General features: G+C 60.6%; 20 protein-coding genes across 44 annotated transcripts in view; 9 read left to right on the top strand and 11 right to left on the bottom strand.

Moving 5' to 3' along the window:
• CTSW (cathepsin W) overlaps positions 1–4780 on the bottom strand; it is a 7049-nt gene extending 2269 nt beyond the window's left edge. Inside the window, exons 1-5 of one of the 2 annotated variants that reach the window (XM_051967040.1) lie at positions 4637–4780; positions 4039–4132; positions 2667–2780; positions 752–900; positions 469–565 (exon numbers count right to left, since the gene is read on the bottom strand). In XM_051967040.1, coding sequence (XP_051823000.1) covers positions 469–565; positions 752–900; positions 2667–2780; positions 4039–4132; positions 4637–4720 — 538 coding nt within the window. In that variant the 5' untranslated portion in view covers positions 4721–4780. The remainder of the gene's footprint in view (positions 1–468; positions 566–751; positions 901–2666; positions 2781–4038; positions 4133–4636) is intronic. The other variant, XM_051967041.1, reaches the window with a different exon arrangement.
• Positions 4781–17944: 13164 nt separating this feature from the next.
• On the top strand, positions 17945–34423 carry EFEMP2 (EGF containing fibulin extracellular matrix protein 2). Of its 4 annotated transcripts, none has more exons than XM_051967053.1 (12): positions 26530–26779; positions 27100–27151; positions 27744–27843; positions 28188–28236; positions 29961–30191; positions 31302–31424; positions 31513–31629; positions 31721–31840; positions 32975–33094; positions 33176–33302; positions 33562–33757; positions 34177–34423. In XM_051967053.1, the coding sequence occupies exons 3-12, from the start codon at positions 27745–27747 to the stop codon at positions 34336–34338; spliced, it is 1344 nt and encodes a 447-aa protein (XP_051823013.1). In that variant the 5' UTR covers positions 26530–26779; positions 27100–27151; position 27744; the 3' UTR covers positions 34339–34423. The 4 variants fall into 4 exon arrangements, with proteins under 4 accessions (XP_051823014.1, XP_051823013.1, XP_051823012.1 ...); XM_051967051.1 differs by having other exon boundaries at positions 26669–26779; positions 27100–27171; XM_051967054.1 differs by lacking the exons at positions 26530–26779; positions 27100–27151 and adding an exon at positions 17945–17949.
• Positions 34424–34682: 259 nt separating this feature from the next.
• MUS81 (MUS81 structure-specific endonuclease subunit) lies at positions 34683–39776 on the bottom strand. The gene is made up of 16 exons (XM_051967050.1): positions 39527–39776; positions 39161–39302; positions 38795–38859; positions 38090–38188; positions 37905–37973; positions 37602–37690; positions 37354–37503; positions 37117–37200; positions 36768–36889; positions 36579–36676; positions 36261–36377; positions 36094–36189; positions 35890–36006; positions 35708–35811; positions 34930–35013; positions 34683–34835 (listed from the first exon to the last, which is right to left on the bottom strand). The coding sequence occupies exons 1-16, from the start codon at positions 39662–39664 to the stop codon at positions 34769–34771; spliced, it is 1641 nt and encodes a 546-aa protein (XP_051823010.1). The 5' UTR covers positions 39665–39776; the 3' UTR covers positions 34683–34768.
• Positions 39777–42046: 2270 nt separating this feature from the next.
• Positions 42047–44881, top strand: CFL1 (cofilin 1). Its single transcript, XM_051967055.1, has 4 exons — positions 42047–42155; positions 43562–43869; positions 43961–44037; positions 44253–44881. Exons 1-4 carry the CDS (start codon positions 42153–42155, stop codon positions 44363–44365), a joined length of 501 nt encoding a protein of 166 aa, XP_051823015.1. The 5' UTR covers positions 42047–42152; the 3' UTR covers positions 44366–44881.
• Positions 44882–45268: 387 nt separating this feature from the next.
• On the bottom strand, positions 45269–52830 carry SNX32 (sorting nexin 32). 4 transcript variants are annotated; one of them, XM_051964611.1, is made up of 14 exons: positions 52702–52830; positions 51982–52050; positions 49213–49290; positions 48887–48997; positions 48623–48744; positions 47336–47459; positions 47114–47218; positions 46849–46954; positions 46654–46729; positions 46455–46494; positions 46161–46247; positions 45907–46066; positions 45736–45821; positions 45269–45558 (listed from the first exon to the last, which is right to left on the bottom strand). In XM_051964611.1, the coding sequence occupies exons 2-14, from the start codon at positions 52015–52017 to the stop codon at positions 45505–45507; spliced, it is 1185 nt and encodes a 394-aa protein (XP_051820571.1). In that variant the 5' UTR covers positions 52018–52050; positions 52702–52830; the 3' UTR covers positions 45269–45504. The 4 variants fall into 4 exon arrangements, with proteins under 4 accessions (XP_051820571.1, XP_051820569.1, XP_051820572.1 ...); XM_051964609.1 differs by lacking the exon at positions 52702–52830 and adding an exon at positions 52586–52695; XM_051964612.1 differs by lacking the exon at positions 52702–52830 and adding an exon at positions 52582–52678.
• A 3097-nt stretch (positions 52831–55927) lies between these two features.
• On the top strand, positions 55928–69861 carry LOC127541706 (atrophin-1-like). The gene is made up of 3 exons (XM_051966924.1): positions 55928–56350; positions 57019–57204; positions 59334–69861. Exon 3 carries the CDS (start codon positions 68650–68652, stop codon positions 69859–69861), a length of 1212 nt encoding a protein of 403 aa, XP_051822884.1. The 5' UTR covers positions 55928–56350; positions 57019–57204; positions 59334–68649.
• Positions 69862–91769: 21908 nt separating this feature from the next.
• Positions 91770–99901, bottom strand: OVOL1 (ovo like transcriptional repressor 1). The gene is made up of 4 exons (XM_051963920.1): positions 99489–99901; positions 93817–94034; positions 92858–93047; positions 91770–92698 (listed from the first exon to the last, which is right to left on the bottom strand). Exons 1-4 carry the CDS (start codon positions 99586–99588, stop codon positions 92403–92405), a joined length of 804 nt encoding a protein of 267 aa, XP_051819880.1. The 5' UTR covers positions 99589–99901; the 3' UTR covers positions 91770–92402.
• A 12088-nt stretch (positions 99902–111989) lies between these two features.
• Positions 111990–115943, top strand: AP5B1 (adaptor related protein complex 5 subunit beta 1). Its single transcript, XM_051965581.1, has 2 exons — positions 111990–112723; positions 113294–115943. The coding sequence occupies exons 1-2, from the start codon at positions 112574–112576 to the stop codon at positions 115823–115825; spliced, it is 2682 nt and encodes an 893-aa protein (XP_051821541.1). The 5' UTR covers positions 111990–112573; the 3' UTR covers positions 115826–115943.
• Positions 115944–116760: 817 nt separating this feature from the next.
• Positions 116761–118666, top strand: RNASEH2C (ribonuclease H2 subunit C). Its single transcript, XM_051965588.1, has 4 exons — positions 116761–117016; positions 117945–118054; positions 118160–118279; positions 118568–118666. Exons 1-4 carry the CDS (start codon positions 116848–116850, stop codon positions 118598–118600), a joined length of 432 nt encoding a protein of 143 aa, XP_051821548.1. The 5' UTR covers positions 116761–116847; the 3' UTR covers positions 118601–118666.
• Positions 118667–118668: 2 nt separating this feature from the next.
• On the bottom strand, positions 118669–125352 carry KAT5 (lysine acetyltransferase 5). Of its 3 annotated transcripts, none has more exons than XM_051965583.1 (14): positions 125114–125352; positions 124942–125008; positions 124241–124309; positions 124011–124147; positions 123449–123631; positions 123258–123332; positions 123093–123167; positions 122759–123007; positions 122533–122622; positions 122167–122307; positions 121950–122043; positions 119601–119760; positions 119431–119512; positions 118669–119125 (listed from the first exon to the last, which is right to left on the bottom strand). In XM_051965583.1, the coding sequence occupies exons 1-14, from the start codon at positions 125123–125125 to the stop codon at positions 118991–118993; spliced, it is 1569 nt and encodes a 522-aa protein (XP_051821543.1). In that variant the 5' UTR covers positions 125126–125352; the 3' UTR covers positions 118669–118990. The 3 variants fall into 3 exon arrangements, with proteins under 3 accessions (XP_051821543.1, XP_051821544.1, XP_051821545.1); XM_051965584.1 differs by having other exon boundaries at positions 123449–123604; positions 125114–125350; XM_051965585.1 differs by lacking the exon at positions 123449–123631 and having other exon boundaries at positions 125114–125350.
• A 9153-nt stretch (positions 125353–134505) lies between these two features.
• On the top strand, positions 134506–144741 carry RELA (RELA proto-oncogene, NF-kB subunit). 2 transcript variants are annotated; one of them, XM_051965586.1, is made up of 11 exons: positions 134506–134642; positions 134809–134835; positions 134948–135099; positions 135424–135572; positions 135807–135898; positions 136798–136929; positions 140001–140105; positions 140317–140529; positions 143256–143336; positions 143414–143494; positions 143616–144741. In XM_051965586.1, the coding sequence occupies exons 1-11, from the start codon at positions 134636–134638 to the stop codon at positions 144197–144199; spliced, it is 1623 nt and encodes a 540-aa protein (XP_051821546.1). In that variant the 5' UTR covers positions 134506–134635; the 3' UTR covers positions 144200–144741. The 2 variants fall into 2 exon arrangements, with proteins under 2 accessions (XP_051821546.1, XP_051821547.1); XM_051965587.1 differs by lacking the exon at positions 134809–134835.
• Positions 144742–147505: 2764 nt separating this feature from the next.
• Positions 147506–156646, bottom strand: SIPA1 (signal-induced proliferation-associated 1). Of its 3 annotated transcripts, XM_051965582.1 has the most exons (16): positions 156486–156643; positions 153462–154368; positions 152858–152988; positions 152604–152780; positions 152244–152418; positions 150980–151083; positions 150603–150760; positions 149933–150515; positions 149571–149845; positions 149137–149325; positions 148961–149043; positions 148709–148843; positions 148521–148622; positions 148284–148338; positions 148055–148133; positions 147506–147882 (listed from the first exon to the last, which is right to left on the bottom strand). In XM_051965582.1, exons 2-16 carry the CDS (start codon positions 154126–154128, stop codon positions 147745–147747), a joined length of 3051 nt encoding a protein of 1016 aa, XP_051821542.1. In that variant the 5' UTR covers positions 154129–154368; positions 156486–156643; the 3' UTR covers positions 147506–147744. The 3 variants fall into 3 exon arrangements, 1 of the variants encoding a protein (XP_051821542.1); XR_007948271.1 differs by lacking the exons at positions 147506–147882; positions 148055–148133; positions 148284–148338 and having other exon boundaries at positions 148524–148622; positions 148709–148826; positions 148933–149043; positions 156486–156646; XR_007948272.1 differs by lacking the exons at positions 147506–147882; positions 148055–148133; positions 148284–148338 and having other exon boundaries at positions 148524–148622; positions 148709–148826; positions 148933–149043; positions 156594–156639.
• A 755-nt stretch (positions 156647–157401) lies between these two features.
• On the bottom strand, positions 157402–173076 carry PCNX3 (pecanex 3). The gene is given in 37 exon segments (XM_051967558.1): positions 157402–157942; positions 158136–158296; positions 158299–158487; positions 158658–158785; positions 158875–159149; positions 159724–159954; positions 160030–160177; positions 160304–160407; positions 160537–160767; positions 161278–161531; positions 162202–162417; positions 162510–162568; positions 162852–162981; positions 163179–163287; positions 163637–163814; positions 163932–164076; positions 164910–165060; positions 165357–165449; positions 165688–165793; positions 165891–166000; positions 166120–166211; positions 166300–166410; positions 166519–166690; positions 166904–166936; positions 167113–167266; positions 167717–167777; positions 167780–167876; positions 168186–168321; positions 168855–168951; positions 169418–169593; positions 169671–169797; positions 169921–171090; positions 171218–171313; positions 171416–171455; positions 171597–171696; positions 171774–171961; positions 172909–173076. Coding segments are annotated over 37 exon segments (6219 nt in total). The 5' UTR covers positions 173062–173076; the 3' UTR covers positions 157402–157744.
• Positions 173077–175112: 2036 nt separating this feature from the next.
• MAP3K11 (mitogen-activated protein kinase kinase kinase 11) lies at positions 175113–185992 on the top strand. The gene is made up of 10 exons (XM_051964347.1): positions 175113–175974; positions 180369–180549; positions 180629–180777; positions 180892–181067; positions 181709–181952; positions 182255–182368; positions 182716–182851; positions 182941–183032; positions 184197–184556; positions 184817–185992. Exons 1-10 carry the CDS (start codon positions 175257–175259, stop codon positions 185155–185157), a joined length of 2511 nt encoding a protein of 836 aa, XP_051820307.1. The 5' UTR covers positions 175113–175256; the 3' UTR covers positions 185158–185992.
• A 91-nt stretch (positions 185993–186083) lies between these two features.
• On the top strand, positions 186084–189594 carry KCNK7 (potassium two pore domain channel subfamily K member 7). The gene is made up of 3 exons (XM_051964348.1): positions 186084–187008; positions 188263–188655; positions 189204–189594. The coding sequence occupies exons 1-3, from the start codon at positions 186699–186701 to the stop codon at positions 189431–189433; spliced, it is 933 nt and encodes a 310-aa protein (XP_051820308.1). The 5' UTR covers positions 186084–186698; the 3' UTR covers positions 189434–189594.
• Positions 189595–190118: 524 nt separating this feature from the next.
• EHBP1L1 (EH domain binding protein 1 like 1) lies at positions 190119–217461 on the bottom strand. 10 transcript variants are annotated; one of them, XM_051964340.1, is made up of 20 exons: positions 217000–217444; positions 214525–214582; positions 214341–214436; positions 212158–212211; positions 211539–211717; positions 211241–211383; positions 211082–211117; positions 210912–210992; positions 210553–210817; positions 209067–209979; positions 207361–207503; positions 207223–207271; positions 206090–206863; positions 198680–198731; positions 198388–198461; positions 197661–197781; positions 195996–196095; positions 193298–193371; positions 191151–191265; positions 190119–190943 (listed from the first exon to the last, which is right to left on the bottom strand). In XM_051964340.1, exons 1-20 carry the CDS (start codon positions 217101–217103, stop codon positions 190283–190285), a joined length of 4092 nt encoding a protein of 1363 aa, XP_051820300.1. In that variant the 5' UTR covers positions 217104–217444; the 3' UTR covers positions 190119–190282. The 10 variants fall into 10 exon arrangements, 8 of the variants coding, with proteins under 8 accessions (XP_051820300.1, XP_051820298.1, XP_051820299.1 ...); XM_051964338.1 differs by having other exon boundaries at positions 197661–197784; positions 217000–217443; XM_051964339.1 differs by having other exon boundaries at positions 197661–197784; positions 210553–210814; positions 217000–217443.
• A 1886-nt stretch (positions 217462–219347) lies between these two features.
• Positions 219348–220833, bottom strand: FAM89B (family with sequence similarity 89 member B). The gene is made up of 2 exons (XM_051964351.1): positions 220464–220833; positions 219348–220243 (listed from the first exon to the last, which is right to left on the bottom strand). Exons 1-2 carry the CDS (start codon positions 220731–220733, stop codon positions 219968–219970), a joined length of 546 nt encoding a protein of 181 aa, XP_051820311.1. The 5' UTR covers positions 220734–220833; the 3' UTR covers positions 219348–219967.
• A 1025-nt stretch (positions 220834–221858) lies between these two features.
• ZNRD2 (zinc ribbon domain containing 2) lies at positions 221859–223734 on the bottom strand. The gene is made up of 4 exons (XM_051964349.1): positions 223624–223734; positions 223343–223494; positions 222579–222663; positions 221859–222315 (listed from the first exon to the last, which is right to left on the bottom strand). The coding sequence occupies exons 1-4, from the start codon at positions 223640–223642 to the stop codon at positions 221966–221968; spliced, it is 606 nt and encodes a 201-aa protein (XP_051820309.1). The 5' UTR covers positions 223643–223734; the 3' UTR covers positions 221859–221965.
• Positions 223735–229955: 6221 nt separating this feature from the next.
• LTBP3 (latent transforming growth factor beta binding protein 3) lies at positions 229956–244110 on the top strand. The gene is made up of 28 exons (XM_051964332.1): positions 229956–230417; positions 232118–232420; positions 233314–233516; positions 233810–233915; positions 234091–234183; positions 234366–234488; positions 234721–234879; positions 235070–235255; positions 235639–235655; positions 235810–235885; positions 236028–236126; positions 236438–236563; positions 236684–236815; positions 237284–237412; positions 237534–237656; positions 237895–238017; positions 238196–238318; positions 239079–239198; positions 239402–239530; positions 239718–239885; positions 240486–240569; positions 241047–241175; positions 241669–241806; positions 242196–242336; positions 242715–242876; positions 243119–243199; positions 243374–243505; positions 243594–244110. The coding sequence occupies exons 1-28, from the start codon at positions 230111–230113 to the stop codon at positions 243743–243745; spliced, it is 3864 nt and encodes a 1287-aa protein (XP_051820292.1). The 5' UTR covers positions 229956–230110; the 3' UTR covers positions 243746–244110.
• Positions 244111–244444: 334 nt separating this feature from the next.
• On the bottom strand, positions 244445–255348 carry SCYL1 (SCY1 like pseudokinase 1). 4 transcript variants are annotated; one of them, XM_051964333.1, is made up of 18 exons: positions 255140–255348; positions 254734–254874; positions 254175–254297; positions 253856–254082; positions 253526–253616; positions 253201–253356; positions 249651–249809; positions 249439–249546; positions 248688–248801; positions 247828–247983; positions 247550–247738; positions 246861–246936; positions 246574–246744; positions 246071–246246; positions 245482–245541; positions 245182–245394; positions 244896–244977; positions 244445–244756 (listed from the first exon to the last, which is right to left on the bottom strand). In XM_051964333.1, exons 1-18 carry the CDS (start codon positions 255257–255259, stop codon positions 244632–244634), a joined length of 2487 nt encoding a protein of 828 aa, XP_051820293.1. In that variant the 5' UTR covers positions 255260–255348; the 3' UTR covers positions 244445–244631. The 4 variants fall into 4 exon arrangements, with proteins under 4 accessions (XP_051820293.1, XP_051820294.1, XP_051820295.1 ...); XM_051964334.1 differs by having other exon boundaries at positions 246071–246240; XM_051964335.1 differs by having other exon boundaries at positions 246071–246234.
• Between the last annotated feature and the right edge of the window lie 7670 nt (positions 255349–263018).

Here is a 263018-nt window from a genome sequence, read left to right as displayed (position 1 = left end):
CTCCCCTCCCCACTCTGGGGGTGATGGGCAGGTGCTTATTAATGGGTCAATGAGAACACATCAAACTCAGCAAGCGTTTGGGGATGCTGGAGGAGGGAGAAGGAAGGCGAGGGCGCCTCTGAGGCTGCAGAGCTGGGCGAGCGGAGGGCTGGCCAGGGTGAAAGGGAAGGTGAGGAGGGAGAGGACTTTGGTTTGAGGGAGGACCATGGTAACGCAGAGCAGGGAGTGATGGCGGAGATCAGGAGAGAAGGGGCAGCAGAATGCAGAGACCGGGACCATCTGGACGGAATTGGGGATTGCATACGAGGAAGAGAAGGGGGCCCGGGGGAGCACAGACTCAGGAGAAAGCAAGGGTTGCTGGGAGTTAGGATGGATGAGTCTATACAGGCTCCCACAGGCCTACTCACGAAGGCCCAGGGAGGACTCCTCCCCCAGCAATGCTCCCCTACCCAAGCAGCGCCCCTATACCTTGCACAGAGAGCTCAAAGAGCTGCTGGTACTTGATGGCCCACAAGGCTTCAACGTTGCCCACGGCGGAAATGGCCCAACAGCTGTTGCAGTTTTTCTGTGGGAAGAGGTCATTTTCTGCCGTAGCTGCTTTCCCTGTTCCCTGCCTCCCTCTGTCCATCCAGGAGGGAAGGAGAGGAGAGTTCTTGATGAAGGAGCAGGTGAGTAAGGTGGTCTGGCTGGGACAGAGCCAGCTGGGATGGGAGGGTGAATGGAAGCTGGCAACGGGAGCGGGAGCTGGTACCTGATCTCTCACGGGAGTCAGGACTCTCGCCTTCCTCCAGTCACAGGAACGCGCCTTCGGCCTCTGCAGTCTTGGGTATCCTCCCGTCTTCACTCTGAGACCCGAGTAATCGGGCCGGGATGGTTGGTAAAGCCGGCGAAATTCCTCCTCTGTGCAGACAAATGGGGGCCTCGGTGGTCTTAGACCCAAAGCCCCTGACCGTGGACGCAGTTCTTTTCCATTTCTAGTCACTGCTGACGTTTGTGAGCTCAGTAGTTTTCTTAGTTTCTGTTAATCTCTCCTTTGAGTTTCAGAATGTCTAATTTTTATTTAATTGGGTGTGGGGGGGTTAATTTGTTCTTTTTCTAGCTTTTTTAGTTGCCTGTCCAATTCATTGATGAACTCTTTCTCAATTTTATTTTCGTATATAAAATATACAATATAAAATTCCCCCTAAGAATTGCTTTGGCTGCATCCCATACTTTTTCCCCTTTCTTTGCTGAGGCAGTTGGGGTGAGTGACTTGCCCAGGGTCACCTAGCCAGGAAGTGTTAAAAGTATCTGAGGCCATATCTGAACTCAGGTCCTCCCAACTTCAGGGTTGGTGCTCTAGCCACTGCGCCCCCTAGCTACCCCATGACCCACTCATTCTTTAGAATTAGATTATTTCATTTCCAATTGATTTTTAACCTAATCTTTGGCCCTTTCTTGCATTGTGGTCTGAAGAGAGAGGATTTACCATTTCTGCCTTTTTGCATTTGATCGTGAGGTTTTTATGCCCCAATACGTGGTCAGTCTTTGTGTAGGTGCCATGTACCGCTTAGAAAGCTATTCCTTTCTGTCCCTATTCAGTTTTCTCCAGGTCTATCACACCTAGATTTTCTAGGATCCCATCAACCTCCCTGGTCTCTTTGTTGTTTATTTTGTGGTTAGATTTGTCTGATTCCGAGCGGGGGAGGTTGGATGCCAACGTTTAGGGAGCAACTTTTCTCTATTTTACATTCGGAGAGGGAACGCTCACTTGGTGGTGAAGGCAGAGCCCGGCCCGGCAGGTACCGGTCAGGTCTGAGACCACAGAAACTCTCTCTTGGTCTCAAGCTATATCATGCTTCCTTTTGAGAAATAAACGCAAGGCTCCCAATTCGACACTTTAAATGTACAGGAAGCAGTGGCGGGCAGTGAAAGACGGGTGAGCTTGGAATCGGCACTTCCCCTCCATGGTTTCTCTTTAAAATGGAAGAATCGGGTGTGGTGGCTCCTAGATCTATGGGCATAGAAGTTCATTTTTTAGGATGAACCCTAAGGGCCCTTTCTAGGAGATCCTATTATTTGCCTCTGGAAGCAGGAGATTTGGTCATGAGGAGCATAAGGTCATGAGGATCTTTGAGTCCTACAACTCTGGGGTCCTTATCCGATCCTGCTGGGCTGGGCTCTGAATTCAGCTACTGAGGGAGCGGCTTCCTGGTTCATCCTTCTCATCTTAGATCTAGGAAGCTTGATTGTCATGGGGAGCACCTTGCTACCCCAACCTGACTCCTCTTGGGTAAGTTCTTTCCCGTCTCTGGGACTCGGTTTTCTCAGTTATGAGACACGGACAATAATCGTCATGTGCCTCCCAGGAGGGACCGGAGCAGACCCTAAGGGAGTGGGGGCTTTAATCTTGAAAGCCTTGATATGGGGGCAATAGGAAGTGGGTCTAGTAGACCAGAAGCTCCCTGAAGGCAAGACTTGGATTTGGAAGCAGGAAAACTTCAGTCCAAATTCCTGCCCTGACATTTATCAACTATGTGATGATGGGCAAGTTACTCAACCTCCTCAAGCCTCAGTTTCCTTATCTGGAAAATGGGGCAGAGAGGTGACCCAGATGCTCTCTAGGCAGCCTTGCAGCCTCTGGCCATCCCCAAGATAGCAGTCTGATTGACTGGAATCCCCTTTACCTGTGAGGTCACTGAACTGGGTCACTCCGAACTGGGCCAAACCCTGGTGCTCCTCCGTCAGCTGCTGGGCTTGAGCCAGGTTGTCAGCAAAGATCTTAAAGCGGCGTTCTCGTTCTAGAGAGGGATTTTGAGGGCCCTATGGGACAACTAGGTAGGAAGAAGCACCGGATCTTCCTCTGCCCCCAGTGAGAACGTCTGCATCCTTTCCCACCTTGAGGTGTCCCCTCCAGACCCACTGAACCACTGTCCCTACGGACCCATCTGCAGTGCCTTCTGCCCCTGCCCAAGTGAGAGGAGTTAGAGCCCTCAATAGCTCATCTCTCCCCTCGGCCCCCATTGTTGAACCCTCTCTGGTCTGTTCCTGTGGGTTTGGAGGAGCATCACTTCCCTGACCCTCCATTTGCTCATCTGTAAAATGGGGTTAATAATCAGGTAATACTCACGTGATAGCCATTTTCGTGAGGTTTGGTCAGATCTCTACATGGGAACCTCAGTCACTAAAGATCTTCCCTAATAGAGCTTTGGAAATTCCAGTGGTTCTATCTTATCTGTCTATCCATCTGTCCATCTATCTATTCATCCACGTATCTATCCATCTACCCATCCGTCTGTCTGTCTGTCTGTCCATCTGTCCTTCCATTCATCCATCCATCCAGCTTTCTGTTTGTCTATCTGTCCATCTGTCTATCTATCCATCCATCCATCTATCTATGTATCCATCTAATTATCTGTCCATCCTTCTGTCTGTCTATCCACCCATCCAGCTATCTAATGCATATCTACCCCAGCGGGAGAGGGCGTCCCTGCCGGGCCTGGGCGTCTCCCCCCTTAGGTAAGGGCCCCCGCTGATGAGAGGCAGGGGTCATACCCAGAAATCTCCCTGCTTGCCGTTGACACGGCCAGCCCCCTCCGACTCTCTGAGGGGATGCGGGTGTGCAGGGGAGGCTCCGGGGGCCAAGAGGGGGCCCTAGAGCAAGAGGTCCTGTGCGAGAGGGCATGTTGGGGGCCAGACAACCTCTGAACATGAATCTCAGGGTGTTAGAGCTGGGAGGGACCCTAGAACATGGAACCCAAAATGCCAGCTGGAGGGAGGAGGACTTAAAACCCAGACCACAAGTCGGAGCTGGGAGGCACCTTAGTCACCACCTAATCCAGCTTCCTTCTTACAGAGAACCAAAGCCAAAAGGATGTGGTTCTCCTGGCTTCCTGGCCAGTGTTAGCAAAGGGGACCAAAGGAAGTGATGGCTCTAGAGAAGCCCCCACATAACGAGTGGAGACAGGTGTGAGCGCGGTGCATGTGCCACCCGTGGGTGCGGGGGGTCTACACTGTGCCATCCATGTACACAGAAGTGGGGGGATGTCAGAGGCCCACCTGCTGCATCAGGGTAGCTCTTGTTGTACTGGATCTGAAAGGCCTTGAACTGCTCCCTGAGGTCCCGGGTGCCTGGCAGCGGGCTGTGGAAGCTCTGGGGGCAGAGTGGGTGAGGAGGGAGACCCCTGCCTGCCCCTGGAGAGGGGATGGGCTGAGGGGCTTGGGACGCCAATCGGGCCAAGCCTCCAAAAACCACAAAGGGCTTTGCCTCGTGGAGGCGCAGGCAGAGGAGGGGCTTTCCCAGCTGGTCGGCGGCAGGGCCCAGGCCCAGCACCCCCCCCCCCAGGGCTTTTAACCTTCCTCAGGATGTCCCCAGAATTTTCTCTATGTTGTTCCAGAACGTGGTGGAAGACCAAGGGAAAGAGTGGGAGCTGGGAAGTTAGGAGAGCTAGGGGCTCCAAATAGTAGGATTGGATCTGGACAGAGGACGAGGAGCTGGGAGGGATACCAGGACACTGAGGGGAGGGACCCCAGTGCCAGGGGAGAGGTTCGCAGTCTGGGATGGACAGGGGACAGAACTGAAATTGGGATACAATGGAAAGAGAAAAAGGGGTGCTGATCAAAGTGGACCCATGGACTGATGGGGGGGCAGGCTTACCTGTCCCGGTGTGGGGGAGGTGTTCCAGGCCAGGGCCCCCGTGGCCAGCAGCCCCAGGAGGCAGAAGAGCTGAGAGGAGAGCATCTCGAAGCCAGCGAGCCAAGTGAGGGGTGAGATGAGAGCAGTCAGAGATGACTGAGGCCAGGAAACCAGCCAATGACACCTGTGAGGGGGGCAGTCGGAGCCCCAACCTCAAAGGAAGCAGGGTGGGGGAGCGCGGGGCGGGAGTGAGAGCCCACACTCAGGAGCCACAGGGTCCAGGCTCCTTCCCCTGGCCCCCAGCTCCTGGAAGGTCGGGGGCGAGCAGCAGAGGCAGCCTGGCCACAGCCTTGGGGGGCTGAGCGGGCAGGGGCAGTAGGCCAGCTTTCACAGTGTGAGGAAAGTCCCACCGGGCCCTGGGCAAAGTCCTGACTGCTTAGGGCAGCTGGCAGTGGGCAACAAGGTCAGGGAGGGGTCCCGGTGTGTGACCACAGCTGAGAAATGGTAGGATCTCGGGCCGCCATCCCCCTGACCAGAGAGCAGACAGTCCCACAGTCTGGCCCATCTGGCCACTGCTCTCAGAGCAGAGCAAGGAGAAGGAGAAGGGCCAGGCTGGACTGAAGGGAATGGCGCTCTTCTCATCCCGAGGCATACGAGGCACTGGGGGAGCCCTTTGTTTGGGGGTGCTCAGAGCTGTTCTTTCTCTGGGAGCCTCATCAGCTCCCAAGGCTTCGGTCAGCATCTGTAGGCACAGGATCAGTGGATTCGGGCATCCGGCCCCGGCCTCTCCCAACTTCCAATCCCATCGCCCTGATCCGGATCTCGGATGTTCCAACAGGCATCACAAACCAACATGTGCAAATGGGACTCGTTCCCTTTCCAGCCATGGCTCCCTTCCGACTTTCCCTATTTCTGCCACTAAACTCCCAGTGGCTCCTGCTCACAACCACAGTGTTATTCTCGATCCCTCCTCCCTACCTTATTGAGAAATTACGAGAAACCCTGGTCCTCTGAGAGTCAGAGGTCAGGAGGGCTCTCTTGGGTCTGGTCTCGAGCTCCACAGGGCATCCCCTCATCCTCAGCTCCCACACCCTTCCCTGTGAGCCTCAGAATCAGAGGAGCAAACGTTTGTGCTGTCCCCTCCACCTCGGTCCCCACGGTCCCCTCTGCTCTCTGCTGGCCCTGGACTCTGCCCACTTGGTCACCAAATCCTGTCAATCCTCCCTTGCAAGTAGCTCTTCCTTCCAAACCTTTCTCTCCACTCAGGCGGCTGCCATCTTCATTCAGACCTTCCCTTCCTGGACAACTAGGAGAGTCACCTCCTCTCTCATTCCTCCTTATCTCTACTCCTTTCACCTCACAGCCCTCAAGTTATTTCCAAACCACATGTGGCTTATCAAATCATATTTATTCGTTACATGTTACATGAACCATTAAAAACAATCAGCACCAGTTCCAGTGCTCTTCTGCTGGAGAGAGCCATCTACACCCAGAGGACTGTGGGAACTGAGTGTGGCTCACAACCGAACATTCTCACTCTTTTTCTTGTTTGCTTGAATTTCATTTTCTTTCTCATTTTTTTTCCTTTTTGATCTGATTTTTCTTGTGCAGCAAGAGAATTGTAGAAATATGAATGTCTAGATTGGATTTACATATATTTTTACCATATTTGACATATATTGGATTTCTTCTATCTAGGAGAGGGGATGGGGAAAGGGGGGGGGATTGGAACTCAAGGTTTTACAAAGGTCAGTGGTGAAAAATTATTCTTGCTTGTTTTGAAAATAAAAAGCTTCAATAAAAATAAATAAAAAGATTAACCAAACAAAACAAAACATATGTGACCATGTCACCCCACTCTCAAAGACTTTCCTTAGATTTCCCCCCCCTGCCTCAAGGGCAGAATGAATGCTCCCCAGCTTCTCTCCAGCCCACCACAAGCGAGCTCCCTGGCCAACCCATTTTTGTTGAACAGAATCCAGGTATTATCAGGGGTCTTTGTGGGGAAAAGAAAAAAACTGTCGTGCTTGACCTAAGGCAGTACACAACACAATAGAGGGAAGTTACAAAGAGGTAAACTGAGGCATCAGAGCGGTCCCAAAGAGGAAGAGGCTGCCTCAAGAGGTCGGGAGCCCTCCAGTCCGGCTGTGGTCAAGCAGACCCCTGGGGCTTTCTCTTCAAGTCTGGGTTCAGTCCGACAGCCTCGGAGGCTGAGGTTCTGTACGGGCTTCTGGAGTGATGTGTAGCTTAAATACCCTTATCCCTGTCCTTCATTTCCTATAGAATTGCACTCATCTCCTCCTGAACTTTAACCCTTCCTTCTTGTGGTTTTTTTTTTTTTTTTCATTTAACATTTAGTAACTGCGTCCTGTATGTCACATACCAGGCAGACGCTAGAGACAAAAGGGCCGGGGAAAGTCCTCTTCAGGCACCCTACGTTCTCCTGTATCCAAGGCAAGCCTTTGCCCCTGACGGGATGATCAGACATGACAGCAAATGCAGCGCTCTGCAACCCCGGCCCCCCACCTCTCCACCAAAGGGAGGCAAGCTGGGGCCTTCCCACCAGAACTGATCCCTGCCCCAAGTTTGGCTGGCATTAGGCCCTGAGCCCATTTCACCCATGCGGTTCCCGTTCTCCGGCTTTGCCTTTTTCCTTTGCTTAATTCAAAAAAATCTTATTTCAGCAGCTGCATGGGAGGGTGGGAGTGGGGAGAAAGGGTGAATAGGGGAGCTCGGCCGGAGAGAAAAAGGTCAAGAAGGACCGAGATTGTGGAAGGGCCTGGGGGGGACAGAAAGAGGGAAGAGGAGAGCCCCCCCATCCTCCTTTTGGGACCCAAGAGCCCTCCCCATTTTGCTCTGCTGCTGGGTACCCTCCCAGTTACAACTGGACAGTGTTTCAGGTGCCACGGGTACATCTTCATGAGCACCCAGCGGGTCAAAACAAGAAGAGAAAATGCCTTTATTCCGATTGGTTGAATTTTAGGCCAAAACCGCGGTTTTTCCTGAATGGGAATAGCTGCTCTCAACCACTGTTGCTCAACATTGAACAGCTTCGAAGATTAGCTTTTGCTCCATCCTCGATGACCCTTCTGAATGCTTCCAAAATGGCAAGACAAAACCACATTTACCCAGAGAACTGAAAGGTCAGCAAAGTCACACTAGGCGAGTGCTTTATACGCTCGAGCTTATTTTATAGATCTCAGGGTCACACATGAGTGGCTGGATTCGCACCCAGGACTCTAGAAAGTGCAAAAGCAAAAGAAATGTCGGAATCCATCGAACTATTCGGTTGAGGAGTCTCGGTGGAAAGTGATCAATGACACGTTAAAAAGACAGAAATCAAGCAAAGAATTGAATAGAATTGTACACACACTTTCTCACTTAGAAATACACTTAAACCATATCATGTATTGACAGCAAAATTTGTGTGAGAAGACATTTTCAAAGATGAAATATGTAAAATCTCATTACAAGTCATTAACAAATGAATTTTTTTTCACCCTGAGGCAATTGGGGTTAAGTGACTTGCCCAGGGTCACACAGCCAGGAAGTGTTAAGTGTCTGAGATCAGATTTGAACTCAGGGCTGGCGCTCTCTCCACTGAACATTTTTAATCAATTTAAATGATAGGGAACAGAAATATTGAACCCCAATTAGATAAAATGTTATCTTCATCAAAAACTCCATTATCATTAGCAAATTGTTTTAAAAAGCAATCTTTATTATTGTTATTATGATATTTTGAATTGTATTTTTAAAATTTTTGTAGAAATGAGTTTTCTCCCTCGTTACATAATAGCTTAGACTTTGCCTCTTGGCAAAGATCTGGTCTTTAGAGAAAAAGTTTGCTGACTCCTTTTCTAATCTGTTGAAATTCTCTGATTTTTATTTTATTTTTTCCCCCTGAGGCAATTGGGGTAAAGTGACTTGCCCAGGATCACACAGCTACAAGTGTTAAGTGTCTGAGATCAGATTTGAATTCAGGTCCTCCTGACTTCAGGGCTGGTGCTCTATCCACTGCTCCACCCAGCTAATAAATTTGCTTTTTAAGGAAGCATAGATGACAATAGAAGATGAAATTTATAACTGTCCTTTTCTTTATTTGTCTTTCTTTCTCTGCTGGGCATTTTTGACTTTATTTTTCTTTTCCTCTTTCCTCTTCCCCATTTCCCTAAACAGGCTACAAGTAAAGCACGAATATGGATATTATGTGGGTATGTGGATATATTTATGTATATTACATATGTTTGTATACACACACATACACACACATACTTACCTACATATAGACATACATACACATACATCTAAAACAATATTATGAGGGTTGACATAGAAAGTTTGTCTTTGAATGAATAAATAAAGACATTTATGTGACGTCTCTTTTTATTATATTTTTATTTCCTTTGTTAAATATTTCCCAATGACTTTTCTTTTTTTTTCTTTTTTTTTTAATTTATAGCTTTTTATTTACAAGATATACACATGAGTAATTTTTCAGCATATCCAATGACTTTTCAACGTGGCTTGGACTGCGTTCAGTACTATAGGGCGCCAATAATATGTTACATTATATAGTACTATCTATATTGTAATAATGATACGATATGAAATAGACATAATATAATACAATATAATAATACATGTATATAGAGTTACATTACAATAATGGGACACTTTGGGAAAACTATGTGATGTCTCTTAACTGAATCTTTTGTTAAGTTTGATTTTATCTGAGACCAGCAGTTATAACTCTTTTTTTCTTTCTTTTTTAATGCACATTGCTTTATGAATCATGTTAAAAATGCTTTTGCTTTTGCACTTTCCAGAGAAAAGAGAGAAAAAATCAGAGCAAAAGGGGAAAATCTATGGGAGAGAAAAAAAACAACAGAAAAAGAAGTGACTCTAGCAGGGGCTGATTTACATGCAATCTCTATAGTTCTTTTCTCTGGATGCAGATGGCATTTTCTGCCCAAAGTCTCTTGGGATTGCTTCGGATCGCGGAGCCGCTGAGAAGAACCGAGCCTTTCTTAGCCGGTCATCGCCCATTCTTGTTCTCACTGTATACAGTGTCTTCCTGGTTCTGCTTGTTCTCTCAGTTCGTGTAAATCTTTTCGGGCCTTTTAATAATCAGCTCATTCGTCACTTTTTATAGAACAGTAATATTCCATCACCTCCATGAACCGTAGTTTGTTCAGCTGTTCCCCAACTGATGGCCAGACTTTTTTTTTTCCTAATAAACTCCACTCCTGATCACTGTTACTTCCTATCCTTGCTAATTCTTTTACTTCACTTCTACCTGTTGATTTTCCTCGCCATTACTTAACCTCCCTGCCAACGCCAACGCCCCATGGATCTCTCTCTTATTTTCTCCCCCCCTTCCCCTCCCTCTATATTCCACTACCATTGATCTACTCGCCATATCCCACTCCCCTTAACCTCTATCTCACTTTATCCTATTCCCTGTTCCCTTTATTTCTTTAGGGATTCTGGAGGGTTCTAGCCCCTTCATACTATGTATAAATATTGTTCCCTCATGGGAGCCGGATTGCAGAACTACCAGCCCTTCCCCCCATCTGATTCTTCTGCCTCGGTTCTCGCTCTCGCAGCTCACGTGCATCGCCTCGTTGCTATTTTTTCCTTTTTCCTGGAGAGTTTGGCTTTTTAGGGTCACCTCACGCTCAGCTCCTCCCCCATCTTTCTGTTGGATGAGACATTACCTTCTGTTGGATGAGACCGGCTGGCCTGTTCCAGTTGGGCAGCGCAGCTCCTTTCTTCCTCCCCTCTCTGCCTCCCTCCTCTTCCTCTGTCCACACAGGCAATCACACTCTCACATGCGCAGGAATATCAATTTTGATCACTGAAACCTGGCGAGATATCCTGGGGTTTACAGGGTGGATTTCTTCCTTAAACCCAACTCGCTCTGGCCCTTGTAGACAGGCCAACAATAGATCCCAAGCCCCACTGGGTCAGTGTTTGGGCCCTGATTATCTCGGGGTGAGGGTAAAGAGCAATTGTTTCTGTTATGACCAGAAACTCCAATCTTGCCGCCCCACCCAATGATTTTTTTTTTTTTGACTTGATGAAAGAACCCATTTTTCCCCTCGTTTCTTCCTAACCTTGGTTAGTGAATGGGTGTTGCCTTGATCAAATTGAGACCGAGGAAAGATCTAAAAAGCTTAAAGAGACAACTTGACAAGACTGGTGAGCCACATGCATATATTTAGACAACCCACACGTATGCATGTCTTACAAAAGGTTCAGTAATCGGGTGGGGAGGGAGAACATATTGGAAAGTAAAAGTGACCGAAAAACAAAACAAAAAAATTAAATTAAGAAGGCACTTTCCAAGTCTTCTGGACTTAAGAACTAACTGGATGAGATTCCTGGCTTCCTGATCAGCATGGGGGCCTTGAGCTCTAGAGGCTCCATGTCTTTCTCCACAGACCCAAGGTGCCGGGTCCTGGAAACCTTTTTCTCCGCTCTGAAAAATTCTATTAACTTGCCTCCCCTCCCTTTTTGGGAAAGCCTGGATTCTTGAGGCTGGGGGAGGGAGGGGACCTTTTCTTTTGCTTTTTTAATTCATTGTTTTTAGTTTATCGGGATTGTCTCGGACCAATGAATTCTGAGAAGAGCTAAGTCTACCCTAACTGATCATTGCACAACTTGTTGCTGTCTCCGTGTTTTCCTGGTTCTGTTCACTGTGTTCAGTGTCAGTTCATGGTTGTCTTTCCAGATTTTTCTGAAATCAGCCTGCTCGTCATTTTTTCTGGGTGGGCGATGGGGGAGGCTGAGGCAGTTGGAATTCAGTGACTTGCCCAGGGTCACACAGCTAGGAAGTGTTAAGTGTCTGAGATCAGATTTGAACTCAGGTCCTCCTGACTTCAGGGCTGGTGCTCTCTCCACTGCGCCACCTCGCTGTCCCCTCATCATTTCTTACAGAACAATAATAGGCCATTACTTTCACATACTATAACTTGTTCAGCCATTCTCTAGCTGATGAGCATCCATTCAGTTTCCAGTTTCTGGCCACTACAAAAAGAGGAGCTATAAACATTTTTGCACCTGTGGGTCCCTCTCCCTCCTTTATGATTTCCTGGGGATACAGACCCAGTAATGGCACCGCGGGGTCAGTGGGTATGCAAAGAGCCCTTTATTCCAGATCGCTCTTGGAATGGTTGGATCATTTGACAACTCCACCAACAATGCATCAGTGTCCCGGTTTTCCCACATCCCCTCCAACATTCTCTTTTCCTGTCATCCTAGCCAATCTGAGAGGTGTTGTTTTAATTTGCATTTCTCTAATCCATAATGATCTAGAGTATTTTTCCTATGATTATAGATGGCTTTAATCTCATCATCTGAAAAATGTCTTCATCTCCTTTGACCATTTATCAACTGGGGAAAGACTTGTATCCTTATAAATCTGACACAATTCTTTATATGTTTTAGAAATGAAAACTCAAAGACCCCAGTGCTGGGGATAAGAACGCATTATTTGACAAAAATTACTGGGAAAATTGAAAATTAGTATGGCAGAAACTAGGCATTGACCCACACTTAACACCGTACACCAAGATAAGATCAAAATGGGTTCATGACCTAGGCATAAAGAAAGAAATTATAAATAAATTAGAAGAACATTGGATAGTTTACCTCTCAGACCTGTGGAAGAGGAAGGAATTTATGACTAAAGAAGAACTAGAGATCATGACTGATCACAAAATAGAAAATTTTGATTATATCAAATTGAAAAGTTTTTGTACAAACAAAACAAATGCAAACAAGATTAGAAGGGAAACAATAAACTGGGAAAACATTTTTGCAGTCAAAGGTTCTGATAAAGGCCTCATTTCCAAACTATAGAGAGAATTGACTCTAATTTATAAGAAATCAAGCCATTCTCCAATGGATAAATGGTCAAAGGATATGAACAGATGATTCTCAGATGAAGAAATTAAAACTATTTATAGACATATGAAAAGATGCTCCAAATCATTATTAATCAGAGAAATGCAAATGGAGACAACTCTGAGATACCACTACACACCTGTCAGACTGGCTAGAGTGACAGGGAAAGATAATGGGGAATGTTGGAGGGGATGTGGGAAAACGGGGACACTGATACATTGTGGGTGGAATTGTGAACACATCCAGCCATTCTGGAGAGCGATTTGGAACTAGGCTCAAAGTTATCAAACTGTGTATCCCCTTTGATCCAGCAGTGTTTCTACTGGGCTTATACCCCAAAGAGATACTAAAGAAGGGAAAGGGACCTGTATGTGCCAAAATGTTTGTGGCAGCCCTGTTTGTAGTGGCTAGAAGCGGGAAAATGAATGGATGCCCATCAATGGGAGAATGGTTGAGTAAATTGTGGTATATGAATGTTATGGAATATTATTGCTCTGTAAGGAATGACCAGCAGGATGAATACAGAGAGGACTGGAGAGACTTACATGAACTGATGCTAAGTGAAATGAGCAGAACCAGGAGATCATTATACACTTCGACAACGATATTGTATGAGGATGGATTCTGATGGAAGGGGATTTCTTCGACAAAGAGAAGATCTAACTCAGTTTCAATGGATCAGTGATGGCCAGAAGCAGCTACACCCAAAGAAAGAACACTGGGAAATGAATGTAAACTGCTTGCATTTTTGTTTTTCTTCCCAGGTTATTTCTACCTTCTGAATCCAATTCTCCCTGTGCAACAAGAGAACTGTTCGGTTCTGCACACGTGTATTATATCTAGGATATACTGTGACATATTTAACATGTAAAGGACTGCTTGCCATCTGGGGGAGGGGGTGGAGGGAGGGAGGGGAAAAATCGGAACAGAGGTGAGTGAGTGCAAGGGATAATGCTGTAAAAAATTACCCTGGCCTGGGTTCTGTCAATAAAAAGTTATTTTTAAAAAAATGAGACCTGTATCAGAAGTGCTGCCTGTAAAGACTAGTCCCAGCTTTGTCCTTTCCTTTTAATCTTGTTTCTTTTGGTTTTGTTTGCAAAAATTTTTAATTTCCTGTAATCCAAGTCGGCCATTTTGCCTTTCTTAATGTCCTCTGGTTCTTCTTTGGCCGTAAGTTCCTCCCTTCTCCAGAGACCAGAGAGGTAAACTATCCCTTGCCTAACCTGCCACGACATTGACCCCTTCCACCCAAATCCCCCAGAGGGACCTTCTCTTAAGCCAAAGCCGGGCGGCCATTTCTCTGGGACGTTTCAGTGAAGTCTGAATTGGACTCGAGGGTCTCCCGGGTCCCTTCCCGCTTGGAGAGTCTGCTGCGGCTTTGGACCCGGGCCAGGCCAGTGAGTGGTACTGCTGGGAAGCAGCAGGGGAAGAAAGGGGGGCCCGCACAGAAGGGAGACTTCCTGTTTACTGCTCACACCTCCAGCTGCCTCATGGCGGTGACACACGTCTCTGGAGGCACCGATGAGTCAGTGGTGAGAAGCCGCAGAGTGTGCTGGGATGGGGGGAACAGGAAGGAGTAGCTCAGAGAACCAGAGCGTGTCGGGGCTGGAAAATGGGGATGGACAGACCCCCAGAACCCGGAACACGGATCGGAACAAGGACCCACAACGCCCCGCAGCCTTTCAAGTAGCACACAGTCCCCTGGAAGACGGGCCCTATTTATACACAGGAACGTAGAGGATGCAAGGGGGGTAAATGGAAATTTAGAAGGGAGGTCTGGTTTCCGTTAGCTACAGAGACTGGGGGAAATCCTCCAGCAGAGAATGGGATCCCAACTTTGAAAAGTGGAAAAACTCAGAGGGAGGGCATGCGTGGTACGGGAGCCACCTGGGCAAAAGTGTGGCGTCCAGAGACGGTGTTATGTTCAAGGGACAGTAAGTGGGTCAGCGTACCAGGACGTGGAACGTGTGGAAGGAAGTAAAGCACAAGAAGCCTGGAAAAGGAGGAGGGGATTAGTTTGGGAAAGCAAATACAAGATTTTATACTGAATCTCACAAGCAGCAGAGAACCGCTGGATTTAGAACCTGCCTCAAACTCTTAGCTCTGTGGCCCTAGGCAAGGCCCTTAACCCCTTTCAGCCTCAGTCTCCTCTTCTGTAAAGTGGGAATAATAACAGGGTTGTTGTGGGCCTAAAATGAGCTAAACATATACAAAGTTGGAAATGGCACTTACTATGTTCCAGGAGCAAAACTAAGCCCTTTCTCATGTTATCTCATTTCAGCCTCACAACAACTCTTTGTTGTTGTTGTTGAAGCAATCGGGGTTAAGTGACTTGCCCAAGGTCACACAGACAGGAAGTGTTAAGTGTCTGAGACCAGATTTGAACTCAGGTCCTCCTGACTTCTGGTGCTCTACCCACTGCGCCACCCAGCTGCCCCTCTCACAGCTCTGGCAGGGCCAGCAGCTAAGTGGCTTGCTTAGCGTCCCACACTATTCAGGTTTTTCTGACTGCACATGATCATTATTATTAGGCAGAAGAAAGCAGAAATGATGATGGAATAAACCGGATGCTGTTTGCTAGAAGGACATAAGAATAAGAAAAGTAAAATGCTTAGAGACGACGTAGCTCTTGAGATCTTATTCAGGGATAAATAATCGCCCCCCCCCCCCCCATGCAATCCTCCCCCTCCTCAAAGCGAGAAAAAGCTCTCGTAGCCAAAATGTGGCAAGCAAAATGAATGCCCCGTTCTCCTCGTCCCAAAGCGCCGGCTCCTCCTGCGTCTGGGTCTGCGCTCCTCTCTGGCAGGAGGCCGCCACTTCCCTGGAGTCAGCCTTCAGTGCTCGGATCAGAGTTCTTCAGCCATCTCCAACCCCCTCCAATTGACAAGCTCCTGCCTCCCCTTCTTCCCCCACTGTGGGCGAAGGAGAACGTGTGATTTTACACTCAGTTTTCAGGAACACCCAACCCCCCCGGACCCGGTTCTGGAGCAGTTGTTCCGGACAAGGCCGCAGGCTGCAGTGATGCTCCCGAGCCAGAGAGCGGGTTCCTGCCGGGCTGAGCGGTTTCTCACTCACTTTCTCAGAGAGCCAACAGTTGCCATTTCCTTCTCTAGATCGTCTGACAGGATGTACTTCTGAGTAAGGGGCGGCCGGGTTTTGTTCTCCAGTGTGCCAGCGGTAAGCTAGGGGTTATGGGGGCAGGACCACACCCGTGGCTACCCTGACGCCCTCTGGTCTCCTCAGTCACCTCCCTCTGGCTCTCCTCCGTCAGCCCTTGTGGATGCTACTCCCCGGGCCCACGACCACCGCCTCCTGCTGCCTCCTGCTCCTTCAGGAAACAATGGAGACTCTGCAGGGAGATCAGGAGGCCTTTGGGACCTGGGGAATGCAGGGAGCTCCGGGCCAGACTCACGACTTGGTGCCCCGGCTGGACTGGACGCAGCCACGTCGTCCGCCCACGGCTCAGGAACGGAGGGAAGGGGAGAAAAATCCGGCCCGTCCATGTGGCACTTTCTAAAAAACATGTGAAGAGCAGCTGGACGGTGCAGTGGAGAGAGCACCAACCCTGGAGTCAGGAGGACCTAAGTTCAAATCTGACCTCAGACACTTTTTTTTAATAGCTTTTTATTTACCAGTTCTATACATGGGTAATTTTTCAACATTGACAATTGCCAAACCTTTTGTTCCAATTTTTCCCCTCCTTCCCCCCACTCCCTCCCCCAGATGGCAGGTTAAACAATACATGTTAAATATGTTCAAGTATAAATTAAATACAATATATGTATACGTGTCCTAACAGTTATTTTGCTGCACAAAAAGAATCGGGCTTTGAAATAGAGAACAATTAGTCTGTGAGGGAAATCAAAAGTGCAGGTGGGCAAAAACAGAGGGATTGGGAATTCTATGTAATGGTTCTTAGTCCTCTCCCAGAGTTCTTTCCCCGGGTGTAGCTGGTCAAAGGGGATGTACAGTTTGATAGCTTTTTGAGCATCGTTCCAAATTGTTCTCCAGAATTGGCCTCAGACACTTAACATGTCCTGGCTGTGTGACTCTGGGCAAGTCACTTAACCCTAATTGTCTCGGCAAAAAAAATACAAAATACAAATAAGAAACATGAGAGAAAAACTAAAAGGTCAACTTGACGATTATTTACAGGTCACCAGGTCACAGGGTCGCCATCACGCAACAGCCCATGGCTGTTACCAGGTTGCTTAGATTCTGTTATCAGATTCTTCAGAAAACTCCTTAATTGGATCAGAGACGGCTTTGTTAATTTCCCCTATACAAAATCAATACGAGGTGAGTTCAGGGTCAGGGGCACACAGGCAGTTGAGGGCATCAGAAGAGGCTTCTGGTAGCAGGTCCTCTTGAGCTGAGCTGCAAAGGAAGCTGGGAATTCTACCAGAAGGAAAGGAGGCAGGAGAGCATTTCCAGGCGTGGCAGGCCCCCGAGGGAGAGGGGTGCTGGAGTGACATATGGATCCCTAGCTGAGCATCCTTCAGAGCCCTGCCAGACCGGGGGGCTCCCGAGGCGGGCCGCCAGACTCTGCTTCTCCTGAGCATCAGGAGGTCAAAGTCCTGCTTCCCCTGTTTCTCAGGCACCTCAGAAAGTGAGTGAGCTCATTGCTTTTGACAATAATTCTTGTTATTGGGTCTCCTCGTTGACTCTTTTTTTTTTTTTTTTTTTTTTTGCTGAGGCAATTGGGGTTAAGTGACTTGCCCAGGAATAAGTGTCTGAAGCCAGATTTGAACTTAGGTCCTCCTGACTTCAGGGCTGGTGCTCTAACCACTGCACCACCCAGCTGCCCTGTGGCTGGTGAATTCTTTAAGATACTCTTGTTTGTATTAAACATTTGTGGTGAAAAAAAAAAGAATAAATAAATATTTCTGGTGATGAATATTGCCTAGCATGGTATTTTACACCTAATATGAATGAAAAAACCTTGATTAAGAGCTCGCCATCTGCAAAGCACCGTCCTGGCGTTGCAATACAAATAGACGAGCAAGAAGATCCCTGCTCTCAAAGGGCTTGCTCCCTAAAACAGGAGAAAGCCGGAGAAGCAGCTTCAGCGCTGAGTCAGATGGACAGACTAGGTGGCCCCGAAGCAGAGAGCCCCGGATTCTCTTTGGCTTAATTTTCCTTCACTGACACTGAATCATGGGACAACGTCAAGGGTTTTGCACAGATCTGACCACATTCGCTCATTCTTTGATCTTCCATAGCTCCCCTCTACTTCCAATCATTTATAGTTTGCCCCTTTTTATGTTTCCCTGCCTTATTCTCTTCCTGTACTCTTCCATCCAATGAAAATGACCTCCATGAATACTCTTCAAATGCCATCCCATCTCCTCACTGTGAGACTTGTCCGTAGCCGTCCCTTGTCCCTGGAACTCTTTCCTCCCTGGCTCCTGGGCTTCCTTCGGGTACCGCCCTTCGGGCCGCAGGGCTTCCCCCTCCTGCCCTCGGAGCCCGTCTCCTTGACGCGTTTGGTTGTGCACTGTCTGCCTGTTGCCTTCTTCATTGGGTCCCTCTCGGAAAGCAAGGCCTGGGCGTGGGGAGTTTCGGGGGCAGAGGGGCTGCCTCTTCTTGTCACCCCAGCGTTTAAAATGAACATTTGTGGCCTAATGAAAATGTCAAGGGTTTTGGTGGTGAGAACTTTCTCTTCGGAGCCTTCAGTGGCTGTGGTTGCTGAGGGGAAGGGAAGCTGAGCTGCTCCGCTCAGGCTCCGTGAGGTTCACGAGGTGGTGGGAACGTGCAGTGCTTCTCGGCCTAGTCTCACCCATGAGTGGCGGTGGGTGGGCAGTGGGGGATGGGGATGGGGCGGAAGCGAAGTCTCCTTCCCCGACTCTGGAGACTGGGCCACGTGCAGGGAGGGGCGGCCCCCCTTTCTCGGGGAGTATTTGTTGAACTTGCTCTTCTGGTTGCAGAGTCCTGAGAGTATGGGACACGGACCATCAGAGGCGGAAAAGAGACTGGAGCCAAAATGGAAATGGTGGGCCCGGAGACGACCTTGGGGACAGTCTCGTCTAGTCGCTCATTTTGGGCCAGTTTTGAAGCCTGACCCGCTTAGTCACACAGCTCGGATGCTCAGCTGCCAGACCCCGTGTCCCTGTACCTCACCAGCATTGACTCCAAGAGCTGTAGACTTGTATTGGGATGGTCCAAGTAACCCCCCCATCCCCACCCCTTCCCACCACCCCACCCCCGCCAAGCTGCCCATTTCAGAAGGACACTGAGAGGCTGAAGTGATCAGAGGAGGCCTTCTCCCTCATGGGAGCATCGGCAGAAGGCACGAGGGACCTTTAGGCTCAGAAGAGAAACCTGGGAAGGTGCAATCGCTTTCTCCCACGTGGCACGTGATAGGACTGTAGATTTAGAGGTGCAAGAGCCCCCAAAGGACATAGAATCTCACCTGCTAATTTTTAAAAATTATTTTTATTAATTTTGTCATAGCTTTTTTTTTTTGATTGACAGAACCCATGCCTGAGTCATTTTTTCCATCATTATCCCTTGCACTCACTTCTGTTCTAACTTTTCCCTTCCCCCCCTTCCCTCGATGGCAGGCAGTCTTATATGTCTAACATGCTAATTTGACATATGAGGAAACCGAGATACAGAAGGATGAGTTTTGTGAGCAGAAGTTACAAAGTGACAGATTTTCATCTCCTGACTTCGTACCAATCAAAAATGAAGTAGGAGAACTGTCCTGGAAAATGATGGGTTCCCCTTAGTGATGGGCTGAATGTGTTTAACAACCGGCTTTCCAAGAAATGTAACTGTAACACACTCCCCGCCTCCCAAGCAATTGGGGTTAAGTGACTTGCCCAGGGTCACACAGCTAGGAAGTGTGAAGTGTCTGAGATCAATTTGATTGAATTGAGAATTCCTCCTGACTTCTGAGCTGGTGCTCTATCCACTGCACCACCTAGCTGCCCATGTGACATCCTTTTAAGTGTTATCTATACTATTAACATTTTTGGGTCATTTTCTTAAATCTAGATAATTACAAAATAATAAATCCGTCTCTAATTTATTACATGTGTCATTTCTAAGGTAAAAAAAAATGCCCAATCATTTTGAAAATTCCTTTCTAGCTGTCTCTACCACACCCTTGACCCTCCTTTGCCAAGGATTGATGACTGTTTGTCAAGAGATTATAGGGAATTACCTATCCAGGTAAGAGGGAAGATGCCTCTGAGGTCCCTTTCAGATCTGAGGTTCTGCGTTGCAGAGAGTGCTGGGTCTGGAGGGTTGCTTTTGAATCCTACCATAATCTACCCGTGTGACTTTGGAGAGTCCCTGCCTCTCGCTGAGCCTTAGTTTCCCCTTCTGTAAAATGAGAGTGTTGGGCGAAATAGCCTCTTCCCCGTGTGAATATTCAAATATCCTTGTTGAGTCTCCAGCCTCCTTTCCTGCAGTGCCAGCCTCGGACACCAGAGGGTGCAAAAGAGCCTCTTTCAGATCTTTTATGGCGAATGGAAGAACGAGCTATCTTGTAGAGAAAGGCAACCTTGACTGGTTGCCATGGAATCAGATGCTCTGAATTTAAATCTTTCCTCTTGGTTTTTTTTGTTGTTTTTTTTTTTAATCTGCATGAGTGTGAACAAGCCCTCCCCCTCTCTAGATCTCCATTTCCAGTAGCTACCAACTTCATGCGACCCCATTGACCTCCGCCCTTCTATCCTCCACTCTCTCCCCAAGTCTGTCCAAATTCATGTTCCTCATCTCCATGACACTAAATATCCATCTCATCCTCTGCCGTCCCTTTCTTTTTTTGCCTTCAATCTTGTCCAATCTTTGGTCTGTTCCAGTGAATCCCGTGTTCTCATCACATGGCCAAAGTATGCTTTGGCTTCAGTATTTGACTTTCCAGTGACTAAGCTGACTTAATGTCTTTATTCATTTCTTTATTTCTTCTTAATTCTTCTTCGCTTCTGTCTCCATATCTCAGATCGTTGATATTTCTCCCCCCAACCTGAATTCTAACCATTTGATTCTTCCGGCCTGGCAAGGAAATTAAAAAAGGTGACAGTCTACAGCCTTGTCCTGCTTCTTTTCCAATCCTAACCCCATCAGTTCCTTCATGGTCAGTTCTAATTATTGTTTCTTAGCCCTCATCCAGCTTCCTCAGGAGACAAGTAAGGTGAACTGGGCCTCCCATTTCTTTGAGGACTTGCGACATTTCGTTGTTATCCACACAGTCAAAAGCTTTAATGTAGTCAATGAAGCAGAAGGAGATGGTTTTTTGTTTGGTTGGTTGGTTGATTTTTGTGCCACTCCCTTGCTTTCTCCATAATCCTTCAAATGTTGGCAATTTGGTCTCTAGTTCCTCTACCTGACGAAAACTAGCCTGCTCTTCGGCTATGTCTTGGTTCGTGTACTGCTGAAGCTTAGCTTGCAGAATCTTAAGCTTAATTTTACTGGCATATAAAATGTCAAAATTGTTTGGGAATTGGACCATTCTCTGGCGTTGTCATTCTTTACAATTGAAATGTAAACTGATCTTTTCCCGATCCAATGGCCTATGCTGAGTTTTCCAAATGTGCTTGGAAATTGAGTACAGCACTTTTAGGACTTTAAACAGCTCACCTGAAATCCTGTCATCTTCACTAGCTTTGTTGTGAGCTTACCACTTCATTTTCCAAGATGTCTGGCTCTAGATCAGTAACTGCACCAAAACTAACAGTCATGATGAGCTCTTTCTTGTGTAGATCTTTTGTATGTTCTTGCTACCTCTTCTTGATTTGCCGTGATTGTTTTTAATCATGCCCATTTTTGAATCAGGATACCACCTTTGGAGTTTCAAAGGTGTGTTTACACTAGGTGCTGTTCTTGCAAAAATGCAAAATAACTCTTTCCTGCATTCAAAAAAAAATTGTGTCCATTTTTGCATGCCATTTCCTTGATATCTCTAATTTTCTTGAAGAGATCTCTTGTCTTCCCCATTCTATTCTTTTCTTCTATTTCTTTGCATTGCTTAATTAAGAAAATCTTCTGAAAATGCACGTTTAACATATATTGGATTACTTACTGTCTAGGAGAGGAGGTGAGGGAAAGGGGAGAAGAATAAATTTGAAACACAAGGTTTTGCAAGAGTGAATGTTGATGGAAAACGAATGGATGCCCATCAATTGGAGAATGGCTCGGTAAATTGTGGTATATGAATATTATGGAATATTATTGCTCTGTAAGGAATGACCAGCAGGATGAATACAGAGAGGCTTGGAGAGACCTACATGGACTGATGCTAAGTGAGATGAGCAGAACCAGGAGATCATTATACACTTCGACAACGATATTGTATGAGGACATATTTTGATGGAAGTGGATTTCTTTGACAAAGAGAACTAATTGAGTTTCATTGGATAAATGATGGACAGAAACAGCTACACCCAGAGAAGGAACACTGGGAAACGAATGTGAACTATTTGCATTTTTGATTTTCTTCCCGAGTTATTTTTACCTTCTGAATCCAATTCTCCCTGTGCAACAGGAGAACTGTTCGGTTCTGCAAATATGTATTGTATCTAGGATATACTGCAACATACTTAACATATATAGGACTGCTTGCCATCTTGGGGGGGAGGGGCAGGGGTGGAGGGAGGGAGGGGAAAAAAACAAAATATAAGCGAGTGCAAGGGATAATGTTGTAAAAAATTACCCTGGCATGGATTCTATCAATACAAAGTTATTATTAAATAAAATTAAATTTTAAAAAAAAGAGTGAATGTTGAAAACTATCTTTGCATATATTTTGAAAATAAAAAGCTATTATTTAAAAGAAAAAGGAAGGAAGGAAGGAAGGAAAAGAAAGAGAGAGAAGGAGGGAGGGGGGAGGGAGGAAAAAAGGAAGGAAGGAAGAAAGGAAGGAAGAGAGAGAGAGAGAGAAAAAAAGAAAGAAATGAGGTTCCCTAAATCTAAACCTCATTAGAAAGAAAGAAAATCTTTCTCTTTGCTAGATGGTATAGTGGGTGGAACATCAGCCCTGGAATCAGGAGGACCTGACTTCAAATTTTGAGATGTACTGGATGGCCCTGGGCAAATCAAACCCCAATTACTTCAAAAAAGTAAAAAGACCCAAGATCTCCCACTGCAGACATGACTAGATCCGGCCACTGGGCCCAGATGGATCCAAAGGAGAAAGGAAGGCTGTTGACTCTGCAACAGACTCCCTCAGATAAATCCAATTCACTTGCATGTCATGGCGTCACCATCTGGGACATCTTCCAGAATGAAGGACAAACAACAATGCCATCCCTCCTTGCTATTTTCTGCATTTGGCTGTCCTTCTTTCCCTGCTATTTGTAGCGCCTTGTCAGGCAGCCATTTTACTTTCTTGAATTTCTTTTTCTTTGAGATGGCTTTTGTTGCTGCCTTTTATACAACACTGCGAACCTCTCTCCCTAGTTCTACCGATCAGATCTGATCCCTTAAATCTATTCATCACCTTCACTTCAAATTCCTAAAGGATTCCTATATAGTCTGATGGTTTCCCTACTTTCTTCAATTTAAGTCTGAATTTTGCAATAAGAAATTCACAGTCAGATCCAGATCTCGTTTCCTTAAACTGACAATATAAGAGCTTCTCAAGCTTTAGCCGCCAAGCATATAATCAATCTGATTTCTATACTGACCATCTGGTGATATCCATGTGTAGTCACTATGGCCAGGGAGTTATCTCGACAAAAGTTTATTAGTCTCTGTCCTGCTTTATTTTGTGTGCCAAGGTTAAACTTGCCTGTTATTCTTTTTTTTTTTTTTTTTAGTTACCCTTAAAAAATTTTTTTTAGATTATACATGTACATTATTTTTTTTTTACATATTCTCACATGAGTCATGTTGAGAGAGAAAAATCAGAATAAAAGGGGAAAACCATGAATAAAAAAGAAAAAAAAAACAAGAAAAGAAGAGTAGAAATCGTGTGCTTTGGTCAGTCTCCACGGTTCCCTCTCTGGATGCAGATGGCATTTTCCATCCAAAGTTTATTGGAATTGCCTTGGATCACTGACTTGCTGAGAAGAGCTAAGTCCACCATAACGGATCATCCCACAATCTTCTTGTTGCCAATGGTTTTGCTCACTTCATTCAGCATCAGTTCATGTCTCTCTGGGCTCTTCCGAAATCAGTCTGCTCATCATTTCTTATAGAACAATCCTATCGTGTTACTTTCATATGCCACAATTTATTCGGCCACTCCCCAGTTGATGGGTATCCACTCATTTTCCAATTCTTTGCCCCCACAAAGAACTGCCACAAGTATTTTTGCACACGTGGGTCCTTGTCCCTCTTTCATGATCTCTTTTCGATACCATCCGGGTAGTCTTTCCTGTTATTCCAATTACCTTCCTGCTTTAGCACCTTTAGGATGAATGTGACATCTTTTCCACTGTTATTTCCAGCAGATGTTGTAGCTCTCCACGGAATCGATCCACTCTGGCCCGTTTGACTTGAGCAACCTGCCTTCCAGGTTCCCGGACTGAACTTGTCTTCAGCTTGGACCCAACCGCTTCCACCATGACCCTCGGTCTTAGGTAACCCTCATGGCCTAGCTTGTGGTTTCATTGAGCTACAAGTGCCTTCACCACAACCAAGAAATGATCCTGGAGGGGGAAATGGAGGAACAGTCTCCGAGATCGATTTCCTAAAATGTATTATCCCATGAGGTGACCCTCGAGTCCGGCCTTGCATGAGCTTTAGAATGGACATATTTTAAATTCTAAACATATTAACTATTGTCAGTAGTAAACGTTTGAGCACACGAACAATGAAAATCAACGCAGTCGTACCTGAAACCACTGGAGCCTCAGGATTTCATTTGGCAAAAGGCAGAAAAGGGGGTCTGGCTATGCTCAGGGAAGTGAAGGAGAGGTGCAAGTCCCTGGGAGGGTGAGAGACCCTCGAGGCATTTTCTTTTTTTTTTTCTTTTTAATTTTTATTTAATGATTACTTTATATTGACAACATTATCCCTTGCACTCGTTTCTTTTCCGATTTTTTTCCCCTCCCTCCCTCCACCCCCTCCCCTAGATGGCAAGCAGTCCTTTATATGTTGGATTTGTTGCAGTATATCCTAGATACAATATATGTTTGCAGAACCGAACAGTTCTCTTGTTGCACAGGGAGAATTGGATTCAGAAGGTAGAAATAACCCGGGAAGAAAAACAAAAATGCAGCTAGTTCACATTCGTTTCCCAGTGTTCTTTCTTTGGGTGTAGCTGCTTCTGTCCATCATTTATCCATTGAAACTCAGTTAGGTCTCTTTGTCAAAGAAATCCACTTCCATCAGAATACATCCTCATACAATACCGTTGTCGAAGTGTATAATGATCTCCTGGTTCTGCTCATCTCACTTAGCATCAGTTCATGTAAATCTCACCAGTTCGAGGCATTTTCTGGCGAGCGACTGACTCAGCAGCCTGGGGAAGGGGGACTCGTGTTTGTTGTTCAGTCCCGTCCAACTTTTGGGAGCCCACTTGAGGTTCCCTTGGCAGGGGTACAGAGTGGTTTGATTTTTTTTTTTCCTCCAGCTCATTTTAAGATAAGGAAACTGAGGCAAACAGGATCATCATCTAATGAGTGTCTGAGGCCAGATTTGAACTCAGGGAGATGAATTTTCCTGACTCTAGGCCCAGCGTTCTATCCCCTATGGCGCCCCCTAGCCACCCCATCCACCTACCCATCATCTGCTTATTTCCTATTCATTGGCCATGACCCTGCCTGAATGTCTGTCTGTCTGTCTGTCTGTCTGTCTGTCAGACCTCCTAGAATGAATTCCCGTTTGTAGAAGTAACGTTGGATCCTCTGGTGTCTTATCGGGGCCTTTTCAGAGCAGGCCCAGAGGTTGGGCTCAAGCCTTTAGCCCCAAGCTTGGGACGGGAGGAAGCCAGTCTAGGCTCTTAGTGGGGAAAAAGTGGGGGCAGGGCCAAGGCTGGGCAAAGGGGGCCACCCGGAGCTTCCAGGTGTGGAAAGAAGCTAGAGGACCGTGCTGTTCCTTGACTTCCGCTCTTGGGGAACTGTGGGGATCTCTCAGCTTGAGTCCGGAACACGGTGGGGCTCAAGGGCTTAGTTCCAGGTGCAGGGAGTGGAGGAAGATGGGACTTTGAGCACAAAGCCTGGAGCGGAGTGAGGGGGGCCCTTGTCCCTCTGCCCTTGGCCCCGGGGCGGGCTGCCCTGCCCAGGAAGGAGGCTCCTAAATGCTCATGGGACAGACGGGCGCAGACCCTTGGGCAGCAGCTGGGAGTGGGGGTGGGGCTGGTCTAGTCGCCGGAGGGCATTTGGATGGCAGAAGCCCGAGTCTCTGACCACCGGCCTCCGAGCTAGATCTGGGTGCTCAGCCCCTGGAGCGGAGGAACCGGCACTTGAGCAAGAACCTCAGAGGAAGGAGGTTCTCGGGGGTCTCCTCTGGGACTCAGGAACTTGGGGCGCCAAGAATTGGGATCTTCCAGTTCCTTCTCAGGGAGATTTTGGGGGGCGGAACAAGGTCTCTGGGGCCCAAACTGAAGGATGAGCATGGGGGGAGGGAGACCTGCGGGTGCAGACTTGGGGCGCACCTGAAATTCAGGGATCGGGAGGGGCCGTGGGGGACGCCCTGGGGGAGGGGGCAGCGGCTCGGGGGAAGGGGGGAGCCGGGGTCTCTCAGCTTCAGGTTGAGAAATGGGGGAGAGTCACCCAAGAGAGGGGGGAGCTCTGGCATCCCAGGTTCAAGGTGACGGCTTGGGGGCCCGGGGGTCGTACTCCAGCCTTCGAGACTGTGGGCTCAGGGATCCCGGCTCTAGCTGAATTCTGGGTGACCCGGCGGCGGCTCTGAGCACTGGGGGGCTCCAGGCTCTCTAGGGCTAAGTGAAGGGCTCGGGCTGGGGGGCGGGGCCGCGGACCGCGTTTAAGGCTCCTCCGAAGCTCAGAGAGCGGCGCCCGAAGGATCCCGGGAGGCAGGGCCCCCCCCCGCCCCCACCCCCCTCTCACCCCACCCCCGCCCCCTCCCCGGCCTTGGCCGCCGCTCCGCAGCCCGGGCGCCTGGGCAGGGCGGGGCGGGGGACGGACGGGGCGGCCGCCGGTGGGCTCGCTCGGGCTCGGGGCCCTCCCCCTGGCTCAGGCTCAGGAATCCGTGTCGTGTCCGGGGCGGGCTGGGGGGCGGGGGGCGGCCGCTTCCTGGGGCCGCTTGTCCAGGGAGCGGAGCCTCGCCAAGCCCACAGGCTCGGAGCAGCCCGGAGCCCCGGGGGCCGCGGGGGTGGGCTCGGGGTCGCCCCAGCCTCAAGTGAGTGTGGGGAGCGCGGGGGCCGGGGGCGGGGGGCCGGGATGCCGGGGCCCCCGCCGGGCGGAAACTGCCGACTCAGCGGAATGGCCGAGGGTGGGGGGAGGGGAGGGTTGGAAAGTTTGGGGAGGAGAAGATAAGCCCGAACTCCCCCGCCCCCGCCCTGGCGAGGAGCCCCCGGCCCTGGCGGACCCCAGGCTGCGGGAGGAGGGACGATGGTCCCTCGAGGCTGGGCTGGGGGCTGAGGGGCCGGGGGTGGGGGCCCCCTTTTCCCGGGGAGGGGAGAGCCAGCGGAGCTGACTGCAGGGGTCCTGTGCCTTCAGCTGCCAGGCCGAAGGCTGAGGTCCGAGGGCAGAGATGGCACTGGGGACCAAGGTCAGCCACGCTTCCTTCGGGTGAGCTGGGGGCAGCACAGCCTGGCCGGAGTCTGCTGGGGGAGGGGCACCAACAGCTGGATGGGGGAGAACAACCTGGACCCAGTGGGAACAGCTGGCGGGGGGAGGGGTGGGTGGGATGTAGCGTTCTCTGTCTCCTGGGGAGGGGTGGCAACAGCTGGCACTGGGGGGGGCCCGGACCCTACAGGAAGAGCTGCAGGGGGAAGCCTGCTCCGCAGGGAGAACTGGGGGGGGCTGGGAATCGGGACCTCCCCAGCGCCCAGGAAAGCCCCGGGGCAGGAGTGTCAGCGGTATGGGGGGCAGGGGGGCGGGACCCAGAAAGGGCCACACGGGATGGGGCTGGGGGCCAAGCAGCACCGGCCCCTCCTGAGGGAGACCAGCATCCGGGCCTGGGGGAGTGAGGGGTGATGGGCGGGGGCAGGACCCTCCCCTGGGAGGCCGAGTCCAGCTGAGCGGCCGAGGGGGAGATTTGGGCCCGGCGGGGGGGGGGTGCCTGGGACCCGAGGGAGACTTGGGGTTTCAGGGCAGGGCCACTGGGGGACTGAGGCCGGGCTCTCCTCCCTTGGCCCTAGGATGCTTCCTCTTGTCTCCTTCCTCCGGGGGCAGCTGCTGTTGCTGCTACTTCTGGGCACCGCGTCTCCCCAGGATCCCGAGGAGCCGGACAGCTACATGGTGGGACCCCGGGAAACTGCGAGCGGCCTGGGGGGTGGGGAGAAGCAGCAGGAAACTGGGGGGCTGGGGGAGAGAACCCCGGGGTGTCCTGAGGTGAGGCTGGGGCAAGGGCGGAGACAGGGCAGGTCAGAGAGGACCCCTCCCATCTCCCGGGGAAGCCCAGGGGGGTGGGGGAGTAGCTGAGGGGGTCCCGGGCTGGGGGCCCCGGCGCCTCTCGGCTGTCCCGGCCCTGCAGATGACCCCGCCTGAGCCGAGGGTTCCTGGAGGACCCATGAGCTTGTCTCGGTGAAGCTCGGGCCTCCCTGCCCGTGACCAGGCTTCTCGCTTCCCTTGTGCCGCTCTAGGAGTGTACGGACGGGTACGAGTGGGACGCAGAGAGTCAGCACTGTAAGGGTGAGTCCCAGGGCAGGGGGAGGGACAGGGAGGACAGCCTCTGGGGGGCTCCCCCGCCTTCCCCTCGCTGCCTTTCTCCCTTCCGTCTCCTATGGAGGAAGCCAATGGGAAGACACCTGACCGGGGTCGGGGGGTCACGGAGGGAGGGTCCTCCAGGCCCCGTCAGCCGCAGCGAGCCCCTGGCCTCCTCTGGGCCCATTTCTTAGTCTGTGGCAGGGGAACCCTAGCCCCACTGACCCCCTGAGGTTGTTGGTGAACCTCAAAGCACCAGAATTAACCGGGATCAGAAATCCCCCCAAACCCCAGTGGGGGTAAAAGCCTGACCCAAACCCAAACAGTTCTAGACAGTCGGATGGACAGATGGACGGACGGGCGGATAGACAGACAGACAGCCGACAGATAGACAGGCGGACAGATAGACGGGCGGACAGATAGACAGGCAAGCAGACAGATGGGCGGACAGATAGACGGACGGGCGGATAGACAGACAGACAGCCGACAGATAGACGGGCGGATAGACAGACAGCTGGATGGACGAGTGAATGGATGGTGGGTGGATAAACAAAGATGGATGGAGACAGAGATAATAATAATGGCGGCCTGTGGGGGATGAGCCCGAGAGGCGGGTGGGAGCCAGCGAGTATTTTTGAGCGAGGTGAGTAGCGGTCCCTTAGAAACCTGGCTTTGGGCATCCGTGTAGAGGCTGGGTCAGGAGGGGAAGCTGGGCCTGGAGTGGAGCAACGTCTGTGCCGAGGGAGGGAGATGTTGGGGGTGGGATTGGTCACGTTGGTTGATCGATGGAAAAGGACAAGTTTGTAAAAGACTGGAAGGAGGGGCTGAGTTCGAGAAGTTTGGAGGACTCAGTGGGACGTGGGGACCAGGTTAATGGGGGGATGGAGCTTGGAGATGCACTGAGATAGAACACTGACGACTACTGATTTTCCCTGGCCTCGAAGCTCACTGGCCCAGGGCCGGGTCAGGGCCCCTGGTCTGGGCTCCCAAAGCCAGCTGATTTCTCAGAGGTTTGCAGCAGCTTTTCTGGTCCTTTCTGCACCAGAGGGCTTCAGGTCCTGCAGGATGCCCCCCCCCCAGGCTCTGAAAGGTACTTCAGGTCCTGCAGGATGCCCCCCCCCCCCAGGCTCTGAAAGGTACTGGCCATTGCTGCCAGCTGGCTTCTCTGGCCCCCGCCAGCCCAGGCTGAGTCATGGCTGGGCACTGATAGCCCTCCCCTCGCTCCTGGGGTCACTGACCTCTCCCGGCATGAGGTCATTACTTGGGGTGGGGACGGTCAGTAGGGAATAGGTGGGGCTCTGCCTAGGATACAGGGCGCTTGTGAAGAGGCCTGGAGTTCAAGGCTTTGGGGGAGGGTCCTCCCCCGTAGGCAGGGTGAGGACTCAGGAAGCGGGCCTCCGGCCTGGGGGCGCCCTCCCATCTCTCCCCATGGGCTCCAAGAAGCTGGCTCTGACCTCTCCCCTGTCCCTGCTGCTGCTGAGATTAAGACAAGCCCAGTTTCCGCAGGGGCTGCTGGCTCGGGTCCCTGCGCTCACGCCCCTGCATGAGTTGTGACCACTCTGGGAGTCGTGGACCTAGGGGACCCCCGGGTTTCAAAGTGAGGGCCCATCACGGCCCCGCCCCCTCCGGGGGGCAGATGTCTCCCGGAGTGGTTCCCACAGGGGCTGCCCCGCTCTGGGCGCCTCTGCTTCTGAGCTGCCCCCTGCCCCCAGATGTGAATGAGTGCGAGACCATCCCCGACGCCTGCAAGGGGGAGATGAAGTGCATCAACCACTACGGGGGCTACCTGTGCCTGCCTCGCTCAGCTGCTGTCATCAACGACGTCCACTCGGAGGGCGGCCCCCCTCCCCGGCCCAGGCCCCCCAGGCCTCCGGCCCCCGGCCCGCCTCGCCCCAACCCCTGCCCACAGGGCTACGAGCCCGATGACCAGGACAACTGTGTGGGTGAGTGTGAGAGGGGCCCCCAGCTTCCTCCTAGGGGCCGGCGAGGGGCTTGGAAGGGGGCCTCGAAGGGAGCTGTCCGGGTTGGGCCGTGGCGGGTTCGAGATGCTCAAGGGCTAACTCAGAGACATGGCTCCCACTGCTCTTTGGTTGTTGGGTATTTTTATTTTTTTAAACCACTTTTTAAATTTTTTTCCTTCTAAAATCCCTCCTTCCTCTTGCTGCCCCCCCATGAGAAGACCAGAAACCCAGCTCACCCCATTGCCCTTTGCACAAGCCCTGTGCTTCCTGGCCCCCCCGCCATACAGAGGCGGCCCCCGGGGCCCCCTCACAAAGGGGCCCACAGAAAGCTGCTCCAAGCGTGAGGGGCTCAGTGCCTCTCGGACCCCTAACCCATCGGAGCACTTCGGGCGCCCACTGGGGAGGAGCACTTTGTTGAGCCGTTTCCCTTTCGCTCGGGGTCTGGCCTCCCATTAGGCTCCCCATGACTGGTCAGGGAGAGCACACGTGGAGGGCGGGCCCCAGGAGCCCCCGTGGCCGAGGCTGCCGAAGTCCCTTTTCTGGGCGGCGTCTGCCTTCCCATCCCCCTCTCTGCTCCCTTCACGGGGGCTCTGCTGGCCTTGGGGTTGCCAAGCTGTTCTCTGCTGGCGCTGCCATCTGACTCCGGATCCCCCCGGTACAAAGGCTGGCTCACGGGCCTCCGCTGCCCCGGAGAGGGCTCCTAGGCCCTAGAACGTGACGTAAGAAGCCAGTTCCCAGCTGGGATCGCTCCTTTTGGGGGCAGGGGCACAAACCCGCGGACTCAGAGCTGTGCACAGACCCGGCCCTTCAGCCTGTACCTGGCCCCAGGAGCTTCCTGCCCCTCCCACCGCCCGCCCCTGGCATGGAAACGGCCGCAAGGCCCTCCCCTGTCCCCTTTTCTGCCTCCGTCAGGCACATCTGCAAGCCACAAGGGCACAAGAGGGGCCTCAGAACCGCCCGGGGGTCGCCCTCGGGGCCCCGTGCGCCGGCTCCGCCCGGAGCCGTGTCTCAGGGCTCGGGAGGGCTCAGCCGGGGAGGGCGGCATCTCCCTGTGCGGACAGCCCGTCTCCGACCCACGTTTCTGGGTTCCAGACATCGACGAGTGCGATCTCGATCTCCACGACTGCCGTCCCAGCCAAGAGTGCCACAATCTCCCCGGCTCCTTCCACTGCTCCTGCCCCGACGGCTACAGAAAGATGGGCTCCGAGTGTGTGGGTAAGGGGGACGCCACTCCCTGCTCGGGCCCCTGCCCCCAAAGGCCGGCTCAGCCGCCCTCCGCAACGCCTGCCCTCTGACCCCCCAGACATCGACGAGTGTCGCTACCGCTACTGCCAGCACCGCTGCGTCAACGTTCCCGGCTCCTTCACCTGCCAGTGTGAGCCCGGCTTCCAGCTGGGGCCCAACAACCGCTCCTGCGTAGGTGAGACCCTCTGCGGGAGGGGCCGGGAGGTGGGGCGGGCGAGGGCTTCGTCCCCTCCCCCGCCCGGGGGCCTGACCTCTCCCGCCTCCAGATGTCAACGAGTGTGAGATGGGCGCCCCCTGCGAGCAGCGGTGCTTCAACTCCTACGGGACCTTCCTGTGCCGCTGCAACCAAGGCTACGAGCTGCATCGCGACGGCTTCTCCTGCAACGGTGACTGACCCCGTTGCCCCCGGGGAGGCGCTAGACAGGGCCCGGCCCGCCGAGATAGGGTCTGAGTAATGCTGGGCTCCAGACTCAGGGCCGCGGGAAGTCGGAGAACCAGAGCGCATCAGGGCCGGAGTGGAACCGAGAACACGGAGCGGCTGGGAGGGCCCTCAGAACTCTTAGAATAAAGGCGTCAGGGCCGGGAGGACCATAGAGCGTCAGGGCCGGGAGGACCATAGAGCGCCAGGGCCGGGAGGACCATAGAGAGCCAGGGCCGGGAGGACCAAAGAGCGTCAGGGCCGGGAGGACCATAGAGCATCAGGGCCGGGAGGACCATAGAACGCCAGGGCCGGGAGGACCATAGAGCGCCAGGGCCGGGAGGACCATAGAGCGTCAGGGCCGGGAGGACCATAGAGCGCCAGGGCCGGGAGGACCATAGAGCGCCAGGGCCGGGAGGACCATAGAGCGCCAGGGCCGGGAGGACTCTTGGAACACTGAGAGTGGACAGGAGGGCCTCTGGAAGATGCCAGGAACATGAGGTGGGGGAGAGACTATAGAGCATGGAACGGGAAAACCTGGAACAGGGAATGTCAGGAAAGGATCTCGGAGTCCAGTCTGGCGGCTAGCTCCCAGAAGGCCGCCCGGCCCGGTGCTGGGCAGAGGAGCCAGAGCTTCGTTCCTGCCCAGCTCCATTCAGTTGAAGGGGTGCTTCTGGTGGGCTTGCCTGGCTCCTCGGAGCCCCCTCATCCGGGCGGCCCTGCGGTCAGGCGGCCCTTGGACCTCCAGGCTCTTGGGAAGTCTTAGCAGTCCGCAACGACCAAGGCGACCTGCAATCCCAGGCTCCGCTCCCCGCCTCCTGGACTTAGCCAACTGAAAAGGAGGATGGAGAAAAGGAGGCTGGGGAGCTTGGGGCGGCCTTCAGGGGACAGGGAAATCTGGGAGACAGGCCTTTGCTCTGGGGCTGCTGTCTTTCCAGGGCTCCACCCGTCATGGCCCTGTCCCTCCCACCCCCGGCCCCCCAGCCCCAGACCTCTGACTCCTAGTCCAGCAGTCCCTCCCTGCACCCCCCAGTCCAGCAGCCCCTGCCTCCCCCAGACTCTCCCACCTTCCCATCCATCCCCCCGTGTCCATCCCCTGCAGACATCGACGAATGCAGACACTCCACTTACCTCTGCCAGTATCACTGCTCCAACGAGCCGGGCCGCTTCTCCTGCCACTGCCCCCAGGGATACCAGCTGCTGGGCACCCGCCTCTGCCAAGGTCTGCTGGGCTGGGATAGTGGGGCCTTTGGGGGGCACATGCCCGGCTCCCAGGCCGCCCCTGACCTTTCCCCCTCGGCAGATGTTGACGAGTGTGAGACGGGCGCCCACCAGTGCTCCGAAGGCCAGAGCTGCGTCAACTTCCACGGGGGCTATCGCTGCGTGGAGACCAACCGCTGCTCGGAGCCCTACGTCCAGGTGTCCGACAAGTGAGTCCGTGCCGGGCCCGGTGCCTTCCCTGCGGAGGCAGGGCCGCCATGTTGGGCACTGGAGGGGCAGGAGAGGCGGCCCACCCCCGTCCGAGGCGGGGGTGACCGGGGACGGTGCCAGCCGGGTGGCCAAGGGCCCCAGCTCCAGGCAGGCCGGTGGCAGAGTGGGGGGACCCAGCAGGTGGGCCTCCGGCCTCCTGGGCTTGGGGAGGGGAGGGCGGTGTGGCCTGACCTGACCCCCGGCTTCCCGGCCCTCCAGCCGGTGCCTCTGCCCAGCGTCCGACCCCCGGTGCCGGGAGCAGCCGTCGTCCATCGTCCACCGCTACATGAGCATCACCTCGGAGCGCAGCGTCCCTGCGGACGTGTTCCAGATCCAGGCCACCTCCGTTTACCCCGGGGCCTACAACGCCTTCCAGATCCGAGCCGGGAACCCCCAGGGAGACTTCTACATCAGGGTACGGCCGGGTGGGGGGCAGCAGCGCCCCGTTTCCAGGAGGGCCCCCTTGCGGTTCTCCCCTCAGAGACCTTGGTGAACGCTGGCTGTGGGGGGATGGGCATAGGCCCCCAGTCGGAGCCCGAGCACTTCAGGTCATCTTGTCCGCTGGGCCCAGAGATGAGCCTTGAAGGACGAGGGAACTCCAGGGGGATGAGGAGGAGGAAGGGCCAGGTTGCTCCTCGGGAGCCCAGAAGCCACAAACCCAGCCATCCCGTAAGGATGAGCAGACCCCCTTCCCCTCTTCCCCAGGCAGTGAGTGGGGGTGGCAGGTCGGAAAGGGAAGCCTGAGGCCGAGGTGCCGTAGGGGGCCCTGAGACGCGGGGGTGGGGGTCTGTGGGGAGGCAGGGTTCCCTAAGAGCTCTCTCCCCTCTCACACAGCAAATCAACAACATCAGCGCGATGCTGGTTCTGGCGCGGCCTGTGACGGGCCCTCGCGAGTACGTGCTGGACTTGGAGATGGTCACCATGAACTCCCTCATGAGCTACCGGGCCAGCTCCGTGCTGAGGCTCACGGTTTTTGTGGGGGCCTACGCCTTCTAGGGGCCTGGGGGGAGGGGGGCTGCCCCGTGAAACCATCCGAAGCCATTCAGGAAGAGAAAAAATCAATAAAAAGAGAAAAACACGAGCGGACGGAGGGCTGCGGGGCCCTTGGGGGGAGCGCGCAGACTGGAGAAGGAAGGGAGCACGGCGCCTGGCAGCTGACGGCCTCCTGGTCCCTGGGCCCCGGTCCTGGCCGAGCCCCCTCAGCTGCCCCCAAGCACTGGCCCCGTCCAAGGACGCCCCAACTGCTGGTGCCCTCGTGGGCCCGGAGAAGCGTCTGCATGGACAACACTGAGAGGGGCCTAGTGCCCCCCGGTGCCCGCCCCCCGCAGACTCCATACCCCAGCGGTCTGAGACGTTTATTAAATGCAAACGTTTGTGGTCCCGTCCCCACCCAGTCCCCCAGCCCCGCGCTGCGTCTCCTCCAGGCTCAGGGCAGTGGTCCAGGGGTACAATAAAGCTGGCACAGGGTCCGACTCAGGGCTGGGCCCAGGTTCCTGCAAGGCAAGAGGAGAGGGAGGTGACCGGGAGAGCCCCCAGGCCCCTGCCACCCACCCACCCCTCCCCCCCGCCCCGGCCTCCAGCCCTCACCTCTGCAGGCGCCCGCACTTGACAGAGCTCAGCAGCTTCTCCTGCTCCTGGGGGCTGGCGCAGGCGTCATAGGCGGCCAGGAGCCTGAGCGCGAGACGGGACAGTCAGTCTTTGGGAAGCGGCGTGGACGTGCCGCGGCCCCTCCCCCCCCAAGGGCCGCCATTTTCCCCTGCAAGGCTGGCGTGCTAAGGGGCGGGTGGAGAAGGGTCAGCCATCCCTGCGCCCAGGGCTCTCAGTCTGATGAGGGGAACTGAGGGAGAGCCCACCAGCAAACCAAGCTGCTGTTTCCCTGTGCCCGAGTCTCTCTGCCCTTTCCCGTCTACACTGACCGCTCCACGTCTGCTCTCGCCGCTTCCCCCATTCTCTCCAGTCTCGTAACGGCTCCCACAGTGACCCACTGGCTGCCAGACCCGGGGGTCGGCCCTCCTCCTGCCCGTCTGACCGCTCCTCCTCGGCTCCTCGCCCTCACCTGGCTGGGCTCCCCAGGACCCCATCCTGGGCCCTCTCCTATGTGCCCCCCCCCAGGGAGCAGACACCCCAACACTGCAGCTCAGCTCTCCCAAGTTCACGGACACTCAGAGCTGACCTCAGCCTCTTTCCCCCCAAACCTCCTCTCTGGATTTCCCAGGTGCCCCCGCTCAGCCCCTTGCCCCCAGATCTCGCCCCCACCCACAGCAGCTCCGGGAGCCGTGGCTCCACCCACCCCTTGGGACGCCCTGGACTTAGAGCCGAGGGCCCACAGCCCAGGATAAGCGGCGGGAGGGGGCAGCCAGCCTACCTGGCGGGGGTCTGGTACTTCTCCAGCAGGGCGGCGGCCTTCTCCCCGCTCACGCCCCGAACCTGCATCAGCTGCCGGGCAAACACCTCCCTCACCGACTGAGCCTGGCCGGGAAGAAAAGGGGTCAGGAGGAAGCCCCTGAGACGCGGGGGGCGGGCAGGGGGAGCGAGGAGGGCGCTCACCTTGTTCTTCATGGCTGCGTCGTTGAAGGAGCTGAAGGCGAAGAGGGAGCAGGGGGGCGTCTGGGCCCCAGGGTCTTCTCCCTCATCCCCCCAGGGCCGGCATCGCAGAGTCTGACCCTAGAAAAGACAAACCCGGGCGGGCGCTTGCAGACAGCCATCCATCAGCCCCACCCCCACCCTCCCTGCCCCACAGCGGCCCGTTACCTCGTAGAGCTTCTGCAGAGCCCGAGTGAGCAGGGCCAGGTAGGCGGCCGACTCCTTGAGGTCCGCAGTGCGCTTCACGAAGAAGCCGTCGATCACCTGAGGGGGGCAGGGGTTAGAGGGGGGAGGGGAGGGCCTGCCAGGGCTCCCGGGCCGCCCCCCCAGCTCACCTGTGTGTTGGTGACCGCCTGCAGCAGGGTGCTCTCCGGGAGGCTGAGGTTGTGGGCGGAGCCGTGGTCCTCCACCAGGTACACCCTGCGGCTGAGCCCACAGCGCTTCAGGCGGAACTAGGGAAGCGGGGGCAGCGTCAAGGCCGGGGCCCTGCCCCCCTGCTCCGGCCTCCAGAGCTTTCCCTGCCACCTCCCTCGGGCCGAGAGCCCGCGGCCGAGCCCCGACAAGAGCGGGATTCGAACCCAGCTGAAGGAGAACCGAGTCTAGATCCAGAGTCCAAGGGACCAAGGGACCGTTCGTGTCCGAGGGCCCCGTACCTTCTGCTCCCGGAAGCGTCCGTCGATGATGCTGCCACACAGGTCATCCAGACGCTTCCTCTCCACCACGTGGTCCAGGACCAGCTCAGCAGGCCGGGCTGGGGGCAGGAGCTGGGTTGGTTCTGCCCGCCCCCCTGCCGTACACCCCCCTGTGCAGCCCCCACCCCGTGCAGCCCTCCCCCGCCTTACTCAGCTCTCTTGGCCTGGTCTCCTGAGCCACCCAAACAAAGTCCCCAACGTGCAGCTTCCGAACATCATGGGGGACTCCCAGGCGCTGCAGCTCCCTCAGAATGTCTGGTCGACGGCTGCCCCTGTGGGCACAAAGAGAGCAGGGGCCTTAGAATCGGGGGGGGGGTCAGAGCTGGGGGGGTGTTTTAGAACAGTGGGGGTCAGAGCTGGGAGGGGCTTTTTTAAAGCCTGAGGAAAGCAACTGACACTTGGTAAACAGTGGAGTCTGTGCCCCCCCACGCAGCCCTTGGCACTCCCTGGCACAGCCTCCCTCCTGGTTCTGCCTCCTCCCCCTCCCCCTCCCCCTCACCCTGTGGTCTCGCTGACATCCACACACAAGAGGATCCTGTACTCCCCTGGCCGCAGCTCGAGGGGCAGCTCTGGAGCCCGGACTCTGTGGGAACAGAGGCGCCTGTGAGGGGGCGCCCAGACCACCACACCCTCCTCTGGGGCCTGAGGGGTCAGGGAGTTGTTCCGGGAAGAGGACGGCTGCTCGGCCCAGAGGAAGCCGGCCCAGAAGGCAAGGGGCCAAGGACCTGGCACTCACAGCCGAGCCACCGCTCCTTGGGGCCCGTCCTCTGCCTCCCTGCCAGGGGGCTGGGTGGATCTCGGCCGGAGGCTGGCAGGCGGCTCTTCCTGAGCTTCGGCTTCTGCCAGCTCCCGGGACAGCTCCAGGCCTGCGGGGGTCAGCGAGTACCTGCAGAAGGCAGAAGAGCCGAGGGAGGGGGTGGCCCCTGGTGCACCAGGCCCGAGCCCTCCGAGGGTCGCGGCGGCAAACGGAGCCCCGGGCCTTACCTGGCTGGCCACTGGGAGCTCTGGATGAGGTTTCTGTGAAGGAGAGAGCGCAGGGCCGGCCATGGCTCGCCGCGGCCACTCGGGACCCCCTGACCAGACACAGGGCAGGCATGAGAGGCAGAAGCAGCAAGGGCCTCAAACCAGAGTGGGGAGGGGGCCCAGAGTGATTCTCCTCTCTCAGGAGGCCCCCTCCCCGCCCCCAGATTGGCAGAGATGCCAGTCAGTGTGCCAGCTCCCGGGCCCAAAGGCCAAGGCGAGCCTCCCATCAGGCCTCTTGGGGAACCCGGCCACCCCTACTCTTACCCTGGGGGCTTCCTGCTCACACCTCTGCAGCAGCTCCTCCTTGCTCAGGGACCCTGGGCTTTCAGGATCCTGAAGAAAGGGGCAGAAGGAGGGTCAGGGCCCCCAGGGACAGCCTGGCCACCCGGGCGCTGCCGCCGACCCCTAGCAGCGGTTTCTCGTCCTCCCCACACCCACCCCGGGCTCACCAGCTGCTCCCTGTAGAGAATCAGCAGCACTGCCCGAGCGGCCGAGTGGCGGGGAGGCCTGTAGCTGCCGCGGCCACCAGCCTTGGGCCGGCCTGGTCCCTGCAACAGTCAAAAAGAGCGTCCTGGCCCCAAGCGCCCACCCCGCCTCGGTCCTGCCTTCCGCCAGAGGACCCTGACTCGCAGAGCTGCCCCCCTCCCGAGGGGGGGTCACCCCTGAGCCTCAGGAGCTTTGCTGGCCCCAGGGGGCCTTGTCGCAGGCCGCACGCTCTCCCTGTCTACACCCGTCTCGGTGCCCTCGTGGCCCCAACCTCTCACCTGAGCTCCCCCATGGCTGCCCCCTCCTGGTCATCCTGATCTCCTTCACTGCCCGCCAGAGCCACATCCCCCCATCGGCCCTCTCCCCAGACCCCCCCAAACCAGAGCTGCCTCTCCTGCTTTGTACCACCTTCCCCCTAGTGTCCTCGATAACCCAGGACAGGCCCCTCTCTGCGCCCCAGCATCCGTTCCTTCCTACCCCTTCTCAGGATCTGAGCTTCTTTCTAAACTCAGCTGGTGGGGACCCTGAAGAAGCAAAGGATCCCTGCCCCCCCCAGCTCCTCCAAGGAGGGGATTGTGTCCACCCCCCAAGTGCTGAAGAAATGCCAGCTGTAGGGGCGGCAGCCCAGAGCCCCACGTCCCCAGCGAGCCTTGGGGGGGCCTCCTCACCGACTCCTTGGGGGGTCTGCTCAACTCTCCTGGTGGGAGCCCCGGGTCCGGCGGCTGGCTGAGGCCTGGAGGAAGAACCCTGGCCTCAGGGGGGGTGCGGTGGGGGAGGGAGGCGCAGGGGTGGGGGTGGGGGGGTGGGGGGGTGTAACACCTTCGGAAACCAGCTAGGGCTGCCCCACTGTCTGGACTCTGAGGAGAGCTCCGGGCAGCACGGACCCCTGCAGACTTGGCCTGGGGGGGCCCGTCCCTCACCTCTCCCACCCAACACCGTTCCCCCAGCCCAAGGCTTCTGGGCCCACGAGGAGCCGGTTTGTGGAGCCGTGGGGGCCGTGCGGAGGGAGGTCCCCGCCGGAGCCCGCTGCTCACCCAGGTCCGCCGGGCCGGACGCCCGGTGCTGCTCCAGCCGCCGGTCCAGCATCCGGCACAGAGCATCCCCGAAGTGCTGCAGGATCTTGGCTTCCTTGCCGCTCCTCAGGGGCAGGGGGTACCGCAGCAGGGAGCGCAAGGCCTGCAGGGCCACGGGCTGGATCTGTGAGGGCCCCCTGAATCTGCCCCGGGGGGCTCCCCGAAACCCCGGGCACGCCCCCTCCACCACCCGGGTTGTGAGAGCCCCCCCTTTTCCCAGACCAAACACCCCGCCCCCTTCCTTGTCTCACCCCGCCCACCTTCGAAAAGCCTCCACTCGCCCCGCCCCGCTCTAGGCCCCGCCCATCACCCCTCCCCTCAGCCCACCTTCTGGTAGACGAAGCGCGTCCGCAGGCCCCGGTCCGCCGCCTCGTCCCGCCATTCGCGGAGCCACCGCACGAAAAGTGGGTTGGCACAGGCGGGCAGGGGCCGCTTCCGGCCCAAGCGGGGCGCGGTCGCAGCCATGAGCCAGCCCAGGCCCAGGCCGTCCGGAGCAGGCTGGGGGCGGCGCACGTGACCCCGAGGCCCCGCCCTGGCTCTCGGGCTTTGCCGGAGTTGAGGGTGTAACACTACTCCCCCCAGCCCAACTATTCCTGGGCTTCTGAACAAAGGCTCTCACGCCGCCCCCTGCCTCCGCCCTTCCCTCCCCCCCGCCCCCGGCAGTCAGTATTTGGGCTCTTCCTACTGGGGAACCCGAGTCAAGGCTCCACCTCTTCCGCATTCTGGCACTAGGAAAAAGGAAGGAGCGAGGAGTATTGTGTGGGGGGGTGGGGAAAACGGCAACAGCGTCTCCTGTGGTCGGAGGGCAGAAAAAGCCGCTCTGACCTGGGTTCCATTGGTTCTACACTGAGCGGGATCGGCCTGGGCATCTGCAGGAAGGATAGGAGCCTCTAGGGGGCGTGCAGAGAGAACTAGAGGCCCGAGCACTTGCAAGAAAGGGCATTATCCTCTAGGGGGCATGGAGAAGCGACTGAGCCTAGAAAAGCAGAGGGGACTGAAGCTTGGCGGATAAAACCTGGAGAATTCACAAAGGGGACGGAATCCCGGAAGACCCGCAGACGGGACTGGCTAAAGCCCGGGACATCTGCAAAAGGGACCGGATAGAAGTGGGGGATGTGCATTCTGGATAGAGCCTGGGAGATCTGCAAAGGGGACCGGATAGAGCCGGGAGCGGGGAGGGGGGGTGAATTCTGGATAGAGCCCGGGAGATCTGCAAAAAAGGACAGGATAGAGCTGGGTGCATTCTGAATCGAGCTTGGGAGATCTGCAAGAAAGGACAGGATAGAGCTGGGTGCATTCTGGATCGAGCTTGGGAGAGCTGCAAAGGGGACCAAATAGAACTGGGGGATGAGCATTCTGGATCGAGCTCGGGAGATCTGCAAAAATGCATTATGGATAGAGCTTGGGCAAAAAAGGACAGGATAGAGCCTGGGGGCTGTGCATTCTGGATAGAGCCCGAGAGTTCTGCAAACGACACCGGATGGAGCGGGGGAGGGGGTAATATTGGATAGAACCTTGGAAATGAGCAGAGGGGACTGGAAAATGTCCAGAGAGAAGGCCGGATAGTCCCCGGGAAATCCGCAGTGTTTTCCGGGAAATGTCTAGAGACCGATAGAACCTGGGAAACCCGCAGAGGAAACTCCCTGGATAGAGCCCTGGGTATATACAGAGAGAGGAGCCGGGCAGGAAAGGCTGGCATGCGACTGATCGATGAGTCCGGGGCAAGCAGAGCCGCGGCCAGGCCAGCTGGCCCCCTCCCCGCCCCCACCCTCAGCCGAGCCCCCCCCCCCCTCCCCCAAGCACACGCTAGGCTTCGCCCGACCTCCCGCAGTTTCCAAATAAGGCTCAGTTTCCATATAAGGCGAGGTGAACGAGCATTCTCCCTGGCTCCGCCCCCTCCCGGCTCTTGTCCTAATAAGGCGATCTGGGGCATCCCGAAGCTGCAGGCTAACGGGTGGGTGGGGGCCGGTCTCCATGGCGACCGCGAGTCTCGCGCCCCCTCCCCTCCCACGGGGAAGGCTCGGGGCCCGCCTCCCCAGCGACAGCGCAACTCTCCTTGGCCGCTTCGAGTCGCGGGCTCTGTCCTAGCTGGAAGTAGGCGGGGAGAGCTGCCGCGAGGGCGGGGGCGACCTTGCTTTGGCCTTGCCTTTGCTTTGAGGTTTCCGTCCGCCGATTACCCGAGACAAATCACTGCCTATGTTTTGGGCCTCAGTTTTGCCATCTGCAAAATGGGGGTCTGTTTTCTCCGTTAACAGTTCTGCAAACCTCAGCCATCCGCATATCCGAGGGAATGAGATGGGGACACAACCCCCTGCTCCTTCCCCCCATTCCCACACCACGGTAACCCGTCCAGCGTAGTGTGCCCCCCTAGGTCTCTGGCCGGCCCCTCGAAAAAAGGCTTCATGTGGAAGCCCAAGTTCTTGGGCTTGTGGTTTCTGAGGCAGAGAGCCTCAGTTTCTCCGTCTGCCGTATATGGAGGCCATTCTGGGCCTCCGCTTTCCTCTTTGTAAAATGGGACCTAGAGCTGTAACAAGGACCTGGACTCCAGTCTCTCGCCCCGGGAGCCCGAGCAGGCATCAGCAGGGCAGCAGAGGCCGAGACATAGACCAATGGAGGAGCGCTCCCGGCGCTTCTGGCCCCGCCCCTCTCCGCAGGGGCCGAACGCCCGAGCTAGACCCGCAGTGGAGGAGAAGGGGAGACTCCACTTCCCGGCGTGCCCCGGGGCGGCGCAGCGCGACGGAACTCCATTTCCCGTCGGCCCCGTCCCCGAAGCGCCGGAAGCTCGCCCCGCCTCTCATTGTGCGGCTCCTACTAAACGGAAGGGGCCGGGAGAGGCCGCGTTCAGTCGGCTCCAGGCAGCGGCGGCGAAGGAGCGATTCCCTCCTCTCCTGTGGCCCTCGTTTCCTCCCTCACCCTCCCTCCCTCGCTCGCTCGCTCGCTCCTTTCCGGAACCATGGTGAGCGCGGGCCAGAGAGCTCCGCGGGGGACCGGCGCCCGGGAGCGGGGGTGGTGTAGGCGGTGCAGCGGGCGGGGCGGTGTCCTCATCCTCCTTTCCATCCTCCTCTCCATCCTCTCCATCTCTTCCCCTCCCCCTCCTGGGACGCCGCGGGCGAGACCGGCAGCGATGGAGGGGCTCGTGCGCCAGGCGGATGGCCGGGCGGGCGGGCGCGCGCGCGCCGGCGGGCCCCCTCTCCCTGCGCGCGCTCGTCTGACGTTGACGGTTGTTGGGCGAAGTGGCCACGCGCGCGACCCTCCCCAACCGTTAAGTGGTGCTTGGAAAGGGGGGGTTAGTGGCGCGCGCGGCTCCTGTACCCGGGGGCGTCGCGCATGCGCGTTCCTTCCGAGAGCTGAAGCAAAGCGAAGGACAGTTGGGGAGGGGGAGGGAGAGAAAGGGAGGGGGCGCACTCACGCTGGGCCTTGAGCACGCGGCCCAGCAGCTGGAAGGAGGGCGGGGTGTTGGCATTTCAAGACCACCCCAGGCTGGGGGCGGGGGGGCAGGAGAACCTCTAAGGCCTGGGCCCAGTTTGGGGAAGTAGGTCCGGAAGGGGGTAGTCCCCGCCCGACGTGCCCTCCCCTTCCTGAATGGTTGCTGTGCTCGTCTTCCTCGGGTAGGCTCCTTCCCCTCGAACTCAGGAAGCAGCAGCCTAGCTGCTGAAAGCCTGCCCCCCAACCCCAAGGAGGGACGCTAGAGCAGGACCCCCGTGGAGCCCCACAGTCCACGTGGTCCTAGCCTGGAAAGGCCGTGATCTTGTCCCTTTAGTTCAAATCTTTTGGGGAGTAGGTGTCCTCAGTGATTCGGTGACCTCTAGGCCAGGCCTCCCATCAGCCCCCAATCTGCGGCCCCTTAAAGCAGTAGCTGTTCCCCCTGATTCTTGGTACCAAAGAAAGGTGGGCTTGCCCAACTGGGTTCTTGGGGTCCCGAATCCAAAGTGGATTTCCCAGCTGGCCAGGCCAGGGTTCTCAGGGTCAGGACCTCCTTGCCCAGGGTAGGAGCCAGGGAATCTCAATCAACAATGAAACCTTACTACTTGGTGATCTGCCCCATTCTATGTTTTTGAGGTACTAGGGTTAGGGAGAAAGCAGCAGCTAAGGCTTGGGAGTGAGGCAGACCTGAGTATAAATGCAATTTTTGAGACTGGTTAGTTTTTGCTTTGGGGCAAAAATCATTTGGCCTCTGTTTATGCTTTTGTAAAATGGGACCCAGCTATTTCCTCTGTTAAGAATATCAAATGAGAAAACACTGGAAGTATTCTTCTAACTACTCCCCTTTGTTACTAAGCCAATCACTTGTTCTTTGAGTCTGATGGGACGGGCCCCGGGAAGAGCGTCCCATCTCCCTCACTGAGCTCTCCGTGCCCACAGGCCTCTGGGGTCGCAGTCTCAGATGGAGTGATTAAGGTGTTCAACGACATGAAGGTTCGCAAGTCCTCCACACCCGAGGAGGTGAAGAAGCGCAAGAAGGCCGTGTTGTTCTGCCTGAGCGAGGACAAGAAGAACATTGTGCTGGAAGAGGGCAAGGAGATCCTGGTGGGTGACGTGGGGGAGACCGTGGATGACCCCTATACCACCTTTGTCAAGATGCTACCAGACAAGGACTGCCGCTACGCCCTCTATGATGCTACCTACGAGACCAAGGAGAGCAAGAAGGAGGACCTCGTGTTCATCTTCTGGTGAGTCTGGGGGGTGCCGATCCCCTGGAGAGGCTGGGCCCAGAGCCAAGGACGCACTCCCCAGCTTTCTAACTCTTGTCTCTCCTCCCAGGGCCCCCGAGTGTGCCCCCCTCAAGAGCAAAATGATCTATGCGAGCTCCAAGGACGCCATCAAGAAGAAACTGACAGGTGTGTGTATGCGCGTGCGTGTGTGAGATGGCATTTCCAATAGCGTAACCCTCTTTGGCGCGCAAGGCCGAATTTCGTTGGGTCTGAAGAACTGGGTGAGGAGCCTGATTGACTGTGGTGGGACCTTTGAAGCTTGGGGTTGGGTTTTATCTGTAAAGCGGGGGTGGGTCTAAGCCTTCCTTGGCTCTGACCCCCCTCCCAATTCCTTTTCACAGGGATCAAACACGAATTACAAGCCAACTGTTACGAGGAAGTGAAGGATCGCTGTACCCTGGCCGAGAAACTGGGGGGCAATGCCGTGATTTCCCTGGAGGGGAAGCCCTTGTGAGTCTCCCACCTCCGGCTCCCCTGCTGGGGCTGGCCAAGCCCAGCGGGAGAGCAGGCTGCCCCCTTCCTGCCAGACCCGAGGGGCTGGGGGGATCCCAGCAGGGGCAGGGCAATCCCTTCACCCATTTGCCAAACCGCCCCCCGACCCCTGACCTCCCCCACTTCACCCCAGTGGCTCTGGCCTTCCCAAACCGCCTTTGATCTTCTCATTCCTCTTGAGTTGTAGCAGACCAAGCCCCTCCCAGACGCCCAGATGGGGGGGAGGCCAGTATTTTTTTTAACTGATGCCCCCAGTTTTCCCCCTTCCCCGGTGCTGCCAACTTCTAACTGCAATAGTGGCTTTGTGCTTGTTGTTTAGTTTTGTGTATAAATGGAATGTTGTGGAGACCCCTTCCCCCCACACAGCCGGCTCCCCTCCCCCCAGTTACTCATGTGGCCAGTATAAAGGAAAGTTACAGCGCCAGTAAAAAGGAAAGTTCAATTAAAAAAAAGACAAATAAATAAAAAGGTGAGCTGCTTCGAAGGCTGGTTTTTTCTGGGATGGGTGGAAGGGGGGGGGGCTAAACACAGCAGGCTGCCTTCGCCCCTCTGGTCTGCACAGCCGTCACCTGGGGCATGTGGTAGCTGCAGAGGAGGCCGCCCGGCACAGCTTGGCTTGAGGCTCAGTCCCTCTGTTCTGGGTGTCCAGGGAGAGGGGGCAGTGATTGCAGCCCTGCCTGGAGGGAGAGAAGGACTCTTCTGAGCCTGCCCCGCCCCTCCCCAGCTGACTGGGGATCCCTGGAGAAGGACCAGAAGTAACTGCCAAGTGAGCCCCAGTTAATCTGGATGGGAAACCCTGGGATGGAGGCTAGCGCCTCCCCCCCCCCCCATGGCCAGCCTCAAAGAGAGCACAGGACACACTGGATTCAGAGCAAGAACTTTTATTTCCATTAGTGAAGGGAAGTTTACACGGGTGTGGATGGGGCTGACCTCTGGAGGGCCAGGGCAGTTACTGTCCAGAAGCCCCCGGGCTGTTCCTGCAGCCCTGGCTGAGGGCCACTCTAGGTTCAGGGGTGGTGGATGCCCGTCACCCCCAGCAGCCCCTCGTGGTCCACGTGTCCAGAGTAGGGAAGGCTGTGGATTGGCGGGTAGGGGAGGATGCTAGGGTTCCCCCTTGAGGGCAATGAGGGTGTTTCTTAGAAGAAGCGTACTGGCCTGGGGAAGAGAGAAGGGGGTGCTCTGGGTGGGGAGGCAGGGCCCAGGACGACTTGGGGTGGATGAGCCGTTGCCATCAGAGTGAGCTCTTCAGTTCCCCACCCTCAGCCAGGGGGCCGACCTTGCCCGCCATCTTGGGCGTGGTCCTCCGCCTCCCCCACCGGCAGGCAGCGTTACCTTGGCGTGTTTGAGTTCCAGTTCAGCCAACTCGATGAGGTTCTTTCGGAAAGCAGAGCCTCGGCGAGCCTTAAAGTCAGTGAGCTCTGAGCCAAAGAAAGGGACAGGAGACCGGGTTGCACTGGCCCGCTCCGGTGGGGTGGGGGGGGTCCGGCCCGGCCCTTCACTCACCCTGCTTGGCCGAGTCCGAGAGGCGCTCGAAGCGGCGGCAGCACAGCTGCTGGTGCGTCTCCGCCGACCGCACCTCGCGGTTCCTCATCCGGGCTTTGTCCAGGGCCTTGTTGGCATTCTCGTAGTCGGCCAGCGCCCGCAGCCGCCGATAGAGCAGGTCCTGAGGGGAGGGAGACCGGGAGCCAGGCGAGGCTAGGCCCCCCGAGGCTGGGGCCGAGCGCCGGGCCCGGGCAGCGCCCAGAAGGGCCTCTCACCTTGGCTGCTTGGGCATCCCTCATGTAGTAGTGGAGCATGTCGGAGAGCTTCAGGTCCTCGTCGGAGGCCACCCGGCCCTCCAGCTTCTGTGGGGCGGACGAGGGAGGGCCTGGCCCTGGGGGGAGGCTCCGCGCCCTGGGACACTGGGGCAGCGCGGGGCCCATCTCCCCTGCGGGTCCCCACCCCAGGGTCTCGGCAGCCACTTGGATCTCTGGGCCCTGTGCCTGCCCCCCACCTCCCCAAGGTGCCCTCCCACGGACGGGGCCAAGTCAAAAGCAGGAAGGACTTCTCACCCTCAGACGTTCAAAGAGTTCAGCCAGTTTTAGAAAGCTCCTGGGAAAGGAGAGGGGCAGGCCTTTGCCCGGGGGTGCCCTGGCATCCCTCTGGCAGAAGCGGCGTGGGCGAGGCTGTTGGACACCCCCCACCCCCGGTTACCTGGGGCCTAGTGGCCTGGGGGAGAGTGACAGGCAAAAGGGGCAAGGGGCAGCTCACGTCTTTAACTGGTTGACTTCCTGGGTGCCCAGGCTGCTCAGCGCCGCGGAGATGGGGATGTAGTCCTCGGCCAAGCCTGTTAGGGGCGTGTCCGCCATCAGAGCCTGGCGGGGGGCTGTGGGCAACGGGGAAAGACCACACCTTGGCTCGTCCCCGCTTGGGCCTTCAGGAGGGGCCCCGGGGGTCCCCACGTACACTTGTGGGAGCGCATGACGCGGTCGGCTCGCAGGCAGGCGTCCCGGATTCGAGCGTGGTACTCCAGCAAGAAGGTCCTCTCGTGCTCGAAGAACTCGTCCACCTCCTAGGAGGCAGGCAGAGGTGGAGGGGAGAGGCCTGCAGGGTGAGGCCCAAGGGCCTCCACTAGGGAAACCCGGCCCCCAGGGTCTCTGGGACCGACTAGGCCAGAGGAGGCCTGAGCTCCCACTGGACATTGGCCCACTCAGCCCCCCCAGGCCCTCACCTTCAGTCCTGACACTCCGGTAATGAGGGCTTCGTCTGCCGACTTCACAATGTTCCTGATGAACCCCCCGAACAGCTCCTTCTTATTCTTCCCACGAACACTCAGCTGGGATAGAGATGGGGGTAGGGTCAGCCTTGGCCAGGCCCCTCCCACAGGGATGGGGGCAGGGTCAGCCTTGGCCAGGCCCCTCCGGGCTGCTCGGAGGGTCTGGGGGCAACTCACATCTTGGCCGTACTCCAAGAAGACATAGAGGTTGTGGTCCCGGCGCAGCGTGGGATGGGCAGCCAGGCGCTGGAGGAACACCTCGTGCATGGCTACTGTCTTCTTAAAGATGGCCAGGTACTCCCTGAGGGAAGGAGAAGCATTTATATAGCACCTACTGTGTGCTGGGCACTAGGACCAGACAGACTCTTAGGGAAGGAGCATTTATACAGCACCTACTGCTTGCTGGGCACTATAGCCAAACGGTCCCATTTATACAGCACCTACTGTGTGCCAGACACTATAGTCAAAAAAGTCCCTGAGGGAAGCATTTATACAACACCTACTGCATGCCAAGAACTATGGCCAAATAGTCCCATTTATAAGGCACCTACTTACTGTGTGCCAGGCACTATGGCCAATTATTCCCATTTAGTGTGTATAAGCACTGAGTGCTTTTACAAATCCTGTTTGTCACCATTGAGGAAGGCAGAGGCTGAATTATCCCCCTTTTGTAGTAGAAGCAAAGGTTAGTGAGCTGTCCAAGGTCTCACTATCTGGCTAGATTGGAACTCGGGTCCAACACTGCCTACATCAGCTGCCCCACTTGGAGCCAGGGCGCCACTCCCTGCAGGCTGGGGTCAAGTGGGCCACCAGGGAGCCCTGAAGCCTGAGTGGTGCAGGCCCACCTGCCTTGCTCCCTGACCTGCTCCAGTCCCTTAATCTACTTGGGCCATAAAACGGAGGTTTTTGGTAGCTCGGGGCCCCATTTGGGGTTCTCAGCAGATTGGGGCGGTGGGCCATTGCCTTTCCCAGCTCATTTCACAGATGAGGAAAATGGGGCAGACCGAGGGAGGGGGGGGGGGGGGGGGACTTGCCCAGGGTGCTGCAGCTAATGAGTGTCTGAGGCCAAATCTGAACTCCCGGCCTGATGCTCTAACCACTGCTGCACCTGCTGCTCTATCCCCCGCTGCCCAAGGTCCTGAATCCTCTGTGAGGAGATGAGCTCTCCTGTCGTTCCTCCCATTGTTAACCCAAGGGGCTGATCAGCGTGCCCCAACTTCTCTCCAAAGGAGCGGAGTCTTCCCCGGGCCCCAGGGCCTCCCCGACTGCTTTGTGACAGAGGAGCCTTGGCTAGCCCCTCTGTGAGAAGGGTCAGAGGCCGGAAGGAGCGAGGATTGGTGACTGCTGCAGGCTAGAACTCGGGGCTTCCTGGTGCCAGACCGCCCCAGCCACTATGACACACCCCTGGATACGGGAGCCGAGGGGTGAGGGAGGGTAGACGCAGGAGGGGAGGGGGTGTCTCACCCCTCTAGTTCTTGCTTCATTTTGGCAAACTCTTCCCTGGTGACCGAGCTGTCCCCCTCCCCCAGCCTCTGCAGCTTTTCCCGCGAAGCCTCAAAGTCTGGTTTGGGGGGAGCCGGGGGGATCTGCTCAGAACAGAAAGGAGCTGAGACGGCTGCGGCGGGCTCCCGGGGCCCGGTCCGCCTCCCCCCTCCCCGGCTGCACTCGGCCTCCAGGGGTCCCTGCCAGCTCCCGGGGCAGCCCTGGGGTCCGAGTCCAGGGCCTCACAATGATGCCCGCGTAGTCCTCGTTGTCAGTGTAAGCGTCGTGGAGCCAGATGAACTCCTCGTGTTGCCTGACGACGGAGAACTCGGTCTGGCTGAAGTGGGGGAGGCAGCTCTGAAAGGAAGGGGCCCCACTGAGGCGCCCTGGCCACCTCGCCTCCCCCCTCGGGCACCCTCCCCCCCTCCCCCATGCTCTGCTCTGGGATGCTTCCCACAATCCCCATGGGGCTCGGGGAGCCAGAACCCGGGTCGGTTGGAGGAGGCCCAAGGCCCGGCCTAGAGGCCCCTGACCTCGGAACCAGTCTCTGTGGGGGGGAGTGACGACCTCACCTTGGTGTGAACTGTGAATTTCACCTTGTCCCTCTCACTCACAGCATCGGAGATCTCCACCTGCAAGGCGCCATCTCCCTGCAGACCCACGGAAACAGCGGGGCTGAGGAGGGGGCGCTGGGGCGGGGCCCCTGGCCGGCCCATCTGCCCTCCTTGCCCACCGCTCCCCCGCGGCCCGAGAATCCTCGCAGCAAAGCCCTTAGTAAGGCCCTCTCAGGTTTTACAGAGGGGCCCATGGCCACGGTCACCAAAGCGGTGGGGGCTGGGCGGGGACCTCGGATCCCGCCCCACTTTGGGGCTCTCGTGTCTCCTTAAGCTCACGCGTCCTCACTGCCCCTGCCCCAGTCCCTCATGTGGCCCCGAGTCTCCAGAACGATCCAAGAACATCCTTCAGAAGTGGACACGAAACTGGCCCGTGCTCCTAGGACTCCCCTTCCCTCACTCGGGAGGCTGGCTGTCCGCCCGGGCGCAAGCTGGCTTTCAGGCAGGGAACTGGTGAGACCTGGATCCTAGAGACTGGCCTGGGGAGCTGGGGTCTCTGCGTCGTTCACCTTACACCACTGGGGTGGGGCTCCCCAGAGATAGGAGGTCAAAGTGCAGAGCATATTGAAGGAGCTACATAAATAAAGGCTCACTGTCAGGAGCCAAGCCTTCCAGGGCAGTTCCCTTTCCACATCTGTCAGCCTTCTCTATCTGTGAAATGGGTATGATCAGCCTGAGACCCACCAGGAAGGTTTCCATAAGGATCTGTGTCTGTGAAGGTTACCAATCAAAAAGGGGGACACAGATGGTGGTATCCTTCCTTCTTCCTTCAAGTCCCCTCCATGACAGAGACCAAGACAGCGGGGGGGAGGGAGCACCCCTGGCCCAAGGGGAGGGGTGACAGGTGTCCTCTTGTGGTGGAACAACTGGCCTCTTCCTTTTCACCTGGAGGCCGTGGACGGCAGGCAGGGGTTTGAGGAACACTCCGACAGACTAAGGAATCCCACCAGCCAAGGCATTCATTAGGGATGGAAAAGAGCCGCCCACAGAAGGGGGGCTCGCCCCCCACTACTCTCAAGCAGGGGGCTGCACTGCAACTTAAGAGGGCCCAGACCTCTTCACACAGACAGAAACACACCAGGGGCAGGACCCCAAGACCCCCCACAACGGCACCCTACGTGGGCCTTCAATAACTTCTAGTTGGGCCAGACTGGTTTCAATTGCACTCCACGCCACGGGACCCGCCAGGGCCCTGCGCTCCTGTCTCCTCCGGGGAGGCTCAGGCCGCTCAACTTGTGCTCCTGCTCTGAGAACGTTTTTGACTTCTGCAGCCACCGGGAGACCGCCTCTCTCCTGCCCTCCCTGTCTCAGTGTCCCGAGTCCCTGGGTCTGTTCTCTCTGTGACGGTCAGTGCAAGGCAGGGTCCCTGGAGACTAGCTGGGCCTGCTGTCAGCCATTGCTCTCTGCCTGTCCACACGGACACACACACAGACACACACATGGATACTCACACACAGACACACATGGACACACATACACCACACATGGACACACATACACCACACATGGACACACATACACCACACATGGACACACATACACCACACACGGACACACAGACACTCACACATGGACATACACACGGACACACACACGGATACTCACACACGGACACACAGATACTCACACACGGACACATACAGAGACACACGGACACACATGGACACACATACACCACACACGGACACACACACTCACACACGGACACGCATGGACACACGGACACATACAGAGACACACATGGACACACACGGACACACACACTCTCACACAGACACACATGGACACACACGGACACACACGGACACACATACACCACACACGGACACACACACACTCTCACACGGACACACATGGACACACACACACTCTCACACAGACACACATACACCACACACGGACACACACAGAGACACACATACACCACACACGGACACACAGACACTCACACACGGACACACACAGACACTCACACAGATACACATGGACACACGGACACATACAGAGACACACATGGACACACACGGACACACATGGACACACATACACCACACGGACACACACAGACACTCACACAGATACACATGGACACACGGACACATACAGAGACACACATGGACACACACGGACACACATGGACACACATACACCACACACGGACACACACACACAGATACACATGGACACACACAGACACTCACATGGGATCAGCCTGAGAAGGCAGAAGAGGGGGGGAGGGGGGGATCCTGGGGTCCCGTAGGCCACTCAGTTCAGGGATTTCCCTCAGGATGTGACTGACTCAGGAGGAGGGAGGAGCAAAGGGCCTGGAGCCAGAGATGTGGAGGCCCAACCATGGCTCTGCTGATTTCGTCTTGCCTGGCTTTGAGCACACTGACTCTCATCTGTAAACTGAGCTTGGGCTAGTGATGGCCCCGGTCTTCTGTGACCTCCCCATCCCCGCCTTCCCTCGGAGAGCTGCCCTGGCCCTCACTCTACTGCCTGTTCAGGGGCCCCTTCCCCATTCTCTGAAAGCCCGAGGGACCCTTCCTGGAAGCCGGGCCCCAGCCAAGGCATCTGACAGCCATACCTGCAGCCACACAGCCTCCCTCCCTCCATCCCTCCCTCCTCCCTCCATTCATCCTTCTCTTCCTCCCTCCCTCCCTCTCTCCATTTTTCTCTCCGTCCGTCCCTCCCTCCCTCCCTCCTTCCGTCCCTCTCTCCCGTTACCTGGCGCTCCTCCCCGGGGTCGGGATTCTCCTCCATCACTGGTCCTCTGACACCTCCACTCTCCTGCTCCTACGAGAGGGAGGGCGAGGGCTAGCTTCTGGCCGCCTGGGCGCTTCGTCCGCCTCGACCCCTTCCCGGCCCTGGGAGACTCTCGCCACCCCTGCAGCCCTCCTACCCCGCCCCGCTCTGATGAAGAATGAATGGAGCCTGCAGGGACCGCGCCGGCCCAGTCTTCCACCCCTGCCCTCGAGAGAGTAATTTAGAGAGAGGCGTAGATCTCGAGGCTCCGCCCCCAATGCGCTCTGAATGGACCGAGGGCCCGGCCTCCGTGCTTCCATTGGCCTGTCTGGCCGTCTTTCCCGGCAGCGGGCGCTGCCTCTTAAGGGGGAATGCAGGTCGCAGTTAGCGGGCGGGGGAAACCGAAGAGAGAGGAGCTGGGGGCCGAGCGCTGCCCCCTCCGGACAGGCAGGGTTCCCACGCCTCGAGGCTCTTTTCCGCTAAGTCCCCATCCCCTTCTTTCCGTCCCTCCTCTCTCGCGCCCTACCCCCATTCCTCGCCAATCATTGCACAAGCATTAATGAACAGTGCTCAATAAAGCACCTACTAATGGTCGTGCACTCTACTAGGTGCTGGGGATGCTCAGATGGAATAACAAAACGGAAACAGTCCCGGGTCTCCCCAGCCTCCAGGGCCCATCTCTTGCCCCGCCCCTTCACTCGCCTTTCTCCCCGAGCCGTCCCAGAGCAGCTGGTGCGCAGGCGTAGACCCGCCCCTCGGCGCAGGGGCGGGGCGCGCAGCGGACCTCGAGCTGCTGCGCCTGCGCCGCCCCTCCGCCCTCCAGCCCCACGCCTTTGGGCTGGCGGAGGGCAGGGAGGCCAGGGGCGGGTCCGCGGGCGGATCAGGGGCGGGGCAAGGGCGGGACTGGGGGCGCGCTGGGGCTGGGGCGGGGGAGGGGGCGTCGCCGGGTCCGATGCCGGGGCGGGCGGGCGCAGGCGACGGGGTGGAGGATAAGGGTGTGCCTGGGCTGGAGGCCTGGCCGACTGGCCTGGGTGCGGGTGTGGCCATGGCCCTGGGGCGGGGAGGTGGGCACCTGGCGCTGGGATGCGGGCCCCAGCTGCCGGCACCAAGGCTACAGCCGCCGCGCTTCGGTCCGGCAGCGGGGGGTGGCCGTGTGGGGCCGCAGGCTGGCGGCGGAAGAGGAGGGCTTGACCCCTCAGAGCTGGTGGAGCATCGACCCGTGGTTGCAGTCCTCACCCTGGGCCCCGGGGGCCAAACGGCCGGGCCTGCGGCCCTCGACGCGCGCCCGTGGCTACCTCCGCCGCCGCGTCCCGATGCAGGTGAAGGGCCGCCGCTTGGCGAGCAGACAGCAGGGCCGGACGCGGCCAAAGGCGCCGCCGTGGGCCAGCGTCATCCCTGAGGTCGACAGCATCCGGGACACCCTGCAGGTCAAGAAGCTGTCCTCCCGCTCGCCGTCTCCGACCCCGACCCATTCCCGATCCCCAGGCAGGGGCACCAAGTCCCGGAAATGCGTGAAGATCCTGCACCAGAGGCTGTGGTTCAGCTGGGAGCCGCTGCAGGTGAGGGGCCACAGCTTGAAGCCTCAAATAAAAGTCTCGGCCCAGCCGGCAGCCCCGCCGCCCCCGCCGCCCTCACCCGCTTCCAAGGAGTCCACCGAAGGCCCCGCCGGACGGGAGCTCAGCGGAGAGGAGGGCGGCGGCCAGCCACAAGAAATCAAGACACCGGAGGCTGCCAGGGCCAAAGGGAAGCATCCCCCGATGGCTGGGGCTGCCCGGCCAGAAGAAAGGTATCATCCCCCTGAGGCTGGGGCTGCAGGGCCAATAGGGCATCCCCCCACGGTTGAAGCTGTCCAGGCAGAAGAGGGGCATCCAGGGAAGGTTTCAAAGTCAGAAAGCAAGAAGACCCCCGCCACTGAACCCAACAAGACCCCCGCCACTGAACCCAACAAGACCCCCGCCACTGAACCCGACAAGACCCCCGCCACTGAACCCGACAAGACCCCCGCCACTGAACCTGACAAGACCTCGAGCGTAGAAGGAGAGCAGACTCCAGCTACAGAAGGAAAACTGTCTCGTGAGGCAAGCCAGCCAACCTCAGGAGCAGAAGGTGCCCCTGAAAGTGAGGATATCTCCGGTGTAGAAAGCAAGCTGCCCTCGGTTGCGGAAAGCAGGAGGCCCACCGTTGCGGAAAGCAGGAGGCCCACCGTTGCGGAAAGCAGGAGGCCCACCGTTGCGGAAAGCAGGAGGCCCACCGTTGCGGAAAGCAGGAGGCCCACCGTTGCGGAAAGCAGGAGGCCCACCGTTGCGGAAAGCAGGAGGCCCACCGTTGCGGAAAACAGGCGGCCCTCACTAGGGGAAAGCAGGCGGCCCTCGGTTGCGGAAAGCAGGCGGCCCTCGGTTGCGGAAAGCAGGCGGTCCTCACTAGCGGAAAGCAGGCGGCCCTCACTAGCGGAAAGCAGGAGGTCCTCGCTTGCGGAGAGCAGGCGGCCCTCGCTTGCGGAAAGCAGGCGGCCCTCAGGAACAGAAAGCAGGCGGCCCTCAGGGGCAGAAAGCAAGCGGCCCTCAAGGTCAGAAAGCAGGCGGCCTTCCAGGGCAGGGCAGACCCCAGGGGTACAGGTTGAGACCTCGGAGTCAGAAAGCAAGCCCCCTTCAGGGGTAGAAGTGGAGACCTCAGAGACAGAAGGCAAGCAGATCTTAGAGGCCCAAGGTGAGGAGATTTTAGAGGCCCAAGGCAAGGAGATCTCAGGAGCAGAAGGGGAGGAGACCTCAGGGCCAGAAGGCCCACAAACCTCAGAAGAGCAGCCGACCTCAGAGGCAGAAGAGGATCTGACCTCAGAGCAAGAAGCCCAGCAGATCTCAGGGCCAGAAGGCCAGTTGACCTCAGAAGCAGAAGGCCAGCAGATCTCAGGGCCAGAAGGCCAGTTGACCTCAGAAGCAGAAGGCCAGCAGATCTCAGGGGCAGAAGGTGAGCTGACCTCAGAGGCAGAAGGCCAGCAGGCCTCAGCGGCAGAAGGTGAGCTGACCTCAGAGGCAGAAGGCCAGCAGGCCTCAGTGGCAGAAGACGAGCTGACCTCTGGGCTGGAAGGCCAGGTGACCCCAGGAGCAGAAGAGGAGCTGACCTCAGAGGCAGAAGGCCAGGTGACCCCAGGAGCAGAAGAGGAGCTGACCTCAGAGGCAGAAGGCCAGCAGGCCTCAGCGGCAGAAGGTGAGCTGACCTCAGAGGCAGAAGGCCAGCAGGCCTCAGTGGCAGAAGACGAGCTGACTTCTGGGCCAGAAGGCCAGGTGACTCCAGGGGCAGAAGAGGAGCTGACCTCCACGCTAGAAGGCCAGCTGACCTCAGGAACAGAAGGGGAGCTGACCTCAGGAGCAGAACTTGATCAGCTTCTGGCCACAGAAGATGAGCAGACTCTAGATGTGAAGACTCCTGAAGGTGATGAGCCCCTGGACCACGGCAAAGCCTTATGGCTGGTGATTGAAGGGGTCGCAAAGAGCAAAGACGAGGAAATGACTGAGACACTTCCAAAAGAAGAAGGGTCAGAAGGTTACGAAAAGAAAAAATCATTATCTGCTGAGGAAGGTAACCCTACCGAAAAGAGTAAGACACAATTCTCAGAAACCAACTTTGAGAACGCCATGGATAACACAGCCGACATAGCCAACGAAGGAGAAGAAGCCAACAGGAAGACGAGCCCTGTAAAAGCCCAAGAAATGATGGAAGGAGAGCAGCCTGGTCAAGGGGCTGAGGAAAAGAAGGAAGTCCTTCAAGGCGGGGAGAAAGAGGAAGAGGGGGAGAAGGAGCCTGAAGGGGGAGAGGGGGAGAAGGAGCCTGAAGGGGGAGAAGGGGAGAAGGAGCCTGAAGGGGGAGAGGGGGAGAAGGAACCTGAAGGGGGAGAAGGGGAGAAGGAACCTGAAGGGGGAGAGGGGGAGAAGGAGCCTGAAGGGGAATAGAGGGAGAGAGATTGTGGCTGAAGCAACCAATGGCATGAAGGAAGGCATCGAGCCATTAGGGGTGGGGGAACTTAGAAAGAATGGACTTGATGGGGCTTTGCAAGGGAAGAAGATGGAAGTGTGGGACTCTAGAAGGGACCCAGAAAAGTGGGTTTCAGTATTATTGACAGGTGCCCCCAAAGTGGGGCTACACAGAAGGAAGGAGATGCCATCTGCCAGGCCTTTCGAGGGGAAGAATGAGGGGCGGAGAGAGCAGGCCTGGAGAAGGCAGGTTCTGATGGAAATTCTAGAGAATCAAAGAATGGAGAATGAAGAAACCTTGTGGAGGATTGCAGACTGGGTGCCTGGTGTATGTCTCTAAGCATGCTTAAGGAGAAAGAATGAAGTGATAAAAGAACTGCAAGGTGAGGATTAGGAAGCCTCCCCCTAGCTAATGGTACCCTTTGGGACTCCTCCTCTCCCCCACATTGCCAGTGCACCTGCCTGCTTAGACAAATCCCTAGCCAGGCCCAAGAGCCATCAGGGGTCCCAACAGACCTTCCCCAGCCTTTGCTTTTCCACACCCCTCTTCTTTCGACAACAACTACAAAAAATGATAATGGTCCATTTTTCCATGACCTCATCTGACAAAAAGATGATTTCTCCCGGTACTTCCATGCCTTATCAAACCAAAGCTGGCCTGTGTCCCAAGCCACCCTTCCTCAGTTCTATCATTGTCCCCATCGCCCACCGTTACTTCAGCCAATTGATGTTCATTGGTCCCTTTTGCCTTTTTTTTTTAATAGCTTTTTATTTTTCCAAACATGCAAAGACGGTTTTCCACGTACACTTTTGCAAAACCTTTTGTTCCTTTTGCCTTTTTTCTCTTTCCCTTTTGATGGTATTTTTGTGCCTACTGTTCCCTATCCACATCTTTCTGGACACCCCAGTCCCCTAATGCCTCTCCAGTCCTGCGGTGCGAGGAGAAGGTGGACATAAACCACTTACCAGATAGACAAAAGCTCCCTGAACATTAATTAGCAAGAATTCAAAAACACAAATGCCAACGACACTATTTTCCTCCTTTCCACAGATCCCTGCCTTGCCGGGATGGCAGCCCCGGCATTCTGAGATTCCCTGGCCCCGGGGAGTATGGAGCTTTGCTTTTCTGATTTACCAACTGCCTAATCCAGCATCCTACAATTTGTCCAATGATCGGCAGAGTAACCCCAGCAAAGGAAGGCCACACAAGGGCAAAGGAGCTTCCGGTCAAAGCCTTGTAAGTGCAACCAGCGTTCCCTTAAGTAGCCACCTTGGTCTTTGGTGCTGCCCCCTGCTGGAACCATTATCCCAAGGTGGGAATGATGAGGATTCTTGTCCTTGATTCTGGTCCTTGGGATCGTCGGAATGGAAATTGCCTTTCCTCAGTTACCAGCACTTAATCTGCCCCTTCCAAAGCCCTCTCTAGATTCCAATACATTATTCATTTGCAGTGGAATCTGTTGGAGAGACAGTTGAGAATCTCTAGTCCAGAGTCCAGAGTTCAAATCTTGGTTTTGCTTTTGGGATGATGTGTGACCTTTCAGGCCCTGGGCCTCCGTTTCCTCCTCTCTGAAATGAGGGAATTGGACCCCGAGCTCTCATTGTCCTGCTCCAAGAGCACAGGACTTGTCAGACTCGTGCTGTCATGTATGTCCTGGTGACACCGAGTTAATCCGAGACTTCTTCACCTCAGCCACGTCCTGGCTCCTTGGGCAGCCCTTCAAGTGGACAGAGGGGCACTCGGGGATAAAGTGGAGAGAGCACTGGCCCTGGAGTAGGAAGACTGAGTTTAAACGTGACCCGTACAAATCACTTAACCCCACTGCTGTGTAAAAATAAAGAAGTAAAATACAAAAGGTTACAATTACAAGGTTACTTGGGAAAGCGAGCACAGTGAAAGACAGTGGGCCCAATAGAAAAGGAGCACAGGCATGGTGAAGGCCATTCTGTTTGGTGTCAGTGGCTTCCTGCCCTTTTGGGAGGGTCTTGGGCAGCCCCGGGTTGTTTGCAGATAGACTGGACAAGCATCATGGCATAGTGGGAAAACCCTGGCTTTGGATTCAGAAGATCTGAGTTCAAACCCTCCCTCTCTCACCTTGTATCTGTGTGAACTCAGGCAGAGCACATCCCAACTCTGGTCTCAGTTTCCTTCTCTGTTAAATGAGGGCTTTGGACTTCATGGCCCCTAAAAGTTCCTTCCAGTTCTAAGTCTATAATACTCAGAATGATATAAAATTATCTTCATTATTTCATCTATTGGCCTTTAAATTCTAGCTGATTTTGGTTAAACATTAAGATTTACCTCACATTCATCATCACATTAATTAAGCGAACTAAGCCTCGGGCTGGGTCTAGCCACTGGTACAAGACAATTTCCTAGAACTTAGAAGAAGGAAAAGCTAACCTGGAGTTGCCAGACTTGGATTCGGGGCCTTGCTTTGTTCCTCGTTAGCTGTTTGACTTTGGGGAAGTCACTTTTCTTCCTCTAAACTTCAGTTTCTTTCTCTGCTGAATGAGAAGCTCGGAGCACATGACCCCAAAGTAGGCTCCCTTCTCTGACATTCTGGAATTCTGGAGCTGAATACCTAGGCCCTCGTGTTCTTGATTAGTGTGACCAGTGATCCAAAAGCCCTGCCAAAAGGCACCGAACGAAAATGAAATGAGGCACAAAATAGCGCCTGATGCCTGATTTATTTCTAGAAGTCGTTGAGGCCTCTGTTGACTCTATGGGTTTGATGGGTTTCTAGCACTTTTGGAAGATTGTGGTAGTTTAGCTGGGTCAATAAAGCCAAGATGTGGCCTCCCCAGCCCTAGGAAAGGGCTCTCTTCTCTCCTAGCCCCGGGTCTGGCTCAACACCGTGTTTCCCTTATCCTGGAGTGGGCCACAACCACTCTGACTGGGAGCTCTGACCTGTAGTGGGGGGTGAGAACGCCCGTCCCAGGAGACCCCGTGGCCTCGGAGTCCCCAAATATGAAACGGGCCTTGCGGGAGGGCGGTGTGCGAGACTTCTTGGTGGCGGTTTAGGACGGGCGGTCTGCCTCTCTTGCACAGGCTCCTGAGTTGCAGCGAGGGTCCTGCTGCGCTAGATGGCTTTGGGAAGAAATTTTAGGAATATCCCCCGTATTCCTAGAGAGGTCTCGGGTCAGACACTTCACGGCTCCTTGTCTGTTTCTAATTTAGTTCTATTAGATTTCATTGCCTGACAAACACTTGAGCTTTGATTTGGGGGAAATTCGTTCACATCTGCAGTGATTTTGATTGAAAGAAAGGCAAGCGATATGTGGTTGAATTTTGATTGAGGTGAATTCTGTCAAGGCAAGCAATGCTTTTTGCTCCACCTCTTACCAGTCTTGGCTTTCTTTCAGGTGGGAGAGGCAAATGTTAATTGAGGCATGAAAGAGCCCGCCATGCTTTCTCCCCCCTCCCCCTCAGGGGGATGAGAATTCTGAAGTGGACAAGACCCTGCCAAGTTTGGGTCCCTGCTGGAAGAGGGGTGATGGCAGCTAGAGAACTCGACCATCACCGGACAGATGCAAAGCCTGAGCTGGAGACTGGCCTGAGGCCCCCCCCTCTTCCCCTTGGAGGACCTCAGGCTGGCCCCACACACCCTCAGCTGCAACGCTCCCGCTCCCCACTGGGGGCACTAGTAACAGGCTTGGCTTTCAGTCTGTGTTGCTGACCAGATTAAAAACAAGCCCCCGAACCCATCTATTTTTACCCACCCCAGTTTTCTCTGCTTAGCATCTCAGCAGAAAGTCATTTCCAGAACTGTGTGGGGAAGAATTTCAGAAATGGCAAAAGATCGACAAATGTCATTCCAGACAGTGAACCTTTGGGTCCAATAAAATCTATTGGAAATTTGTGCCTTTTCAACTTCAATCTGTAAAAGGCTCATGGTAAAGGGAAACTCAGAGATTTAAAACCAAAGTATTTCTCATAGCCATTCTCTTTCTTTTTAGATCCATTTATTTAATTAACTTAATTTCCTCCCACTCCCATTTAAAAAGAAACACCAAACCCTTATTGCTAATATCCATAATCCAGAAAACCATTCTCATGTTGTCTTCTGTCCAAAAATGTCTACCGCATTCATCTTGGACCCAACATCTCTCTGCAATTTGGTGCAGATAGATTGTATCCCTTCCCTGGGGGCCCGGTTATATATCCGGGCCAGGCAAGAGAACACCTGCTGCTGCTTCTACCCCGAGCCCTCTGTCTATACCAGTCAAAAACCTGGTGTGGTTCGGATGCCTGGAAAGAGGGAGCTGCTCGTGCAGAGCGAATGCCCACAAAGATTTCTGTTCAGCTTTCTCTGACTTGCTGCCCTTTTGCCTTTTCCCCCACTCAGGAAAGCCAGAAAGGGTCTTTGTTCATTTCCCCACTTTGGGTTATCAGGACAGACCTTCAGGATTCATTACTTCTCATGAACTTTCCATGTTCTGCCCCTTCTTTTTAATCTTCCCTTGTTGATTTCCTCCTAGAGTATGCTAAACTCTCCGCTATCCTCAAGTTCCCAGCTGTTGCTGTGAATGATTTGCTTGGCAGATAATCTAATCTACAGAAGAAGTCTAGATCATTAGAAGTGATTGTCACCATTCCCTCAAAAGCCATCTCGGAAAATTCAATGAACATGTGATCTCACTGATGTATGAAAGCTCTCTCGGGGCAAGGCTCACAGATCATCAAATAGGATAATTCTTGTTTGTCTTTAATGAATCTGCCGCCAAAAAGCCACCCAATGTAATGGAGACCTTCTTATAGAGTAGAGATCGGGGCACACTCAGTTTGTATCATTTAGCTTTCTTCCTCTCTGATCAGCCCATCACCTTTTCTGAGCACACGGTCCCCCTACATCTTTTAAAGTCCATTTTACTAAAGGACTAAGCAGACTTTTGCAGGTGATAGCCTTTAATAGACCATATCTTTATAGATACTGAATTGATTGAAAATCGTCCAGAATATAAGATCCCATTATGCTTTTATGTTGCTTTTAAAAAGGCATTTGAATTGGCAAAGCAAACAGCACCTTAGGGATTCTCATCCAGTACGTCTCTCATGTATCTGCCAAAATAATAAAAGATTTCTTAAAGAAATAATAGATAATTTGTTTAGATCAGGATAGTATTAGTATCAGATGAGCCGGGAAACAGGGAGATGTGTTTGTCATCATCATGGAGGGGGTTCAACCCAAGAGTCCCAATGAGAGGTGAGGGCCTTCAGTGTTTGTGGATGGTGGTGTGCCGATTGCATCGAGCTCCCAATCGTTTCAGAGTCTCCTGACAACTCAAGAAGAAACACTAAGTGGATGAGTGAATGGAAAACGCTGTTGTTCATGCTGTATTCCATAGGTGGATGGGCAACACACGGAGTTTCTACATAAGAACGTAGGTCGATAACAAATACTGCCAGTGGACAATGAGGTGGACCCAAGGTTAACCAGGGAAAGGAGGACTAGCTGGATTGCCTCAGGAACACTGCAGTACTTTTGATGATGAGCTTTTTCCTCAAAGAAAGGCCTGCAACTGAGGATGTCAGCAGTTGGAAGCAGTAAGGCTTCAGGTCAGAGAACAGGTCACCAGTTGAGGATGACTCAGAGGGCAAAGAAAAGATGCTATGAGAAGGGGTGAGAAGATCAGTCTGGCTGTCACAATTTAACAGAGGGCAGCTAAATGGCGCAATGGATAGAGCACCGGACCTGGAGTCAGGTGGACCCATGTTCAAATCGGACTTTAGATACTTAACACTTCCTCGATGTGTGCCCTGGCCAAGTCATTTAACCCCAATTGCCTTGCAAAAAACAAACAACCTTAATAAAGAAGCAAAAGAAAAGAAAGCAATGAGGAAAATGTCCTTGCAGGAAGGTGGACCATCCTCAGAATGAGAGGAAAGAGCAAGCTTAATGGAGAGCCCAGCCAATTTGGGGAGCCCCATGTGGAGAGCTCATGGGAGGCCTGGGATACCTGCATTGCCCAGGATGAGCATGTGTAGATGACTAATGATCTACCTGGCTGGTATGGATACGACTGATTGTGTATCCATCAAACGATGAGTTTTGTTTGACACAAACGGACGCTTCTCGGTAAACACTGAAACAACCGTCTCTATGAAGTACACTCCCTAATAAAATAGCTTATCAGTGTTCCCAGAAAGAAAGGATGTGTCCTTTAACCTGGTTAGTAGATGGTGATATATATTTGTGATTTTCCTGTTAGAATGTGAGCTCCCAGTGAGTAGGAATTATTTTCTTTTCTGTATCTTGCATGCAGCAGGTGCTTAATAAATGCTTTTGACTTGGTTGAATGACACTCAGGTATGGAGATAGGCTTTCACGAGAACACTGTGATCTTCACAGTCAAATCACTGCTAAAAGGGTGTTAAGACCACGAGGCCTTGGTGTGTTGATTGTTTGCCGACTATTTTTAAAAGCACCTGGCTGGCAGAATGCAGTCTGAGGAGTTTCCTCAGTGTGGGGGGTGGTAGCGGGCAATCTCCTTCACCTTGAAACTTTGACATTCTCCCGGTTCCTCCTAGCCAAGGTGAACCTCCCTTCTTATACCCTCAGTCCCATCCTCTCCAGGCTCCCTGGCCTCTGTTCTCTTTTAAGTCACTGGCACCTCCCCCCACAGCCTACAAAGGTGCCCGGAACTCTTCTGCTCAAGCTGCTGTCCTGTATTCTCTCCTCCAGTCAGCCTTGTTGCTAAACTTCCTCTCCCACTCCCTTCTCTCCCCTTCGCAATCTAGCTTCCTGTCCCTCCCGCTCTGCTGAGGCTCCCGAGGCCTCCAACAATGTGGCTCCCCGGCCTTCTCTCTCTCTCTGTACCGCTCCTAGGTCGCTGATGAATTGACCCGAGCTCCATTCAGAACATTTTGCTCCCCACAGTCATCCCTTTACCTCTCTCAGCACCCTCACCTCCTTTGAAACCCACTTGGTCAAAACTTTCTGCCCACTGTAAGTCGTGGCCATTCTCCTTCCTTTCTCCAGAAGTTCCTGCCACCATCTTTCTTCCCCAACTCTTGATGTAGATGCTCCATTCCAGCCCTTTATCTGGGTCATTCCCTAGAGCTCACTATTTGTCCATGTGTTCCATTTCCCTAATTAAGAACTCAGGCGTGCCCTGACTGGAGCATCCCATCACTCCAACCCTCCCTTTGCCTCATTCTCCCCAAACTATTGTTTGCCTTTAATGATCCCCCTTCGACCCTTCTCTCCCTCAGTACTTTCTTAGGTCATCACCCTATGCAGACTTGCCTCCCTCCCCCCCAACCCTGGCATGATAATTAGCCATTTCAATTCTAGACTGTTCTTTGCCTCCCTGCCTGGTCATTCTTCTCTAACCAAACCCCAGCCTTGTATTTCTCCCACTATCGGCCTCCTCTATTCCTATAAACACAGAAGAAATTCATGCACCCAGACGTCATCCTTTCCCCTACATTCCCTCCCACTGTGTCTCGGCCCCTGCTCTGCTCTCCCCTTAGTGCAGGCTCTCAGCTCCTACTCCTGAACCATGGTCCCGGCCTCCGCTGGGGTTTCCTCCTCCTGTTCTCCCTGATCAGTAGGGTCTGGTGGCTTCAGATCACCTCCAGGACCTTCCTGACTGGCTCCGACTTCTCCAGATATCTTACTCTTGCGACAACGTTAGTGGCCTCTTGCTGCTTTATCTCCCCATTTCCCTTGATTGGCCTCCATTCCTGCAGACTCCTCCTGCTCCCCCCCTCCTCCAGGCTCCCCTGTTTCCTTCTACTTTCTCTTCCAATCTCAGCTTCTGCAAGAATCCTTTCCAGTTCCTTGACTGGTGCCTTCTGTCCAAGGCTGATTCCCTCAAAGTCTTGGATCCGACCTAGTTGTTTGTATATGGTGTCCCCCTCTAGACTGAGAGCTTCCTGAGGGCAGGGACTCCTCCCTCTATTCCCAAATGTTTAATAAACATTCGACAGACTGAATGACCAGATGCCGGCAGTGACCCCGGCACCTTGGGTCCTGGCCAATCAGCAGCCAAAGCCTTCCCTGGGCTCCGCAATATGAGAGCAGGGACTGAAGGGCTTTTCTCCGTCTCCCCAGAGCTTAGCACACTGGGCTTTGTACCCAGTAAAGGCTTTCTCGTTCTCATTCATAAACGATTACCTGCACATGAGCATCTGACACCTTCCGCTCCACCTAGAGCAGCTGGGGCCAAGGCAGGGCTGGGATTTAGCTTCTCCCCTCCAGGCTCAGCCGCCCTCATGTTCATTTTCTCACGAGAGCTCAATGGCCATTCACCCAACAGGGGAGGCAGCTGGGGGCAGCAGCAGAGATGGCTGGATGGGAGTTGGGAAGGTTTCAGCCACGAGGAATTGAGAGTGCGACCATTTGCCGCGGGACGTTGGGGGACTCGCAAAGAAGATTCCTCCCAGTATTTCGAGGAGCAGGACTGAAGGAGCACAAGTAGTGCAGCGGCGAACAACAGCTGCAGCTTCTGCCTTAGAGATGCCACGCAGCCTCTGCAATGATGGCAGATAAATGAAAAGAGCATGTGCCCGTGGGCAGCGGAATCAGAGCAGAGGCCACACCAAGGGAAAAGGAGGGCATCGGCTACCCCACTGCCCCCAAACACGGGACCGGCGTCAGTGTGAGACCTGACATGCAGGATGAGCAGGGCTGCGGCTCTGCTGGTCAGTGCTGTTCAGTGCATCCTGAGGAGGAGCTCAGTGATGGTGGGGCGCCTGTCACCTAGGCACGCAGGTGGTAGCTGCTAGACATAAAGACTGCCCCCGATGATATGAATAGCCCATTGATACCGTTGCACAGCGTGCATGATGGCATACAACCCATTCTTCTGTGTGGAGCCATAGGGATGTCAAGAACATGTGTCTGGAGTGTCCTCCCCGTATGTTGTGGCCCTGTGACCTTTGGGAGCATCGGTGAAAACACCGGGGCCTTGCACTGGCTCTGAGGAAAGACCCAGCGGGGACCCTTACTCTTCCTCTTTTGTACAACTGCCCAAGTGGCTGAGAAGTCCGCAGAGGTCCTGGGGGGCAGAACTGTAGCAGGACAGCCCACATTACATTATCCTGGGCAATAGCAGGCACCTGCTGAGCCAATGGAGGGGGCGGCCCCGCAATAAGTACGGCCCGATGGCAACATTGCCCAAGAGGGAACCAAGCCCCTCGGTCTAATTGGTGAGGATGCGTGAAGGTCTGGCAGGGTGCAATGCTATGGGGGCTCACTGTGGTGCAGGGCGGGGAGAAAGGGCTTGTCAACAAATGCTGACGGCATCAGGGGCTGTGAGGGATCGATTCTGGAGGCAGGACAAGCGCCCAGCAGGGGAATGGATTGTACAGACCTCGGGCGAGGTGATGTCAGGGCAGATGCCGTAAAAGGGGCGGATAACAGAAGGGGGGATGGGGGGGTGGAGCACAGCCACTGTAAGGTCCCCACCAGCTGTTGGAAGTCACGAAGAATTTTATATTCATCCTCGTCCACCTGAGGGTGTGCCTCGGACACAGGGAGGCCTTGAAGAACGTGCCGGAGGCTGAGTCTGTATCTTATGTGGCGCCACCACAAGGTGATGTGTTGCACAACGTGCTGTAACCTCGCCTCTTCCTTAGTGGCCACCGGTATGGCCTCCCTGTAGTGGAGAATAGAAACATCTGGTGTAGACTTCTGACGGTGCAAGAACTCTACATACCACTGACAGAGGGTGGGACTGTTAGCCATCCCTTGTGGTAATTCCACTGCCACCTAGTGGCAGGAGCTTGTAAACTAGCAGCTGGGACAGAGAAGGCAAACTTCTCCCTGTCGGTAGGATGTAAAGGAACAGAACAGAAGCGACCCTTTAGGTCAATCACCACCATATGATATAGGACCATGTTAGGAGATGGGAGGCCTGGTTGTAGGGCACCATGGGCTGCGTGGCGGCGTTCCCAGCTCTCAAATTAACATGCGCCATGCTTTGTTCTTTTTCCTAATGACAAAAACAGACGAGTTATAAGCACTAAAGGAGGGCTCAGTATGATCCAGTTTTTTTTGTTCCATAATGAGGGATCTCAAGGCAGTGAGTTTTTCATCTGGGAGGGGCCACTGATCCACCCATACAGGAGGGTCATGTTTCCATCTTAAAGGTGGCACCTTCTCATTGGCCCCGTTAGTTTTCCTCAGTGTCTAGTGTTATCTGAAGGGTTTTCAGTGAGTTTCTTCCCCACAAGGAGGTTCTAAATCCAGCGATGACAAGAGGCCTAAAGAGCCTTCTGATCTTCAAATTTCCAATGACATTTCTTAATAGACTGGGAAGCGTGCTGCCTGCCGCCCACCCCATTAACTGTTACTCTTTGGGTTTGTAGCGGCCGTTCAGGAGGCCAATCAAGTTTTGTTATAATGGATATTATCAGCCCCTGTATCAATCATTCCTTGAAATGGCCTATTTTCTATATACATAGTACACATGGGCCTTTTGTCCAATCATCTTGTGAGGGACGTAGAAGACCCTTACCCAAAATGATTACTCAGAGATCACTCCGTAGAAGGCAGAAAAGTTGTTTATTGAAAACCTCCGGAGGATGAACCGTCCCATCGCGAGATAAGAAAGAGAAAGCTCGAAAGCTCGCAGGAGGAGGGCTAAAGAAGTAGGAAAGATACATAGCTTTTATACAAGAGATTACATCCCAAGTAAGGGAGCATTGAGAAGGGGAGGGGGAGGCAGCTAATTGGTTGTTGCTATTTGGGGACACTGGAATGGAAGGTTTCTGTTTCCCCGAAATCTCCTGATTTCTGGGAAACAAAGTCAGGCCTTCAGACTTAATCAAGCAGACAGTGGTCCAGCTAATAGAATAAATATCGATAAATGTCATCAGCTCAGGTTAAGTAAATATGTTTCTAGCCGGCCAAGGCTCAAGTAGATAGGAGCCTGCACATATTATACAGGTCAGAGGGGAAACACAGAAATAATGAAAATAAAAGACAGAAAAAGAATTCATACATTCTTGTAAGTTCTTCACTTTATCTCTCTATTCCCCATAATCTGAATAAAATTCCCCTCACCAAAGGGATATAATGGGAGTGCTTTGGCAATTGGATGATCTCCCTTTAAGTTCCCAGGATATGGGTGAGGATTGGTGACCAAGATAAATGGTTTCATATGTTTTAATATCATCGTATGTACAATTCCAGGGGCATAGTCTGAGAGTCCAATCACTAATCTATCTCCACCCTTGGGTTGTTATCTCAACATGTACAGTAGGCCATGGAGCAGTATCAAAACCCTCAACTGCATTCACCAAGTGCTGTCCATATTCCTCATCGGGGCTTGATAATTCTCTTTGAATCGTGTAGTTCCTCTCTGAGTAGGTCCCTGATCTACTGGTTATGCATTTGAGGTCCCTGCTCCCGTTTTCCTGGATTGCAAAATTATTTCTCATCTTGGCCTTGCAAAATTTAGCAATGTGCCCTATCTTGCCACAAACAGAGCAAACGGGCTTTCCGCCCCCTGGTGGCCGTGGACGGCATTGGGCTTGGACGTGTCCTTTCCTGCCACAACTGTAACACTTCTTTCCTTCATCCCTCCTGCTTATTCCCCGTGTTATTCCTTGAGTTATAGCTGAGGCCAGTGCCTCTGCATTAACAGCCTCATCATCTGCTTCATAGCATTTGTCTCTGATTTCGGAGATAGGAGCTTCTTTAGGAAGTCCACGCACTCTACGGCTGCACGCTTTATTCATTCCCTCTTTTAAGAGTTTCTCAAAAGAAGGTCAGAAGCGACACCTTCCTCTATAATTCTGTCAACCGCTGTTCTTAATCGGGACGCAATAGGTTCTCGGGGGTCCTGTTTTATTGAAGTAAGATATTGCTGTACCAACCCCTCTATATCTATTGTCTTCCGAGCCTGTGGAGCGCAGTGTGCAATCGGTGGAAATAAGTCACATCGTAGAACGGCTGAGTTGTGGAACAGCGGCCAGTGCCGGTCATTATAAGCACAGACTCTTCTGGCTCCTGAGGAACACTGGCCACAGCATATTTCCGAGCTGCTTTAGTAAATTCTGATAGCCGTGAAACTGATTGGCCAGGAGTAAAACAGGCAGATGCCACGGATTTCCAGTCACTCGGGGTGAGGGCATGCGTACTTGCTATCAGCTGGAACATCTGTATGGTCTAGGGAGCATTGGGGCCATAATTAACACAAGCTTCTTTCACTTCCTTCAACATTTGGAATGGGATTGGGCCATACATCTGGCCTCGGGGCCCCGTCATCCTCCCCTGGGTAGGCCTGGAGGCCCCAATCAGAATCCCATGGAATCACATCCTCCCCCTCCGAGGCTGCCTTTATCAAAGCTTCCTGCCAAGGCCCGCGGGGGAGGCTCTTTCTGAGCTCCATTGGGAAAGTAACAGGTCTTTGTAATCTTTAGTCTCTTCTCTGGCTCAGCCTGTAGGTGGAGCTCTCGCACTTCCTGTTTTGTGTTTCTCCCCTAGCTCAGCCTCCAGAGGAGGTTCTGGCCCCTTTGCTTCTAAAGGCCTAATCCCCTCATTCACCTCCGGATTTTTTCCGGGTTGAGGGGGATGTGGGAGTAAAGGCCTGGGAGCTTGGGAGCCAGCCCTGGGCCCCTCACCAGAGGTGTCCGCCAGAGAATCAGCCGTCGGCCTTTCTAACTTATTTGCCTGAGCTGCCTGCACAACGATACTCTAGGGCTCAGACACTTAGGCCCGGACCCATAATGCTTCTCTGCCTTCTCATCTCTCAGAGTCTGGGGAACCTTCCCCTCCTGCCCCCGACGTTGGCGCTGCTGCAGCCCCCCCCCCCCCCCCAGGTTACTGATTGCCAGCTTACCAACCCCTGGCCTTGGCCGTCCCGGGCCCTGCCACCTCTGCGCAGCGGTTCTTGTTCGGGGTGGGGGTGGGGGTGGGGGGGCCTGGACACAGCGGCTTGCAAGCACAAGTCTTTATTCCATGGGCTCACGCCCTGCACTCCCCCTGCCCTCCCTCCAGCCTCGACTGCTAACGACCTCCACCCACTTCCTGGTCCCCACTGCTACATAGGGTCTGTGAGGTCACAGGCGCAGCCAATAAGGGAATTCTCAATCCCACCAGAGCTCCCGCTCAAGAGGCGGTGCCTGCTGGCTGCAGAGATTACTTCCGGTTGCCTCGGGCTTCAAGGTCTCAGTACTTCCTCTTTTGCTCTGGGAGGCTCCTCCCCTGACCCTTACATTCCGCCTCCTTTCTTACCCAGCCACAATCACAGATTTAAGGCCTTATCCTATGCAGGCCCAGGCCTCCCACTGCGTCCGGATCTGTTTCTGGCCCCTGGACCCTCTGGCTCTGCAGGGGAAAGTGAGGCCGGTGACCCCAGCCCTACCCCCTTGGGTCTGCTCCACCTGCTGGTGGCGGCCTCAGCTCCCTCGAGTCCTGGTCATGGGAGGAAGGACCACCTGACCACGGCACCCCCCCTTCCCCCCACAGCTCTTCTGGGAAGCTTGGGCTTTCCACTCCCACAAGGCCACATCACCTCAGGCAAATCTTCCCGGGCTTCCCGGGCCCCCAAGGTCCCTCAGCCCCTCAGCAGGCTCCTGCAGGGCGGGCATCGGGGGCCGGCCGGCATCAGGGGCCAGCAGCCCGCTTCCAATTCTCTGCTGCCAGGAAAAGGCCTGTGGGCAGCCCTGGGTGGACCGAGGGCAGGCTGGCCACGGCAAGCACAGCTTTTCCGGGCTGTGTCCCAGGGCTTGGTGCCCCCTCGCAGGCGGGGCTGCTGTTTTAGGCCGGAAAATGCCACCGAAGCACATATGCGCACATACTCGCATTCCCCATCTCCCTGCCCAGTGCTGCCCTGTCTACGTCGGGCCCTCCCAGCAGGGGGCGCTGCTGCTCCTCCCCACAGCTGTGGGGGTGGGCGGCTCTCCCCTTCTCTCCAAGGGGCCAGGACTTATGGCTGAGCATTTGCTCCCATTCTCTCTTCCCCAAGTGCGATCTCTGCCCTGGAGAAGGTGCAGCTGGCCCCTGGCTCCTGCCCCTTCCTGCCTCTGCTCCCCTCCCATCCCTCCCCACCTCCTGCTCCCCTCCCCCCATTCATCCTTTGGCTCATTCACTCCCTCATCCGGGCATTAAGAACCTGGGGGGTGCTGGGGTTTGGGGGGCAGAGATGCACAAGAGCTGGGCTTCGAGTGTGCAATGGGGGGGTGCGTGCTGCCCCCCTCCCCGAGTCCTGTCACAGTTCGGGAGGACGAGGTCCGGGTCCACGAAGGACACGGCTTCAGAACTCAGGTCCGAGGCTTTAAGAGCCAGAGCTGGCCGCGTGGGGGAGGGGCATGGAGGCAAGGAGGGCACCGTGACCACCTTTTCAGGGCTGCCTTTGTTCTTCCCCACACCTGGGAGAAAGGGACCTTCGTGATCCCTGTTTTACAGATGAGGAAACTGAGGCCGAGAGGGGGTCAGCACGTGCCCAGAATCCCCTAGCTGGGTCAGATTTGAATCCCACTGTTCTTGGCCCCAGGACCTCTGCTCCTGCCCTGCCTACTTGAGTGGGGACAGGATTTTTATGCAGCAGATTGATCTGGGCCCGAGCCCACCCCTCTGGGGCAGGGACTTCACAGCCCCGGGCCCCCGGCCGGAGCCCCTTTATCTGCCCCACGCCCAATCTCGGTGGGCTGGGGCCACGCTGCTCCTTCCTGGGGCTCACCCCAAGGGGGCGCTAACAGCCGCTGGCGTTGTCCGTGTGTGATTTATGCAGATTGCTTCCTGATTGGGGAAGGGGGAGCGAGGGGGGGCTCAGAATCTGATCGAAATGCATGCTGGAAACCATCTCGTAGGTGAAAAAAATAAAGTCAAATGTGAGAAAAGGAAGGGAATAGGGAGAAATGGGAGAGGTCATCGGGAGTGGGGGACGAGGGTCTATCACCTGACCTCTGGGACCTGTCAGTGGCCGGCCCTTTGGTCTGGAAGGCGCCAAAACTCTGAGCTCAACTCCAAGGGGAGCTGCTCTTTGTAAGGCTGCAGGGCTGGGAGGCAGGGGGAGGGGAGGGGGGGGAATCTTTCCCAGGCCTGAGGCTGGGGGGTGCCATCTCACCCCAGCCCCACCCCCTCTGCCCCTCTGTCCCCATCTCTCCAAACAACCCAGATCTCCAATGCTCAAAGTCATCTCTCTGGGACCCGGAGCACAATTCAGCCCCTGGGCTGCTCTTCCCCGAAGGGCCCACACATGTTCAGGTGAATTCACCGCTGGAAGGTCTCTAGGAGACCCTTTGGAAAGGACGTTGGTCTAGACAAGGCAGCCAATGCCCATCGGGCACCAGATGACCTCGAAGATGTTGAAAGCTTTGCCCCTGCGGCCTATCAAGCTGGGCTGAGTGTTTGCCTTGGAGATAGTGGAGAGGAAGAGCTCCCTGGTCAGAGTGGCCTCCGGGGTTCTGGTCCAGTCGCCCAAGCATGGGTGCCAGGATCCTTGGGCTCCTTCACCTGGGGATTCCCCAGACCGTGAAACACTGTCCCTGAGCTCCGGGGGAATCTTGACACGTAGCCGGCTTGCTCATTCCCCCAGCCCCGCTTCTCCAGGTGGCAGCACAGCCTTGGGGTGGGACGGTCTTGTTCGGGCTGGTGCCTCTGGAGGCTTTGTGGCCAGAAGGCTTTAGCTGCATCTTAATGGACACGGGGGCCCTTGTTTAAACTTGAATGCTGAAGGAGGATTGCACAGAGGCGTGGAGAGACCTCCAGGAACTGATGCTGAGGGAAAGAAGCAGAACCCGGAGAGCGTTGTCCACGGCAACAGCAAGATTACACCTCGATCAATTCTGCCGGTAGTGGCTCTCCAACAATGAGCCGGTCTGGGCCGGTTCCGATGATCTCGGGATGGAGAGAGCCGTCTGTGCCTCCCGGGACTGAGTGCGGCTCACAGCCTGGCATTCTCACTCTCCTTGCATCCACTTTTCTTTCCTTTTTGATCTGATTTTTCTTGTGCAGCAAGATCGCTGTATAAATATATTTACACATATTGGATTTAACGTATATTTTAACACGTACAACATATATTGCATTGCTTACCGTCTAGGGGAGGGGGTGGGGAACGTTTGGAACACGAGGCTATGCAAGGGTCAATGTTGATAAATTATCCGGGTTTCTGTTTAAAAACAAAAGGCTTTAATAATTTAAAAGAAAGAAAAGAAAAGGAACTTGAGTGCTGAGAGATTGTCTCTGGGGAGAAGCGGCAGAAGCCCTCAGCACCAGGCCCTGGGATTGATTGGTTCGCCCCGACCCGTAATGTGGGTGGCCGGCTCTTCCTGGCTCTGCATCCTTCGCCCTGCACCGAGCATGTGCCGAGCACTGTTTGGGCATCAGCGGGGCCGGGGCCTGCCCTCATGCAGCTCACAGTCTCCTGCTGGCCGGGGGCACCCGCTAGCCATTGTCTGGGATATTCCGGGGGAATTCCCAAAACAAAGGGGAGCTGGTCCCACGCTCTCGGGGAGGGGCGGGGGCAGGGGCTCAGTCGGGGGCTCACAGGAGAAGCCTCCGTGGTCCCTGGCTGCAGCCCCAGAGTTCTGACCCCAAATCTACCTTCTCTTGTGTTTGCAGCTTCCGTGGGACTGGAAGGCGAAGGATCCCACCCTGGCTTTTCTTACATTTAAGAAAAGAAGAAGGAAGCAAGTGAGAGCACTTACCCAGAGGGGAAGGATGGGAAGAGGTCCAGGTAAGGGGAGATACCCGCACGGGGAGGTGCTTCTGTGGGAGGGTGGGCAAGGGCCCGAGAGCCCGGATGAGACACGGCCCCTGGCACGCTTTTCATGCCCCCCCGGCCCTCTGGGGGCACTCTGGTGCCCTGCCCCTCCACCCTCCCGGCAGCCTTTGAGATGGGCCCAGACAAGGGCCTGGCATGTGCCCTGGAGGGGTTTGGAGGAGGAGGCAAGGAGTGAAACTGGGATCGCCCCCACACTCGGCTCTAGTCAGGAGGGAGGCCCTTCTCTCTAGAGGGGCTGGGAATGCTTGGCAAACTTGAAAAAGCTCCCCAAGCCCATGGCGGCTGCCCGGGATCTGGGCTTCCCTGGGCTGCCCGCCCAAGCAGCCGCCCCTTGTGCCTGGGGGACCGTCCAGGACTCCATGATCCCCCCAGTCTACACACTAAGCTTTTTCCATTGCCCAGGGGGGCCCCCCGGGATCCCTGGAGAGACCTGAATTCAAATCCTGCTTCAGACACTGACTAGCCGAATGACCCCGGGCAGGTCACCAGCTCTGTTTCAGTTTCTTCAAAGGATGAGAGTCTGGCTTGAGCTGTGAGACGAGCATGGGACGATCCAGGAAGGGCCGTCCTCATCTGGGCCGACTCCTGGTCTTGGGCCATCAGGTGGGGGAGGAGGGGAGTCATTGCTGGGCCCAGAGGGAAGATGCCCTTGGATCAGTCACAGTCACTCGAGCGGCCTTACCGAGGGCAGCGCAATCCGGGCAGCTCCAGGGCCCGGCCACGAGGGCCGAGGCTTTCATGGGGGGGAGGGGGAGGGCAGGGTCTCGCTCGGAAGCCTCCGATCGGTTTCTGATATTAAGGACTAAGGCTCCGCAGAACGGGGTCGGGGGCAGCCCGGGGCCTTCCAGAGAAGGGGGCCAAGGAGAACATTGGGACAGAGGAGAAACGGCCTCCCCTCCACCCTCCAGGCCTTCGGGCCTTTCCACCACATTTTGGAGGAGAGGGGCCCCGAACTTCCCTGGGTAAGAACAAGCCTGTTCTAGGCACTGTGCTAAGGGCGAGGGAGACAAGGACACGGCCCCTGCCCTCAGGGAGCACCCGGTCTGACGGGAGAGACCACGCAGAAACAACCGTTAGCGGCAGCCAGGATCCACAGGGGGCTTGGGGACCGCCATCTCCCAGGGAAGGCCCGGAAAAGGCTGGTGGCCAGCGAAGCCGTCTACACAGGAGAGAAGCAGGAGGAGGAGGAGGAGGAGGAAGGAGAAGGAGGAGGAGGAGGGTCCCCGGCCGAGATCTGTTACCCGGCTGCCGAGAAGAGGAGGCAGCTGACCTTAGAGGAAACAGCCAGGAGTGAGTCAGGGGCAGCCGCTTTGATTTCCCGAGGAAGCCTCTGAACCCCAGACCTCACTGTCAGATGTGAGGAGTCCCTCGGGAGTTTATGGGCTCGTTAAAGCGGTTGATGGGTGTCCCGCCGAAGGACAGGAGCCACGCCTCCGGGCTCTCCCCACAGTGAAGCCCTTGGCTGCCGGGACTCCGGCCCCAGCGTCTCAGTTATTTACAGAGTTTGGGGAAGAACGCGGCCCGGATCCTGTTCGGGGGCGGGACCAGGCAGGTTGACTCCCTGGCCAGAGCCGGGCTTTGCCCCAGGGGCCGAGCTCCCAGACACCTGGCGTCAGGCGGAAGGACGGCGGCACCTCAGGCCCGGCACCGGCAGGTGGGGCCCCTGCTTTTTTTCACCCCGATTTAGCCGGGGGTGTGAGGTGATCGCTTCGCCTCTGTTGCCCTAAGTTTTTGGCAAACGGGGAAAGGGGGGCACGAGTGCCCGTGTGTGGCAGAGGGCAGCGTTCTGACCCGTTCTGGGCTCCGCGGCGGGCTCTGCGGCCCAGGACGAGGGGAACGATGGCGCAGGAGGGAGCCCGTGTCTTCATGGAAAGCCTCCGCCATCTTGGGACTCTGACGCATGGGTCCATGTCATCCCTTGTAACAGGAGCTAATCACAGGTTGGATGAGAAATGGGCTTCCTCTGGGCCCCTTTGATGGGAGCGTGTTCCAGGGAGGACAGGAGGGACTGACTCAGCCTGATGGGACGCAAGGTCAACCAGGTGTCAAAGTTCAGTGGGGACAGAGGGGCAGAAGGCGACCTCTGCCCAGGGACCGGGCAGCCTCCAGTGTGACTGTGGCCTCCCGGGAGAGCCTGGCCGGGGAGTCCGCTCCCCTCGGAGGCTCCACGCTCGGCGGGTCCCCCAGGAACTGATTGTCCCCCCGGGGGTCCTCGGAGCTCCTGAGGCAAGGGAGATCAGTGGGCAGGGAAAGGTAACGGGACCGGCCCCGGTCTGCCTGCTTTGGAAGGAGAATCAGTGACATTTGGAGGAGCCCGAGGAGCCGGAGGGGACATCTCATGGTGGTCTGCCCTTGGTTCTCAAAAGGGGCCGAGGGAGTCCCAGGGCAGGTCTTCCCTCCGGGTGGACGAGGTCTCTTCCGAGGCATGAAGTCCGGGGCGACTGCCCCGAGATGCAGCGGGCGACCCCAGGTCTGCAGCCGCCCGCCTGCCTCGCGGAGCCACTGTTCTCGACCCCCTCCCCCGGAAAGTCCCCACCCCCACCTCCCGCCCCCCGTTAGCCCGTGGGTGTGGCTGCAGCTCCGGGAGCCCCGGGGAGAGCCGGACAGCGGCCACCAAAGGTGGAGGAGCAGCCTCAGTCCCCGGGCCGGTTCTGCCTGAGCAGCCCGTAATTATCAAGCCCAAGGAAGGAGAAAGGGCTCCCGGGAGCAGTGGCTTTGGGAACCTCTATGTGGAGCAATAAGGAGGCCCCCTGGGGGACGTCCCCCGCTGACTGGGAGTGGGGGATTCCCAACAGACCTGGAGCCGCCCCCCCCCCCAGATCACTCAGTCCTTGCTCTGGGTGGGAGCACCCATTTGGGGATTAAAGGGGCAGAGCAGGCCCGGCGGGCCGCCCCCTTCCCCTGTGATCTCACCATCTTTAGGGCATCCAGGAGCATTCCCGGGCAACGAGTTGAGGAACATTCCCAGAAGACCCAAGTCCAACTCATCCCGTCGTGGGGGGTTCCCCACCCCCACCCAGGTGACTGGAGATGTTGCGTCACTCCCTTGCCCGCGTGGGTCTCGCCCCCAGCAGCACTGACTGTGTGCCAGGCGTCGGCGCTTAGTGTGTCTCTTGCGGCTGCTCTATGTTTGTCCGAGGCTGCGCCCCGGCCCAGTGAGGTTCGCGGCACCTCCGGAGCCTCCTGGTCCCCCAGGCGCCCGCCCCCGCAGCCCCAGCCCAGGACTTTCCGCTTCCCCAAGCACCGGGTGCCAGGAGCGGAGCCGGCGCCTTTCCCTGGGTGTGAGTGGGAGGAGCAGGCGGCCCTCCTTCCTCCCCGTCCCCTAGAAGGAGCCTCGGCTGGAGGGCGAAGGAGCTTGGGCCGAGCTCAGGGCTGTTCTCGGGTCCCAGCCGGGCCCTTCAGAAGGCGCCGTGGGACAGATGATAAAGCGGGACCCGCAGGCCAGGACGGGCACCTTTGCTTCCAGTGCTCTTTCCCCTGCACTTGGGAAACAGGTGTTTAACATCAGAGTTGGGCAAGTCCCTGGGCGAGGGCATCGCGACTGACCTAAAAACAATGTTCTCGGACTTTGTGGGGAGAAACCGCGGCCCAGGCGCCCCCCACTGCGGGCAGCCCTCCCCCCGGGGCAGGGGCACCACGAGCCGGGGGCACTGTCGGCTCCAAGGCAACGGCCCTCTCGGTTCACTCAGATAATGAGACACTGACCCAGTTCTCCGGGCCTTGGCTGCTCCGGGCAGGGAGAAGTGGGTCAGGGATCCTCGTGGGCCCGTCCCCATGGGGAAGGGGAGCCCCGTGTAGGGGTTGTGACCCCTGGGCCCGGCACCCCCCTCCCCCTCCAGGCTTCCTTCAAGTCCTCCCTACAGGAGGCCTTTGCGGTCCCGGCGTGCTGGGGCCTTCCTTTCCGCGGCGGAGGCCGGTCTGTCCCGTGGGCGCCACGTTTTCCAGCTCCCCAGTGCCGCCCACAGTAGGCGCTCAGTAAGGGTTTGCTGACTGACTGACTGACTGGCTCCTCTCAGACCCTTCCCCTTCTGGCCTGGCCTGTGTTCCCTGCAGGGGCGCCCCCGGGGTGCTGGGATCGGCCGCCCAGGACTCGGGCACTGGGGGAGGGGGGGCAGCTCTCTGGCCCAGTAAACAGCAGGTTGATTCCAAGCTGGGAGGTGTCGGAAAATCCCTCGGGCAGGAGATTTCGAAAGAGATTTGGGTTAGAAAAAAGCCCCAGTGGGAGGGGCCGCATGAAAGCCGTGGAAGCGCTCCAAGCCTGACGGGGCTGAGAAAGCCCGGGAGGGTGGGAGCCCCTGGAGGCTCCCGTGGCTCCCAGGGCGGGGGAGAGGCCAGTCCCTGGCCCCTTCCTGGCTGCCCGAGGCCGGACGCGGCCTCCTCCTGGGCCGGCCCGGCTCCCGCTGCTTCCCCTGGTGCAGGGGGCATTCAGGGGCCTCCGCTCCTCGGGGACCCTCCGTCCTGGGCGGGCGAAGACGAGGATGGGAACTGGGCTTTCCGGGGCATCTTCCGCCCGAGAGCCCTTGGAGAAGTGGAGAGGCTCCATGAGTCAGCCCGTGTTTGTCTCCCCGGCCGTCTGGGGGAGGGCGGGACCCACCGAACCTGAGTGACAGCTTGGCCTCCTGTGGCTCGGGAGGCAGATGACAGGCCCGGCATCCCCGCCCCGCCCCCCCCCCCCCCCAAGCCTCGGGCCAAGAAAGCAGTAAACAAGCGGCCCCGACTCTCCGGGAGGCCCAAGGAGGCAGTGGGAGAGCAGGCCCGGCTCCGAGGCGAGAGTCAAAGTGCCTCCAGGAGCGCTAGGATTTCCCGGAAAATCGCCTGATTTCTGAGTCCCGAACCCCGGCTCCAGAAGGGCCCCAGAGAGCCCGAGTCAGGGGCAAATGGTCGCGGCCCCTGAAGACCCCACTGAGGGGAAGCTCTCGGCCAATTGGAATGGTTAGGAAAGCCCTCCAGGGCCCGGAAACCCCCTTCCCCTCCCCCTTCCCCTCCCTATGACAGCAGGTGACTGTCAAGCATCTGAATCTGAATTTGAACTTGGGCCCTCCTGACCCAGCCTGGCCCCCTCTCCATCCCCAGCCACCGGCTTCCCTGGCGCCTTCTAGGCAGGAGCCCGAGTCTGCTCCCGGCTTCTCCAAAGGAGACTTGGTCTCCGGCCCCTCGGGCACAGCCCTTTGGGGGCCCGGGAGGAGGCAGCACAGGCGGCTCTCAGCAGGGGGAGGACGGGTTCAGGGACCCCCGGAGTCCCGCCCCCATGGCCTCTTCCACAGCTTCCCGGACGGCTCCGGCCTCTGGCCCACTGGCCAGTTCCCCTCTATGCGCCTCGGTTTCCTCAGCTGGCCACAGTGGGGCTTGCGCCGCCTCACGGGCCCCTGGCAAGGAAAGCATGTTGTTGACAGTCACAGGCTCTGGTGACTAAAGGCAGCCCAGTAATAACAGGGCGAGCAGGAGAGTCCGGGAGGCTGGCAGGAGGGCAACCGGACTGGGGGGCATTGGGCGGCTCTGGGAGAGGGGGAGGAGAGCCAGACACCCGCGTGTGCACACAGTGGGACCGCTCCCGCTCCTCCCACCAGGCCTCTGGGACCCTCGCTACCCAGACGGCCCCCGGCGAGGGCTCAGAGACGCTCGCCCAAGGGTTGGGGGCCACCCAGGCTTAGTGGGGGAGCTCCCTCGGGGAAGGGGCAGGAAATACCGGTCCGGCTTGGGGCGGAGGCGCTGAAGCAAGAGCGCGTTGGCGTCCAGCGCCAGGCCCGAGGAAGGGCCGCCGGCCGGCCACAGGCTTCCTCGTCGGCCCGCGCCGGCTCCTCCCTCTTGTTCCGAGTGCCAGGCGGGGCCCGCTCCTTTTGCCCTGTTATTACCGCTGGCACAGGGAGAAGCGGGCAGGTCTGTTTGTGCCTCGGGGAGGAGCCGCTCGAGTCCTTCCAGTTCTCCTGGTCCAGCTCATCCTCCGTGGGGGGGAGGAGCTGCTGGGGCCTGTTACCCGGAGTCCCCCCAGGGAGGAGCAGAGGGGGGTGGGGAGGAGGTCAGGGGAGGCGGGCTCACCCAAAAGCTCTTCCCCTGAGCTGGCAGCAGCCTCCTCCTGTCAGGTGGGCCTGAACCTCTCAGAACCTGCAGCCCGCCTGGGTGGGGAATGACCCCAGGGTGGGGGGAGGGAAGAGGGGTCCCTGGCCCAGAGTCCGCCCCCTCCTCCAAGAGTGCCCCGCTCCAGGCCAAGTCTGCCCCACTTCTCCTCAGCAGAAACTCTTGGAGAATATCAAGATCTTGCTTTCTCTCTCTCTCTCTCTCTCTCTTTCTCTCTGTGTCTCTATCTCCTTCTTTCTCTGTCTCTGTCTCTGTCTCTCCATCTCTGTCTCTTTCTCTCTCTGTCTCTCTATCTCTGTCTCTCTCCATCTCTCTGTTTTTCAACAGACTTCCCCGCGTGTTCAGAGAAGCTTTGCGACCCGGCTGCTCTGGGGGCGGCTGGAAGGCCTCTCATGGGGCGGCAGGTTTAGGTCACCGACTGCTCAGAAGTCTGTATATTGGGCTCAGGCTCCGTGGAATCTCAGCTTGGCGGCAGCTGGGAGCCGCAGGCCCCGGAACAGGCGGCCGGGGATGCTAACGGACGGTGCTGCCTGTGGTCTGAGCACTGGACTGAGCCTCCGGCCGCCGTTGTTTCTGGCCGGCCTGGCCTCTGTGAGCCCGGTCACTCTCTTCCCGGGCTCATCTCTTAGTTTCCTCTTCTGTAAAATGCGAGGGTTGGACTGGCTCATGGCCCCAGGTCCCTCAGCGTAAACCGAGGAGAACCGCGCAGCGCTGGGGATACCAAAATATCACGTCCGCCTGAAACGAGCTTCCCCCCTACTTTCTTCTCTTTCCGATGTAAGCTTAAAAAGAGAACCCCCCCCCCCAGCAGCCACGGCTTGGGCCTCCTTTCTCTGGCCCCTCTTGCCCCGGACCCCCAGGCCCTCCTCGGGCCTGCTCCGGCCTCTCGGAAGAACCGCTCTGGAACAGGAAGGAGGCTTGACTGGCCCCAGCTGACTCCTCAAAGTGGGGCTTGGGGAGGAGCGATCCAGTTAGAGGGAAGAGCATCCTCCGACGTGTGGAGCCCAAGGGTGTGGTGAGGGCTCCTGGAGAGGGGGACGGCGGCAGGGATGGCTGCCTCCTTACTGGAAGCCCAGCCCCTCCTGATTTAGCCCAAGTCCGTGAGCCTTCTTGGCTGCCCCTTCCCACTCCTGACTCGTCCTCGGCTTGCCATCCCCTGAGACCCCCAGATTTTTTTCCGCGCTACTCCAGGATGACCTGCCTCCCCATCCCCCCGATGGGGGGACGCTTGCGCATCCATCTATACCTTTTTAAGCAGTGGTTTCCTTCGGGCTCCTCTCCGGCAAGGGAGGGATTCATCTTCAGAGATCGGAAAAGGAGGCTTGGATGGAATGACTTGACAGTAAACAGACAAGCCGGGGTCCGGATCACTGACAGCAATATGCTGTTTCCCAAAATCACAGAACCTCCAGGACTTCAGTGGCCAAATAGATGAATAAAAACGGAACAGAGGATACCCATGGAGTGCCTTTCTTTGGAGCCCTCCTAGGATGGGGAGCTCACTACCATCCAGGGCAGCCCATTCTGCCTTGGGATGTTAAAAATATTAAGCTGAAATGTGTCCCTTCCACTTTGCCCTTTGTTCCCGTTGGACTCCACGTGCCCCCACATTCTACAGGGTGGCCAGGGCCTCAGGCTCCTCTGAGTGCAAATCCTGCCTAGTCGTGTGTCCCTGGACAAGTCCTTCCTCCCGACCGCCTCAGTTCCTCATCTGTAGAATCAGCTGGAGAAGGAAATGGCCGACCACTGCACTGAACAACAGGATCTCCACACTGTCCGCCCTGGGTTGCCTGAAAATCTGATGGGCACATCCAGGCCTCTGGCTCCAGTCATTAAGCAGCAGAAAAGCCCCGATCCCCCGTGGGGCTCCCTGAGTCCTTCCGGCTTCACCCTGAGTGATGTTGTCCAATGGAAATCTTTAGCTGGAAATCCAGGAAAACCACAGGACAACATTCATTGAAAAATAACCCCCTCAAAAACAAACAAACAAACAAGATAAAGAAGTTCTGTTCTCCAAGGAGTCGGCCGGAGACTTCCCCATGGCCGAGTGGAGTTAACATACAGAGATGTTGACGTGCTGGGGTCTTGGGAAACATTTTTATTTTTCACTTGACTACAAAATGAGAAAAGAAAAACTTTCTTTTCTTGCCCAGTTGACAGCGGACCAGAAGAGACGATTCGACTGAAAACAGTATGAAGAAATGGATATAAAAAATAGTCGACATTATTTTCAAAGCTGCCGGTTGTTCTTTGCTTCCCGAAGCGTTTGCTCTTCTTCTCGGCCGTGTCCGTTTTTGCCCCTTTCCTCTCCCCAGAGAAGGCTGCAATTAAGGGTGGATATTTATACATATAGAAAGATAAACACTCACATACGTGCATATACTGGACCCCAGGCTTCCTTCCATTTTTTCCAGGTAAAAAAACCCCTATGATCAATCGGATAAGGACGATGAGGTCCTTCTCCCCTTTTAATGCCTTCCTATGGGTCCCAAGCGTGGCCTCCAACTCTGACCAGCCTATCTGTACACACAAATGTACTCATAGATGCATTTAGATACCCACGATGCGGATGCCCCCATACATGAGTGCAGACATACGCGTACACACTAACGGCTATTACAGACCGTAAACATGTGTATAGTACATGCATTACTGATAGACTCCCCTGCACACCCATACACAAACAATAGACACACCCAGGCACATACATATTCCCAGACACTCTCACACATATTCCGCCCATCATTTCTCTCTTCTTTGGGAGGCCCGAGTCTTTTTTGTTGTTGTTGTTAACACCTGCTAAATTTATTTATACTTAAAAAAACTAGATAAAAATGTTTACAATTTCTTCTTTTTTATGTAGCTTTTTATTTACAGAACATACGCATGGGTAATTTTTCAGCATTGACGATGGCCAAGCCTTTTGTTCCAACTTTTCCCCTCCTTCTCCCTACCCCCTCCCCCAGATGGCAGGTTGACCAATACATGTTAAATATGTTAACGTATATGTTAAATACAATGTATGTATACACGTCCATACAGTTATTTTGCCGCACAAGAAAAATCAGACTTAGAAATAAGGTAAAAATAACCTGAGAAGGAAATCCAAAACGCAAGCGGACAAAAACCGGGAGTGGAAATGTTCTGTCGCGGTCCGCACTCATTTCCCAGAGTTCTTTCTCTGGGTGTAGCTGGTTCTCTTCATTGTTGAACAAATGGAACTGATTTGGATCCTCTCATTGGTGACGAGAGCCAGGTCCCTCAGAATTGATCCTCATGTCGTCTTGTTGCTGTGGATAATGACCTCCTGGTCCTGCTCACTTCCCTCAGCATCAGTTCCTGTCAGTCTCTCCAGGGGAGGCCCAAGTCTTTCTGCACTTTTTCAGACCAACATTTGCTGAGTCACAAGAAGATTCTTTTCCGGACTCCAAAAGCTTGAGATATAAAGGGGAAACCTTGGATGCAAAGTAGACATCCCCACCCAAGAGTCAGAAAAGCTCAATTGCATAAGAAGAGGCCGGCCTCCCTCCACATCCCCCCTGGCCTTTCCTTAATCCTCTCAGGCCCAGACCTCTGGCCTGCCCCGCCCATCACCTTCTTGTCCCCAATCTCTCCTCTCGGGGACCCCCTTTTCCTGGCTCTCCTCCCCCCGGCAGACGGCTCCCTCTGTTTCTTGGGCAGGATTGTCCCCCAGATCAGGTTCCGGCCCCATTCCGGCCCCTTTCCTTCCCTCTCAGTGACTTCTCTTGGTGATCCCATCAGCTCAATGCTAATGATTCTCAAATCTACTTATCCAGTCCTGACCTCTCCGTGACCTCCGGTCTCCTCTCCAAGGCCCCTTAGACACTTGAAGTGACTCTTCCTGGAAAGCTCAAACATCAAGGACAAAAGTGCATTATCTGTCCCCAAAACTCCCAGAGGCGCCCATCCCTGTGCAGGACTCCACCATCCTCTTGGCACCTTTGGTGCCCCATACCCAGTCTGCTGCCAAGGCCTCTGTGTTGGGTCATTTCTGTCAGGTCCGACTCTTGGTCCCCGTTTGGGGGTTTTCTTAGCAGATATTGGAAGAATTGCCCATTTTATAGAGGAGGAAACTGAGGCACACAGGGTTAAGTGACTCGCCCAGGGTCACCCAACTAGTCCGGGTCGGAGGCCGGATTTGGCTCAGGCCTCCCTGCTTGCCGGCCCCTGGCTCTTACTGGCTGTGCCTCTGAGCTGCCTGGAAAGCTTTGGAAGCTTTCCTGGACGCTCACCTGTCTCCTCTGACCTAGATCTGGCGCCTCAGGCTCTGGTGAATCTTCCTGCCAGTACCCAGACCCCTCCAGTCCACCCTCATGGTCAAGGTGCTCTGGCTAGGGGCCGGGTCTGACTGTGGCAGCCGGATGTCGGGATCAGGGGCAGTGAGTGCGACTATGGCTGATGGACCAGAGGTCCCGAGGCTGCTCTGAATGGATGCCTTCCACTCGGTTTGGTTCAGTTTGGGCCACTGATTTTGTTGACAGAGGCAGCCCCTTTGATGGGCTTCCAGAGCTCTTCCCAGAGACCCCGGGGAGCATCCTCCCTCTGTGAGCGCGGCCTTGTGTAGGTTCTTCCCAGGCAGGTGCATGGTGGGCCCGAGAGCACCACGACCAGCCCATTAGAGCCGCTCCCTGCACTTAATCGGGTGCTCGGGTGTTTGGCTCAAGAAGGGACCTCAGTGTCCGCTCCCTCCTCCTGCCGGGCTGTCAGCATCTTCCTAAGGCAACAAATGGAGGTGCTCCAGCAGATTTCCCGACATACAGCCCCAAGGTCAGCCCAAGGGCCCTGGAGGCCTTCCAGTGGGCTCTTCTTCCTCTCTCTGGCACTTCCCTTTGGATCCTCCCGAAGCCTGTATTAGCCTTGGCAACATGGGCATCAGTGCCAGGACCGTGTGTGCTCCCTGCAGAGTCTGCAGCCAGGGGACGGGCACCTCCCCATCTCCGATGTACCCGAGGCTTCCACTCATGGCTGCGGAGAGCCTGTGTCTTCTCGGTGCTCGGGCCCAGCTCCAGAGGCGGCACCGGGGGCACAGCCATCTGCCCGCAACAGCCCGGCTGTCCGTGTGGACGTGCCCCCAGCCGCCCCTCACCCATCACTTCTCCTTTTTTTACATCATTTCTTGTAGCACATATATGTGTGTGTGTGTGTACATATAAAATATAGTGATATTCTATCACATTCGTGTACCACAATTTGTTTAGCCATTTTCCAATTGATGGTTGTTTACTCTGTTTCCAATTCTTAGCTATCCCCAACAGTGCTGTTAGTATAACCGAGTCTATGGCGACTTTTTTCTCACCAGTGGCTTCCTTGAGGCGCCTTCTCAATGGGGTCTTTGTTGGCCCAGTAAAATGGTCTCTGGTTCAGACATTTTATTCATTCTCTTTGCATAATTCCAAATTGCTTTTCAAAATGGTTGGACGATGTCTCAGCTCCTCCAACAATGTATTAGCGTGCCTGCCTTCCCACCTGCTTACTTCTGCTAGATTTTTTTTTGTCATTTTGGGGAGTTTCTAGGATATGAGGTAAAAGCTGGGGTAGTTTTAGTAGTTTGTGTTTATTTCTCTTATCGTCTAGTGATTTTCTTTTATGTGGTTGGAAATACTTTACAATTCTATTTTCCAAAACTATTAGTTTATATCCTTTCTTTGATCTTTCATTTGTTGGGAAATGGCTATTATTCTTTTTTTTTTTTTTAAATAATTTTTTATTGATAGAACGCATGCCAGGGTAATTTTTTACAGCATTATCCCTTGCATTCATTTCTGTTCCGATTTTTCCCCTCCCTCCCTCCACCCCTTCCCCCAGATGGCAAGAGTCCTTTACATGTTGAATGGGTTGCAGTATATCCTAGATACAATATATGTGTGCAGAACCGAACAGTTCTCTTGTTGCACAGGGAGAATTGAATTCAGAAGGTATAAATAACCCGGGAGGAAAAACAAAAATGCAAGCAGTTTCTATTCATTTCCCAGTGTTCTTTCTCTGGGTGTAGCTGCTTCTGTCCATCTTTGATCAATTAAGGCTCTCTTTATCGAAGAGATCCACTTCCATCAGAATACAGCCTCAAACAGTATCGTTGTTGAGGTATATAATGATCTCCTGGTTCTGCTCATTTCACTCAGCATCAGTTCATCTAAGTCTCGCCAGTCCTCTCTGTATTCATCCTGCTGGTCGTTCCTTACAGAACAATAATATTCCATAACATTCATATACCACAATTTACTCAGCCATTCTCCAATGGATGGGCATCCTTTCATTTTCCAGCTTCTGGCCACTACAAACAGGGCTGCCACAAACATTTTGGCACATACAGGTCCCTTTCCTTTCTTTAGTATCTCTTAGGGGTATAAGAATGGCTATTATTCTTATAATTAATACTTACTGCTATATCTTCGATACCAAACCCACATATGAGAAATTTGTTACAAAGATATTTCTCCCATTTGTTTCCCTTTTTATCCTAGACGCCTTAATGTTGTCTGGGCAGAAGCCTTTCAGTTCCAAGTTGCCTCTTCTGCTATAGACCTAGTATTATGAACCTTGATAATTCATAATTTTAGGGGAACCTTGTTCCTCTTGGTTCTCTTCCCCTCACTCCTGATCCCCTTTTCTCATTTAATATTCCCTCTCTTTCTCCTCCCCTTCAACTAATCCTGTCCCTTAGTTTTGAAATTTCCTTTTTTCTTTCTCTTGCTTTTCTTTCTTTCTTCTTTCTTTCTTTCTTTTTCTTCCTTCCTACCTTTCTTTCTTTCTTTCTTCTTTCCTTCCTTTCTTCTTTCTTCTTCCTTCCTTCCTTCCTTCCTTCCTTTCTTTCTTTCTTCCTTCCTTCCTTCCTTTCTTTCTTTCTTCCTTCCTTCCTTCCTTCCTTCCTTCCTTCCTTTCTTCTTTCTTTCTTTCTTTCTTTCTTTCTTCTTTCTTTCTTCTTTCTTTCTTTCTTCTTTCCTTCCTTCCTTCCTTTCTTTTCCTTTCTTTCTTCCTTCCTTCCTTCCTTCCTTTCTTTCTTTCTTTCCTTCCTTCCTTCCTTCCTTCCTTCCTTCCTTTCTTTCTTCCTTCCTTCCTTCCTTCCTTTCTTTCTCCCTCTCCTTTCCCAAAATTCAGAATAAGTCAATGATTGCCCTATCCCTCCCATGCCTCTGATTATGCAGCCCACCGTTGATCTATACCCTTTCTTAATAACATTTTTTTTCCTTTTTGTTTTTCTATTTTTTCTTCAAATTTTTTAGTTACATTTTAAATTCCAAACTGTCTTCCCTTGCTCCTCCCCATCTGACACAGAGATAGTGCCTATCTATTTATCTATAAGATCATTGTATACTTCTACTTATCAGTTCGTTCTCTGGAGGTAGATAGCATCTTCCTTCGTAGGTCCTTTGTAGTTGATCCGAGTATAATACTCAGAATAGCCATTTACAGTCATCCTTTCGACAATATTGCTTTGTTGTACACAATGTTCTCTCGGTTCTGCTGATTTTCATTGTTTTATGCATGTCTTTCTGTGTTTTTCTACAACCACTGAGCTCACCATTTCTTACAGTGCAGTAATACTCTACCACAATCCGTATCATCACTATTCCTCAGTTGATGGGCCTTCCTGAATCTTTTTCTACATTTGCCTAGAAAGCTCCTCCAGAGGTTCCTGACCCTTTCTGGACAAGTGGATTTTTCAAGAACCAAATCAAGAACCAAAGCCCCCCCATCTCCCTTCATCTCTCTATTCATTCCTACAATCATCAGAAACTCCCTTCTACCTCCAAAATAAAGCCTCTTTCCTTCCCCCTTCCCTTTTTCAAATGTCCCCCCTTCTTCTCGTCCACTCTTTGGAGGCTCTTTCTGAGGTCTCAAAGGTTCCTTCTGGTGCATCATTCCTTCCTCTTTATCCTCCTGCTCCTCTCCCCCCTTTATGCACTCTGCCGTGTTGTAATGTAGTCCCAAAGCAGCAGCATCCTTCTACAGGCAGAGGGCCTGCAGGGTCTGTCCATAATGTTCCCTGCCCACCCTTTCATAATCTATCAGATCCACAGTTTCCCTGTGGACTCTTCCTGGTTTTCCCATGGTCACTGTTGTTGTTGGCCTTTCCCGCTGCATTTATTTACCTCTCCTTCATGTTTGTTGTTTGGGGTGTTTAAGATGCAAATCCTCTCTTCAATTCTGGCTTTCTTTCTATAGATAAGTTTCAAACTCTTCTTTATTATTGAACTTCCATCTTTGGTATTATATGGTTAAGTTTAGATTTGCAGGATAGGATACCCTGGGCTACTCTTCCTGAGCTCTGGCTCTTCAGAAAATGTTATTCCATTCTCTCCTCTTTTTCTAATGAGTATAGAATAGTCTTGCTTTATTCGCATGCTCTTTGTTTTTCAAAGTCCTTTTCCTGTTTCCTTTCAGAACTCTTTTTTTTTAATTAATTAAATCATTAAATATAATCACTGTAGTTTTGGGAATTGCAGCCTTGGATTTTTTTGAAGCTGAAATGTAAGGAAATATTCTTTTTTCCTCCCTCAATAGTATTCTATTTTTCCCAAATTCACATAAAGATAGTTTCTAACATTCATCTCTGTAAGATTTTGTGTTCCTTCCCTTCCCAAGACAGCAAGCAATCTGATATAGGTTAAACATATACAATCCTATTAAATATTTATTTCTTTTGGCAAGGTAATTGAGGTTAAGTGACTTGCCCAGGGTCACACAGCTAGTTAAGTGTTAAGTGTCTCCGATCACATTTGAACTCGGGTCCTCCTGACTTCAGGGCTGCTCCTCTATCTACTATACCATCTAGCACAGTGTCTTCCATCATATTTATATGCCTTCAGCCATTCCCCAACTGATGGGCATCCACTCAATTTCCAATTCTTTGCCACTACAAAAAGAGCTGCTACACACTTTTGCACCTGTGGGACATTTTTCTTCTTTTATGATCCCTTTGGGTGACAGACAGTAGGTAGTGATACCGCTGGATCAAAGCAGCTTTGGATTTTTTTTTTTTTTTTTGGAGGCAATCTGTGAATTCTTTGGGATTTTATTTTAGATATTCAGAAGTTCTGGACGGTTTTCTTCTATTACTTTCTTCATGAAGGTCTTAAGCGTTTTTGTCCTGTCATGTTCTTCTGGTAATCCCATGATCCTTAGGTTGTCTCTACACACAGAGTCTTTGAATTCAGTACGTTTGCTTGCACAGTGAGCAAGTTTTCTTTGAATGTTCTCATTTTGTGTTTCTCCTCTTCTAGATCATTTTTCAGTTCTTCATATTTTTATTTCCCATCTATTGTTCTTTCCTTCGTTTCTTTGGTGAGGCTGACGTTGGAGAGTCAAATTTTCTGTTCTATTATTTTTGCTGTGCAGACCACAAATACTGCTCTCATAATTCTCATTAAAAAAACAAAAAACATTCAGAAACAGTGTGTTCTCTAATTCCACAGGATCCTCTGTCTCATTAAATGTTGAATCATTTTCTTCCTTCCTCCTTACCTTGCTCTCCCCCAACCTCCCTCCTTTCCTTCCTTCTTCCCCTCCTTCCTTCCCCCTCTCCTCCTCCTTCCTTCCCCCTCTCCTTCCTTCCTTCCTTCCTTCCTTCCTTCCTTCTTTCCTTCCTTCTTCCTTCCTTTTTTTCCTTCCTTCTTTCCTTCCTTCCTTCCTTCCTTCCTTCCTTCTTTCCTTCCTTCCTTCCTTCCATCCCTCCTTTCCCCTCTTCTTGCTCCTTCCTTCCCTCCCTCCCTCTCTCCTTCCACCTTCCTTCCTTCCCTTCTTTCCTTCCTTCCTTCCTTCCTTTCCCTCCTTCCTTCCCCTCTTTCCTTCCTTCCTCCTTCCCCCTCTCCCCCCTCCTTCCTTCCCTCCCTCCCTCTCTCCCTCTCTTCCTTCCTTCCTTCCTTCCTTCCTTCCTTCCTTCCTTCCTTCCTCTTCTTTTTGGGTTGAATTTGTTTGCCTACCTGGAGGTCATTTCCTTCTGTAGTTTTTCCTGCTGATTTATCTGTTTATTTTCAAAGTCCTTGAGATTTCTCTTCCTGATATCTTTCCGTGTCCCCCCCACCCCACGGCCAGTTTTCCTTATCACTCACTTCCTGACTCCCTCCTCTCTGCTTGTGGTTTCCTTGGGGACTGGATCTCAAAGCGCCTCAGTCTTCTCCCACGCCGGGCAGTCACGTTCGCCAGCCTCGGTCTCGGACGCACTGATTTTGGGGGGTCAGAACCAGCCCCGGCCGGATGCTGCCCTCTTTCCCTGGGGCTGGGCAGAACGCGATGTATTAAATGCCCCCCTCCTTCCCCCCCGTGTCCTGTCGTGGTAACCTGCTCCACCTCAGATCGCGGCCCAGCGTCAGCACTCAGACCTCGGCAGCTTTGGGGCTTCTGGGCCGCGGCCCCTGGCAGGCTTTGGCTCCTGGTGGGCTGTGGACAAGCCGGAGGTCGGAGCTTAAGCAGAGCCTGGAGCTGGAGGGAGGGGGGCCAGGCTACGGAAGTGGGTTTGGGCATAAACCTGTTGTGTCCTTGGGTCTGCTCACCGCCTCTCTGACCATACCTGGGGGGGGGGGGGGGTCAGTGAGAAGAGCTGCTGGATTTGGGGATTTTTATTTAACCTTATTTTGGATTCTGAACATTCTAGACCGTGGAGACTGTTCTGGTGCTTTCTCTTTGGTGCCTCATTTTTGTTTAGCAGAAGTTTGAGAGCTCGTGGGAGCCGCCTTGTTGTTCCCATGACCTAGAGTGTTTATTGACCTGTGGCCCTCGGCTGCTTGTACCTGCTCCCCAAATTACCTTGTATTCTATATCTGTGTATCCATCTACCCACCCACCCATCCGTCCGTCCGTCCACCCACCCATCCGTTGGTCCATCTGTCCATCTGTCCATCCATCTATCTAGGGTCTCTTCCAACAGAATGTTAGAGCCAGCCGGGCGGCTTAGAGTCGGGAAGATCTGAATTTGAATGTGACCTCAGAACCAGCTGTGTGGCCCTGGCCAAGCCATTTAACCTGTTTGCCATCATTCCCTCCATCTGTAAAATGGGGATAATGATGGCCCCTCCCTCCCTCCCTCCCAGGACTGTTGTGACTGGCACACAGAGCCAGCGCGTAGTGACAAACACATGTAAACAACCAAGGCTCCTGCGCTTTATATAGTTCTTCGTTATTAAGTAACTACTCGCAGGCCACAACGAGCAGAAGCAGGATTTGCACCCAGGGCCCGATGGCAGGACCTCGTTTTTCGTCCTTTGCTTTGCTATGTCGTCCCAGGCCCCGTGCTCATCCCGCCGGAACCAGCGCTTCCCTCCTTGCGCCGGGACCTCCACTGCATCTCCCTTGTCCCCCTGTAGGATCTGGGTCTAGTCGGAAAATATGCACTCACAGCCTGCCTCACGCTGACCATGTGACCTCGGTCAAGTCACATCTTCTCAGTTTCCTAATCCTTAAAATGGGAGGATAATAAGCGTCTGCCTCAGAGGGTGTGGTCAGGGCTAGCTGGGAGGAGGAGGAGGAAGAGGAGGAGGAGGAGGAGGAGGGTGACCTCTGACTGGCCCAGGGAACCCTGCCAACCTGCAGGAGCCTCATCAGGGAGTCCGAATGCCCCTTGGTCACCCATCCTCCCCAACGGGGAGCTGGGACTGATCCTGGGACAACAGATTTGGGGGGCGGCCTTCCAGGGGAGGGACGGGGTGCCTCGGATCAGCTTCACCCTCCTAGCCCCCCAGCCCTTAGTCGTCACCATGACACGTCACTGCCCCCGGACCTGGTCATCCCGAACCCTGTCCCTCTGGTGCCGTGACCCCGTCGGCGTGGACGCTGCCCCCGCTTTTGTGGTTCCAACAGCAAACAGCTCGTTGTGTAAGAGGGGTCCTGGCGGGCGCTGGCTCTACTGGGGCACACCGGGCAGGGCGGCCCCAGCTCGGTCTCTGGCTCTGGGACGCTGGTCAAGGCCCTTCCTCTCTTGGAGCCGGAACTTTCCCAGCGACACAAGTCGGCGCTGGAGCTGGAGGAACTCTTGGGCCCCCCCTGGTTCTGGTTCTGGTTCTGGGATGCCAGTACGGCTTAGCAACGGTCTGGGGATCAGGCAGTGGGGGTGGGGAGGGGCGGCGGCAAGGCACACACGGCACCGAGAAGGTCTTAGATTTTAATAACGAACAGAAAAACAGTTACAAAATCAAACAGAAATACAGAACCTTGTGACTGGCACGCAGAGCCAGCGCGTAGTGACGAAAACATGTAAACAAACCGAGGCTGCTGCTGGGACCCCAGCCCCATTCCCAACAGGGGCATCCGAACAAGCTCCCGGGGAGGTAACCTGGACGCACAGGCAACCGCGAGGAAGATGGACAAAGGGCCTCGGGCGCCCGTCCCAGCTCGGGCTCTCGGGCCTTCGCCCACTGCCCAGTTACTGTCCAGGAGATGGAGGAAGCCTCTGTCCCTCGTGAACTCCCGGCTGACACGGACTGCAGACTGACGACGGGTGCCCGGGGACTGGCCGGGCGTCTGCTCAGCTTGAGCCTGGCCATTGAGCGGCCCTCACAGCAAGGTCCGAATTCTGGGGGATTAGTCTCGGCAACAGCTCCCCCCGGCCCCCGCCCCGGGCACAAAGGAAGAAAACCCTCAGAAAAATCCCCACTCTCAAGTACGATTCTGGCGATGGGGCACGCCAACTGGCAGCGCCCACCCCCCTTTATTGGTGGAGAAGGCAAATGAATATCCTTTCTAACTTAAACAGTAGAAACAGTTGAGAACTGAGCGAGCGCATCTCCATCTGTAAACTGAGACTTGGGGAGGGAGGAGCCCCGGCTTCAGCGAGGGGAGTGCTCCTTCTGGCCTGATGGGCCCTGGGCCTTCCTCTCTGTCCCGGAGGGAGTGGGGCCTTCCCAGAAACCAAGGGCCCTGCCCGCCCCGCGCCCCAGCCCCCAGAGCTTCAGCGTCCGGAGCAGATGAACCTTTCGCTCCGTTGAGCCCCATCTGCGCTCTCGCTTTCAGGTGGGTGACGAAGGCCCGAACATCGCAGCTCACCCACCCCCGGCCTGAGGCAGGAGAAGCTACGGAGTGGTGAGTGCCCGACTTGTTGCTTATTTATGGGGGGGTGAGGAGCTGTCGGGGGGCACAAGGGGGGGCGGCAGAGGCCACGAGGCTCCTGCCTTGTCCAGGCGATGCTGGGAAAGCGACGGGAGACGGTCCCCGGGAAGGGGTGGGGGCCGGACAGGGCGGCCGAACAGCGGCCCACAGTGATGAGCCACAGAGGAGGTAGGGATGGGCAAGAGCTAGCTCTTTCCATCTTTGAAAAAGATCTCCATTAGCACCAAAAATATATTACTATCTGTACATTTGTCGGCTTTGCAAACGAGCGCACGCCTTGGGAGGCCCGCGGGCGCGCGGCCGTCTCCGCACCCCTGTGGGACAAGCCCTGCGTCCTGTGGGAGCCGCCTCCCGCCGCCAACTTCCTGCATCGAGCGTCTTTTCTTCAAACGCCAAGTCTCTGGTAGCCGGCGGCCACTCGCCCGAGCCCCCGGCCCCGCGGCTCACCCACCGTCCTCGAGTCCCGCGTCGGGGGGCCAAAGGCGAAGGCGGGAGCCTCGTCGGGAGAAGGCGGGGACGGCCGGGGGCACAGGCGGGCTCTGCCTTCTGCCGGGCTCAGGGGCGCCGGGCCCGGGCCCCCCTCCAGCCGGGCGGAGGGCCGCCTACCTGGCTTTAGAGGTGGTGGTGGTTCTGCAGCAGGGCGGTGACCGGGCCCTGCAGGGTGCCCGCCACCTTCTTGGAGCTCTTGCGCAGCAGCGGGCTGTCCGGGTGGTGCTCCCTGAGGTGCAGCACGTGGCCCTCCTGGCTGTCGGAGGTGCAGCCGCACTCCTCGCACACGTAGAGCTTGGCGCGCCGCTCCTTGTAGGCGTACTTCTGCTGCACGCCGTGGATCTTCTTGAGGTGGGACTCGAGGGAGCAGCGCTGGGTGAAGGCCTTGTCGCACAGGCTGCACTTGTAGGGCCGCACGCCTGGGGGAGGGAGGAGCGGGTCAGGGGCCTCTCCCGGAGAGCACCCCCGGCCGTCGGGGCCCCCGCCTGCCCCCCGGTCCTTCCCAGAGCCAACCTCTGGATCGCAGGCCTGGGCCCCGGCCCCCCCGGCCCCTCCCCCCGGCCCCCCCGGCCACTGACCGGTGTGCGTGCGCACGTGTCTCTTGAGGTCGAAGGTGTCGTTGAAGCCCTTCCCGCAGTAGGTGCACAGGTGCCGCTTGACGTCGTTGTGGCACTTCATGTGCCGGTTCAGCATGCGCTGGTAGGTGAAGGCCTTGTGGCAGATGTGGCAGGTGAAGAGCTCGCCGCTGGGCCCGTCTCCCACGGTCACCTGCGCAGGGACGGGGGCATGAGCGGCTTCAGACGGGGCCCAGGCCCAGCGCCCGTCTCCCCGCCCCGGCGCGCTCCGGAGCTCGCTCCGCCGACCCCTCGGCCTCTGTGGCGGCTGGCACAGAGGCGGGGGCAGGAGCCAGAGCGAGCATGCAGCGGGTCTGGAGTGGGCAGGCGCCCCCCAGCCTGTCATCCCCTCCGCCGGGACCTCCTCTGGCTCCCCTGGAGGGACCTGCTCCCTGGTCAGCCATGGGAAGCCCCCAAAGAGCAGCCCTCCTTAAAAGGAGCCTCAGCTGCCCCCGGTCCCCTCCCCGCCCGCGACTCCTTCGGGCCTCAGCCCCCCCCCGTCAGGTGGGATTAGACACAAACATTCAATCCCATCATCCTTTGGAGATGTCACGCGACACTGTGGCGTGTTGGAGAGACTGGCAGGGTGGGAAGCCCCTCTTTTTGTGGGGGGGAGGGGGCCCAGGCTCTCCTCCTGGTCAGCTGCTGGACGGGCCAAAGCTTCGTGAGCCCAGGCACCCCGTCCCCCAGGGATGGACAGCTAGGGGACGCCAGCGCCCAAATCCAGCTGCTCCCGCCCGAGTCTCGTCGCCCTTCGGGCCTGCAGCCCCCCCTTTTGGATGGGAGGGTCTGATGAGACCCCATGACTGCCCCCATTACTGTTCATCTGCCCAAACTTTTCCTGGGCTCCCAAGTCCAAGGACAGCCCCTTGCTGGGCATCAGCCAGCCCCCGAGCTCCCCGATGCCGGGCCAGGCTCCTCACCTTCATCTTGGGCCGCAGAAAGCCATGGTCGTGGCTCGGAGGGTCAGGCAAGCGGCCCAGATCTTCTGCCGGCAGCTGGGCCACCACGCAGGGTCCGGGGGCCGCACCATAGCCGGGCTCCCGGAGGCTCATGTCCAGGGCCAGCGGACAGGAAGGAGGCTCGGCCACCGAAGCCTCCAGGTCGCGGTAGGGCTGCGGCGGGCAGAAGCCGAGGCTGACTGTGGACAAAAGAGCGAGCGGGTTAGGGCCGGGGTCACGGGGGCCGAGCCTGCCTTGAGTGGGGCAGCCCGGCTCGCCCCCTCCCACCTAGGCTGCCCCATTAGGATAATTGTAGGCGACGCCAGCCAAGCAAGCATCCCGGCTCCGAGACATGCCCGCTGAGTAATTTGTGTCTTAGCGGAACTAGGAGGTTCCGCCTCCTCTGCCAATTAGCCGCCGCGGCAGACTGCCCGTGTGCCCCACCTGGGCTGGTCCCTCTGGATTCCTGGTGTGTGCCCCACGCCCTGCCACGGAGAAGGCCCCGGAGAACTCGGGGCAGCCAGGAGCGGCGGAGCATCTCCCCGGTGGCCCGGGATGCCCGGCCGTCCCCTCCCGTCCTCCCCGCCCCGGGCGCCCGTCGGCCCCTCTCCTTGGCTTTGCCTCCTGCGAGGGGTCCCCCCTCCCTAAAGCCCCCCCATGTTCCAGCCAGGCTGGCCCACTGCCACCCACTCCCTGAATTCCCGGGAGGGGGCGGGTGGCTCCGGCCCAGGCAGGCTGGCAAACAGGCCACGGGGTGGAGCAGGGAGGAGGCCCCGGGCGGCAGCAGGTGGATTCTCTGTAACAGTCTCCTGGGCTGCCTGCCCGGTTCTTACACAACCCACCCCCGCGCCAGGGACCGCTTAGTGTGGCAGAGAGGGCCGGGCTCCCCTCGGGCGGTGGAGGTGGCGGCAGCACCGATACCTGGCAGCCCCGAGATGCCGCCACGCCCTCCCCTCCCTGTGGCGGGCAGGTGGGCAGGCCGGCCTCCCTCGGGCCCTTGAGTAGCGGGGGCCAAACAGTTCCCAACGACATTTCCAGGCCAAGGTTTTCACTCGGGGACAAGTACTGGGGTGTCAGTTCTGGTTTTACAAGCGAATGCTTGGCTCTGGACGCGGAGTCCTCCACCAGGAAGACTTCCAGGGCTCAAAGCCGAGACAGAGAGAAAGCAGGGGCAGCGGGTCAGGAAAGCGGGAGGGCAGAGCCCGGCGTGGCCCAGCCATCCCCAGCCGGGCTCTGGGACAGGCGGAAGAGCGAGGGTCCCCGGCCGGCCTCCCTCCCCTCCCCCGCACCGATGGCTCAGGTACAGGGTACACAGAAGCCATCGCCACCGTGTGCCCTCAGCCCCACTCGGCTGGAACGGGAGGACAGGCAGCCCTGGGCCCTGGCTCTCTGTCAGCGCCCGTCGCCACGGGAGCACGGCCTACCTGGGGGTTGCAAGCAGAGGGGTGGATGCCTGGCTCGGGGCAGAGGCGGCCCCCCCGGCTGGGAGGAGGACCCCCAGGGCTCGCACTGGAGCTTGGAAAAGGACTTTGTCCCCAGGAGGAAGCCCGGGTCCCCCGGCTCGGCCGGCGGGCATTTCATTTGCCCAGTGCTCGAGCGCGGGGCTCGGGGTGACCTTGCTCCGAGGGAAGATGGGGGAGCTTCTGACTCGGGTAGACGGGAGCGGGGCCGTGCCCACCTGCCGTTCCCGGCTTCCTCTCATACGAGCGAGGGGCTGGGTGAAACCAGCCTGGGTGGGACCCAGTTTGCCTCATCCCACCCCGCCTCCCCCCGGCCGGACCGGTCCCCCCTCCCTGCCCCCATTAGCATGGCAGGTGCGTGTCACGGGGTGGCCGGAGCCCGGGGCAGGAAACAGAACAGGTTGGTTCCCTGCCGGCCCCTAATTGAGTGTTTCCGGTGGGGCGGAGGCCGCTCATCACCTGCCCACAGCCCTGCAATGTTGCAAGCTCCTGGCTGCTCCCTCGGGCTCCTCCCCTCGGGGGCCCGGCCCGGCCCATCCAGCTCTGGTCCTTACCCAGAAGCATCCTCCCCGGGGCCTCAGTCTTGCCATCCGCAAAAGGAGCCCCCAGACCAGACCAGTACTTAATGTGGCCCAGCGGGGGGAGCCGTGATCTCGGGGGCCGAGGAGCCCTGGCACCTCCAGCCTGGCCTGGGGGTCACTGCGTCCTCCCAAGCCACAAACTGGCAGAGGGGGCAGTGAGCGCCCACGTTGGCAATCACTCGGTTCTGAGATCAGCCTTCCCTCTCTGGCAACAAGCCTCCCTTCCAACAAGTGGTGGGCAGCACCAGTGTGGGCAGCGTCCTGAGGGCCAGGAAGCCAGCCCTTCTGAACCCCTCGCGGCACCCAGCAGGGTCGGCCGTACATACAGCTGGTGCTCAATAAGTGCTTATGGAAAACTACATACCCAAGCCCAGACGCAGGTTTGGCCCGGGCCGGGGATGAGCGGAGCTCCCCTCCACAAGCTGGTCTGTCTTCTCCCCAGCCAAGAGCAGTCTCCCCCCCATCCCCCACCCCCGTTCCTCTATTTACCCTGGCAGCCACCAGAGAAACAAGCCCGGCTGGCGCTGGGATGATGCAGGCTTCTGCTGCACTCAGATCTTAGTCACCGAGATAAGCAGGCCGCCCTTCCTCCCCGCCTCCTCCAGGCTCCCCCATCGCCTGCCCTGTCCTGGTAACCCCGGGCCTCCGGTCCGACTCTCGGCTCGGGCTCCGCCGGCCTCCACTGGCCCTTCTGTAAAGTGGGCACGTGGGGGTGGGGGGAGGCCGAGGGGAGCGGCGGAAGGCCCTGGGAGGTCCTTCAGCCCCGGCCTAGCGGCCCCCTCCTCGCCCAGGCCTGTTTCCTCTGGGCCCTGGCAGGCTCAGACGGCCCTCGGGGGCCACTCGGACTCTGGGCCCCAGGAGGCCTCAGGCGCTCCTCGGCCCGGCTTGGATTCCATTCCCCAGAGGGGCCAGGGAGGGGATCGAGCCCCGACGAAGGGGCAGCCTTGGAGAAGCCCAACTTAGCGCACGCCCACTCCCGGCGTCACAGAGAAAGGCAAGCTGGGAAGCGCTGGGCAGGAGCACAGGGCCCGGGACCCCCTCGGGGAGGCTACCTCTTCTGGGCGCTCTCCTCTCTTCGCCTGCCCAGCCCGCTGCAGCTCGCATGCCTGGGTTCTGCCTTGGCCCGGGGAGGCCGGGAGGCCCAGGGGAAAGCCTTCAGGTGTGCCAGAAGTTCGGGGCAAGCCGCGGGGAGGGAGGGCTCGGGCGCTCGCAGGGCCGGGTCCCACAGGCTCCCCCACCCACACAATGGGTGGGATGCTCTGAGAGCCCCACAGGGACCAGGTTGAACAGTTGGAGCTGGAAGGTTCCCAACATTCCCTAGCTCCAGGGCCCCTCCCCCTCCCCCCAGCTCCCGCTGGGTCACTGCTCAGCAGGGTCCCAATGGGCTGTGAGCCGGCCCTGGGGGCTGGGAGAGACGTGCCCAGCCAGCTGCCGGGGTCACGGCTGGCTGTGCCTCGAGAGGCACCCGGGCATGGAGGCCGGGCTCCCGGAGACCCGCCAGGGGGGCTTCCTTCCCCCACCCACCTCCACTCCCAGCTAAAGGGGAAGGAGGGAGGGAGAGAGGGAAGAAGGAGGGAGGAAGGGAGGGGGAAGGAAAGAAGAAAGGAGGGACAGAGGGAGGGAGAGAGGGAAGAAGAAGGGAGGGAAGGAAGAAAGGAAAGAAAGGAGGGAGGGAGGAGGAGAGTAAGGAGGGGGAGAAGAAAGAAGGAAGGAAGGAAGGAGGGGGAAAGGGAGGGAGGAAAAGAAGGAAAGGGAGGAAGGAGGGAAGGAAGGAAGAAAAGGAAGGAAAAAAGGAAGGAGGGAAGGAGAGAGGAAAAAAGAAAAGAGGGAAGGAGGGAGGGAGGGAAGGAAGGAAGGAAGAAAGAAAAGAAGGGAAGCGAGAGGAGGGAGGAAGGAGGGAGGAAAAAAGGAGGGAGGAGGAAAAAGGGGGAGGGAGGGAGAGGAAGGAGGGGGAGAGGAAAAGAAGGAAGGAAGGAAGGAGGGGGAAAGGGAGGGAGGAAAAGAAGGAAGGAAGGAAGAAGGAAGGAAGGAAGAAAGGAAGGAGGGAAGGAGAGAGGAAAAAAGAAAAGAGGGAAGGAGGGAGGGAGGGAAGGAAGGAAGGAAGGAAGAAAAGAAGGGAAGGGAGGGAGGAAAAAAGAGGGAGGGAGGGAGAGGAAGGAGGGGGAGAGGAAAAGAAGGAAGGAAGGGAGGAGGGGGAAAGGGAGGGAGGGAGGAAAAAGGGAGGAAGGAGGAAGAGAAGGAAGGAAGGAGGGAGGCAGTTTGCTGAGCTAAGGGCCCCTTGTGTGCCCTTCGCAGTTATCCCATTGATCCCCATCATGGCTGTCGGGGTAACTGATGGTGGAGCCTCCAGGACCCACTGGGGTTTCTGAGCAGAGGGGGAGGGGGTGGCCATTTCTTATCCCGGCCCTTTACAAAGCAGGGAATGAGGCAAACGGTTGGGTGACTTGCCCAGGGTCCCACAGCTCCCGAGGGAGGCTCTGACCACCGTCTCTCCCTGACCAGATTGCCGCCCACGGAGAAGAGCCAGCCCCAGCTCCCCCCGGGAGGCCGCCCCGGGCCGCTCCTGCTCCAGAGGAATGTCTTCGCCCCTCGGCGGCGGCCACATGACCCGCGGGATTCTGGGCCCCAGAATCAAAGCAGAATAACAGTCCGGGGCACGCCGTGCTCACCTTTGGCACAGTCCAAGGCGCTTTATCAGATCCCCGGCGGCAGCTGAGCAGGAAGTCCAAGCCAGGAGCTTTCGAGCTGCCCTTCTGAGGCCGGGAAAACCAGTCACCTGGCAAGGGGCCGGCCCTCCCCGGGCCCCCGGCCCCCCCTCAGCCGCCAGAGGAAGATTCAGAGTAACCCGGATGCCCGCGGCCGCTGCCCAGCCACGCCAAGCCCCCTCCGGCCTCCCCTCCGGCCGTCCATCCGCAGCCCCCAACGCCCCGAGGGCACCGGGGCAGCCCGGGCCAAGCCTGCGGCGCCCCCGCCCCCTCGGGCTCCTCGCTCGGCCGGGCGCTCGCCATCCTGGGCACAGCCAGGGTCACAGGCAGCAGCCGCTCCACTCAAGCTCCCCCGCGCCAGAGGGGCCCTTCCGGCCTCCCCCACTCGCACTCGCACCCCACCCCCCACGCGGAGATGGCCCCAAGGAACAGGACTCGGTGGCCAGACAGGCAGCAGGACCGTGGGGATCCAACAGAGGCCGCGGCTTCCTCGGAAGGGATGCCACCGGGGCGCCTTCCCCAAATAAAGCAGCAGCCCTCCCCTCCCCCTCAGCCCTGCCGCGTCCAGGTCTCTTCACCCGCTCCGGGGCTCTGCCAATGGCTGGGGGGAGGGGGAGGGGAACGGAGGGGGGGGGCTTTCTGCCATCGGAGGGATGCGAAGGGAGGCCCGGTGCATCGCCAGACCCGGGCTCGAACCCAGAGTCCAACAGAGATCAGCCCGAATCCTTGCCCTCAAGCCATTTAGTGGGGAGGGGGAAGAGGGGCCTCGAGCCCGCTCCGACTTATCTCCGCGGGGGTCCCGTCCCGGCGGCGCGGTTCCCAGTGTCCCCGGCTCCCTCCCAGCCGGGTTGCGGGGGGGAGGGGTCGGCGGCGCCGAGGGTCCTCCGACGGGGCGGCCCGACACTCACCGGGCACGTAGATCTCGCCGCGCTCCTCGTCCGGGAGCTCGCTCCAGTTGCGCTTGCCGGTGGAGATGCACGGCTTCTTGACGAGGAAAGCCCGGGGCATGGTGGCTGCGGTCCGGGGCCCGCGCCGGGGCCGCGCAGAAGGGACTCGGGGGCGGGCGGGGGCGCCTCAGCTACGTGCGAGAAGCGGTGGCAGCAGCCCGACGCCGCGCCTGTGTCCCGGCCGTGCCGCGCGGTCCGCCGGGAGGTCAAGAGCAGAGGAGCGGTGGCGGCGGCTGAGCGGCTCCCTGGGCTCTGATGGGGCCGGCGCCGGCGCCCGGGGAGTCTTAGGGCGCGCTCTGGCTCGGCCGGCCCGACGGGTTCCCACTTTATGGGCTTGTGCAGCGTTCGGGGTGGGTGTGCGTGTGCGCTTGGGGTGGGAAGGGCAGGGGGAGGGCAGGGAGGGGCCGGGGCGCTCTCATCTAATTAGCCCGGCCGGGCGTGGGGCGAGGACGGCGCATGCGTGCAGAAATAACGGTGACAAGTCACCTAGTGGTGTTACCTGCGGAACCGGTTCTCCCGGCGCGACGGGGGGCGGGGCGGGTCACTGCGGGGCGGCCGGGGGTGGGAGGAGGGGGGGGACTGCCGCGCCGCCCAACGCGGCTTTCGGAAGGACCGAGCCCGGGGCGGCCGGGGAGCAGCGGTCTGGGATGGCACGTCGGGGCCAGGACCCGGGGAAGGGGCTGAGGCTGCACGCCCCGCCCCTCCCGGGCCCAGACGCCGGGGTGCAGCCCGCCCTCGTTAATGCGAGCCCCTCGCTGGCGCCTTCCCTCGGCGGGGCTCACAGCGCTCGGAGGCGGCGGAGACTCCCCGGGGGCCCCGTCGGGGACGGGATATGTCTGAGGGGCGCTCGGTTTGTGCACCCCGAGTTCTCGTTCATTTCCTTTGCGGCCTGCCTGCCCCCAAACTCAGACAAAGCCACGGACCCCGAGCCGGGGCTTTGGCCACTGTGGCCAGCTCTGACCCTTCGGGGTCCTTCCGTTAAGAGGGAGCCCCTGCTTTCCGGTGCCCATCTCCCCGCCCGGAAGGGAACCATCTTTGACCTTTGTCTTAAGACATTTGTGCGACTCGGGCCTCTCGTGAAAGGAGCAGAGCTGGGGGAAGGGGCTGGTCAGGCCCCGAGACGGCTCCGGGGCAGGGACTCCTAGACCCCGAGCCTGCGGGGACCCCCGAACCCCTAGGGACCCAGATGTAGGGATCCCAACCCAGAGACCCCGAGCCCGCAGGGATGGGATCCAGAGCCCCCAGGGACTCGGGTGCAAAGACCCCGAGCCCGCAGGGACCCGGCCTCCCCATCTTCCAGATGGGGAAACTGAGGCAGGAGAGGCCAGAGCGCAGCGGAGAAAGCGGCAGACTTGGCCCTCCCTCTGCGACTTAGTGCCGCCGGTGACCCCGGGAAGCCTCGGTTTGTCGGTCTGCACCACCCGCGCCGGGAAGCCGACAGCTATTTGTTTGGAAAGTGCTCGTTAGCATTTGCATATTGGGAGTAAGATGGCGCCTGCCCAGAAGGCCGGGGACTCGCTGTGGGATCTGGGGCACCTGCAGGGGGCATCTCTTTGGGGGCGGGGAGACGTCGGGGCTCTCGGCCGCCTCCTGCTCTCACCTCCCGCACGGGGGGCCGGCGCCCAGACACTCACACGGGCTGCCCCATCTGGGCTCCGGGCCTCTGGGCAAATTTCTGGTATATCGGGGTCAGGGGACCCCGGCCGAGGGATGATGGCCGTCCGCAGCGGCCCAGGGCCCGGGGTTTGCGAAATGCGGCGCCCCGGAGCCTCACTGCGCCCTTGGGGGGGGGTTATCCCCGTTCTGCGGATGAGGAAACGGAGCCGCCAAGCAGGATCCCAAGCCCGAGGCTCGGGCCCTCCCAGCAGAAGCAGCGAGGGCTGCTGGGCTGAGGGGAGTGGGGGCGGAGGGGCCCGACCGTTGGGGGGGGGGGGTCCCCGGTAAATGCCTTCCCGGTGGGCTCGGACTGAGTGAGCCTTCGGGGATTCCCCGGACTCCTGGGTCCCTGAGGTCTCTTCCATCCCCGGGGCACCTAGAGCGGGTGAGCTTTTCTTTTACAGACTGGGAGCCAGGTTTAGAAAGGTCAAAGCACCAGACCAGGATCACACACATCAGTGCGCTTCCCCTCCCACTTGTAACCCTAAATGCTGCTCACGGCCCCTTAAGAACGTGAACTTCCTCCGGCCCCGAGCGGGCTCCGCGACCCCCAGGCGCCGGCTTGGGTGGGAAGGGGCCGGTGGAGGGAGCGGGCCGGGGCCCCCCGGAGCCCAAATCCTCCAGCTGCCGCTTCGGGAGGGAAAGAGCGAATCCCCGCCTGAAAGGAGCGGAGACCCGCGGGCCCGGAGCCGGGGGAGGGGGAAAGGAGGGGGAGGGCGCGGGGAACGAGGGGACGGAGCGGGACCTGAAGCTTTGGGCTGAGAAAACCAGGAGCGGCGGCGGCGGCCCCGGGAGCCTCAAGTCTGAGCAGACAGCCGGAAATCGGGCCTCAGGCCCTGGATCTCCTCTCCTGGGCTCGCGGCCCCTCGCCCCCCCCCCCCCACTCCCACCCCCCTCACTGTGGCTGCGCTTCCCTCTTTGGTCCTTAGGGGAATGAGCAACAGGTTCTCTCCCTCCCCCCCCCCCCCTTCCTTTCTCTTTCCCTCCCTGTCTCTCTCTTCCTCTCTCCCCTCCCTGTCTCTCTCTGTCTCTATCTGTCTGTCTGTCTGTCTCTCTCTCCCCTCCCTCCTTCCCTCCCTCTTTCCCTCCCTCTCTCTCCTTCCTCTCTTTCCCTCCCTCCCTCCCTCCCTCCATCTTTGTCTCTTTCTCTTTCTACCTTTCTCTCCTCCTTCCTGTCTCTCCCTCCCATCCCACATCTCTCTCTGTCTGTCTCTCTGTCTCTGTCTCTCTCTCCTTCCTCTCTTTCTCTCCCTCTCTCCTGTTTCTCTCTCTCTTCCTCTCTCCCCTCCCTGTCTCTGTCTCTTTCTGTCTCTCTCTTTCCCTCCGTGTCTCTCTCTGTGTCTATCTCTGTATCTCTTTATTTCCTTCTTTCTCCCTTTCTCTGTCCCTCCTCCCTCCCTCCCTCCTTCCTTCCCTCTCCCTTTTCTTTCTTTCCTTTTTTAAAAACAATCCCCAAACATTTCTCTTCTTTGCCTCATACTTCCCTTCCCCGGCTGAAAAAACAAACTGCACAGTCTGCCCCCCCCCCAAGTCCAAGGCTGTAGCTCCTTCCTTCTGCCCCTCACTCCCCCTCCCCCCCCCAAGCTGTGGCTCCTTCCTTCTGCCCCTCACTCCCTCCTCTCCCTCACCGTCCTCTGCCATTTATGAGGAAGGGCTTTTGTAAAAAGAAAAGAAAATGGTCTGGGGGTTGGGGGTTGGGGGGCCGAGATAATAAATCCTTCTAAAAACAAATTTTAAAGAAATTAAAAAAGAAAACAGCCGGCTCTGTCATGTGATCTTTTATCAACTGTTGAATGTCTCTTCTCCTAAATCGGAATCAGTTCCTTACATTCAATCCCATCTTTATCCAAGAAAATGTTCTTGTCCGGTTCCCTTTTCCTTCTAATTTGAACTGTCCTGCTTTTATTTGGGCAAAACCTTTTGAATTGTTCGTGCTTTTTCTCCTTTTCCCCCTTGCCCTTCTTTTGCTGGGACCCATTCCCTTTTCTCTCTCTCTTCCTTTTTTTTTTTTTTTTTTTTTTTTTTTGCTGAGGCAACTGGGGCTAAGGGACTTGCCCAGGGTCACACAGTCAGGAAATGTTAAGTGTCTGAGATCACATTTGAACTCGGGTCCTCCTGACTCCAGGTCTGGTGCTCTATCCACTGCGCCCCCTAGCTGCCCCAGCTTGTTCATTTTTTACAGAATATTAACATTCCATTACTTTCATAGACCATACTTTATCCAGTCATTCCCCCATTGGATTTTTCCAATTCTTTGCTACCACAAAAAGAAATGCTACAAACATTTCGGTACCTGTGGGTCCTTTTCCCTCCTTTATGATTTCCTTGGGAGACAGACCCAGGAAGTAATGGCCCTGCTGGGTCAAAGGGTATGCACAGGTTTATGGCCCTTTGGGCATAGTTCCAAATTGCTCTCCAAAGTGATTGGATCATTCCACAACTCCACCAACAATGTATCAGTGTCCCAGTTTTCCCACATCCCCTCTAATGTTAATCATGATCTTTTCCTGTCATCTTAGGCAGTCTGGGAGATGTGAGGTGGTACCTCAGAATTATTATAATTTGCATATTTCTAATCAACAATGATTTAGAACACTTTTCCATATAACTATAGACTGAAAATTACCTGTTCATATCATTTGACCATTTATCAATTGGGAAATGACTTGTATTTTTTTTTTATTATTATATAGCTTTTTATTTACAGAACATATGCATGGGGAATTTTTCAGCATTGACCTTTGCAAAACCTTTTGTTCCAATTTTTCCCCTCCTTTTCCCCCCCTCCCCTCCCATGGCAGGTTAACCCATACATGTTAAATATATTAAAGTATAAGTTAAATACAATATATGTATACATATGACTTGTATTCTTATAGATTTCACAAGAGTTCTTTATATATTTTAGAAATGAGACCTTTATCAGAAAAACTGGCTGTAAAGATTTTTTTCCCTTTTAATCTTGTTTCTGTTGGCTTTATTTGTGGAAAAATTTTTTAAAATAATTATAACTTTTGATTGACAGAGCCCATGCTTGGGTAATTTTTTCCAGCATTATCCTTTGCATTCACTTCGGTTTCGATTTTTCCCCTCCCCTAGATGGCAAGTAGTCCTTTACATGTTGAATAGGTTACAGTATATCCTGGATACAATCTAAGTGTGCAGAACCCAACAGTTCTCTTGTTGCCCAGGGAGAATTGGATTCAGAAGGTAGAAATAACCCGGGAAGAAAAACCAAAATGCAAACAGTTTACACTCATTTCCCAGTGTTCTTTCTTTGGGTGTAGCTGCTTCTGTCCATCCTTGATCCATTGAAACTGAATTAGCTCTTTATCGAAGAGATCCACTTCCATCAGAATCCATCCTCATGCAGTGTCGTTGTTGAGGTACATAATGATCTCCTGGTTCTGCTCATTTCACTCAGCATCAGTTCCTGTCAGTCTCGCCAGTCCTCTCTGTATTCATCCTGCTGGTCATTTCTTACAGAACAATAATATTCCATAACATTCATATACCACAATTTACCCAGCCATTCTCCCATGGATGGGCATCCATTCATTTTCCAGCTTGTAGCCACTACAAACAGGGCTGCCACAAACATTGTGGCACATACAGGTCCCTTTCCTTTCTTTAGTATCTCTTTGGGATAGAAGCCCTGTAGTATGTGTAAATTTTTTAATGTAATCAAAGTTGTCATTTTGCCTTTCATAATGTTCTCTAGTTCTTCTTTGGTCAAATTCCTCCCTTCTCCAAAGATCTGACAGATAAATTATCCCTTGCTCTCTCCTAATTTGTTTGGATATCATTCTTTCTGCCCAAGTCATGTACCCATTTTGACCTTATTTTGGTATGGGGTATGAGATGTGGGTCTCCATTTCTTAGCCAGTACCACATGGTTTTGATGCCTGCTGCTTTATAATGTGGTTTTAGGTTTATACTGCTAAGCCACCATCTTTTGTCATTTTTTTTAATTAATTTCCTTGAGATTCTTGACCTTTTGTTCTTCCAGATGAATTTTGTTATTTTTTCTAGTTCTATAAAATAATGTTTTGGCAGTTTGATTGTATGGCACCCAACAAGACAGAATTGTCGTTTTTATTATATTGGCACGGCCCAGCCATGAACAATTGACAATTTTCCAGTTGTTTGGCTCTGACTTCATTTGCGTGAGAAGGGTTTTGTAATTGTGTTCATACAGTTCTTGGGTTTGTCTTGGCAGCTAGACCCCCAAGTATTTTATTTTGTCTACAGTCATTTTTTTTTTGTTTTCTTTTTATGTTGTAATTTCTTGCGTGTGTTTTTTATTATAGCTTTTTGTTGACAAAACATATGCCTGGGTAATTTTTCAGCACTGACCCTTGCAATCACTTCTGTTCCAACTTTTCCCCTCCTTCCCTCCACCCCCTCCCCTAGATGTCGGGTAGTCCCATACATATTAAATAAGTTAAAAGTATATGTTAAATCCAATATAGGTATACCTATTTATACAGTTATCTTGTTGCATAAGAAAAATCGGATTTAGAAATAGGGTAAAAATAACCTGAGAAGAAAAAACAAAAATGCAAACAGATATTAACAGAAAGAGTGGAAATGTTATGTTGTGCTCCACACTCATTTCCCAGTGTTCTTTCTCTGGGCTGTCTACAGTAATTTTAAGTGAAATTTCTCTATCTCTTGCTGATGGGCTTTGTCAGTAATCTATAGAAATGCCCATGATTTGTGTGGCTTTATTTTATATCCTGCAGTTGAATTGTTTCCAGTAAATTTTTGGATGATTTTCTAGGATTCCGTAAGTGTATCACGATGTCATCTGCAAAGAGGGATGGTTTTATTTCCTCGTTGCCTGTTCTAATTCCTTTAATTTCTCTTTCTTGTGTTATTTCTTGTTTCTTATGTTGAGTAATAGTGGTGATAATGGGCATCCTTGTGGATGTTAGATCAAATCTAATCATAAAATAAACAAGAAAGAAACCAGGGAGGTTAATTGGATCCTAGAAAAGCTAGATAGGCTAGACCTCTGGAGAAAATTGGTTTCCGCTTCATGTGGAGTAAGTCAGCAGAATCGAGGAGCTTTTACAAAGCAATTTTTTGAAAAGGTGACCAAAGTCCAAAAGCATCGTCTTGCCCGCCGTGTCATTCCCTGACCGCTGTGCTGCAGTCCCTGGGGAGAGGGGCGCTCATTTCCAAGGGCCAGTGGGGGCCACTTGGGGGACATGGTGTCAAGGCTGCCGGGTCAGTCTGCTGCTGGGCTGGGCCAAGGAGGTCCCGCCTCAGGGCTGGAGTCCTGCCTGGCATCCCGAGGCCTTTACTGACCTTTTGAGACCGGACCCAGACTCAGGCTGGCCCAGGAGGCTGGAACTGGCCACCCCCACCCAGCCTCGGGAGCCTGAAGGGTTGTCCTTCTCCCTGGTGGCTGGGAAGAAGGAAGAAGAGATTTGGCCTTTAGCGCCCTTTGTGTGGACGGTAGGAAAGGGCCACGAGAGCTGAGCATCCTCCTCGTCCTCCTCCGAGGGGAGGACCCTCCCAGCTCCACCTGGCATGAGAGCAGACATAAAAGACCACGTGCCCGAGGGGTCGGGGCCGGGGTAATAAAAAGCATAAGAGGTCGTAGTTATTCGAGGAAAGGCAATGGCTGGGGACGGGGCCAGGTGGAGGGTCAGGGAGTGAGCGGGCAGGAAGCAAAGGCGGGAACAGGTGAAGGCCCCAATGGCCAGTGACCTCCCCACCCTAAAGGATGATGGCTTCCAAGCTGCAAACGGCCTCTGAGAATTGGTCTGGTATTTTTGTAACAGATGGGTAAACTGAGGCCCAGAGAAAGGCCCAAATGAGTTGGAAAGTGCCTTGGAGAAGGGCAGGGCTCCTGACCCCTTTCCATTTGGACATAGCTCAGATCAGCAGGAAGTTTGAAGCAAAGGGGCCTCCCCAGAGCAGTAGCCCTGGAGGCAGAAAGCCCTGACTAGATCTCTCCACCTGCCTCAGTTTCCTCAACTGTAAGGTGGGGATAAATAATAGCACCTGAAATATTTCTCAAGCACTTGGAAAACCTTGAGAAGCACAATTGCTCTCTTATGAAATGTCTTTTTGCAGCTTCTACTCATTACTCCCGCTCTCAGGCGCTAAGCATTCATCCGCTGAACATTTGAAAAACACTTATTAAGTACCTACTGTGTACTTTCCATCCCAGATGCTAGACTAATATACTTCCGGCCCTCAAGGTGCTTCCATTACTGGTGGGGTGAGTCACCAGGAGAGGGGGAGCCAGAATCCTTAGTCCTGAAATCACCTGGAGTGTGTCCAGAGGCCGCAGGGGGGACCGGGAGGGCCAGCCTTGGTTCTGGGCTGTGTGAGGGACTGGGGAAGGAGCTAAAGAAAAGGCCAGAGAGGGGAGGGGGAAGGGAGCAGTGCCGGATGATTGACATCCCCGACGAAGACCCTGCCCAGAGCAGTTAGGTGACTTGCCCAGGGTGACCCAGCACAGCCCGTGTCTGGGGTAGCCCGCCCCGCTGCTGTGGACCCTGACTTATGAAGGTCTGTCAGGGCCGGGATTCGGGTCTCCCAAGCTCAGACCAGTACAGACACCAGCTGGACCGGCCCGGTCACCTCTGGGACCCGGGCAATGGCCTGAGCGATCCCTCTCTTGTGATCCCCCCTCCCTTTAGTTTTATGTGTTAATGTTACTTTTTCATTCATTGTTTACATCATTGAATTATATTTCCTTTCTCTATGGAGCAAATAAAATCCAGTGGCTTCCCATTACCTGGAGACAAATACAAGTCCTCTGGCCCTAAAAGCTCTCTCTAACTCCTCCCTCTGCCCTGGCCCCACACAGCTGTGCCAGCACTCCTGACACTCACATCTGCCCGCCACACCTTTGCGCCAGCCGGTCCTGATGCCTGAAATGCCCTCCCGTGCTCCTTTCTTCCTTCCTCGTTTTCTTGGCTTCCTTCTAGCGTCCCCTCCAAGTCTACCTTCCACAGAGGCCTTTTCTCCTGCGTCCAGAGCTTCCCCTTCCCACCATCTGGATCTCGTCCGGACCCGGGTACCCACGTGCTGGGTGCCCGGCAGAGTGAGGGCCTGGAGGGCAGGAGCTGTTTATCTCTCTGTAACGCGGGCACTCGGCCAGGGCCTGGCACATGGCAGAGGCTCAATAAATGCTTGTGGCCAGACGGGCACGCCAATGAGCTGTCAAGCCCGGTCACTCCTACTCCCACGGCCGGACCGGCCGCTTCTCCCCACTCGCGGTCCCGGCCTAGCGGCGGCTCCGTTGGCCATTTAGCCGGGGCTGTCTTCTAGAGGAGGAGGACTGGGGGGAGGCGAGCTGGACCGCAGTCCGGGACCTTCTCTTGGGAGCCTGGGGTGCTGCCTTCAGAAAGGGGCTTTGCAAGTAATTACGCACGTCCTCCGCGTGTGCAAAAGCACTTGTGGCAGCTAGAAACAGGAAACCGAGGCTGCCCAGCAGTCGGGGAATGACTGAGGAAGCTATGGTACACGAAGGTTATGGGATACTCTGGTTCTGTAATTAACGCCTGGCAGGAGGACATCCGAGGGGCCCGGGGAGACCGACGGGAACTGATGCTGAAGGAAATGAGCAGGACCAGGAGACCATGGGACACGTAACAAGACTGTGATGGTCAATGGTGAGGGACGTGGCCTTTCTCACAGTGGGACCATTCAAGGCAGATCCAGTGGGCGTCCGCAACCGGAGAGGCCTCTGGGACCGAATGGGCATCGAAGCAGAGCACTTGCTGCTTTATACATTTTTTTTTCTCTCTCCTGGTTTTTCCCTTTTTTGTCTAATTTTTTTTTTGTACGTGACAAATATGGAAATGTTTAAAAGGATTGTATATATTTAATTTATATCTAATTGTTTCCTCTTTGGGGGAGAAGGGAAGAAAAAAATTAAACCAAATCTTATAAAATTAACGTTGAAAAGTATCTTTACCTGTATTTGGAAAAACAAAATACTATTGAAAACTTTAAAAATTAAATATCTGAGAATAAAATAAAATCGTATGGAGGGGAAATTATACTAGCTAATGAACATGCTCGGTTTATCTTATAAACTAATTTTTTTAAAGCTTCCATTCTGAGTGGGCCGACAATATGCAATACATGGGTACAGAGAAGTGATAAACGATCTGAAGCGCATGGGGAGGGGAAGACTAGACCCTCCCCCACCCCCACACAGAAGGGCTGTGAGCTAAGCCTTGAAGAAAGTTCCAGAGATTGAAAGGCGGGCGGGGGGCCAGGGCCTCTCAGGCAAGGGGGACAGTCAGGGCAAAGGCCGGAGGTGGGAGATGGAGTATTAGGCCCACGTGGAAAGGGCTTTTCATGGCAAACAGTGTCTGGTCCCGGAGGTGCTAGGGACCCCCGAGAGCGGTGTGGGCGAGTCAGAGCGATGGTCTCATTTGGCGGGGGGTGCCCGATGGATCGGAGGGGGAGGGGTTGAGGCAGAGACACCCTCAGGGAGAGGGGTGCAGCTGGGTGGGAGAGCCGCTGAGGTCGAAAAGCCGGGGCCTGCCCAAACGCCGGATGTGAGGTGAGCCAGGGGTGGTTGGGAAGGGCTGCCTTCAAGAGCCAGGGCCTGCTCTCTGTGGGCTTTTCTTGGCAAAGACGAGACCCTTTCCTTCTGTGGCTACAGATGAGCAAACTGAGGCAGACAGGGTTGAGAGACTCGGGACTGAGGTCTCCCCGACTCCGGGCCGGGACAATCTATCCGCTGTGCCCTGTAGTCACCCTCAGTAATGTTAGGGAGGCTCAGGAGGAGGGAGGCTGGGTGGGGGCAGGAAAGCAGCTGGGTTTGGGCCACATTTGAATGGGCGGTCAGGGTTTGGGGCTCCAGATGCCCAGTGGATGTGAGGAGAGATCAGAAGCTAGGAAGGCGTTAGCTGGGCTAATTAAAATAATGAGTAGAGACACCAAGTGGAAAACGGCATCATGGGAGCCGATCAGAGCAGGGGGCCGAGTGCCAGAGCCACGGGGTCCTCCTTGTCAGTTGGGCTCCCTTGGAGGGGAGCCGCTCGGGGAGGCTGCTGAGCCCCCAAGTCCATGGGAAGGTCCCCAACGTTGGCTATCGTTAGTGGATTTCTGGGTGCCCCTCAGCCGCCTCTTATTTGAAACTGAACCGTGTTGGGGGCTCTTGGTTGCCCCCATTTTACAAAGGAAGCTAAGCAGAGTTTGCACAGCATTATGCAGACCCACGGGACTTCACACAGACCCCAGACCGTGGGACCCCCGGGTGCTGATGGGCGCTCACCACAGGGGTCACGCCCTCTGATCAGCAGAAGCCATGATGGGAGATAGGAGGAAGTGGGGGGAAGGGGGCTGTCCTGTGCCCCACACCTCTTCCCTTCTCTGAGAGCCCGACACCCCTGGATTATCCCTGCGGAGAGGGCTGTGCCTGGGCAAGGTGCCAGGTCCGGTTCCAAAGGCCATGTTGGGGCTGGAAGTTCCCGGGGCGTGCTGGGAAGGGGGAGTTTCTCCCGGCTCCAGCAGAGGGGAAACGGAGGAAAGCTGCCCCCAGAGGCAGGGCCGGGCAGCTCAGCGGGCCGGCGTCAGCGCCCAGACGCGATGGTCCAGATCTGACCTGCTGGTCACATAAAACTCGGTCAGGGGCGGCCCCTCCCGCTGCTTCCTCTCATCCCCACCTCCCTCTTTCATCTTAGGCGCTAATTAGCGGGAGGCCTCCCCGCCTCCAGCCTCCTGGGGGTCATTATCCCGTTTTATATCCAGGGAAACTGAGGCACCTAGAGGGGAAGTGGCTGGGGAGCCGTGGCTGAGTCAGGGGCTGACTCAAGTCCTGCCAGACCGGTACTTGGACTCTTTGCCCACCGCCCTGCCCGTATACACCCAAACACCAGGCGTCTCTGGGGCCTCTCCCCCACCCCCACGGGTCTTGCTGTCTGGGCCCCGGGGCCTGGGGGGCGGGGCGGGCCTGGGAACACTAGTCTGGCCCCTTTCGGTTCAAAGCCCCCGGCTCATTAAGCCCCAAGGCCCTTATGGAGTCTCGCTCCTCCTAGGGAGGTGGGCCACTGGGACCCTCAGTCTTCTTGGCCGGTCTTCCTTCGCCGACTTTGGGTCTGAGCAGAATCGAGCCCGGCCCTGACCCCTCCCCCGTCTCCTGGGAACCCCTGCGGCAGATCAGCCTGGGCCGGGCTCACGGGCCAGCCAGGGGTTACTGCCGGCGGTGGCCACTGCCCAAAGGGGAGCCCCCAGGGGCATCCGGACGAGGCCCCCGCGTGGTGGCGGTGGGGGGCGCTTTCTCTTCTCTGGCCAGCCCCCCGGAGCTCCCAGGAGCTTTGGAAGCCAACCCCGGGACTCTAGCTTCCACCGCAGCTCTGGGGGTCGGGTGCACTGAGTGTGGGGGTTGGGGCGGCACTGGGTCATCCGCGCAGGGAGCAGGGGCCCCGGCCCAGGGGTGGGGGCCACATTGGGAAGCCCAGCCCGCCCAGGGCTCGCAGCCCGACCGGTTCCGGGGACTCGCAGGTGGGGCTCCCAGAGAAGGCTCGGCCCCTCCCGGGCCCCGGGGGCCCGTTTCCTGGAGGGGGGGTCAGGCCCCCCCCTCAGCCCAGCCCGGGGAGGGGGGCTCGGGTGGGGGGCGGGGAGGCCGGAGGCGCCGGGAGGGGGGAGTGTCCCGGGAGCCGAGGCCGGGCTGGGGGCCAGCGGGCGCCGGCTCCGTCCGCGCCCACGCGCCCACGCCCGGCGGTTTCGGGGAGAGGCGGGGCCCCCGCGCGGCGGCGGCGGCGTGACAGTTACTCAGCCCCAGCGAAACCGACGAGCCGGCGCCTGCCCGCCCCCCGGGGCCGCCCCGTTACTGCTCCGCCCCCTCGGGCCGGCCCGTTAGGGGGCGGGGGCGGCGCCCGGGTTTCGGTGCCGAAGGGGGAGACGGGCAGGAGCCGCCTAATGAGCCGCGCGCACGCTCAGCCCGCCCGGGGCCAGGGAGGCGCAGGCGAGGCCGCTCCTTCCGTGAGGACCCGCCATCGCCCCCCTCCGCGTTCTTTTCCCGGCCGGGAGCCCGCGCGCTCACCGTCCTAGCCTCGACACCCCCGCCCGACCTAACGCGGGCACACGGACGGCAGAAAGCGCCCGGTCCAAGTGCAAGGTCACGGACCCCCTAGCGTGGGTCCTCGCAGTCCCAGGCTGCACGCGGGCGTCGCCGCCCCCTCGTCTCTAGCCCGTCACTGCCGGGCTTTAGCACGCGAGGATGGGAGGGGGGCGGGGCGGGGCAGGTGCCGCGGCCTGGGACCCCCCCTGGCGGATAGAGAGGGAAACAGGAAGGAGGGCGGCGCTTGTGGGGGAGGGCCGGAGTCGGGGAAGTGAGGTTGGGGCCGGAGCGCCGGCCCCCCCCCCCATCCCCACCCCCGCGTGACCTGCCGTGCGGGCCGGGGGCCATGGCACCGCGCAGCGGGGACGCCTGGGCCCGGGCACTGGCTGCGCTGCGGGCCAGTCCGGCCGCCTTCGTGGCCCGGGTCGGGGCCGAGGCCCTGGCGGCCGAGCTGCTGAGCGAGCTGCGCAGCGAGAGGCTGAGCGAGGCGGCCAAGGTGGGAGCCCGGCCGGGTCAGGCCCGATCTCAGCCCAGCCACCTGCCCCGCCCCCTCCCCCAGCCGAGTGTTTCCTCCTGCTTCTCCCCCCTCCCCCCCAGCTCGCTGGCCCTGGGTGTCCCCTTCAACCTAACCCCCCCCCCCTCGCCAACATAGGTCCTCCTTCCAGCCTAACCTCCCCTCCACGTCCAGCCAGCCCTGCAGCCCCTGGCTTTGCCCCTCAACTTAGTTCCCTTTGTACCCCCTCAGCTTGCACCTCCCCGCTTAGTTCCCTGGCTCCCCAGCCTAGCTTGCTAGCCCCTGGATTTACCCCTCAGCGTAGTCCCTCCGGTGTCCCCACTCAAACCTAAGCCCCCTGGCCTCCCTGCCCCTGTTCAACCTGGGCCCCCCTTCTCCAGCCTACCCCCATCTCCCTTTCAGCCTAGCCTCCTGACCCGAGTCCCCCCCCACATCCCCGTCCTCTGCCATGTTTCCTTGGCCCGGCAGCTCCACCCAGCCCTTGACCCCCAGATCCCAGTCTACGACCCCTGACTTCCCGGGGTCCCAGCCTGACTCTCTGCTCCCCCACAGGTCTCTCTGCTGGCTGCGATCTTGGAGTTCCCCACGCATCTGTGGCCTGACCCTGCGGGGGCCGAGGCCGCGGCCTCCACGCTCCTGGACATTCTGGCCCTCCTGCCCCCGAGGCCCGGGCCCCTCCGCCGGCCGCTGCTGCTGGCCGCCACTAGCGTCCTGGCGGCCTGCGGGGCCCTGGGTCCCAGCTCGGCCGCCTCGGCCCGCCTGCTGCCCCTGCTGTTGCTGGTGGCGGGGGGCCGGGCTGGGGGCCCTGAGCAGCGAGCCCTCCAGGCCACTGCCTGCGAGTGCCTGCGGGAGTTGGAGAGCTGCTGCCCGGGGCTGCTGGCCGGACAGCTGGGGCTGCTGCGGACACTGCAGGACGCCCCGGGCACCCAGGCCCACCGCCTGCTCTTTGTGCTGGCCCTGCGCAACGCCCTGGCGGCCATAGCCCGGGCGGGCCCCGGGGCTCAGGCCGGCCTGCAAGGACTGTTGGCTGCCAGGAGTGACTGGGGAGAAGGCCAGGCCTGGGACTGGGGCCTGGAGGCCCCCCTGGGCCAGCGGCCCGGCCCGTGGGACTGGAGCCTGGTGGGAGAGGATGTCTGGGACTGGGCGACACCCCCGAGCCAGGGAGCCGACTGGCCTCCCGCCCTGGATCTCGGCCCGCCCGAGGCCCGGGAGCTGCGGGCCGTCGTGTCCCAGCTGCTGGACGCCTCCTACCTGCTGACCCCGCCGGCCCAGGCCCGCACGCTGCAGCAGCTGAGCCAGGTGCTGAGGGCCGTCCGGGGCCAGCCCCCGGCCCTGCTGAAGCCGCAGCTGGTGCGGCTGCTGGGCACGGCGCGGGTGTCCCTGCTGCACGCGGTGCTGGCCTTGAAGGACGCCTTCGGGGAGGCCCTCTTCACGGCCCAGGACGAGGCTCTGCTGCTTCGCAGGCTGGTGGGGGCCGCCCAGCACCCGGCCCTGCCGCCCCCTGCCCGCCTTTTCTACCTGCACTGCCTCCTGCACTTCCCTGAGAACTGGCCCTTGGGGGCCGCCGGGGAGGAGGCCGCCCCGGTTCTGCTCACCCCCGGCCTGGCCGCGGGCCTTCTGCCCAGTCTGCTGCAGGAGCCCCCGGACCTCCTGGCGCGGCTGCATCTTCTGTGTCTCCTGTGCGGGGAGGAGCTCGGTGCCGACGGCCCCCGGGACTGCCCGGGCACCGGGGCCCAGGCCCTGGCTTACCTCCAGGAGCTGCTGGCCGGCCTGAGGCAGGGGGCGGCCCAGCCAGGCGCCCCCCGGACGGCAGCCACCCTCTGCTTCCGGGCTTGCTACCTGGCCGCTCGCTGCCTGGCCGGCCACCCGGGGGCCCTGGCTCGGCTCACGGAGGGCCTTGCCAAGCTCTACCTCGCCCGGCCCTGCCTGGCCCCCCATTTTGTTGACCTTCTGGAGCAGGCGGGAGCTGCGCTGGCGGAGCCGCTGGGGAAAGCCCTGCAGCAGGTGGCAGTGGCCGGGGCTGGGGGGACCCAAGCCCTCCGCTGGCACCTGCAGATCCTCACCAAGGTGGCGGGGGACCAGCCCATGGGCCCCACCTTGGACTTCCTGTGGGCAGCCCTCAGACAGCCTGGGGACTGGGCCTGGGAGCAGGCCCTTCTGGGGGCCTGCCGGGCCCTCCTCAGGGGAAGGGGACCGAGTGGGGCCGTCCCCGGGGACCTGGCCAACCTGCTGCAGGAGCTGGCCCGGGGCCTGCAGGACCCGGACAGCCGGGACCGGGCCCGCCTCTATTACAGCCTCTTTACCCACCTGTCGGGGCCCAAGCTGGGCTCGGCCCTGGGCCCGGCGCGCTCCACGCCCATGCTGTGCTCGTCCCTGGTGGAGGAGAACGAGGGCTTCGCCTCGGCTCTCACCGTCCAGGAGGCCCGGGCCCCCCTGCAGCTGAGGCGGGTGCCCCAGAGGGCCCAGCAGGCCCCCGTGCTCCTGGGCCTCACAGTGGAGGCCTCCGAGGTCCTCTACTCGTTGGAGCTGCGCTTCCGTGTCCTGGGCCCACACTACGGGCCTCTGGAGGCCGTGCGGGTCCCCTGCCTCCGCCCTGGAGCTCCCCCCAAGCTGCTGCTGCTGGCCCTGGAGCCCCGGCGCCCCTACCCGGCCCTCCTGGACATCAGTGTTCTCTACGCCACCCCCGGCGGCCTCACCTGCTACGCCCAGCTGCCCAGCCTGCCCGTGGCCTTCGCGGACCTCTTCCTGCCTTTGCTGCCGCCCTCCCCAGAGCGGAGCCTCCCCGGTGCCTTCCAGGAGCTCTGGGCTTCCTGCCTGCCCGAGGGGGTGGAGAGTTGCATGTGGGGCCCTTGGGGGGGGCGGGCACTGGAAGCTCTGGTGGCCAAGCACTGGGAGCCCTTCGTGGTGTCGGCCACGCCCCCCACCAGGTACCAGGTGGCCATCCGGCTGCCCCCCAGCTCTCAGCTGTTGCTGCAAGTGGAGGCCGCTGGGGAGGAGGGGGCCAGGGTGGCCCTGAGGACGGATGACTGGGCCATATTGCCTCTGGCTGGGGAATATCTCCGGGGCTTGGGGGCTGCCGCCTGAGCGGGGAGGGGGCCGGGATCCTGGTTTGGGGAGAGCGCGACAGATTCTCCGGACAAGGCAAGGGGACGAGGGCCTTGCCACTCATTCCCCTTCATAAAAGCTGGTTTCTTGGTGAAAAGTGCCTGGTTTCTTTTTCTTCTCTTGGGGGTTTGGGGGGAGGGTTGCCCCGGGGTTGAGGGGCCGATTGGCAAATTCACATCTGCTTGAGGGTTGAGACCGTGGTCCGCCCCGTGCCATGTGGGCCATGTCCTATGTAATCGGGGCTCCTTCCAGGGCGCTGGGCCGGCCCTCCCACATTACTGGAAACCCCCCAAGACGGGGCCCCACCTTGGACTTCCTGTGGGCAGCCTGGGGACTGGGGAGGAGCCCCCAGCTGGGCTCCATATTCACCCCCCCCCCCATGACCTCATGCTGTCTCCGTGAGAGCAGGGAATGGTGGAGCCTTGGGGCTTAAGGGCACACGCAGCCTCCCTGAGAGGACCGGCCCGACCTGGAAGCCCAGGTTTCCTGGAGGAAGCAGCTCTTTGCGCCCCCTCCCCCCAGCGCCCCCACAGAAATGGGACGCCATGGGTACCCCGGGCTGCCAGAGAAGACTGGGACGGATGCAGAGAAGTGAGCAGAACCAGGGGCCGGGCTCCGAGCCACGGACCGACTCTTTTGGGGCCTTCGGGAGAATAAACGTCCCGGATTTGGTTGTTTTCTCACGGGTGGGGGAGAACTCGCAACGGAAAGGGATTTAAGGGAAAAGTTCTCTGGGGCCTTGCAGCCCCGAGAGAGCGCCCAGACCAGGGGTCACGGGACAGCTCCGCAATCCAGAAATTACACGATTTTTACCCATAACACCCTAGGTGGTAGCTGTGTTCCTGGCGAATATCGTACGTGTTGTCGGTGACGTCAGCGCGCCTGGCCACTAGGAACTACGGCTTCCATAAGGTGGCGTGCAGAGCGCAAGCGCGTGGCGTTCGGCGCGAGTTCCAAGCGCGTCCCCCACACCAGCGCACGCGCACAGGCTCTTGGTAGAGATGCCAGACGGCGCAGCCCCCGCGCTCCCGGGCCTCATTCGGCTGCAGCCGAGCTCCGTGCGCGCCGCGACGCCAACTGCGCTGCACCTTCTCCCCTGCGAGATCCAGCACGACGGACCCGCCGCCGTCAGTCGCTTCTTCAGCCCGGCCATTCGGCCGGGGCCTTCAGGTGCCAGGAGCATGCGCGCCGGGGCCGGGTGGGAATGGACTACAATTCCCGTCAGGTCTCGGGGTAACGGGGGGGGGGTGTGAGGGGGAAAGGCTCTTTAAAAAGTCATTGTTCTCCGTGTGCGCACGCGCCGCGAGGCCCGCCCAGAAATGAAGTCAGACTTGGGGAGTGCAACTTGCGGTTTGCTGCTGAGAGGGGAGGGGAGGGGCAGAGGAGGAACTGAGCCCGCGCTCCTCCCGCCAAGGTGGTGGAAAGATGACTATTTGGTTGCCCATTTATTCAAACGTGCACTTAAGCACTTGCTGTGTGAGAGCCTTTAGGAGTCCCAGCGGACCTCAGGCCGCCAAGCCTCGCCCTCTCATCTTCCCCATGGAGAAAGTGCGTGTCTCCCCCCCCCCCCCAAGTGACTGCCCGGGGCCCCTGCCCTTAGGACAGCCGGGATTTGCATCGAGCCCTTTGGCTTTGAGCGTACTCTTCCCACAGCCTGCTGCTGCCTCCACTGAGCCTCGGGTCTGGGTCCCCCTGGTGGGGCAGCCCTTCAGGAGAGGGCGCCCGCAGGAGGGAGGGAGGGCTCCTGCAGGAGGGAGGGCGCCCGCAGGAGGGAGGGCACCCGCAGGAGGGAGGGAGGGCTCCTGCAGGAGGGAGGGCGCCCGCAGGAGGGAGGGAGGGCTCCTGCAGGAGGGAGGGAGGGCGCCCGCAGGAGGGAGGGAGGGCGCCCGCAGGAGGGAGGGAGGGCGCCCGCAGGAGGGAAGGAGGGCGCCCGCAGGAGGGAGGGAGGGCGCCCGCAGGAGGGAGGGAGGGCGCCCGCAGGAAGGAGGGCTCGGTGGCCCATTTCACAGAAAGTCCGAGTCACTGAGTAGGATTACTTCCCCTCAAGTCTGGGGCCGTTACAGGGGTGGCCCTGACCCGCTGTGTCCCCTTGTCCCAGGGCCCACAGTGTCCTTCAGGGGCCGCAGCCTGCAGGGAGAAGAGGTGACCCTGCCGGCTGGCCACGTGGGGCTGGTGCTTCGGGAGGAGGACAAGGCCGAGGGGTCCGAGGTGAGTGGGCATTTGGGAGGGGGCGCCCGGAATGGGCGCAGGGCATCTGGTGGGGGCTGGAAGGCAGGGTCTGGCCGCATGCCAGCATGACTGCTCATTCCTTAGGATCGGACCGTCCGGGCCATCGGCACCTTTGGCCACTTTACCCTTTGGGGCCTGGAGACCCCCCCGGGGCCAGATGCCCGGATGCACGGAGCCCTGAGCTGGCCCAGCCTGGCCGCTGCTGTGAGTGCCCTGCCTGGGGATCCCCATCTCGTTGCCCCTCCTACCTGGGGAGACTCTGTCTGTACTGGGGGGAGGGGGGGGGGTGTTGTGTGTAAATGTCTCAGTCCAGTTCCCACCCCTCTGCAGGAAAACCGGTGAAGGGGAAATGCAGGGGGAGAAGGGGGGGGGGGCAAGAAGTTTCAGGAAAGGCCTGGGGGTGGGCAGGACAGGGCAGGCCCGAGGGCAGTCCATGGGGGGGGGGGGGGTCACGGCACCAGGCCCGGGCCTGTAGCTATCTCTCCCCTCTAGATCCATGCGCCCGTGGCTGAGGATGACGACTGAGGCGGCAGCTCTGAACCACAAAGTGTTGCCCCCCATCCCCCCGACAATAAAAGAGTCTGGAAACTGTGTGGGAGTGAAGCCCCAGGTTCTGAGTCCTCCTTCCTGGTCCTAAGCAGGAAGGCCCGGGGTCCGTAGAAACACTTTATTGCCCATGAAGCAGGGCAGGGGTCCCCCCCAGCTCCCACCTTACAAAACCACTGTACACGCCCAGCCCGCCTCCCCCCGACACTATACACAGCTGCCCCACATTCTGTACACGGGCCCGCCTGAGGCAGCACAGGCGCAGCACAGGCGCAGCCCCGGCGCTCCGGCCCGGGCCCCCCAAGGCCCTTCCCGGCCCAGGAGGCACAAGAGGCCCGACGGGCAGGCCTGGCAAGGGCAAGGCCGAGGTCACCACTTTCCCCGTTTACTCCAGTCCTTGGGGGTGAAGTGTAGACACTTGGAGTCGATGCGCAGGAGCCGCTTCAGCATAGCCCGCTCGTGGCCGTCCACGATGTCCTCTGACAGCGTCAGGATGTACTGGCCCTTGGGGGGAAGGGCAAAGTTAGCCAAAAAAGAAGCCCCCGAGGTCGGGGCGGCTCTGGGAGAGCCCATGACGGGCCCCCAACAAGGTCCAGAAAGGCACTGAAAATGTGTCCTTTGACCCGGCTGGGTCCCCCCAGACCTACAGGGACAACTCCCAAGGAAACAGCCACAAAAACTGGGAAGCCCCTGTGGGGAAGCTCCTGCAGCCCCAAGTAGTGAAACCGCCCAATTCTGCAGTCGGGAGCCCAGAGGCCCGAGCAGCCGCCATCTTGGCCGTGGGCTCCGGGCCGCCGTCCCCTCCCTACCTTGTAGTAGTTGATGAGGTTCAGGTACTGCAGGGTCGAGATGACATCTTCCTTCTTGATGCTGGTGATCTCACTGATCTCACTGTGGGGCAGGGGCAGCGGCGTCACCAGCCGTCCTGGCTCCCCTGAGCCCGCCCCGCGCCCACCCCGGCCACTGGGCGACGGCTCACTTAATGGTGATCTGGGGCCGCTCCCCACTCTCCGACTTGAGTCCCATGAGGATCTCCAGGATGGTCTGTGACCAGTAGCTCCGGTAGGACAGGAGGCCAAGGTCCGAGAGCGGCTTCTCCGGCGTGCCCGTCTTCCCTTCCACCTTGGACAGCTCGTAGCCTGCCAGGAAGTCGAAGACGCGGAGGTCAGAGGACAAGAGCCCCTGACCCTGGCCCTGGCTGGGGGTGGGGTGGGGAGGGGGCGGCATCCAGCCAGGGTCTGTCGGGCCGAGGCCGCCGGGACGGACACCTGGCGCTCTGAAAGGCCTTAAGTGAACCCTCTCCTTTTGAAGAGGTCCCAGCTCCTTCAGGGCTGCACCTGGGGGGGCTGTGGGAATCCCCCCTTCACTCTGTCAGTGCCAGGTGCCGGCCCGCTTCCCAGGGCACCTCCTTAAAGGTATCTAGCCAAAACTGCTGCCCAAGGCCCAGTGCTGGCCCTTCCTGGCTTGGAGGACTAGGCCCTACTAAGGGAACCCATTTTCCATACTGGAACAGCTCTAAGTCAGCCTTTTCTCAAAGCCAATCTGTCTCCTGCCCCTTCCCTGCGCATCTATTGGCTCTGCTTTCTGGGGACCCCAACTCCCACCTAATCCCCCAACCCTGGGGGACGCCAGCTCTCTAGGAGTCCCTCAGCGGCCCTAGGGGCCAGAGGAACAGTAACTGGGAGCCCTCGGGTGTCCCCCGTTTCTCCCCCTCCTCTCTGACCCTCTCTTCTGCCTGCGTGACCTCCAGCTCCCTTGGACTGAGGGGCCATCTCAGTGCTGAGGAGCCTTTCTGGCCCTGGCAGCTCAGACCAGACGCGCTGCAGACCGCTGACCCCTAGCACTTGTCCCATGCGGGGCGGCTGCCCGGCTTCCTCCTCGAGGTCGCCATCTCTCCAACACGGCCCCTCTCTCCTCTGACAAAGCCCCTGCCCCCTCAGCCAGGGTGACAGCGGCAACTGCCGGGGCTCGGCCGGTCTCGGGGCTCAGCCGGTCTCTGGCCTCCAGCAGCCCAGGTCTGATCTCCTCGCCACCTATTCCACAAACCCTAGGGCCAACCTTCGGCCTCCAGGGCCTCCAAAGCCTTCCATAACCTGCTGCCCTCCCACCTCACTTCCTGACCAATGCACGCTGGCCTCCTGCGCCCCCCCCCCCCCAGCCCGCAGAGTCCCCCCACCCCCCGGCCCAGGAAGCCCTTCCTCTCTCCCATTTATCCTGCCTGGAGCTCCTTGCAGACGTGTGGGTACGGAGCTTTACACGCTGGGCCCGTTAGAAGGGTCGCTCCTGGGGGGCAGGGCCCGCCTTTACCTCTTGGTACCGCCAGCGCTTAGCACGGGGCCTGGCACACGGGAGGTGCTTAATAAATGCGGAGGCACCACTGAGTATCGAGTCCCACTTTCTCTGTACGAGCCATCCTCCCTCGATAGCTCCGGGGGCAGGCCCGCCTCCCTGCCCTGCCATCCTCCACGCCTCTGGTACCCAGCACACAGCAGGCATCCAGAAAACGTCTATGGAGGGAAGCAAGGCCTTCAGGAGGCCTCAAGGCCGGGCCTTTGCTTCCCGCCGCGTGGGGCGCTGAGCCCGGCAGGTGGGGCCCTCGGGGACCAACAGGGGCCTCTCCCCCACAGGCCGGCAGGGCACAACAGACTCACACACGTGGACACGCAAATGCGTGTAGCGTGCAACAGCATGCACAAGGCACATGCAGGGGGGCCCCGCCCCCCACCTCTGCTTTCCTGTCACGTGGTCCAAGCCCTGCCCTGGCCCTTCTGAGGCCTGAAGCCCTTGGTCCCTGCTGCCTCCCTTTCTGGACCCTGAGTGACCTCGGGCTCTCTGCAGGCCGTCCGCCTGCCCCGGCCAGCACTGAGCCACGTCCAGATCCCCGGGACCCCCTGCAGACCGAGGCCTCAGCCGTTCTGGGGACCGGCCCTTGGGCCGTCTACACCACATTCTGTCTATGGGAAGGGCAAGAGGGGGGCTCTGCTAAAATCTGCGTAAGTGCCCCCGACGGGGAAGCGCTGTTGTCAGACAAACCGGCAGCTCTGCCGCAACTGCCACGTCTCTGTCTACTGTTCGTGGACCATCTCCCCATTGATCATCGAGGGTCCGTCCCGGGAATCCAAGCGCACTAGCCGGGCACAGACCTCGCCCCTCCGGCCGCAGGAAGCCGGGACATCGGCACCTGCCCACGCCCATCCCCCTCGCCTCCGGACTCCTGGGAGGTCGATCCCAAAGATCCTCGCTCTTGGCCCCCCGGCGCTGCAGCTCGCGGCGTGGGCTCCGTGCTCCCCGGCCCGGCAGCCCCTCCCCCCGCCCCTGCTGCACTCACTGAACTCGATGAGCAGCTTGCCGTAGCCGCGGCGCTGGTACGGGGGCAGGGTCAGGATGCAGGCCACGTTGTAGTCCTCCGTGGATTCTTTCTCCTAAAGGACACAGAGCGAGCCTGTGAGTCTGAGGGGACGAGGATGGGGACGGGGGAGGGCAGCCAGAAGGGGGCAAGGGCAGGGCCACAGCGGAGGCCGGCCTAGGACGCCCCGGGGACTGACCTTGGAGAAGTAGCCGACGATGTGGAAGCCCTTGCAGTCGTACTCGGTCATGACGTAGAAGAGGAAGGGGTCGGTGTCATAGTACAGGGTCTTGTGGTCCAGGAAACACTTGGCCAGAAGGCAGAGGTTCTGGGAGTAACTCTGGAGGGAGGGAGGGGCGGCCTCAGTGCCAGGGCCCCATGCCGGGCCCACACCAGGCCGGAGGCTTTGGGCACACCCCCAGAGGGAGGGGGTCCACACCAACTCCGGACCTTCTTTTCCGAGTCCTGTCCCAGCTCTGGGCACCTGCTCCTGCAGCGTTCCCGTGCCAGCCTTGGGGGATGGGGCTGGCTCAGGGGAACCCCACCGCCCTCCATCCCCCCCCACCTTGTTCTTGCGCCCATCAATCTCGAAGAAGGAGATGGTGCCCTTTCGGTAAATCTCGTTGCCCGGGGGGTGTCTCAGGTCACATTTGGTCTGAGGAATGGAGGCCAGGAAAAAGCGCGTGAGGCCGGGGGGAGAGCGCCGAGAGCTCGTCTCCCCCTCCCAGGTGCACGGCCCCCTCCCTGCCCCTTTCTGTCCAGCGGGATTTCGGGGAGGCGCGGGGACCCACCAGGTGGCGCTGCAGACACTTGAGGCTCTTGCCGTACTTGAGGCAGAATTCACAGAGGTAGAGCACGGGCAGGGCGGTCAGCTCCTGGGGGTACGGGGAGAAGTACCAGGGCTTGAGGCGGTGGCGGCCCAGCTCGATGCACTCGATGTTCTTCATGCGGGTGACGATGTCGTCGTGGCTCCGGTCGGACACCAAGCTGCCGGTCATGCGGGGGGCCGATGGGATCCCGTCCGAGCTGTCCTGGGAGTCCTGGGAGCGGCCGTGGGGCGGGCAGGGAGGTGAGAGCCGGCCCCCCGGCCGCCGGCCGCCCCCTCTCCCGTGTCCCCAGACCCACCTCATCGGTGCCTAGGCAGTTGGACTTCCTCTTCCGTCCCGGCTGGGCGGCCAGGGCCCTCCGGGCCGAGCCATTCTGCGGAGACAGGGGGGCGAGGGTCGGGGTGAGCCGCGGGCTCCGGGGGGCGGGGGAGCCGGCGGTGGGGCGGGGGAGCCGGGCACCCACCTGAGGAAAGACGGAGGCCGGCGCGGTCTCGCTGGGCACGGGAGTCGCCGGAGAAACCACTTCCACTTTTCGTTTCTGCAGAGAGAGACCGAGAAAGGTGGGTCAAAGGGGCAGGGGACCTGGGTCCTGGAGGGAACGGTGGGGACGAGGGAGCTGGGCTCCGGAGCTCCAGGTGAAGAATCCGAGGGTACCGTGGAACGGTGGTTGGGCTGCAGGCAGGAGCTGGAGGAGAGGGGCTGGTCAGGCTCGCCGCCGGGGATGGCCTCTCGCTCCTTGGGTAGGTTGAAGCGGAGCGTGATCTGCACTGGGATCGGCAGTGTCTTCCCACTGGCCTGGGCCGAAGCCGGCTGTAGAGATAGGTCCAGGGTCTTCCTCTGGGGGAGGGGGAAGGGAGCGAGGGGGAGGGGAGGAGGGGGCCCCCATCAGCCAGGTGGGTTCCCCCCCCCACCCCTTCCCCCTGGGCTGGCTTCCCGCCCCAACTTGGTGGGGTTCGGTGACTGAATGCCGAAATCTAAGATTCAGTAGCACCACCTCCTCCCTGGACCCGACCTTGATCTCTACAAACCCTGTCCGAGCTGCGGCCTTTAGGGCAGGGCTGCCTCGGGCCCTTCTCATCCTCCTCATCCTCAGCCTGCGGCCCGGGAGCCCGGGGACCACGGTGGTGACGCGCGACAGGGACAAGCGAGGCGGGGGAGGGGCCTGACCATCCTGGCGGGAACTGTCTCCGGCTCGCGTGTGGCCGCTTCTACTCACCACCTCCCGCTCAGGGGAGCCCGGTCTGGACCCAGGGAGCCCATTTTTTGTGGGGGTCTTGGCCTCTTTCTTAGGAAACTGGATCTTCTTTAGGTCCAGCCTGTCATGGGTCACCCACTCATCCAGGCGCTTGTTGACTGCAGACAAGGGGAGAAGCAGAGATGCCAGGCTGCCCCCCCAGTCTCCTCCTCTCACCTCCCCGACCCCCAGGAACACCCCCTCCCACTCACAGTCGATGTAGTGAACATAGAAGAGCTTCCTGCCGCTGATGTCCTTCACACTCAGGATCTCCGCCAAAGCTGCAAGGGAGGAGGGGGCTGACCCTGGGACCCTGGGCAAGGGGGGGGGATCGGGCCTCCTCCAGCTGCAGTCCCTCCCCAGGAGGCTCAGACCACCCCCTTCTCTTCCCCAGGTGGGCCACGGCCTCTGCCCTTGGATTAACCTTGGACTGCCCTTGAGGGGGGTCCAAGGCCTCTGGCCCCGCCCCCTCCTTAGGCTCCACCCCTTGCATCCTAAGCGTTCTTAGCCCTACCCCCTCCCCTCCCAGACATCCATCCCTTGACTATCTCACCTCTTTCAAGGGGGTGGGGTGGGGGGAAGGGCGGGGTCCTCAGGCCTGTGGCCACTCCCCACCAAACCCCGCTCAGGAGTCCTTGGGATCCACCCTTGAATTTACCGCGCCCCTTTTCATTATCCGCCCCTCCCCCCCAGGTCCCAGGGCCTCCTGCCAAGCCCCCTCCCCAGCCACACAGACCACGTCCCCTCCCCCCAGACCCAGCCTGCTCTGGACCCCTTCCCTCTCAGGTAGGTTTAGGCCCCGCCCCTTAGAGGAACCACGCCTATTGGCTTTCCAAGCCCCACCCTCCTCGCGGGGCTCCATCGCCAGGCCCCGCCCCCGTGGTGCCCGTTGGCTCCGCCCCCCGTCACTCACGCCACTCATCCTCGTTGTCCTGATTGCGCCGCAGCACGGGCAGGCGGCAGCCCTCGATGACCTCGCCCTGGGGAAGATACCGCGGTCAATGGGGGAGGCCGGGGGAGTCGCCGCCGTCCTGCGGATGCCTCCGCCCCGCCTCGCCCCGCCCCGCGCCGGGCCCCGGACTCACCACCTCCGCCATCTTCCCTCCCTCCCTCAGGAGTCGCTTCCGGCCCCGTGGGGTGACGTCACGTCCGGCGTACCGGCACCTCCCCGATGCCAGCTCTAGGAGTGTAGGAGTAAAGAGGCTTCCGGGCGGAGAGAGCCGGGAGGGGGAAGGAGTCCCCGACCAAGTACACGGCACGGGCGGCGAGCCCGGCTCACTTTCAGGAGCACTCGGCCTCCAGGAGGGCAGGCAGCGTAGCAACAACCTCGGGGCCCCAGGCCGGATCCGGGGCGGGACGAGACCTTGAGCCTCGCCCTCTGGTTGGAAGAGAGCGGGGTCCTTCATGTGACGTAGTTGGAGCGCGTCGGGATCACGTGGCTGCACGCGACCACGTGATGCGGTTGTTGTTGTTCTGATGGGGCCCTGGAGTTTCCCTGCTGGGAACCCGGAGCCCCGCCTTGCAGAGCACCGCCCCTGACTGTCAATCGTGCCCTTGGTTCGAATCCTGTCTCCCTTGCGTGCAGGTTTTGTGACCCTGGACTAGACACTCGCCAGCCTGGGTTTCAGTTTCCCTCTCTGTAAAACGTGGGGGGATGGGTCGGGCCGGGCGCCGCGGTCTTTTCCCACTGCTTCCTCTGTACCTTGAGGAACTGGGAAGTGCCGAGTTCGAATGCTGCCTGTGTGGCTCTGGGCAATTCCCTCCATCCCTGACTGCCTCCGCGCCCTTTGTGTAGAATGGGGCTCAGAACAGCGCGCATGTTGTGAAGGACAAATAAAACGTTTTGTGCAGTGCTTGGCGAGCTTCAGGCGTGGCCGGGCCGCAGTCTACACCGGGCTGCCCGGAGCCCTCAGACACCGAACAACAATGGCGCCTCAGTCGGGGGGTTGGAATGCCCACCATCCCCTCCCCCCGGTTCTGCCATGGCCTCCGTGCGTGTGAGGAGTCCCCAGAGACAGGCAAACTGCTCTGGGGAAACGGACAGCGTCTCGGATTGATTGGTTTTTAGTTTACCCAAACTGGTGGGAGCAAAGACTGACGGGAGAGATCCGTGCAGGGGGCCCATTTCCATCACAGAATGAACTGTGTTCATCAGTCACGGGAGTTCCACCCTCGTCCTTCACAGTAAACACAAGCATTTCCCCCAAACAAATGTCCTTTTGATTTTTTAAGGCAACTGGTCATCACTTTGACATTTGAAACAAAACAAGGAAATGGATGGTGAGTTCCTTAGGAGCAGGAAGCGTCTCAGCAGATGCTTTTGCGAGGGGATGTGTGTAATGTTGGGGCTGGCTTTCTGTCAGTCAGACCCAGTCTCCTCCTCAGTGCAGGAGGCACGAGAGCCGCTACCAGGCTGGTCAAAGATAGAACGTCTCTCTTCCAGTCCTTCTTAGCCCTTATATACCTCACTTGTTACTATGATTAATTATGATAAGGTTTAGACTTAGGGAACCCAAATGAGATTAAGGTTCCTGGTGGCCAGGGAGTTAAATGATAAGGTCTAGTGGCAGGTTCGGGGTTCAGGGAACCAAATGGAGAGGTTTGACTCCCCTACACCCCCTTGGGATTCGGGGCAAGTTTGGGGGAACCCCCTTTGGTTCCATAGAAAGGAATTTACAGACCCGAAGACCTAGATTGATTTAAAAAAAAAAAAAAAGGTTTATTATGGGGATTTGAAGGAAGGTTAGAAATCCTGACAGAGACACAAAGTCTGGTTAGGGAAATAGGTGAGATAAAGCGAGGGTGGCCCTGGAAAAGGATATTATTCCAGCAGGCAGAGGTTTCCTTGGCATAGCGTGGCATGTTGGGAACCTCTGCAAAGAGAGGGTTTTAGTTTGGCTCTTTTATAAGGGAGCTTTAGCTGAAGGGAACTCGTGGGTGGAGTCCCAAGTTGGCTGCTGGGTTTCAGCTTGAGCTGGAATTTGAATTGAATTCAATGAGTTTCAGGACTGAGCGACCCCACCCAGATAACAAGCATGGGACTGTTTGTCCCTCTGCGGGTCCCTCACTGAGGCCGAGGCCGAGGAGATTTTCTCCTTTAAGGATTTTTAGAGTTTCGGGGACCCCTCTTCAATTCTATCATTACAGCAAACTGATTTTGTGTGAACTCAGAGAACCATTGCATTGCCATACTAAGTACTAAGTATGTATGAACTAGAGACCCATCATCTCATCGATTCCACTGGGTTAACCTTGTTTCAAATAGACTTCTCCAGAGTTCCCGCTCTCTACAGATGTGAGAAATCAATCCTGCAGAGACTCAGAGCTTCCATGTAACCGGAGCCAATTCCCATCACTTCCGGGGTCTCTGCTTTTGAGGGAATTCTCGGATCGTTCTGACCTCTCCCAATCTATAATCCAGGCCCTTCCTAGCTCTGATATTCTGTATTCTAAGCTAGCTCTCAGTTCTGACATCTCTTCCCCTTCCATACTGAAATTCTGGGTTCAATGCTCTTAGAACCGTTCTTACCGTTCTTACGTTCCCGACCAGGCCACAGTGGAGATGTCACCATACGCACCTGTGTGGGTCCTTCTGGTGAGGTCTAGATATGGAGTACTCAAATGAAATTAGGGTTTAATTCAGGTCTAGTGGCAGGTTCGGGGTACAGGGAGACAGAGCTCCCCTGCAGCCCCTTTGAATTTGGCGCAAGGATATGGAGTTAAATGAGGTCTAGGAACAGTGCGAGAGTCCTCTGTAAAGGAATTTACAGGCCCGAAAACCTAGATTGATAAGAGGTTTATTATGGGGTTTGGAAGTCAGGTTCAAGTCTAGTTAAGAAAATAGGTGAGGATAAAGAGATGAGGACACTGGAAACAGGATTCCAGTGGGCAGAATCCTTAGTGCCAGGCTTGGCTCCAGCTTGGCTCTTTTATAAGGAGAGATTTAGCTAAAGGGGCCTGAGGGTGGAGTCCCAAGTTGGCTCCTCCCCAGTGAGGGCTAGAGTTTTCTGGGTGGGGATTGGGAAACCTAAGCAGATCATTAGAATGGGGGCTGGGACAGCCCAAATCGGTTCATGTTGCAAATCCTTACAAAGTGTTAAGTTGTTAGTTGATAGAGACAATAATTCTCTAATTTAGCACGGTTCAGTAGGATTGATCTGATCTTACAAGGAGATGTTATGGGCCAGAAGAAACAAGGTACTAAGTGAAAGTGATAGAAACAATGTTTGTGTTCACACCTTTAGAGAGCTCATCTAAGAAAGAAGCTCTTAGGGCCAGAGAGCACTTTGGGACAGACACTGAGGCATTCTGGGACAGACACGGAGCACTCTGGGAGAAAAGGCCTCTCTCGGAGGCAAGAGAGATTCATTCCATCTTCCACCTTTATGCTGGTTGGATGCTGAAGAAAGCAGAGGCAAATGACAACTGCAAGAGCTCTCGGAAGCAAGCAGAAAGATAGGCCTCTAAGAAAAACTAACCTGGCTATTTTGGAGGCAGCAATAAAAGATCTGAACTTTTAACACCCGGCTGCATTTGAAGTAATTACTATTTTCAACTGAAACCAAGGCTGCCTTCAGAAAACCTCCCCAAGAAACCTGCTCCCAGAGAGAACTATTATATTTTAAAGAAGAGAACACCACAGGCTCAGATCCAGGTGGGGACTGGGAACAGGCCCAGATCTTCTATTGGAATTCAAAGAGGTTCTTTTGACCAGGATTTGTGAATCAAAAGTCCTGGCTTCCTGGATTGATATTATGGGATTGGGAATCAGAAAGGAATAAATCAATCTAGTTTCTTAAAGGGACCACAACCGGCATCACTTCCCTGATGGAATGGCAGATCCCTGAGGGCAAAGAATTTGGTTTTTGTCTTTCATCTCCAGTGCCCACAAGATGCCAGGCGCAGAGCAGACTGACTGACTCGGAGGTGCCCTCCATCTCTGTGTTCTGTGCCCAATCGTGTTTTATGTTTTCAGGCCTCTCCAAACTTTAACATTCTCTATTCTGTTTTCTACTGTCCAGCAACATTTGCCAAGACCAGAGGAAGAGAGCATGATCACTTCCCCTTCATCCCCATCTTTCTGCAAGAAGCGTTTCCTGGATCCTTTAAATCCAGTGGGACACCTTCCATTCATTTACAGTCGGCTATTTGTACAAAGCTGTTTATATTTTGTCTCTGCAATCAGCCCGGGGGTTCCTTGAGGTCAGGGACTTTCTTTGTACCCCCAGCACTTACCACAGTGTCTGGCAAACAGGTGCAGACTAATAAACGCTTGACAGACTCTCAGTAGTAAGAGTCTGTAGCCTGTCTTTGAAAGCTCCTGACTTGACATCTTTGTCCTCTGTGTTCTAAGTGCTTCCACTTCTGACAGTCTGCGTTCTCAGTTTTCTCCCAGGGCCGCTCTTCGATACCGTGCGACATAAACTCTCACAACTGATGTTCCAAGACTCATATGAGCTTTGACCTCTCCCAAGTCAGACATTCGGTATCCTCCTGGGATCATAGACCTGGAGCTAAATCGGGGCCTCAGAAATCAGGTGGCCTAACAATTAGGCTGCAATTAAGTGACCCTGGAGACCAGGGCACCCCCTCCGCCATTTTATTAAGGAGGAAATTGAAGTCTAGGGAAGTTAAGTCTCAGGTCTGAGGCAGAATTTGAATCCATGTCCTTGAAGTTCCCAACTTATGCTTCTTCCACTATAGCAAGCGGCCCCAAGGTCACCCTCAGCTAACAGCCTCACTGTTAGCTAGCTTCTCTGGTTTGTGATCCTTGGTAGCTTTGCCACTCTGTTGGATGCTCTAATGTTCCATCCGTCTTGGCAGTTCTGGGCTCTAAGGGCCAAGCCAGCCCTGACATGCTATGCTCTAGGGTCTCTCTAAGGTCATAATATTCTTTCTTCAAATGTCCTTTATTCAAAGGTACTTTCTGATACACATTGTTCTCACACACTAACAGTCTATGTCTATCCATGCTTGAGATAAGTTCCCTTCAGTTTCCAACATTCCATGTTCTCAGAACCATCTCACCTGATGAACAGATTCTGTGTTCTGTGTGTTAATGTCGAGAATTCAGAGCTTTGACAATTCAAGTCCTATCCTCTAAGGTCATTTCTAGCTCTGATAGTCTTTGTTCTAAGTTCCTTCTCAGTTCTCAGTCAATAAACATTTATTAAGCACCTACTGTGTGCCTGTTAAAGGGTTAAAAAGCCTCTGGGAGCAAGGAATGCAACTCAAGGCATGTGGGAGGACCTGAGGGACGGGAGGTTCTGAGGCGCAGGCGAGTCCTACGTGGAGGTGGGGCATAGTCCCAGGGGGTAGTGTCTGACCCCCAGGTACCATGTCTTCCTCCTTCTCTGGCCAATTCCATTATGACCTCCCCTTCCCCCGGATCCTCAAGGGGATATAAATATATGCTAACTAAGAATAAAGTTCTCTTTTGTTCACCCCCTACCTCCTGGTGGTCTGTCTCTGTGGGATCCGGGTTGGTGCCCGAAGACGGGTAAGTACGGCCTAGCCGTGCCGTCGATGGATGGGTATTAAGAGTAGCTCAAAGAGGACCAGGTTAGAGTGGTCCATAGGGGCGTAACAGCTGGCACTGTGATAAGTGCTGGGGATACAGAAGGCAAAAGGACCCTCAGGAAGCTCACAATCTAATGGGGTTTCCTCAACAGACAAACAGCTGTGTACAAACATGGTATGTAAGCAGGAAAAAGAGGAAGTAATTAAATAGAAGAAAAGCACTAGAAGTAAGAGAGAAAGAAAAAAGCTTCCTATGGAAAATAGGCCTTTAGTTGGGGACATACAGGAAGTTAAGGAAGCCAGTAGTCAGAGATGAGGAGGAACGATGTTCCAGGCATGGGAGGCGGCCTGAGGAAATGCCCACATCCCAGAGTTGAATGGGCTTGTTGAGAGCACCACAAAGGCCAGTGTCTCCAGATCAAAGAGTACAAGTGAGATAGTGAGGTATAAGAAGACTGGAAAGGCAGAAGGGGGCTTGGAATACCAAACGGTAATGTGCTTTTGATATTGGAGAACCACTGGAGTTCACCAAGTAGGGAAGGACATGGTAGGATCTGCTTTTTAGGAAAAGCTCCTTAGTCGCTGAATAGAAGAGAATGGACCGGAGTGGGGACAGACTTGAGGCAGGCAGACCTCCGGGATGCCTCTGATTGTCCAGAAGTTTTTCCCTAATAACCAGCCTAAATCTGCCTCTTTGAAACTGTTTCTTCTCACCTTACCTCCCTTCTAGTTTTAACTCTGAACATAGCAATCACATCCCCCAGACTTCTCTTCTGCAGTCTAAATGCCCCCAGTGCCTTCAACTGATTCCACGTAGCATCACTGCAGGCCTTTGACTGCCCTTCTCTGTGTGCTCTCCAGCTTATCAATGCCCGTCTGATAGCGTGACGCCGGAACTGAGGACACTCCTCCAGATGACCAGAGCAGAAAACAGAGATGGTCACCTCTGTAGTCCTGAGAGTTTGACCCCTCTTCATGCAGCCAAGGAAAGCTCTGGCTTTTGGGTTACCACATCACCCTGAGCTTCCAGAGTATTCCAACATGAGGAAAACCACACAAAACACATTCAAGTTACTCTTGAGGAAAAGCCCTGGGTGCTGAAGCTGAGCCTCCAAGAAAACCCAGGGTTTGACTATGGAGAAAACCCCCTTTGAAGGATTAAGGACACTGATCAACTCCAGGAACGTCACAAGTCCAGAGAGCCAATGAGAAAGTGGGCTGTCCATCGCCTGTCAGAAGTGATAACTTTCCCATGGTGCGGAGCAAGACGAGGCCTGGAAATAGGCCATGGTTAATCGGTCCAAAGATTGAGTTGTTTTTGTCTTGTTTTATTTGGGGCAGCTACTGCCCCCAAAAGAACAGAAAGTAAAGAAGGTCACTAAAGTAATGTGGAAAATGCACAGAAGGGAATAGAATGAAACATGGAGGAGCAGGACAGCTTGGAAAGTATTCTGGTAAAATTATGGATTTTTCTAATGGTAAGCTATCGTCATGAATCCATATACAACTTTTTTTCTATCCTACTCTGTATATGGAAGTTTTCTCTCACCATTTCTCTCTCACACACACTAAATTCAGAATTTTAAAAGCCAGAAATGAGGCAGAGGAGCATGGGGTTCAGCAATGACATGAGCATCCTCCGTGAGGGGGAGGAAGAAGACTCAGATGTTGACCTCTAGTGCCAGGAGAGAAGTCCTTCGCAGAGAGGCTAGAGAGGTTGGATGAGGTGAACTTGGGAAGTGCTTGAAATGCTACACAGGGGAACTGATACTTGACATCAGGGCAACAAGGAGCCACTGGGGCTTTCTGAGGAGTGAATCAAGCTTAGTGTCGCTAAGTCCCGGCCAATCCTGAGAAATCACTAAAACATCTCAGTGCCCAGATACGTCACTTGGGATTCTAAGTTGAAGTTTCTATTCCTCATGAACCCAGAATATTCTTGGCATCGAGCTAATCCAGTAGATGAAGTCCTCGGAGATATTTCTTCTTCCTTTCTATGAAAAATTCTGAGATCATAAACTTCTCAGGAACTTGACTGATGAGATTCTGAAGATAATCCCTGATCTGGTCAAGGCTTTTGTCCTGGTCCTCGAGTGACCTACGTACTGGCCAGAGTAGTCCATGATCCTATTCTGGGAGGGATGGCCACTGGGAGAACCAGAGAACCAAACTTTACACAGTGCCCTGCAAAGCCCCGAGCCTCAGGACCCCGTCCTGTTTTTCCTAATCTCTGCCCCTCCGGGGGCTGGCGTTACCTCGGCTGCTCTTTGGAACAAGCCTGATCCTCTAGATTCTGCTAAGGGCTACAAGGTCACTGCGGGGAACTTCATCATCATAGATGTTGTCTCCCAAACCTGCAATTATGTGACCCCGGAGACCTGTGGAAAGAAACCGTGTTCCTCTTATCAGGAATTCATCCTCCTTGTAAAGACACTGGAATGTTTGTCCAGGAAACCCCGGCAGCTGCTGTGGCTTATGTGGCCACCCCATAAACGGTTTCGTGTGAAGTCAGTCAGTCAGCAAATAAACACTTATCAAGTGCTCATTATGTGCCAGCCGGTGGCTAAGCAAAGAGCTGAAAGATGCTTCCTGACCTCAAGGAGCTCACAGTTTAATGGGGGGATAACAAGCAAACAAGCTATATAGAGAGAAAATATACACGGAAGAGGAAGGGATCAGAATTAAGGGGGGGACACCAGGTGTGAGGTGATGGGGTCTGCCCCAGGGGCGGGGCCCTCTTGGAGATGGGGGTGTATTGGAGAGACTGTGGCAAAAGTAAAATCACCTCATTGGATATCTATGGTGGGGGGGGGGGAGGGGATCCAGGATCCCTCTTGGATTTTAAGCCTGAGAGGCTGGGGGAAGGGAAGGTGGGATGGGGGGAGGAAAGATGGGCTCCCATTAATTTTAAGCCCAGTGGGAGCCTAAGGTTGGAAGATGTGATCCGGAAGAGGATCTAACCACAGACAGAACAAGGTACCAGGGAGGAGGAGGGAGGGGTGATCCTCCCAAACTATAGAGAATAGAGTTTCAAAGGGAGAGTGACCAACAGCGTCCAGGCTGCAGAGGTCAAGGAGAATGAGAGGGCAAAGGCCACAAGGGGTCATTAGTAACTAATGGAAGAGCAGTTTCCATTATAAGGGGAAAAGAAAGTGGAAGGAATCAGTGGAGTGCCCAGCGAAGCTGGTCTGTTCCAGGAGGGACAGTAGAGGCACCTAGTGTAGACGCCTTTTCCAGGAGGGAGGGTGGAGGAGCCAAGTGTAGACGGCTTTTTCCAGGACTATGGAACAAAGAATAAAGGGAACCTGGCTTTGCAAGGTAAAAGGAAAAAGGAGGCAGGGGCCAGGGCTACACCGGAGGGAGGTCCTTCCCGAACTCCCAGGACCCCTCAGCGGCGTCCAGCGGCTCAACATCCGAGACCGATACCGTTTGTGCCCCCTCGTGTCGAGCTCTGCTCTGCCGTGCCCCCTAAGCATCCCGGGGGCTCTTCCCTGGGCGTCTTCTCTCTCATTCCGGCGGGAGCAGTGCTTTGCGCGCAGGGGCAAAAGCTTTTATAAAGCCGGCCTTCTTTACCCACCAGCTCTGGACAGTCCTTTCGCTCCTCCCGGAGCGTCCTGGGGCCACGTGCTTCTCGCGGACGCATGACGTAAGCACGTTGCTGCGTCGCGCTCTCCGCCAATCAGGGTGGCGGCCTACCCTACCCGCCCCGCCCAACCCGCCTTGGGTGGGAACTGGGTCCGTGACGTCTTGCAGAAGCGATTTGAAGAGCTGAAGAAAAAGATTTAAACTAAAGCACTGTGAAGCCGGCCGGGATTCGAAGCCTCCTTGCCCCTCAAGGCCTTGCCCTGCTCGGCGGCGACTCCCACGCGCCTGCGCACTCAGTCCTCCCCGCCTCCGCAGGCGGGTGCGCGCAGCGCGCGCGCGGCCTGAGACGCTCTGGTGCGCAGGCGCGGGCCCGCATTCCGAGCAGTGACGCCGCGAGTGCGCGCGGCGCATTTCCGCCTCTGGCGAATGGCTCGGGCGTAGCGCGCGCGCCGCGCCGCAGGGGCTCCAGCTGCGACCCCGGCCCCGCCCCCAGGACCCTGGCCATGGAGGGTGAGCATGACCTCTGACTGCCTCTGGGGAGGAGGGCGGGAGGGGCCTGGGCGGGCCGGCCCAAAGGTCTGTCTGACCGTCCCCCCTCCCGGGGCGGGGCGAGGGGGATTGGCCAGGGGAGGGAGGCGCCTGACTCAGTTTTCCCTGTGCCCCCTCCTCATTTCAGACCTGTTACCCATGCTCTTCGCTTCGGGTAAGTGGGGGCGGCGCTGGGGGGGCTGGAGTGGGTCCGGAGGGGAGGACTGGGGGGGCCCGAGCCGGAGGTCCCGAGCTCGGCGTGTACGCGCGTCCCTCCGCCCCCCCAGATTCGCCCCCGGCCCGGGGCCCCTTCGTGGAGATCATCGAGCAGCCCAAGCAGCGGGGGATGCGCTTCCGCTACAAGTGCGAGGGCCGGTCTGCGGGCAGCATCCCCGGGGAGCGCAGCACGGACACCACCAAGACGCACCCCACCATCAAGGTGAGCCCCGAACACACCCCACCCCCGGCAGGGGGTCCCCAGCGGGGCGACTAGGTCAGGAAGCCCCACCAGCCTCCCCACAGGGTCCTCGCCTCCCACCAGAGGGGACCGGGTCAGGGAACTCCATCCAACATCCCTAGCAGAGGGGACCTGCCTTGGGGACCTCCACCGGGAGGGCGTCACCTCCCAAGAAAGGGGAGCAGCACACAGAGCCCCCCCTCCTACCTACCCGAAGGCAAGTTCCAAGGGTGACACTGGCCCCTTGAAGGAGCCGGACCCCGACCTTCCCTTCTCGAGGGGGTGACTCAGCTTCCCCCCTCCCAGATCAATGGCTACACAGGCCCGGGAACTGTCCGCATCTCCCTGGTGACCAAGGAGCCCCCTCACCGGCCTCACCCTCACGAGTTGGTGGGGAAGGACTGCAGGGATGGCTTCTATGAGGCTGACCTCTCCCCTGACCACTGCATCCACAGGTGAGCGGGGGTCTGGGCCACGCAGACCCTGGGGAGTCAGTCGGGGCCAGGCTGGCGTCCTGGGAAGTGCTTAGTTTATTTGGGGGAGGGGGAGCCAGGAGAAAGCAGTGTCAGTGGGGCCCCAAGCTGTGGCGGGAAGGACAAGTGGGCGTTTCTGGAGGAGGACCGGACCGGACGGGGCTGGGCAGGCCCTGGGCTGGGAGGCCAGGCAGGCTGACAGCTGTGAGGTGTTAGCTTCCAGAACCTGGGGATTCAGTGTGTGAAGAAGCGAGATCTGGAGCAGGCCATTGCCCACCGCATGCAGACCAACAACAACCCCTTCAATGGTGAGAGGCTCCTTGGCCAGCGTGGCCAGGGTCCCGGCAGCCCAGCCCTGCCCCCCATCCCCCTCCAGCTGCTCGTCAGTGGTTCAGGATCCTTTCTCGCCATCGCTGCCACTTCCTTCTAAGTGGCCCTTTCCTCCTGGCGGAGCAGTGTCTGTCCTGGGGTCCTCCCTCGCTCTGCAGGGGCAAGTTTGGAGGCCCCTCCCAGCCCCCCACCCGCCGCTCATTCGCTCTGGCCTTGGCTTGCTTCGGGGCCTCTCGGGCTCCTGGTTTCACTCTGCGTCCGCCCCCCGGATCTTCCCACCTTTCTCTGGATCTTCCTCGTGGCCGTTCCCCGTCGCCGAGTCAGCCCCCACTGACCTTTTCGGCTCTTCTCTGACTGAGGGCCCCTGCTTCCTTAAAGCAACGAGAGCTCTTAGAATTGTGTGATTTCTGTCGGCTCTCCTACTTCTCTTTGCCTTCTTTGGGAAATCTTCCCCATCAGCTCCCGGGCACAAAAGCCACGACCCATTAATCCCTTTTCTTGCTTCCTTGTGAATTAAAACCCGGCTGGGTCACTTCACAGCTCCACCAACAATGCACCAGTGTGCCCGTCTTCCCACGGCCTTTCCGTGACTGAGCCGTGGCGGGTAGCTCTTGCCTCTTCTTCCAGCCCCTCAAGTCTCTGTCCTGCCTCCCAGCAGCCCCCCTGAATTAGTTTACTCTCCTTCAGAGTCGCTTTCTGGACTTTATAACGTGCACGTTTTGAAAACGTCTTTTTGCCTTTCTCAGCTGCCTTGTCGGCCTAGCCTGGGATTCCCTGCTCTGTTGCCATGCCTCCTTGCCAGTGTCACCCAGCGACGCTATGTGGCCCCCGCTCTGTGGGGGCCTTGTCACCCCGTGACCCTCCCCTGTTCCCACAGTGCCCCTGGAAGAGCAGCGCGGAGACTATGACCTGAATGCTGTTCGGCTCTGCTTCCAAGTGACCATCCGGGACGCTGCGGGCAGGCCCCTCGTGCTGCCCCCGGTCCTCTCCCATCCCATCTATGACAACCGTGAGTGGGGGGCGGGGAGGGCCATGAGCGGAGGGAGGGATGGGCAGCAGACTCAAACCGTTAGTGGGCTTCTGTGGTTACTTCAGTCCACCCTACCACGGCAAGTTCCGCCTGGTACCTCGGGCTGGGTCTCCAAAGGGGCGTCCGCCTTCCCGAGAAGGTAACTGGAGTGCCCAGCAGGCTGGGCTGGGCGGAGCGCCGAGGACTGGCGACAAAGCGGGCAGTGCTTCTGGCTGGGGCTCTCAGCGAAGACTTTGCATTAGCCCCGAAGGGCATCAGAAGTGCCCTGAGCCAGGAGGGCCCCGTGCGGCCAGAAGGTAGATAATGGGGGAAGGTGTGAAAGGCCGGGCTGGAGCCAGACCGGGCAGAGTCAGGGAGGCTGGATTTTTTCTCCTTGGAAAAGCCTGGGAACACTTGTGCTTTCTGGGATGGAAGCTGTGATTGGAAAAGGAAGGGTTTGGAGGCTGGATGTTGGACTCCTGGAGGAGATGGAGTGGGCAGACCTCAGTGTGGATGGGGCCGGGGGCACCATGCAGACGAGGCTCTAGATTGGGCAAACAGGAAATCATGGGAGAAAGAGAGTTCGGGGGTGAGATCTGAACCCAGGTCCCGGGCCCCAAGAGCAGCTTTTACCATCTGCTGGGGGTAAGATTTCTCCTTAGATCTTCCAGAGGGTCCATTGGGCCTGATGCAGTGAACAAGTTCCTCATGGGAATTAGGGCCGTGCTGAAGGAGCCTACCCGGGGCTGGCTGACCAGGCTCTCTCCGGGCACTCTTGTCACGTAGGTCCGAGGGGCCCTCGAGCGACCTTCTGAGGAGGAGACTTGGGGCTACTGGCGGAGTGCAGAGAGAAGGGGACGCTTGGGGGACCCATCCCAGGGGCCAGGGAGAGGCAGGGAGAGGCAGGGAGGACGCTTGTGTCAGGAGGTCGGGGCCCAGGGGCTTGGTGGGGAAAACAAATATGTGTTAACGGGTGGAGCTGGAGGAAGGGGATTCGGAGACATCGTCTGGATTGGGGGCCATGAGTTAGTGGGAGCAGTGATGTCACCACAAGAGGCAGAGTAAAGATGGTCTAGGACACTCATGCTTAGAAGAGCACAGGCTGACAGGCCCCGAGGAAGAAGAGGCCGAGGGAGCACAGGCTGACAGGCCCCCGGGGAGGACGAGGCCGAGGGAGCACAGGCTGACAGGCCCCAAGGAGGAAGAGGCCGAGGGAGCACAGGCTGACAGGCCCAGGGAGGAAGAGGCCGAGGGAGCACAGGCTGACAGGTCCCCGTGGAGGATAAGGCTGAGGGAGCACAGGCTGACAGGTCCCCGTGGAGGATAAGGCTGAGGGAGCACAGGCTGACAGGTCCCCGTGGAGGATGAGGCCGAGGGAGGACGGTGTCCAGGAGCGGGTCTGCTCCCAGGGAGGTGTGGACCTGGATCCAGCCTTCGAGTCTCAGCAGCTGAGCGGCGCTGGGCAGACCTTAACCTTCCGCGCTCTCTCAGCAACATGAGATTGTCCTCGAGATTCTCCCCTGGTCCTTTCCGGCCCCAGATTTGGGATCTGCTTAACTATTTTGTGTCGGGTCTGGGGATGGAAAGACGAGGCCCGAGCCCTGGCGCCCTCAGAAAGCTTACACCTTGTGTGGGGACTAGGAGGCATCCCAGCTTCTATGTGAGACGCAAACGGGTAACTGTGAGGAGAGGGGACCGGGGTTTGGGGGCCAACAGAGGGATACCAACCGGGCCAAGAGGCAGAGGAAAAGAGCAGACAGAGCGCGTTGTTGGCGTCGGATGGGTGTGAGCCTTGGGAGCGGTGAGGAGGACCCCGAGAGATGACCAATGGGGAGGGGATGGTTACGGGCCAAAGGCTGGCTGGTTGTGGGGAGAAGGGAACAGACGGGAGAACCGTGGTGGGGTGAATCCCAACAGGACTTGGCAACCGTTTGACAGTAGGGGGAGGAGTGGGGAGACTGGCAGGCGGCTCCATTATTGAGAGCCTAAGGGAAGGCGAGAAACACTTCCCCGCCCCCGCCTCCCCCCCCAACCCCAGCAGTAGTCAGGTGAGGGAGGACAAGGCTAGGAATTGCACTTGGGACTTGTTTGCGGTTTCTGGGTTGGAAATGCCCAGGAGGCAGTTCGGGATCCAGGACTGAAACTCAGGGGAGAAGAGTGTAAACGAGGGCCGGACACACTGATTGAGGAGTAAGTGAGTGGAGATAGCGCGCGCCCCCCCCCCCCCCATCAGAGCTGCTGAGATCACCTGGGGAGGGGTCACAGCGGACACAGTCACAGATGGGAGGAGACTTGGGGGCCTCGGGAGGGCACAGGAGCCACCGCTCCATTCTCTGCCTGTCACCAGTGCTCAGATGGCGCTGCGGCCCGGGCAGCCCCGTAGGGTACAGGTACAGAGAATGAAGCCCCCTCTCTCACCACGAGCTCACAGTGGCAGGGGGAGCCCAGAAATCTGCCGCGGAGACAGGACCAGAAAGGCACCCGCAGAGCAGCTTGGTACGGGAGCTTGGAGAGCTGATGCTGCTGGGCTCTGCAGGGCACTCGGAGGTTTCCACAGAGCTTCCCAAGTAGTTGATTCCCACAAAGCCCTGGGAAGCAGCCCCTTCACTGAGTTACTGTCAACACACCGGGACAAATCAGAGCCAAAGGGAAAACCCACAGGAGGGAGGAAGAAAACCAAAAAGCAGCAAAGAGGCATGTGCTGATTGACATTCAGCCTCAGAGCTTTCTCTGGATGCAGAGGCGGGGTCTGTCCCGAGGCTCCTGGGATTGCCTCGGATCCCTGACCCTCCCAGAAGAACGGAGCCTTTCATAGTAGATCGGCTCAGGTTCTGCTGTCGCCCCGTCCAGCGTCTTCCTGGGCCTGCTCCTTTCCCGCAGTCCCCGTCAGTCTCTCCAGCCTTTCTGTAATCGGTCATTTTGTATAGAACAGTAATGTTCCGTCCCCTCGGACCACCGCTTGTCCGCCCAGTTCCCCGTTCTTTGTGGAGCGGGTCCTTTCTGAGGGTGACGTTGGGGGCTGGGGCTGCCGGCCTCGCAGGGAGCAGCTCTTACTCTCTCCGTACCATCAGGGGCCCCCAACACCGCGGAGCTGAAGATCTGCCGCGTGAACCGAAACTCGGGCAGCTGTCTGGGAGGGGACGAGATCTTCCTCCTCTGTGACAAGGTGCAGAAAGGTTCGTGTGGGCTGGGGGCGTGGCTGAGGGTGGGCTCGGGCTGGGGGTGTGGCCAGTGGTGGGCGCGGGGGCGTGGCTGAGGGTTCTGACGGGGGCGTGGTCGGGGGTGGGTGGGCCTGGGCGGGGATGGCGCGGCTGAGGGGGGGCCTTGGGGGCGTGGCCGGTGGTGGGCTCTGGCAGGGGCCGCCACACCTGGGCTTGTCCCCCGCAGAGGACATCGAGGTGTGCTTCACGGGGCAGGGCTGGGAGGCGCGAGGCTCCTTCTCGCAGGCCGACGTGCACAGGCAGGTGGCCATCGTGTTCCGCACCCCGCCGTACGCAGAGCCCGCCCTGGCGGCGCCCGTGCGGGTCCACATGCAGCTCCGGCGCCCGTCCGACCGGGAGCTCAGCGAGCCCATGGAGTTCCAGTATCTGCCGGACACAGGTACGGGGCGGGCCTCTCCTGCCAGTGGGGCTGAAGGAACGTTCTGCCAGCCCTTGGTCCCCTTCCTGGGGCATGGCCAGCCCTGGACGAGCTTCTCGGCCAACTGTGCAGGGGAGTTGGGCAGCTCCGGCCTCCTCTTCCTCTCTCCTCCTTCCTCACCCCTCCATCTCCAAACTTTGGGGAACCCCCTCCCCAGAGCCAGCTGCTTTCCTCCCTCCGTCAAACCCATCTCTCGCCTCCTCCGCCCGGAGGCCCTGCCGCCTCCTGGTGAAGCCCCGGCCCCTCTGGCATCGGGGGTTCTGAGTCAGTCTGCCCGTGTGCCCGGCAGAGACCCGGGGAAGCTGCCTCTGTGGCGTTTACTGTTTGGGGAGGAGGGAGGCGCAGCCCCGGGGCTGGGGGGCGAGCTGGGAGGTGGGAGGGGGCCCTCGCGGGGGCCGCGGCCTGCAGGGGACAAGAGCTTTCGGCACCGGAGTAAAACCCGTAGGATTAGGAAGGAAGCTCTGGCGAAATTAGAACTTTCCCCACCCAAGTCCTGGCTCCGGGGTAAGGAGCGCCGTCCCAGGCAGTGGGGAGTCACTGGAGTTGTTGAGCAGGGCAGGGAGCGGCTCAGACCTGCGGGCACTGGAGGAAGGCCGCGTTGGCGGCTGAGGGGGACGGGCTGGAGCAGGGACACCGAGAGCCGGCCCCGGGGAGGCTGGGATTGGAGAGAAGGGGACAATGGGAGAAACAGGCTTGGAGGCTGATTGTCTGACTGGGACTCCCCGGCCCCTGAGCTTGCAGCAGCTCCTCATTCGCACCCTCCTTCTGCCTCCCCAGCTCTCCCGCCTTTGTTCTGCCCTCCCTCCTGGGGAGGGCCCCCCAATCCTAGGGACTTGGTCTGCCCTCCCAGCTCACCTCGAGTCTGTCTGGGGAGGAGCCTTCATCTCGTTCAGCTCCTGCGGGAGGATCCCCCCGCTGGCTCTTGAGGCTCCTTTCTCAGCTCACTTGGTCCGGGAAGGTTTCCCTCGTCGCGGCGACATCCCCGGGTCCGTCCTTGTGCCGCGGCGAGGACGTCAGGACGGCTCCCCCTCCCCGCTTTCTGCCGCCAGGTCTCAGGTCACCCTTGGTCCTCTTGGTCACTGCCCAGCGACGTTCCACTAGTGCAGGTGGGGGAGGATGGAGGCCGGCCTCCCCCTTTGGGTGCGTGGGGTCCTGAGCCTCCGAGCCCGCTGCCAGGCTGCTGAAGCTGGGTGTGGACTTGTCGTTTCGGGGGCGGTCACGGCGGGGACGATGCCCTCGGGTGCTGGGTGGGTCCCAGGCAGACCCTCGGTTCTTCGGCTGTCCTCTCCGCTCACTTGTCACCTTCCCAGATCCTGCTCAGTCGCGGCGTCTCGGACTTCTCCCCGGTGTCCGGGCCGAGGGCCCTCCTGTCACACTGTCCCCGTGGGCAGGGACTTGGAGTCCCGCTCCCCAGGGAAGCCTCAGCTGCCCCCGAGCTTGGGGCCTCCGGCCTCCCCCCCACAGACCGGCCTGGGCTCATGCAGAGGAGGAAGTGCGCGCAGTCACGTGGCCGCTTTTGATCTGCTTGGTCCTTGTCTTCCATCTTCTCCCTCGCACTCGCTCCCCCGCAGCCTCGCCTATAAAACGCCCCCAGAGCAGCCGTGGTCCTCGGTCTCAGGGGAGAAAATTGTCCTTTGTTCTCAGGACCCCGAGTCCGGGAGGCGATGGCGGCACGTGCAGGGGCACAGGACTTAAGGGAGGCAGGGGAGAAGGGGGGGGGCCAGGCGGAGGCTGCAGCCCCAGGCCCACCCGCATCATGGGGGCCTTCCTTCCTCCCGCTGCTTGCCTTAGGGAGGCGTTATCTGTCTCCCAGGGCCTCAGGCCGGGTCTTGCACCAAGTAGATACTGAATCAGCGCTCAGAGGTTCACTAGAACCCGAGGCTGGGAACAGTGGGACCTGGGACTCCTTGGAGGCTGGTTAACAGACCGGGCAGGAGGGAGATTGGAAGGAGGAGGGAGGCTGGGGGTGGGGGGGCACAGCCAGGTGGTTCCTAGAGCAGCCTGCCTAGAAGTGGGGGAGCTCTCTCCTCCCCCCCCCCCCCCCCCCGCCACTGTCTCCTCAGGCTCTTGGCCAGGCCAGGGTCCGTGCCCCCTCCCCAGGGCTTCCTGCCCTCTCCTCCCGGGGCCACTCTCTTGGCTTCCTACTTGCCTCCACTCAATAGTTCAGGGGGGCCAGCACTCTGGCCCCATCTCCACCCGCTGCGGACGGCCTCTGGGCGCCCCGAGCTCTGTGTGGCCAAAGCGCCACAGTTGCCGGTGTGAGCCCAGGTCTGTTCTCGCTTCTCACGCCTCCCCCTACGAGTCCTGGCGCCCTCCACGACATCCTCCCATCTGGACTCTGTGGGCCCCCCCCACTCTGGGCGACCCCCGGTGGTCCGCCTCGAGCCGCCCTCTTCCCCGTGGGTTGGGTCCTGTCATCTTCTGGGTCTAGATTTGGGGGTGAGCGCCTCCACCCGGCATCTCGAGCCCCTGGGGATCTGGGCTGGCTGGGGGCGATGGGGGGCACAGGGAAAGGAGACAACTTCCAGAAGAGCCGCGACCATGGGCAGAGAGGAGCAGAATGAGGGCGCCCCCTTCCCTTCCGCTTTCCAGGCCTCTCGGGAAGGTGGGGTGCAGGCCACATGCTTGCATGGGGGGGGCTGCCGAAGCGGGACGCGGGATCCAGTGAGCCTTTCTCGTCCCCCCAGACGACCGCCACCGGATTGAGGAGAAGCGCAAGAGGACGCTGGGCACCTTTAAGAACATCATGAAGACGAGTCCTTTCACTGGTGAGCCCCACGGTGGGCTGGGGGCTGGGGGCGAGGCTGGGGGGCTCCGCGGGCTAACTCGGCCTCTCCCTCTGCAGGCAACTCGGATGCCTGGGCGCCTCCCAGGCGCATCGCGGTGCCCTCCCGCAGCAGCACGGCCTCTGCCGCCAAGCCCCCAGGTAAGGGTCCCTCGGACCATCCTGGCTTCTCAGGAAGTCGCCCCGGCGGGGTGGGAGGACGCCCCTAGGCCACGGTGTCTCGGCCTTTGTCACTCATCTCTGTCTCCGTCGCTCCCCGCAGGTGTCCTCCCCGGCCTGCCCGCCTCCGTCTCCCAGCCCTACTTCCCCCCGTCCCTCAGTACCATCAACTTGGAGGAGTTTTCTCCCATGGTCTTTGCCTCCGGCCAGGTTCCGGCCCCAGCCCTGGCCCCCGCCCCCACCACTGCCCCCTCCTTGGGCCCGGCCCCAGCCCCGCCAGCCCCCACCCCGGCCCTGCCCCAGCTCCCCCAGTCCGGGGAGGGAATGCTGTCCGATGCCATGCTGGGCCTGCAGTTTGATACCGATGGGGACCTGACCGAGCTCCTGGGGGACCCAGACAGCACCTACGCCAACCTCGCGGCCATCGATAACTCCGAGTTCCAGCAGTTGCTGAACCAGGGGATCACGGGCTCCCTTGAAGGCCCCGGGCCCTCAGGGGAGCCCATGCTGATGGAGTACCCCGAGTCCATCACCCGCCTGATGACGGGGCCTCAGCGTCCCCCTGAGCCCGGCCCGGCCCCTTCGGGGCCCTCGGGGCTGGCCAACGGTCTGCTGGGAGCGGATGAAGTCTTCCCCTCTGTGGGGGATATGGACCTACAGGCCTTCCTGAGTCAGATCAGCTCCTAAGAGGGGCCGGGGGCCCACGGGGGACACGCTCCACCCGAACACCCCGATGCTGCTCCCACCCCCTTGAGCTTCTCTGGGGGCGCCGTCTCGCTGGAGTGGGAGGCGTGAACCCTGTTTTAGTATTTTATCCGCCGTCTCTCTCTCTTTTGGAGGTGCTTAAGTAAAAGCATTAACTCCTGAGGAAGGGGGGCTGGGGGGCTGTCTCCCCCTTCTCCATCTCTACCTGCAGCTCCCCCCACTGATGGCTCCTTGGACCCTGGGGTAGAGGGCTGGCGGACGAGGGAGCCATGCTGGTCCTCTCCCCCCCCATGGGGGAGCAAGGTTCATCGGGATGCCCCACCCCGGGCCTTGGCTGTGGGCCAGGTTCTGCCCCCTTCCTTTCTCTCTGCACCTGACACCAGCATCCTTCACATGTAGAAGGCTCCGGGGGCAGCCTGGGCCGGGCCCCCCAATCAAGTGCCTTAAATGGGGTGGGCTGGGGGGGAGGGGGGCTGCTGACGCCATGTTCTTTTTACCCTTGACTAATAAACCCTGTCCAAGCCCTCGCGTGTGCTGGCTCCATGAAATCACAGGCCCTATGGCAGGGGCAGCCCTTGTGGGGGGGGAAGGGGGAGGGAGGAGACTGGGGGGGGGAAGAGAGGGGGGCGGGGAGGGAGAGCTCCAGGCGCCCCCAGCGGGGTAGCTTGCACAGGGATTTCCCAAGAGGCGATTTGTCCCGAGGCGCCCCCTTCCGGTACGCTTTGGGATCTTGGAGCCAGAGTGACAGCTCGGCGCACGCGCACTGGTGGGCTCACACAGGCCTGTCCACCCAAAGTTTGTTTAAAAAAGTCAGCCGCGCCCCGGGAGGCGCATGCGTACGAAAACTACTGGTTTCTGGGCTTGCGTGTGCGCGTCACAGGCGTAAGGTTTTGGTCTTTGGGGGAAGGAAAAGAAGTTGCCTTAAAGCTCCTCAGGGAAACGTGATGAATCCCCAGTGCAACTTCTTCGACCGACCCAGGGGCGGGAGAGGGAAGTGTCCGGGAGGAGATGGGGCGAGGCAGTGTTGGGACGCGACCCTAAAGCCTGCCCAGCAACCGAGCATGCGCACTGAGGGCGTGGGGGCAGCGGGCCTGGATCAATTTCCTCTCCCTTGCCTGCCAAGTTGGACATGCGCAGACCAAAGTCGAGGACGGTCAGTCTGCTCAGGCTCTCAGAGGTAGGCGGGTCTTCTGCCTTAAGGGCGTGTCCCAGCCGGCCCCGCCCCCGGGAGAGCTATCTCGCTGAGCTCACCCCCTTGTGCGTTCGGATGCTCAGTTTCCTCATTTCTGGATGACGTCCCCCACCCTGGACGTGAAGGGCTCCGAGCCCCGGCCTTGCTTAGGTTGAAAGGTTGCTCGAGGGGATGGAGGTTTCCTTGGACTCTGTGGACTGACCCTAGGAGAAGGGATTAGGCTCGTTCCCACTGACCCAGAGAGTGCCACGATGCGGGAAACTGAGGCTGGCAAAGAATGACTTCCTGGCCATTCAGCTCGCCCCATTACTGGGGGGAGGGGCGGGGCGGTCAGCACCACTGGTTGGGATCTCGTGGAGGGGAGTCTCTGTCAGGGACAAGTCCAGCTCGCAGGTTAAGACCTCTCAGTCAAGGGGAGAGGGGGAGGGGAGGGGGCCAACAGGGGTCAGCTTTGCTACCACCATTTCTTCGAGGTCAAGTTCTTCCCATGAATGAATGATGAGGGGATGCTCAGGTGTGGGAGGCGACGCTCAGGTGTGGGAGGGGACACTCAGGTGTGGGAGAAGAGGACCCTGAGGTGTGGGAGGGGACGCTCAGGTGTGGGAGGGGATGGTCAGGTGGGAGGGAACCCTCAGGTGTGAGAAAAGGGACCCTGAGGTGTGGGAGGGGATGCTCAGATGTGGGAGGGGACGCTCAGGTATGAGAGAAGGGGATGCTCAGGTGTAGAAGGGGACGCTCAGGTGTGGGAGAAGGGGACCCTGAGGTGTGGGAGGGGATGCTCAGATGTGGGAGGGAACCCTCAGGTATGAGAGAAGGGGATGCTCAGGTGTAGAAGGGGACGCTCAGGTGTGGGAGGGGATGCTCAGGTGGGAGGGGACGCTCAGGTGTGAGAAAAGGGACCCTGAAGTGTGGGAGGGGACGCTCAGGTATGAGAGAAGGGGACACTCAGGTGTGGGAGGGGAGTTCCCTAAGTGGGGAAAGGGGAGCCTCAGTATTCCCTGCTAGCTCAGTCAGGTCAAAGGCAGGCTCTGGAGTGCCCAGTCAGTGAGGGAGAAGCCCCAAGTGGCTAGAAAAGGGGGAGCTTGGGGTACCTTCCCAGTACACTAGAGTGCGGGCTGGCTCTGGAACCTCCAGTGAATAAGGGGGAGTCCCAGCCGCCCTCTCCCTCAGGGGGTTCTCCAGGCCCCAGCTACTTCCCCCTGTGCCTTGTGGGATGACAATCCAAGGGAGCCGATTCACCCTCCCCCCTTGGGAGACATTTCCTCTCCAACGTGACTGAACCCCAGTAAATGCAGCCGTTTGTTCCAGGCCGCCGGCCTGGGGTGGGGGGAGGGCCCTGACATGGGGTGGACAAGAAGAGCTTCATTTCCCTTGGGGGCCTCGCACTGAGGCCCAGGGTGCACTGACAAAAGGCCTCTCAGTCAAGGGGAGAGGGGGAGGGGAGGGGGCAGTCCCAGCAGCCCCCCCCTCCCCCGCCCCGGGAGCGGCTGCCCTGCTTTGGGGCTGATCCCCCGGGACGACCCAGCGTCCTGTCCTGCAGGCCCAGAGCATTGTGGGGGAGGAGGGGGGAGGCGCAGCAGAGCCGGACCACCCGACTGGAGGGAGACTAAGGCTGATGCCAGGCGGGAGCGGGAGGCGGCGGCAGGAGGGGAGCCCAGCCTGGAGCAGGGCAGCGAGGGGCAGCCCACGGATCTCTGGGACGAGGGCCTGGAGCCCCCTGGGAGCCAGGAGAGGAGCCAGTGGCGCAATCTCTCCCTCACAGGGCTGGGCAGGGCCCCCGCCAGCCCCGCCCGCTCTGCTCCCCACCCATGAGTCATCAGGGGACAAAGCCGAAATCCTGGCTCGGACCCTTCACAGAGACTGGACTGGCCTCTGCGGTCTCTGGGCCCGCGTCTCCCCCCACAGACGAGGGTCAGCCCCCGGGCCCGTTGACTCCAGACGGAGGCTCCCACCATCCCTCCCGGGCCCTGGCTTTCCCCTCCCCAGGGGCCTCTGTCCCATCCTGCCCGGGAGGACCCGGGGCCCCTGGGAAGGAGGAGGCTGGCCTGGGGCTCCAGGGCAGACCCTCCCCCTCGTCATTCATCCACTGCAGCTCGCACGGTGCCCGCTGGCTCTTTACTTTCCAAAACGAGGGCAGCTCTGCCCAGTGGTATTTACAGATGGGCTGGGAGAAGGCGGCCCAGGAGGCTCCTGGGAAAGGCCAGGAGGGGGCAGGGGGTCACTTTTACACAGTACACGGCCCCACTCCAGACCCCTGAGGCAGAGGAGGGGGGACGGGGCAGCGCCGGCCACATCTGCCCCAGCAGGAAGTCCTGGGCCCGGGTGCAGGCGGGCATCAGGGGCCCGGGCTCCCCAGCTGCTGGGAGGCTCTGAGCAGGCGGGCGGCGGCGCTCTGGGACTCTGCCTGAAGCCGGAGGTTGTTGTGTCTGAGGCTCCGAACCTCCTCCTGCAGGGCCGCCTTGTCCGCCTTCTCCTGGAGGGATGCGGGATGGAGAGGAGGCTTCAGATCTCGGAGACCCCCCCCAGGCTGCCTGCCTCCTCTCCTGGGAGCCACCTCCTCCCCCAGGGCCGCCTCCCCCTCCCTCCTCCCCCTCCCTCCTCCGCCAGGGCCGTCCCTCCGCCCCCACTTCCCCCTCCCTCCTCACCTTCTGCAGGTCATCCTGAAGCTTCTTCAGCATGCTCTCCAGGTGGGAGACCTTCTCCGACAGGCTCCCCGAGGCCGGGCTGGGGAAAGGAGGCTTCCTGAGGAGTCTGGCACCCGCGGGCACAGGCCCCTGCTGGGTGGCCCCGAACGTGGGAGGAGGGGCCAAACGGGAGAGGGCAGGGGCTCCTTCCCCCCCCCCCCCCCCGGGTCTCAGCCCCGCTGGCACTTACTCGGACTCGGCCTTGGAGGCTTCCCTGGGATCCCGGGCCTCCGGCAGCTGCTGGCCTGCAGCGACAACAGCCCTCGGTGCTCCCTCCTCCACGAGTCTTTCCCTTCCAACCCCCGACCCCCCAGGCAGCCCCCCCAGATAAGCAAGGACAGGGGGAGGGGCAGGGGGCCCCAAGGCCCGGGAGCCGCGCCCCCCCTGCCCCCCGGCCAGCTCTCCGCCCTCAGGGACCCAGGCTCACCCTCCCGGGAGAGCGCCTCCAGGATGCTGTTGCAGGTGGACGCGATCTCCGCGATGGATTTCCACTCCTCGTCCAGGGGCTCGCTGCCAGCCTCAGACAGGACTGGGGGGGAGACGGGGGGGGGGTGAGGGGAGAGAGAGAGAAGGGGGAGGGGAAGTCTGCCCCCCCCCCGCCCTGGGGAGACTTACTCTTGCTGATGGAATTCCTCAGGGAGAGGGTCCGAGGCAGGAAAGAATCGCTCAGCTCCCTGGGCAGCGGGGGCGGGGCTTCCAGAGCCTCTTGTCCAATGGAAGTGTCAGGGAGGGCCTGGGTCAGGGGGCACACTGAGGGCACGGGGCCCAGCTCCCCCGCCCCGGCCACCCCGGCATCCCCAGAAGCCCCGAGGTCCCCCTGGGCTGCCGCTGGTTCTTACCTGGTCCGGAGGCCCGGCCCCGCCTGACCAGGTTGCGGGGCCTTATGGGTGGTGACCAAGAGGAGGTCCGGGGTGGCGTCTGGCAGGACGGGGACCCCATCGGACAGGGAGCTGGGGGCAGCGAGGGAGAGGTGAGGGGAGGGCGAGGATGGGAGCAGACGGGAGGAGGCTGGGGGGGGGGGCTCGGGAAGGAGCAGGACCGACCTTTGGGGGGAGGGCTCGCTCTGACTGCGCAGGAACTCGGTCCTCTCCTCGGGGAGGCCTGGGGGGGGGCCGGGGGCCGGGGAGCCGTCCTGCAGGCTCAGCCCGTGCAGCGTCTGGAGGGTGGTCGGGCCCTGGAGCCCCCGCCGCCCCGGCTCCTGCAGCGACATCTCATAGAGCTCGGAAAAACTCCTGTGGGGAGAAAGGAGAATGGAGCTTCCCCGGAGGACGGGCCCGGAAGGGGAAACTGAGGCCAGGGGCGTTCCGGGGTGCCTTTTGTCCAGAGCCCACCCGGGTCGGTCCCTAACCCCCTCCCCCATCGCCCAGGCACGGGGGGCTCCTTTAGGGGCAGGGGGACCCCGCAGACTCCCAACGCCTCCCGTGGACAAAGAAGCGGCCGGTCCGGGGCAGGACCGCGGGCCGGGAAGCGCTCTGACCTTCGGGGCCGGCCGCTCTCGTCAGGCAGCAGGACGGTGACGCAGACCTTAGGGGCCGAGCGCAGGAGGGCGGCGGCGGCCCCGGGTCCCAGCCGGGGGAGGGGGCGGCCACAGACCCTCAGGAGCCGAGCCCCCGGCCTCAGCCCGGCGGTCTCGGCGAAGGTGAACCGCTCCACGTGGCTCACAAAGCCCCCCTCGTCCGCCTCAAAGCCCAGGCGGCCCTGGCCGTCCCGGGGCAGCGCCAGCTCGCGGGTCTCACAGCCTCGGCTCACCAGCTGCGGGGACACGGCTCTCAGGCCCCCTGCCCGGCCCCCAGGCCCCCCCCCCAAACACACCCCCCCCCCCCCCGGCCCCAGCCGCACCTGCAGCCTGGCCACGATCTCGCCCACGGCCTCGCCGGGGGCACCGCCCACCCGCAGGGTCAGCACCTCCCCCCGGCCGTGGTACAGGTCCAGCTGGTGCTCGGAGAAGGTCCAGGCCAGTATGTCCCGGCAGGCGCAGTTGAAGACGACTCGGCCGTCCCGGGGGGCCACCAGCACCAGGGTCTCGGCCGAGACGCCCAGCAGGCAGGGGACTTCGGCCGCCCCCTCCTCGCCCCCCGGGGCGGCCCGCACCCCCCACACCAGGGCTCCCTGCGCCTGCAGCTCCCCGCCCGGGCCCCGGGGCCGCTCGCGCCGGCGACCCCCCAGGGAGGGCAGCCCGAAGCGGGAGGCCGAGTCCAGAGAGGTCGTGGTCACCTCATTGGTGGCCAGCTCCAGCAGGTAGTCCCGCCGCGTGCGCGTGGCCATGGCGTGGAACTTGCGCGCGCGGCTGGCCGCCTGCTCGCCGTTGAGGGCTTTGGCCAGCAGCAGGGCCCGGAAGGCCGGGGAGGCCGGGAAAGGCCCCCCGCCGGGGGGCAGGGCGGGGCCGAAGGCCGGGGTGTCCTGGGTCCGACTCACAGCCACGCTGCGGGGGAGAGGAGGCGTCAGCGAGCTCGGGGGGGGCCCGGCTTCCCTGGGACTGGGCCCCCCGGAACCGCCCCCGGGCCCGGACCTGTAGGAGGTGTGGGGGGTGCAGGGGGCGTGGGCCCGGACCACCAGGAACACGTGCTGGAAGTGGGAGCGGATGGTGCTGGGGCAGAAGGGGTGCGCCCCCGGCTCCTGGAAGACGATGGTCACGATGTCGTTGCCGATGTGTCTCTTCCGCAGGAGCTGGGGAACGGGGCGGGGGCGGCTCAGGAGGCAGGGAAGCTCCAAGAGCCCCCAACCCCCCGAGCAGAGCAGCCTCCCGGTGGGAGCTGGGAGGGACCTTCGCGGCCAGGCAGCTGGGGAAACTGAGGCCGCGGCCACTCTCCCTACCCCCGGGCACCCCCCAGGCCCTCCGCCCGACTCCAAGCCCAGTCGCAGGATGGCCGGCCCGCGCCCTCCCACCTGCTGCTGGTTGTTGGGGGTGTAAGGCAACATGGTGGAGACGTGGAACATGATCTCGTGGTCTTGGTAGGTGGTGTAGACAGAGTGTGTCCCCGTGGAGTCCGCTGTGGCCGAGGGAAGGGGGGAAACCCGGGGTCTGAGACAGGAGCCCGACAGGAGGGCGCTCTCCAGCCCCGCCCCCTCAGAGGCCCCGTTCTCAGCCCTGTGGGCCTTGACCTGGGCCTGGGGCGGCCTTCAGACTGGCCCGACCTTTTCCCTGCCAAGAGCCCCCCCCCATCCCCGGAGAGGAGCCAAGGGGAAGGAGAGGAAGCAGCAGGGGGAGGGGGAGGGGGCCAAGGAAGGAGGAGCACTGACAAGTACCCCGGAGAAATGACTGAGAGGCAATGACCGCAAACCCCCCCCCCAGCTGGGAGGGGCCGGGGGGGGGGCTAATCTCATTTTACAAAGGGAGAAACTGAGGCCCGGAGAGGCCACGTTAAGCCTGGAAGCACCAGAGGGGGGCCCTGGCTCTAACCGGCAGGGAGCCTGTGAATGGGCCCCTGCCCCCCCAGCCAAGGCTCCAAGCGGGACTCGGGCAGCCAGAGGCCCCCCTCCTGCTCCCAGCACCGTCCCGGGGACCCTGCATCTGCCCTGGGCCCTCCTCCCCAGCTGGAAGATGCTCCCACGGCCCCTGACCCCTCGGCCGCTCCCGCCAACTCTCCCTGGGCACTGGCTCTCGGGCTCCCGGCCTTGCGTCCTCAGCCCCTGGCCTCCGGCCAGCTCCCAGTGACCTTCAGATGTGGCCCCAGAACCGGCCTCGAGAGCCGGCCAGGGCGCGGGGGAGGGGAAGGCAGGCCGCCTCCCTCCCTCTCTGTGTCTCTGTCTCTTCTCTGCCGCCCACAAGCCCCCCGGGGCTCTCCCTCCCTGCAGCCTCCCCTTCCCCATATCAGGCCCCCCTGCAGCGCGCTGCCAGCCCCCGGCCCCCCCTCCGCTCCCCCAGGCCCCGGGGTGGTCTGGCCCGTTCCCTAACCCGGGGCCTCCGCTCTCCTCCCTCTAAAGCCGGGACAATCTCTGCGCTTCCCGCTCCGGGATCTCGTGGGGATCGAGGGGCCTGGCACACAGTAGGTGCTCAGGTAGTGCCGTTCCCTTCCTCTCGATTACATACAATTGTCACTATTTGCCCCAGAGCCCAGAGAACTTCCAGGCCGGGGAGTCCCTGCACTTGGAGCCGGAGGGTCCCGGCGGGACGGGCTCTCGGGCCTGCAGCCCCCTCCCCCGCACTCACTCTTGATGTCCAGCTGGGCTCGGTAATGCTCGAAGCCTTTGAGCCTCACCACCTCCCCCAGGAGCTGCAGGAACTGGGTGAAGGCCGGCCCGGCCTCCTCGTTGTTGTACATTTCCTCCTCGGAGGCCTGGCCCGCCCGGCAGTAGAGGACGCCCACCTTGCGCTGGAGGCTTAGCTGGGGGAGGGGAGGGGAGGGTCACGGGAGCCCCCCCCTCCCCCCCCCGTCCAGAAGCGGCAAAGCCGGACGATGCCCAGGGCTCTGCCCACTGCCCCGGGGGCTCTGGCTGCCGTCTCGCCCCCGGGCACCGAGAGGTGGCGCAGGGGCCCAAGGGAAGCCCTGGGAGGGGAGCCCCTACTCACCTCCTGCTCGTCCAGGGTGAGGAGGGTGCGAGGCACCTTGGGGGAGGCCGAGCCCAGGCGCAGGCAGGCGGGGTTCAGCCGGGGGGCCACGTGCTCCAGGAGCTTTTTGGGGGACAGGCCTCGGGGAGGGCCGGGGGGCAGGACCTCTTCGGAGATGGAGCCTCGGAGGGTCCGCAGCTGAGGACGAGGGCAACCCCTTAGGGCCGGCACCCGCGGGGCCGGCGCCCCCCCGGCCTCCATCTCCCGGCCCCCACCTGAGTGGTCCTGATGATGAGGCGGTAGCTGTGCTGGGGGCTGGCCGAGCCGCCGCCCTCCTTCTCCTCCCGCCGGATGCTCACGGCCACCGGGCCCAGGTTCTCGTCGATCCCAAAGAAGTTCTGGTGCTCTGGAGGCCGGGGCGGGGGGCAGGGGGAGCGGGGGGGCCGGGGAGGGAGGCAGGGGGATTATTCCCACAGCCACAGGGCACAGGCTCACTCCGCAGGGCCCCTTCCCTCTTCCCCGATTCCGGGGCAGTAGAAAAGGAGCCCAGAGTCCTGAGTTCTAGTCTCTCAGCTCTGCTGTGAACTCACCGGGCCGGCCGCCTCCTTCTCTGGGAGCCTCCGTTTTCCCACTTGTCGGATTAGGAAGTGGGGTGCAGGTTCTAAGTTCTTCCTAGTCTGACATTCCCTGTTCTAAGGCCCCTCCCCCTGACGTTCCACGTTCTGTGTTCTAGAGTCTGTCCCAGCTCGGACATCCTACATTCTAATACTGGGTCCCGGCTCCGACGCCCCCCCCCAGCCTCCTCCTCCGCAGGGCCCCCCCACTCAGACATCAGACAATGTCCCCACGCCCTCCCCGCCTCCACCCCCGGCCCCTCACCTTTGCCATAGAAGTACTTGCGGTAGTAGCCGGCCCCCGCGTCGGTGTGCTCCAAGCTGTGCGGCTCAGAGCGAGTCTGGGGCTCCTCCAGGATGGAGATGGCCGCGTTGGGCAGCGTGGGGGGCAGCGCCGGGGGCAACAAGCCGCCCAGGCCCAGCTCGCCCTCCCCCCCCACCTCGCTCAGGAAGCCCGGAGCCCCCAGGAGCAGGTCCGAGCCCGAGGCCTGAGCGGGGCTGGGAGTGGGAGGGGTGTCGGGGGGCTCCCTGGCCCCGGCTCCCCAGTCAAAGAGGAGGCTCTGGACATCATAGTGCGCGAACCAGCGGGGCTCCGGGGCCGCCGGGAACTCGGGGGGCGGCTCTCCCTCGGGCGGCAGGCCCAGCAAGGCCAGAGGGTCGGCGAAGAGCCGGGCGGGGGTGGCCCCGCGGCCCCCCTCCTCGTTGCTGTGGGCTCGGGCGCGGGGGCTCGCCGTGGGGGGGGGCCGCGCCTCCCCCGCATCGCTGCCACTCCGCAGCAGGGGAGCCCCGGGCCCAGGGGACACCCTGGGCTCAAAGGTGTGAGGGGTCAGGGCCGGCCTGGCGGGCTGGCGAAGCCTGCGGACAAAGAGGTCGTCGGACTGCATGGCGGGGGGCCCGCCCCTCCAGGGGCTCTCGGGTCTGCCTGGCCACATGTGCCGGCCTCATTGGCCTGGGGCAGGGCTCCGGCCCGGCGACCCGCCTGCCCCTTCTACCGGCCACCGCTCGCAGGTCCTGGGCGGCTCCCACGGAGGGGCCTCGGGACTCCTCGCATGGGGGCCCAGACTTGCTGCTTTTCCTTGGGGACCCCGCGGACGAGGGCAGGGCGCAGCGGCGGGACGCGGGTCCTTCCGTCCTCCAGGGTCCGGGCCCCTCAGAGGGGGAGGCTCATGTGTCTGAGGAGGGGGACAGCCGGGGCAGCGCCGTGAGAAAACAGGAACCCATCCCTCACTTCCCCCAAATCGAGTCTGCGGCCTTGCTCCCCTCCCCCATGACAGGGTCTGCTTCCGGTCCCCCTCCCCCAGGGCCCCAGGCTCATCAAAGCCACTTCCTCTTTCCCTGCATTTCCTCCCTGGGGGAAGGGGGGGGTCCTGGTCTGTCTGGGGGCCCCTGCTGAACCTCGTGGGGGGTGGGGTCGGGGGTCTGCAGGGACCCCAGTCCTGTCGGGGCTCCGGCCCGCCCACCACCTGCGCCGTTTCGGGCAGTTGGCTTAGCCTCCCGGGACCTCAGTTTCTCCCCTGCAGCCAAGGGGGTCAGACCCCTCTAGCCCTAAGCCTAGGATGCTGCAAGCCAGCGACCACGAGGCCGACCCCCCCCCAGGAGCCGCCCAAGCTCAGCATCTGGGACCCCCGGCGCGAGGCCCCTCTGAGGAGGGGGTGCTGCCGGCGGGCGATGGCGGGGTGCAGGGAGAGCCAGCCTGGAGGCCTGGCTCCCACCCCGGGCCCTGACAAAAGGAGGACGTCCTGTCCCCCGGGGCCTTTCCTCTGGGCCCCTCCCTTTTCCTCTCCGGCCTCAAGCAGGCCTGGAGTCGGGGCAGGAGCGGACCCCCTAAAGGCTGGGGACGGGCCCGAGGGCAAACAAGGGCCTCCTAGGCCTCCTGGGATGTGGGGGCCGGGCCCTGGCGGCCTTCTTCCCCAACCCCAGCCCCGGGCGGGCCCTGCTACCTGGGCCAGGAGGGGCCGGGGTCCCCAGCACGGCGCGGCCGGTCCGCGAGCACTGCCTTCCTGTGAGACAGGAAGTGGCCCCGGCTCCGGGTCCCCGACTGCTCCTCCTGCCCCCCACCACATCCTCAGGAAGGTGCTGGGGTCACCGAACCACAGGCGCAGGGCACAGACCGTTGTGTCCCCCTCCTCCCTCCTCGCTGTCACCGCCTGGGAACCGGGGCGAGAGGCCCCAGATGTGAGGCTGGGGGGGGGGCCTCTCCCCAGTCACAGGATGAGCTTGCTGGGGACTCGTGGGCCCATGGGCCGGGACAGCGGGGAGCCCCCAGATCTGCCTGTGCGCAGGGCCCTGACTGCCCCCCCCACCGCGGCCCACGTGCTGCCGCCCCCCCTACGGCCACCGCGGCCCGAGCCTTCCCAGGGCTCAATGGGCCCGTCTGTCCCAGCCCCCCGCCCCACACAGGGGCCATTGAGGCCAGGGGACATTCCATGCGGCCTGTGTCACCGAGGGGGGGCCGACGGAGGCCGGGGCCCGGGGCTCCAACCGCCGGCCCCCACCCTGGCCAAGCCAAGGAGCACATCCCCCAAACGCCCCCCGGGGCCGGAAGTCCCTCCAGCCTCGGCCCCTGGAGAAGGAGCTGGACCCTTCTCAGCTCCACAGCTGGAGGTCATGACCCTGGTTCCAGCTGCCAGCGGGTTGGACAGATGTTTCCTCCCCAAGCTGGGCTAGGCGGGTCCTGTGGGGGCTGGGCTGGAGAGCACAGAGGGGATGGAGGAAACGGGGAGAGCAAAGGGCCCGGACAGGCCCTGGACCAGCCCCAGCTGCTGCCACCCCCACCCCGGGCGCGGGGACCCCAGCTTGGGAGACCTTGTGGGCCCTGCAGACACTGGTGAAGGGGCAGCGGGGGAGCAGCGAGGGGGGAGGGGCAGCGAGGGCAGGGGGTAACAAGGTGACAGCAGGAGCAGGGGGCGGACGCTGAGGGGCAGCAGGAGCACATCAGCGGCACCAGGGAGCAGCAGGGGGCAGTAGGGAGCAGCAGAGGCAGCAAGGGCAGCGGAGCCGGCAGACAGGCGGGAGCAGCAGCCGGGCAGCAGAGGGGCCGGGAGAAGCGGCGGGGGAGCATGGGGGGGGTCAGGGGGGGCAGCAGACACGGGGGGCGGGGGGCCGCAGAGGGGCAGCACGCGCGGGGGCGGGGACGGCAAAGTAGCAGGGGGGAGGGGGCAACAGAAGTGAAAAGTGGCGCCCGGGGGGCGTCAGGAAGGGCACGTGCAGGGGGGCGGTAAGGAAACTCTCCCCCTCCCCCGCTACACATCTCCCGGTCCGCGCCTACCGTGTCCTCGGGGCTACTCACCCCCGTGTGCCCCGGGACAGGCTGTCCGCGCTCAGGGCCGGGGTCCCCCTCACGGCCTCGGCCCTTCCCCCGCCCTCACGGTCCGCTCCCGGGGCGCCCCAGCTGTACCTCCTCGGGGTCCCCCTTGCGCCCCGCCACTGAGTGCCGGCCGAGCTGCCCGCGCGCCGCTCCCAGCCCGGCGCCTTTGGCTCCGCCCCGGGGCGGAGCCCGGACGCCTCCTCCCCCATCTCCCGCCCTGGGAAGGAGGGAGGAGCCGAGCGGCCGGAGGGGGCGGCGCCGGCCCGATTCCTGCTCAAGGCCAAGGCCAGAGCCTGGGGGCAGCTCCTAATGGGGGGGGGGGGCTCCAAGGGGGTCCCCGGGCCAGACTCTGGGCAGTGCGGCCTACTGGGAAGGGCTCTGCCCTGAGCACCCTGCGGCCCGTTGCCCTCGGGGTGTGGGCATTCCTTCCTGGGGGGTCCCCAGTGCCCCCCCTCAGCCTCAGTGGTTCAGTCTATTGACACCTGAGGCGCCGCACCTCCTGCCCCGGACCCCTCCCTACTTCACTGCGTCCCTGCTGGGGCTGGCCCTCCGGACCCTGCCCTTCCCTTCCTTGAACTTGGCTGCTCCCAGGTTGTTTGGGGCATCACACAGGGGACTGGCACACAACAGGTGCTGAATGAATGCTGACATGAAGCACAGATTTCTACAAGAGCCTTCTGCATCCATGAGAAGGGGGAGGGGCACACCCTGGCACCTTCGAAATGATCCCAAGGAACAGGGGGGCAAAGTTCTACAGACAGGCCGCAACCTACATCAGTGGTGGGACGGCCCATGTCGGGGAGAGCCCAGCTCCCGCTGCCCGCTGCCCAGCAGCCCGGCGGCCACCCGCTGCCGTCCCTCTGCCTCACCCCACAAAATGACCAAAGAAAACTCCAACCAAAATCAAAAATAGTGTTATTAATTCTGGTGTCTCAGAAGCAGAAAAAAAAAAGGAAAAAAAAGATTCCCCCCCCCCATTCTTTGCGAGCTTCGGCCCAAGCTCCAGGGCCCTGGGAGGCCACGGTGGAGGGCTAGCATCTCTCCCTCCCTGGCCCGGCCCGGCTCCAGCCCCCGGTGCCAGGCCCCTGAGTCCCGAGTCCCGGCCCCCAGCAGAGAGGGCCCCGCCCCCTGGCTCCAGAGCGCTCTGAACGGGACCAGCCCATCGGTTTGGCGAGGTCGAGGTGGAGGCCGGCCTCTGGGCCCCCTGAGCACTCGGTCAGTCCCATCAGGGTCAGGCCTGGTCAGTACTGGTGTTCCAGCAAGGGCTGGGCAGCTGGACTCTCCTGCTCCTCTGAGGGGGCCAGCCAGTTGCTCCCACCCCCAGGGGTCCCGGTGTCTGGTCTGGCCGAGAGAGAAGGATCCTGGGCAGGGCCAGGCGGACAAGCATCAGTGCTGACTTCCAGGGGGAGGCCGAGGTCCAAGGGGGACGCAGTGGGCGCCTGGGAGGAGAGTGAGGTTTCCGCAGATTCCCAGGCAGCTACCCCTCCCCAGACCCCCGTGGCCCCCGAGCAGCCGCCCCCTTCCCAGACCCCCGTGGCCCCCGAGCAGCCGCCCCCTTCCCAGACCCCCGTGGCCCCCAAGCAGCCGCCCCCTTCCCCGACCCCCGTGGCCCCTGAGCAACCGCAACCTTACCTGAGAGCGCAGGGGTGGTCCTCCTTTGGGGCTTCCGGAGGTCGCTTCCCCGTCGGACCCTCCCAGACCTTTCTTGCCTCCCAAGCTCCACTTGCCACTGAGCCCCTCGTAGCTGAAGGGGGCAGGTATGCTGGCCTGGGGTGGCTGGGGGCCTTCGGGGGGGCCGGTGAGGCAGGCACGGGGGAAGGGGCTGGTCCTGGGAGCCGGGGAGCTCCCATGGGTGGGGGCCACTGGAGGGAGGGGGGCCCACCCTCTCTCCGCCGTCGAGAGGAGAAGCCGTCGCCGGCTCCGCTCAGGGAGGGTCGCAGCGTCCAGCCCAGACCCAAGCCCAGGGGGAAGGGCTGCTCTCGGGCTGGGGGAAGGACGGATTAAAGAGCATCACAGGTGAGCCCACGGCCCCCAAAGCCCACCCCTCTTTGTGAAGTGGGTGGGAGTCTGAGGGGCCCGAGCCAAGGCCCTTCTACAAATTCACCCCAGGGCCCGGCACCCAGTGCCAACGGGCAGCCGCAGCCCCCTCCTTACCGGCGGTGGTCTCGGGGGTGGGGTGGGGGGCCGGAGGGTTATTGCTGATGGAGGAGGAGCCGCCCCCACAGTCCGAGTCATCCACGTTCCCTCCGCTGTTGCAGCCGGCCCCGCAGCCCTTCTGAAGTCTAGGGCAGAGGACGAGAGCCTTAGGGAGGCCGGCCCGGGCGGGGCCTGGGCTGGGCCCGGGCTGGCCCCCTCACAGGCCCTGCCTCACCTCTCCCAGCTGCGCAGGAGCCAGTTGGCGATGGCCTGGAGGCTGACCGGGCCCCCCCAGAGGGCCTGGAGCTGGGGGTGGCTGCCGGCGAAGGAGGTGGTGAGAGGAGACACGTAGATGGGGTAGCCCAGCGGCTGGTCGCAGGACGAGTTGATCATGTTGCGCAGGGCCTGCTTGGCGTTCTGGATGCTGCCGCGCTCTGGGTTGCGGTTCCGGAGAAAAACCAGCTCCTGCTGCTGGCCGGCCCACAGGCCCCGCACGCACTCGCGGTTCACCTACGGGACAGGACCAGAGTCAGAGGGCGGGAGGTCAGAGGGGACTGGGCTGGGCTCCGGGAGCAGGAAGGATGCTAGGAAGATGGGGGGGTGGGGCAGAGGGGTTCCATAGGGTTCATCCGGGCCAGCCCGCCAAGATGACACTGGGGTCTCACAGAGGGCCCTGCTGAAAAGCTCCTGAGAGGAGACCCTCGCCCAAGTGAGTGCCAAGGGGCGCTGGGGGCAGGTATGAGGGGAAGTGCAGCAAAGCCGGGCACGAGAGAGAAAGAGAGAGAGAGAGAGAGAGAGAGAGAGAGAGAGAGAGAGAGTGTGCGCGCATGTGCGTGTCACAGGGACAGGGTCTCCAGGTCCTTCCTCCGGCCCCTTCCCACACCCACGGCTGAGGTGACCATGGTTCCGGCCCAGGAGGGGAATGCTGCGACAAGACCTTCTCGGGCCTCAGTCTGCTCATCTGTAACATGGCGGGGCTGGGCCCTTTGGCCAGGTGGCCCTTCCTTTGCCCCTAGCTCCGGGCAGGTGGCGGGGGTCCCGGGGAGCCGCGAATGACCTGGCACAGGCCCGTCTAGGCAGAGACCTTGATGACGCGGAAGCTGAGGTGCCTGCGGTTGAGCATGATGATCTTGTACTCGTCCGAGGCGTCGTCCATGACGTGCCGCAGCGCCAGCAGGGCCGGCGTGTTGCTGAGGATGGCGCTGCGCCAGGCCGGGTCGCCCTCGTGCGAGATCACCAGGCGCTCCTCGTTGGCCGCGATGGCGTCGTAGAGCACAGCGGGTTCCTCGTACTCGTCGGGGGACGTGAAGTGGTCCTAGGGGCGAGCGGGAGGTGTCACACCCGTCCCCGACCCCACCCCCAGCCCCTGCCCCGGGACCGGCCCACCAACCTGATGGAGCTTGAGGGCCATGCGGACCCCAGGGGCCACCACGCGGTGCAGGAGATCCATGTCGGCAAAGACCCACTCGTCCCGAGGGGAGGTGATGCGGAAGTCTCCCTTGAACAGGGCGTGCAGGCCGTAGAGGAAGGGCTCCAGGCTGCGGGAGGGAGGCCAGGGATGGGGTCCGAGGGGGGCTCTGGGGCCTGAGGAAGGGGGGCTCTGGGATCTGAGGAAGGAGGGCTCTAGCAGAGGGGGGTGGGGGGGCAGTAGGGGCCACACTCACCTGGCTGCCATGCTGTGGGAGGCGGTCCCCAGAGCCCGGCGGCCCAGCACGCACAGCCCAAAGCACAGGGTGACGAGAGGAGAGTTCCAATCGTGCTCCATGGGCTGAGACACAAGCCCCCCCAAAGGACTTGCTCAGCCTTGGGCCTCGGGGCCTCAAGCCGGGCCTAAAGGTGCTGAAGCCGCCCCCAGCCGCCTGAGACCCCCGCCCCGGAGCCACTGGCCCGGGCTCACCTGGCCCCGCCTGGCGGCACAGTACTGGATCCAATCCAGGTGGACGGCGCAGAAGGCCGGCAGCGAGAGGCCGGCCAGCCGGAGGTCGTAGTCCTCGTCCACGCTCAGGGAGAAGGTGGGGTCCGAGTCGGCGTAGCCGGGGGTGCGCACAGGCCGCAGGGCCGCCCCGATGCCCTCGTGGCTCAGCCAGGCCTCCAGCTTGGGAGAGCGGCTCACGTAGTAGATGATGCTCTTGGGAAAGAAAGAGGGCCTGGGTGAGGGACTCCCTGGCCAGCAAGCCCTGGGGGTGCCAGGGTTACAGACGCCATGCAGATCGAGCGGCCCTCCTCCCAAGGGAACCGAGGTGGTCCTTCAATGGCATCTGAGGGGCGGCTGCCAGTGCCCGAGCTGGTTGAGCGCCTGTGGCCCAGAGTCTGAAGCTGCCAGGGTGCCGGGTCAGGCCGCGAACCTGGCGCCCTTGACACCTGCTGCCCCAGGCGGCCCAGGACAAGAGTCCCTCGTGGGGCGGACCTCCCCCCAGCACCCCTCCTCCCCCGACTGCCAAAGGCACAGGAGGCCCCAAATGTGCCACCTGCCCTTTCAGGCCCACTCCTCAATCATAAAACGTTAGTGGTGCGCCTGCGGGGGAGCCAAGAGGATCAAAGCCCACGAGCCCACGCTCTCCATGCCCAGCCCCTCTCCGAGGGCAGACGCCGCCCCCCCCCCCCCCCCCCCCCCGCCCCCAACGGCCGCTGCGGGTACCTTGACGTAGTAGGTGATGAGGATCTTCCTCAGGTCAAACACCTGCAGCATGGAGGCGGCGTTGTTGTCGCTGATGCTGTAGCCCTCGAGCACGTACTTGCTGGCGGTCACCTCCCAGGCCAGCCAGCGCTGCCCGAAGGCGGCATTGAAGGACAGCACTCGAGGCAGGTGACCCGGCTCGCAGCAGCAGCAGCCCTCGTCCTCCTCCACCCCCTCCGTGATGGCCTCCACCTCCCGCTGTTGGCAGTAGGTCCCTGAGAGGAGAATAACGGGGCCTGAAGGGGGCGGAGGAGCGCGGGCGCCCGGGGAGCGGCCCCTGTCGGCGGCGAAGGCTCCCAGCCCGGCGTCCCGACCACCACAGACCGTTCCGTGCTTGGTGCCGAGCTCCCGGGTCCCTCCAAACCAAAGGCGCGGGGCCACTCTCGGAGGCCCGGGGCCACTCTCGGAGGCCCGTCCACCTAGAGCTCTGGGCCCTCTTGAGCCCCAGCCTCCCGGGCAGCCCCCCCCCACCCCGAGCGCTCAGGGCCCCCCGATCGCCCCTGGGAGTCGGCAGCGAAGCCATTCTCAGAAACAAAGATCACAGAAGCGCGCCCGGATGCACAAATCCAACATCTCTGCTCTTTCCACGGAAGACCCTTCCCCGTGAAGCCCCCCTTTATTCTAGAGCCTTCTCTGTCTGTTATTTCTATCGGGGCTGCCCTACCCCACCACCCCCTCCCCAAAAAGGACCATTTGGGAGCCAAAGACCGCACGTCTCCTGGAGATCTCCCCTTTACAGCGGGGCCCTCCGGGGGACCTAGGACTTGGTACTGCGGGAGCCCCCTCTCACCCCCCGGGAGGCGCCCTCACTCCCAGCGCCCGCTTTCCTTCTCCCAAGGGCGGCCCGGGCCCCAGGCATTTGTCCGGGAGCCCACGGCAGCTCACCCCGGAATTCCAGGCCCCGCAGCTGGAAGGTGACAAGCCCATTGCCGACCTCGATGAGGTGCACCAGGGCATTGAGGTAGTCAGAGGCCAGGATGAAGCAGTCCCCGGGGCTGTAGTTGCCCCAGCGGCCGAGGGCCAGGTCGCCACACAGCGTGTGCTGCAGGGAGCGCGTCAGGTGCTCGTAGAAAATGGAATTGAGGTTGTTGTCGTCGGCACCTGTCATCGGGGACAGGAGGCGGTGAGGGGGGGCCTTTCCCCACGGAAGTCGGCCCCCCGGACACCGACGCAGCCCACGAGTTGGTACGCACCGGGGTTCCGATCCAGCTGCGTGGCCAGGCGGGTGTTGGAATGATCCACACGCTTAGTGCTGCAGGGGAGGGCAGAGGTGTCCGCGTGGCTCCCCCAAAAGGGGAGAGAAGCAGGCAGCCCTGTTCAATAACCTCCTCGGCTTCCGGCCGCCCCCCAAACCCAACTCGCCTGCCTCCCCCATCGTGTTCTACCACGAGGGCAGCTGCCCCCCCCCCCTTCTAAGCCTCTCCCCCCTGCCCTGGCCTGTGGCTGCGCGGCTCCCGACCCCTCGGGAGCTCCCCGGGCCAAAACCCGGCCGTGGCCGAGCAGACGGAGGCCTGGGCCGAGTCCCCGTCACTCACTTGTAGTCTCGCTCCCAAAACTTGAGGGGCCGCGCGTAGGACATCAGAAAGACGGCGCTGCCCAGCAGAGGGTTGAGAGGGGTGGAGAAGAGGGCAGAGAGCAGGGCCTGCACGAACAGCATGGCGGAGTCTGCAGCCGTGGTCAAGGTGGAACTGCTGCGAAAGCTGGTGCCAAAGACACAGGCCCCCCCTTGGCACCCTCCTGACCCCAAAACCCCCTCGTTCTGCCCGTTCCCCAGAGTCCCTCCGAGCCTCCCTCTCAGCCTTTTCCTGCCCTCTCGTTCTCCCCAATCACCCCCTGCCCCCATGGACCATTCCACAGGATACGGGGCACGGCAAAGGGCTGGGCAAAGGCGTGGAAGGCGGAGCCCCAGGTGATTTGCCAGGGGGCGATGTAGGTGAGCACGAAGCGGAGTTTGTACAGCAGGTCCCACAGCTGAGAGGGGGAACATGGAGAAACACAGGGTTAGCAGGGGCCGTGAGCCAGCCAGGTGGGGGGCAGGGCTCCCTGGAGCAGCAGTGGGCACCCATCCCATGCCCTAGGATATGGGCACCTCCACCAGTCCGTGCCCATCATTTGGGTGTCCTGGCACGGATGGGGCGCGTGGAGGGGACGGGAGCGTGGCCCTGCCTGCGGCTTCGGCCCTTTCTGGAAGAGGAAGGCACACGGACGCTCTCGGACAGTCCGATACCCAGGGATAGCAAGCGGTAACGATGGCACCTGCACCTGAGACCCTGGTGCTCCACTTCCCCTCAGGACCCTCCCCCCACCTCCCCCTCAGCACCTTGCTGCAAAGCAGGGACATGAGGAAGTAGTCCAGCAGGAAGCCCTGGGAGAAGCGCGGGTAGTCGAAACGGAAGAGCAGGACCGTGAAGGCCAAGGTCAGATACTGCTGGGGGGGGCAGCAGAAGGCCGAGCGCAGGAGCTTCAGTCCGGCCACGGTCATCAGGAGGGCTCGACAGCTGGAAAGGAGGGGGAAGGGGGGGTCAGAGACCCCCCCCCCCAGTGTCCATGTCCGACCCCCCCCGCCCGGCTCCGCAAAGGGAGGCCCCCCCCCAGCAGCCCAGGCCCCTCCTCACTAGAGGCAGAATTTGTCCGGCCGCCCGCTGACGGTGTGGGCGTCGCCCGTGAGCGCGTTGAGCACCACGGCCGGGTAGATGAGGTACTTCTCCACGCACTGGAGCCACGCGTAGAGCTTCTCGAACCACATCAGCTGCGCCGCGCCTGCGGAGACAAACGCCTCGGGCAGAAGCCGGGACCGCGGCGGCCGCACGCCCAGGGGGTCCGGGACAGCCAATGGTCAGGCTCGGGGAGCGGGGCCTTGGGTCTCCACTGCGGGTCTCTTGACCACAACCCCCGAGGGAGAAGAGACACAGCGAGCCCAGCGAGGGGTGCAGAGGACAAAAGCCCTGGGCCCCTGAAGCCTCCTCCCTAGGATGGCCCCGAGCCCCCGCTGGTGCTCCAAACCACCTGGGAGCGGGCCCTCAATCTCCCGGGGAGGGGGCGAGACGAGCCACGCTGCTGAGTGACGAGGGAGGAGCGGGGGCCCGGGAAGGCCTGGAGAGGAGCCGGGGCCATAAGGTTGATGGGCGACAGCGGGCAAAGGGGCGGCCAGAGAAGGCTGAGCCCTGAGGGCCAAAGACGGGCAGGGGATCACGCCCACAGGAGCCTCCTGGTAACAAGGGGGAGGGAGGCGAAGGAGGCAGCCATTGCCTCAGAGCTCAGGCCAGGGTTGGGAGGCCCGGGCGGGGAAGGCCCTCCTCTCACAGGAGCCAAGGCCCCGGGCCCGGCCGGAAGGGACAAAGGTTTCCCCACTGCTGGGCTCCTCGGGAGAGAGGAAAGGCACGGGAGGCTAGAGGGCCAAGGGAGCTCTCGGCGTTCCCAGAGACCCGAGAGGCCCCCAAGTGGGGCGAGACAACAGAAGCTGCTCGGGCGCAGGCCCGGCCCTGGGGGGCCCTCGGCCATCGCGGGCAGAGCCGGGCAGGCATCGGCCTGAGCCAGGCCCCGGGCAGGGCCCGCCTGGTTCTGAGGCTCCGGACCCCGGGGGCATCACTCACTGCGCACTTCAAACTGGCTGTACTCCTGGGACTTGAGCACGGGCTGGGAGAGGCAGAACCACGGGAGCTGCTTGCGGAGCTGAGGCAGGAGGTAATGGGTGAGGAAGCCCACCAGGCCGGCCAGCGAGTAGAGGACGAAGCCCAGGACAGACTGCGGGGAGGACAGGGCGTCAGGCAGGGGCCTCGGCCGGCCCGGGGGCACCGCCGACGGAGCCAGCGGCCCCGGACTCGCCTCCGACCCACGCCGGCAAGGGGCTTCCTGCCCGCTTCTGCAGATCCGATGGCGGCCGAGGCGCTGACCGGCACTGCCGGGAGGGCGCCGGATGCTCGGACTCGGGGACCACAAGGGAGCCCGTCCAGTGGGGGCAGCGAGTTCTGCTCCAACGGGAGGGACGGCAACAGGGCTCGAGGCCGAGATGGCAGAGCGGGCCCGCGGGCCCCACTCACCTTGAGGGCGATGAAGACGGTGCTGGCGCTGATGGCGAAGCTGAGCACGGCGATCACTGGGCACATCACCAGGTCTGAGTGCAAAATCTCCCGCTGGGGGTGGCCAGGAAGACTATTCAGTGGAGCCTCCCCATTCTGCCCACGTGCCCGCTCCCATTGCCACTGACCACTGACTGCATCCTGCCCACCCTGCCCACGTGCCCACCTCCTGGGCAGCTCTCCTCTCTAACAGTCCCAGCTGCGGGGCAGCCTCTCACCCTCCTGTTGTCCGTCCTCCTGCCCACATCCCTGCCTTTCCAAAGTCCCTCTAGTTGGGGCCCCAGGGCCTTACCACAGACTGCCTCAGTTTGCCGGGCAGTGGGTCGGGGGCTTCCGCACGAGGGGTCTCGAGGTTCTGCTCCTCCAGGTCAGGGAAAAGCTTGGTGCGTATCAGGGACCTGACAAGGATGGAAGAGGGTGAGCCCAGGCCCGGCCCCGGGCTATGGGACAGGAGAACGGGGGTGGGGGCAGCAGGGACCGGGGTCCTGCACAAACCAGAGGACGGTGGGGTCGCTGCTCTGGCGGCTCAGGTGGTAGGAGATCGCCATCAGAAGGCCACAGAACACAGAGAAGAGGACGGGCACGTGCTGGTCTGGCCAAGGTGCCTGCGGGAAGGAAGCGCTGATTGGAGACGGGGGCGGGATGAGAGCAAGGGGCAGGGACAGCCAGAGAGGCTCCCCCAGTTCCCACGGTCCTCCAGCCCGCGGCCCGGCTCTCTTCCTACCTTGATGGCACCCAGACAGAAGCCGTAGAGCAGCGCGGCCGCCAGGAGGCTCCGCAGGAGGCTGTACAGAGCGGTGAGGGGGCTGGTGGTTGCTGAGGGGAGGGGGGTGCAATCAGGCCCTGGCCCAGCCCTCCTGCAGCCCCCCCGCACCCCGGTCCCCGCCTCCGGCCCCCCACATACCTGTGCCCCCGAAGCCGTGCATGTCAATCTGCTCGAGCAGGTACATGAGGCAGGTGTTGACCTGGGGCAGGAGGCCCAGGAGGAAGACGACAGGGAAGCACAAGGTAAAGACTGCAGGGACACGGGCGGGGGGAGGGGGGAAGGCCGTCAGCTTCCACCCCGAAGCTTGGAGAAGCCCCCGCCCCCAACCACCTCGCCCCCCCCCCCCAGCCCCCTCACCAGTGGCCACATCTCGGGCACAAAAAAAGAAGGGGGCGGAGAAGAGCGTGAGGCCGTAGAGGGAGACGGGAGGGAAGGGCAGGGCCGAGCCCAGGGCGTCCAGCAGCCAGATGAGGAGGCAAGAGCAGCAGAAGTAGACGGGCCGGCTGTAGGCGATCACCCAGTTGTGACCCTGCAAAAGGAGCCAGACGTCCTGGATCTGGGCCCTCCGGCTCCCCCCGCTGGACGAGGCAGGCCCGGGGCTCAGGGTCCCCCACCCCAGGCCCCCAGCTCCGAGCCTGTCCCGATCAGACGAGGCCCGGGGCTCAGGGTCCCCCCAAACTTCCATCAGAAGGCCCCCTCCCCTGAAGAGACAAGGTCAGTTCCTGGGCCGGCGGGGACTCACGTGCATGGGAGACGCAGCATCGGGCTGGACGCTCTGCAAGAAACGGGGACCGTGGTTTCCGAGGGGCCGGGACTGAGGCGAAGGAAGGGCTGGGGGCTGTGAGCTCGGGAGGGGGAGGGGGAGAAGGGCAGGGTCAGAGGGGGCTCCGGGGCTGGCGGCGGCACCAAGGACGGGGAGCGGGAGGGGGAGGGGCCCGGCCAGCATCTGACCTTGAGCAGCGAGTACTGGCAGGAGGCAATGACCAGGCAGAACTGGAAGACCCAGATGTCCCTGAAGAAGCCCTTGAGAAGGAGCAGGTAGCCCAGAAAGGCCACCAGACTGCCCAGCCACACCACAAAGATGTTCTCCAGCACCCCCCGAGTCCTGTGGGAGTCACCGAGTCAATGGGCCTGTGCCCCAGCAGACCCCCCCCCCCCCGCCCACAGAGCTAGAACCCGCTGGGTGGGAAATCCAAGGGCCACAGCCCTCTCCCGTGGAACAGAGCAAAGTACCACGTTCGGGGGGGACGGAAGGGGCTGGGGCGCCGGGGCTGGCTCCCTTCCGCATCATCGTCAAACGTCTAACAGATGGCTCCCACCCGCCAGCACCAGGCTGACCAGCACTGTGCCAGGCACATGGCGGGGATTCCGTAGGGGTTTCCCACGTAGAAGCAAAAGCAGCTGCCCGGTACGGCGTGGGGCAGGGCCCAGGGCCTCTGGGTCCTGCCCAGTTTAGCCCCAGGTGTTTCCCTCAGGAACAAGCCCCTCGCACTGCTGGGCCGGGACTCCCCGCAACCGTCTAATCAAACCCCGCCGTGGGGGTCCCGCTGCTCACCGGTCCAGCAGGGCCAGCAGGGCCAGCCGCTCGTAACGCACGGGGGTCCAGCGGCCGGGAGGAGCCAATACTTGTAGCTGTGCTGAGGCCGCGGGGGGGCCTCCTCCATGAGGGTCTGCTCCTGAGACTCGTGCAGGGAGTCCTGGTCCAGTAAGTCAAACTGCCAGCGCGAGGCACAGACGTCAAGCCCGAGCGTCCCCCCGAGACGATGACCCTCCCCGTGCACCTCGGGGTCGGAGAACGCTGACCCACAGGCCAAGCCACGGCGGGCTCGAGGTCCCCTCCCAGCAGAGAGGGGCCCGCTGCCTCCCGAGCCGGCTCACTCCCCTTGTGGAGAGGAAATGACTGGAAGCTTTGGGCGCTGGCCCCTCCGAGGCGGGTGCACGGGGCCCTGCTCCTTTCTCACTGCAGCCCCCCCGTCTCCCTCCACTACCAGACGTGGGACCCTGCGCCCCAGCTCCCTTCTCACCTCGGGTAATTCCAGGGGCACCCTCCGGACCTGCATCCCTTGCAACACCACGGGGCGAGGCTGCAGCAGGGCCAGACCTCCGGCAGCCTCGGGGACCTCCGCAGAGTGGAAGCTGGAGGAATGAGAGTGGCGGTCCCTGGGGGGAGAGGGAGAGAGGAAGAGGAGGAGAAAGGGAGAGACAGAGACAGAGAGAGACAGAGAGAGATAAGAGAAGAAGAGAGATGGCAGGAGAAAGGCAGGGAGCAGGGAACAGGGAGCAGGGAAGAGAGAAACAGGGCAGGGGTGCAGAGGGGACAGAGCCGGGGCTGGGAAACGAAGGCTGGGGGGAGAACGTGATACGGCTTTGGCGTCCACACCCCACTGCGCGCCGGGGCCAGAGGCAATCGAGACTGGGTGGGCGGGAAGGCTCGGAAGGAAGAGGAAAAAGTGGGGGAGAAGCAGGTTCCACAGAGAGCCCCGGCCCCAGCCCCCGACCCCTTCTTCCTCCTCCTCCTCCGACTGTCCATTCCTGGCCTCCCATCCCCACAGGCTGAGTTTCTCAAAGGAGATTGTAACCCCCTCAGCCCCCATCCCAGCATCCAACTGCAGCAGCTGCCAAGGCCGCAGGGGACGCAGCAGATTCTGGCCTGGCCAAAGCACGGAGCCGAAGGAGCCGCTGCCGACACTCACCAGGCCCCGTTGGTCCCCTGCTCCCCGCTGACTTGCTGTCCCACGGGGTTCTCGTAGCCACCCCCTGCCAAGCCAAAGGTGTAGGAGCGTCGCACCCCTACAAGCAGGAAGAGGAGGTTCGTCAGAGAGCTGTGGAACCTGAGGAAAGGGCCCCCCGGCCCCCCCAGGGACAAGTCGGAGGCCGAGCTGGGCCGGGGAAGGATGAGAGCTCTCAGAAACAAAGCCCCAAGAGTGCAGGTGTCACGTGCCCACTTCTCTGAGCAGTGAGGGGGAGGGGGGTCATATGCCCACTTCTCTGAGCAGCGTGGGGGGGGAGGGGGCCACGTGCCCACTTCTCTGAGCAGTGTGGGGGGGGGGGGCAGGTGCCCACTTCTCTGAGCAGTGGGGGGGGAGGGGGGTCACATGCCCACTTCTCTGAGCAGTGGGGGGGGAGGGGGCCACATGCCCACTTCTCTGAGCAGTGTGTGGGGGGAGGCCTTGTGCCCGCTTCTCTGAGCAGTGTGGGGGGAGGGGATCTACGCCCCTGGGCCCTAGCCTTCATCCCCGACGGGGGAGGGGCTCACCACTCTCATCGTAGAAGTAGTGCACGGCGCCCTCCGAGGTGTCGTCGAAGGTGCAAGCCTCGTGCACGTTGGCGCCCGACCGCGGCAGCAGCAGAGAGGAGGCGAAGTGCAGGGCCGAGGGCAGGGTGAGGGCCCGGGAGTGGGAGGCCGCGCGGCCCCGCTGGGCTTCCTGCAGGCTGCGGGCAGAGGCGTCCATCAGCACCCACGGAAGGCCGGGGGAACCTCCGCGCGTGGGGGGCTGGGCCCAGCTCACCTGGGGGGAGAGCCCATGACGGACGAGGGCGGGGTCGGGTTGCTCCCGGCGTTGTGACGCCTCCGGATGGCCTGGGTCCGCCGCACGCTACTCGACCGGTCTCGCTTGGCGCCCTCCTCAGCAGCCCCTCCGAGAGAACCCCACATGGTGGCTATCAGCCTCTTGCCCTTGGGTCCTCCCCCGCCCCGGGCTGGCTTCCCTCCAGATCCCATCCCACCCGCAGGCTCCCCACCCCCCGTCCCGCACTCACCACCCCCAACTGCTCCTTCTTCCTGGAGCTCCCCCCGCCAACCTGGCTGGTTGGCGGCGGGTCCCCTTCGGCTGCCTAGGGCAAAGCTGTCTGACGGCGGCAAGGAGGCCAAGGCCACGGCGGGCTCGCCCCCCGCCTGGGCCTCCAGCTCTGCTTTGGAGCCCGCCGACGGGACCCGGAGACTGTCGCCCCCGGCCCCGTCCATGCTGAGCACTCGGGCGTGTGTCTTGGCACTGGCGGTGCTAGGGGTACGCTGAGCCCCATATGGACGCTTGGGGGGCACCGTGGCCCCTTCTTCGGGCCCTCGGGGAGCCCGCCGCTTCCGGGGCCTACCCCCCGCCCCCCTGGACCCCTCAGGGGAGTAACAGGAAGTAGAGGAGGAGCTGTCGGTGCTGAAGCGTCTCTGAGACCGAAGACTGGACGCGGGGCTTAGCTCGCTGCCTTCGCTCGTGTCCTCGTCCTCAAAAAAGCCCCCACCTTCCAGCAGGGGGCGGCCCGGGGCAGGATAAGGGCGCCGGGAGGCTCGGTTCGGGGGGGAATGCCGGCGAATTGGGGTTCTGCGTTTGCCCGGCCGAAGCAGGGCCAGGTCTTTGGGCCGGACGACCAGAAGGGGCTCGGGGCCCCCCGGTGGAGTCCCCGCTCCGACCACCGTGTCGAAGGAGCGCAGGGTGTCGTCGGAAGGGACCCCGGCATCAGGGGAGGGGGGGAGGTCACCTTCGGACGGCGGATCCGTGTCGCTGCCGTCCCTGGCGTGGCCCGTGGGGGGACTGTCCAGGTGAGTGGAGTTGGTTTTCTCGCTCTTAAAACTGCTCAGGGTCTCCTTGTCAGTGCCGCTATAACAGGAGTCGGAGGAGCCAGCCTTCTGGGGCACAGGATCCCCCGAGCCCTGCCGGTCCAGGGGCTGGTAACCGGCCCCCCCGCGCTTCTCCTTCCGGCTGCTGGTGCGCACGAGCGGCCGGTCCGGAAGAGTCAGATTCAGGAAGCTTTTGCTCAACTCCTGGCTCAGGCTCCCTTTGAGCAAAGGGCTCATGGGAGTGTCGACCACACTCTCCCCACTCCAGGGGGTCCCTCTGTTTCCAGCCAGGGGAGAACGCTCTGAGGAGTCTGTGCTGGGCAGTGAAGGCTCTGGGGGAGGAGGCCCTGGAGGAGTCTGGGGGAGATCTCCACCAACTAGAAGGGAAACGAGCCAGAAAGAGAAGAGTCGTCACGTGTCCTGGGAGGGACGGGAGCTCAAAGCCTCCCAGGAGGCGGGAAGGGAGCTCGGAGCCGGGCCCTCTGCCCTCCCGGGCCCACTCACGCAGCTTCTCCGGAGAGCTCAGCTTCAGCATCTCTCTGTCGGCCGCGGTCACGATCACGTTGTTGCTGCCTTGCTCCCGGACCAGCTCCTTGATGTCTGCAACGTAAGGGGGGCCGTCAGCGCAGAGCCCGCAGCCCCCCACCCTCGAGGGAGCCCCGGCCCCAGGCCTCTGCACCCCCGGAATCGGCGGGATCTCACCTCTCAGAGGCCCCGTGTCCTCGATCCGAGGAATCAGCTCCTGGCGGAGGAGAAAGACGAGGGTGTGAGAGGAGGACTTTACACCGTGTGGCTGCAGCGGCCAGAGCGGGGAGGGACGGAGCTCCCACGCTTCCCGCCTGCGGAGCAGAAGGGCTGGGACAAGCGGAGGGGGCCGACTCACCGTGACCTGATTGAACCCGAACACGGAATGCTGGGAGCTGCAGCGCACGGGGGGCGTGGAGCTCACTTTCCGAAACACCGTCATCTCTACCCCGGGATCCCTGAGGGTTCAGGACAAGGCGGTCAGGGCTCGCCCCGCCGGGCGCCCCTTCCCGCCCACTCGCTCGGCCCAGCCTACCTGGGCACGTCGCCGTCCCCGGGGGCAGCCTCCTCCTCGGCCTCCCCCAGCGTGGAGTTCCTCTTCTCCACGATCTCTCCCTGGTCGAACATGGCGTGGAGCCGGTAGTTCACCGTCTTGATGGTGGTGAAGATGACGGCCACCACGAGGCAGTACACGGCAGCCACCAGCATGCTGGGGGGCAGAACCTGCGGCAGGGACGGGGGGCTGAGTGGGCCCCCGGGCCTCCCCCAGGCCCCAGCCCGTGGCCTCCCGGAGATAAAGCGGCCGGCCAGCCCGGCCTGCTGAAGGCGAGGGATGGCCGCGGCCCAGAGCCCTGTTCCCGCGCTCCCCGCACCTTTCCACCCCCTCTGCCTCAGGTCCCGGCCCTGCTCTCCCAACGCCCCTGGAGCCCAGGAAGGACAGTCACCATCGATCAGGTGTGAGGCAGGAGCAGTCAGCCCACCCCAGAGGTCCCTCCCCTTCACCAGGAGAACAAGGGCAGCTCCCGGGCGAACAACGGGCATATGGGTGGTCCCCCCCCCCGCCTGTTTGCCCCTGCCCCTCAACACCATTGGTGATCTCAAGAAGAAGAGGGTCAGCAGCGGCCTCGGGGGCACAGGCTGGCACGCGGGTGGGAGCGAGCAGCCCCTCTCGTGCCTCAGCTCCCTGCTGCTCACCATGAGCACAGCTGGGGTACAGGCAGCCCCCCCATACCAGCTTTTCCCTGCTTGCCACATCCAGTGAGAAGAATAGGGCCAGAAGCAGCAGCCCCCTGTGCACAGGTGGGGTGCAGGTCCTCCCCTCACCCCAGTCAGCAAGAAGGGCACTCAGCAGCAACAGCTCAACGTAACGGGCCTGCACCCCTTGCCTCAGTTTCCCCTCAGAGCCCCCCAGCTCGTCACGTACAATAGGAAGGGCAACAGCAGCCGCCCCTAGGTATATGGGCTCCCCGCTCCCCGCACCTCGGTATCCCCCCTTCCTGTACAATAAGGGGACCACCAGCGGCAGCCCCTGGGTATCCATGTCGCCCGCTCGCCCCCTCCCCCATCGGTTTCTCCCCCCCTTCGCGCACAATAAGGGCAGCGCCGGCGGCAGCAGCCCACGAGTATACGGGCCCTCCCTCCCCCCACGTGCCTCAGTTTCCCCCGCTCACCATGTACAACAGGAAGGGCAGCGCCAGCAGCAGCAGCCAGGTGTACAGGTGGAAGCAGTTGGAGAAGGTGCTCTGATGCGGGTCGAAGAACCAGCCGCCCGTGAGCGAGGCCCACACGCCCTGGCGCAGGATCTGCAGCACCTGGGAGCCCATGGCCGCCCGGGGGGGGCGGCGCCGTCCGCGGGCCCGGGCCCGGGGCCCTCATGGGCGGCCCCGCGCCCGGCCCCTCGCCGCCCCCCCCGCCCCCCGCCGCGCCCGCCGCATGCGGGGCCCGCGCCCCCCCCGCCCCCCCCTGCCGCGCGGCCCCGCCCCGCCTCGCCCGACGGAGGACCCGCCGCCGGCCGGCCGCAGCTCGCGTGCCCCGGAGCTCCGCGCTCGCCCCCGAAGATGCTCCCACTCCCGGTGCCGGCCCCGGCGGGGGGGAGGGGTGTGGGGAGGGGGCGGTGAAGGCCGGAAGCAGGAGCCGCGAGCCGCCAGCTGCCGGACGCGCATGCGCCCGCCGGACCCGGGGGGGACCCGGAAAGGGAAAATCGCCACGAACGACTGCGCACGCGCTGGAGTGTCGAGGCCGGTAGTGCGCAGGCGCCCGTGCCAAGCGCCCGATGTCTGGGCGGGGTCAGACAGGAGTGGGGGGCGGAGCAATTCCGGCTACAAATACGGAGAGGCGGGGAGAGGAAATAGGCACCCAAAGCGCCTGCGCGGCGGAGGCAAATCCGATAGGTGGCGGAGAAGTAGCGATCGGCCGGCTGGGGAGTAAATCCCACCTTTGAACCTGGAGCCTGTCACTCCGCCTGGAGGAAGCAGTCAGTCAACAAGAATTTATGAAGCAGTTGCTACGAGCCTGTAGCTACATGCTGCATGCTAACGCGCTACGTGCCTCTGCTAAGCGCTGCAGATAAAAGGGCAAAGCCACGGACCCTGCCCTCGAGAAGCTTACGTTCTAACGGGGAGAAACAATATGCAAACAACTGCCTACGTTCAAGATATGTGTACAAATGTCAGGAAGTCAGGAATGACCGAGTTCAAATCCTACCCGAGTTCTGTGGACCTCATCTGTAAAATGGGGATAATCCTAATGCCAGGCGCCAAGAATGGCCGTGAGGACTAAATGAGATACGAATTGTGTAAGGGATACCCGCTGTGATAAACTTCTCTGGGCCTCAGTTTCTCTGTATGTCAAATAAGAGGGTCAGGTCTATCCTTTCTAGGTGTAGCTGGCTGACGCTAAAAAGATGAGGAGCAACGGCTTACTAGCGGAGAATTCGGCGCATGCGTAGATGCCGAAAGCCTGGGCTCAGACGATTTGAGGGCGGGACCAGGCAAGCAACAGTTCCTTGATGGGATTGCTGAGGCGCATGCGCAGAGCCGAGCCGGCGGACACCCCCCCTCCCCCTCCCCCAGCTTAAACGAGAGCCGGTTGACTATTGGTTTACAGAGTAGAAGTGACATGCACCTTCGCCAATGGAAAGAAACGCCCAAACGCCTAAGATCTCGGAGCTGGGGTAGGAGGGAGGTATCTCCGCACACCCCCCCACTTCTGTGGCCCTGAGGGATGGGTGACGTCATTGGGATGAGCCGCTAGAGTCGTCTCCGTTTTTTTTAAGATCCCGGCCCAGACCCGGCTAGCGCCTAGGCCGAAAGTTCTTGGGACAGACAGAAATAGGCGAGTGCAGATGGCGTCAACTTTCTTAAAGAGACAGGCACTCCTTCGCGAGCAGAGGAGGTGGCGGGTGACGCCGCTTCGGCCCCGCTCTCCGAAGGTTCGAAGGAGCCCTGTAAGAGGGCGAGAGCTGTGCCGGGGGCTCGGAGGGGCGCGGAGGGGCTCGCGCTCGGGCTCGGCCGTCGCCATCGCAAAAGTGCGCTCCCGCCGCTTCGCCGCCTCAGTTTCCCCGAGGGTCCCCCAGGAGAGCGCGCGCGAGGCAGTGTGCGGCTGGGGACGACCGCGCGGGTTCCCCAGAGGCGGGCGCGGGGCTCGGGGTCCCCCGGCCAGGGCCGCCCCGCGGGGCCAGCGTCATCTGATGCTGTTTCCTGCAGGAGGGAGAAGAGCGGAAAAAAGCGAAACTCCTCCCCCGCCGCCGCCGCCTCCCGCCCGGGGCCAAAGTACAAAGAGAGCTCGGAGGGAGCAGGAGGGAGCGCGGCCGGGGCGCCCAGGAGGAGGAGGAAGGAGAGCCAGGTCTGGCCGAGGCCCCCATGCTCCCCCGGCGGCGCCCCCGGCCGCTCCGCCCCTGACCTGGCCCCAGGCCCCCGGGGGCCCCAGCCCGCCATGCGGGGGCCCCCAGGGCAGCGGTCGGGGCTTCCCTGGGCCTCGGTTTCCCCCTCCGCCGCAATGAGGCGCCTGTTTTAGCCCGATGAGCCCCCCCAGAATGGAGCCGCTGAAGAACCTGCTCCTCAAGAGCCCCCTGGGGACGTGGAGCGGCGGGGGGCGGGCCGAGGGCGCCCCCAAGACCGCCTACTCCAACCCGGTATGGACAGCGCTCTTCGACTACGAGGCGAGCGGCCGCGACGAGCTGACGCTGCGCAAAGGGGACCGGGTGGAGGTGCTGTCCCGGGACGCGGCCATCTCCGGGGACGAGGGCTGGTGGGCGGGCAAGGTGGGCGACCAGGTGGGCATCTTCCCGTCCAACTACGTGTCCCGGGGCAGCCCCCCGCAGCCCGAGGTGGCCCGCTTCCAGGAGCTGCGCCTGGAGGAGGTGATCGGGGTGGGCGGCTTCGGCAAGGTGTACCGGGGCAGCTGGAGGGGCGAGCTGGTGGCCGTCAAGGCCGCCCGCCAGGACCCCGACGAGGACATCAGCGTGACGGCCGAAAGCGTCCGCCAAGAGGCTCGCCTCTTCGCCATGCTGGCGCACCCCAACATCATCGCGCTCAAGGCCGTGTGCCTGGAGGAGCCCAACCTGTGCCTGGTGATGGAGTACGCCGCAGGAGGCCCCCTCAGCCGGGCGCTGGCCGGCCGCCGGGTCCCCCCTCACGTGCTGGTCAACTGGGGGGTGCAGATAGCCCGGGGGATGCACTACCTCCACTGTGAGGCTCTGGTGCCCGTCATCCACCGGGACCTCAAGTCCAACAACAGTGAGTAACGCGGACTCCCCTTCCCGCAGTGCGGCCGGCCCCTGGCCCACCTCAGGGTCCCCTCCCGGCCTGTTAGCCAGGACAGTCAGGAGTAGGGCAGGATGTCGGCAGCCCTGGCCGCCTTTCTCCTGGAGGTGCAAGGCAAAGGGCTGGGCGCCTCTCTTTCCTGCCTTTTAAGGGGCGATGTTCCCTCTGATGTTAGCAGGGCACCGGTGGCCCCATTTACAGATGAGAAAACTGAGGTGGAGAGGGGACTCGTTTGGCTCCCAATGTTTCCAGGGTCGAAGCCTGGCTTCAGAAACCCGGGCTTGTCACTGCAGGCTCCAGATCAGAGAAGGGACTAGAGTGCAACGCCCTCCTCCTCTCCGGGAACCGGGTCCGGAGAGAGGAAGGGACTGGGTTTCCCAGGAGTGCTCGGGGCCTTAGCTGACGAGAGTGGCGCTGTCGCGGGGGGCTCCTGGGAGGAACGGCCGGTCTGGCTCCCAAGCCCGGCCTTCCCGGCTCCATTGGGTACCTTAAGGCCCAGGGAGCCTCCTCCGCCCTTGCTGCCACGAGCAAACACTGACCTGGAGCAAGGCAACCCCCAGCTAAAGATGGGGGGCCTCAAATCAGTATCTGTTTCCCCGGAGAGTCCGGCCTCCACCCAAAAGTCTCAGCCTCTGACTGCCCGTTGGAAGCTTTGTAAACGATGTTTGGCTGACTTGGGCGTTGAAAGAGAGCCCCCAGTGCAGCCTCATCCATCTTTCTGTCCCCTCCAGGAAGCCTTCCCTGAGCACTTCAGCCCGCAGTGCTCCCTCCTTCCCTCCTCCCACCCGCAGTGACATCTGGTCCATCCCTGTCCTGTTTGTCCCGACACCATTCGCTGTCCCAGCTTATTTGCCAGATTCTGCTCCCAGAGGGCAGGAAACTGGGCCGTCCCCCACCAGTGCCCCGGATAAATAAGCAGTTATTTCTCCATTTCCCCCCCAAAATTGTTTCGAAGGGCACCGGTCCAGAAGGCCGGAGAATAAATCCTTGTCCGTCTGGCCGGTGGTTTGACCCGTCAGGGAGGTCGCTTTCTCCCAATGTCCTGGACTGAACGGGAGAGATCAGGTTCAGTGACTGCCGAGGTCCGTCCCCACCAGGGCTGAGAGGCTGTTGCATTCTGGGCCCTGCCCTCGGTCCACCCGGGAGAGTGGGGAAGGGACGCTGACCCTCCCGGCGCATCGGGGGATGAACTTGGGCCGGGGGAAGCCTCAGAGAAGGAAGGTCTTGAGGTGGGACCTGGCCAAAGAAAGGAGGGAGAGTTTTTCAGACGGCAGAAGCTCAGGGGAGGAAGGACCGGGGCCCTGGGTCAAGACTGAGGACTGATCGTTTCTGGAGGGCTTCGAGTGCCAGGCTGGGGAGTTGGGCAGCACTGAAGGTGTGAGGGGGCCCGGCAGGGAGCAGAGGGAGCCCCTGGGCCTCCTGAGGGGAGTTCTGTGTCCCCCTCCTCATCACTACAGCGCAGGCGAGTAGACGGGGCAGCCCCCGCTGGACTCCAAAGTCAGTGTCTGTATTTAGCCGCACAAAGCAAGGCTGGCTTTGGGCCTCCACGAGCCTCGCTTCTCCCCGCCTTCAGAGGGTCCCCTGTGCCTCGAGCCTGTGTCCTCTGGGCGCAGAGCATCCAGCCTCCTCCCACTTCTAGCTTCTTAGACTGGTGGGAAGGGCCCCTGTTCTCCCTGCCACCCCCAGAAGCCAGGCGGGCTGCTCCCCTAGCCCTTCTCCCCGGCGGGCCGGGGGGGGATTCCCCTGTAAGCTGGACCCCTGGCTGGGGGAGGGGAATCCTGGCTTCTGTTTTTCCTCCCTTCTCTTTACAGAGAAAATGGAACAATAGCCTGAGCCCCCACTCCCCGCCCTCCCTGCTACTTCCTGCGTTTCCTGAACGGGCTTCCTGTCCCTGCCCTGGCCTCCCCTCTCCCTCTCCAGGCACAGCTGGCTGCGGGGGTGGTTAGACTGGGGGGAGTTGGGAGGAGTACCCTCCCCCCCAGGCAAACCCCCTCTGGATGGGATGCCGAGCCCCGGTTTGGCCCCTGTGACCTGGGCACCTTGGGCCTCTGGCCTCCCAGAGCTTGGGCATCCCGCCTCCTTCCAGACTCCTTGGTCCTGGGCCCAGGAGTCCTGAGTGCACTGGGGCGGGGGGGGATCCCTATCCTGGAGGTGGGGGGGACATGGTAGAAAACAATGGACTGATTTTCCTGTGGCGGCCTGGACAATGGGGTCCTTGTGAGCCTCGGCCGGGGGAGAGGAGGGAGGGAATTCTCCAGGCCCACGAGTCACAGGACCAGCTCTCCAGGGCCCCAGCCCGGGCCGGACCTGCTCCCCTCACCCCCCGACTTTCCCAGAAGGGCCCTGCTGTCCCGACTGAGGTTGCTCAGAAAGGGGAAGCTGGGAGGACCAGGAAGGGAGGGGAAGAAGTCTGTTCGGGGCCCATGGAGCTGGGAGACCACAGAGGCCACGTCGAGGCTCTGGAAGCAGGGAGGAACCGGGCCGGGCCCGGGGAGCTGGCTCATGAGCAGCTCAGAAAGGCTGAGCCCTTAGCCATTCCTGGCTAACCATGACTCTGGGCCTCAGTTTCCTGATCTGTCAAGTGAGAGGGCTCCAGTCCATTCAATTCAGTGAAAAGTTTATTAAATGCCTGCTAGGTGCCGAGCACTGGAACCGATGGGATAGAAAACGAAATGATTCGTGTTCTCTGGGAACGTTCGTTCCTTGGGGGGGGGGGGGGGGGGGGGGGGGGGCTGGACTCCAGCGGCCTTCCAGCCCCGAGCCTGCGGCTGTGACATTCCCCTGCCTCCCTGGAGACGGAGGACACACGGGGCCCGGCCGCCAGCCTCAGGTAGAGGGGAGGATGTCGCAAGTCAGGGGTCACAACCGGGCAGCGGAGGCACCTTGGAGGCCATCGCTTCTAGTCCCCGTGCCCCAGGCAGCCAGTCGCGGTGGGCGCGCGCCCCCTGCCCGCTCCGGGCTCCCTCAGTGACTGGCAGAGCCCTCCAGCTGGCCCGTCTCTGCTTGTGGGGGGAGTGAGGGTGGGTAGGTGGGATTAAGTCATGTGGTCACGTGGTTCAGTAAGAGGCCACTTGGCCCGCCCCACCCTCCCTACTTTTGAAACTGGAGGGGGGGAGGGGGGGGCTGCCCAGAGGATGGGAGAGCAGCCAGAAGGAAAGTGTGAGGGGCAAGGTCCAGAAGTGCCCATCTCGTCCGGCCCCCTCGTTACAGGCTAGGAAACTGAGGCCCAGGGAGAGGGGATTGGCCCAAGACTCCCAACTGGGGAGCATCTTCAGAGATTTGAACTCTGAGCCAAGGCCCCTCCCACAGTACCTGGCAGGGCACAGGGGGAGGGCGGGGCCAGGCCCAGGAGGAAACAGGAAATGAAATGAAGAAGCAGAAAGGAATCCCCCTCGGCTCCCCCCTCCCCCAGGCCCGATTCCCTCCCAGCTCCAGGCTGGGGGTGAGGGAAGCCTGGGTCCAAAATCCTCCCGAGGACCCGCCCTGGCGGGGGCCGAGCCCTAGGCCGCTTACGGCCTCAGTCCCATCATCCGTAAAACGGGAACCCCGGGCCGGTGCTGGCGTCACAGATCACGGGCCGAGTTTTGGGCTCCCCTCTTCCCAAGCTGCCATGGTGGGCTCTGGCTCAGCCCCTCAGGGAGCGGGGGCGCCCCTCCCCCTGCTGAGCCCTCTGTTCATGTCCCATTGGTGGCTGGAAACAATCCCGGGAGGGAGGGGCCCCGTCCCCATTGTCTAGGTTAGGAAACAGGCCCAGAGAGGTTTGGGCTTGCCCGGTGTCACACAGCAAGTGTCTGGGGCAGAACCTGAAGTCTCCTTTCCCTGACTCCAGGCCCCCCTGGGGGAGCACCTAGTTCAGGCCCCTCCCATTCCATTTTGGAGATGTGGAAACTAAGGCCCAGAGAAGGGCCCAGGGTCCCACTAGCATGTACCAGAATTGAGAGGGAAGGTTGGAGGGGCAAAGGACAGATTGGAGAGGAGGAGGATACGGACGGCTGGAGGGTCTGGGGGCACAGAGGGGAAGCCGGGGGCCTCCAGCTGTGGAAGGCTGAGGCCAGATGCTTGGGGGCAGGAGACGGCAGAATTGCTGCTGGTCCAGTTTGGGGTCAGACTGGTCTCTCCCAGGGCAGTGGCCGGGGAGGGAAGACCCTAGGGAGCTGGAGGTGGCGGCCATCGCAACTATTTCCGCCTGGTGCTCGCTGGTCTGAGCTTCTGCATCAATTACCCCCCCCCCCCCCAGTCTGACACTGCCCCCCAGGAAGAGCCCGAGGAAGGCTCTTCCATGCCCGGCTCTCCCCGCCCCCCCCAAGCTTGCTGGGATGTGCCCTGGGACCAGCCCTAACTGGGCCTCTCCTGTTGCCTCCCCCCAGTCCTGCTGCTGCAGCCCGTGGAGGGGGACGATGTGGAGCACAAGACCCTGAAGATCACCGACTTCGGCCTGGCCCGCGAGTGGCACAAGACCACTCAGATGAGCGCGGCGGGCACCTACGCCTGGATGGCCCCCGAAGTCATCAAGGCTTCCACCTTCTCCAAGGGCAGCGATGTCTGGAGGTCTGGGGCCCCACCCAGGGGGGAGGGGGGAGCGGAGGCTCGGCGGGTGGGGGGCTGACGGCTGTTCTCCGACCTGCAGCTTTGGGGTGCTGCTGTGGGAACTGCTGACCGGAGAAGTGCCTTACCGCGGCATCGACGGCCTGGCCGTGGCCTACGGAGTCGCCGTGAACAAGCTGACGCTGCCCATCCCCTCCACCTGTCCCGAGCCCTTTGCGCAGCTCATGGCCGGTAAGAGACCCGAAGATGCGAGGCGGGGGGGGCTGACTGTGAGAGAGAAGGCTTTGGGGAGGGCGGCAAGAAGCGGGGCTACACAATGTCCCCCCCTTCTCTCCTCCCCCCAAGACTGCTGGGCACAGGACCCCCACCGCCGGCCCGACTTCTCTGTCATCTTGCAACAGCTGTCGGCCCTGGAAGCCCAGGTGTTGCGGGAAATGCCCCGGGACTCCTTCCACTCCATGCAGGATGGCTGGAAGCGAGAGATCCAGGGTCTCTTCGACGAGATCCGAGCAAAGGAAAAGGTGCCGTCCCCCTGAAGGGGTGGGGAGAGCCTGCTTTTGGAGCCAGGTTTTATCTCCAAGTCACTTGTCCCTGCTGTGCAGGAGGCTGGGGACAGGACACCTGGGTCCCTGGAAAAGAGGTGGGGGGGCCTAGAAGTGGGGGTGATGAGGTTTCTGGCCAGGACAGGGTTGGGGTTCTCAGAGCAGGGCTCCCCAGCAGGGAGGAGACTAGGGGAGCTCCTGGCCTGAGGCTGGCGGGAGCCTAGGAGCCTACGGGGCAGGAACAAGAGACCCGGGCTGCCAGCGACCTGGAGTGGAGGACATCCCCGGGGCTCCGGAGCCACAGGACCTGGGCCAAATGCGGGACCCTGGCTAGACCAGGCACCCTCGCCCTTAGCTTCCTTCCTAGAAAATGAGGGCTTCTCTGAGCCTGGCTGGGGAGCCGGACAGGGGAAGCTGGTTTTCTGGGGGGGAAGGGGGGGGACACCTCTGGGGGGCGGGACTCCAGAGTCCAGGGGGCAGGAGTTCTCCTGGGGATGAGACTTCCGGAGCCTCCTAGAGCGGGGCGGGGCTCTCTCGAGGATGGGGCAGCGGAGACCTGGGAGGGCGTTGCCCTTGGGGCGGGACCCAGAGCCTAACGCCCCGCCCCTCCCCGCCCCCAGGAGCTGCTGAGCCGGGAGGAGGAGCTGACCCGGGCGGCGCGGGAGCAGCGCTCTCAGGCCGAGCAGCTGAGGCGGCGCGAGCACCTGCTGGCGCAGTGGGAGCTGGAGGTGTTCGAGCGCGAGCTGACCCTGCTCCTGCAGCAAGTGGACCGAGAGCGGCCGCACGTGCGCCGCCGCCGGGGCACCTTCAAGCGCAGCAAGCTGCGGGCGCGGGACGGCGGCGAGCGCATCAGCATGCCTCTGGGTGAGGAGGCGGGGCTCTTTGCATGTCACCCCGTGAGTGGCTCCTGGCGGAGGGAGGCGGGGTCCGAGAGCCGCTTGTTTGCATGCCGCCCCGTCAGTGGCTCTTGATGGAGGAAGGGGTGGGGCTTCCTGGAGCGGGCGGGACCTAAAAGTTTATTTGCAAGCTGCCCCGTGAGTGGGTGGGGGCGGGGCCCAGTGAGCGCTCGTTTGCATGTTGCCCCGTGATTGGCTGCAGGTGGGGCGGGGGTGGGGCAGCCAGCTTGGATCTAGGGCTATCTCCTTTCTCCCTACGACCATCCCTAGATTTCAAGCACAGGATCACCGTGCAGGCTTCTCCTGGCTTGGACCGGAGGAAAAACGTTTTTGAAGTCGGGGCCGGGGACTCGCCCACCTTCCCACGCTTCAGGGCCATCCAGTGTAAGAGACCCCTGCCTCGGGAGCCAGGTGTCCCCCTCATTGGCCAGGCCCAGTTCTCCCTTTCCACCCAGCCAGGAATCGGGGAAGGGGCCCTCACTCTGCCACGGGGTAAACTGAGGCCCGGAGGGCCACGTGCGGGATTGCTCCGGGACTCGGGGCGGGCCGATGCCCTTCTCCCGCTCCGGTGTCTCTGCTGGGGCCCCGGCTTCTCCCTCCTGCCCGGCAGCCTTCCAAATCCCCGGCCACCTGTAGGGGGCGCCCCGAGCTGCCGGGCCTGCTCCTGGGGGTCCTGCTGCTCAGCCCGCGAGGGCCGGCGCCCGACACTCGGTCCCCTCCTCTCTCCTCAGTGGAACCCGCGGACACAGGACAGGTTTGGGGTCGCCAATCCCCGCGCCGCCTGGAAGACTCGGGAAGTGGGGAGCGCCGCCAGTGCTGGGCCTGGGGGCCCGGTTCCCCCAAGCCAGGGGAGGCTCAGAATGGGAGGTGAGTGTCCCGAGGCGGCTCCGGGCTTCCACCTGCCCCGCCCTCTTCCCGGTTTCCGCCGCTCACCTCTGCTCCCCTCCCCTCCCCAGGAGACGGTCCCGAATGGACGAGACCACCTGGTACCTGGACTCCAATGACCCATCCCCCCTGGGGTCCCCATCCACGCCTCCCACGCTTAATGGTGAGTGTCCCGGAGGCCGGGCGCGGCCTCCCCCTGCAGGAGGGGCTCGGGCCCCACTAAACTGCCTTGGCGGGTCCTGGATTCTGATCCCTGCTGGAGCCTGGGGACGACTGAGGGGGCGGGGACACAGTGTCCCCACGAGGACGGCTCGGGCGCCTGGCTGTGTGCCCGGGTCGGTGCCAACGTGCATCAGACTCAAGCCCTCCATCGGGGGAGGAGCTAGCTGGCCCCTGGCAGCGGAGGGATGAGGGAGCAAGACCCCAAGGGTCCTAAGGGGCAGAAGGTGATTCGGGCCCGCGTGTCAGAGGGGCCCCTCGGGTGCCGGCTCCGGCCTCCCTGCCGGCAGTACCCACGTCCTCTCCTTACACGTGCTCCCCGAGCGTAGCCTGGTCCCGAGGATTAGCTCGGTGCCCCCCGGGGAGCCTCCGTGAGACCGTGTGCGCTTCTGCGTTTAAATGGGGTGTTTCCGAGTAACGTGGCGCTCTCGGAGGCAGGAACTCTCGGGTCTGCAGCGGGCGCCTGCTGTGCTGGAGGCCCGGGTGCCAGAGAGGGAGGAGGGGCGGGGGGAGGGGCTGGGTCGGGCCTGCCCTGGAAGACACAGGAGGCCGCCTGAGGCAGAGAAGGCAGAGCCCCCGCCCACACCCTCCCGGAGGGCTCTCCGTGCTCCCAGGACTCGCGTGTTCACAGACACGGTCGGTGCTGGGCTGCCCAGGAAGGACTTCCTGCAGGAGCTGGGGGGCTCAGGGGTCAGCAGGGGCATTTCCTCGCTCAGTCTCTCCAGTGATTCAGTCAGGTCCGTTGAACTTAACCAGCATTTATTAAATACCCACTGTATGCCAGGCATGACGATAGTTCCTGGGAACCCGAGACAAAAACGAACCCCCTCCGCTTCTATTGGAAGGAAATGATGTGCAGGGAGAAGGGAATAGCCCTGGTGTTGGGGGGAGGGGACCAGGACCTGAAGGGAGCCCCTGAGCCCTCGCGTGCAGATGGGACCGGGCAGTGAGTCAGAGCCAACCCCCGGAAACAGACCTTGGAGCACAGGGGCCCAGCCTCCGCTGCCGCAGTGCCGGGGCCTGGAGCGGGCGGCAGTGGGCAGGGAGGAGCCTTCCCCAGCCCAAGGCCTTCTCTGAGGGGAGCGGCCATTCTGTGCTTCCTCCTCAGGTGACATCCGCCCCCCGGAGCCGGAGGAGCCGCGCCGCCCGAGCCCCTCGGACCGCAGCGGGACCCCCAAGATCATCCAGCGGGCCCTGCTCCGGGGAACAGCTCTGTTGGCCTCCCTGGGCCTGGGCCGGGACCTGCAGCAGGCTGGCAGCGGAGCCCGAGACAAGGGAGACGCCACCCCCGAAGAGGCGTCGTCCCCCCCCTCTCCTCTCATTCGCTTTTCTCCCAAAACTCCGGATGCCCCGCCCTCTCCAGCGAGCCCGGACCCTGAGGCACCTCCCAGCCCCCCTCTGCTTGACCTGGGAACCCCCGGGGGGCAGCCCTTTGCCAAAAGCCCCCGTCGAGAAGAAGAGACACGGGGTAAGACGTCCCAGCCCCAGGGAAGCGGCTGCCAGAGGGAGGGGGGACTTGGAACCTAGAACGAGACCTTAGGATGGGGGGGTGGGAGGGGTCTAGAGGGAGTCGCAGAACATCAGAACACGGTGGGATGGGGGCCCGTGAGGGTCTTGCCCCCCGCCTCCCTGTGGGAGCTGCTGTTGCCTTGGGGTGAGGCAACCTGGGCCAGCCTGGGGGGAGCAGCCCTCGGGCGCCTCCATTAAGCTTCTTGGCTTTCCTTGCAGGTGGGGCTGTGTCCCCCCCTCCCGGGGCCTTCCGTTCCCCCCCTGGCACCCCCCGGTCCCCGACGCTGGGCCTCATCGGCAGGCCCCGGCCTTCACCCCTCCGGAGCCGCATCGACCCCTGGAGTTTTGTGTCCACTGGACCCCGGCCGTCCCCACTTCCGTCCCCACAGCCTGCCCCCCGCCGAGCCCCTTGGACCCTGTTCCCAGACTCGGACCCCTTCCGGGACCCCCCACCTTTCAACCCTTTTGGCCCAGAGTCGCCCCAGAACAGCAGAGCCCAGACCAAAGACATGGGGGGTCAGGCTCCTTGGGGAGCCACAGAGCCAGAGGGGAGCCCCTGAGCGAGGGGGGCAAGGTGTACCCCACAGTGAGGTGGGAGTGTCTCGGCGCCTTTCGGGGAGGTGGATGCCCCCCGGGGGACCTTCAGCCAGAGGGAGGCCCTCTCCAGGAGCCACTGTATACACTGGAAAAGGAGAAAGGGGCCAGACCCCACAAAGGCCACTAGATCCACGGGGCTGATGGCCCCTGCCTTCTCTTTCCCCCGGTCCCTCCGGAAGGGACTGAGCAGTCTCTCGGAGCGCGGGCCCGTTGGCAGCTGCCTCAGTTTCTCCCAGAGGCTCTGGGTTCTCCTCCAAGGTGGCCCTTTTCTTTAGAGGGGAGCGCAGAAGATGGGGATGAAGCCTCCCTGCCCTGGAACACTACGCTGCACCTGAAGCCTTAACACTGGACACTGGGGGGAGTCCGGAGGGTGGTTGGGGGCGCCCCTGCCTCTCCCAGCCCCCTGCAGAGGTCCCCAAGGGGCCTCCGGAGCCATCCCCTTGCCCCTCTTCTTCCCCCCGGGGCTCAACACTGTAACTGGCTGGTTTGGGGGGTGCCAGAACCTGTCTCAGGGAATCACTGTCCACCCTTTCCCCGGCCTTGGGGGGGGGGGGAAGCAGGGAGTGCAAAGTCACGTGGTTGTGGCCCCTGGGGAGGGAGGCGCGGGACTGGGCTGTCCGGGAGGAGCCAAGGGGCCCTTGGGAGCGTGTCCCCCCGTGTTTCCCCACCCCAGTGGTCCAGGGGACACAGCCGAGGGCTTCCCGTGGGGGCTCGGCACCAAACACTCCACCCCCAGCCCCGGTCTGCAGGTCACGGCCTCGAGTGCTACTGAAACCAAATAAACTCTTCAGCTGTCTACACAGGCTCGGCTTTTTCCTCTGACCCCCAGAGAGGATTCTGGGAGTAACTGGTATTTGGCCTCTGTCCGAGACACCATCAACCCACCGAGAGTGAGGGCCCAGTGAGCCGTCCTGCCCTCGGGAGGTTCCGTTGGGGAAGACCCTCCCCATAACTCATCAGATGGAGGGTTACACCCTAAGCCAAGGGGGATGGGGGAGCACCCCACTGAGGGCTCGGGGAAAGGAGCCCCTAGGAGGGACGGCAGTGAGGGCTTGGGAAGGCGCTCCCAGCAGAGGAGCCAAGTGGGGGGCGGCAAAAGCACCGGGGGCTTCGTGCCGGGCCTTATGGTCCGGGGACCTGGAGCCTCTATAAAGTGAGGGAGGATGGGGACCCAGGCAATCTAGCCAAGCTTGTGGCTGCTGCAGGGGCCTCGGCCCTCCCGCCTCCTGGGGCTGGACACGGGGCCACCCGAGAATGTGGGCATGGGGGGAGGCAGGAGGAGGGGGCAGGAGCCGTGGGTCCCGCCACTGGCAGCGCCCGCCCCTGTGCCCCTTGCAGATGCTTGGCTGTTCCCAGGGTGGTTCCCTTCCCTCCTCTCCCCAGCCCACACACGTGCAGCCTCAGGCTCCTCCCTTAGCCCGGACGCTCATCCCCGGCCGCCCCACACAGGGCACTGCCCTGGTCCCCGGAGCCCGTTTCTGGGCCCCCACTCTCGGCCCTGCCCATGGGGCCCGGGGCCCGCTTCTGGCTGCTGCTGGCCTGCTACCTGGCCTTTGTGCTGCTGGGCTCCGCCGTGTTCATGGCCACCGAGGGGCCCCCCGAGCGCCGGCTCCGGGAGCAGCTGCTGGGCCACCTGGCCGCCTTCCAGGAAGACCACCGGGGCTGCCTGCCCCCCTGGAGGCTGGAGGGGCTGCTGGAGGCGGTGCTTCAAGCCCAGGCCTCCGGGGTCTCCGCCCTGGGCAACGTCACCGGGAACGAGAACTGGGACTTTGCTTCCGCCCTGTTCTTCGCCGTCAGCCTCCTCACCACCACAGGTAAGGCGCAGAGGCCGGACCCCGCGTGCTGAGGAGCCGGGGGCCAGCGCGGGGTCGTCGGCGCCCCCGGTTCCTGCGTGGGGCAGGCCCAGAGCCCCGGCTCCCAGAGCGCCTTCCAGGGGAGCGTCTCCCAGCCCTTAACGCTCCCCAACCGGTACCTCCAGTTTATCAGCCAGGGGCCCCACCCACTCCAGGCTGCTCCCTCTGGAAGCGCCCAAGGGCCGGTCCTGGCCAGAACTTCGGATTGGGGAGGGGCTTCAGGGGCGGCCCCGGGACCCTCTGGCCGACAGCCTCCCTCCGCTCGGAGCCTTCCAGGGTCGGAGGTCTCCCTGCGCCCGCTCGGCTGCGTCCGGGCCCAGTGCCCCGGGTCCCGCCCCCGGGGAGAACGTGGCCGGTTCCCTCCCCACAACTGTTCAAATATTTGAGGACGTGAGGTTCCCTGACCCCGCGCGGCCCAGGATCTCGATCCTGGCGGAAGAGGAAACAGCCTGGAGACCTTAAGGGACTTGCCCTCAGTCACACAGCCCAGTGTCTGCAGTGGGACTTGAACCCGGGCCCTCTGGACCCCAAATATTCTGCCCACGAGCCCCCGAGGGCGGAACTGCACGGTCTGGGCTCCAGGGCCGATCCCTGCATCCAGCCGGGGCAGAAGTTCTGGCGCATCGAACTGTCGGAGTCCCCTCTGCAAGGAGAGGCAAAGGGCCCGGGCCGGCCTGACCCTGCTCCGCGGGGACCCCAAGCGAGCCGGCCCCTTCTCCGGGCCTCAGTTTCCCCTCTTGTCAATCAGGAAACGGACCCAAAGTTCGGGTCTCCGAGGTTCCTCCCGGCCCAGCGGCTCCGGGCGAGCCGCGGCTCTGACGCTGAGGGGGGCGGCTCCCCCCAAACACGGGCAGCCTCGAATGCCCCAGCGTGCCTCCTTCGACCCTTGTTCTGCCCGGGCGGGAGCGACGCAAGTCACAGAGAAACCAATGACGAACCTGGGCTTAGGGGGAGGAGGGGCTGCTCCCGCAGGGAGTGAGCTCCCCATCTCCGGAGTCTCTGAGGCTTCTTGGGGAGGTCCCAGGGGACTCCGGGGTCTGCAGAGCCCCCAGTGAGGGGGCGGCACCCCCAGCGTTCCCTGAGAAAGCTCCCCGTCCCGGGCCTGGGGGAGGGGCAGCTCCCACAAGGGGGTCAGGGAGGGAGGGATGGGAGGGGCCGGCCCGGACCCCTGGGGCCGAGGGCTCAGCCTCCCCTCCCTCTCTCCCCGCGGTCCAGGTTACGGCCACGCGGCGCTGCTCTCGGACGGCGGGAAGGCCTTCTGCGTGGGCTTCGCCGGCCTGGGGCTGCCCGCGAGCCTGGTGCTGGCCACGGCCCTGTGCCAGCGCCTGCTGCGCCCGCTGCGCCGCCTGCTGAGCCGTTTGGCCGCGCGCTGCGGCCTGGCCCCCGCCCGCGTGCCCTGGCTCCAGGCGGCCCTGCTGGGGCTGACGGTGGCGACGGTCTTCGTGCTGCTCCCCACGCTGGTGTTCTGGAGCCAGGAGCCCGGCGCGAGCCCGCTGGACGCCTTCTACTTCTGCTTCATGTCGCTCAGCACCATCGGGCTGGGGGACTTCGTGCCCGGCCGCGAGCGCCACCCGGCCCTGTACTGGCTCAGCCAGCTCGCCCTCATCGGTGAGTGAGGGCCCGGGGGCACCCGCTCCCCACACCAGTCCGGGCGCCGGGACGGCCCCCAGAGCACGAGGTCCCGGGCTCCCAATCCGGAGCTCTTTCCCACGGCGAGCCCAGGGGGCAGCGAGAGCGCCCCGCGGGAGCTTCCGGGGCTGGGCTCCAAGCGGGAGCTGCTGAAGGAGGGCCGGCTCTGGGGGGCCGAGCTCCCCCAAGGGCTGCTTCAGCAGGAAGGCCCTTCCGAGCCTCAGGCGTGAAGGGGGTGACGGGAGACCCCGTACGGGCGCGGCAGCTTTCCTGGGGACGCCAGAGTGAGCGTGAGCGGCCGCTTGTCAGGGGCCCACCCGGGAGGGCCGGATCCGGCGCCTCTCCCTGAGTCCCTCTGACTGCGGCTGAGAAGGGGGCCTGCTGGGGAAGGGGAGGAGGACCGGCGGCCTCAGCGCTGCCCCCCACGGACGCAGGCCCGCTCCTGGCTAGCACCCGGGGCCAAAGGAATGGCGGGAGGCCCGGCAGCCCCGTCCCTCCTCTTCCTCATCTCTGTCCTCCTCCGCCAGGTTACCTGCTTCTGGGGCTGCTGGTTCTGCTGTCGACGCTGGAGACGGTCTCGGAGCTCAGGGAGGTCCGGGCCTTGGTGGGCTACTTCAGCCCCAGCCCCCAGAGCTCGGAGGAGGACCAAAGGGACATTGTCTCTCAGGATGCTCTGGCCCTTCGCCACTGCCCACCTCCCGGCGCCTCCCCCGCGCCCCCGGCCCCTGCCCCGGCCCAGGGCACCAGCGCTGCCTGAGAGCCCGGCGCGGCCCTCCCCGAGGTGTGGGGGGGGTGAGGGGTGAGGGGGCCGGGATGGCCAAGTCAGAAGCTGGCTGGCCCTGCAGGGCTTGGGGAGCTTCAGGGGCCGCGAATGTGTGTAAGTCTAGGGGTGTGAATAAAAGCAAGGTCTGATTCCTACCTGCCTCGGTCTCCCCCACAAGCCCCCCCAGGCCTTGGTAAAAATGCCCCAGAGTCCTCCCTGGAGGACTCTTTTGGCCAAGGCCCGGAAGTCCCGCCTGGCTAGTTTATGAAGCAGGCCACTCGGGATTATTTTCTCAACCCCTCAGTGTTTTCATCTGTAAAATGGGTTCAATGCCCCTTCCCCTCCTCCATGTGGAGCGAAGTCCTTGGGACCAGAGGAGCAGGAGCTGTTCAGAGCTGGAAGAAGCCAGTCTTCGCCCCTTGGTTTTGCACGGGAGGAAGCGGCCCGGGAGGCTCCCTGTGCTGGGTCACACAGGCCCCCTCTCTCCCCTCCCCCAGACTCAGCAGCCCGACCTCCTTTCCAGACGGGGTGGGGGCACTCGGCTCCTCCAAGGACGGCTGTATCGGGCACCCCCCAGCCTGGCCCCCACCTTGGCCCCTCCTCCCCTCTCCTAACCCACGGATCCCTGCGCCCTGCCCCCGTGTGGGGGGAGGGGAGAAAGACAGGCCGGAGTCCTGGCTCCCAGTCAGAATTTATTGAGGTCAAACTGCTGGCCAGGGTGGTGCGGTCTGAGGGGGAGGTTCTGCCCCTCCCCCCCAGTAACAAGAGGGGCTAACCCAGTCTTTGCTCGGCCAGGGGAGGGCCCGGAGTCATCGCCCGCTGCCCCCGCCCCCTCCCCCTCGCTTAGCGAAGGGCCCAGAGGTCTCGGGGGATCCCTCCGCAATCGCACACCCACCCACCCCTCCCCCCCCGCGGGGCCCAGAGCCCACGCGCACACACAGACAGACACACAGACACGCGCACACACTGCAATAAATACGGCCCGGCGGGCTGGGGGAGGCTGGGCCGGCCCACCGCTAGGGGCCCCCACGCCCCGCAGCGCCGCAAACCAGGCCCACGGCGGCCTCTGGTGGCCACACGCTGAAAGGCACGAGCGGGGCGGGGACGAAGGAGAGCGGATGCTGGGGGGCGGGGAGGCTGGGGGGCGGGGCTCCCAGCCAGGCAGGGAAACCCCCTGGCGCAGGTCCGGGGCCTCCTGGCCCATCCCGCCCGCCGGCAAGGGATCCCCGGGACGCCCAGCGTGACCCTCGGCCCCCACCCAGCCCGAATGGGAGCGGTCCCCCGAAGAGACTGGCCGGGGATCCGCGGCCCGCCCGGCCCGGCTCGGCTTCGCTCGGCTCGGTTCTGCCCGGCCCGGCTCAGCTCAGCAGGCAGCGCTCCCGGCGGCTCAGCTGGCGACTCAGCTTCCGACGCCGCTGCTCCAGACCCCGCTCCAGGCGCTCGTCCTCCTCCAGGGCTCTGGGAAAAGAAGGGGCAGCGTCCGGCCGGGCCAAGAGCCAGGGTTCTGGGGGGAAGGGTTAAGGGGGTCTCGGGACACTGGAGGACCGAGAGGCAGGCTGGAGGAAGCCCCTGACCCCTCCCCCACAGACTAGCATGGGAGGGGCATCACCCTCCTGCACCCCGCCCCCCCCCCCCCCCCCCAGTGCACAAAGCAGTCCCACAGCAATGGCGCCCTCCCCGGGGGATGGCCCCGCACGTAGGGAGCACTCACGTCCTCTCCCGGTTATCCAAGTCCCGCACCAGCTCATCCCGCTGGTTCACCAAGGACACCAGCTCCTCCAGCAAGAGCTGCTCCCGGTGCTGCTGGGCTTCCGTTTTCATCCAGTCTGGGGAAGGCAGCAGAGGAGCGGGTGAGCAGCCTGGCTGCGGCCGGGGGCTTCTCGGGACCTGACCGCGTGTCTGGGCCTTGGCTCCCGGGCCTTGTCCGGCTCCTCCTTTCAAATCATACCCACTAAAGGCTTACTCTGCCCAAGGGACCCCCCCCCAACCAGTCTCTGCCCTTAGTGCTGACTAGTGTCCAGCCATGAAGTAGCACAAGGTGGGCTGCAAGGAGAGGCCTGAAAAAGGGACATAGTCACAGACACAGACACAAAGGACAATCCAAGATAGACTGAATAGAAGGCACCTGAGAAAGGGACACAGTCACAGACATAGACACAAGGATAATAATCCAAGATAGACTGAATAGGAGGGACCTGAGAAAGGGACATAGTCACAGACACAGACACAGACACAAAGGATAATCCAAGATAGACTGAATAGAAGGCACCTGAGAAAGGGACATAGACACAGACATAGACACAAGGATAATAATCCAAGATAGACTGAATAGAAGGCACCTGAGAAAGAGACATAGTCACAGACACAGAAATAAGGATAATACAAGGTAGGTTGTGCCTTCCCAAGGCCTTTGCCCTGAGGGGAGAGGGAGAAAGGAGACAGGGATGAGAAGGACAGGATTTGTTTTCCAGGCAGAAATGAGGAAGGAGTGGCTACTAAACTTGGAGGATGGCCAGGGCACTACAGGGAGACAGGAGATCACTGGCTGTGTTCATCTGAATCCATGTTTCCAACTATCATGTTTATGCAAATGCTTCAGATTTGTTTGTCCATCCCAGGCTGAGACAGGTGGGGGCACAGTGCCCAGAGTGCTGGGTTGGGCTCAGAAAGACCCAGAGCAAAATCTGGCCTCAAACACTTCTTCTCTGTGTAACTCATCACTCGACTTTTCTTTGCTTCAGTTTCCCCATATGTTAAATGGGTATAATAACAGCACTTACCTCCCAGGCTTACGCTAAGGAACATGAGACAACAATTTTAAAGCATTTGGCACATAGTAGGTGCTTAATGCTTATTTACTCTCAACAGGCCTCCAGGATTGCATCTCCAACTGAATGTCCTGATTCCCATAGTCCTCCCAAGGGTCACCCAGGCTCTTCACCCTCTCTCACCCCACCCCAGGACCCCATCAGTTGTAGGTCCTGTCATTTCTACCTCGTATGCACACCCCCTCCCCTCCTCATCACCTCATGCCCGGGACTGTTGCAACAGCTGCTGGGAGGCCGCCTGCCTCCCGGCCATCCTCCAGTCAACCATCAAGAACCTCCACAGACCTGACCCTTCACTGCCCTCATCAGTAGACTTCTGTGACTCCCTAGGGCCCCAGAGAGGCCCTCCCTTTGTCTTTTTACACCCTCCACATCCTGCTCCCTGTCTCCTTACCAGCCCTCTAGCTCCTTACACCCTAGCCCATATTCTTTGACATGGTGGCCATGGCCTCTTGGGCGTTCTTTGAACTTGACTCTTCATCTCCCAACTCCGGGCATTTTCTCTGCAGTGCCCCCTGTCAGGAATTCCCTCCCTTTTCCTCTCTGCTTCCGGCTTAGTTCCCAGTTAAAAATCCCAGCCTTTCCCGGCCTCCCTCGTCCTTTTCCTTCTGTAGGTAACCCCCACTTTACCCTATCGGTCTATCTTTGTTTATTCATTGTTTGCTTGTAGACTGGAAGCTCCTTCCCCAGAGATTAGCACAAGGCTGGCACATAGTAGGAGCTTTAAAAAATGTCCCTTGACTTACTGGGAACCGGCCAAGCGGACCCATTTAGCTGGAGTTGGAGCGGAACCAATTAAGACTGAAGTGTAGGTCACAGCCAAATTGTGGTGTGCCTTGGGCACTGGGCTTTGTGCCAGGGGCAAGAGGGAGCCACTGAAGGTTTCTGAGCAGGAGAGTACCACGCTCAAGCTCAGGCCTTTGAGAGTGCATTTTGGCAGCTGCCCAGAAGGTACATGGGATGGGGCGGCATGAGAGGCAGCTTAGGTGAGCCCAAGGCCATCCCCCATTTCCCCGGCCGACCCCGGTACCTTCAATAGCCATCATGGCTCTCAGTTCTCTACTCAGGAGCTGGAAGCGTCTCTCCAGGTCTTGTTCTTCTATCCTGCAGCAGGAAGCAAGTGGCAATCAGTTCCCTGGGGGCTTGCCCAGTACTGGAGATTTGAGGTCCCCAGCCTCCCGTTGGGAGGAGTGCCCCAGAGGCCAGCTGGCTGACCTACTATGTGCCCAGGACAAGGCAATTGGGCGTCTTTCACAAGGTCTGAAACTTCAGCGCATCAGAGCGACTGCTTTGGAGTTTCCTGAGACCTACTGGCTGCATCCATCCATTTATCTATCCTTTCTTTCTATCTATCTATCTATCTTCTTCCTTCCTTCTTTCTCTTTCTTTCTTTCTTTCTTTCTTCCTTCCTTCCTCCCTTTCTCAATCGGGGTTAAGTGACTTGCCCAGGGTCACACAGCCAGGAAGTGTTAGGTGTCCGAGATCAAATTTGAACTCAGGCCCTCCTGAGCTGGTGCTCTATCCACTGCGCCCCCTAGCTGCCCCTGCTGGCTGCATAATGCAAGACAAGTCGCTCCTTTCTCGCAAGGCGGGGACAGCGCCTGAGGTCCCCGATCCAGCCTCAAGGGCTGCCTTAACCCGAGGCGCCAGGACTACTGCGGAGGGCCCTGTGGAGCGCCGCGTGGTCACTGCAGACACCCCTGCGCGTGCGTGCGCACCAAGAAGCCCCTCCTCTTAATAAAGCTTCTCAGCCAATGGGAATGCTGCACCCGGCAAGCCCCTCCCCAATCCCAGGGGAGGCTGCCTGCCCGGGGTCACAGCCAGATGCCTCCGCTGTGGAGACCCTCTCTCCTCGCCCCCGGTGGAGACAGGAGCAGCCCCCGGCATCCAATGGGATAAACCGAGGCGGATCTCTGCAGACAATTCGGACACCACGAGGGGCCGCCAGGTGGCGCTGCAGGAGATGGAATACCGCAGTTCCCCTGTGGGTGGCCCCGGGCCAGTCCCCTCCGGGCTCTGAGTCCGGTCTTCCAGCCTTTCATTAGCTTTGTCTCGTAACCCGACGGCAGAAAGCACCTCATTTCCCTTCTGCCTGGAGCGGAGGCTCCCTGAGGGCAGGATTGCCTGTCGGGTGCCTGGCTCCCCGGAGGGCCGGGGGCTGGGCCTGGGATTCACCCATAGTGGGAGCTCCCCTCACGGTGCAGGTCTCACCTCCTCCAATCTTACATAGGAACTGCTACCAGGTGTCAGAGGCGGGACTTGAACCCAGGTATTCTTGGATAAAGGGGAAGATGAAGGGAATAAGCATTTATAGAATGCCTACTACATACCAGACTGTGCTGGGAATAAGCATCTATATAATGCCTACTGTATACTAGGCTCTGTGCTAAGTGCTTTACAAATATTACCTCACTTAGTTCTCACAACCTGGAAAGGAAGTGCTATAATTAGTCCCACTTTGTTGTTGTTCAGTTATTTCAGTCATGCCTGATCCCATTTTGCTGATGAGGAAAACTGAGGCCAACAGAGGTTAAGTGACTTTCCCGGACTCACACAGCTTAGAAGTGTCTGAACCTGGATTTGAACTCAAGACTTCCTGGTGCCCTCCATTGCCACCCCATTTCCTCTAGGCTCAGAGACCAGTTCTCTGTCTCCTCTAGTAGCAGGCCTGGCCCATAGAATCCCCCCACTGCTCCTAGATGCAGTCATTCTCTACCCTTCCCCCCACTCAGTGTTCTCTCAAACACTTACAGGCAGCTTCTGGTCACCCACCATCACCAGCACCACTTCCCTTCTCCAGGTGAGAAAGGCCCAGTCCCTTCAAACTCACTAGTAAGGACTTGAGGGCCTCCCCCATCCCGACTCCCCTCTTAGTCAATCCTCCTTTCCTCCTTCCTTCCTTCCTTCTTTCCTTGCTTTCTCTCTCTTTCTTGCTTTCTTCTTTCTTTTTTCTTTTCTCCTTCCTTTTTTCTTTCTTTCCTCCTTCCTTCTTTTTCTTTCTTCCCTTTTTTCCTTCTTTCCTCCCCTTCTTTCTCTTCCTTTCTTCCTTCCTCCCTCCCTCCCTCCCCCTCCCATTCTTCCTTCCTTTCTTCTTTCTTTGTTTTTCTTTCTCCCTCCTCTCTCCTTGCCTCCTCCTTTTTTCATTCCTTTCTTCTTTCCTCCTCCTCTCTTTCTTCCTTCCTTCCTACCTTTTTTCTTTCTTCTTTCTTCCTTCTTTCTTTTTCTCTTTTTCTTCCTTCTTTCTTCCTTTCTTTTTCTTTCTCCCTTGCTTCCTCCCTCCCTCCCTCCTTGCCTCCTTCTTTCTTCCTTCCCTCCTTCTTTCCTTCCCCTCTCTCTTTCTCTCTTCCTTCCTCCCTCCCTCCTTGCCTCCTTTCTGTCTTTCTCTCTCCCTTCCTTCCTCTCTCCTTCCTTGCCTCCTCCTTCTTTCTTCCTTCCTTCTTTCTTTCCTCCTCCTCTCTCTTTCTTCCTTCCTTCCTGCCTTCTTCCCTCCCTCCCTCTCCTCCTTTCTTTCTTTCCTTCCTTCTTTTCTTTATCATTTTTCTCGGGACCGAGCATGTTGAGTCAGTCAGGTCGCTTGATGTGCAAGGGGACCATCGTCTGCCTGGGTCCCCAGGACAGATCCAGCACACAGTAGGTGCTCTCAAAGACTCTGATGGTGAAGGGAAGGATCTGTCCCAGAGATGGGGAACCTGATGAGGACTGCTCCCTCCCCCCAGGGATGGGCTCACAGGAGCTGGAGCTGGTCCTGCCTCCGGATCAGGGCGTTCTTCTTATTGACCAGCGTGAACCACTCCTGGATCAGCACCTCCTCCTGCAGCTTGTTGGCACCTGGAAGGGAACGGGGCTTGTGGGACAGCTCAAGGAGCAGAGGCTCCCTCAGCTGAAAGCCACCTGGGGGCAGGGCGAGGGGTGGGGAGGAGAAGAGCCTTTCCCTTGACCCTGCCCAGTAAGTGCCCTGCCCTTGATAGCGACTCTGGGAAGGTACAGACGGCCTGGGTGGTCCCACCTCCGCGCTTTGCTGGCACGTGCTACCGTTCCTCCTAGCATGGATGCTCTCCCTCCCCTGGCTCTTCTATCAAGGTTCCCGCCATTCCTTTAAAAGCCCAATTCAAAGCCTCCTCCAGGAAGCCTTCCCAGATTCCCTCAGCTACCAAAACCCTGAGAATGCTACAAGACTCGGTTATACCGCGCCTGAGCCAGCTTGGACTTGGAGACGATTGCTAAATTTTTAGCGTGAGCATTTGCAAGTGGAAACTTGGCAAAAACTACAAATCTGGGCTTGATTTTACCTTTTTCAAAAACTTCTACACTTAAGAAAATGTTCATAAAGTGGATTAAACTCTCTCCGTGGTCATTTTATTTCTTTTTAACGCACACTGCTTTAGGAATCGGGTGCGGAGAGAAAAAGCAAAGCAAAAGGGAAAAACCACGAGAGAGATTAAAAAAAAAAAAACCAGAAAAAAATGGAGGTAGCAGGGGATGGTTTCCATTCAGCCTCCTTGGTTCTCTCAGGTGCAGAGGGCATTTTCTGTCCAGAGTTTATGGGATCGCTTTGGATCCCTGAGCGTTGAGAACCGAGACTTTCGTAGTGATGTCACACACTCTAAGCATGTTAAACTCACAAGTGTATCGTGTGTACATTTTATCTTAGTGAAAGGAGCTGCTCGTTAAACATGGATCAGAAAGCCCTGATGATGGCCATCTAATAATGTAAGCTCCTTGAGGAGAGAAACTGTAACTTTTGGAACTCTGTCTCTCCTAGAACCTGCTCCCAGAGAACATGACATTTTGGAGAAGAATATTACACCGGAGCGAGGCCTCTGCACACAGTAGGTGCTTAAGAATCATTCATTGTATAACGTTTGAATGAATCCAGGAAGGAGGAGACAAACCCGCCTAGGATGGCAGGTCTAGGAATCTAGTCCTGGTATTCCACTGTCGGGCACTAGAGGGCAGCACGGGGGACAAGTCAGAAGCAAAGCCGCCTCTGGGAGAGAAGAGCTCAGACTAGTTTAGAGCCCAGAATAAGAGATGCTGGAAACCCAAAAAGGCTGGAACCAAGAACACACACACACCGGATAGTCTAGAACCTGAATTCTAGAGCTGGGGGAGGAATTCCGAATCTAGAACAAGGGATGTGAGAGCCAGGATGGGGCTTGCAACAGAGAACACAGGTTGAATAGTTTAGAACCTCAAATATCGGGGCACGGGGGGAGACTTGGAACAGAGAACACACATCCGATAGTCTAGAACCCCGAATGTCAGAGCCGAGGGGGACTCTGAATCTAGAAGGAAGAACATCAGATCTGGGAGTGGGCCGTGGGTCTCCTTAACCTCCCTTTGGGGACACAGGAGCCCGTGAGGCTCCTCTCGAGGGGCGGTCCGGCCGGTACCTGTCTCCATGAGGCTCCGCAGCTGCGTCTCCACCTGGGCCGCCCGCCCATCGATCTGTCTCTGCTCCTGTTCCAAGGCCTGAAGCTCGGCGCACACGTACTGGCTTGTGTCCTGGAAACGCTGCTGAGGGGGGAGAGGAGGGCTTTCAGTCTGAGGGGGCCGCTCCTGCCCTCTGCAGAGCCCTGCTCCCAGTGCTCTGCCCCCCCCCCGTCCCTCCCCGAGGCCAAAGCCCAGCCCCTGGACCACTGGCGCCTCTGGAGAGCAGCCAGGCCTGGAGCTGAGCCTTCGTGGGTGGGAGGGAACTTCACATGCAGGTCTCAGCTCCTTCCCTCAGCTATCCAGAGCATCGAGAGCGGGGAGGCAGGACCTGAACTCATGGCTTCCTGAAGACCTGTGGTTTCTCTTTCTTTTGCTTCTCTATCTCTGTCTCTTGCTTCTCTCTTTCTGTCTCTTGATGACTCTGTCTCTGTCTCTGTTTTCCCTCTTCCTCTTACTTCTGTCTCTCTTCGTCCGTCTCTCTCTCTCTGTCTCTCTCTCTCTCTCTCTTCGTCTCTATCTCTCTGTGTCTCTGTCTCTTTCTCTCTCTTTCTCCTCCACTCGCTGCCTCTCAACCATGGCTTCCCTTGGATACAACAGCCCCCCCCTCCCCTCCGAGCCAGGATTTGGGGTGGGGGCCCAGCTTCCCCCCCCACGCCCCTGCCCTCCCCCTGCCCCAGCCCTCCTCACCATCCCAGGCTCCTCACTGGGACTGACGCTGGAACTGGAACTTGGCAGAGACTCCTCGGCAGGAAGGTTCGCATCTGCAAACAGAGGTCACGCTGAATGCCCAGATGTCCCGGGGCTGGAGGGAGCCCCCAGGAGGCCAGGAGGGGACTTTATCTCCCCAAGTGGGGGTCCCTGAAGCTCATCTGCGTGACAGGATGGCTGAGACCGATCCCGGGGAGAGGAGTCTGGGCCTGGCGTGCTGCCTCCTCCCCCACTTCTCCCCCTTCCCTGGAGCCGGGAGCCGTGGGCTTACCAGTGGGCTTCTGGCTGGCGGAGACTGAGGCAGGATCTGGAGCCGGGGTCTCCTGTGGAGAAGGAAGTGGGTCTGGTGAGAGGCAGAGGATGGGGTCCCTGGATCTGGGGGTGACAAAGGTCCTAAGGGGTCCTCTACGCTGACCCCCCCATTTTACAGGCGAGGCTCAGAGAAAGGGAGGCCATGGGGGCAGATAGCTCCAGAGCCAACATTGTCATTCCCATTTACAGAAGAGACCACTGAGGCAGACAAACGACAGGCACACTCAGGCCAGACGGGCAGTGAGTTAAAAGAGCCCATGCTGGGGAACTCTGTACCATCCCTCTCACAAGGTGCTTATGGGAAGAAAATCCCTTTTCCCTCCAGACTTGCCTGACAGGTGTGGTTATCTTTGGGAAGGGGGAGGCGGCGGGGGCTGGGATGGGAAAGGGGCCTCCGGGTGCAGGGACGCACCCAATTATTCTGTCACTTGCCCTCCACCTCCCAGGAAGTCTCTGTCTCCAGCCTGGAGGGAGGGAGCAGAGTCCTGGAGGACGAGGGCCGGGTCCCAGTCCGGACTTGGGGATGCTCTGGGTCCCTTCTCTGGGCTGGCGCTCGCTGCCTTCCTGGCTTTTCCTTCCCTGGGATCTCGCTAATAAAGCCCCCGGGGAGCCGTGACCCGGTCTGATCTCCTGGGCTCCCCCTGCCCTCACCCACGCCCTCCGGGCTGACCTCTGACCTTCCGGGCAGGGAGGCTGGCTCCCCCCACCCTGCATAGGAGCTGCATGTCAGAGGAAAATCCAATGCTAGACTTGGGGGGCCACAAAGGCCACAACTGGGGAAACCGAGCCCAGGAAGGAGGCGAGATTTGGGGGGAGGAAACCGGCTCCAGTTCGGCCCTCGAGGGTGGCCTGGGCCAGCCTAGCATGTCACAGGTAACTCTTGGGCCGGGATGTCAGAGCTGGGAGGGACCTCCGAGCACAGACTCTCAGAGTGAAGAGACACGAGAGCAGCTGCTCTAAGCCCTTTACAGGCGGGGAAACTGAGGCTCAGAAGGAGCAGGTGCCCTGCTAAGGTCCCATGGTGCCCGAGGGGGACACCAAGCTGGGTGCCCCTTCCCAGCCTTCTCCTGGCCTGGGGCTCGCTTCCTCCGCCGGATTTCTCCACCGCCTCCTCTCTCCCACCTGGCCCTCAGCCCGGAGGCTCCAGCCTCCCACTGGAGGTTCCTAGAACAGGCCCTCTGTGGGGCGCTGGCCGGGCTGAGCTTGTCTCGGCTCGGGGCGGCCCTTCTGCTTCCCAGGAGCCCCCCTCCCTCTCTCTAGGCCCCTCTGGAGACTCTCACCAAGCACAGAGCAAGAGTGGTGGGGGTCTCCTGCGAGAGCCGGGGCCCTCCCTGTGCCAGGCCGGGCTGGCACCAGAGGGGGGGAGCCGCTGGCTCTCCATGCTCTCAGTGCCCTCCCACTCCCACGGGACGTCCAGTCCGTGAGCCCCCAGAGCCCGGCTCCCCTGCTGCTGAGGGCATGGCGGAGCTCTCAGAGCTTTGGGGCAGAGAACACCGATGGGAGTTCTTGCTTTGTCCCGGTCCCTGGGGTCCCCGGGCCGGCCGTGGCCTGGGGGAGGCCATTTAACGCCGGAGCCTCTCTGACAATGGGGCCTTGACACAATAGCCTGGGCTCCCCGGCCCTTCCTTTGTGTGTTAGAGCCGGGCCTTGAGCCCGGAAGGCCGGACCCGCAGAGGGGACCCTTGGCCCACAGAACAGGGAGGAGCTGCCGGGCTCTGGGAGCCGCTGGGGCTCAGAGGGAAGCGGCAACAGGAGCGGTTAAGGGGGAAGCACCCGACGCACGGGGGGCCGAGTGCCATCATCAAGGAGGGCAGCCAGGGCCCCAGGTGACCCGGTCCGACCTCCTGGGCTCCCCCTGCCCTCACCCACACCTCCGGGCTGACCTCAGGTCAGGGACAGGCTGGCAGGGTCAGGGGCACCTTCCCCGCGGGATGGAGATTGGCCCCGAGGAGCCGTGGGAAACTGCCTCTCAGGCAGGCGCGAGGCGGGAGAGCAAGGGAGGGGCTGGCAGGAAAGCGGTGGGGCTGGCCCGGGGCTGCTTCTCTGCAAAATGGGGAGTGGGGGGATCCCAGAGGCCCCTCCTGGGCCGAGACATCGCAGTCCAGGCTCTGCTCTAGCCACATTCCACGTTCCGCGTCCTTTCCTGCTCTGACCTTCCAGGTCTCTGTCCTGTGATGGAGCCCTTCTGGGCCGGCGTCCCGTGCTCTAAGGGTCTGTGATTCCATCAAAGAGAAGGATGCGGGGGCCCAGAGGCAGACACGCCGAGCATCCTGGGACTGGGCAGGGGGGCAGAAGCAAAGTGCGAGAGCAGAACCTCTGGGAGGAAGCCCCGGAGCCGGGGAGGCAGGGGACCAGGAGAGACGGAACTGAAGGTGTGGGGCCGGATGGGCCAAAAACGCCCCCCTCTTACGGACGGGGAACCCACGGCTCCTGCCGGGCTCGGTCTGGCCCGGGGTCACCCGGCAAGTGGCTCAGGCGGCGTTTGGGGCCCGCCGCGCTGGGAGCCGTGCCGGCCGCGCCCCCCCAGCCCTTCGGCCACCCCCACCAGGCAGGCAGCAGGTGGGGGGCCGTCGGCAGGACTGGGACTCAGGTGGACCCGGGTCAGGTCCCGCCTCTGACACACCCTGGCCGTGGCTGTGTCTGTGTCTCTCTGTCTCTGTCTCTGTCTCCTCTTATTATGAAGCGCAAAGGAGAGAATACAAAATGCGACATAGATCACGTGCACAGACATGTGCTCCCCAAGGTACGTACGCCCGAGGTCCCGCCGCTGCATTACAGCGCGTCACGTGATACCGTACGTGACATGCACCGGACGTTACCCTGTGACCGAGCGCGTATTAGAGCCTCCGGTATAAAACAATTTATTTCTGACCCTCTCACGCGCAGGAGGCACAAAGGGCTAAGTCACCTCCGGGAGACTTCTCAGCCCGGCCCTCCCGGGAAGGCCCAGCAGCCAGCGCGGGCCGCTCTCCGTCCCAGGGGGCCCAGCGGCTCTCTCACAGCCAGCCCCAGACAGAGGCCGAGGGAGTCCAGGCCCAGCTCCGCCCCGTGGGCGCCAGAGCCGCCATCTCTGGGTCCCCTCTCTAGACTAAAAGCCTCCTCTGCAATTCCTCCTGCGAATCTCTCAAAACAACCTCGACGCCCTCCAGCCTCTCTCTCAGATCTCTCTCAGCCGGCCTCCGGGGCTCCCCACTGCACGATTTCTCCAGGGGTCTGCAAAGCCCACTCCCAGCCAGCCCCACCCGGCCCTCCAGCCTGACCTGAGTCCTCCCCACTGTCCCCCACGCTAGGCCCCCCCAACACCATTCACATCTCGCCTCCAGCCTAAATTGTCAGACACCGCGCTCAATTGTCAGAGTCCAACTCAAAGCTCGCCCCCTTCAGGAAGCCCTCCCCATTGCCTCTGTCTTGGTCTTGATCCCATGGGTTTCTGGGGCCCAGGGCCCCCCCGGGCCGAGCTCGGAGCCGGACTGTGCTTGGCCTGGGGGCGGCCGGGGGCTCCCCACAATGTGCCCAGGATTGGGGGGGGAGGGGGCACCCTGGCCGGGCTTTCCCTCTTGGTCCGGGCTCGCGGCGGATTCGGGAAAGGAGAAGTGAGACTCGGGGAGTTCCCAATTCCTCTTGACCTCCCAGGTCTTCCCCTCGCTCAGGTGACTTCCCACCCCGCCCTCTTCCCGGCCTGGGCCCTGGGGGGCAGCGGGACCTGCGGGGCCTGAGCTGGGCCGAGGCCGGCGGGAGGGGCTCCCAGCTTGTTCGGGGCTCGGAGGGCGGGGGCCAAGGACGCCGGCGGGGCGGGAGGGAACGGCCGGGAGGACTAACCACTGAAGAGCTCGGGGAAGCACCAGAGCCCCCTGGAAGTAAAGCGAGCGGCGGCGTGGGGAGAGAGCGACAATGATGGGGACCGGCTGGGGACAAGGGAGAAGGGGGAGATCGGGGGGACGCCCCTCCCTTCCACGCACAGCTGGGTGCTTCGGGGACCTGGTGGGGGCCCCCCGAGCTCAACCTGGGGTCGGCACCAATTTTAAGGGACGGAAATGGGCCACACACGGGGTCAAAGAGCCCACCTTCCGGGGTGGGGGAGGGGAGGGGGGGACTGAGGGAATCTGGAGCTCCCGAGTTACAAGAACCAGGTTTTTCCCTTCCCCGAAAAGAGATTTTAAAGAGCCTCGTGTTGTGTGTCTGAGACAAAAACCAGCCTCATCCATACAGCAGCCTTGCCAGTCGTGAGTGACTGGGAAAGCTCCTTCTCCTCCTTGGGTCTCAGTTTCCTCATCTGCAAAACGGGACCATTCAGTGGGGTTCAACTCTCGGCGGGCCCCCAGCTCATTTGACAGGTGAGGAAACTGAGGCAATCAGGGTCAAGGCACTTGCCCAGAGTCACGCGGCCGGGTTTGACCCAGGGCCCCGCAGCGGTCCCTACACAACAAGGGCTTGGCCCCTGTCCCAGCCACGTTCAGCTGCCAGCTCCTCTGACACTCCCGGAGGCACTCGCAGGGTCCCACCTTTGCCCCCTCCCTTCCTGCTCCTGAGAACGCTCCCTCCCCCGTGCCCCACTTTGTTTCCCCCTCCAAGCTCCCTACGTTGATTACATAAAACCGGCCCGGGCTGGCGAAGGGGCTGCGAGCTTGGCGAGGGACCAGGCCCCGGACCTGGCACAGAAACAGGAGATGGGTGGAGGGCACCAGGGGCAGAGGGCAGCAGGAAAGGGGCCCTGGGCCCGGGTGCTCCCTGACCCTGGGAAATGAGCCGAGGGCTGCGCCCCAACTTGTGCCACTCGGCCAGCCTGCTGTGGGAGGGGGCTCCCCAGATACTGGGGCGGGGCCCTCTGCCCCCCCACCCCCCCAGCCAATTTTCATTCACTGGGAAATTCCCACTTGCCTCAGAGTTGCCCATTTAGCTCCCCGCCGCCCACCCTGCCCTTCCTTCCTCTGCCCCAGAGGACCCGAGTCTGGGCCGCCTCCCAGCTCCTCCCAGCTCCTCCCAATACCCACAGAGCGGTCCTCCCCCCGGCTGGCTCCGGGGCCGTCTGGCTCCCCACCCCCCTGGGTGACCGCGGCCCGAGGGCTCCCAGCGTGGGAAAGCTCAGGGCAGCAAGGCCCGGGAGCGGCAGAGAGCGGAGGGGACCTTGCAGCCCAGCCTGAAACAAGTTAAAGAGAAAAAGCCAGCGGGCGGACGTTACTGACTTCAGTCAGAGCTGGGGGGGCGGGGAGGGGCTAGAACAGGCTTAGAACAGGGCCCGGAACAGAGGGGCTCGACAAATGACAGCAGAGCCGTAGAGCAGCGAGTGTCAGAGGCCGGGGGGCTCAGAACACAAGATGGAGCTGGAAGGGCCTTAGGACACAGAAAGCCGGATCGGAGCAGAGAACATGGAACTCAGAGCCGGAGGGGCCTTAGAACGTGGGATGTCGGAGCTGGAAGGTCTTAGAACATAAAACGCCAGCGCTGTTGTCCAAGCGGGGTCATGCGGGCCAGAGAGGCGCGCTCATGCGCTCAAAGTCACCGCTCCGACCTTCTCCGTTCCTAGCCCCTCTCCCTGTGAATGTTCCCTGTTCTAAGATGGCTGGGGGGGGGGGGAGCTGTCAATCACTTGCACAGAAGCACCCATAAGCCCTCCCAGGCACTGAGCTAATTTCTCAGGACACAAAAAGAGGCAAAGCCCTCAAGGAGCTTGCAAGGGGCGACTGCTCACCAGGGGGCGCTCCCCGGGCCTTGCTCTGGGTCCCTAAGGGAAGCCCCCTCCCAGAACCTCTGCCCTGGCGAGAAGAGTCTCCCGGGCCCTGCAGCCGGCCAATGGCAGCCAGCACACCCGCCGGGCCGGGCCAACCGCCTGCCTCAGTTACCTCCGGGGTCACCAGGCCTGGGTTACCTGCCATCTAGGGGAGGGGAAAGGGAGGGAGGAAAATCTGGAAGCCAGGGTTTTGCAAGCTGCTCGTACACAATTTGGAAAAGCAAAAAGCTAAACAAACTCCCAAAAAGGAGTGACAGCGTTGAGAGAAAGGGGGGCGCTGGATAGGGGCGCCCTGGGGCCCGACGGCCTAGTGGTCTCCGATCACAGGGCGCCCTCCTCCTTCCAAGGCAGCTTGTTCCACTTAAATTGTTCCGGAGTTTCCAGCCCCACAGCCTAAACCTGCCTAAACCTGCTCCTGCGGCCTCCGGAGCCTCCTCCCTCGCGGGGCCTCCAGCCTCTGCTCCCGGGACCCCTTCGCCTCGGCCTCCTCCGGAGGCTCTTTGACTCTGCCCGAGCCGCCTCCCCGGGACCCTCCGGACGCGCGAAGGCAAGGGCAGAGCTGAGGCGGCTCCTCCCCGTCCGGGACACTCATCCCCCCGATTCCTCGGGGCCGCAGCCAGGTCTGGGCTTCCGCACCCCTGGGGACTCGGGCTGACCTCCGGGCCCCAGAAGCCTGGGAACGTCGGCCGGAAGCCCCCCGGGGCCGGCTCTTGCCTCATCTAGGCCCCGCTCCGGGTCTGCAGGGACTGAGCCAGAAGGGCTGGCTTTGGGCCGAGGCCCTGAGGGTCTCACTTCCTGAAGGCCCTCGGGAAAACCTCCTGGGACACAGCTTCTCCCGGGATATTTCCGGAGGGACCCTCTGGCAGATGGAGGCGGGGCGGGCAGCAAGCCATTTTACAGCTGGAGAAACTGAGACCCCAGGGAAAGTGGCCACTTAACCCTCTCTAGTCTTGCCAAAAAAAAGCAGCAGCTGGAGCGCAGACCCAGTCCCAGTGGCCCAGAACCGGGGCCCCCCACGACGCCCCCAGCAGTGGCCATGTGGTCTCGCCTTGAATACCCCTAGGACGGGGAGCTCACTCCAGCCCCGGCTCGGCCCTCGGAGGGATTTTGTGCCCCAGTTCTGGCCTCTGGGAGCAAATAGAGCCCGAGCGGCCCCGCGTCCTCTCCCAGATAAATTCATCTCCAGCTCCTTCTCTCACTCTGCAAACGACAGGGACGCCGCCCTTCCCCCTCCCGTGGACCCTCATCCGTGGGTGTCCGGTCCTGCAGGCCCGGCCCTGGCCCTGGTCACTTCCTGGGGGCCGCGGACCCACACGGGGCCTGCCCTCCCCGGCTCGGCTCTCAGCAGACGGCCCCCCACAGGCGTCTCCTTCCCATCCCCCCGCATCAGGCGAGTGCGAAGAGCCCCCACAGGCAGCCCCCCCCCATCGGCCACGTGCAGCCCGCCCCTGACAGGAAGTGAAGGATTGTGGGAAGATGAGCTGACTCAAGAAGTCTGAGAAACCAGAGGTGGGAGCCCGAGGGTCCCCCCCGCGCCACGGACACACGGCGGCACATCCGGGGGAGAGGGATCCGTCCAGACGCTGACGGAGGCCCCTGAGGTACCGCGGCCGCCGCCCCCCGCCCGGCGACCGGACTCACCGAGGGCCCGGCGGCCGCGGACTCGGCGTCGTCCACAGAGAGCGAGGAGCTGCTCCGGAGCCGCGAGCGCCTCTTCTTCAGCAGGTCGGCGTCCCGGACGTGGGAGAAGGACCCGTGGGCCCGGGGAGGGGGGATGGGCCCCATGCCAGCCTCCCCGTTCAGCGAGGGCCGCCTGAGCCTGACGGCGGCGGCCCCGGTCCCGTTCAGCAGCCCGTCGGCCGGGGACGGCGTCCTGGTCCTGACCGCGGGGCCCTCGGCCCGGGCTCTGGCCTCCTCGGAGCTGCCGGCCTCCGGGCCGCCGACCTCCTTCTTCCCGGCGTCCCTCGGGGCCCCCGGGGCGCCCTTCCTGGTGTCCCCGTTGGCCTCCTGCCCTGGGCTCTTTGGGGCCGCTCCGGCCGTGGGGCCCTCGTCGGGGAGTCCGGCCCTGCCGGCCTCCTCCTTGGGCTGCCTCCCGGCCGCCTTGGCGGGATCCTTGGAGGGGCCCGGGTTGGCGGGGGCGACCCCCACCACGTCCCCGCCGCGCTCGCGCAGACGCTGGGCCAGGTGGCCGGAGCCCAGGGCCGCGGGCAGCTCGGGCTCGGGGCCGCCCACCCTGTAGGTGCTGGCCCGGCCGCCGCCCTCCACCTGCACCAGCTGCAGCTCCTGGCCCGTGCAGAAGGCCCGGATCTGGCACAGGTAGGTCATGACGATCAGCTTGTCCGGCACGGCCAGGAGCACCATGTCCGCAGGGTCCAGCAGCCGCGAGACGCCCAGGGCCGCGAAGCCGTCGAACGCCTGGGGGCAGAGGACATGGGCAGGGCATGGGGCAGAGGGCAGAGGGCATGGGGCAGAGGGCAGAGGGCATGGGCAGGGTGCAGGCCAGGCCACACCCCTGTGACCACACATGGGCTCCCCCCAAAACCACCCGGGGGGTTCTGGGGCCTCCGTGCGGACACGCAGGGCGCTGGGGAGCGGCCGGGGGTCCATCTGCACCGAGGAGGGCCGAGCTGCTCCAATGCCCTCTTCTTACAGGAGAAAATGAGACTGGGAAGCCAAGGGACTTGTCCACAGTCACCGTGGGAGCGAGGGGCCGAGGAGGGAGTTGAATCCAGGTCTCTGCCCCATAACCCGGACCACCGCCCCCTCCCACTCACCTGCTTGTTGTTCTGCTTGATGTCCTGGGGGTCCAGGGCAGCAAAGTCACTGTGGGCCCAGAGCAGGGTCAGAGAGGGGGGAGGCCCCGGCTGCCCCTCACCCGCGTCCCTCCCGCCGCCCCCGGGCCCGGCCCTCACATCTTGTCCGGGTGGAAGTAGTGCAGGAGGGCGCAGAAAGCCAGCCCGTTGCGCCAGGACGTGGTGAAGTTGGTGACCCGGACCCCGGGGTAAGCCGCCGTGACCTCCTGGCACCACTCCAGCAGGGACTGGCTGGAGCTGACCTGGGGGGGATGGGGGGAGGCGCTGACCCTGGCTGGAGCCCAGCAGGGCGCCCTCCACACCCCTCCCCCCGGCCCCGGGCCCCACAAAGGGGCCGGACCCTCCGCCTGGAGGCCGTGGGGCCGCTGGGCCACGTGGGGCCTCGGGGAAGCTCCCCAAGAGCCAGACCCCCCCCCGACAGCCCGCACCCAGAGCCGCCCCTCCCGTGCCATGCTGGGCCACGCGGGGGAGGGGCCGGGCCCGCTCACAGGACAAGCTCGGGCACCCCCCATGCACGAGTCATTCTCTCCGGTTAGCGCGGCCCGGCCCCACAGCCTGACCTTGGGAGGTTAGTGAACAAGCAGCAGGCCGGGCTCGGGGGACACTGTCCCTACCTTGGTGCCCAGGGGAGGCTCCGGGCCTCCCCCCCAGCCCTGAGACCTCCTGTCTTCTTCAGGCCCCTCTTGGCTGGGGGCTGTTGGTGTAGAGAAGGCAGGAGAGCCCCGGGCCTCCCCCTCCTCCTGCACCGAGGCGGGGGCCTCCCGGGGGAGGCTGGCGGCCAGGGCCTCGGGGTCTTCCCCAGCCGCCCCCCCTGCGGGGGCTGGGCGTGGCTCCCGGATGGACCCCTCAGCTGCTGGCTCTGCTTCTGACCCCTCCCCCAAACCCAAGAGTGCGCACCCGGTCTCTTCTCCCGCTGACGGCTCCTTTCCAGGCAGCCACACCCTAGCCTCCGTCTCTGTCCTCAATCCCTCAGCCTCCTCAGCCTCCAGTATCACAGCCTCCACCTCCTCGGTCCCCCATCCCTCAGTCTCTACCCCCTCAGCCTCCAGTCCCTCAGCCTCCATCTCCTCAGTCTCCACCATTGCAGCCTCCCTCTCCTCGGTCCCCATCCCCCCAGCTTCTCTAGCCTCAGTCCTCACTCCTTCAGCTGCCGTCCCTGCAGGCTCCAACCCCCTGAATTCTGCCTCCCCAGTCCCCGACAGCCCGGATGCCGAGGCCTGCGAGCCCCTCTCCCCGGTCCCCGGCGCTCCAGTGCCTCTCCCCTCGGGCCCCCGGGTACCAGGCGCCAGGGCCACAGCCTCGGCCTCCCTGGCCCCCGGCCTCTCGGCCTCCGTCTCTCCGTTCCCCGCCCCCCCGCTGACCGACGGCTCGGGTAGCTCCTCCGCCCCCCTCGCCCCGAGAGCCCCTTTCCCAGTTCCCGGCTCTTCCCTCTCTAATGTTCCGGCCTCGGTTCTCTTGGTCCCACCGGCCTTGTCCTCGGTCCCCAAGGCTCCGGCCTCCCCGGTCTGCAGCATCCCAGGTGCCCCAGCGTCTGTTCCTGTGGCTTCAGTGCCTGTGCCCTTGGCCCCCAGCCCCCCAGCTTCTGCCTCCTCAGCCCCCAGGACTCCCAGTGCGGGCCCCGCTCTCTCAAGTGGCTGAATCTCAGATCCTGTCCCTTTAGGTTCCAAAACCCCGGCTTCTTTCTCCTCCACCCCCGAGGTCTCGGCCCCCGGCCCCCTGTTGCCCACTGTCCCCCCGGTCCCAGGCCCCGCGGCCCTAAGCCCCCCTGTCTCAGGCCCTGTTCTCGGCGCCCTCCCGGCTCCTACCTCCTGGCTGTCCCTCCGCGTCCCGGAGCCCGCCTCCTCAGCCGCTGCTGGCCCGGCCCCGGCCCCACGCTCCCAGCTGTCCCTGCTCCCTGGATGGGCGCCCCTCTTGCTCACCTGGGCCATGGTGCCTTCGGCTCCCGTGGGAGGGACCCCCAGGGCCCCTGTCCCCTCTTGGCCCCTCTCCTCTGCTCTCCCACCGTCCTCCTGTCCTGAAGCTCTTTCAGCTACGCCCCCGGGAGCTCCCGCCTCAGCCCCCGGCCCAGTGCCATGGACCGGCCTGGGGGCCTGCGGGCTCTCACTGGCCTGGGCTGGAGGACACGGGCCTGGCCCCCGGGGCTCCTCCGGGCCGGGCTCCTGGGCCCCGGGCTTCTCTGTGGGCTCCTCTGCCCCCCTAGCCTCCGGCCCCCTAATTTCCTGGCTCGCGGCTGTCTCCGGGGGGGCCCGGTCAGTGGCTGCCGCCAACTGGGCTTCCGTCTGGGCCCAGGCCCGCGGCCCCCTCGCGGCCTCCTGCCTGGCGTCTGGCCCCCTGGCGGCCCGCTTCTCCCCGGCCCTGGCGCCTTGGCCCTGCCCCTCCCCTCCTCCTCGCCCCCTGTGCCGGGGCTCCGGGCTCCCCCGCCCGCCTCCGTCGCCGTCCCGGGCCCTCGGGCCCGGCGGGGCGGGCGCTCCTTCCTCTCCTCGCCCTCCTCCTCGCCCCTCCCGGGAAGCGTCCCTGGCTTTGCCGCTGCCCTGCTCTCTCTCTCCTGCTCCCAGCTCTAGCTGATGGGCTCCCCCCGCTCCGGGGCCCGCCTGCTCCCCTGGGGGGCCCCCTGGGGCTTCCTCCTGGTGCGGAAGGGCTGGGTGCAGGGGGGCGGTGGCCACTCTCCTGAGCCGGGGGGCGGGGACGGGGGAATCCTCAAGGGGTCGCCACGGGGACCTGGGGAGACAGGGGAGCAAAGATTCAGGGCGTGGAGGGAGGGAGGGAGGGGGCGGCTCCTTCCCCCCTCCCCCGCCCCACTCTTTGGGCCCAGAACTTCCCACTTGAAACTGGTTGAGACACAGGAGGAAGCAGGGAGGGGCCGTGGAGGAGGGGCCTCGAGGTGCCTGGAGAGGGGCCCGGGCCAAAGCCCAGCTAAGAGGGAAGTGATCTGGAGAGAGCGTTTCCTGGAAGGGGGAGCACGGCAAGGGCGGGCTGGAGGAGCCCAGGGGGAGCACAGCAAGGAAACAAGCTGGAGGAGCCTGGGGCGGGGGGAGCACGGCAAGGGGCGGGCTGGAGGAGCCCAGGGGGAGCACAGTAAGGAAACAAGCTGGAGGAGCCTGGGGGGTTGAGGGGGAGAGCATGGAAAGGAGGGGGGAGGAGGGGGGGAGGGCCCTCGGTTGTCAGCTGGCCTTGGGGTCCGTGCCAGCTCCCAGAGGGTGGGGGTTTAGGAGCCAGGAGTCTCGGGACAACATGTGCCCTTCCACCCCGCGCCCCTTCTCCGAGGCAGACTGCCTCCTCTTGGGCCCTCACCTCATCTCCGGCACGGGTCCCTGGAGCGGCTGGGCCTCGGTGCCCATCCTGCCCCCGGCCGCTTCCGCCTCCTCCCTGGGCTGGCCCCCCGGGCTCGGCGGGCCGCGATGCCCCCTGCCCCCCTGGCCCCGGGAAGCCCTGAGAGGGGGCGCGGGGGCAGAGGCAGGGGCACTTACAGGGGCTGCTCCGGGCTCCTTAACGCCGCCCTCCTCCAGCGGAGCCTGGGCCGGCTGGGCCGGGGCAGCGGGCTGGGCAGAGGCCGCTGCTGGCAGAGGAAGGGACGGGGTGAGGGGGCGCTCGGCCCCCTCCCCTCCGCCCCCCAGTCACCCACACGCGGGCGGGCCGGCCCCCGGCCTCACCTCCCTTCTTGGAAACGGCCCCGGAGCCAGGCCTGCCTCCTTCCTCCTCCTCGCGCACAGTGTCCAGCTCCCGGGACGGATCTGGGGGCGGCGGGGGCAGGGTTAGAGCGGCTCAGCAGGCCCCCCCACGCAGATCGCCCCCCACCCGGGAGGGAGACCCGAGGCCGTACCTGGGAAATGCCCCAACCTCGGGGCCGCGGCCGGACCTAGAGAGGGAGAGGAAAGACCCAGAGAGGTCGCAGAGCAGAGACCAGAGACAGCCAGAAAGGGGGGGTCCGCCTGAGGGGCAGGAGCGGGCGCGGGGGCTGCGGGAGGCCCAAGGAGCCCACCTGGCTGGCCAGGCCTGGCCCGGGCCTCGGGGGCCCCCTGGCCCGCGGCGTCCTCTTCGTCGCTCTCAGCGAAGTCCTCCAGGTTGCCCACGTCGCTGGGCTTGACGCTCATTAAGCTGGCCAGGCTCTGCATGTCGTCGTCCCTGGGGGCGAGAGCCGGGTCAGGGGGGCCCGGGAGCCCCCCAGGGCCCTCAGCCCCCCCGGAACAGAAGCACCCGGGCCGCCGGGCCCGCGCACGAGGGGACTCAGGTGTCCTGGCGGAAGTGGCCGGGGCGTCGGCCCCACCGGGAGCACTCACGTGGCTCGGCCCTCCCTGACCAGGACGCCCAGCAGGGTCAGGCTCAGCTCCGCGTTCAGCACTTTCACCGACTTGGGCTTCAGCTTCAACCGAAGGGGCGCCTGGGACTGCGCGGGCCCCGCGTAGCGGGCCAGGTCCACGTCCGCCGTGGCCAGCACCTTGCGCTGCCCCTTGGACTCCTGGGAGAGAAGGGACGGGAAGTCAGAGACGGGGGCCGGCGGCGAGAGCCCCCCTCATCTCCTCCGTCAAAGGGCCCCAAGACCGCCCGGGGCCCCCGGCCCCGCCCCCACACGTGACGGACACCCCGGGAGAGAGCCAGAAATCACGGCGAAGCTGGAAAGAGGCTCTGGGTTCGAGGCTCAGCCGTGTGAAGCGGAGGGGGAGACGAATACTCCCGGAGCGCCCCTGGGGCTCTGGGGATCGGGGGCGGCCTCTCGTGTCCCGAGCCTCAGTTTCCCTCTCTGACAAATGTGGGGCCTGCCCTCAGCCCCTGAGCTGTGCCTAGTGGCCGAGCAGAACGGGGGCTCCCTGAGGGGAAGGAGCCCCGGCCCCCCCCCCGGGGGCAGGGAATCTGGCGACCGCCCCCTAAACCAACGAAACGCCCGGGGCTGTCCCTCACATTCTCAATGATGAACGTCCATTCCTTGGCCTCGTACTGCTCCACGTGGGGGTCCTGCGGGGGTCAGGAGCAAGAGTGAGACCCCAAGAGCAGGGGGAGGAGGGGGAGGGGAGCGGGAGGAAGTCGGGCTGAGGGTCCAGGGAACCCACAGTCCCCGTCCCAGGCCTCGGGGGGCCTCAGGCACCCGAACTCTGCAGCCCTCTCAGAGCCTCCGTTTCCCTTCTCCCAGTGGGACAAGAATCCTGCCTCGTTCCCCCACTGCCAGGGTGCCCTCGGAGGGAGCGTGACCACGGTCAAGAGCACAAGTGGGTGAGAGAGAGGAGGATGGAGGCCGGGGGGGCTTTCCGGCCTCGCCAGTCCGTTACTGTCTGTCTGCCAGGGCCACGCCCCATGGAGCTCCTCAGCTTGAAACCTAGAGGAACTTCCATGGGGCTCAATGACCAGTGTCCATTCTGGGACCTCCGATGGGACCCACTGGCCTCCCCGGTGCAGAGGGGGCGACTACGGGCACGTACTAGTTCAGAGACTCACATAAGGGCACCGGGGTCATCCCTTGGCTGTGTCTATATGTCTCTATGTAACATACATATACATGCAGAGTTAGAAGACAAGAGTTGGATCAAATGAGAGATGAACAAATTGAAAGTAACAAAACTAGTGAACTGATCAACAAAAGCAACGGTTGGTTTTATGAAAAAAAATCACAAAAGAAAATATAAAAAAGAAAACAAAATAAAAAATAAAAAATAAACCTTTGGTTAATTTGATTAGAAAAAGCAAAGAAGAAAATCAAATTGGAAGCATCAAAAATGAAAAGGGTGAATTCATCAATGAAGAAGAAATTAAAGTGATCGTTAGGAGCTCTTTTGCCCAACCGAGGGCTAATAAATCTGACAATCGAATCGGAATGGACGATGTTTTATTTAACATGTATGGGTCATCCTGCCATGGGGCGGGGGGGGGGGGCGCCATTGTCAATGCTGAAAAATTCCCCGTGCGCAGATCTTGTAAATAAAAAGCTATAATAAAAATTTAAAAAAAAAAAACTATTTTAAATGGAAAAAAAAATGGATGATGTTTACAAAACTATGAATTGCCCAGATTAACAGAAGAGGAAATAAAATACTTAAATAGGAGATAAAGAGTTGTGGGCTGCGGGGTGGATGACAAGAGGAAATGATGGTAAACAAAAGGAATCATGGAAGTGGGAGAGTGGAAGGGCCTCGGGTTCCCATTCTGGCTCAAGCGTCCCGAGGGGTGTGATCCTGGCTTTAGAACTGTGCCTCAGTGTCCCTTTCTGTCAAATGAGGATAATAACTCCCATCCAACTTAACCCCGGGATTGTCGGGAGGTAATTAATTGCTTTAGAAGCCATAAAACCTTAGAGCGATGACCATGATCGTGGTTGTCATTGTCACTCAAAGGATTTGGAAAATTTGTGGGGACGGTCACTGCTTTCCAGCTGAGGAGAAGCAGAGGCTCAGTGGGCAGCTGGAGCCGGGAAGACCTGGATTCTAATCCTGTCCCTGACAGGGGAGGGGCCTCCGGATCTCTCTAAAACTGAAGGGTGAAGACTTGGGGCGGCAAATGAAACCAGATTTAAGTGCTTAGCACAGTTCCTGGCACGCAGCAGGAACTGAATGGAGAGAGAGACACACAGAGACAGAGACAGAGAGACAGACAGAGACAGAGACAAAGAGAGACAGAGAGACAGAGACAGAGACAAAGAGAGACAGAAAGACAGAGACAGAGACAGAGATAGAAGGAGAGACAGAAACAGAAAGAGAAATAGAGTGAGAGAGAGATGGATGGATGGATGAATAAATAGATAAAGAAAGCAAGCATTTAGGACATTTAATAAGTCCTTTTGCCCTGCTTCCCTTTCCTTCTCCCTCCCTTTCTCTTTCTTTTTTTCCTTCCCTCCCTCCCTTTGTCTTTCCCTCTCTTTCTCCTTTTCCTCCTCCCTCTCTCCCTTTCTTCCTCCACGGGTGCAGGGAATTTCCTGCCCTGCAGACATCAGGGGTCTGAGATCCCCCCGAGAACCAGGGTTCTCTTTCCCCGGCGCTCCCGTGGGCGAGCTGGCTCTGCCTTGTCAGAGCTCCGGGCCCTGCACACAGTGGGTGCTTCCCTCGGGGAGCTCCATCAGTGCCATGGGGCCGGTGGGCACAGGGCCGGGGGCTCACCCGATACAGGGTCACGGAGATATCCACATTCTCCGGCACCATCCACACCACCATGCCCCGGTAAGGGTTCTGGATCCCGGGCTGCCAGCTGTGGGCCTGTGGAAAGATTTCTCAGCCCCAGAGCAGCCCCCGTGCTCTCCATCTCCCCCCAAAGCCCGACAGAAGTGGGGGGTCCTGGACGTACCTTGGAGCAGATGCGCCGGTTCCTCCGGGTCCACACGACCACCAGCTTGTCCGGCTGCCTGGGGGGGGGGCAGAGAGAAGGGGAGCACTCGGTGGGACGGCCCAGCCTCCTCTGCTCGCCCTCCAGCCCCCCCCCCACCTCTGACCCATGGGAGGGGAGGATCAGGCAGCAGCTCCCTTATCTCGGGGCACAGTTGTAGGGTGGAGACTCGGGGCAGGGTGGAGCATGGGGCAATAGGGCAAAGGGTGGAAGGGAGCGAGCCGGGGACGGCCGGGACGAGCGGCCTGAGGGACGCCCATTGTCGGCCGCCACGGCCTCAGGAAGGGCCCCCTGGGACCGGCCCTTCTCCCTGTGCTCAGCTCCGGGCCAGACCCCCCAGGGCACAGCAAGGCCGGCCTGGAAGGGGGGGTTATGGGGAGAAGGGAAAGGAACTCTCTGCCCCCCCGCACCCATGTGCCAGACTTGGTGCCCAGGAGACCGGGTTTGGCCAGGACACAGTCGGCTCCTGCGGCCTTTCCGGGCTGGGTGGGGCAAAAATACACGTGAAGGATTCAGTAAAGATGGCGAGGGCAGCACAGCCTGAGCAAGGACCTGGCGGTGGGAATCTGAGCTGGGGGCGGGGCAGCGATGGAGGCAGAGCGGGGAGGGTTCCAGAGTGGAGCAGAGTAAAATCGAGAACCCCCCCCAATCTTTGCGGGATCCGGCCTCTCAAAGGGAAGCAGCTTCTGCGGGGGCGGCTCAGAGGGCCGGGGCATCCCCCCAGGAGGGGCACACGCACAGGGGCTGCCGCTCTCCGCCTTTGGGGCTCCCCCGGCCCCCACGGGGAGGACGCGGGCTGCTCAGAGAGCAACAGCAGGGCCCAAAGCCGGGCAGCTCCGGAGCCTCGGGCCAGGGAGAAGCCCCTGCCCTCCCCGTTTGTCGGCCGGGGCTCGGCGCCTTCTGCCTCCTCCGCTGCCCGGAGCTCGGGGAGGCGGGGGCCACGGTTCCAGCCTCAGAGGCTCCAGGGTGACAGGGACGCCTCCTGAGTCAGTCCTCCAGACTAATCCCCGCCAGGGCTCTGCCCAGCCCCCGGGCTCCCCTGTCTCTGCCCTTGGCCCGCTCAGCATCTTCCCACCATGCTCCCGGCATCCCTGCCCCAGTGATTAGCCCTCTGACAGAGGAGACTGAGGCTCAGAGAAGAAATGACTCAGCCAGCTGCAGCCACTGCCCGGTGGGGATGGGGGCCCCTCCCAGTGCCCCCACACCCCCAGTGCCTCCCATAGCCCCCAGTGCCCCCCACCCCCAGTGCCCCCACACCCCCAGTGCCCCCACACCCCCCAGGCCCCGGGGCTGGGAGGCTAATTTTAGCCCCGGTTGAGGCAGGATGGGCCCAGGGTGGCAGCTGGGCCCTAATCCTGGCTCCCGGGGAAGCTGACACCGCCGCCTCGGGTATATTTAGGCTATGACGAGGGGACGAGAAGCAGCTGGGTGGGACCGGCTGCCAGGAGCCACCTGGCCCTGCTTTGGGCTGGGTCACCCAGACCACAGGGCGAGCGGCCCGTCAGAGATGGCACCGGGGAGCCAGGGGCAGGCCGGGGCCTGCTGAGGGAGCCCTGCCCCTGCCCCGCCAGCTCCCGGCCCTCCTCTGCTCGCTCTCCTTTCCCCGGGCCTTGCTGCTGGCTCTGGGCCCCCGGGCCCTTTCCCCTTCTGCTCCCCCTCTCCCTGAGATTCCAGGCTCTTCCCCCCCCTCCTCCCCCCCTCCTCCCCGAACTTCCTCCAGGCCCCTTTAAGTCTCCTCCTTCCCTCGCCAGTCTCAGTTTCCCCTTTTAAGGAGAAATCTCTCAGCCTCGTGGCTCCCTGCCCTGCCAGGCATCTTTGCCCTGTCTCTGCCCCTTTCCTCCCCGGGGGAGAGCTGGGACGTCAGCTGCCCGGCCCTTCCTCTGACCTTCTCCCTGCCCCCCACCCCACCCCCTTCCGCCCAGACCCCCCAGGGTCCCCACTCCTGCTCCCCTGCCCCACCCCGAGAGATCCTCCTTCCCACCCAAGGAAAGGGCTGGACTTCGTGGTCAGAGGCACAGGAAGGGGGAGGGGGTTGGGGGGCTGGGCCAGGGAGAGAAGTGGGGTCTAGCTCTGGCAGGTCTGGAGGTCTCGCCCCCCCCTTCTGAGGAGCCAGAGCAGCTGCCCCACTTCCTCCCCTGCCCCCCCAAAGGCAGCGGGACCCGCTGGATTGAGGAGCTCTATGGGCCCCCACAGAGACCCCCTTCAAATGTCTCCTTCCTCAGTCTACCTCCTGTGGTGGGAGCCCTTTCCCGGGAGGATCCGAGCCAGACTGAGACCCGGGGGCTTCTCCTGTCAGGCAGAGGAATGGGAGAAGCCCCCCCCCAGGGGAGCCCGTGGGGGCTGAGCAGGGCCGGGCACAGGGAGGGGGCAGTGCCATCCTGGCAGGGGGCACAGTGCGTGGGGTCCCCCCCCCCCCGCGGGCCGGCTCTCACTCACCATTTCTTGGTGCACTCCACCACCAGCTCCTGATAACACGCCACGAAATGGAACTTGGCGGCGCGTTTCCCCACGCGCTGGAGCCGCTTCCACACCGAGGTCATGGCCTCCCCTCGCCTGGGCCCCCTCCCCTCAGACGCGGCGGCCGGCAGCCCCTACCGGAGCTCGGGGCTCCATCCCGGGTACCGGGGCTGGGCTGGGGGGGGTCGCTCACCGCCCCTCACCCCTCGGGGCCGGCGTCTCAAAGTCCGGGGCCCGACACCCGCGGCTCCCGGTCCGGAGCGTCCCCCGGGGTCCGGTCCAGTCCCGGCCCGGCCCGGCCCGTCCCGTCCAGGCTAGTGTTGGGCAGCGAGGACTCAGTCTCGGACCCGGGCTCTGCCGGGACCCAAGTTTGGGAGCGCCGGGCTGAGCTGGGGGCGCGCGCCCGAGGAGCTGAGGGACACTCGCAGCGAGCGGACTGGGCGCCCGTTTCCTGGAGCCGCACCCCCCCCCCCCCCCGACGGAAGGAGGGCGGAGAAGGGGGAGGGGCGGGGCGGGAGGGAGGGGGAGCCTGTCCTGGGACCCGGAGGCCTGCGAGGCAGAGGAGGAGGAGGAGGGGAGAGGCGGCGAGGCGCGCTGTCAACTCTGCGTGCGGGCTGGCGGGTGGCCGGGCCGGGGCGGGTGCGGGCTGGCGGAGGCGGCCGGTGCGCTCCCTCGATCCCTCGTGGGCGCGGGCCCCGGGACAGACCTCCCCAAGGGGGGGAGGGAGTGCGGCTCAGCCCGCGGGGGCGGGGCGGGGGCGGGCCGGGGGCCGTGCGCCCTCCGCGCCCGAGGTTGTTGGGAGCTGTCCGGGGCCCAGCCTGTGCGGGAGGCGGGGTGCGCGTGGAGGGGAGCGCGGGGCGCTGGGCTCGCACCCCCGCGGGCTGGCCCTTTGTACGAAATCCTCCGCTGGGGGAGGGGGACCCGACTGCCGGGCCCTGCGCGGCTGAGGGGACAAGCGGCCGTTCCTGAGAGAGGGCCCGAGGGGAGCCCGGGAAGGGAGTTTCCTCCGGAGGGAATTCCCCGCAGGAGAGAACACCAATGTCTGGAGATGGGGGAGGGAGGGAGGGTATAAATGATGCGGGAACATCCAGGGGAGGGAGGAGGGAGGGAGGAGGGACGGCGGCCTCGGACCCCCCTCACGCACAGCAATGTCAGCGGGTGAGACACAGGGCAAATCCAGGGGTCTGAGAGCAGGAAGATGGAGATCTGAGCCCCTCCCCCTGCTTCTGACACTAGTGTGTGAGCTTTCCCAAGGGACTTAAGTCTCTCCAAAGACTCAGTTTCCTCATCTGTAAAATGCTTCCCTGGGTCCTCCCGCAGGGTTGTGGGGAGACCTACAGAAGAGTCTATAAAGTCACTGATCACTCTCTGCTCTCGTCATCCATTCAGAGTCCGCTTGATCCGCTCTGAGCATTCCCTCCCCACTGGTGCCGGCCTCCGGGCCCTCTGCTCTCGGGAAGGCTCGGGGAGGGGCACGGGGACGGAGGAGGGCGGGTGTGTCTGTGGCCCGTCTGGCCGGGTTTCTGGCCGCTTCCTGGCGCGTGGGGAGAGGGGGTTCCCGGACTGGGCGGGGCGGCCGGCCCGCGGAGCCCAGCGGACTTGGGAGGACTCAGGCTGCGCCCTTGCACGAGGGGCCCGAATGAGAACGGAGCTGGGGGCGTATTCTCTGCAGGATCTGAAAGCTCCCCCCCCCAACATTGAGCTCCGGGGGAGCAGGGTCTCCCCAGGTCCGCCCGAAGCTTGGCGATGGGCTCTGCTTTCTTCCTCGGATGGGGAGGGGGTGGGGCAGCAGGCCCCTCAGCTCGTTCCTTCCTCCCTCCCTTCCTCCCCAGGGGAGCGGCCCCAAGATGGGCCTGGGAGCGCAGCCCTCTCACTTCCTGCCCCAGCGGGAGCCCCAGCCTCAGCTGCAACTCCACCCCCAGACTGGGTGGAAAGTTTCTCTCAAGATGGACGGTTCCTTCCACTTCCACCCCACCCCCCTCCCCCTTGGCTCCAAACGGGGCCAAATTCAGGCAGCAGGCACTTGGCAGCTCCAAGCCAGCCGGCTCCTTTTCACAGAAAAGTGGGGGCCCAGAAGGGAAAGGGGCGTCTCGGCCCGGCCCCGGGAGGTCCGAACCATTGGGGGCACAGCAGGGATCAGAGCCCTGCCCTCCGAGGCTTCTCACACTCAGGCCTGGAGACTGGCACTCGCTGCCAGTCCCAGGCAACTTCAGACCGGGCTGCGCGGCCGCAGCCCCACCTGCTGGCAGAAGGAGACGCTGCAGCCGGTCCCCATTGTCCCAGCACGCCCCTTTCCCCGGCCCTATCTCACAGAAGACAAGATCTCAGCAGAGACAAGAGCCGTTTATTTATTTGCGGGGCCCCGGGGCCAAGGCCCTAGCGTGTTAAATAATGGGCAGGGCCCCGCCCTGCCCGCCCCGCTGCCGGGGGCGGGGAGCCGGGCCAACCTTGGGGGCGGGGGCGGGGCGGGTCTTGCCCAATAGCCGAGCCAGCTCTGGAAGTGTGACCCCGCGGCTCGCGGGCGGCCTTGAGTGGATTCCGGAGCTGTCCCCCTTTGCCATGCTGTCAGCTTCGCCTCGGACCGTTGGCAGGAGCGGCTCTTGGGATGTCAGGGGCGCCAGCCCCCAGATGCTGCTTTCTTGTCCCAGCCAGTGGCCTGAGGCGCCCAGAAGCCCTGGAAGGGGAGAAGTGGGCGTGGGGGGGGGGTTAGTTCGTCCAAGGCTTGGCTAGGCTGGGTGGGAAATAATGAGGAGCCTGGATCTCTCCTGGGGAGAGGCCCCTGAACAAAGGCAGGGAAAGCGGCTGCTGCCAGCTCTGGGCCCCAGCCGTTCCCTTTAACTAGCACAGTGAGAGACCGGAGGGCTTGGGGGGGCGTGTGCGGGGACCTGGCTGCCCAGGGCTGGGGGAGGGGGACCGGGCCGCCGGCTCCTGGGGGAGGGGCGCATCCTCAGAGGCTGAACGAGTCCTGCAGCCACTTGTCCCGGGAATTGTGAGTCTGGGGGACTCGCAGAGGGGGCGGGTCCCGGGGCAGGCTGCAGTCCGGCCCGTCTTCGTCGTCGTCCGAGAAGCCGGTGTCAGGAGGGTAGGAGCTGTCCGAGTGCAGGGACGAGGACATGTCCTGGCAGAGGCTCATGTCCTGGCACAGGTGCTTGTAGTCTTGGATGGACTCGTGCAGGGAGCACAGCTGGCACAGCAGAGACATGTCGAGCTGGCGGAGGCCCACCTGGGGAAGGCCAGGGTCGCTCATGGGTGCCCTCTCCGTGCCCCATCCCCAGCCCGTCCCGGCTCCCCCTTCGCAGCCCCGCCCCATCATCGCATCCCCAGGCTGCCCCGTTCCCCCATCACAACTCCCGCCTCCCCGTGGCAGCCCCACCCCCCGCCGTCCATCCCTCCATCCCATGCCATCCTCCCATGCCATCCTCCCGTCCCGGGGCGGCCCGCACCATCTCCTTCCGCAGCACGGCCAGCGCCGAGTCCAGGTTGGCCGGGCGGCGCGGGGGCTGCGAGGGGCCCTCGGGGGCGCGGCCGGCCCGGCTCAGCTCGTCCTGGATGCGGTTCCGCTGGCTGTAGACGCGCTCCAGGTCCCGCCACGAGCCCCCACTCGAATTGAGGAGGCCGCTGAGCCCCCGGGGCAGCGGCGGGAGCCCTTCGAGCGGGCAGCCCGAGGGCGAGGGCGCGGGGGCCGGCGCCGGGCCCCCCGGCAACCCGTTCATGGGCGCGACGCTGGGGGGGCCGGCGAGGAGGGCCCGGCCCCCCTCTTCCTCCTCCTTCTCTGGCCGCCCGGCCCCGGCCCGGCCCGGGCGCCGCTGCCCCTACGAGTGCCGGCTTTGTTCGGCTCCGGAGAAGCCCCACCCTGCACCCCCTCCTCTCGGCCGGAGGGGCGGAGCCTCTCGTAAAAGGAAAACGAACCGCGGGGGGGACGGCGATGCGGCTAGGGGGGCCGGAACACCGGGGAGGTTAAGGGGCGAGCGGCGGGGAGGGAGGATCTCACCCCAGCTCCCAGCTTCTCGGGATGCTCTTAGGGCAGGCCCGACAGGGAGAAAGGGAAGAGGACGCCGCTCCTTTAAGGTGGGAGGAGACGTCAGTGGGAGGCGGGATGGAGGAGCGGGCAGACCCCAGGAGCCCTCACTTCGCTCTGGGGAGCGGCGGGTACCCGCCCTCGGCCGCTGCTCTCGCTCGAGAGGCTTCAGGCTCCGGGCTGGCCCGCACTTGAGGCTGCAAAGGCCCGAGTCGTTTCCCCCAGGTGCAGGGTGCTCCCTGGGAGCCCTAGGGGCGAGAATGTGGGCTTCTGGTTGGGGATGAATCTGGACACCAAGGTCACCGAGGGCCTGCCTGACCTTAAGCGCCTGCTGTCGGCCCGTTTTCGATCGAGCTGACGCTCGTCCCTTTCCCTCCCCTTCATGGTACCGGGCGAGGTTATAAAGCCCTGGGAGGGAGGGGGGAGTGTTTATATCTTTTGTCATCACTTAGACTCCCCCTCCATCTACCACCAGTGGGTTTTTCCTTGGCAAAGTCACCTCGGGCAAATCCACAACATCCCGGGGTCTTGTTTCTCTGCAGCAAGGGGATCTGCTTCCTTTCTGGGTTTTTTCTCTTTTCAAAGCTTGGGGTACCTCCTACCCCCCCATCTCACCCCCCAACAAAGGTGCCAGGATACCCCCCAAACAGGAAAGATACAATGGGAAGCAGGGGTCTCCGGTTCACCTGGGAGCCCCCGGAACCCAGAAGTGGAATGATTTTGGTCACACAAGAGCGGCCCCACTGGGCGGCCCCCACAGGCCAGAGGCTGGGGTCCAGACTGGAGAAGCACGGAAGGGGAAGGAACAAACCACGCGGGGCCAATGTTTTTTCTGTGCCTTTCTCTTGCAGCTATTCATAATAAACCCTGGACCCATACACTGGACAAGTCCAGCCCCCGGGGGCCCTTCTTCTTTTGCGGGCCCCCTCACTGTTGCAGCTGCCGAATGCCTTGCAGGGCTTCAGCACAGACCCGGATCAGGGTGCAGAGCTGGATGCTTCCTTCCAAAGAGGTGCTCGGGCCCAGTTCTCCTGAGGCCCAGGCAAGTTTCTGAAGTAAAGCCGACTGGGAGGCTGCCAAGACATCTGGGGCCAGAGATGCTGTGGGAGCCAAGGTGGGAGAAGGCCCCTGGGCAGCCCTGAGCCCGGCAGCTGCCCCCTCACAGTGCTCTGGCCGGGGGACAGGGGGCTGTGGGGCTGGTCGAGAAGCAGTGGGGAGCTCTGAGGAGGCTAGCTGGTGTTCACGGGCTTGGGAGAGAGCAGCCTGGGCATTCAGAGCTAGAAGGAAGAGGACATCACAGGGGAGACTGACGGGGCATGGTCCCTACGAGGCTGCTCCCCCAGATTCGGGCGATCACCCCATCTTTCTCAGCCCCCTGGGCTCCCTCAGGACAGGAGCACACATCGGCCTGCCTACGGACGAGTCATCCCCTCGATCACCTGCGCTTCTCTGGCCCAGAAACGGCATCTTCCACCTCTGGGCCACCCAGAGCAGAGGCTCTGACCTTCTCTCACCCTAAGGATCCCCAGGACCCCCTCACCTGGGTTATCTTTGTCCACGTCTGAATTCAGCTCCTGACAAGCTACACAGTAAGTTTTTCGCTGTTTGTCTTGGAGTAAAATGGTCTGGAAAAGAAGAAGCCCAAAGAATCCTCCTTCTCTCTCTGTCCTCCACGGGGTCACCGGGAGGAATCCTCTAAAGCTCAAGGAGGCGCCAGCTCTGGTTCCAAGTGGTCCGGGGCCCATTCCCTGCCAACAGCCCAGCCCGTATTCCCCTGCTTCCTCTGGCCACCCAGACACCAGTCCCCCTACAGGAGGCTAATAAGCAGGAAGGCTTATGAAGGATCCAGGACTACCTATCTAGAGCTGGGAAGGTCATCCCTTCCTTGAGGAGGACACTGAGGGTCAGGGTGGGACACAGAGGACCTGCCTCCCATCCGGCCCCCGGGATGGACTGTGAAGGAAGCCAAGAAGGGGTACAGGGGGCAGTTCCACCGGCCATCGGTGGGAGTGAAGGCAGGACTCTCCCGGACTCCACTGGCGCAGCAGACAGCACAAGAGGGGAGGGGGAGGTTGGGGGAGGGTGCTTCGGTTTTCATCAAAGCTCAGCTCAGGGTGTGCCCCATAAGGAAGCCCTTGGGGATCCCCTCGGAGTCGCTGGAACACCCCTTCCCCCATTTACTCTGCCAGTTTTACAATCTTCATCCACGCTCCCCCCCCCCCCGCCTTGTGCGCAGGCGCAGTTTGTTCTCATCTGCGGCTCCCGCCCCGCCCCCCTGGTCCACGAGTGAATGAAGCCACGCACCCCGCAGTCCTGGCACGTGTCCCCCAGCATGCGGTAGCCGCACAGCAGGTAGTCGCCCATGAGGCGGGAGATGCGATCCTGCCGCTCGCGTCGCGCCTGCAGCACCTTGGTCTCGGCCTCGGAAGGCGGCTCCCACTCCGATTCGCCGGCCTCTGTGGACGCGAGGCCCCGGGGCCGGTGAGGAGGAGCCCGGCCTCCGCCCCCACCCTGGGCCCTCCCTCGGCCCGGCCCAGCCCCGGCCTCTCCGCCCCGTCCCTACCCCGGCCCCGGCCCGGTCCCACCTGCTCCGTTCAGAGCCATGTCGCCGTTGCCGCCGCTACCAAACACCGCGCCGGAAGTGACGCAAGCGCCGGCGCCGCGGTAACTGGACTCGCTCTTAGGCTCTGGAAATGACGTTTTCCCCCGATCGTCCACTCGCGGCCGTAAGGGGGCGGGCCGAGGGCGGGCCGCGCTTCCGGAGCCCCGAGGCCCGACGGTTCCTCCCCTCTCGCGGGGCCGGAGAAGAGGGAGGCGGGGATTCACCCCGGAGGGGGAGAGAAGAAGGAGGGAGGTTGAGACGCGCTAAGGCGTTGCCACGGAGACCGAGTCACGTGGTGCCTCCGCGGCGCTCAGCCCCGCCCTCAAGGAAACGGCTGTTTCCTGAGCCCGAGGGCGGGGCCGGGAAGCGCGTTCTAGTCCCGCCACTGCCCGAGGACCTGAGCCTCGGTAGCCCCCTCCACAAAATGGGCGCCCCGATCCCCGGCTCGGCCCGGTGTATAAATCGCTGCATTTGTGGCCGGCAAGGCCTCCGCCCTGTCTGAGCTTCAGTTTCCCCTCTGCCCGCCTGCAGCGCTGCCTCCACCAGGCGTCCGTCTGCGGGCGCTCGTCGTCGGCCTTATCCCTGCCCGGTCTGGCTCTCCCTCCGCTTTCCTCGGAGGGACGTGGGCCGGACGCTGGAGGGGGCCAGACCCTCCCGTGGGCCGGCACCGGGCGGCTGCTCTTCTTAGCTGTCGGTTTGGAGCTTTTTACTCAGAAAAGTTGTGGAACTGGGCGTAGAGACGAGGAGAGAGGCCTCGTTCCCCGGGCTTGGAATCGCGCCTTATACTGGAGAGCGGAAGGGGCAGGCGGGCCTGTGGCCCCGCAAAGCGGGATAAGTCCGGAGCGCCGAGCCCGCTGAGCCTGAACCTTTACTGCCGGGCCAGACTGGAGCCCGAGGGCACTAACCGCTTGGTTAGGGATGTCCCTGCTCTTTGTTGTTAAAAGTCTGCGCCCGGGGCGAGAACTTCCTGCCCGAGAGGAGAGGCCTTTTCTGCCTTAGCGGCCTCCTTAGCTGGACACTGGGTGAGGGGAAAACGCCAGTCTGTTATTCCCCAAAAAACAGGTTTTTGTTTTGTTTTGTTTTAAATATTTGCAGCTGGCTGTTCTTGGAGATAACGTTTTTAAAGCCTCTTTGGGCCTTGACCTAAAAGATCAACACAAAGCCCATTCTTCAGGAGGAAGAGCTAGGAGACCTGCAGCCAAGGACTGTGCTGAAGCCTGACATTATGAGCCCAGAGAAGCCTCAGGGCCGTATGGCCTGTAGGACTGGGCTAGCATTTCCGGGGGAAATGAGGGAGGCCGGTCAGGGGGGATCAGCACCATGACACCCTCAGTTTGATAACTTGCAGATCATAGTTCCAAATTGCTCTAGAATGGTTGGATCGCTCACAACTCCACCAACAATGTATCCGTGTCCCCGTTCTCCCGCATCCCCTCCAACACCCGTATTATCTTTTCCTGCCGTTTTAGCCAATCCGACAGGTGTGTGGTGGTGTCTCAGAGTTGTCTTAATACTACAATGACATGGATAGAGAACTGCCCCGCCTGCGGCCGTTGCCCACCTCCATTCGGTGTTTGTTCCCCGTCTATGTCCATTTTTCCCACCGATGTGTTTTGGTGGGTTTATGGGGGAGAATGGTTGTAGCTACTTTTCTTACCCTGCTGTTTCATTAAGTGCATTTACCTTAACTATATTGTGTCTTCTGGCCGATTAGCAAAGCGGACTGCATTGCTAGGGGCTCCAAAGCAATGGTTTTAGTGGATATGACCCAGAGTACTGGAACCTTAGGGTGACCTTCTCCGGGACACTTATCCTGAGGGTCGGGGGAGTGTGTTCTGTTAAGTATTAACATTTGTTACAAAGGGATTCTCCCTGCAGGAGGACTAGTAATAAGTGGAAATACTGTTCGATAAAAACAAAAAAAAACAACAATAAAACATAAAATAATTATAATGAGACTTCCTGAGAATAGGGCCTCCTATCCCTGACAGGAACATTGTAGTTGGCAGCCAAACATCCCCCCCCCATAGCAGCCTGGTGGGGTGGAGCCTCCCCGGATTGCAGATCCAGGCCTCTGGTTCCGGCCCCACAGTGAACCATTCTGCCGATTTCACCTGCCGGACCCAGTCGTGGCCTCCAGAACTTTTTCTCACAATGACCTTTTGCTATAAGGACGGTGAATGTTGTTCTACTTTACAGATAAGGAAACTGAGTCCCTGAGAGTGGACCGGCTCGGTGCCTTACAGCTAATCCCTTGGCAGGCAGACCCAGATCCGGACCTTGGGATGGCAAATCCTGAATTCTCACGGCTGTCATTAGAGTGGAAGTTTCTTGTAGGCAGGGCCCATGAGGTTTGCCTGGCACACAGTAAGCACTTAATAAATGCGTCTGTGTCTGGACTTAACGTGAGGCTGTCCCAGCTGGGATTCCAGATTTGACTTTCAAGTTGGCTTCCCCAGGTGAAATCCTAATTCCCAGTAAGACAAAAAGGAAGGGCGATCATTTGCATGTCGGTGATTTTTGTCCTTCCCTGTTCCAAGTAGTCCCAACCCTTCCATCCCTGGAAGGATGAGGGGAGATTGAGGGAACTAGGGGCCTCCAGGGCTCAGATATTACTGCTGAGTGAGCTAGGGGTCTCGAGACCATCCCAAGCTCCCCAAAAAGCTGCCCACATTTCTGAAGGGCTCAGCTGGAGAGACCGAGGCCCGGCTAATGGCCTTCCACTTTTAAATATATATATGTCACCTGTAGAAGAGCTAGGGACAGGGGGCAGTTTGATCACAGGATCAAATGGGATAGATCCCCAGGGAGTTCAGCCTTTATAACCATGGGGGTTGGTGAGGAAATGAGATCACAGGAGAGGGTCGGCTCTGGCAGGCCCCTGGGTATGGCTCCGCTTTAGGGGAGTGAATAGGACCTTTGAGAAGTAGTCACCTCTACCTCATGTCAGTACCTGGGGACAAAGCCCTATTTGTCCTGCCCTAGTTCCACCATTGCCCCAGACTGATTGTAAACTTGTCAAAGGTTTATACTGAGTCCCCGTGGGACGGCCCGAGGATGGGCATTCAGTCGGCACTTATGAAGTAATTTCCTTTCATGTGATCGCCATGACCCTCGATCCTAATCCCCCATTCTCTGTATGTACACACACACACATATAAATATATATTATTATTGTTGTTGTTACCATTCCTACAAGATTTCCCTCTTCCTTTCTGGTCCTATTTCCCCTGGAGCCGGGTCATGGGCGCCCTGCGGATTTCAGGATGCTGTCACTTGCCTATGGGTTGCCCCCGAAATCTTTCGAGCCAGAAAATCCGGCCCCGTTTGTCCGGATTGTCAAGGGAGGAGATAAACCTATGTCAGGGAACCTTCATCAAAGAACCCATTGGCAGGCTGGGGTACCATTCGGCCTGAGACAGTGCTTTGTTGCTCGCCCCTAACGCCCCCCCCCCATATTTTCTCTCCCACCGTGGTTATTTGTGTCTGGGTGATTCTGCCTGTCCCGGTAGAATGGAGTTGGGGCCTGGATTCAAATCCCAATTAAGCTACTTCTTAGTCTCTTTGGACTTCAATGGCCTCTATTGTCAAAATGAGGGAGGAGGGGATCAGAGGCAGGGATTCACCAGAATGGAAGCATGATGGGAAATCCTCCTCCAACCCCATCAGTTCCTCCCAAGTGGAACTTCTGGGCTGAGGTCTATGAGGAAACCTGCCTTTTCTGAGGCTGCAAATAAAATCTTATTTGGACTAATAAAAGCATTTATTACTAATAAAAGACAAAGTCTTATTTTCAGCAAGCGCTAGCTTGGGGACTGGAACCCGGGTACGAGGTGGGGGGTTAAAAAGCTACAGAAAAGCTGAGGGACCCTCACATCACATCTAGTCCGTGTGAGCCTAGAATTAGGAGGCAGTGAGAGAATTTCTCCTAGTTGACAGATGGAGAAACTGAGGCCTAGAGAGAGATTAAGGGATTTATCCAGGATCGCAGAACCTGCCAGCGTCAGAATCAGATCCGAATCCCAGGCCTTCTGATCCCGGGTCCAAACGCACCTCTCGCCACCAGAGTGGGAGCTTTGTAAAGATCAAAATCCAGAAAAATTCATGATCGGTAAAGAAAAAAAAAAGCTATTAGCAGGAGACCTGGAGCGTTTCCTATTATTTTTTACCCTTTTTAATTTTAAAAAGTAATAGCAAGTTATCCAAAACTTTTAAAGTTAGAAAGTGTAAGGAATCTGTGGTTTTTTTTTTTTTTTTTTTTTTTTTTTGTGGTGGGAACTCCACAGTGACCCGTGACCTTGTAGAGAAATCTTAGGGAGCCGCCCAAGCCCCAGAGAAGTGCAATGCCGTGTCCGGGGCCACACAGGATTGAGCCAAGTCCATCATTACTCTGTTCACTGCCTCTCATGACTCTTAAGGGGTTATAGGACCTGGAGTCTGGGAGACTCCTTTTCAGACCTCAGACACTTACTGGCTGTGTGAACCTGGGCAAGTCACTTCACTCCGTTTGCCTTGGTTTCCTCATCTGTAAAAGGAGCCAGAGAAGAAAATGGCGACCCGCTTCAGGCTCTTTGCCGAGAAAACCTCCAAAGAGGTTACGGAGAGTCAGGGACTGAAAAATGACGGCACGAACGAGTCTTAAATGAAATCGTATTGAAATAGAAAAATAAAAGTCAGTTGTAATAAGAGTCTTTACAAGTTTTAATGAGAACAAACATTACCAGAAGTTTTCCATGTCATCCACTCTGGCATTTTCTCTGTTATTTGAGTGTCTCTGGATGGTTACTTAAGTGCTCAATAAACACCAAAGGCGAAGTCTGTTGGAGTCTGAAGGTGGCTGTCTCTTGCTCAGCTGCATTTCCCATAACCAGGGGCCCCGAGAGGGCCCTGCTCAGTCATGTGTTCGGTGCCATGGGCTGAGCAGGCCATTGATGCTGAGCCAAGGCTGGAGGAGCTGAGCTCAGGAGCCCGGACCTTCCCGCAGCTCGGGGTCCCTCCTCTGGAGCAGGCCCCTCCCCCGGCGGCTGGCAGACCCGCGTTCCCACCCTGCCCGGACCTCAGGCTTCCCAGTTAATCCCCTTAGCAGACCCTGGTGAGGGAGGGGGCTGGCCCCGGCTGTTTCTCCACTCGGGGCACGCTGCCCCCCTCGCAAGCACTGGGCCCCAAAGCTGTGCCTCCCTCCTCCCCATCTCCCGGTCAGGCCCTGTTTGGCTCCCCATCTTCTCCTGGGCCATCCGACTGGGAAAGGGGCCAGGCCCTGAGCTCAGGCGTTGGCTATTCCAGCCAGAACTGTCTGAGGCGAGGAGCCAGCCCCAGCCCAGACACCAGCGGGATCTGGCCCGGGGTCCGGGAGGTGGGTGACCTGGGGCCTAGGAGGGGCCCGAGGGGCAGGGACCGGGTCAGGGGCTGGAGGGAGCCCCAAGTTTCAGGAGGGACGACAGGGATGGCTCCCAGGAGCCGGCGGCCGGCGGCGGGGGCTGAGCTTTGCCATCTGTTTCTGTGCTTAGCGGCTCTCGGAGTGTTGGGTTTGCCCCCTTTCCTGCCCTCCGTCCCCAGGGCTCTGCAGTGCGAGGGGGGAGGGAACTCCTGGCTGAGGTGGGGTATTGTCAGCTGGAGCAAAATGGGGCCTTGTTGCCCTGCCCAGACTTCCAACGAGGGAGGAGTGGGGCGGACTCTTCGCCATCCAAACCAGCCTCCTCCTTTCCAAACAGGGAAACTGAGGCCCAGGGCAGGGGAGAGGACCTGGGGGCTCACTGCCGGGAGAGCCCGTTTCCAGGAGGAATCAGGGCCTCTCTTGGCCCCGCGCTGCGCCGGGCAGAGGGAGAGGGGCAGGGCCGGACCCCGGGCCGCCGCCGACCGCATGTCCCCGGGCCCGGCTGCCACATCACTGGCCAGGTGAGCGGAGCGCGGGGGCAGCGGCGGCGCTCCCGGCCAGGTGTGCGGCGGTGGGCACCGGCGGCCCAGACGCGCCCCCCTCTCTCCCCCGAAGGCGAGGGCGGGCTGTGACTAAAAAGCCAGCCAGCCGCCCTCCCCCTCTGGCCCCCAGCCAGCCTCCCAGCCCCCAGCGCCGCCTCCCCTGCGCTCCCCGCTCGCTCCAGCCAGGGAAAACAACTGCTCATTTTCCCCTCCCTCCGGCGGCCGGGGTCCTGCCCAGCCCACACTCCCCGGCCTTCGGGAGCAGCGCCGGGACGCGGGAGGAGGCGGCCGGGGCCACAGCGGGCAGCAGCAGGCCGGATCGCAGGCTCCCGAGCTCGGGCCGGGCCGGGCCGTCCGCACCCGCTCCCCCCGCGCGCGCTCCGGCCCCTGCCGCCCGCGCGCCCCCCGCGCGCGCCCGCGGCCGCCTCCGGCCGCCCGCTCCGGATCCTCCGGGCTCCCCCCGCCCCGACTGGAAGACTTGGGACAACTTTCCATCCCCGCTGCTCACTCGCTTCCCTCCGCTCCCGCCCGCTCCGCCGCCCTCCCAGCGCCCCATGCCCCGGGCCTGCAGTGCCCCCCTCCCCGCGCCCCCTGAGATGCCCCCCTCCGGGCTGCTGGCGCTGCTGCTGCTGCTGGGCCTGGGCGGGGGGGCGCTGGGGGGCCCGGCGGGGGAGCGGGGCCCCGGGGGCGGAGGGGCGCTGGCCCGCGAGCGCTTCAAGGTGGTCTTCGCCCCCGTCATCTGCAAGAGAACGTGTCTGAAGGGGCAGTGCCGGGACAGCTGCCAGCAGGGCAGCAACATGACCCTGATCGGGGAGAACGGGCACAGCACTGACACTCTCACGGGCTCCGGCTTCCGAGTGGGTGAGCCCGGGCCGGGGTTCCGGCGGGAGGGGGCGGCCGGACTCCGGGAGGAGGGGATGCGGGAGGGCGGGGCTCCGGAGGAGAAACGTGGGGCCAGGTGCTGGCCCTGGGATGGGGATGCTGGGGGGAGGGGGCACTTGGGTCCTGGGAGCGCGGGCAGGACGCCTGGGGCATCCAGGGAGGATTCTGGGAGTTAGGGGAAGAACGCGGGACTAGCCGGGAGTGTCGAGCAGCACTGAGGAGCAGGGGGGGGGGGGGGATGGAGGGGGGGCAGTCCTGGCTCGGGAATAGCCTCTGGCCCCAGCTCCCGCTGCCCCAGCTGCCCCCTCCCCCTCTCCTGCTGCCCCCGCTGTGGGCTCACTGTCCCAGCTCCTTTCGATTTTGCTCAGCCCACACTCAGCCCCCAGTTCCCCCCAAATCCTCCAGGCCAAGAAGTGAGGGCGAAGGCAGGCTGGGAGGGGGGCGGGATTCCTTCTGTCCCTGGCTCCTCTAATAATTATCCCCATGGCCCTGGGGGGGCAGGGAGGAGCCCCTTGTTAATTATGCCCCTGGGGGGTAATTAGGCTGGGCCCAGGAAGGTGCCACCCAAACATCCCCGCTCCAGGGCGCCGGGCTCGGGGCAGACGCCAGTCTCGGGGGTCCCGGGGCCGGGGCTGGCGCTTCCATGGGCGACAACACTGGCGTGTCCGGGTTCGACGGTGCCCAGTGTGCCAGTGTGCGTGTGTGTGCGAGCGTGAGTGTATCCCGGCTCAGGGCCTTCCTGCCCGCGCTGTTGTCTCTGTCTGCGCTGCCCACATCCCTCGGGCACGGTGCCCGGGGCCGCGGGTGGGCGGTGTCACGGGGAGGTCAAGCTCACCACCAGGAGTGACTCACCAGGAGGGCAGGAAGGAGGCCCTCTCCCCTCCCCCGACCGGCAGGATGGATGGGCCAGGAAGGAGGCTCTCTCCCGGGCCGGGGGGCTTCCCAGCCGGCCACGGCAGGAGCCAGAGCCCACAACAACCCGCCCCACCCTGTTCCCGGCTCTGGGAGGCAGCTGCCCGGGGACAGGGAGGGAGGGCAGGGGGCACGGCCAAAGCCGAGGGGGCCAGGGGGCCTCGCGCCAGGCCCAGAAGCTTCGGCCCTGCCTGGGAGACCCCGGCAAGCCCTTCTCCACGTCCTCGGCTCCGAAGGAAGGGGCCGCGATCGGCCTTCCGGGTCTCCTCCGGCTTCGCATCGGGGCGGGAGGGCCTGGGGCTGCTCCTGCCCTTTCCTGGAACCAGCTGAGGGACCAGGGACCGAAGCCCCCGGGACATGTGTGTGAGGTTCTCCACGTCCTTGGAGACCCCGGGCCCGGGGGCCTGCCCCTCCGTCACGGGATGGAACGAGCCCTCTCAGCCGCGGCTCCTGCAGCCTTCCGCTTGTGCCCGTGTGTGCATGTGCGTGTGCAAGCGAGCAGATCCCTGTGTGTGTGCACCGGACTATTCTGTGTGCGCGTGTGCAAGCTCTGTGTGTGAGCACAGATCCCTGTGGGTGTGTGCACGCGTGTGTCTGTGTGGGCTCGCCCGGCCCAGAGGCCCCTGCGGGAGGCAGCCACCGGAGCCCTGAAGGACTCCCCGAGCCCAGCTTGGGGGGGAGGGGGAGGGGGCCTGGATTAGGATGTGGGTGGGGCAGCCTAACCACTGTGACACCCCGCCCCCACCCCGCCCCATCTTCCCTTGCAGTGGTGTGCCCCCTGCCCTGCATGAATGGGGGCCAGTGCTCCTCTCGGAACCACTGCCTGTGCCCCCCGGACTTCACCGGCCGCTTCTGCCAGGTGCCCGCGGGCAGTGGGGGGGCAGCCCTGGGCCGAGGTGTGGCTCTGGGTGGCCCCCCACCTCCCGCCCCCGAGGGGGAGCCCGTGGCCAGCAAGCATGCCATCTACGCCGTCCAGGTGATCGCAGACCCCCCGGGGGCCGGGGAGCAGCCCCCCGCCCAGCATGCCGCCTTCCTGGTGCCCCTGGGGCCTAGCCAGATCTCGGCCGAAGGTACCCAAGGAGGGAAGGAGGCGGGAGGGATGGGGGGGAGAGGGGACCCAGCCAGAGAGGGAGAGGGACCAGGACTGGGGTTGGAGAGACAGAGGAGTCAGACACAGACCGAGGCCTCCATGAGGGCTCCTCTCCCCTGGAAATGAAGGCCGGCCTCCCCTTGTTTATTTGTATCCCCAGGGCTATGTACACAGGAGGTGCTTAATATGTGCTTTTTCATGCATTCATCCATTGGTGGGTGTTAGAGCTGGGAGAGACCATAGGGATTCCCCCTTGTTTTACAAAGGAAACTGAGGCCGAGGAGAGGAGCTTGCTCCTGGTTACACTGGTAGGGAGTGGAGGAGCTGGGGAGAGAGAAAGAGATCCCCAGCTTCAGGTGGTGTCCCGGGCCGGGAAAGGGGAACTAACTGGCCTCCGGGCAGCGGCTTCCGGCCTCTGCGCCCCCCGGGCACTCCCAGGCAGACTCAGGAGCCTCCCGGGCACTGGCGATGGAGCCTCAGAAGGGGGAGGCTGAGAACTGCCCCCTGCTTGGCCCCGAGAGCAGGACCAGGAGCCCCGTGGGCAGCCACCAGAAAGCCCGAGTTAGCGGAGAAAACCTCCGGTCCGCCAGGGCAGGGGGCCCCGGGGAGGCGGCAGCTCCCCTCCAGGGGCTCCGAGGAGTTTGGGGAGGAAGCCCCTACTCAGGTTAAGGCCGGAGGCCTCAGGTCCTTCCCAGGTCTAAGCTTGTGTGAGGACAGGAGGGGAGGGAGGGAAGGGGACAGAGACACACACAGACTGAAGGGGGGGCTGGGGGAGAGGCCCCAGGGACTGACAGCTGGAAGGAGCTAGAGGGGAAGGCTCGGGGACGAGGGGCCTCGGCCAGGGGCGCTGACCGCTGTCTCCTGCGCCCCCAGTGCAGGCACCCCCGCCCCTGGTGAATGTAAGAGTTCACCATCCCCCAGAGGCCTCTGTCCAGGTTCACCGCATCGAAGGGCTGAGCGCTGAGGGCCCCGCTCCCCCTCAGCACCTTCTCCCTCACCCCAAGACCCCCCACCCCCGGCCTCCCACCCAGAAGCCCCTGGGCCGCTGCTTCCAGGACACACTCCCTAAGCAGGCCGTGAGTGACCCCGAGACCGCCTAGGCCTTCCCCGGGGACCCCCCCAGCTCCCAAACCGTGTATAGTACCCTAGCCCTGCCCTCCGCCCTTCTCTCCAGCGCACCCAGGCCTCCCAGGGGCCGTGGGAGAGGCCCAGCTGGCCGGCTGTGGGTGCGCAGAGAAGTCCCTTCCCTTCTTGTAAACGAGGGGATAATGGGATCCTCCTCCTCCCGGGACGGCCTGAGAGCCTTGGGCGTGGGGAGGGGGGCCGTGCTCCGGCGGTCCCCCTGACTTGGTGCTCCCTTGGGCCCCAGTGTGGCAGCAACCCGCTTCCAGGGCTGACCAAGCAGGAGGACTGCTGCGGGAGCATCGGGACGGCCTGGGGGCAGAACAAGTGTCACAAGTGTCCCCAGCTGCAGTGTGAGTCCGAGCCCACCCCCTGCCCTCTCCTGTTCCGCACAAAGTTTGTCCCCCATCTGCTCCTCCTCCCCACCACCCCTTCCTTCCTCCCCATCCCTCCTCCTCCTCCTTCCTCCCCATCCCTCCTCCTCCTCCTTTCTCCCCCCCAATGACAAATCACCGTTTCTTCCCCCAGACACCGGTGTGCAGAAGCCAGGCCCCGTGCGCGGGGAGCTGGGGGGCGACTGTCCCCAGGGTTACAAGAGGCTGAACAGTACCCACTGCCAGGGTATGGGGACCGCGCCAGGCGGGCAGAGGGAGGCAGGGAAGGGCCACGCCAGGCCACGGTTCGGAGGCGGGACCTGCCGGAAGCTCCCTGGGCCACAGTGTGGAGGGGAGGAGGGAGCCAAAGTGGGCCGGGGTGGGAGGGGTCCCAACTTCTCCCATCCATCCCCCCCTGTTCTCCTGCAGACATCAATGAGTGTGCCATGCCAGGGATGTGCCGTCATGGAGACTGCCTCAACAGCCCGGGCTCCTACCGCTGTGTCTGCCCCCCTGGCCACAGTCTCGGCCCCTCGCGAACTCAGTGCCTGGGTGAGAGCCCGGGGCATCGCATGGGGGTCACACTGTGAGGTGGAGGGGGCAGCCTGGGAAAGGTCACGTGCAGAGGGAGAGGGGAGGGCTGGGAATAATCCAGACAGGGCAGGGCAGAACCACATATGGGGGAGGCCCCGTGGGGGTCCCGGTCCCCTGGAGCCGTGAGGTCGGGGGCCCTGCGGGGGGCGGGGCAGGGAGTCTGTCCTGATTTTTCCTTTCCCACGGCCAGCTGAGAAACCAGAGGAGAAGAGCCTCTGCTTCCGCCTGGTCAGCCCTGACCTGCAGTGCCAGCACCCGCTCACCACCCACCTGACCCGCCAGATGTGCTGCTGCAGCGTGGGCAAGGCCTGGGGGGCCCGCTGCCAACGGTGCCCCGCCGATGGCACGGGTCAGGCTGCCCTCCCTGCGCTGGGGGGGGGCCTCGGGGCACTGCAGGGGAGTGGGGGCACGGTACCCAGGCATGGGGGAGGGGAAGGCCGGGCCAGAGGGCGTGAGCTCTCTCAGACCCTGGACTAATGGGGAGAAGGGAACTCAGGGGCTGTGCAGGGAGAGTTCACGTCTCCCCTCCCCCCCCCCAGCTGCTTTCAAAGAGATCTGCCCGGCGGGGAAAGGCTACCACATCCTGACTTCCCACCAGACCCTGACCATTCAGGGAGAGAGCGACTTCTCCCTGTTCCTGCACCCAGACGGGCCCCCCAAGGCCCAGCCGCTCCCCGAGAGCCCCAGCCGGGCCCCGCTGCAGGAGGACCTGGAGGAGGAGAAAGGTGAGGCTGGCCCGGGCCCTGGGGAAGCTGGGGCTTAACCCCAAGGGGAGGCCCAAAGGCACCTGCGGAGGTTGTCAGCAGCAGCAGCTCCCCTCCCTCCGCAAAGGCTCCCCATCCTCCGCTGGGGAGCCCAGGGCCAGAGACAGCCACCTCGGTCTGCTTCCTTGCGCCCCCTGCAGACCCAGATCCTCTCCCATCCCCCAGTCCCTCTGGGCCCCCTCAGCCGGCCCCCAATACCCCAACCTGCAGTCCTTCAGAGGCCCCAACAGCAAAGGCTCAGGAAGCCCCTCGGGACCCTAATTTGGGTAAAACTCTAACCCCCTGAGGGACCGGGTCTCCCTGCTCTAAGCCCCCGCCTCTAAAGCCGGGTTTTTCTCTTCCAGGGGTGACCACGGACTCTGTGAGTATGCAGGCCCGAGCCTGGCCACCGCCCAGCTGGGGAGACCCCCAAGGGAGGCAGAGAGGGCAGGGGCCCAGTTAGCAACCTGGGGGGGGGGCGGGCCGGGGCTCCAAGCCGCCTCATCTCCCTCCACCTTCTCCCCACCCCATCTCAGATGGACTCCGAGGAGCGCTCCGTTCAGCAGGGCCAATCCCCTGCCACCACGCCGCCGCCAGTGCGCCCTTACCCAGGTGAACCAGGGAAGGGGAAAGCGGCCGGCCCAGCCCGGGAATGCAGGTGGGGGCCTGCTGCGGGGGAGGCCGGGCCTCGGGGACGGCGCCCGGAGGAGGCTCCCTCCCCCACGTGAACCAGCCGCGGCCTGGTCTCTTGCAGAGCTGATTTCCCGCCCCACCCCGCCGGCTGTGCGCAGGGTCCCCCCGGATCTGCTCCCGTCCCGGAGCGCGGTGGAGATCGCCCCGACCCAGGTCACAGGTAAGGCGGCCTTGCCCCTCCCCCACTGCCCCGCCCGTCGAAACCAGATCGAGTCAGGCTGCTGAAGTACCCACTATGTGCCGGCTTCTGCGGATATGGAGACGAAAAAGGACCTGGTCGGTGCGCTCCAGGAGCTTAGGGACACCAGAGCGAGGAAAGCGGGCGCCAGGGAGGGGGCTGGGATCCCGAGAGTGAGGAAGTTGTTCGAGGCCCCCTCCCCCCCTCCGCCCTGGGGCCGCCCACTCGAGAGCAAACGGAGCAGGGACGCCTGGGTCCCCGGCTCCTCAGGGCGCCGCTCTCCGTCCGCGCAGAAACCGACGAGTGCCGGGTGAACCGCAACATCTGCGGCCACGGGGAGTGCGTCCCTGGCCCCTCGGGATACTCGTGCCAGTGCTACCCGGGCTACCGGCCCCATCCGCAGCAGCTCTACTGCGTCGGTGAGCCGGAGCGTCCGCGCACGGGGGGCCCACGGCAGGGGGGGGACTGAGCCTCGACCCCGGATGTCCGAGCCCCGGGAGGTCAGGGGCCGACCATCCACGCCCTTCTTGCCCGCACAGATGTGAATGAATGTGAGACGGAGCCCTGCGGAGTCGGGAAAGGCGTCTGCATGAACACGGGAGGCTCGTACAACTGTCACTGTAATCGGGGCTACCGGCTGCAAGTCACCCCAAGCGGCCGCTCCTGCGTGGGTACGAGCGAGGCTCCGCGTCCCGGTGGGAAAGCGTGAGGGGGCGGGGAGGGGGCGAGGCTAATGAGCATCTGGCTGTGGGGAGGAGCTTGTGGAGCAGAGATAGGGGAGGGGGGCGAGGCCAGGCCTCCGCGGGTGTGGTTACTCAGGATGGAGTTGGGCATTACTTGGGGACGCGGGTATGGGACCAATAAGGCGGGGCTTAGAGACGGGGAGGCGGGGTTCAGCTGTGGTCCAGTTGTGGATCTCAGCCCGGGGGGCGTGGCCTGTGGGGACCGAGCTATTAGAGGCTGTGATTATGCAAATGAGGTACATGAGGGCGGGGCTCCGGCGTTGGCCGCACCTGAGATTAAGGTGTTAGTTCCGCTGAAGGGGCAGGGCCTGTGGAAGGACTAGTTCTCATTGGGGCAGGCCCCGAGGGGGCGGAGCCTGGAGCCCAGCCCCTCTTCTTTCCCCCTCCTGGACTCAGACCTCAACGAATGCGTGAAGCCCCACCTGTGCGGGGACGGCGGCTTCTGCATCAACTTCCCCGGGAACTACAAGTGCAGCTGCTATCCGGGCTATCGGACCAAGCCGTCCCGGCAGCCCCTGTGCGAAGGTAGGCCCGGGATGGGCAGAGGGCCCGGCAGGGACTGGCACCGCGGGGCCGGGCCGGGCGGAAGGGGCCCCCCGGGGACCCCGGGCTCCCGGGCCCAGCCTCATCCTCCCTTTGTCCGCAGACATCGATGAGTGCCGGGACCCCAGCTCGTGCCCGGACAGCAAGTGCGAGAACAAACCCGGCAGCTTCAAGTGCATCGCTTGTCAACCTGGATACCGGAGTCAAGGGGGCGGGGCCTGCCGGGGTGAGGGGAGGGGCAGAGAGGATGGGGGAGGGACCTGGCTGGCCAAATTGTCTGGGACACCTGGGATGGGAGCTCGGCTCCCCGTGCCGCCCCTGTCGGGCTCCCCGTCCATGCCAGCCTTAGCGGGGGAGGGCAGGTGGGAGCCTTTTCGCTGCTACGGGGGATGGGCAGCGCGGGGTGGGGATGCCCGGCCCGGCTGCCTCCGTCCGCGGCCCTTCCAACACCCCTCCCCCCGCAGACGTGGATGAGTGTGCCGAGGGCAACCCCTGCCAGCCCGGCTGGTGCGAGAACCTCCCAGGCTCCTTCCGCTGCACGTGCGCCCAGGGCTATGCTCCCGCCCCAGACGCCCGAAGCTGCCTGGGTGAGGGGGGGAGCACCAGGGCTGCCTGGGAGACCGGGTGGGGGGAGCGCCAGGGCTAACTGGGTGAGGGGGGGAGCGCCAGGGCTGCCTGGGAGACTGGGTGGGGGGGAGCACCAGGGCTGCCTGGGTTCCCCGACTGGACACTGACCTCTACCCCCTCCTCCCCTCCCTTCCGCAGATGTGGACGAGTGTGAGACGAGGAGTGTGTGCGAGTACGGGGTCTGCACCAACACCCCGGGCTCCTTCCAGTGCCAGTGTCTCACGGGCTACCACTTGTCCCGGGACCGCAGCCGCTGTGAGGGTGAGTGGGGAAGCAAAGGCAGCTCCAGTTGCTGAGGGCGCAGGGAAACCGGCCCCATGGCCAGGCCACACAATGCGTCTGGGCTAGAAGCCCCCGGATCCCTCCCAGCTCCAAGGCCTGTCCTGGCATTCTGGGTTCTAGGTTCTTTGCTCTGAAGGAAGGACCTTCGCTATGCTGATACTCCATCTTCTGAGGGCCCTCTGTGTCTGACATTCTGGGTTCTAAGGTCCCCCAGGCCCTAACTTTCTTGATTCTAGGTTCTGAAGTCTCTCCCAGAATGGCATTCTCTGTTCTACGATGCCATATCCACAGGCTCCCCCCCCACCACCTGGTACAGGCTGTGGCCGGTGGTCCACAACGCCGCCCCCTGGTGGCTGCCCACTGACCCAGCTTCCCCATGGGCCCTGGCCTGAGTTACTTCCCAGGTGTGGGCTGTTAAGGGTCCGGCCGGTGCTGGCAGGAAGGGGAAGGCCATTCCCAAGGCTGGCCAGCTCGAGGCCGGCCTCTGCCCCCTGAAAGGTCACAGAGAAGCAGCCTCGGCCTTTCCCGCTTTGTTCCTCCTTCTCAAGGCTGAAAGGCCGGGACGCCACCTGGGCTGCCCGGGCCCTGAGAGCAGGGGACGGTCGGGGGCTTCTTGTCCCTCGTGGAGATCCCACGGGGCCTTACTAGCACGCGCCCCCGGCCGAGCTCCTGTCTCGGGGCCCCCCGGGGAGCGAGGGGCTCGGGACGCCTGGGCTCACAGGCTCTCCGATTCCCCCAGACATCGACGAGTGCGACTTCCCGGCGGCCTGCATCGGAGGCGACTGCAGCAACACCAACGGCTCCTACCGCTGCCTCTGCCCCCCAGGCCACCGGCTGGTGGGTGGCAGGAAGTGCCAAGGTACCCACCCGGCCGGAGGAGGCGGGCACGGAGCGGCAGCCCTGCCACCCCCCGGAAGCACGGCGTGCCCACGCGCTCCCCACGGGCCCGCCCCTGGTCGTTGGCTTTTTGACCCGACCCAGAGGAAGGTGCAGCCAAGGGAGCGTGACTGGGGAGGGGGCCGGAGCCCTCCGGTACCTCACCCTGTCTTTGTCCTTGCCCAGACATAGACGAGTGTAGCCAGGATCCGGGCCTGTGCCTCCCCCACGGGGCCTGTGAGAACGTACACGGCTCCTACGTGTGTGTCTGTGACGAGGGCTTCGTCCCCACCCACGACCAGCACGGCTGCGAGGGTGAGTGCCCGCTCCTCCCCAGCCCGGACACCTGAGCCCACGGCCTCCCCACCAGTGTCTCAGAGGCGGAGCAGCGCCTGGCCCCCCATCTCCCCCCACCCCCAGGAGCCTGAGCCCGTGCCCTCCCCTCCCTGGGCCCCCAAGCCTCCCTGCCCCCCGGCACCTGAGCCCGTGCCCCCCTTTTCAGAGGCAGAGCAGCCCCACAACAAGAAGGAGTGCTACCTGAACTTCGACGACACCATCTTCTGCGACAGCGTCCTGGCCACCAACGTCACCCAGCAGGAGTGCTGCTGCTCGCTGGGCGCGGGCTGGGGCGACCACTGTGAGATCTACCCCTGCCCCGTCTACAGCTCAGGTCAGCGTGAGGCCGGCCGGGGCAGGGGAGCGAGGGGGGTTGAGACCGGAGTGGGGCGCTAAGGGCCACAGGGCTCCCTTCTTCCTCCAAAAAATGGGAAGGATGCAAGAGGCAGGATGGTACAGCAGCAAGAGCCTTAACTCTGAGTCAAAGGTCCTGGGTTCAGATCCTGCCTTTTGGATACTTTGTCCCTGGGCCTGTTCCCCCATTTGTCAGATAACGGGGTTGACCCGGATGGTCTTTGAGCTCCCTGCTAGTTCTAAAGCAGCTAGGTGGCCTTGAAGTAGAGAGAACCTGGGGCCTGGAGACCCGAGTTCAAATCTGACCTCAGACCCTTACTTGCTGTGTGATCCTAGGCAAGCCAACAACCTGTCTCAGGTTCCTGATCTGTAAAATGGGTATTATAATATTAGCACCTCCCTTCCAGATGTCATGAAGACCAAGTGAGATAACAGGGACAGCATTTCCCAAACTCTTAAGCCATTGTCATTACTGTAGAGGCCCCGTCTCTAAGCCCTTCCTGGATTTGGACACGGGATGCTCCGAGAGGAAGGCGAGGGACCACTCCTCACTCCCTACTCTGTTCCTCTTCTCCCACAGCGGAGTTCCACAGTCTCTGTCCCGACGGGAAAGGTTACATCCAGGAGAACAACATCATCAACTACGGCATCCCTGCTCATCGGGGTGAGGAGCTCTCCCCCCGCCCCCCACCATTCATCTGTTCTTTCATTCACTTGACAAGCACTTAACAAGTACCTGCTGTATGCTTTACAAGCACTTATTAAATGCTTCCTGTGTGCCAGGAAGTGAAGTTGGAACTGGGGATACAGAAGCAAAAAGGAAATCATCTCTGTCCGCAGGGGGTTTTTATTCACAAACTACAGAGGTTGGGGGAGGAGACAGACAGAGACAGACAGACACAGAGACAGAGATTATATTAAATGTCATTGTGTAGGGAAAATGTTAACGGGGGGCATCAGGAAAGGCCTCCTGGAGGAGGAGGTACCAGAGGCGAGGTTGGAAGGGGGTTCTCTGAGGTAAAGGAGAGGAGCCGGACGTGCTGGGCAGGAGGCCGAGAGGCCCGGGGAGAAGCGCGCCTGGGGAGCCACTTGGGGGAGAAGTGGGGGAGGGCTCCCCGCTGACCTCCGCGGGTCCCCCCAGACATCGACGAGTGCGTGCTCTTCGGAGAGGAGATCTGCAAGGAGGGCAAGTGTGTCAACACGCAGCCGGGCTACGAGTGCTACTGCAAGCAGGGCTTCTACTATGATGGGAACCTGCTGGAGTGTGTGGGTGAGTGGGTGGGTGAGGCTGGCACCCTGGGGGGGCGGGGGAGCTGGGCACCTGCTGGGTTACATGGGTGACTGAGCCACATCAAGGGGCCAGGCTGTCCAATGTCCATCAGAGCCTTCATTGGCAGCTCCAACTGGAGACCTTCAGGAATGGAGGAGCCATTCCCAGCTGCCTTTCTCCTTCCCTTGCCCCACCCGTGTCTCTGGGCCCTTTTCCTCCTCGCTGCCCAGGCCGGACACTCGGCTGTGCCTTTCCTTTGGGGGTCCCAGATGTGTCCGACTGGGGCGGGGAGAGGAGTCCCCAAGAGATCAGGACACGTGGGCTTCCCTTACTGAAGGATCCCGGGCCTCGGTTTTCTCCTTTGGAAATGGGGGTGGTACCCATAGCCTAACCCTTCAGAGGGGCCAGAAGGGAGGGGAAAGAAGCGGAGGGCAAGCTTTCGGGGCCTGGGGAGGGCGGGGTAACATGAATCCATCCCCTTCCCTCCGCTCAGATGTCGACGAGTGTCTGGATGAGTCCAAGTGCAGGAACGGCGTGTGTGAGAACACTCGGGGGGGCTACCGCTGCTCCTGTACCCCCCCGGCGGAGTACAGTCCGGCCCAGCGCCAGTGTCTGATCCCTGAAGAAATGGGTGAGGAGCTGGGAGAGGGTCCTGGAAGGGAGGGAGAATGGAGGCTGAGGGAGACAGGGGTGGAGGCTAGGGGAAAAGGGGGGACATGGGGAGGCTGCTGGAGAAGGGAAATGGAGGTGGGGGCAGCATAGATGGAGGCTGGAGGAAAAGGGTATGGAGGTTGGGGGAGACAGGGATGGAGGGTAGAGAAGGGGGATGGTGGCTGGGGCAGGGGAAGATGGAGGCTGGACAGTGGGGATAGAGGCTGGAGGAAAGGAGTATGGAGGGTGGAAGAAGCGGGCATAGAGGGTAGGGAGAAGGGGGATGGAGGCTGGGGGCGGGGGGGCCGCAGGTTAGGGAAGGAGAGCGCGGCGGCCAGCAGGGGAAGAGGCTGACGGGTCTGCCTGCAGATGTGGACGAGTGCCAGGACCCCGGGGCCTGCCGGCACGGGCGCTGCATTAACCTTCCCGGCTCTTTTCGGTGCGAGTGTCACCTGCCCTGGGTCCCGGGCCCCACTGGCCGGGACTGCCAGCTCCCGGAGGGCCCAGCAGGTGAGGGCTCGCGTCGTGTCCCGCGCGTGGTCTGAGGCGGGCACAGGCCTCCCCCTGACTTCAGGGAGCTGCCAGTCTGGGAAGGAGAGGGCAGCGGACCCAGGAGTCCTGGCAGCTCCATGGGGAAAGGCAGTCACAGCCATGGCAGGGACATCCCGAGGGGCTTGGAGGAGAGGGCCGGACGTTAGGAGCAGCTGAAGCAAAGGCCCGGGGGTGGGCAGGTGGGCGCAGAAGGGGGTGGTGACTGGCCTAAGACCAGAAAAGCAGCCTCGGCCTGTCTGTGGGGAGCCTTGAATGCCAGGCAGAGGTCCGGGACCTGCCCTAGCCCATCTGCTTGGGGGGCAGGGAGGGGTCCCCACATCTCTCCTCTCCCCGCAGACAGGCCCCAGGAGCGGAGGGACGTGTGCTGGGGCCAGAGGGGGGATGACGGGATGTGCGCGGGGCCCCTGGCCGGCCCTCTGCTGCCCTACGAGGAGTGCTGCTGCCGCCAAGGCCGGGGCTGGGGGGCCCAGTGTCGCCCCTGCCCGCCCCGGGGGCCAGGTGAGCCGGGGGTGGGGAAGGGTAGGGTGGGAAGGAGGGACTGCGGAGGGGCAAAGCCCACGGGGGTCTCACAAATAGTTGTTGGAGAAGAGGGCGGGAAAGCGGAATCAGAAAGAGAGGGCCCGGGGGCCACTGACCAAGTCCCTCACCTGGGCCTCGGTTTCCCTCTCTGTAAATGGGGGGGAGGAGGGGGCGTCAGCAGCCTAGCCCTCTAAACTGAGACCTCCCCTCCCCCCCGCCAGGCCTTCAGTGCCCGAACTCCCAGAGCGAAAGTAACTCTTTTTGGGACGTGAGCCCCCTGTTCCTGCGGAAGCCGCACCGAGGTGAGGCGCCCCACCCCCGCGCGGGCGAGCCCTATGGATGACTGGGGAAGTCCCTTCACACCGCGGTCGGCCTCAGTTTCCACAGCTGTAAAGTGGGGAGGGTCCCTCCGCCCACCTCCCAGGGTGCCCCAAGTAAACGTCGGCCATTGTAATTCCGGTCATCCCTCGGTGCAGAGGAGGACAGCTCGGAGGAGGATTCGGACGAGTGCCGCTGCGTGAGCGGCCGCTGCGTGGCCCGGCCCGGGGGCGCGGTGTGCGAGTGTCCCGGCGGCTTCCAGCTGGACGCGTCGCGCACGCGCTGCGTGGGTGAGCCGGGGCGGGGCCGAACGGGAGGGGGGCGGGGCGGGGCCGCCTCCTCCCCCGGCCCGCTCCACGTCCCGCCGTCTCCCCGCAGATATTGATGAGTGCCGGGAGCTGAACCAGCGCGGGCTGCTGTGCAAGAGCGAGCGCTGCGTCAACACGAGCGGCTCCTTCCGCTGCGCCTGCAAGGCCGGCTTCGTGCGCGTCCGGCCGCACGGGGCGTGCGTGCCCCAGCGCCGCCGCTGAGCCCCCGCCCTTGGACACGGAGCCCGGGAGAGCCGGCCCAGGCGGGCGGGGGAGGGGCCCCCCGTGGAGGGAGAGGGCTTCCCGCGCGCCTTTCCCCCGCCTGGCTCTCGGAGGGCCGGGCCAGGTACGAAGCGCCCCCCGGGACCCTGCAGCTCCGAGGGACGTCGCGCCCGGAGGGCTCCTTGACTGTGTGGACACGGCCTGGCACCTGCCCCGGGCTCTTAGGAGATTGTATTTTAGGAACAGAAAGCGGGGCGCCCGCTCCCTGCCCGCGGGCGGACCGCTTCTGGCCACCCTGTCCCCGTCACCCTGCCCCCCCACCGAGATGTCTGTGGAGCCCGGCAGAGATAAAAGCTCTCCCTCTACTCTGGTCCTTCACGTTCTTGGTCGGGAAGTATTCCGCCCGCTCCCTAAAACGCTCCGCCCCTAACCTATGGGGGAGGGGAGGTGCCCCGGAGGCGGGGTCTTCCTGGAGGTGGCCTGGGAGAGGTCACGTGGATCTATGCTGGAGAGGGAAGATGCAAACCCGCCCTGAGGGATCCCCTGACCCACGAGAGGCACCCCGAGGCTTTCGGGTCCCCCCACAGGAAGCTCAGCTTCTCAACACCCCTCAGAGGAGGCAGCTCGGCCCCTCAACGCCGGCCCTCTCCTCCCCCCAACGAGGCAGCGCAGCCCATGATCCAACACTCCAGGCCCGACTCCGCAGGACAAGAAATAAAATGTATTCCCGCTCTGCTTATGTACATGGGGAAGGGGGTCCTGGGCCGGCTGGGCCAGGCTTTGTACAATAAATACACGGGCAGAGGCTGCGCGGGGCGCGGGGCGGGGCAGCCTGCGCCCCTCCGCCTCTCTGCAGCTCCGGGAGCCGGGCCGCTGGCCCTGGGGCTCAGTCCAGCTTCCGCGCCCCCAGCTTCATGGGCCCCTTGGCCGCCTTCCTCTCGGCTCGCTTGGCTTCCATCTCCTTCTTCCTCTCTTCTCTCTTCTTTCGAGCAAGTTCGGCCTTGGCCTGTCCTGGGAGATGTGACAGGAGGAGCAGGTGGTTAGTGCCGGGGAAAGGGGGCACCAAGGGGAGGGGAGGGGGGGAGTAGAAGCCTCCCCTCTGAGGAAGCCCCGCTGGGCAAGGGCTTGAGAGGGAACCCAGGGGACCTACTGCTCTCTGCCTCCAGGGTCCCCCAGCTCTCCTCAGTCCCCCAGTCCCCCGAGGCTTCCGTGCTCCAGGAGTCTGGATTTCGCTGGAAAGAAAAGGGAAATAAGTCAGGCAGGGGCCGGCTGGGAGACCTGACTTTCACACCCCCCCCCACTTCCTCCCAGGACCCCAGTGACCCGGCTCTGGCTCTTAACAGCTCCCCAAGTCCCAGACTCCCCCCAGCATCCCTCCGCCACCCGCCCCCAGGCAGGCTCCCCACTCCCCCCAGCTTGGGCAGCTCCCACGTTACCTGGGCGTTGGCAGCTAGGCGAGGTGCCAGGGCCGAAAAGGGGTCTGCCTTCTCGCTGCTCTCCGCCCCACCCCAGTTGTACTCACTGGCCAACTTGGTGCCCTCGGGCGGCGGTTTGTGGGGCTTCGACTCCTGCCAGTCCTGGTCCCAGGAGCCCTCGGCCTCCCAGCTGCTCCAGTCGGACTCGGGGGACTTCTGAGAGGGGCTGCTGGCCTGCAGGGGAGGGAGTTGGAGGGGTCGGGGGGGGTCCAGGGGCCACGCCGCCGGGCCCTTCCTCCACCCCTGGTCCCAGGGCCTCACCCTCCTGGCCTGCTGCTCCCTACTACTGGTTCTCCAAGCCTCCCGCTGAGCCTCTCCTTGCTGTAGAGAAGGGCAGGGGGTGAGCCCGAGGAGGGGAAAGGAGTGGAGGGTCTGGCACCGAGCAGCCCCTCCAGCTGTGTGTTCTAAACAGGCGGGCCCGACATAGCACTTTACAAATATCAGCTCCCTGAAACCGCCCTGGGAGGAGGTGCCCCATTGACCCCCATTTTACAGATAATAAAGTTGAGGCAGAGAGCTAAGGCAATTCCTGATTCCAGGCCCTGCTCTCTGAGCCACCTGGGGACCTCAGTCCTCCCCTGTGCCCATTACTGTAGCCGAAGTGGGTGGCTAAGGCTGGAGGGGAAAGAGGGAGGTACGGTGGGGTCAGAGACAGGAAAGGTGGGGGCTCTCTGCTCGGCAGCCGGCCCCCCAGCCTTCTGCTCGCTTCTCTGGGGAGGGGGACGCTCAGCACCCCGAGGGGCCCGGCCGCTGCCTCATGGATAGGGACCGAGGGGGAGCCTGGGAAAAGGGGGCCAAGGAGGGGCAGGAAGCCTGGAGTCCAGAGGGCCGTGGCGCGGGGGCCGCTTACCTCCAGGCTGCCCCAGTCTTCGTCATCCCATCGCTCGGAGGAGCCCTCCCCTTCCTCGGCCGCCGCTGCCTCCGCCTCCTCGTCCTCCCCCGCAGCCCCTCTTGTGTCCCACCGACCTGAGGTCACCGAAGGGGCCTGGGCAGGGGCAGCGGCTGGGGCTGGGGCTGGGGCTGGGGCTGGGGGGAAAGGAAAGGGGGCGCGTCAGGTCAGCGGCCTCAGAGAACCCGGCTTAGCTTGTGCCCACAACGGCTGGGGGAGGGCCCGGGGCCCGCCATGGCCAGGGGGGCAGGGGAGGGGCCCACGGAGAGCCCCGAGCCCTCCCAAAGGGGATGGGTCTTGGAAGTTCCAGAGGCGGGGGCTCCTCCGGGAGTCCAGGGCTGAAAGGACTCTCAGTGGCCATCCTGTCCAGCCCCAGCCAACGAGGTCCAGAGAGGGAAGGCCCCCGGTTAGGGTCCGAACCCGGGCCCTCTGCGGAGCTGCCGCCGCCTCAGGGACAGCCTTACCTTCTGGGGGCGGCTTGAGGGGGGCGTCGCTGGCCGGGGCGCTTTCGGTGGGGGCGGGGTTGGCTCGGATCAGCTTGGAGGTGAGGGAGGAGACGCCCGTCACTGCCCAGCCAGCCCAGCTCGCCGCGGTGGCCCCTGGCCGGGGACTGGAGGCTCGGTGCACATCCTTCTCTGGAGGGAGAGGGCAACATGGGAGGCTGGGGTGAGGTCCCTGGGGTGGGGGCGAGGGGGGCGAGGGGCGACAGTGGGAAAGGACTGGGCCGAGAGGGGCGTCTACACCGGCTCACCCATTTCCTCCAGCTGGGCTGGGTCTTCAGACACAGACTCGAGTTTGGTCAGGAAGCTTCGGATGGCCTTGAAAGCCTGTGGGAGGGAGAGGTGGAAGAAGAGGCCCCGGGGGAGGGGAGCCCACGGGACACGAGGGAGGGGGACCCATCAGTGTGGGCCGGCGGCTCCTGCCTGGGGGGAAAAGGGGCCGCGGGGTCCCTTCCAGCTCCACGGCCGTGATCCAATCACCTCGGATAAGGCCCTTCAACCTCTGGGTCTCAGTTTCCCCATCTGTAACGGGAGGATTAGACCCGATTCCCTCTAAGGTGCCTCTCTTCCAGCTCCGGACCTCAGATACTAAAACTCTGGGTGTTTTTTGGGTTCCAAGAGTGATAAACGTGGCCCAGAACAGCCCAGGAAGAGGCAACAGGAGAGGGCCGGACAGCATGAGGACAGCGGATCACCTGAGCCCGTGGGGGGGCCATTGGGGGGCACAGCCTAGGCAAAGGAACGGGGGCAGGAGAGGGGCCCACGATCTAATGGAGAAGTCACTGTGAAATCAGGGGAGTGGGGAGGGGCCGAAGCTGCGGGTCAGCTGGGCAGCTTGTATCTTGTCCAGCCAAGTCTCAGTTGACCAGGGGCCTCACCTCTTGGGGGAGGGGGCCCTCACCTGGCTGGGGCCTCACCTGTGCGGGGAGGGGGCCCTCACCTGGTCGCGCACAGTTTTCTCAGGGTCCACGGTCAGGGTGCACAGCACGGGCAGGATCTTGAGGGCGCAGTCATTCATGGAGTAGAGGTTGTGGGTGGCGGCGAAGCCCAGGACTCCGGCCGCCCGGGACGGGGCGAAGGGGTCCCTGGTGGCCCGGCTGAAAGCCGACGTCAGGACGCGGTGCCTGGTCTGGGGGAGGAGACGCGCTCAGGGCGGGGTCCCGGGCTGGGGAGGGGCCCGGGCGGGGTCGGGGGGGCACGGGCCGGGGCGCAACTCACGCTGGCACTGAGGTAGGGGCCGATCTTGCCCAGGCACACGGTGGTGTTGCAGCGGATGGGGCCCTGGTCGTCCTTGGCCTGGAGCCTGGCGAAGTGCTTCATCAGCTCCACGTTGAGGTTCTGCTCGTTCAGCTTGGGGGCCAGGAGCAGCATGGACTGGGGGGAGAGGGGCCGGGGCCGGGCGGGGCTCAGAGTCTCTGCAGGCCCGGGCGGCCCCAGGCCCCGCTCCCGAGAAACCAGACTCGGGCAGCCCTGAAACCCAGGGAGGGCCCCTGAAGGACCCCTCTGCAGGTGGCCTGGGAGGGGGAGGATCGGGGGCCTGAGGTCCTCTCAGCAAGGCCCCCAAGGGTCCGTGTCGGGGGCAATGAGTGAAGGAGAGATCCGAACCCGGAGCTGGGGCGCCAACCTCAGCGAAGAGGGGCCCGGCTCGGGCGCTCCCATTCATGGCTTCTCTGGGCACGATAACCGGTGAGGGCGGAGCCAGTGGCCAGACCCAGGAAGCCCTCTGTCCGGTCCCACCGGAGGCAGGGAACCTCCCCCCCCTTCCTGTCCCCCTGTGGGAGGCGGGCCGGCTCCCCCTGCCCCCGCTCCAGGCCGACAGTGTCGTTTCCAGCTATGGCCTCCTCCCGAGATCCCACGGCAACCAAACCCCCGGGATGGACTTTCGGGAGAGGAGCGGGGCTAACGCAGTCCCAGAGTCCCAGCCCTGCCTGTTCCAGGGGAAGCTGAGGCCCGAGAGGCTTTGTCCGAAGCCCCGGAGCGAGAGCAAGGCCGGCTTGGGCTTGCTGGCCCCTGGGCTGACAAGGGTCCCCTCCAGCCCCCACCCCACGGAGCCGGTGTTCGGCCCCTCCCCAATCCACCTTGACAGTCTGCTCACGGATGGCGGGGTTGGTATCCAGGAAGCCGTGCACGACGTGGGGGAAGATCTGGGTGTTGACCGTTGGCTCATTGAGGTACTGGATGAACTGCTCCATCTGGGCCATGGGGGCGGGAGAGGGACCCACCGTGAAGCCCGTGGCAGGAGAGCCACCAAGGGAAAGCCACCAAAGCGTCCCCGGAGCAAGGCAGGATCTCCCCGGGCCCCGCCAGCCACCGCCGCCCTCCCCTCCCTGGGCCCGCAGCCGCCCTCCCCACTCTGGTCCCTTTAGCAGGATGTAATTTTGCATTGCCCCTATTTATCTGGCATGACTCTTGCCAAATAGAAAACACTTAATGTTTTTTGCTTGTTCCCTCCTGCGGCCTCCTTCGCCTCCGTTTCCCCAATCAATCCCCAAACAACAACGACCAGCAGGCAACACTCCTGATCCCGGGCTCAAGCAGGAGCCCCGGACATCACCCTGGGAAACCCTGCCAAGGCCCTGGGCTGCCTGAGGTGCCCTCCCCAGGCTCACGCCCGTGGGAAGCTCCAAGGGACCTTGGAGAGCAGGGGCAGCATCCTCCCGAGGGGGAAAGCCGGCCAGTGAGGTTCGTCCCACGTCCCTGGGGCTGCTGGACTCTGACTCCCCAAGTCCAGTCCAGGGTTCTCCTCTAGGGCCCACCCCCAGCCAAGCCATGCCCCTGCCCCCAGCCCCGAGGCCCCTGGAGCCTGGCCTGGGATGGAGGGCAGGCTACCTGCTGCAGCAGGCGGATCCGCATGGCGCGGTCCGTGGATGAGAACATCTTTACGACAACAGGAATGATTTTCTGCTGGTACTCCTCGGCGTTGAGGAACTTCCCAACCTGCAAGAGGCCGGAGGCTCAACCTGGGCCTGCACCGAAATCAGTCTGGGACCTCGCGCCCGCGGGCACCTCTCTCCCCCCAGTCCCCCCCGAGCTCGGCTCACCTTGAAGAGCGGGGTGAGGATGACGGCCCCGGCGCTGCCGTATTCGAAGGCCGTCAGCAGCTGGGGCAAGATCTTGTGGCGGCAGAAATCCTCGGGGAAGGAGTCCAGATTTTTGCTGAGTTCCTGGAAGAACTTCTGCTTCTCGGCAGGTTCTTTGATCTAGGAGAGAACCGCGGGCGGGGGACAGAGGTGAGAAAGGTCCCGGAGCCTCGGAGCCCGGGGACGCAGGGATCGGCCGGCCTGGTTCAAGTGAGAACTCCCACCGTGGAAACCCCAACGATGGCCGTCCGGCTCCGAAGCGCCCTCCAAGGCCAGGCCGGCCCGCCGGGCCACAGTTCAGCCCACCGGGCCACAGTTTGGACGGCTCGCCCGAGCCGCTTTTCAGCCGTTCTCCATGAATCCACCTCTCTCCAACATCGCTCGCTACCTCCCACGCTGCACTTGGAGTCAAGTGGGACAAACCGAATCCTTCCCCCAGGTAACAAGCCTTCCAAGGCTTTCGCCCCCCAGAAGTCCCCTCAGTGCTTCCCTTCATCTTCCCAAGGCCCCATGGGCAGCTCCATCATCCCTTTCCTAAAACTACAAGTGAACAACATCCCAGCCGAGAGCTGCCCAGGACAGAATGACGGGGGCCTGTCACCTCCCTGGTCCTGGCCTCCAAGCTGCCCCTCGCCTGGAGGCCCCGCACCCCTGCCACGAACTGCTCCTTCCCCAGCCTCCTCCTCTGACTCGCATCATCGGGGCAGTTGGGAAATGATTTAAGCGCGATTCGAGTTCAAATCGAGCCTCAAACATTTAGCGCCGAGTCACTTTACCCATTTGCCTCAGTTTCTTCAAGGCAAAGTGGGAATAATGGCACCAAAGGCTAAGGTTTCTGGGAGGAGCAAACGAGATATTTGTAACACTTTTAGTACACGCTTAATGCTTGTTCCATTCCCGCTTCCAAAGGGAGAAACGAAACCATCAACAACCATGGGAAAAAGGTTCCAAATCACTAATAAATTAAAAACAAAATGCAAAACGACAACGTACAAAAACTTTATACGGACGTTAAATTGGCGAGGATAATTCAAGCCGAAAACGGCCAGTGTTTTGGAAGACAGACACAGAAGGGCAGAGAGACGGCCTCAGAGTTGGAAGAAAGGCAGGATTCGAGGCCCTTCTCTGACCACCCTGAACGACTCATTTACCCCCTCAAGACTCCAGACAGGTCTAGAAATCCCTGCAATTACTGACTGATGCTAATCCTTCTTCCGAGTGCCGAGCCTTCGAAGACCATCGTGTCCTAGGGTGACACTGGAGGGAGGAGTTTCCACGCTGGATATTTCCTCTATCAATATTTATGTATGTATTTCGCTTTAAGATCTGCATGACCAAGTATCTCACAAATCCTCACAATCCCCTTGGGAGGGAGGTACTAGTATAACCTCCATTTTACAGATCAAGAAACTGAGGCAGAGGTTAAGTTAAGTATCTTAGGTCACTTGAACTCAAGTCTTCCCGATCCTATTTTCAGTGCTTTAATCTGCCTCTACCTACCACTGGAGGCCAGGGGCACAAATCACGCAGTGTGAATGTGATGCAACATTATGGTACTGCAAGAAAAGAGGAATACACAAAGTTCAGAGCAACCCGGAAAGACCTGGATGAAGGAAGCCAAGGAAAAACAAGCCACAAGTTCCCAAGACCCTCTGCTCCTCCAGGAGGGGACCGCATCGGTGGCGGGGGCGGGCAGCTGCTTTTGCTTAATGTTTTTTTTTTTTTTTGTTATAAGGAAGGATCTGGGGAGGGAATGCTGAGTATTGAGAAAGGCTAGACACAGGCTGGTAGCTGTGTGACCCTGGACAAGTCACTTAACCCCAATTGCCTCAAGGAAAAAAAAAAGAGAAAGGTTAGCAGGGTCAAAAGCAAAAGCAATCTATACAACTTTTAAAAATTCTCTTTTTGTGGAGCCTGTCACCTGGGAACAGCCAACCTTTTCTGCTCTGTGTCAAAGGGAGCGTGTGTCCTCTTGGCTTTTATCCAAGACTAACAGAAAGGTTAAACCTCCTAGGCCGTAGCCTGGGGCACCCGATTCCAGGCCTCCACCAGGCGTCCGGGGTGTCCTCAAACCAGAGTCTGGGCAATGGGAAGTCTGCTGCGTTGGGGGCAAAAGGATCTACACTCAAACCTTAGCGTGTGGGAGTAATCACTTCCCTTTGTGGGCCTCGGTTTCCTTATCTGTCAAATGAAAGAGCTGAGCCAGGGGATCTCCCAGTTCTCTCCTGCTCTCATCTGCTAGTGACCACCTCCCCAGGGCTCTCCATTACACAGCCCTGACCTTTCCCTTAGTGAATAAGGTCCCTTCTCTAAGGATGGGCATGGAGTACAGATGGAAAGGGGGGAGGGAATTGACATTTATATAGCACCTACTGTGTGCCATTAAGCACTTTACCACTATTATTCCACTGGATCCTCCCAACGACCCTGTGTAGATACTATTATTATTCTCATTTCACATTTGGGGAAACTGAGTCAACAATACAATAAGTGACTTGCCCAGGATCCCACAATGAGGATGGATTTGAACTAGGGTCTTTCTATCTTCCAGCCTTCTGATCAGGGCTCTGATCAGTCCATAAAAGCAAGGCCCTGCGGGTCCCAGAGAACAGAATTAGAAGGCTGGGGCTGGAGGGGCCCTGGGAGGGCACTTCAAAGACAAAGAAGCCTCGGCTCAGTTAGTGGCCGTTGGGCTGGGGTAGGAGTCCAGGTCTCCTGACTCCCGGGTCGTCCCCTTTCCGGACGGCCCGCCTGCTGACAAAGAGCCGTCAAGGTGCCGGTGATCGTGGAGGAACCTTTTCTATTTCATTTCTAACCCAGCTACGATCCCATAGGAGACTCTGAGGGTCTCAAGAGGGGCCTTGTCAAGCTGTCCCTGTGTGGAGGAGACATTTCCGTCCCGTTTTCCAAAATGGAGGTTCTCCATAAGCCCCGGCACCCGTCCTTTTTCACCACAGCCCACACCAAAGGCCCCCGGAGTCACAAACGCAAACGGCGAAGCTGACAAGGCGCCTCGGGAGGCGTCCGCCACACTGCGCACCCTCGCCCCTCCCCCCCTCTGCCCAGGGGGGAACGGCCATTCCCTCTGCTCTTGGCTGGACCCAGGGCAGCATGGCTGCTCTTCAGGCTGCTTTCCAGGCTCTCATTAGTTTTAAAAAGCAGGCCTTCCCCCATCCCCCTCTTCCCCCCATCTTAGTCTTAATTTTGTTCCTCTGAGTGCGACAGTCCCTGCTTTGTGCCAGGTCCGGGACGACCTGTCACCTGTGTCTCGGCCTGCTGATCACAGAGGACTAAGCTGGGTCCTGCTTCACCGCAGCCGGGCCAGGCTACGCAGGACGGTCAGCCACCGAGCAGCGTCCGCACTGGGACCCCGGGTCACCCGCCAGGGAATGTGAGGGGATCCTGTGTGTGTGCACGTGTGTGCACGTGTGTGCGTGTATGTACATGTGTATGCATGTGTGTGCAGCAGAAGGCCGCCGGCGGAACCGTCGCTCTCAGGGCCTGAGCTCACCTGGATTTCCTCAAGGAAGAGGTTGGTCTCCACGAAGCTGTTGCACATGAAGCCGCCGGCGGCCCGGCAGTTCTGCAGGAAGCGGGACGGGTTGGGGCGCACCCTGGGGTTGGCCCCCACCAATTCGCAGTAATGAGGAACCAGAGACTTGGGAATCTGGAAGAAGGGCAGGCGTGAGCAGGGCCCAAGCGGGCCGGGGAAGACGAGGACCTGAACGAGGCGGCGGCGGGAGGGCAGGGAGAGGGGCCCGTGGCTGCGGGGAGAAAGGCAGAGCCCAGAAACCAGGCAGGCATCTTGGGAGGGGGCACAGATCCCAGAGACTCACCTTCCCCAGGGAGCGCAGGGAGGAGGCCCGGGCCAGGGGACCGTTGAACACCTCCCAGATGAGACAGCCCAGTCTCCACATGTCAGCTGACCTAGGTGGCCCAAAGACAGGATTCAGGCCCTGCTGGGCCGGGTAGCACCGGAACTCCTGCTACCTCCCCCCCGCCCTCCCCCCCCCCCCAGATTTCTATTTGGCTGGGGCACAGCATGAGACCAGGAAGAGCAAGGAAGGGGGGTGGGGGTCATCCTCCCATCTCCCACTCCTCATCCGCCAGCACCCCTGGGCCCCATTCCCAGAGGGGCTCGACCCCCCCGCCCTTTCCGTGCTCACCATTTCTCCCCCACGCTTTTGCTGCTGTTTTCTGTCATTTCAGGAGGATCGTAGCGCTCCAGGTCGGGGATGCCCTTCCGGGGGGGCTCCCCATTGTCCCCCTGGGCCGAGTACATGTAATCGAGGCCCCCCAGCTTCCACTCCCCAGCTCGGTCCACGAAGACAGCGGCCGTGCACACATTGTTGTGAATGAGGCTGCAGTCGTTAACTAGGAAGCTCAGGGCTTTCTGTGGGGGTGAGGACAGGCTGGGGGCACAGCTCCGGGGGCGGCAGCCCCGCCCTCCCCATCCCCACAGGGGGCGCCGGCCACACATCTCACCACAATCTGATGCAGTCCCCACGAGATCTCCAGCTCACTCAGGCCCCCCGTTTCTGCTTTCAGCTTCAGGTACGTCCCCAGTGGGGTCACAGGCTCAGTCACCACATGGAGGCATTTGTCCGTCTGGGGAAGGACCGGAGGCCGAAGGTCAGTATCGGCCCAGGAACAAGCCCCCAGGTTAAAGGGAGAAGGCAGGCAACGGTGGGGACGCTCAGGGGTTAGGGTCAAGGGGAAGAAAGGGAGGGAGAGGACCTGGCCGGGGGCCTGAGGAGGACCTGAGCAAGGGGTGTGGAGGGGGAGGAGGAAGTCTTACAAACAAAGGGGGAGGAGGAGACTGGGGGAAAGGGGACCAAGGCACAAATCCCTGCTGTGGCCCCACGGCTGTGACCTTGAACAGGGTACCTCAGTTTCCCCATCTGTAGATGAGGAGGCTAAAGCTGGAGGATCTCTAGGTCCTTATGATCCTGGGGCAGAGAAGGAACAGATGAGGGTCAGCAGGGGAAACTGAGGGAAGGGGTGGCCTGAAAGGCGGAGGGAGGGAGGGGGGCCACGCGCCCACCTCCAGCCCGTCCAGGTAGGCCAGGATGTTGGGGTGCCGCAGGGTCTTGAGCCGCTTGAAGGCTGCCTTGGCCACCAGCGTCTGCTCCTCGTCCCCGGGCTTGGCCTCGTACACGAACACGGACACGGCATTTCCCGTGGCCTGCGGGGAAACGCGGTTGGTGGCGGGGCTCCGAGCGTGGGGGTCCCCGGCCCGCCTCGCACGCGGTGGGGGGATCGGGGGAGGGGGGCAAGTTCCCCTGCTCCAGGGCCCTCCCCCGCCCCGGGCTGCCCAGGGCCGCGGGGGCCACGTCAGGCCGGGCGGGCCGGGGGTGGGCCGGGGGCGGGGCCGGCCGGCTCCGGCCGCCCGGACTCCGGCCCCCGCGGCCTGCTCAGCCGGCTCCCGCTCCGGGCCCCGGCCCCGTCACCTTCTTTTTGCCGCGGTGCAGCGCCCACAGCCCCGGCCCCGGCGCGCCACCGCCCTCGGGGGGCTCCGGGCTCAGCTCGTACGGGAAGTCTCGGATCGGGTCCCGGGCGAAGAACCACATCTTCCGCCCGGCCCCGGCCCCGGCTTCAGGCCCCGGCTCCGCTCGGGCTCCGGCTCCGGCTCCGGCTCCGGCTCCGACTCTGCCCGGGCCCGGCTCCGCCCCCTCGAGGCCCCGCCCCGCCTGAGGTCCCGCCTCTCGCGGCTCCGCCAATGACGCCCCGCCTCCTAGAGCCGCCTCCACCGCCACCCCCGGGTTCCCCCTCCATGGGGGGGGCCTGCCACCTCAGGCCCCGCCTCCCGGAGCCCGCCGCTCTTTAGGCCCCACCTCCCCGTCGCTTACCCTCCCTCCTTCTCTCGCTCCTCCGCCTAGCGAGGTTGCCCTGGCTCCGCCTTCCCATAGCGTCAGGCGCGAGGGGGCGGGGCCTCTGGGGCGGGGCTTCTTAAGGGCCAGAAGGAGGAGGAGGAGCAAGATGGGAGGAAGAGGCGGGAGCGAGGAGGAAGAGAAGTAGGAGGAAGCGGAAGGGAGCTGCGTAATAGCAGGTGACGTTGGCAGAGCTTTATCACCGTGGGCTGGGCGTGCGTGCAGTGGGCGCTTAATAAATGCTAGTCCTCTGAGAGCGCGAGGCTTTGTGCGCCCACAGGGCCCCAGGGCCAGGCCGGTGGTGTTCGTCCTTATTAGTTTTCATCTGAGGAAATTGAGGCTCCGAAGGGAAATCGTCCACCGCCATCCCTCCAGCGAGTCTCCGAGTCAGAGAACCTGGGTTCAAATCCTGCTGTAAGCCCTTAGAGGCAAGCCCCAGTTTTCCCAGCTAAGACATGAGAGGCTGGCCAGGAGGCCACCAGATGGCCTGGGGTCCTCATCCCCTCCAGGATGGGGGGGGGCGCTCCAAGGCTGAGGCTGAAGATGCGCAGCAGAAGTGGGGGATCAGAGCCGAGAGGGAGAGTTGTACCTCTTAGGGGCTGGGGGGGGGAGGAGTGGGGCCCTGGAAGGATGAGGGGGAAGGGATTAGAGTGGGGCGTGGGAGCTGGGGGGGCAGATTGATGACCAGATACGTGGGGTGGGGGGACTCTCAGAGGCACAAGTGGAGCCCCCGGGGGCGCTGGACCTCGGCTGGGCCCATGTGAGGGGGAGAACTGGGAGGTCCCTTTCACAGTCCCCTAGCAGGACTGCAGGAGCCGGGAAAGGAGGGGCCACCAAACTCATCAGGGAAGGAAGGAGAGAACCTTGCAGGCCACCATCATCTTGATTGGGTGAAATCAGGTCCCGAAGTGCAGAGTTCAAATCCCATCTCAGACACTGATGAGCTCTGGGACCCTCTCTGCCTCAGTTTCCCTAGCTGTAAAATGGCTGGAAAAGGATGGCCAACTCCTGCAGCATTTCTGCCCAGAAAACCCCAAAGCGGTGGGAAGAGTCAGCCAGAGGCATGCAGACTCGGGTCTTCCTAACTCCAGAGCCCACTCTATGACCCGCGGGGGAACCCAGGCAGACTCCTCATTGGCTTGGCCCAGAATGGCCTCCGCGGCAGCCCCGGGGACCTTGGCCCTGAGCCACAGTGGAAAGATTCCTCCCTGGCTCCGGATCCAACTGCTGCTCCCTGATGAGTGCTCAGCCAGCCTTTGTCTGAAGCCCTGCAGGTTCAGGCCTGGAAGGAGCGGCGGGTGAGAGGCTGGGCTGTCCAAGGGCGTCTCAGGGGCGGAGGACCATCCACAGGCCAGAAAGTTTCCTCCCTCCCGAGGTTTCCCAAAGCTCTGATTGTTCGGGAGGTTCCTCTTTGGATTCCCTGGCCCGGCTCTTCCTGGTCTAAGCTTTGGGGCCAAGCCAGACAGATGGAGGCTTCCTTCGATGGGGGGCAGCGCGCCTCTCTCCTCGTGCAGGGCGCTTCTTCCTTCGGACGCTTGGAAAGCTCTCGGGTCCCCCACGTTCGTTCCCAAATATATCCCCCTCCCTCCTGATCCATCCAGGCCTCCCTTCCGATTGACTCCTGGCTTCTCTGTGGTCCAGGGAAACCTGTCAACCCTTGGAGCAGGAGTTAGGCCCCTGCAGGGAGCACAGTCCCTACGGGGAGCACGGTGCCTTTGGGGAGCACGGCCCCTACGGGGAGCACCTCATTCGGCGCCCCCGTGGAAAGCCTGTGCCGAAGCATCTGGAGGGTGTTAGACTGGAGATCTGGGCCTGGATAGCCTGGGACTTGGTCGGCTCTGCTGACCACATGGGAAGGGGAAGCATTTCTTGTGGATGCACGTCTGCCTGTATGTGTGTGTGTGTGTGTGTGTGTGCGGGGGGAGGGGTGGTGTGTGTGAATATCCTTTTATAATTGATGCTAATCTAGGGGAGGGGTGGGGGCAAGGAGGGAAAATTAGAACACAAGGTTTTGCAAGAATCCAAGTTGAAAAATTATCTACCCATGTGTTTTGAAAATAAAAAGCTTTGGGGCAGCTGGGTGGTGCAGTGACTAGAGCACCAGCCCTGAAGTCAGGAGATCTGAGTTCAAATCTGACCTCAGTCACTTAACACTTCCTAGCTGTGTGGCCCTGGGCAAGTCACTTAACCCCAATTGCCTCAGCAAAAAAAAAAAAAACAAAATCAATGAAAATAAAAAGCTTCAATAAGCATCACTTGAGTTAATCCATTTAGTTCAGGAGGATAATAAGAGAAAGCAAGAAAGAGATGAGAAGAGCAAACAAGTAATTTGCTTTCTTTTTTATTTGTTTTGTTATCTATGTTCATTTTGTCTTATATATTTTACTTACTTTTTATTTAACCTTTTAAACATGTCGTCTTCTATATATTTCTTTGCTTTCATGAAATGCATTTCTGACAATAAATAAACAAATAAATGACGCTTCATATAAAAAGGGGAAAAAATGGATGCTAAGCGACTAATGGAATGAAGGCCCAGGGACTAGCACTAGTCATGGAGGCAGCTTCCCAGTGGTTGGAGCACTAGGGCTGAAGTTGGGAGGACCGCCATTCAAAACCAGACTCAGACACTTACTCGCCCTCTTATGTGCCTCAGTTTCTTCAGGATCAGATGAGATAATATATGGAAATACGCGGGACAGTGCCCGGCACATAGTAGGTCCCATATAAACGCTGGCCGTTATTTAGAGTGGGAGAGATGCACCCAGGGGCCACTAAGAGAAAAGGGTCCCCTCGGAGGGGACGCGGGGCAAGCCTCACAGCGGCCGTTTTGCTTGGCTAACCGGACTTGCTTCCTATTCCCTGGCTGTGACGTGTTTCTTGGGCCGGGGCTAAGCTGGTGAAGCAAAAGGCAGGGCTACCGTTCCCTGGGGAACTATTGAGGGAGGGGCCTTCGAAGCCCAGACTCTTAGGGGAGCAGACCCCCAGTTCCGGCCCGAGGCCCTCAGAGAACGGGAGGGATCACTCGGCCCTGGCTGTCCCGGACTCGGTTCCCTTCTCCCCAAAGGTAACGACCGTGGGCAGCCAATTTCTGACACTCTCCAAAGGTGCCTTTGAGCTTGCTCAGACATGGGAGACGCCAAGGCCGTCCGCTGCCTCCCGGGCCATTGTTGCCACCCTGACTTCTTTCTTGCCACTGGACTTCAGTGACTCTAGAAGAGGGGCAGCTGGCTGGCACAGTGCTTAAAGCACCGGCCCTGACATCAGGAAGAGCTGAGTTCAAATCCAGCCTCAGACACTTAATATTTCCTGGCTGTGTGACCTTGGGCAAGTCACTTAAGTCCAATTGCCTCAGCAAAAAACAAAACAACTCTGGAAGAGAGCGGCAGGCTGATGACTTTGTGCAATCTAGTTCACAGCAGGCAATTCCTCACCCGTGATGACGCCGGTCCCCTTCCGATCTAAAGGGCAAACGACAGCAAAGGGGCCAGATGTCGGATGCTCTCCGGGCCCGCAGTCGTGAGCCTCGAGATAGCCCGCTTACCCCCATGAGCCAAACTAAAGGAAACCGACTGTGGAAAACGTAAGGACTCTGCTCGGTGACCACCGGGGATGACCCACGCTGAAGGTTCGCCCGGACCCATAACGTTCCTACCGGGAGCTTTCATCCACAATCTTCCCTTTTGGGGCGCCTTCCAGGTTCCGCTCAGCAGGCAATCCCTCGAGCTTTCCCAGTCACCGAGGACGGGCGCTCACTCCCACGCGGATGCTTTGGGCAAGATCGCCAGACGTCCTGGATGAGGGCAGACGCCGCCCCGCTGAGGTGGGTTATTTGAGTTAAAAAGGCGGTGGGCCGAGATGACAGCGGAGGGAGTGACGGTGCGGGACTTCGGTGATCGGGGCTCGACGCAGCCTCTGAAGCAGGAATTCAGAGGAGCGTGGCCCGGCTCTGTTCTGCTCGAGCTCATTCGGACCCGACAACGAACATCAAGAAAACGGGTTCTGCCCGGGCCAGCGGCGCTCCATAGAGAAACCATCTTTTGCTTTTGGCAAAGCAGAAACGTTAAATGCTGGGGACAGGTCCCCTTGCCTCGGCAGTGCACTTCCACATAGGGCCACATGATCGTCAGATTGATCCACGTGCTGCCGGATTGGGAGGCTCCGAAGGAAAGTGGGAGGAAGAAGAGGAATTAGACTGACCCCCAAACCGAAGGCTCCAGAGCCGCTCTGCTGACCTTGTTAAAAGCTGGACATCCTACCCGCGCCGCACCAGGAGCCTCGGTGGCTTCCATGTGAATTGTCTCAGGAAGAGGCTGAAGATCCCCCGGCAACGGGAGGTACCAGACACTGGGGCCTTTCTCCAGCTGAGCTGCCCAGGAGGGAGCCAAACTCCACGGGTTGTTCCAATGTCCAACCAACGTTTGCCTAAAAGACTATTTTACGGGGAACTCTCATGCGACGGGTGCCATCACTAAGGGCAGGAGAAGAGAAACAAGGACATTCTCGGGAGAACTTTGTCATCCATCAAGGGGAGACACCGGCCCGGGAGCGTCCAGGGGAGAAGGGGCCGCTCCAAACAAAACTCAGAAAAATGCAAGATATCCAGATGTCCACGGGACGTTGGGCCCGACCTGTGGTGGCGCCTTCGAGTCAGGTTGTTCTGACCGGCCACAGCCACACGCTGAACCTTGACCTCCACGTGGTGATGTCATTAGGGCCCACTGAGAGAGCAAGGAACCAAAACCAACAAAACTCTATTTGAGGAAGTGCTGGGACCAGCCGTGCTTCCTTCAGACTTGGCCCCGCCCGTACCTCCCCCTACTCCTGGATCCCCGGCCCCTGGTTTTCAGCTCCCTTTCATCTGATGTCCTCCACGCTGGAGTGGAGGCCCTTTGAGGGCAAGGGTGACTTCCTGCTTGGGCCTGTCTCTCTAGGACTTGCCCTCTCTCTATCTCTCCAAACACACAGGTCTGGTCTCTATGCAATAGTTCCAAGTGGGGGTCCCCGTAGGACCGTGGCTAGAGAGCCCATCATCGCGCGGGCCCTCTGTGCCGCTGCCCGCTGGGTACTGTCCCTGCCGGCGCCACGCGTTCAGGGCTCAGGCCACAGGAGGTAAGCTCCCCAGTGTTCACATTCACCCCTCCTGAGGAGAGCCACACCCCTCCTTTCTCACCCCTTCCTGCTGGCTCCCAGCCTGCCCTTGGTGATGACTCTGGCCCTGGGGTCAGCAGAGGTTGAGAGATATAATGTGGTGTTATAGCCCATGTTACTACAGATGTCATCCCCCCCAGACCCCTCCCAAAGGCTTCCTTTCCTCAGACAATACCCGCTCCCATCATCCCTCCCATCATCCCCCCAGACCCTTCCCAAGGGCTTCTCTCAGATAGCACCCCCTCCCATCATCTTTCCCGTCATCCCCCCAGACCCTATTCCAAGGGCTTCCCTCCTTCAGACAGTACCCGCTCCCATCATCCCTCCCGTCATCCCCCCAGACCCCTCCCAAGGGCTTCCCTCCCTCAGACAGTACCCACTCCCATTAACTGGATGCAATAATTCACTTTTTTTCTTTCCTAAAAACATTTTTAAATAATGACTCCAACTAGCATTGGCAATCAGAAACATTTCAGGATATGCAGAGCGGCACAGCTAATGTGGAAATGGATTTGCCTTTCTTCATCTCTATAATGGATATATTATATATCTAATAATATAATATATAATTATATATAATATTAATAATGATATATAATAACTGAAGATAAAAAAATTTTAAAGAAAAAGGGGCCACAATTCACTCTTGATAGTCATGTGACTTCCGAATCCTCCCCAGCAAGCCCAGCAAGCCAAAGAAATGTCCAAAGTTAAAGCCGGGCCCTCCCTCCCGGCCTGTCTGAGGGAGGAGGAGGAAGGGGGGACCAGTTCAAAGGTATGTTCTGGACCTTCTGGAGCTTTCCTTGTCGGGAGGATGCCGGAGAGCGGTCAGGAGCAAGGATGGAGTAGATGGAGATGGATTGAGGGGTGGGGGCAGGGACATGGAGGCTGGGAGGGAACCGAGGGACTCACAGACAGGACAGAGGATAGAAGGTAGATTCAGGAGAGACAGAGGAGGCAGCTGTGATCAGGGAACGGTCCTGAGTTCGAATCACGGAATCGGAAGCTGTGGGAATAGTGAGATGGGGGGGTGGGGGTGGCCGGCACTGGCCGATGTATTTTGACGTCCAGAGGTGGAGGTGGAGAAGGACCGGGTGCCAGATTCTCTCCTTGAGCAACGGAGAGGGGAACGACCGAGGGACTCACTCGACACCCCACAATTTGGCAAAGGTGACCCCAGGTTTAGGCCCCCTGAGCCAGAGACCGACACAGTGGGGAGGTCAATGGGAGCAAGCGTTTAGAGATCCGCCTGGGATGAGGTGAGAGAGGTCATGAAACAGCCCGTTCTTTAACTCGGGTCCTTTCCACTGGGCAGGTGCAAAGGGAGGCAAAGGCCGGACTCTGTGAGAGCAGAAATAAAACAGGCAAACCAACCAAGCCCAGCAAGGAAGGAAGCAAGGGCCATCAACCCGGGAATGGACAGGGAACAGTGAATGGGTGCAGGGAAAGGCCCGGTGCACAGTGGTTAGCGCCCCAGGCCTGGAGTCGGGAAAAGGCGTCCTCCTGAGAGCAGAGCTGTGTGGCCTGGGATGGCTCGACCCTTTGACTCGGTTTCCTCCCCTGTAATATGAGGAAAGACCAAAGCATTCCAGTATCTACCAAGAAAACCCCTAAACAGCTGGTTTGTTTGTCAGCCCTCTTCACCCCACTCGGTGACAATTTAAAAAGGAGTTAAATCATTAAAAAAAAAAAAAAAAAAACTGATGGCTTCATGAAGAGTCAAGCATGGCTGCGTCTCCCCCAGCTGCTATCCTGCAACCCCCTTTTATGTTTTGGGTTTTTTTTCCTGAGACAATAGGGGTTAAGTGACTTGTCCAGGGTCACACAGTCAGAAAGTGTTAAATGCTTGAGGTCGGATTTTGAACTCAGGTCCTCCTGACTCCAGGGCTGGTGCTCTAACCACTGCACCCCCCAGCTGCCACCAGTCCCCTTTCTACATCTAACATTGAATCGGATCCCAAGTAGCCACATTTTGGCTCCTGCCAAGCCTTCCCAGGAGGCACAGCGGCTTTAGGGCAGCCTTAGGGCGCCCATGCCAACCGGGCCCAACCCTGGGTGACTTCCTAACTTTGCTGCTGACTCTCCCCCTCCCTCAGGCTATGGATAATGGGCTGGGCCTGGTAGGAATTATTCTTGCCATCATTAGGTCTACACCCGTTCCATTCTTGGTTTGAGGAGGAAATGGCTTCTAACAGGCACAGTGGCCCCTGAAATTTCTGAGAAAATCCCTTGTAACTTCCAGAGGAGGCGGCCGCATGTTTTTATTGCCTCCGTCTTACAAGGAAGGGTCTCAATGACCGGGGCCGGG

Source organism: Antechinus flavipes, chromosome 6 (genome assembly GCF_016432865.1).
Source record: "Antechinus flavipes isolate AdamAnt ecotype Samford, QLD, Australia chromosome 6, AdamAnt_v2, whole genome shotgun sequence".
NCBI lineage: Eukaryota > Metazoa > Chordata > Mammalia > Dasyuromorphia > Dasyuridae > Antechinus > Antechinus flavipes.
This window is presented reverse-complemented; position numbering and strand designations above follow the sequence as displayed.

Bases quoted from the DNA above. Each gene is read 5' to 3' on its own strand.
- EFEMP2 (XM_051967051.1), top strand. From the start codon at position 27,134: ATGGCACTGGGGACCAAGGTCAGCCACGCTTCCTTCGG. The intron at 27,172-27,743 runs GTGAGCTGGGGG...CCTTGGCCCTAG, and splicing joins GTCAGCCACGCTTCCTTCGG to GATGCTTCCTCTTGTCTCCT. The intron at 27,844-28,187 runs GTGGGACCCCGG...GTGCCGCTCTAG, and splicing joins AGGAGCCGGACAGCTACATG to GAGTGTACGGACGGGTACGA.
- MUS81 (XM_051967050.1), bottom strand. From the start codon at position 39,664: ATGGCTGCGACCGCGCCCCGCTTGGGCCGGAAGCGGCCCCTGCCCGCC. The intron at 39,303-39,526 runs GTGGGCTGAGGG...GTGGCCCTGCAG, and splicing joins CGCGCTTCGTCTACCAGAAG to GCCTTGCGCTCCCTGCTGCG. The intron at 36,190-36,260 runs GTGAGCTGGGGG...TGCCCCCCTCAG, and splicing joins AGGCGGTCACCAACACACAG to GTGATCGACGGCTTCTTCGT.
- CFL1 (XM_051967055.1), top strand. The intron at 43,870-43,960 runs GTGAGTCTGGGG...CTCTCCTCCCAG, and splicing joins GACCTCGTGTTCATCTTCTG to GGCCCCCGAGTGTGCCCCCC. The intron at 44,038-44,252 runs GTGTGTGTATGC...TCCTTTTCACAG, and splicing joins CATCAAGAAGAAACTGACAG to GGATCAAACACGAATTACAA.
- SNX32 (XM_051964611.1), bottom strand. From the start codon at position 52,017: ATGGAGGAGAATCCCGACCCCGGGGAGGAGCGCCAG. The intron at 46,730-46,848 runs GTACGTGGGGAC...CGCCCCTAACAG, and splicing joins CGTCATGCGCTCCCACAAGT to GCTTGGCCGAGGACTACATC. The intron at 46,067-46,160 runs GTGAGAGGCCCT...CCCTCCCCTCAG, and splicing joins GGGATGCCCAAGCAGCCAAG to GACCTGCTCTATCGGCGGCT.
- LOC127541706 (XM_051966924.1), top strand. From the start codon at position 68,650: ATGCTTCTCTGCCTTCTCATCTCTCAGAGTCTGGGGAACCTTCCCCTC.
- OVOL1 (XM_051963920.1), bottom strand. From the start codon at position 99,588: ATGCCCCGGGCTTTCCTCGTCAAGAAGCCGTGCATCTCCACCGGCAAG. The intron at 94,035-99,488 runs GTGAGTGTCGGG...TTTTGTCCACAG, and splicing joins CGGCGAGATCTACGTGCCCG to TCAGCCTCGGCTTCTGCCCG. The intron at 92,699-92,857 runs GTCAGTGGCCGG...TCCCTCCCCCAG, and splicing joins ACACGTGCGCACGCACACCG to GCGTGCGGCCCTACAAGTGC.
- AP5B1 (XM_051965581.1), top strand. From the start codon at position 112,574: ATGGCACCGCGCAGCGGGGACGCCTGGGCCCGGGCACTGGCTGCGCTG. The intron at 112,724-113,293 runs GTGGGAGCCCGG...GCTCCCCCACAG, and splicing joins GGCTGAGCGAGGCGGCCAAG to GTCTCTCTGCTGGCTGCGAT.
- RNASEH2C (XM_051965588.1), top strand. From the start codon at position 116,848: ATGCCAGACGGCGCAGCCCCCGCGCTCCCGGGCCTCATTCGGCTGCAG. The intron at 118,055-118,159 runs GTGAGTGGGCAT...CTCATTCCTTAG, and splicing joins ACAAGGCCGAGGGGTCCGAG to GATCGGACCGTCCGGGCCAT. The intron at 118,280-118,567 runs GTGAGTGCCCTG...TCTCCCCTCTAG, and splicing joins GGCCCAGCCTGGCCGCTGCT to ATCCATGCGCCCGTGGCTGA.
- KAT5 (XM_051965583.1), bottom strand. The intron at 124,310-124,941 runs GTGAGTGACGGG...CCTCCCTTGCAG, and splicing joins GGACAACGAGGATGAGTGGC to CTTTGGCGGAGATCCTGAGT. The intron at 123,632-124,010 runs GTGAGTAGAAGC...CCCCTCCCCCAG, and splicing joins GCTCCCCTGAGCGGGAGGTG to AGGAAGACCCTGGACCTATC.
- RELA (XM_051965586.1), top strand. The intron at 134,836-134,947 runs GTAAGTGGGGGC...CCGCCCCCCCAG, and splicing joins ACCCATGCTCTTCGCTTCGG to ATTCGCCCCCGGCCCGGGGC. The intron at 135,899-136,797 runs GTGAGAGGCTCC...CTGTTCCCACAG, and splicing joins CAACAACAACCCCTTCAATG to TGCCCCTGGAAGAGCAGCGC.
- SIPA1 (XM_051965582.1), bottom strand. From the start codon at position 154,128: ATGTGGCCAGGCAGACCCGAGAGCCCCTGGAGGGGCGGGCCCCCCGCC. The intron at 152,419-152,603 runs GTGAGTAGGGGC...CCCCTCCCCCAG, and splicing joins TCACCCTGGACGAGCAGGAG to CTAAGCCTCCAGCGCAAGGT. The intron at 149,044-149,136 runs GTCGGTCCTGCT...CGCTGCCCCCAG, and splicing joins AGCGAGCCCTCCCCCCAAAG to CTCCCTGTCCGATGGGGTCC.
- MAP3K11 (XM_051964347.1), top strand. From the start codon at position 175,257: ATGAGCCCCCCCAGAATGGAGCCGCTGAAGAACCTGCTCCTCAAGAGC. The intron at 180,550-180,628 runs GTCTGGGGCCCC...TCCGACCTGCAG, and splicing joins AAGGGCAGCGATGTCTGGAG to CTTTGGGGTGCTGCTGTGGG. The intron at 180,778-180,891 runs GTAAGAGACCCG...CCTCCCCCCAAG, and splicing joins CTTTGCGCAGCTCATGGCCG to ACTGCTGGGCACAGGACCCC.
- KCNK7 (XM_051964348.1), top strand. From the start codon at position 186,699: ATGGGGCCCGGGGCCCGCTTCTGGCTGCTGCTGGCCTGCTACCTGGCC. The intron at 187,009-188,262 runs GTAAGGCGCAGA...CCCGCGGTCCAG, and splicing joins CAGCCTCCTCACCACCACAG to GTTACGGCCACGCGGCGCTG. The intron at 188,656-189,203 runs GTGAGTGAGGGC...CTCCTCCGCCAG, and splicing joins CAGCCAGCTCGCCCTCATCG to GTTACCTGCTTCTGGGGCTG.
- EHBP1L1 (XM_051964338.1), bottom strand. From the start codon at position 217,103: ATGACCTCGGTGTGGAAGCGGCTCCAGCGCGTGGGGAAACGCGCCGCC. The intron at 198,462-198,679 runs GTAAGCCCACGG...CTCTGTTTGCAG, and splicing joins CGCCAGCCAGAAGCCCACTG to ATGCGAACCTTCCTGCCGAG. The intron at 197,785-198,387 runs GTGAGGAGGGCT...CTCCCCCCTCAG, and splicing joins CCAGTGAGGAGCCTGGGATG to CAGCGTTTCCAGGACACAAG.
- FAM89B (XM_051964351.1), bottom strand. From the start codon at position 220,733: ATGAACGGGTTGCCGGGGGGCCCGGCGCCGGCCCCCGCGCCCTCGCCC. The intron at 220,244-220,463 runs GTGCGGGCCGCC...GGCCTTCCCCAG, and splicing joins CCGTGCTGCGGAAGGAGATG to GTGGGCCTCCGCCAGCTCGA.
- ZNRD2 (XM_051964349.1), bottom strand. The intron at 222,664-223,342 runs GTGCGTGGCTTC...CTTCTTTTCCAG, and splicing joins ACACGTGCCAGGACTGCGGG to ACCATTTTACTCCAAGACAA. The intron at 222,316-222,578 runs GTGAGGGGGTCC...TCTTCCTTCTAG, and splicing joins CGTGGACAAAGATAACCCAG to CTCTGAATGCCCAGGCTGCT.
- LTBP3 (XM_051964332.1), top strand. From the start codon at position 230,111: ATGCCCCGGGCCTGCAGTGCCCCCCTCCCCGCGCCCCCTGAGATGCCC. The intron at 237,413-237,533 runs GTAGGCCCGGGA...CTTTGTCCGCAG, and splicing joins CCGGCAGCCCCTGTGCGAAG to ACATCGATGAGTGCCGGGAC. The intron at 237,657-237,894 runs GTGAGGGGAGGG...CTCCCCCCGCAG, and splicing joins AGGGGGCGGGGCCTGCCGGG to ACGTGGATGAGTGTGCCGAG.
- SCYL1 (XM_051964333.1), bottom strand. From the start codon at position 255,259: ATGTGGTTCTTCGCCCGGGACCCGATCCGAGACTTCCCGTACGAGCTG. The intron at 253,357-253,525 runs GTGAGTCTCTGG...CCCTTCTTCCAG, and splicing joins CCCTGCGCTCCCTGGGGAAG to ATTCCCAAGTCTCTGGTTCC. The intron at 244,978-245,181 runs GTAACGTGGGAG...TTTTCTTTCCAG, and splicing joins GCCTAGCTGCCAACGCCCAG to CGAAATCCAGACTCCTGGAG.